The sequence below is a fragment of the Heterocephalus glaber genome, unplaced genomic scaffold (genome assembly GCF_053883595.1).
Source record: "Heterocephalus glaber isolate CG9 unplaced genomic scaffold, H.glaber_assembly_v1.0 deba00000901, whole genome shotgun sequence".
NCBI classification, from domain to species: Eukaryota; Metazoa; Chordata; class Mammalia; order Rodentia; family Bathyergidae; genus Heterocephalus; species Heterocephalus glaber.
This window is the reverse complement of record NW_028258171.1, coordinates 14,038,849-14,327,206: the sequence shown is the minus strand read 5'-3', so window position 1 is coordinate 14,327,206 and position 288,358 is coordinate 14,038,849. Positions and strand designations below refer to the sequence as shown.

General features: G+C 39.7%; 4 protein-coding genes, 1 long non-coding RNA gene and 3 pseudogenes across 18 annotated transcripts in view; 7 read left to right on the top strand and 1 right to left on the bottom strand.

Annotated features, from left to right (window-relative positions):
- Positions 1-13,822, top strand: part of Ddhd1 (DDHD domain containing 1) — an 88,404-nt gene extending 74,582 nt beyond the window's left edge. For 2 of the 5 annotated variants that reach the window (XM_004835518.3, XM_087207984.1), the window contains 5 exons: positions 555-704; positions 2,805-3,057; positions 4,035-4,226; positions 7,418-7,501; positions 11,257-13,822. In XM_004835518.3, the coding sequence (XP_004835575.2) occupies positions 555-704; positions 2,805-3,057; positions 4,035-4,226; positions 7,418-7,501; positions 11,257-11,438 (861 nt within the window). In that variant the 3' untranslated portion in view covers positions 11,439-13,822. Of the gene's footprint in view, positions 1-554; positions 705-2,804; positions 3,058-4,034; positions 4,287-7,417; positions 7,502-11,256 lie in introns of all 5 variants that reach the window. The other 3 variants (XM_004835520.3, XM_004835519.3, XR_015450046.1) reach the window with 2 other exon arrangements.
- A 69,470-nt stretch (positions 13,823-83,292) lies between these two features.
- On the top strand, positions 83,293-163,083 carry Fermt2 (FERM domain containing kindlin 2). 6 transcript variants are annotated; one of them, XM_087207991.1, is made up of 18 exons: positions 83,293-83,450; positions 83,708-83,873; positions 117,527-117,760; positions 138,107-138,241; positions 144,886-144,918; positions 145,263-145,488; positions 145,598-145,700; positions 147,115-147,222; positions 149,066-149,200; positions 150,204-150,253; positions 151,379-151,503; positions 156,252-156,358; positions 156,498-156,719; positions 158,605-158,628; positions 159,143-159,163; positions 159,730-159,854; positions 160,523-160,664; positions 161,842-163,083. In XM_087207991.1, exons 2-18 carry the CDS (start codon positions 83,717-83,719, stop codon positions 162,013-162,015), a joined length of 2,121 nt encoding a protein of 706 aa, XP_087064117.1. In that variant the 5' UTR covers positions 83,293-83,450; positions 83,708-83,716; the 3' UTR covers positions 162,016-163,083. The 6 variants fall into 6 exon arrangements, with proteins under 6 accessions (XP_087064117.1, XP_087064113.1, XP_087064112.1 ...); XM_087207987.1 differs by lacking the exon at positions 144,886-144,918 and having other exon boundaries at positions 83,314-83,450; XM_087207986.1 differs by lacking the exon at positions 158,605-158,628 and having other exon boundaries at positions 83,314-83,450.
- LOC101713729 (coiled-coil domain-containing protein 181 pseudogene) lies at positions 106,952-117,503 on the top strand (annotated as a pseudogene). Its single transcript, XR_015450058.1, has one exon. The product of XR_015450058.1 is annotated as a coiled-coil domain-containing protein 181 pseudogene (transcript).
- On the top strand, positions 114,199-114,308 carry LOC147828842 (small nucleolar RNA U13; annotated as a pseudogene).
- Positions 163,084-168,883: 5,800 nt separating the features above from the next.
- Positions 168,884-287,544, bottom strand: Styx (serine/threonine/tyrosine interacting protein). 3 transcript variants are annotated; one of them, XM_087207992.1, is made up of 13 exons: positions 287,189-287,537; positions 272,733-272,765; positions 271,589-271,642; positions 267,941-268,038; positions 265,210-265,270; positions 264,834-264,870; positions 264,004-264,043; positions 263,871-263,921; positions 262,987-263,059; positions 258,260-258,353; positions 236,983-255,955; positions 170,987-172,228; positions 168,884-170,091 (listed from the first exon to the last, which is right to left on the bottom strand). In XM_087207992.1, exons 1-11 carry the CDS (start codon positions 287,243-287,245, stop codon positions 255,882-255,884), a joined length of 672 nt encoding a protein of 223 aa, XP_087064118.1. In that variant the 5' UTR covers positions 287,246-287,537; the 3' UTR covers positions 168,884-170,091; positions 170,987-172,228; positions 236,983-255,881. The 3 variants fall into 3 exon arrangements, with proteins under 3 accessions (XP_087064118.1, XP_087064120.1, XP_004835582.1); XM_087207994.1 differs by lacking the exons at positions 168,884-170,091; positions 170,987-172,228 and adding an exon at positions 278,922-279,046 and having other exon boundaries at positions 238,821-255,955; XM_004835525.4 differs by lacking the exons at positions 168,884-170,091; positions 170,987-172,228 and having other exon boundaries at positions 238,821-245,962; positions 287,189-287,544.
- Positions 181,466-185,942, top strand: LOC110350205 (uncharacterized). 2 transcript variants are annotated; one of them, XR_002396643.2, is made up of 4 exons: positions 181,466-182,183; positions 184,389-184,517; positions 185,367-185,765; positions 185,872-185,942. It is a non-coding gene; the product is annotated as an uncharacterized LOC110350205 (long non-coding RNA). The 2 variants fall into 2 exon arrangements; XR_015450054.1 differs by having other exon boundaries at positions 185,367-185,936.
- LOC110350200 (mitotic spindle assembly checkpoint protein MAD2A pseudogene) lies at positions 213,675-214,755 on the top strand (annotated as a pseudogene).
- Positions 242,537-248,959, top strand: Gnpnat1 (glucosamine-phosphate N-acetyltransferase 1). The gene is made up of 5 exons (XM_004835526.4): positions 242,537-242,698; positions 243,656-243,718; positions 245,244-245,371; positions 246,665-246,726; positions 247,790-248,959. Exons 1-5 carry the CDS (start codon positions 242,545-242,547, stop codon positions 247,935-247,937), a joined length of 555 nt encoding a protein of 184 aa, XP_004835583.1. The 5' UTR covers positions 242,537-242,544; the 3' UTR covers positions 247,938-248,959.
- Positions 287,545-288,358: the final 814 nt, after the last annotated feature.

Here is a 288,358-nt window from a genome sequence, read left to right as displayed (position 1 = left end):
TTTATTTCTTTTCTCAAAAATAAACCGGGCGCTTTCTGGCTCCTGCCTTAGCTGCTGTGGCTCTGTCAGTCTGTGGGTCATTCTTCCCAGCCCAGCGTCCCAGCCTCAGCTGTGGAAATCCTGTTCTGCTTTTCCTGGCCACTCCAGATGCTGCCCCCTCTGTCGTGCACTTATTCTCTCCCATCTCCCACACAGCATGATGAACTCAGGGTGCAAAAGCCCTGCCTTGTTGGTCTGATCTGCCTCTCCATCACCACACCTAGCAAAGTGACACAAAGTAGTGGTCGGGAGATCTTTAATTACTGCATGATAAAATCTCCTTCCTTCCCTTTTCACTTAAATAATGAAATTCCTCTTGGAAATAGATTATTTAGAATGACCAGTCATTGGTATATAATTAACAAATAATGCAGTGGCCATTTGGATAAAGCTTATTAGAAAGAAATATCCTCAGAGACAATTGTTTGTATTTTACTCTACAACATATTATGTCAGAATTTCTGGTAAATAACACTCCACCATTTTTTAAATTTAGGATGGCTTTGTCATTTTAGGTTGAAAATTTCTTCTGTATGGGATCCCCACTTGCAGTCTTTTTGGCATTGCGTGGCATCCGCCCAGGAAACACTGGAAGTCAAGACCATATTTTACCTAGAGAGATTTGCAACCGCTTACTGAATATTTTTCACCCTACAGATCCAGTGGTGAGTTGCAATGCAGACTTTTTCCCCTCAGAATTAGATTGTTCCTAAAAAAAAAATCTGACAGAAACCTTGCCAGGTACCATTGAATTAACAACAACAACAAAAATGTATCTGATTTGCTTGCAAAATGTTATATCCTTAAAACATTTGTGTTTTAGTTCATCCAAGGTTCATGGAATAAAAGACCTTAGAGATGATCTCTTGTTCTTATAATGTGAGACCTCAATTTAAAAATATTATCCTGAACAATTAATACAATAGACAGGAGTCCTCTGTATTTCAGATCTTATTCAGTTGTGATACCAAAGACCAAGTAACCATAAATCTTAAAAATCCTGCTTTACTTTTTTTTGTAAAGCATACTATAATGTTGAAATGTGTTTGACCATCTTGAAAATATGCAGGTATTATATATTGCACATTAAAAGGTAGTACTGTGTAGTCTTCTTGAAAGGTAAAATAATTGGATTTTTTTTCCATTCTCTATTAAATTTGTGTTGTAAATAATGTTTTTTGATGTAAATTCTCCAAAGATCTTGCATGTAGGTAAATGGTATAGTACCAAGTAAGCTTATTTAGAGAAGAAAAATGCAACCTGGGGTGTAGCTCAGTGTTAGGGTGCATGCTCAGCATGTGGGAGGCCCCAGGTTTAATCCTCAGCACAGCCCCCCCAAGTTTCCTTTAATCCTTTTGAGCGCAAAGTGAACTATAAATAGTAAAACTATTTTAAATACTATTTATTCTCAGAAAATTAGCTTAATTGCATAGTTTTCTAAAAGATCTTTAATACCAAATAATCTTAACATGAGCACTCAAGTTTTAGAAACTCTCCCATATGGTAAAGACTCACAGCTGTCATATTTAAGAAATAAACTTCAACTACAACAGAAAAACTAGAAGTGAACTTCAACTAGAATTACAACTGGAATCTTAGACTCAAATATACACTATACAGGGGCCAGGGATTTAGCTCAGTGGTTCCGCCGCCTGCCTTGCAAGCGGAAGGATCCAAGTTTGATCCCTGGTACCAAAAAAAAAAAAATATATATATATATATATATATATATATATATCACACACCATACAGTCTTGGCCAGTCACTTCTGAGGTGTATCTTATCTACATGATGCAAATAATATTGTATCTTATAGGGTTATTGGGAGTAAGTAAAATGTATGTGAAAATCTTTGCTAGACAGTAAGCATTTCATTAATACATACTCATTTTACCCATTCACAACTTGAGAATGAACTCATCTTTGGTTTGGTTTGTATGTTTGATTGTTGGGGGCTGGGGATGGAACCCAGGGCCGCACACATGCTAAGCGTGTGTTCTACTGAGCTACACCCCAGCTCCTCTGAGTTCCACTAATATTTTTTAATACTTTGTCCGAACTGTGGTTTTTACAAACCACAAACATTGCCTGTTCTTTCTTACATCCTGTAAAGGAGAAAGGTGCCTCCTCTTACAGCAGAGTATGAACTTTTCTGCTCCATCATACCTACGTCACATGAGACAGATGGTCTTTTGTTGGCTGTTACTGTGTTAATCTGTTTGAAATTTGAGTTTAGGCCAGGTGTAGTGGCACATGCCTATAATCCCAGCGTTCAGGATGCTGAGGTAGAAGGATAGTTGTGAGTTTGAGGTCAGCCTGGACTACATAATAAGACATTGTCTTAAAAATCAAAAAGGAAGGAAGGGAGGGAGGTTGAGTTTAATAAGACACTCTAAAATATTAAAAATTGACCTTATTTTCTGTGTTCTAGGTTACACTTTACTGCAGCTTTGGTAGGTTGACATAAACCTGTAAATGAGATCATAATATAACAAAAATCAATCTGTTTCTCTGAAAAATAAATTAATAGACACAATTGGCCTGGACTAACTCCTTTTTTTAAATAATCTCATTAAGGATATATAATTAGACCAACCACATATTATTAACAATAAATGAGTACAAATACATGTTTCAACTACATATCTATTTTTTTAAATTCTCTAAAGTCTACTTAGTATGCATTAGAAGAAGAATAACCACTCCACTGAAATCTAAGCATTGTGGATTGATGTTGTATTTCTTTGAATTTTTTTTACATCAAGGCTTACAGATTAGAACCATTGATATTGAAACACTACAGCAACATTTCACCTGTCCAGATCCACTGGTACAATACTTCAAACCCTCTACCTTATGAACATATGAAGCCAAGCTTTCTCAACCCAGCCAAAGAACCTACCTCAGTTTCAGAGAATGAAGGCATCTCAGCGATACCCAGCCCTGTGACCTCACCAGTCCTATCCCGCCGTCACTACGGAGAATCTATTACTAATATAGGCAAAGCCAGCATATTAGGTAATTTCTCCTCAGTGTTCCTTATCTATGAACATAAACCTTTTTTGTCTGGATATGAAATGTGAGGGACTTGAAATTACTCTGTACAGTTAACGCCCTAGAATGAAGTACCATGTGACTATGTATTTGAGGAGCAAAAGCCCTGAGTTCTTGGGTTAGAGCAGATCCTGTGGTTTTAGGATGTTAAATAGCTGGGTGGGCCAGAAGAAAGCACTGTTGTGAGGGTCAAGTTCCACATTTTAATTTTCACCCTAGCACTTTCTGGGAGATCTTGAGCAAATCCTGTAGTGTTCAGTGCCCCACCCCCTCTGTGGAACAAGTGTCCTTGTGTGCTGAGTGTCCATAGCAGCCAGTTCTCTGATCTGTTCTATATCTTGCAAACTGTGTACTTCCTGAGGGCAACAAAGATACTTAGTTTCTCTTTGAATGATCTCCAGTATCAGCAGTGTTTGGTGTCTCACTGGAGCTCAGTTCTGTGCCGCTTGAATTTGTTCTTGCTTGTTACAAATTGCCTTAATATAAAGTACCACAAGATGGCACTAGAACTAGGCTTTAGCTGCTAGACTGCTGTTTCTTCATCCACACTTTATTAGTGGCTTTTTATGACACATCCACTTTAGTTCAGAAGTAAGCGTATCTGTCAATAGTATATCTACGTCCACGTCAGTGGTGCAGTTCTTTTATTAAAGGTTTTCATTTTGCCAAATATTTTTATGACAATGATGACTTCAATAGAACATTTTCTTTTGCATGTATATTCCTATAAGCTATAGGCCTAGATTTTATACAACTCTCCTTTTCCACACCATTTTAATTTAGAAGCCTGCAGTATAAATTGTAACTTTCTTATGTCCCTACCCTGGAAAACATGACTAGGGCTTACTCCCTCCGCCAGTTGGCTGTAATTATGGGTGGTGCTCTTAGCCTGGTATGTGGTGTGACTCAACAGAATGACTCCCCTGTTTTGTGGCACTCAGGGGCTGCGACCATTGGAAAGGGGCTCGGAGGAATGCTGTTCTCCAGATTTGGACGTTCATCTGCGTCGCAGCCATCTGAGACATGCAAAGATTCAGTGGAAGATGAGAAGAAGCCAGCTGCTCCACCTTCCACCTCCACAGTGGCCACACAAACTCTTCCACACAGCAGCTCGGGCTTTCTTGACTCTGCATGTTAGTTCATACGGTTCTTTCCTAGAGTCTATGCTGTCGGCTTTTGGAAACTTCAGGAGGGTAGGAAAGTTTAAGGCATTAACACTACCAGTCAGCTCTCAGATCTGAAACAAACCTTAGCTTTTAAAGAAAAATTACTTTCCTTCTACTTACATTTTTAAGAATACTTTCTAGATAAATGCAATTTCAGTTTCTGCACTGGTGATTGATAATAGATTATTAATAATCAAGACCTTCTGGCATAAGGGTCTAAAATATCAAGCAAAAACAAATCTCTTTGGGGTAAGTACCTATGGGGCTTTTTCTTTGCAGTTCAAGGGATTAAAACCATGGCCTTTGCACTGAGCTATATTCCCAGCCCTTTTTCATTTTTTATTTTGGGACAGGGTCTCACTAAATCTCTTTAGTTGTCTGGGCTGGTCTCAAACTTGTGATTTTCCTGCCTCAGCCTCTTGAAGTGCTGGGATTACAGGCATGTGCACTGCACCCAGTTACCCCAGTTTATATGAATTATATTTTTATTAGTAAATATTAATATGATCTCAGTCTTAACAGTTCATGTAATTGCCTCAACTCTGCTGTCTGGTCTTGAGACTTTCTATACCAAAGCCATCCTGCTGCTAATTCCACCGCCTCTCAGCCAGCCTAATTACAAGACCCTCAATGTTTAGAAGTGTTGCTAGATCCCTGTATGGCTCCCAGTCCTATCCCAGCCTCCTAGTGTAAAGGAAGGATTCCAGAAATGAGTGATAGAGCTGTGTTGGACTTTGCATTAGAACAGAACTTTAATTGTTTCTCGTGGATTTACAAAGTTTAAAATCTTGAATAGCTATGAGATACTAATGCACTTTGGATATATGTACCTCTAAGAGTCTCCGCTTGGAGCTTGGACTTTAAATACTGAGTAAAATAAAACTAGTACCAGTCCTACTTTTCCATTGACACGTGAGAGGAAGTATTATCTTTGTGTAACAAGAAGGAAACTTTGCTTTCTTTCACTAAAAATTTTTAAACATTTCAGTTCCTTGTAGCATTATGCTCTTACAGGGTCTGCCACTCTAAACTGTGAGTGGTCAGTATCCATTGCCATTCATAAATCTCAGATGAACAACAAAATGAAACCAAAAAACCACTTAAGAGCTACGATCAGATGTAATAGCTCCAGAAGCTGGCTATATCCTCCACAGTCAACCCTCCAGGATGAATTGTCAATAAAGTTAGACGTCCCTAATTGGACCAACAGCATTTTTTAAAAATCTTAAATTGAGCAATAAAAATTCTATGGTGATCTTTTGAACACTGTCTAGAAAATTCCTCTTAGACTTTGTATAAAACTCATATTTTAGTTTTTCTGGAAGAGTTTCTGTACTATTGCAGACTTAAGTTCCCATTTTTACTTAACATTAAAAATGTAATGGTGGGGCCAGGGGTTTAGCTCAGTGGTTTTGCTGCCTGCTGCACAAGTGCAAGCACCCGAGTTCAATCACCGGTACCAAAAATAAATAAATAAATAAAAATGTAATGGTGGGGTCTGGGGATTTAGCTCAGTGATTCCACCGCCTGCCTCGCCAAGTGCAAGGTCCTGAGTTCGATCCCTGGTACCAGAAAAAAAAAATGTAATTGTAAAAATATAAAATTGTGTTGTGACATGCAGATGTCAAAAGGAAGTTCTAACTTATGAGGAAAAAACTTCAAAGAATTTTGTGAGATAGCAGTGAAAAAGTCACAGTTCTTTGTAATTTTGGTAATGTGAGACACTGATGCTAATAAACTCAAGGGTGAAAGTGGGCCAGGCACCATGGTGCACACCTGTAATCCCAGCATTCTGGGAGGCTGAGGAAGGATTGAAAGTTGCAGGTTCCAGCCCAGCCTGGGCAGATTAGCAAGACCCTGCCTCAAGCTCAGGGCTGGGGTGTAGCAAGTACTCCCTGGGTTCAGGCCTTGGTACTGGGGGGAGCAGGGGAGGGAGAATGAAGTGGAACTCCAGAAAAAGAGTAATTAAAGCATTGAATCTGAGAGAAGAAAACAGTTTTAGTTTCAGTTTTTGTTTTTTACTACTTAAAATGATAATAGTGGGACCTCTTTCTTCAGGAACAGTAGAGGTGCTTAGCTTAAAACACATATTCTGTTATTCTTGCTTATCAATTCTTTTCTGCTTCTATAGTGAATTTCTTATCAACTAAATCTGAGCTAGTCGTGAGTCTTAGTTCCATATATTCATCTCTAGTTATGGATGTAACTATTAAAATGGGACAACCGCCACAGTAGGATTCTGCTTTTTAAATCAGTGCCCAAAATTTGGCCTTACTAATTCTTTGACTTGCTTCAATTATCTGCTGTTCTTTGTAGTCCTGACTTCAGCATGTTGCTTGCATCATAATTGCTATCTTGGCTTTATCTTGCAAATCTGAAAACTTTTCTTCCTGAAATCTCCTTGGAACTTGGTTGTAGTAATGAAATGACAGGGTCCTGGGGCCCTTTTCTTCTTCTTCTTCTTCTTCTTCTTCTTCTTCTTCTTCTTCTTCTTCTTCTTCTTCTTCTTCTTCTTCTTCTTCTTCTTCTTCCTCTTCCTCTTCCTCTTCCTCTTCCTCTTCCTCTTCCTCTTCCTCTTCTCCTCCTCCTCCTCCTCCCTCCCCCACCTTCCCCTTCTCACATTGACCTCCGCCCTTCTGGTTAACCTATATTCTGAAACATTTGCTTTTCTTCTTTCACCCATATTTGAATTGTGATCAGTCAAGACTTTTGTCTCTGAAGATTGTTTTCACTACAAACCTTATCATCATCAAATTGATATACCTGAAATGTATTCTTCATTTGTTTTGAAAAGCATAGGCTTTTTCTCAGGGATTTTACAGTTTCATTTCTTGTGCCCCTGTGTTTGTAACATCTCATGAAAGGAAAGATGTTTCTTCTAGCATGGTTTGCCTCTAGGTTAAAACTTAAACTAGCTATAAATTTGGAGAATGTCTAGGGTTAACAGACTGTATTTCAGAGTTAATTATTCTTACACTTTTCCTGAGATAACTCTTCACAAAAGCCTAGGGATGTATTTCTTTATGTATGGTAGGCTTAATCAGCTTGTTTGGAAATACCATTCTAACTTTTGGTCACTGGCAACAGTGAAGGTCATTTTTAATCATCTGCCACATTTTACAGCATCTCGTGTTTTCTTTTGTTTCTTTTTTTCACAGATTTCAGACTTCAAGAATCGTTCTGTTATCTCCCACAACTTCTCTTTCCGGAAAATGTAATGCAGAATAAAGATAATGCCCTCGGTATGGTATGCGTCAGGAATAGCATTCAGAGCACTGTGAAGCAATCTGCTTAGGGTTCTGCTCAGTGAAAAATTGGATCAAATCTTCCATGAGATCATCTTCGATGTTGCCAATGCAGACTGTTTTATATGTATTTTCTTCCTAATATTTTCTAATCTTAAATGATAGTGTTCCTGAAACCTGAATATTGATTAGCCACATAATGTGCTAAAATATACGATATTCCTGTATACTTCTACAGAGAAGGAACCTTTTAGAGAGGAGAAAATGCATTAGGTCAGTTTTTTTCTTCTTTATTGTCCTAAAGGCTTCAAAGAGGCTTACTGTTCTTTTCATGTAATATATTTAGATACAAAAGTATTTCTTGGGCCGGACATTTAGCTCAGTGGTTCCACTGCCTACCTCACAAGCACAAGGACCCTAGTTCGATCCCCGGTACCAAAAAAAAAAGTATTTCCTAATGCAGAGAATTTAATCATTTCTAGTCATTTCAGGTATTAGTAGTGTTAATTAGGATTGTAATTGTGCCGTAGCAGATACCTAGTTCCAGCACAAATATTTAATGTCCTTTATAGGGTATATTCACTTTTTAAAATACTATTATTGGATTCAAGAAACATTTTTAGCCTTTTTAATTTCCACTGTCCTTTAAATGTATCACTGAGGACTAATCTTAACACTTTAAAATTATTTTTTTACTTACTCTTCATTTTTCCAGAGCCGTTCTTTTCTCACCTGTTTTTCTTTTTAATATTTGATTTTTGTCTGTGATTTTAAAAAAGTATTACAGGATTTTCTTTGAACATTTTCTCCACATTGTATTTTACAGTTTATTTGATTGTTAATTTTCATAAGTTTATTCGGTTGTCAAAAAAATATTACTTGCTACAAAGTTCCAGAACAATGTTTTAATATAACAAGCATTTTTTGTTGTTTTTTGTTTCATAGCAACAGTTTGTGTTGACCTAACTCAGTAAATTTCCCTCAAGAAATGATCTTATATAATCATCTCTCTAGTCCTTGTCCTGTAATAGATTGCCAGTCACTTCCATAAAGAAGTAATTTTATTTTTGCTTTTCGCATTTTTATTTGAAAGAAGCAAAATTAGTCTACTAATATGTTTTTCCTGTTGTCAGGTAGCCCTTATCACAGTTATCCAAACAGTTAGACTACTAATCACATGTACACCAGACTCAGGTGGTAGAACCAGTATGGCTGTCACTCATTCAGTAATTGTTAAATATTTATCATAAGCCAAGTTACCATGGTAGTACTAGAAAAGATGCCAGCGTGAAACAGATTTCAGTACTGTCCAAAAGGTATTAAGTGCCAGTATGAAAGGAGTGTCTAGAGAGCAGATGTTCGAGTAGGGAGGGCAGATCATTGGGTAATCATACATGGTGCAGTGTGCTGAGCCATAAGCAGGGCTCCAGGGGAAAGGACTCTCAGTATCAAGGAATGAGAAGTGGCTTCCCCTGGAAAAGTGGTAAAGGGCTTTATGGAAAAAGTAGGAACGGGCATGCAGGGAGAGACCAAACCACGCAAGCAGAGCCACGAGGTGCAGCACTGGTGTGTAGAGAAGCGCGAGGTCGATTTTCTCGAGAACTTCAGCAGAGTGGAAGGGTAGTTCTGCGTATGATTGGAAAAGCGGCCTAAACCGGACTGTGGAGGGTCCAACAAATCTGGCCATTTCCTGTAATTCTCCGTATTCAGAACTTAGCTCACCTAGCCTCTCTCTTGTCAGCTGTTAAGAATTTGAATATCTAAAAAAAAAAAAAAAAAAAAGAATTTGAATATCTTCCAGGATAACTGTGTTTTGAGAGAAAATTTTTGACAGAAATGACAACTAGATTATAAAACTATATGCAGCCAAATACAGCCTTTATGAATGGGTATGTTTTTGAAAATTTCCAGGGAAGTTGAGATGCTTCCATTAAATAGTAGAAACTTGAGCAGTTAGTACACATTATAATACAAAGATACTTTCTATCCATATGTGTTGTTTTTCAATACCATTCCTTGTTGACAAACCTTGGGCACAGGAGAATTTTGTAATGAAAGGATAATACTGAGGATTTTACTTTTTCCTTTCCCGCTGACCTAAGTCAGCTAGAAAAACTAGAAGATACCAGCCTGCATGGTGCCACCCATTCTAGGTGTGGTCCTAATGAGAAACCAGGGCTGAAGTAGCTGCGTGTACGTGTGAGCCCACTCTAGCCGAGAGCAGATCACAGTCCATACAGAATGGTGCAGCCATGCAGAGCCTGACTGAGAACTTCTGTGACCAACATAAAAGGGAGCGAAGATAAAACACGGGCCCACCTAGTTCCATCCATCTTCCCACATAGCCAGCACTGATTTGAGGCAACTGCACTGACAGGCAGACTCTTCAGGTACAAGTTAGCCAGTCTAGTTAATGGTACTGCCTGAAGTTCAGGAAAGGCAGGAGTCGGGGCACACCTATAATCCCAGCTACTCAGAGTCTGTGGCAGGAAGATGCAAACTTCAAGGCCAGCCTGGGCAGCTTACCGTACACCCTGTCTCAGAATGAAAAGGGCTGGGGCTATAACTCATTGGTAGGGTGCATGCCTAGCATGCTCAAGGCTGTGCATTTGATCCCCTGTACTGCAAAGTATAAAAATAATAAATTCCCTATATAAATAATGAAAAGGGTGAATAATAGGCCAATAACTAACATTCAATTGTCTATGAAAGGCAGCATTTGAAGGCCGCACCAACATTAAGAATTGAGTTTCAGGAACATAAAGTAGAGTCACATAACACTTGCTATGACAGGAAGAATCTTCCTTAGACTTTAAAACAGGATTACAACTTAAAACTTCGGACTAGGAAGACTTCCACAGACCTTTGGACATGAGTTCTTAGAAAGTATAATTTGGAAGTCTTTATAGGTCTTGAAACATGTTTTCCACCTTTTCTGGTTTTGGTCCTCTTTTCTCTTTGTAACCAGCTTCGTCTTGACTCAACTCCGCTGTGCTTAAGACCTCTAGTTTCCTCTCTTGTCACCTGTCCATCTGTCGCAGCAGAATGCGCCTGCATTCACGCCCAGTGAATCCAAAAGACAAAAGATTAGGGTGTTCCTGCCTCATGGATCCACGCGGATTTCAGCTGTTTCTGACCTCCTATGGAGTAGCTTATTTTAATTAAATGAAAATAATTGTAGTTTTAAAGACTTCTTAAAAAGCTTGTCATATTTTGCAAGTATGTTTTAGCCTAATTGGTATTTATATCTTAAGTATAAACCTTCCCTGAAAATGTATAGATAAATAACATTAAACCCATAAACATTTCTTGTCATAAAAAGCATAATTGAAAAACAATTTGTATAAGTATTTTCAAGTTACCAAATAGTGTTATCACAAATACTTGTTTAAAATATGCATTTATATTATTAGATTGCTTCCTGGAGCCCTATGATTTCTTCTTAAGACTGCCAGATTCCAAGTATAAAGCAAACCCAACTTTTCCCTGAGCCTTCTTGATTTTTGCCAGTTTTTTTAACTTTGACATCCTTTGGCACTGTGAACAAAGAGCACACTTTTAAGTAGCTCAGTGGTAGAGCACTTATCTAGCATACATAAGGCTCTGGGTCAATCTCCAGCACCACCAAAACAAGAAAGGAATTAGATAGTCATTTCCATTAGCAAAATTTTTATCCTCAACTGTAAGAAGTCTATTGAATACATCTTATTGTAATCTTTATTCACGTAAGTTCTTTTTTTTTTTTTTTTTAGTGGAATTGGACCACAGGATTGATTTTGAACTCAGAGAAGGTCTTGTGGAGAGCCGCTACTGGTCAGCGGTCACATCGCATACTGCTTATTGGTCATCCTTGGATGTCGCCCTCTTCCTGTTAACCTTCATGTACAAACACGAGGAGGAGAATGATGCAAAGCCCAGTTTAGATCCAGTCTGAACTCTTGAAAGACATTAATGGCCCAAAACTATTTTTTTCTGTTCAAATGTATATGTCAAGGTAATGGAGATTTCAGGACTAAGTACTGTATGTTCCCATTTTGTTTAGGGCAAGAAATGGTTGAATTTAAAAGCACTTTATTTTCTCCATTCTAAAGAAATTACTTATAGTTTCCATCATTTTGATTATGAGTCTGAGAACCCCCTGCAAAGAATCAAGCAAGACTTACAAGTGAAGGAGGTTTGGGTGAACCATGGAAAAGTCACAAATCACAGCGTCATTTCTCAAGATACAAAGGTTCATTAATGAGTTGAAGCTAATGTATTAACCAAAATATGTTATAAATCTAAAATGTTCAAAGTCCAGTCTATTCTATGTGCAGTTTACAAAGCAGTATCATTGTTTTAGATTTCTGTGACAGCTTCCACAATTCCTATGAAGAATATAACAGATAGAAAATGTTCTAAGTTTAATTTGTTTAGAAAAACTAAAAAAAATTTGAACTACTGTATTTATAATTTATTATGTCTAACTAATGGCTTTATTTCAATGTACGAAACATTACACTTTCTTAATGTCTCTTTTGAACATAATTTAAGAACCACATTCATTTTCTATACTGTTGAAACCCTTTTTTCTCAGAACTCCATCTTTGTACTCTTCAGATGAATATCTAGACACTGTGGCATACCTTATTTTTTTCATTAAAACTTGTAGTTTCACACAACACCAGTTTAATTTTTTAAAAGAACTTTACTACGTACCTCAGAGAAACCTAAAATTTTTCTGCACTTGACAAAGTCTTTCATTTGGGGTACATTTTATTAACTTGATTAGAAAATTAGTAAATATCTTTGGAATGGGGATTATGACAACTATTTCAAATGTGTAAACATTTGTGTGCCAAATAGCTAACACATATGGAGGGATGGAATGCCACTAACAAATTTTAGTGTTGGAAACAACATAGAGACAGACACATAAATCAGGACATAAGGCCATGGCAGTTTCCTCGGCTGTAATTGTCTCCACAGTGCTTTTCATCTGAGGAGCTCAGTGCTTTCAGATGGGCACATTCAGTAGTCTGTGTAGTAGCTCCTTGAGGTAAGTAAATGTCTTTTTCATGTCCCACATTAATACACTAAGGCACCAAAACATAAAGTGCCTTGCATTCAGTTGCATAGCAAATTTAAAAAGTTGAAATTGAAGCCACACTGAATTTTTTTATTTGCTATTCAGTGACTCATAATTCACATATAACCTCATAGTAGTTTGCCAACAGTAACATAAGTTGAAATGACCATGAAGCCAACGTGTTAGGATCCATATCCATTCTCAGGGTCTCGCACACACAGGAGGAGTTCCCTAGAGAAGGGATAATAGCCATCTCTACCACAGCCACTCACTCCAAGTGGCTTCCACCAGCCCCACTCAAGGTGCTGTCTTTACTTAATCTTAGCTCCTCAGTAATGATTAACAAACAAGTAGAGTCGGTTAGTCACACATCTCACCTTTCTTTATAAGATAATAGAAATTGGCTGCAGAGCAAGATTATAGGTTCTACTCCATACCATCAGTGCTGCTGACTGTTTTGGACTTCCATTTAATTTGCACCCCAAAAAAGTACTTTTAGTGTTTTTAAAAATCCCAAAGTTCCATGCTAAGTACATAACACACGAAGAAACCCTTGCTATAAAAGTCTTTTGATCTTAGCAAAGCTGAAGAAATCTCTCAAATTTAGAGATTTCCTATGAACTCAGGTCATTTTCATAGCCTGTTTATTTTGTAGGTCTAATTTAGTTCTCAGGAAAATTCAACCCATGTCCTATGACTGTCATTAAAAGTTCTTGAGCATACATTGCTGTAGGTGGTATGGCCCTCAGATTTGTGAGTTTTAAGGGATTCCTTTGTAACCACTGGAATGTGAAGAGCCCATTTTACCTTAAAAGACTGAAATTCTATCAAACATTTTCATTCAATACTGAATTAAGAGTTTCCCGTAGGCACAGGAATACGTCTTCATCCTCTTCTTCATACTGAGGAAATAGTCACATTTCACAACTTGGAGTTTATATGAATCCTTAGAATTCAACATTCAAAACCCCTTTTTCAAATTAGATGCTCTGGACCATGGGACAGGTGTTTTGTTTCCAGGTCATTATTTCATTGACACAAAGGGTAATTTCGGTTTTATAGTACTCTTAATTCCGTGTCTGCATGTTATCATGGGATGTACTTGTAATATACAGAGTATGTGTAATGCTGCCTTGATTTAGAAGCTAAGTCAATTACCAAATAACATTTTGCAACTTTATTCCAGCAAGTACTAAATTGGTTCCAAAAAGTTCTGTTTTTGATACTATTAAAGTTCTCTATTCTGCGTACATGCTATGATTCTCTTGAGTAACAATCAGACTGTTTAACTTTAATCCAGTTAAGTCCCAAGAGTTATTGAAAAAGAGAATAAGAATAGATTAAATCTTGCTCTGTTTTTCCTTTAAAATTAGCCTTTCTAAGGCTCCTTGTTTAGAAGTTTATTTTCAGAAGTAATTTGGCTTATAAATTCCATACTAATTTTAGGACAATTGAAAACTAAGAGTGGGGATTTTCTAATAATCTCTCGTTTGTATGTGAATCAAGTCTTAGGAATCTTGTTTTAGTAAACAGCACCTATTAGCTTTTGCATGAGAGGCCTCAGACATGAAACTTGGACCAGTCTGTTGCATGCCGGATGCTCTGCAGCGTCGTGGTCTGGGGCATGGCATGTAACACACCACGTCCCAGCTTTGCATCCCCCAGAGCCTACACAGAAAGATCGTCAGTGCAGCCTCACAGCTGGCACTGCTGTTCACACCAGGAATGGTACTGAGCCCCTTATAGTGGACTCAGACCAAACCAAGAGATCCTTCTGTAAAATCTATGGTAGAGGAAGACCAGTAATCCAATTTCTTTCTGATCAATGAGACTAATATTTTTGTGAATAAGACATGGAAAACAAAACTAAAGTCTTCAGTTGTTTCTGAATAATCCTACATTGTCATGGAGATGAGGCTGAAAAAGAAACATGAAATGTTAAAAGCCAAGGCAGAGTTAAAAAGAGAAGGTAGCAATTATATACTGGAAAAAGAGACTAGAATTTTACTAAACAGTGTGGGAGAATTGCCTTCTGTGGATATTCTCAAGTTTCTGTCATTTGTCCGTATTCTGCTGTAGTCCCTGAGCCTGGGCCACTGTCAGGAATCTGGCACCGGCCGAGTTTTAACACATGAATCCGTTGCAGAGTTCCCACTTAGTTCATGTTGGCACTGCGATGGTCACAGCGTGGGTTACATACATCCTGTTTCACTCTTCAGGGAATGCTTGTGATAATTTTTAAGAACCCTGAAGTTTCAGAGTTGTTGAGATTTTCAAGGTCATCGAGCTTCATGGAAGCATTTAAGTAGCAGTACAGGTCACAAAAGGTAAAGCAAGAGGCTGCAGACTGACAACACACGGGGGAAGTAGCATCTCTAAGGAAGACTATTAACAGAACACATTTTCCAAAGCATGGTCTGCAGATGGGAACAATACCATGTCAGAAAGTAAGTGTGGGAAATGCCAAATTTTCAAGGTTCCTCTGAGAACCAAATGCATTACACATCTGTCTGGTCTGCTCAGGTTGAGGTGAGTTCCAAACTTAATCAGACAGTATTTTATTTGGAGTATTCTTAGAGACATGCTGATTGCACTTACTCCTTCCATTCTTCAGTTTCACTGTAGTTCTACAGTATAGAACTATACTCCCCCTACACAGTCAGCCAGTGCCAGTCGGAATTACACCACATCCTGAGTCGGAGCTGTGTTTTGTGTACCAAATCACCTGCCTCCCCTGATAGGGAATTCCTAAAGGGTAGAGACTGCCTCTCAACTCCTCCCATATCCCACGAGTAAACACATGACTCTTGTATTATAAGATGCTTTGCTTGTGACAGAATGTTGACAGATGTCTGTGGGCTTGAGTTCTCCAGTTGGTCTCCATTGTTTTCCCAAGTCATCGTGAAGGACCCCAACCAGATCTGAACAGACTTCCTTTCATGTTTAAGATTCAGAATACTGAATACAACAAGAAAGAAAGAGGTGGGAAGATTGAGAAGAAAGACAAGAAAGAACAGTACCCAGGAAAGATTTTATTAGCGTTTCATTCTAATGATACATGCAAACTTGAGGAAACGCATTGCAGTGTTGTTTATTCCTTTCATTCCATGGTGTTTATATGTTGACCTCTTATCAACTCATAACAGTGGGTCACTCCTAAAACTATTCAAACATAAGTTAATTCATGGAAATTTAAATTTTTAACTACTTTACTGTTTAGAGACCAGGTGAAGAATTCTTGCTAGTAGGGTGTATGTGAGAGTTCCCAAAAATAGTCCCTTGGCAGATTGCTAGCATAAACTTTCCTCTGCCTTTGTGTTGGGACAGGGCGGGTCCGTGCTTAGTATTGTCTGTCACCTTATGGTTTTTCACTTATATCTTAACCGAGTGCAATTTGCTTCCTCCCCACCCGGCAGTTGTCAGGATATGTTGGGAAATATTCCTTAGGTTACATCTGGCCTGCTCTTGAGGTAGGAATGAAAAACACCCAGGGTCATACCTCAGTGTTAGTGAGGAATTGGTTCCAGGATCATGATGCTCATGCCATTTTGCAATCACTGGTATGTTTGAAATCATCTCTAGATTACTGATAATACCTCTGTGCTGTGTAACTAGCTGTTACATGGTATTGTATAGGGAATCGTGATCCAAAATAATCTGGCCATGTTCAGTACAGATGCACTGTTTTTTCCAGTATCTTCCACACAGCCCCCACAGATACAGAGGCCGACTGTAGATTCGTCACCTTCTGTCCCCTCTAGAAGACACTATCCAGCAGTGTTGCTCATACCTTCCCTTGACGTCACCCAGCTCTCTGTTGTCTACTTTTACTCTAAAAATATTTGACTGCCTGTGAGTTTTTTGAAAACGAGTATAAGCATTTTCTGGTTCCAAGGCTGTCATCATAAATCCAAACCCTGCCAGTAAGTCTAGGGAAATTGTTGCTTCTTACTCAAAGGTGCATTTCTCAGAAACGGCACTGTGACCCTCCTGAGACTTTTGTTTCTTTCCAACTTTTCAGATTTCTTACGTTTAGCTCCTTATCAGTACTAAATGGTGTCAATGAGCGCAATGATAACTCTCAGAAGGTGGCATGTTTATTTTTCCTTTATTTCCTCTCATTTTTAACTGCCAAAGCAGGTTAATTTTTTCAGAAACTTCAATTTTACTGAAGCATCCATTATTTTTATCTTCACAATGATCAGTATGAATGGCCAAAAAAAAAAAAATTAACACTTTCCCACTAGTATTGTCCAGTTCTGGTTATTTTCTCAACTGGAACTTGTGCATTTACATTTAATAAAAATTTCTGAAGACCGAAAGATAATAAAATCTACCTGTTCATGGTTTGGTGTTTGTTTTGGTCATTGAGTCTCACTGTGTAACCCAGACTGGCCTCAAACTCGCAGTCCTCCTGCCTCAACCTTCTGAGTGTTGATTACAGATGTGTGCCACTACACCCAGTTTAAATTGTCGAATTCCAATCTTGAGTATAAGCCATTCATGACTTTAGTCCAGGGTTCAAAAAAAACACCATAGTCCCACGTTTTCAGGCAATCCCAGAAAACCCATGCAAATGGGAACCAACCACTACTATGTTCCCATTCCCCTTCCCATGCCCCATCCTTTGGGAGCCAGCATTGTGACTGAGTTTCAGATGTATTAAAGAGTCCATGAATTTTAGTACTGGACAAAAGTAATCCTTGTAACCTTGATTTTACATTTGGAAATAAATGTGGGGAAGAAAAGAGATTGATGTGTGGTCATGACAGTCTAACAACTTAGACACTGATCTGAAAAGTTAGCCCAAAGACCGTGTTTCTGAGAAGAGGAACAGGGCCACAGAGGCCTGACCGTGGCATTCCTTCCCTCAAGCCCTTTGATAACTCCACTGATCAAACCAGGCTCCCCACAACTTAGTCAAGTCTGCCTCACCTTCCACTCTGTCTTCAACAATCTTTTTCTGGCACAGAAAACACTATTTGCCTAAGAATCCTTGCCTGCAGTTATTGCAGTGGCTACCTGTTTCTATCTGCCTGACATCATTTATTCCCCTCCTTTGAGGTCCTCCCTTCTCCCTTGGGAAGTACTGTACAAGCCCTGCCCACTCCCTGTAGTTCTAACAGGAACCAGAAAAGGCCTCTTGAAGCCTTTCCCAATCCTGGTGAAAATTATTTTGGTTTTTGTATAAAACTTGGTGAATATTACCACCACCCCCAACCACCCCTGTCCCTACCGGGCTGGGAATGAGTACATGACTCCCATCAGACTTTATTTACTGCCCTGTGAGGCACAGGACACACATGAGACAGAACAGAGCCCTTCCATGGCCCCAAATTGCAGATAGCTATGGCTGTTAAACATGATCTGGAGGCTCATGGTGTGATGTGAATAGAGAGCCATCTGTGGCCCGACCACTCCTTCCTGTGACACGAATTCCTGGAGAACTGAAGAGAGTGCCGCCCCCAGATGCTCCAGTTGTGCTTTTATTTGCTTAAGCTATTTTGAAATGGGTCTCTCTCTTGAATCCAGAGGAGTTCGAGTTAATAACCATTAAACGGAAAGTAACTTCTCCGTCCCTCATGGAAATTGTCATTGAGGACAATGCCTTTCAAAGCATTTTCTCAATCCTCTGATTGAAATGAATGCCTGTAAGTTCCTCAGTGACTGAACCAGTTCATTTTGCCTTGTTTTAGGGTTTGATTACATGTTTTCCACTTGTTTGCATAAGGACTTTAAGGGAGGGAGCATATCTTAATCATTTTTCAAAACCAAAGAAAAAATTAATACCTCTTGGGACTGAACAGACTGTAAATTTTGATCACATCTTATATATGTCTGTCTGAACTGGAAAACAGAACTGTAGCATACTAAGTAAAAGACTGATTAATTAACTGGTGCCAAACTAAAATCCCTAACAAGATATTTATAATTGCAGCCACTCACCAACTCTGCCCCATAGTATCTCAGTGTCAGTTTCCTCCAGGGACTAAGACATAGTTCTTCCTTGCCCTGGCTGTTCCCTAAGGGTAACAGTGTGTTTCACTTGGGTCTACCTTTGCACTTGCTGTCCTCTCACCCTGCAAAGTGTTCTGTTTCTTTTCCATTTACTGAACTTTTCTTTACTTAGAAGTCAGTAATCAGTGCACTTGTGTTTAAGAAATAACATATTCCCTGAGCTTTCTCAGCGTCTTTCAGCTGCAGACTGTTTCTCTATATTGGACACTAATTCATGATTCACCCACCCACTCTGCAACTGAAACATAATGGAAAGGAAAGCAGTGAAGGAGAAAAGATGGGACTGCCAGTAAACGCTGATAGATCAATTTGTTTGCTTCTGTGAGAGACGCAACAACATTTTGTTGTGTTTCACTTATAAGGACAGCAGTGTATTCCAAGTCTAAAATAAATACCCATTAACTTTGGGGCTGCAGCTATTTTGGAAACTGAAAAATGACCAGTTTCTTCTTCTATCTAAAGGTGCCCTAAGGCGACACAAAACTTTTATCTTTGATAGTGGACTGATTCCAGATTGTGCCGGAGATGACTTATTTGGAAAAGGACAACACCAAACAGTGGAAGGAAGGTCTAGTCTGGGCTAGAAATTGCTCTCACAGGTAGTGAAGGTAGAAATTATTAGGGGATCAAACTCAGGACCTCACAAGTACGATACCACTGAGCCACATTCCCAACCCTGAATGCATTTTCTTTTCTGGTACATCAAAGCCTGCACATTTTTCTCAACCAAACCTGGGATTTTAAAGATTTGCTTCTGCCTCCTGTTTCTAAGAATCTTATTTTTTCTCTATCAACTATTTAAAAGAAACAGCAACTTGAGGATACAGCTAGATCAAGAGGCAATCAAAATACCTGTAAATGTTTAAAAATTTATTACATGAAAAGACACATCACCATTAATCTCCCTCAAAATACTCTCTCACTTCACACTTATCCCATCATTTTTGCCACTTTCTGAAGCAGTTCTGGAAGTCCTCTTTCATGAATGTCTGTACAAGATGTGATCAAAAAACAGTCAATGCTGCTGCCAAGTGCCATTCAGTGGAAGCACAGACTCATAAAAACACTGCAATGTGCCCTCACTCACCTTATTCACCAGATCTGGCAGCAGATCCGGCAGATCTGGCTCTTCCTCAAGGTCAAAATGACCATGAAAGGAAAACATTTTGAATAGACTTGGGTCATGAAGGCACCCACAAAACACAACTAAAGACATGGAAGAGGACCTCCAGAACTGCTTCAGAAAGTAACAAAAATGATGGGATACATGAGTTTGAAGTGAGGGGGAGTATTTTCAGGGAATCAAGGCAATATGTCTTTTACTGTAATAATTTTTTAAGCATTCACATTCTTGGATCACCCTTTGTACATAGGGATGGGAGCTTACTAGCTTGCCAAATTTATTAAATCCTTGATTGTGTGGCTTTTATTAAGATCATTGTTATCGGTCCGGGGATTTAGCTCAGTGGTTCCACTGCCTGCCCCGCAAGCGCAAGGACCTGAGTTCAATCCCTGGTACCAAAAGAAAAAAAAAAAGATCATTGTTATCATTTACCAAAAGTTTGTCACTTCTCTCAGTATACTGTGTGCAGACACCTTCTAGATGGGCCTGGAAATCAAACTGCACCTAAATGTGTACACAGGGCCTGAGAATTAGAATTCAATCTAAGTTCTAGCCTTCTTCCCCACTTCTGGTCTCAACTGCTGTAAAACTAACCATGGTGCTTATGATGGGATAGAGAGCAACATATTTCAAGACACAAAAGTGATTGCATCATGCTTTCCTCCTGGCTGCAAGCACTGTGGCTGATTACCTGACGAGTGACTTGCCCGGTGAGTGTCCTCTTACCCGTGGTCCTTCAGTCCAGGCAGCAGCTAAATGTTCTTACCTAGGAGCAAAGAGGCCAGAGGGTCAGTCCATACTCCCTCAGTTTAAGAAGCCTGAAAGTATTCTGTCTTGGTCATAACCATCCTGAAACCACATTTTTAATAGTATGAGGTCTTCCGAATGTAGACCCTGAAGTCTTTCAGACTCTCCCTTAGAATCATATGTAAATATCCTTATATATACTGTTATGTATGTACACATGTGTATAATACTACTAAGGCACTCAGTTTCTCTAATGTACAGAAGGCTCTAAGGAGTCCATAAATCTTTAAAATTCTCATCAGAAAGCACTGGAATTCCCTTCAGTTTAAATCACATTATCCATTTCTCTGAGAGGCTCGTCAGATTCGGATTTCCATTTATCTGAGATTTGCTGAGTTTTGTAACCACAACATTTAATAATACCTGAGGCAAACATCAAGACTCGGGAACATGGTCGTGTTTGTAAAAAGTATTCCTCATGTAACTTGAGGCAAATTTATTAACATATGGAAGAACATAAAATTTGTGTGATGTTATGTTCCCAGATGTCAACATGCTCTCCTAACTTTCTCTGCTAACAGGCAAAACTTGTTGTAATGATTTCCATTTGCTGCCTATTTTGCCCACTTGCCATTAATTTCTCAGGTACAGATAGTATTTGTGGCCTGAGGTGTTGCCATCACAATGGGAATAAGAAACAAGTGATCTACAGCACACTCACGCAGTCACTGGTCACTGCTCAGGGAGGTCTAATTTCATGATTTTGGCAGCATCTTAATGCTCCACAAAGCAGTGAGATCATCAAATTACACATCTCATTCACAGCTTATCTTTGTCCTTTTACTAGCCAGATTTTACAGCCTGATTTCTGCCTCAATAATTAAATATTTCATCATCCATATGCCTTTAATTTCATTGCTTAGAATTTACTCTATGCCCCCAATTTTTTCTCTAACTTTTTTTTTGAGGTTCTTGGGACCAAACCCAAGCCTTAAACATGTTAGCCAAGTGCTGTACCACTGAGCTGCACCCCAGTCCATGCTTTTAGCTTTTGTCCTACTTTTTGGTTTTCACTAAACAGGCCAAGCATTCATTACACTGTACACTGTTCGGATTCTTGCATAACATTATAGTTTAAAACACAGGAGTCTTTTTGTTGCAGAAGAACAAGCTACAAAATGTTCTCATTTTTGTGGTGGCAGAAAATCCAGACATTACCTAGGTATGTATATCATACTGCTAGGCATTTTTAAAAATATTTTAAATGTGAGCCCTTAATTATATAGGGCACTGAGGAGAAAAGTGTTGACTAAAACAATTATGACTACCATGTTTGTTTTGAAATTGGACTCCAAAAATACATTCAGATGTATGTCAACACAGACTAGTGTCCTAAATAACGCAGTAGCTAACTCACCCACTTTCTCAGCTTTCCCATGTTTAACAGAATTAGAGTGATGGCAGGAGGTGCCCAGTTTATCAAATGTTGTCTGACCTCCAGTGAGTGGCCATTAGTCAAGGAAGGGATTAAAGATAGCTTTTTCAATCCATTAGTTCTTTATTTAAAGACTTGAAGATGCTCTGGATAGAACCCCAGTTTGCCCAAGTATGCAACTCGATATTCACAAGAGAACATTCTCTCAAGATCTTTGCCTTTCATAATCGACTTAAAAAGACCTCTTCCTGTTTGTACCCCTGAACCAAGGCTTCCTGAACATCCCTTCAGTAGAGAACTTACTTATGCCTGCAGTATGTCTAAAGAATATAACCCCAAAACCTCCAGACAGACAGATGCCACTGATCCCAATGTCACATTCAGAAAGTCACAGATTCAGCTATTAGATTCAGCAAATTCCCAGGCATGACTGAACTGGCTACAAAACCAAAAAGGAAATCTGGGAAGTTGCCCAAGATCCTGGGTGTCACTATACAATATTCAGGCCAACTTTGATTTCAAAATTCTTGTGAGATTCTTATTTCATGATTGGAATGCATTCCACAGTGCCTGACCACAGATCATCATGAATTGACTGCAGAATCATGCTTGCCTAGAGCTAGCTTTTCTGCAGTAGGAAAGTTTAACTGTTGGTAGAAATTTTTTTATTTACATGGAATCTGCTTTTGATGTGTGACTGAATAGTAGGCATAAGGCTGGATTAGGACTTTCCATCATATTTAATCTCAGGCTAATCCCTTATCTTCTATTGTCGTTACCTAGTTCCCAAAGTTACTGTGACAAATTAGATAATATTTTGTATAAGGGATTATTGTTATAAGCACAAGGAAGATGTGACTCAAAGGATATGTACAGGAAATGGTAAGCCTTCAACGATAAGCTTTCATGAGTGACTAAGTCTTCCTAAATAATCTATTAATGTGATGATCAAAAAATAAAAATGAAACAGGATTATTTTGAAACCACATAAGCTGTTTCTCAAATTCACATGAAGAAAGTAAGAATAACCAAAAAATATCTTGCAGAAAAAAAAGAATAATGAGGACCATTAGCCCCACTGTAGACTATAACAGTAAAATGCTGCTGGGACCAAAACACTCTGAAGAGATGAGTGATGACTGGAATAAAAGGTCCAGAAACATATCAATGGATATATGGAAAATATTATATCAAATCACTCAAGAAGAATTTTAAGGGTAAAATGAGATACCACATTTTACTTATAAGATTGACAAAGTTCAAAAAGTTTGATAACATACTCGGTTGGTTGAGGACATGAGGAAGAGTTGCACTCCAACATCTGTGAGTGGAAACTTTGATAAGTACAAACCTTTGGAGATAGTTTGGCAATATCTATCAAAGTTGAAAATGCCCATACACTTTAGCCTGGTAATTCTGCTTCTATTAACTTATCCTCCAAACATTTTCACCCATGCGAAATGACCTACTATCAAGTAATTTATTGCAGAATTATTAGTAACAGCAAAATATTAAAACTAATGTAGATACCTGATGATTGGCATTAAATATATGGTGGTACTTCCATTAAGTGGAATAATGAGCAATTTTAAAAATTAAAGATAAGCCAGTCTTGTATATACAGGTATGGGACAATCTCCAGGCTGTGTGTAACATACAGATTATAGAATTTTTTGAATATATATGATCAGGAAGGATAAAGAATAAAGAATACTGAAAAAATTAAATTAATTCTTCAAATCCTAAAGTGACTGGGAAATGCATAAAGCACCCAGATTTCACTAAGAAAGGACACAGAACTAAAGCTAATTTCCTTTGACTTTCAAAGGAGAAGGTAATTCAACGGACACCTGGGTTATACTTTCCTGCATGTAAGACCTGCTCTCTGAGACTGAGACAGCAGATCTGTGTATTGGCAGCACTAAGCAGGTGTGCTGCTTCCACCTTGAAGTGGGAGTGTTTGACAGGGCCCACTCCTTTCTTCAAGAGTAAGGTCCAGCTGGTTAAGTTGACACAGTTTCCAAACCATGGTCAGTAAATCAGGCTTCTTAGGATCTCTAATTTCTCTTGATTATTTTCCTTAATATTTGCTTCTTCTGAAGAACTTTCTATGTATTTGCTCATTAAAGCCTCCCCGTGTCTTTATCTAACACTTTTATGAGTTTGTTTACATTTAAATCTGTTGATCTATTTGGTGTATATAATGATGTAGGGAAATACAAACTTGGTTAAAGATGGCCATTCAATTAACTGTCCAGCCATTTTTTTATTGAATAATTAATGCTTTTTTGCCTAAAAGCAGGACAGAAATTTTCCCTGGTAGAGGTGGTATAAATTTCCCTTGTGAAGGTGTCCCCCTCTCTTCTACCAGTAAGAGGAAAGCAACCACAGCGGACCCTTGATTTATGAACTTGATGGGTTCCTGAGGGCTGGTTGTAACTAGGCCAATACAGCTGAGCTCTGGATGTTTATCTGGGTACATGCTATAGATAACAAGAGGCAGATAAATCTTCCATTAACCTAATTAACCCAAGTTGTTCATATGTCAGGCCGGTCGTAATTTGAGGATCCACTGTACTATCTCCAGAAGTAGAAAATCAGCGCCAAGGTGAACTGACTCTACTAAAATAACCATGGTTTTCCATTAATTCTGCCATACATTCCTAGTCACTTTCCCACTGTGTACCACTCTAGAAACCAAATCCCCCTTCCCTCTAGCTAGTCCCTTCACAATGTCATGCCTTTTGTTAAAATGGTATATAAGCTTTCAAGTCTAACTGCTTCTTTGAATTTTCACTTCTTTACTGTGAATCCTTATGTAAATAAAACTATTTAACATCAGTAAAATTTTTATATCTTTTCTCTTGTTAATCTATCTGTTGACAGTTTAAAGCAGTTTATGTATTCTCAGTTTAACTCAGCTACTAGACCTAAAACAGTAAAGAAAAGGAATTCTCCTCATATATTTATCTTTGCTGAATTTTGATACCAATTATAAGCTGGCTTCATTATGAAAGTCTGGAGACTTTTTCTCTATATACCAGATATTTGGTTCATCTGTTACTTAAATGTTGACAGAATTTACTAATAAAATCACCTGTGACTAGAGTACTATTTATTTGTTATTATTGGTAGATGTGTTAGTTACTTTTCTCTCATTGCTAAGACAAAACACCTGACACCCAAAGTTGGAGGGGAAGGGGTTTTCTTGGCTTACAGTCCATAGAGGTTTTAGTCCATAGTCAGATGGCTCCAAGACAGGGATGACAAACAGACATCACAGAGGAGAAACAACATGGCACCCACACAGTAGCAAAGGCAACAACAAGAGAGTTTAAAAGCATCTTTCCACCCCTTTTATCTTATTCAGACTACTTAGGGCAGGTAGCACTCACACCCTTGATCCTAGTGCCCTTGAGCCCAGCATTCCATCATGAATCAATTCCAGCTTCACACTCTAGCCTATGACCACATGAGGCTTTGGGGAAACATCTAGATCCAAACCATAACAGTAGGGAAAGTCCACATTGCCCTGGCATAATAATTGCTGTGTTTTAATTGTCTAGGTCTTCTGAGGATAACATTAGCAATTAATATTTACTCGAAAACTATCCGTTGTATTTTACGATTTTTTGCATAGAGCTAAACAAAATCAGCTTTTAGAGGTCTTTTCATTTCCCCTATGTCTGTGGTTATTAATCCATTTCCATTTCCTTAATATTTTTCCTTTCTCTATTAAAAAACAAGTATGTAGAGGCAGAGGTGTAGTTCAGAGGTTAGTGCTTGCCTACCATACATGAGGCAAAAATAAAAAGAAATATATGTTAACTGTCAATTTTGTTTCTTTTTGTTTTATTAGTACTACCATTTTTCTGATTTTTTTTTTTTTTGGCAATACTAAGGATCAAACCAGGACCTCATTCATTAAGCTACACCCCTAGACTGTTTTCTAACTTTAAATACAGCACTGCTTCCTTTTGCTGTATTATGTACAATAATCCCAGTTCATGCCTACTATAGCATTTGGAAAACTGTTTAAATAAATTAAATGTAACATGCTACTTCTATTTTCCTCCATATGAAAAAAAAATTAAAAATTTTAGTGAAGAAAAACTGAACTCTTTTTCTTTCTTTAGGTAAGTACTATAGAATGATAAATTTAACTGGCATTCTTTGATTTTGAAATTGTTAACAATTCATTTTTCCTAAGCAACAAACCTATTTCTTAACATGCCCTTTTGGTTGGCTCTCTTTAAACTGACCTTTATCTGTTCTCTAAAGTCTTAATAAATTATGCAATTGTTCAATCTATAATATGGAGATTAAGAAAAAAATACATCCCCAGCTTCTCACTCTGTTAAATATTAATCTACTAATTCCGTTGTTGGACTATACAACAAGTTTTTCTTGTTCATATGTGGGTTTGATATTATGGACCAAGTAGTTCCTTTTCTTTGGTTCAGTTAATCCAACAGTTATTTACTGCATGCTTCCAACTGTCCTTGGTACTGGAGATAGAAAACTCGGGAAGCCAAGCCTCCCTCCACCTCCCACTTCACCCTGGAGCCTACAGTCCATTCCCTTGCTACAGATTGCTCTTCTGTCCTCAATCATTCTGCACAAATATGTGCCACAGGAGAAGGGAGATGGCTTAGCCCAGATCACTCGCCAAACACGGAACAAAAGTTAACTTGGTTAGTATGCATGCTGGGTACTCAGAAGGATCCACATAGCACTGTTACTTGTACCAACCCTCACCGCCTGAATGAAGCTCTTGTTTGACTCTAAATCCTGCCAGAACTAAGTTCCCAGATTGGACTTCCCGGGGAGAAGCCTTGGCCCTTTGTACTCTGTTGAGAAGCATTAAGGGTGGGGAAGCCATATTTCCCCTCATCTTCCATCTGTTCTTGAGGCCAGTGGTTCCTGGGAGTTGTATCAAAAGGATTTAATAACCTTCAGAGATTATGATTTTTCACAAATGTAAAAAATATCTTCAATTATTTCAATTCTCACATTCCACATAGAAAGTAGAAGAAATGTGCAAGAATTTTACGCACATATAAGGTAAGTTCACAATTTCTTACTTGAAGTTTACCAGTCTTAATTAATTCAAATTAATTGCTTATCACCCCTCAGAGATTATCTGTGATAGTGGCACCGGAGATTCACTAGGAAACTGCAAGGAAAGAACAGGGTTTGGGTTTATTACTCATGTGAACACATTAGAAATCAGAAGGCAAAATAATTCTCTCTTAACAGTAACTCGAACTAAAATGCCAGTGTAGATAAGAAAATCTCAGGACTATTTCAGTAAATTTATCTCTTATATGTCTCATCTGATGGACAATGTGAGTCATCCAGAACAGCGAATTATTTTATGAACACTTGGGGAGGAAAAAACCTGCACCTCATACGTAAGGGCTCCTGGACAGAAGGTGATTCCTACCTGATTACATCCTAGAAAGTGGTCCATTTAGCTTTTTCTACCAAGAGCAGGAGTTAGTATTCAAACACCACGCATTTCTCTTTCTAATCCCACCTGGAAAGTCTCATCTCTTGTTTTCTCTCACTTCATACGATATCCATGCAGGGTCTGGTACATGAATGTTAGTTTCTGGGTTTTTGTTTTTTGGGGGGGGGTTTTTGGTACCGGAGATGGAACTCAGGACCTTGCGCTTGTGAGGCAGGCACCGGCACCACTGAGCTAAATCCCCGGCCCTGTTAGATGCTGTTTTATTTTTAAGGTCATTTTGCATCTGTCCTTTATACCATAATATGTTTATAAAATTATCTCAATGGTAATATAATTCAAAAGAATCACAGAATGTCTTTCTTTGTGACTTTTTCCCCTTCTCATTTCTCCAGTTTCTCATATAAAGACTTACCTTCCTGGTCACTCCTCAAGGGAATACACCCCAATCCACCCTTGTTGGCCTTAGAGTAATATTTTGGCCAGGAAAATACACTCTTGTTGTAGTTAGACAAGAGCAGAATAAAGATGCAGGTGCCTGGCCTCCTTTGTTCTGCCCAGTGTAGTCCTGCAACAGCCGGGTACTTTCTTGACACCCAATACATCACAGGGTACTAACAATTCTAGGCTTTTTTTCAGATGAAATGCAAAACATCCAGATCTCACCAGTTGATTTGGGATCCTCAACTCAGCAGTGTATTGTATTTGTCATGATTCCTAATTGTAAATAATAAACCAATTACCATTAACCTAAGCAGAAATAGAATATACTGTATGGGTATCTAGTAGCTCCTAGAATCAAAAATAAATTAATTAATTTAAAAGGTAGAAATAACCCAGAGGAGACCCAAGGAGGCAAGACCCAGACAAAGTTGTTGCCACAGGACATGCCAACTGCCAACTGCTAGCAGGGCACTCGCCACGCCAAGACTGGCATCACCACCAAAGGATGCTACTACCCAGGCTGCCAGGCTGGATTCTGCTGTCATAGACATGTGTCTCTGCCTTTCAGACTCTTCCCTGCAGAGCTACCCCGAGGCACCCTAACTGACCCGAGCCGTGTCATCATACCCCCAATATAAAGTCACAGGTGGCAGCATTTGATTGGCTGGCCCTAGGTCCTGTCTTGCTCACACTCCTGAGGGGTACCTGCCCTTTGGGCCTCCATAGTGGAGTATTTCTCTGTTATTATCTCCAGGTTTCCCCCAAATAAGAAAAATGTTTGGATGGTGAGTAACCTAAATTACAAGTATCTGTTACATAGACATTCCTGTTTTGTTTATGGGTTCATCACCTGGAAATATCTTTCTTTTTAAATTTTTAAGATTGACATAATATTTTTACATATTTACAAGGTACAAGATGTCATCTCAATATATATCTGTAAAGGGCAGTGATCAGATCAGGGTAATTGGTGTATTCATATTCATGAGCTTAAAAATTCAGTCCTCTCTACTAGCTATTTGGAAACACACAATTAATTGTTGGTGGCCATAGTTACACTACTGTGCTATGGGACATTAGAAATTATTCCTGCTGTCCAACTGCACCCCGTCCCCATTAACCATTTTCTCCCAATGTCCCTTTCTTTCCATCTTTCGGGCCTCTCTTAATCACTATTCTACTGTCTACTTCTATGAAATCGACTTATTACCATTCACATACAAGTGAAAACATGTAATATTCATCTTCCTTTCCTTTTCTTTTCTTTTTCCTGCCTTCTTTCTTGTGTGTGAGTGTGCATGCGCACATGCCTGTGGGGGTGTGTGTGTGTTTGTGTGTATGTTGTACTAGGGATTGAACCCAGGGTGTTCGCATTGAGCTACATCCCCAGCCCTGTTTTACTTTTTTTATTTTGAGACAAGCTCTCTCTAAGTCCCTAAGTCACTCATTCTGGGATTGGAATTTCATTCCTCCTCCCTCATGATATTTGTCTTTCTGTGTCTGGCTTACTTAACATAACATCCTCTAGGCTCATCTATGTTGCCACCAATGACAGAGTTTCATTCTTTTTATGGCTGAATAATGCTCCACTAGGTGTGTGTTGTAGTCAGGGTTTGCAAAGAAATAGATTTAATAAACATAATTTATAGGATTATTTTATAATATTCACCCAAAAAGTCAAAGGCAGAGCAGTGCAAGAGGTCTGTCCACATGCTAGAGACCTGAAGAATGTAGCCAAGGGCCTGGATCCCGTGGCATTGTCCCCCACGAGTCCAGCCAGAGGCCTACAGCCCAAGGCAGTGTCTTCCAAAGAGACCCGCTAGAGGCCTAGAGGCCACGGCAATGTCTCATGCAAGTCCAGATAGAGGATCTGCACCAGAAAGGCCCAAGGGCCAGTAGTGGAAGCCAGAAAGCCTGCACCAGCAGAGTGAAGGGTCTGTGCCACCAGGCTGAGGGATCTGCACTGGAGCCAGCAGAGGTCCCCTGGGATTTACTATGAAATTGCAAGGAAAGAACAAGGTTTGGGCTTATCACTCATTTGAACACATTAGAATTCAGAAGACATCGCAAGCGACAGCAAGGACCTGAGCTCCTCCCAATGATGAGAGCAGCCAAGTTCGAATCAGGAAAACCAGCCGCGGCAAGCTTCTCCAGGAAAATCAACAGCATATGATCTTCCCCTCCAGTTCTCCTTTTATGCCATTGGCAGCAATTCTCAGGTGGGTCTTCCATGCCCAGACCCACACTTAGTTCAGCCGGGCATTCCAAGTTGACCATTAGTTAATCCACCACAATATGTATGCCACATTTTATTTATCTGAAGAATAATATCTTTCAAGTAGGGATTCTGTCATTCATTGAGTTAGTTTACACCCTAGATTTCTGTTATTTCACCTTTTCTAAGCTATCTTTTGTGTTTCTTCAAAGTCAATCAAAAGGTTACACAGGATAGTGTCAGAAGCAAGTCTGAGGACCTGGCTTCCTTCTGTTTGAGAATCAAACATTAATCTTTAGGAAATTTCTACCTATCCAGCTATGGTTCTCCTAATTGCTAAATCACCCAGAACACACAGAACACATGCTTTCATCCTGCATTTTAAGTAGAATATACCAAGAAAGGTTTTCAGACCTTGTGATAGTTAATTTTATGGGTCACTTTGACTGAATCAGAGGATGCCCTGATGTGGGGTTAAACATTACTTCTAGGGGTGCCTGTCAGGGTGTTTCTGGAAGGGATTAGCATTTGAACTGAAAGACTGAGTAAAAGGGGTTGTCCTCCCCAACATGAGTAGCAGCATCCAATCTTGGAGGCCCAGCATAGACCCCAAGAGTGGAGGAGGGAAAGATTCACTCTGTACTGGCTGCTCCAGCTGGGCCCCTGGTCTTGTGCCCTTGGTGCTTCTGGTTCCCAGGCCAGATACAGAGTAGAATCTATGCTGTTGGCTCTTTGGCCTTCAAGTCTTCAAGCTACACCCCAACCAGCTCCACTGGGTCTGCAGCTTGTTTGGAACCTAGCGAGGGGTGAGCTACTGAAGGTTACACAAGGGTGGCTTGAGAGCCAGCTGTGACATGTAGGGATCTGGCTTGTGTTTGTGCCCTAAGAGTCAATGCCAGAACCATTTATGACCCGTGTAAGAGGCCTGAGGCTGCCACTTGAAGACTTGAACCACAGGGTTTAATTGCAATAGTGCTTTGGTATGTCACTAAGGAAAGGTCAGCCCCAAGTCTGTTTTCAAAACACAGAGGAAAATTCCTCTAATGACTTTACTTGAGCAAAGGACAGACCTTGAGTTGCTGTACAGGTTTTTCCATATCAAATTACTCAGCCAAAGAAGTAAAATGACGTTATTTTCTTGGTCATGGATACCATACCTTGTCATGTGTCCATTTTCCCATGGTCCACCAGGTACTCACATTGGCAGGAACAAAAACTAATGCAGGTTCTTTGCATGATCTAGATGTTCACATAACAAGCAATCAGATTAATTAATGAAAGCAGTTTTGGCAAACTGATGTAACAGAGTGTCAGGTCTTTGCTTGATCTGTTGAGAAAACAGTTAAGAGCAAGATAGAAAGAACAATAACAATAAGACAAAGTTTGAAGAGTCAGAAAACAACAATAGCAAGACAGAGTTTGAAAAAAGCCCATCGTGGAGGCTCTGAGGGGAAATAGGATAGTCTTCCACTCAGCCTTTAAATAAGAGCCAAAGAAAAGTTATCTCCATTCAAAGGAAGAGATATCCTGGTTTGGGTTCAGGGTTGGGGAAACTTAATGGGGAAGAAAAATAAATGGAAGTCAAATTTCTTAATGATCTTGGGGAAAGCTATCCACTTTGTTGCGTCTTCTGCTCCCAGGGCCTGGGAATTGACCCAGAAATTGTTACTTTAAGGTCACTTGTAGGAATGATCATCCAATTGTCCTGAGAGTATGGGTTCAGTGTAGGTGATTAGTAGCATTTAATGAAGTCCTTCTTAGGGAGGTGGCAGTGTGTGCTTTCCTACATAGTGACCTCCTGGTAAAAAGGAATGGAGAGTTGGCAGTTGGTAGAGGCCATGGCCTTTGTACCTGTTGATGCTGTGCTCCAAGTATGCAAGTTAGTCCTTATTTACAACTAGTTGTAGTACCAAACTGTTCACTTGCACCCCCATCATGTTCACTTGGTCCAGGATTCCAAAGCTGAGAGATACCAGCTGACATACGGCCACCAAACACTGTTTAAAGAAGGGAAAATCTGGGATTTGGAGATCCAGATCACCATACAGGCCACAAGAGTGGCTCCTGGCCATTTCAGTTCAGTTTCTTGACAGATTTTCTTAAAGTTTTTTTTCCCCACCAGCCAATATTTTAATAATTCACAATATAAATTAACATGTTAAGGTGTTTTTATAATCTTTCACCATCTAAAATACAGTAGTACCTCGGTTCAAGAAAATTTTTGTTTGAGAACAATTTGGTTGGCAAACAAAAGCATTTCACAAAATTTTGTTTTTGCTTGCAAGCTCTGTATTGGGTAGCAAACATGACCACAGCCACCTTTCCCACACAAATACAAATGTTGCCATCTTTTCCAAAATGGTGAAACAAATTAAGTTCATGAACTGGGAAACCACTGTAATGCATCCTACAATTTTCAAGGATGAGTTCTTTGACCTCCACCATCCTTTGTTCAGAAGTGCCTTTGCTACTGGCAGCGTATGCTCCTCTCTGATGGCTCCACACTTATTCACACAGGCATTTGTCATGGGCTCTGCTGCTGATCAGTGAATAATGACTTGGTCAGATGGACCATTCCATCTTATCTCTGGATGTCACCACTTGTCTCCAGATTGACAGAAGGCATCTGTTGCTTAAAGATGTGCTGTAGAGTGCTGCAGGGAGCCTTGCACTGGATCTGCTTCCTGTGGGAGACAGTGGTCAAATGGACCCTCCTCCCCTTTGGGCACAAGCTGCCTCAGTTTCTGAGCCCCTCCCCACACTACACACAATCGCACACTCACTGGGGCAGTGAGAACAACCTAGCTTCTCTAATTCTTCTTCCCCTAAAGTCCTTTCTATGTCTAAACATTTATGTCCCACCTACCCTGAAGATCAGGAATGTACAAAGCGTGAAATCTTAATGAGTACCCTCAAACTTTTTGCAAGCAGGTAGTTTATTTCTGCTGTAAAATGAGTTCCTTGGTCTGACTCAATCCATAAAGGAATACAGTACCAATTGAGGAACAGACTCAGTTGTCAGTTTATTCACTGCCACTGTGGAATGAGGCAGGGACAATGGTATGGGCATTGCTGTGACAAAACACCTGAGGCTGGGAAGCACGCTTATTTAGTTCATCAGTTTGGAGGTTCAAGAGCATAGCACTGTCATCTGCTCAGCTCTGGAGAGGTCACCTTTGGCTATGTCACACAGTAGGTGACATCACAGTGGGAGTGCATGCAAGGAAGAAAGATCATATGGTGAAACAAGGAGCTAGAGAGAGGGAAGAGGCCAGTCTTGCTCTTTTATAACAAATCTCTCATAGGAACTAAGCAGAGTCCCATGAAAACTACTGCTATAGTTTACATCAAGAATGTCCCTCAAGACCTCATGCACTTGTAAGTGGGGCTTTTGAAAGGCCACTGAATCACGGGGCTGATATAGCTGGCTAGCTGTTAGGAGGAGGGGTCTGGTTAGAGGAGGTGGGTTACTACAGGTGTGACCTGGGAGGGTGTATCTCCCTCCCCTCTCTTCCCTTCTCTCTACTGCCAGACTGCCTTGATGTGAGTGGCTTTTCCTGCACCATGCCCCTCTGTTATGCCACATCTGCCTTGGAGCCAGCTGACCATGGACTGTAATCATGAGCCAAAATAAACCTCCCCGCTTTAAGTTGTGGGCGGCAGGTGTTGTGCCCCATCAGTGGGGAAGTGTCTAAAACATTTACAACCTTAAGCTCAAAGACCTCAAGCTCTTCTGAGAGCCATGTTTCTAATGACCTACTCACCTCCCACTAAGTCCCATTTCTTTTGGGGGGGGGGTTGAACTCAGGACCTTGTGCTTGCAAGGTAGACGAGGAAGGTGCAGCGCCACTGAGCTAAATCCCCAGCCCAGTCCCACTTTATAAAGGTTCCACCCCGTTAACATCTTCACACTGAGGACCAAGCTTCCAACACATGAACCTGAGAGGGAAAAACCACATCTAAACATAACAGGTTTCTAGCTTTAGTGGGAAAAGGATAGAAGAGTCCAGTTTTGGCCATGCATTTGACAGCCTTGTCAGTCCTATCATTCTCTAAAGATACAGTATCATTTTCTTTAATATTGGCTGAACAAAGAACAATGCCAATCTTAGTAGGGAGGCAATTAACCGGTAATAAGGCAGCAATTATATATCTACTAGCAATAGGAGAACCAGCAGAAGTTAAGAATTTGAGGGTTTTACAAATTGTGCCCAACAGAATGGTGGACTTCCAGATACATATCTGGAGTCTGTTTAAATAGTGGTAGTTTTTCCTTTTGCACTGTGCAAGTGCTAGAAACAGCTTTAAGTTCATCAGCATGGTCTGGTTTTACAGTGGGCAAAGAGTATGCCGCAAATATTTCATGTGGAGAAACTAGCCAGTCATTATGTCTCCCTGGAAATTTCACCAACAGGAGCCATCATGAAATAGAAGTTTGTCAAAGAGACATTTTAATGTCTATAGCTGAAAGGGAATCCTGTGGAGTGGAATGAGGTTGCCCATCATGAGGGTGAAGTAGTAGAACAGCCAGATTTGAAGTATTACAACATAAAATGGCAGAGATTGGTTAATAGGGCCTGTTCATGAGTGGTTTCTTGACATACAGAAAGGTGCTGTGTCTTATGAACTTATAGGAGAGGAGACACAGCCTGAGAAACAGACAGGTGGGTGGGAGAGTCTAATGTAAGAACACTGATTTAATCAATTAGGGTGGTGAAGCCCTGCTGTGCAGGGGCATGTCTGCTACCACTGCACCCAACTGACATGAGAAGTATGCCACAGAACATATCTGGGATGCACAAAGTTATCCTAAAATGCTTGCATTATTTTCTTGGCCATGTAGGTGAAAAAGTTTGTTAGAATTAGGAAAATCAAGAGCAGGAATGCTTAATTTTAAGGCTTCCAAGGAGGATAATGCCTCTGAGGGCCAGGAAATGGGCTCTGAGGTAGTGTCTGGAAGACAGCATAGAGACGTTTAGCAAGGACAGCAGAAGTAGGAATCCAGGGCTGGGGATTTAGCTCAGTGGTGCCACACCTGCCTTGCATGCACAAGGTCTTGAGTTCCATCCCCGGTAGGGACATGGGGGGAGTAGAAATCCATAGTAACAATAGCCAGTAGTCACTAGAGACATATGCAGCTGTTTTTTTTATTTTTGAGAGAGAGATGGACAAAATTGATCTAAGGTGCTTTGAGGTAAGTTTCTGAATGCCCTGAGACAATGTATGTCCTAAATAGGTAACAGTTGTTTGTACCCATTGAAATTTAAATAGGAGGGCCAGGGATTTAGCTCAGTGGTTCCACTGCCTGCCTTGCAAACTCAAGGACCCAAGTTCGATCCCTGGTACCAAAAAAAATACTTGGTCGGGGATTTAGCTCAGTGGTTCCGCCACCTGCTTTGCAAGGGCAAGGTCCCAAATTCAATCCCCCATACCAAAAAAAAAAAAGAAAAGAAATTTAAATAGGAAGACTTTATTCAGCTAGGTGAAGAGCATCCTGTTGAGTTTGCTTACAGTTAGAGGTCATCAGCGTACTGGACAACAGTGCAGTTAGGTAAACCTTACAGGGCCTACATTGGCTTCAAAGACTTGGAGAAGTACAGAGAGAGATTCACCACATCCCGGAGGCAGGTGCATCCGTGTTCTCTCCCCTGTAAGTGTAAATGTAAAGAGAAATTGAGAGAGGGTACTGGACTACTAAAGAAACCAAAAGGAAAACTGGATCAAGTCCTGTAAACCAGGCTCTATCAGCAGGCATACAGGTAAGAATGGTAGCTGGATGAGGGACGGTGGGTTGGTGAGAAATTTCAAAGGAATTTATGGCTCTCAGATCTTGGACAAATCAATACATTGATTCCCATGTAATCAAATCTCCCTTCTCTTCTTACTGACAAGATTGGGATGTGTATTAGTTAGGGTTCTCTAGAGGAACAGAATCAATAGAAAGTATATGTAATTCTGTGAAAGGATTTATTGGGTAGGCTTATTTCTTGGGTGGAACAGTCCACACGGCTGTCTGAGGGATCAGAGACAGAAGAGTCCACAATGGCCATCTGTCCCTGGAGAATGGAGGATCCAGGAGCTTCTCAGCCCAAGAAGATGGAAGCTACACAATGAGAGGGATCCAGGATGCAGCCCCAGTCCAAGGTCAAGGCCTGGAAGCTCACTGCATTGGAAGCAAGTCTGCATTGGAAGGCTGGAGAAATTGGTGATGTCCCAAGGCAAAGGCAAAGACTGGAGCTCTTCCAAAACAGGAACACTTCCTTCTTCTTTCCCCTTTTATCTCATCCAGGCTACAAACCTATTCATTGGTGCCACTCACATCCAGGGTAGATCTTCCCCCCTCGATTTGCTGTCCTACATGTCAATCATCCACAGACTCACTCAGAACTGTGTCCCACTAATCTTCTAGGCAGATCTTAATCCATTCAAGCTGATATACCATGATTGATAGTCACAGGCTGCTATGGAGTGAGGAAGTAAAAATAAGAATACCTACCTGTAAAAGAGTCTATTATGCATTCGATTCCATCTCATGAGACAGGGTAGTGGGCTACTAATCATAAAAGACTACTCCTTCCCCCAAGCAGTGCACATAGGCTCTGCACTTTGTAGCAGTCCAGCCTCGCATGTGACACCCAGGGGGTAGTTGGGGCATCTTTTAGGGTTGCATCCTTTTTGGTGGATTTTAAATTGAGATGAGTTTCCATTACAGAAAGGAACAAAGTTCAGGTTGCTCTCAGGTCAAGGAAACGAAAACATCTTTCCCATTATACGCTGGAATTCAACTTTCATGAAAGAGTTCTAGTGAAAATATTTTCTGGTTAGGAGTCAGAAACTAGGAAATCAGTATGGGTATTAAAAGGACCTGAGGATATTGGGTGGCCTGAGATGTAGGTAGTGAAATAGGTTGCCTAGAGACAGTGACAACATGAACAACATCAGAGCCAACAGGTAGATATAAATCCTCTGAGCAGATAGTAGAGAAAGTCACACCAATGTCAATTAAGAAATCCAATTCCCAGCTCTTCACTTTAAATTTGATGGTGGGTTCTAAGGCACAACCTAGGATAACTGACCCCATCAACTAATGAGATATTGTCAAACAGAAGGAAAAGAATGAAACATCTCAGGATGCTCAAGTCTAAGGAGATTGTTTTTTAAGCTTTTCTTTCCTTTAAATACAAGGTGGTTGTTTTTCCAGTGGATTTTTATGTCTGGAGACAAATAAGGAAGGCTCTGTGGGTGGCAAGAAAAATTAGAGGATTTTGAGTTACTCTTGAAGTCCTGCTTTAGATTCTGTAAGTACTCAATTTGCTAGGCAAAGGATATTGATTTTCAGTCTTTTTTTTTCCTTTTATTTTCTGCAAGCTATTTTAAAAGAATTACATAGCCACTTCTATAATAATGCTTAAAGACTGACTCACCAACCCAACCACACTATTTTGGATTTGCTTCTTTATATCAGGGTGAAGATTTCCAACCAAAACAGAAATTTAAAATTTCTATGTTCTGAAGGTTCATGGTTTAATGCAGTATGCCTTTGAAAAGTTGTACAAAGCATTCCAAAAAGGCCTTAAGATGTTCTCCTTCCTTCTGAGCTCATGATTCAACTTTAGACCAATTCACCTTGGAGGAAAGACCTCTATCATCACTCTTTCAGGCCCTAAATACTGGTCTCTAACTGGTCCATTTCCTGGCCATTTGCAGAAGGGTCTGGAAAAAGCCTGGCTACCTGTTTCCCGGGGTATTTGTCCTATAGGTGTGAAAGGAACATTCTCTTCACTCTCTGGAAGTTTAAGAATTGTCTGTTAAAATAAATAAACAGTAGGTTAACAGGAGAAAATACATACAAATTCATTTATGTGCTTGGGAACTACATAAAATAGGACCAAACTGTTGAAGCTTAATAGCATTCTGAGCTACAGAAAGAAGTAGGGATTTGGGGGACCAGTAGAAATGGGAAGGAATAGAGACCTGGGCCTCTGGAAAGAGACATAGGCCATCAGAGGGCATGAAAAGGAAATGTGCTATCAGCAAAGGCTGTCTTGTGCTTAAGCAAAAGCAAGCAAAGCCTCCTAGGTAGTAGTCTTCAGAAGTGTACAGGATTATTTAATCTCCCTTCTTGTGAGTTACACTTCTCTGTTAGATGAGATTATAGGGAGGTTTCTCAAGACAAGTGCATTCTTTCTAAAGGAAATTCCTGTACTCAGATAATAAAGACTTAGAGAGAGCTCCTCTCTGGATTTGCTGCTTCCTAAGCTCTTTCAGTTTGAAGCAATAATTATATCAAAGTAACCATACTTTGCGGTATCATTTTCTGAGCTCCAACAACCCCCTAATAATACATTATAGTGCTCATTAGAATTGGGCCTGTTTAATGAATACAGTGCTATATTAGACAGTTTCCTATCATGGGAAAAAATGTCTGAGGCTCTCAATGTAAGGAGGAGAGGTTTATTTTGGCTTATGAATTCAGAAGATTCAGTCCATGGCCAGCTGGCTGCAAGGCAGAAACAGTGTGGTAAAGACCATAGTGGAGGAAATCTGCTCAACCCATGGGAGCCAGGATGCAAAGAGAGGGGAAGGAATGAGACCAAGAAATATACCCTCCAAAGGACCCCCCCCCAGTGACCCACCCCCTCCAACTGGGCCTGACCTCCTAACAACATATTCAGCTATGAATTCATCAATGGATTAATCCAGTGATGATGTTCCCATGATATAATCACCTTCCAAAAACTCCACCTCTGAACACATGAGACTTGGGAGACATTTTAGATCTCAACTATAACATTCTGCTCCTGACCCCTCAAAAGGTGTGTGTCCTTCTCATCTTGAAAAATGCATTAAGTCCATCTCTAAGAGTCTCCAAAGTCTTAACACTATCAAGATTGCTTAGAAGTACAGGTTCAAAGTCTCCTGTGAGACTCAAGGCAAACTCTTAGCTGTGAGCCCCAGTAAATATCAAACAGAAATTTAAATACTCCCAACATACAATGGCACAGGGTAAACATTCTCATATCAAAAGGGAGAAATAGAATGGAATAGACCCACTGAGTTCAATCCCCGGTACCAAAAAAAAAAAAAAAGAATGGAATAGATCCAAAGCAAGACAAAAAGCCACCATGGAGAGCATTAAGTCCTATAGCTCCATGTCTGGCTTTTAGGGCACATAATGGTGAGATGTGAGTTCCAAAGGGCTTGGGCAGCCCTGTCTCTGTGGCCTTGCTGGTTGCAGCCCACATATCCACTCTCTTAGGCTGACTCTTCCTGTGGCCTGTAGCTTTCCTCAACAGATATTTCAAGTTCCTGGCGTCTCCTACTTCCTGAAATGTTCACTGAATCTTCAGCTTCATTCCCACAGTTTCATGCACTACTCTCACAAGAGCTCCTTTCCTGGCCTCCCAGGCCTTCCTTTGAGGTGGAAGCATGCATGACACTACAATTCATGCATTCTACATGCCTGAACAACCAGCATCACATGGACAATGCTAAGGTCTGCCACCAGCTCAAGCAGTAGCCAGGCCCTCTTGTATCATGGCTGCAGTGTCCACTGAGTGCCTATATGAGTGAGTATGGTGAAATGAATCCTGGGGAACCAATTCCCTAGGTAACCCTTCTTGAGCAGTGCTCCAGGGGCTCTCTTACCATATGAAATGTTTATACCTTTGTACTCTTGAGCTTATGTCTTGGTGTTTCCTGAGATATCCTCAAGGTATCTTTCTTCTTATCCTAGTTTGATGTACTTGATGCCTTTTTAATGGTGCTAATCTCTGTAGCTACCATGCTTTCTTTGGCCCCAACTTTACGTGATTTTTTTCAGACAAAAATGTAAGTTTTTCAAATATTTTGGCTCTGCTTTTTGCTCCCAGTTCTCACTATAAATCTGGCTATGAGCAGCCAGCAATACCCATGCTATGGCCTGAACCTTGGGATACCTTGAGATTTCCTCTACCAGATCAATTAGTCCACTGTCCTTAAACTCAGCCTCTTGCAAAGTCTCAAGACATGGGCAAAATGTAGACAGGTTTTTGTTTTGTTTTGTTTTTACTAGACTGTATGTATTAATGAGGGATCTTTAGAGGAATAGAATCAACACAAAAATATATATATAATTATACAAAGACTTAAAGAATGATAAGTGGAAGAGTTCCAATGCCACCTGCTGGATCAGAGGAAAAAGAATCCAAAGAGGCAACTTGTGCACTGGAGAGCCAGAAGATCCAGTAACAGTCTAGTTTAAAGTCCTAGACACTCATTGCAGAGTCACCATTGTAAGTTCGTGTTGGAAGGTGGAAAAGTCTGTGCCAAACCCTGAAGGAACTGGAAACCAATGTCTAAAGGCAATGGCAAAGACTAGAGCTCCTCCAAAAAGAAAAAAACACTTCCTTCTTCTTTCCCCTTTCATTCTGTCCAAGTTACAAGCTTATTGGTGGGTGCCACTCACATCTAGGGTGAGTCTTTCCCCCTTCGGTTTGCTGGTCTATGTACCACTTACCAACAGAGAACCCAGAAATTACTAATCTGCTAAGTAGTTCTTAGTCAATTCAAGTAGACATATCACAATTAATGCTCACAGTGTAACATGCATGGTCTCAAGTCCAATTCCCAATAGAGTACACATTCCTAACTAAAAACCTCATGAGCTTGACCCTTATTGACCACATTCCTGTTAGCATTCTGGTCTTCTAAGTTCTGAATAGAATCACCTATCAAACTATGATAACAACACTGTAGCCCACATATCCAAATCTTTTCAAACTTCTCCAACAAGTCAATACCAAAGGCTTCTGAACCATGTGGTTAGGTATGGTTATAGCAACAACCCCACTTCTCTGGTACCAGTTTCCTGTGTTAGTCACTTACCCATCACTGGAGGAAAAAAATAGCTGGCACCCAAAATTTAAGAATGAAAGGTTTACTTTGGGTCACAGTTTCAGAGGGTTTAGTCCATGGTTGGCTAGCTCCACAGCAGAAATGGCATGGTAGAAGTTCATGGCATGACAATGATAAGTCAGTACATATCAGTTATAACCATCAATGTTAATGGTCTCAATTCACCGATCAAAAGAAATAGACTGGCAGAATGGGTCAAGAAGCAAGATCAAACAATAAAAGAAATACATTTAATTCAAAAAGAAACTCATAGACTGAAAGTTAAAGGGTGGAAGACAACACTCCATGTGACAGCAACCCCCAAAAAAGCAGGAGTAGCTATTCTCTCTGCAGATCAAGTGGATTTCAACCCAAAATCTGAAACACTCTGGTCCCAAGAATTTCAGATAAGGGATAGTCAATGTGTATGTACAAATCTATTATGAACATGTATTTTCATTCCTCTTAAGTAAAAACTTAAGAACAGAACTGTTGGTTCTGAACAGTAATACAAGTAATTTCTATATTGTTTTTCAAAATGGTTTTATCATTTTAAATTCACATTAGCAGTATTAGAAAGTTCTAACTGGTTCACACCTAAGCTGACATTTGTTCTTTTAAAACTTTTAACTTCATCTCCCTAATGACTGTGTAATTCAATCTTGTTATTGTACTGATTAGTATTTTTCTGATTCTAGTGTTGCACACCTTTCCTTGTGCTGTACTGGCTATTTATCATCTTCTTGTGTCTACTTTTAAATTGGGTTGTCTATTAAGAGTTCTTTATATATTCTGGTCTTAGGTTATATGTATTATAAATATGGTCTGTTTAGGGACTACTTTTCATTTTCTTAACGATGTCATTTAAAGTTCTAAATTTTGATGGAATCTCATTTATCAATTTTTTTCTTTTATACATCATATTTTTTGTATCCTAGGAAATTCTTGCCTACCCTAAATTCACGAACATTTCCCTTTATAATTTCTTCTTAAAGTTTTATAGTTTTAGTCTTTCATATTTAGGTTCATAGATCCTTTTAAGTTATTTTTATGTATGGAAATAAAGGGTTGAGGTTAATTTTATACATTCAGATACCAAGTGTTCTAGTGCCATTTGCGGAAAACACTCCTTTTTCCTCTGCTCTTGAATTGAGTTTATGTTTTATAAAATGTTAATGTTAAATAATCTTTCAAAACTCAGTGGACCATATACGTGTGGTTCTATTTCTAGATTCTCTCTTTTATTCCATTGATCTATATGTCTTTCCTTACACTAACACTGCCTTGATTGCTATAGCTTTAGAGAAGGTCTTAAAATTAGGTACTAAATGTCTTCCAACACTGTTTTTTTTTTCTTCTTACTTTTCAAACTGTACTTTTTTTTTTTTTTTTTTTTGGTGCCGGGGATCCAACTTGGGACCCTGTGCTTACGAGGTAGGTGGCAGAACCAATGAGCTAAATCCCCTCTTTTTATTTTTCTAGGTCCTTTATACTCCTACATAACTTTTAAATCTCAAAATCCAATTCTTCATTTATAGCAAGTATACATAGACCTGAAATTTTATATATATCTTGTGTTTTCTAATCCTGCTAAATTCAAATACAAGTTCTAGGGGCTCCTAGAGATTTCTTAGTATTTTCTCTTCAGGTGATCATTTCATCTATATAAAGGTTTTATTTCTACCTTGGCAATCCTATGCTAATTGTGTCTTTTTATTGCCAGACTATTTTGGTGGGGCCTATGTTTCAAAGTTTAATGGACAGATGAAGAGTAGGCATATCTGCCCTTGTTCCCCACCTGAAGGAGAAAGCATTGTATCTTCTCCATTCATATAAGGTGTTTTTGCTGGAAGTATGAAGTACATGTCTTTGATATGTTGAGAAGGTTCTGTTCTACTTCTAGTCTCCTGATAGCTTTTACCATGAACAGCTGTAGAAGTTAGTCCAATACTTTTTCTCCAACTAGTGACAGGATCATATGGCTTTTGCCTTTCCTCTGTTAAAATGATGACTTTTGGGGGTGAATCTTCCAATGCTGAACCAACACTGCCATCCCTATAACAAAACCACTTTCTACATACTGCCAAATCTGACTTCTAAGAGTTTGTTTTGTTAAACAAATTTCTATCTACGTTCATACTTTTTTCTTCTATTATCTTTATCCAGTTTTAGGATTAGCACAATGTTGATTTCCTAAAATGAGGGGAGAAGTGTTCCTTCTTTTTTCTGCTTTAAATGTTTGATATAATTTATCAGTTAAAATGTATATGAGCCTGCTGTTGTCATATAGGTAGGTTTTCAAGCTAGGAATATACTTTCTTTAATAGGTGCTATTCAAATTTTATATTTCTTCAGAGTCAGTTTCATTCATTTGTTTTCCAAGGTACTTCTTGGAAGTTGTCAAATTTATTTCAAAAAATATTTTTGTAATATGCTTTCTATATCCTTTTAAATTCTGTAAAATCTGTGGCAATGTCCTCTAAATTTTGATATTGTAATTTTAAAAATGTATAACTGATATTGTGTTATAGGAAGAAAAGGTCTAAAGGAGCAGGGGAAGTGGGAGGGGTAGGGGAAAGGAAAGAAGGGAAAAGAAAAAATATGAGAAAAGGAAAAAATGGAAACAAGGTCTTTGCAAATAGGGAAGGTTGGAGGGGGTGAAGGGAGGGCAGGGGAAGGGGAAAAAATAAGAACCAAGATTCATCATGTACAGGTACAAGCACCCAGTGATGAATGTAACTGTATTTTATACCTAAAATGAACCATTAAACTTAATGGAAAAAAAAAAAAAGAAAAAGAAGTTCATGGCAGAGGAAAGCTGCCCGACTTGTGGCAACTAGAAAACAGAGAGAATCAAAGCAAGAGATATACTCTTCAAAGGCACACCCTTAGTGACCCATCTCCTTCAAGTGGATCCTATTTCACAACAGCATATCAAGTATGAAGTCATAAATTAATTAATCTACTGAAGAGTATACCGCCCCCATGATACAATCATCTTGCAAAAACCCCACTTCTGAACACATGAGACTTTTGGGGGACATTTTAGATCTAAAACCATAACAAGTATTCTCAGGAACAGGAAGAATACACCTTGGTAGCTAGTCAGGGTCTCTGTGAGTGGAATTGTGAATGTTCACCAGTCTTTCTAACTCCTCTCTAAACTTGGTAAAATCTAAAAGCGGGAGCAAAAGAGCTTTGTAATTTAAAAGATCTGCTCCTGCAGGGGACATGAATTCTTTGTGGTACGGATCCAGGATATATTGCTAGGGGGCGCTGTATAGGAAAATCTGGAGTTGGCAGGGCTTTTTTACTGAGCTCTAGAAAATAAGAGGGGCTGCAACGTGCAGCAAAGCAAGCCTGCCTGCGTGTTCCTGTGCCAGATTTATTTCCTGACTGTCAGCATTTATGCAAAAACCTGTATATGTGAGGCCTGAAGATGAGGCCAGGATAACCTCAGTAAGTCTTTCGGGGAAATGGAAACTAAAGCAGACAGCTAGGAAGCTAAGAGATTTTCGAGGAAAGTTATAAGGACTTTAGGGATAAAAGGATTTTGCTGAGGATATGGAGCCAAGTTTTGAGTAATGGAGTTTAAGCCAGAGCTCAGAGATCCAAGAAATCTGGGGGGTCTAGGGTAGGGAGTGTAAGTGGGTAGAGAGGAGAATTTGTACTGGATATAGATTTTAACTTTAGTTGTCAGTCTGATTTCTATTCTTTAATCTTGCTGAGGGTATCTTATGACTATCATTACACTCCTGTGTCCTCTTTTCAGTTTTCTCATCCCATAGATACCAGTCATAGTTTTAGATGAAAGCTCTCTAAAGATTTTTTTCCAATTAAAAGTATTCAACATCTGGCCCTTGATGAATAGAATATCTAAGGGTATATTTATTCAAATAGCAAATCAAATCAATAAGCCTTTTCATGGAAACAGTGAGCAGTAACTTTCCAGTCTTACAGTAGATCTTTAACATGCATGTGAGAGACACTCCTAAAGTAAGTGCAGAAGATGTAACCCACCATGATCCAAAACAGTTTACTCCCAGACATGGCCTAGGAATACAATACCTTCATTGTCACGGCAGTAAGAATATTGTCTGTGGAAATGGGGTCTTCAGTCTCTCACAAACCGAGAGATGCCTCCAGCCACAGACCCACATACTGAGATGAGGTCTCTCAGTACTAATAAGACAACAAAAGTTGAAACAGTGCCCTTTATGGGCGGGACTTCCTACTGAGGCCAGCTCCCCCAGCTAGCACAGTCTGACAGAGAGTGCTGCATGTCACCTGTTGTCTTGGGTTCCCAGACTGCTTGGGTAGCCACCTGACACACACTGACACCTGTGCCCCCTGCTAGGGGAGACCGGGAAGCATTTTCTCACTAGTCACAAAGCCAAGCTTTCAGGACATGAAACAAGGCAAAAGGAAAATCTCATCTGGTTTTATTTTGTTGGCGACCAACAAGTCTGTTTCAGCAGATACCAGCCTGGTGAGAACTGTGAATACACTGGTGTGAGGCCAACTCAAGCACCAGGACTGAAGAACCTATGCCTGTGTTCCACCCTAGGAGTCTCCACCTTATGACACAGGACACAAAGGAGACAAAGGAAAGTGACAGCTGTCTCTGGAAGGAAGGGGATTAAATAGAAAACAGGAGTTCTTGAAATGAAATCCCAGGGTTGATATACACAAAGGACTACTTTATGCAAGTGTTTTCTTCTGTGAATCTAAATTTAGAAAGGGGAAAAGATAAGAAGAGATTCTTATGACTCAGTTCAAGCAGACCCTGCAGGCAGCGATCTGGGGAACTGACATGGTAAGAATTCTTACTTTCTTCTGGCTTATGTCTGTGCCACAGGATCTCTCTGCCGCAGCAGTGAAATGTCTTCATTACCAGAACTGTTGGGGAGGGAAAAATTCTCCTCTGCCTCCTCAGAGCCTCCATCTGGCCTAAGAATTAAACTGACCGAAGGCAGATTAACGCACAAGTTTAAGGAAAGCCCACAAGTTTTGTTACATTCTTACATCACAAGAGAAAAGTAGAAGTCTGGAAGAAGTGGCCAGAGCCGAAAACTATGATACATTTTTAGACAAAGTAATCATAAATTTATACAGAAATGACGAGACAGAGGAACTTGGGACAGAGACAGTAAATTGTGGGGAAATGGCTGGATGATATGGAGGAGGGGTATAAATCGTAGGAAATACCGTCATTTTAATAAGTTTGTTTGTGCAGCTCCACTGCAGCACTGATTCCTGGTAACGTTCTCTCTGCCTGGCAGCAGGAGGGCAGATCCTATGACCTGCTCTTAGGCAGAAAAGGGCAGGTCAGAGAGCCCTTCCTGCATCTGCTGTTTCTCAATATTTTAGCTCAAAATAATCAGCATGCCAAAGCAGCGCTCTCTAGGTAGGCATGTCCTTGGCCCCTTCATTAAATGTTCCTAAACTCAAGAGTATCCCCCGTTTTCCCCCAAGACAGGCTACAACCTCTAATTGGGTGAAATAAAAGTGATACAGGGTGTGTAACAAAATAAAGCAGAGCCCAAATTGTCTAAGGAAGATGGCGTATTACCTCAGCTGATATGCACCTCCTCCACCCCACCCCATGCCCTGCCATTGCCACAGGTCATGAAAAAGTATGAGTATACAGAATTCCTCACTCTCACACTATGGCATGGAGAGAAAAACAAACTGAAACAAACCAGACACAAATATAGCCAGAGGAACAGCAAGCCTGAATTAAAATGAATAGAAATCTTAGGCAGAAAGTCACTTGACAGAAAAAATAATGACAAAGCCACTTTTACAAACATATTTGCTTTTTTAGAAATCCGAAGGGAAAAAAAGAGCATAAATAGGATAGATAAAGGACTTGATTTAAAGTAACACTAGAAACATGAAAATTTCCTATAAATGCTTTACGCTATAGAACAATGTTTTTAAAACATGAATTAAATAAAACAAGAGCTCAAATACCCCATAAAAAATTTAAAAGCATAATCAGCTGAAAGAAAATGAAGACAAAACAACATAATTACAAAACTAATAAATAAATTAAAACCAGGAAGGAACAGAGTAATAATAGCTAAAACTTGACTTACTACCAGTAACATAGAGCAAAATCTCGAAGTAATCTTACTAAACACAGATTTTAATAAAGAGAAAACAAAGAAATTAAAGAAAGTAGGACACCATAATATGCCACCACAAAATGTGACTGTAGAAGACCAAACTATGCTACCTCAAAATACGCCATTTTGGAATAAGGATTATTTTGAGCAATAGCAAACACAGTAGGAGGTCTAAAAACAGAGCAGTGTTACCCATTTTTAAGGAAAATTTATATCTATAAAGGAAATCTCATTTGTAAGGAAGTCTCCTCTTTGCCCAGGAAGAGAAGGATAACTCTAAATCACCAGAGACTCATAACTAGGGAAGGAACCAGCTCAAATTTATGCAACAAACCTTTCCCTTGCTTACTGGCTTTTTCCTGGCATCTCCCTGCAACTGCCCTTCTCCACACCCTTCCTTGTTTGTTTCGGTGAGTGATGGTATTTAAGCCTTCACTGAAAGCTTCCTTTGGAGATTACTCATGTTTCTGGTGTTTCTCATGCATACATAAGATATACATGGTACTAGACTTGTTTGATTTTCTCTTGTTAATCTTTCTTCTGTTACAAGGGTCTGTCCCACCTAAGAACTATGAAGGCAGAGAAAAAATGATTTTTCCTCCCCTACAGAAGGAAGGAAATAAGTAATGAGGAGCAAAGATGGTATAATACAATACAGTGACACTGAAATAGAAAGCCCAACAAACTGGAAAGAAAACTATCCAAGAGAATGTCCTTGCCATAGTTTAGGCTCCAAGGGTTCATGCATTGGAAGTTTGGTCTGCAGTGCAGCGATGTTAACAGGTGGTGCCTGGTGGGAGGTCCTGGGCAGCCCTGCCTTCAGAAGAGATTAAAGTAGTTCTCATGGGACTCCTGAGCTTACTCTAGGGAGAAGGTTGTCATAAAAAGAGCAAGTCTTGGGGTGGGGTATAGAGGCAGACACCTGTAATCCCAGCATTCAGGAAGGCTGAGGCAAGTTTGAGCCCCTCCTGGGCAATTTAGTGACTTAGCAAGACTCTGCTTCAAAGTTTAAAAAAAAATTATAGAAAAGGCTGGGTGTGAAGGCCCTGGTTTCACACACACACACACACACACACACACACACACACACACACACACATGAAAGCTTGACTTTTTTCCTCACTCTGGCTTCCTGTCTTGTCATGTGATCTTTTCCTCTCACAAGTTCTCCTTCCACTGTGATGCCATCTGAAATAGAAGAAAAGGCAAGAGGTCTTTTCTTCACCAGAGTTGAGCCAATGCATGTGACCATCTATTAAGCCTCCAAACTTATGCGCTAAGCCTTTTTCCTTTATAAAGTTACCAGCCTTGCTTATTTTGTTATAGCAATAGAAAACTGGCTAATATAATCCTTGAAAGAAAGAAAAATTCATCTGCAGAATTAACAAACACATTATATTTCAGAAAACTTTAACATGGAACATTCAACCCTGAGGCATACCTTGGGCTACCTATCAAAATGCAAAAGTGAAGAAAGAAGTCTTCAGACATTCAGACAATATCAGATTGTCTGAAGGGAACAGAGTGGTCTCTGAATTCAGTGGCAGAAGGCATTGAAACAATGACTAACAGAGTGTTAGTTACTTTTGTCTCATTGCTGAGACAAAACACCCAACATCCAAAGTTGAAGGGTAAAAGGTTTATTTAACTTACAGTTCATAGAGGTTTCAGTCCATAATGGGCTGGCTCCAAGGCAGGATAGCAGAGGGGCAACAGTTCATGGCAGCAGAAGACAGCAAAAGCCACAAGGGCCCTTAACTGTGTCTCTCTGCACCTTTTATCTTATTCAGACTCCTGGGATTAGGGCAGTGCCAAAGCAGTCACTCACGTGTAGTGGTTTAATCCCAGCATCACACATTCTAGATTCAGCCACCTATGACCACACGAGACTTTGGAGGGACATCTAGACCCAAACCATAACACGAAGTGTAACCCAAAGATTTCTTATCCAAAAAAGTTCTGGAGTATAGGCAAAGTGAACTTTTCCCCAAACATAGAATCAAGAAACAGGGCACCCATAACCTCTCAAAACAAAACAAAACAAAAAACCCTAATGATGCTATTGTGGCAATTAAAGGGGGAAATAAAAGAACAGAAGCATATAAAAGGTTTCTGAGGGGGCTGGCAGTGTAGATGATGATAGAGTGCTTGTTTAGCATGCACAGGGCCCTGCTTTGGATCCCCAGCACTTTAAAAAAAGGAAAGACAAGGGGCTTTTAACAAACGCAAAATCTCTTTAAATACAGACAAGATGACTGCTTTCTAGAGCAGCTTCCTTTCAGCCCTTCAAGGACAGACAGAAATGGTTTGCAGATGGGTGTGGTGCTCTTGGGCCTGTGAATGGAGCCTCCAAGGGCTGCCCCCAAGTAACCAGCAGGCCCGGCTGAGGGAGGGCGTGGGCGTGGCTGACTGGCTGGGGTCCTTCCGGCACACTCTTTTCAGCTTTCCTAACAATGTCCTCCTCATCCTTGCAGTGTTTTGGCAGCCGTGGGGCCTCTTTTTCTCCTCCCTTTCAACTTGCCTCATGCTCGAAGCCACTGGGGAGACCCAAAGCCCTGCAGAGCATCCCGGAATGCAAAGCATTTGCAATGAGTCACAGCTGCCAGGAGCCAGCCAGGACTGCTTCACTAGGAGCAGGCGGGAGAGGGCTGCCGGCACTCACAGCTGCAGAGCTGGGGTCACAGGCTGGACCCAGGAAAGAGCAGCAGCAGCACAGCCCCGAAGGAGCAAAGAGCACGACGAGAGAACAGCCGCAGGGCAACTGCTGCCCCACTTGCTAGGTGCCTGGCTGTCGACTCTGTTGTCCGTCCAGTCTCTAAACACTAAAACTTTTCCCAAGAAAAACAGCCTTCTGGGTTATAGAGGATTGCAAGTTGGCGTTTGAAAAATAATGCCTGGCAGTCTTCTAACCAACAATCATTAAGGGCTGAGCCCAGAGAGCTTTGTAACCCACTATTTTAAAATGAGTTGGAAAAATGCGGTGGATGTTCTCTTTTATGCCAACACAGGGGGCATTCTCTGGCGCTCTCTATTGGCATTTGCTGTTCTTTCTCTCTGCCTGAAAGTACATCCTTCTTTTAAGTCCTGGAGAGAGACTTTGGGTGCCAAACATTGCCTCTTTCTACTTTTTTTTGGTTAACAAATTATGAACAAAGGATGCATTGATCATATTTGCCCCAAATATTAAAAAAAAACTATAGAATAAGAAGAAAGTATCCATCTCACTCTTGGCCACCCCAGCCATTCAGTTCTCCATTCTGGAAGTGAGCACTGTTACTTGTTTCTTGTCTATTTTTCCAGAAATATCCTTTGCATGTACAAGCATGTCTGTTGTGTAAGTTTTTGGTGCATATAGAATGTATCACAAAATGTTCCCCTCTCTGCATTTTTAAAAACTTTGGCACTAGTTTTGTGTCAGTACAAATAGAACCCTTAATTTGTTCATTTAAACTAGATGTTTAAACAGAACTCTATTTCTATACATGTTGGTTATTTTCAATATTTTCCTGTTTAAAAACTGTGCTTCTGTGAATATTTTTTAACATATAAAATATAGCTACATTTGGGTCGGGGATTTAGCTCAATGGTTCCGCCGCCTGCCTTGCAAGCACAAGGTCATGTGTTCGATCCCCGGTACCAAAAAATATATATATATAGCTACATTTATGTGTAGCTATAGATATAGATTAAATTTCAAGAGGTGGGATTGCTATGCCATATTTGATTTTGGGGGGGGGCACCGGGGATCGAACTTGGGTCCTTGCGCTTGCGCAGCAGGCGACGAAACCACTGAGCTAAATCCCCAGCCCTATATTTGATATTTTGATAGATATTTTGTTACATTGCCCTCTGTAGAGGCAATACTCACATGCATGCATGTCTGTTTTCCTCATTCCTTACCACAGAGTATGCTAACATTTTTACATTTGCCAATTGATAGATTTAAAAATGGTGTCTCACTGTACTTTTAATTTGGTTTCTTATTATAAGGCTAAGCGTCTTTATCTGATACTTGCATTATGTGTTCTCTGAAATCTGTTCTCTGCCATTTTTAATTGCATTGTTGTCTTGATCGCTTCAACTCTGTATATTAAAGAAAACAGCTTTTTGTCAGTGTATACACAGGAATTCTTTTTCCAGTTTTTTTTCATACTTTCCATGTTAATTTCATACAGAAGTCTTTTTAGTTTTGTGTTGTTGAATTTGCCTTTTCATTCTTGGTGTAAGAACTTTCCTTTCATTCTCTGAAAGTTTCATAAATTGAGTATATTAAATAAACTGACAGTAGAGATACCAGCAGGAGAAAAGACTTATAACTGTATCATGTTTGTGAAGAATCACAAGAAAAAAAAAAAGCCAGTTTCCAACAACCTGAGATTGAGAAGCCTGTACCAGATGTGATAAAAAAAAACTATACAACCCACTTTCTGGTCCCCCTTCTGTCTCTCTTAGGCAGAAGCTTTCTTTCTCCCAATAAAATTTTCCTACTCTTAAAAAAAAAACAACTGTAATTTGTGTTTAAATCTTAAAAATTATATAGAGGTGTCACTTGTGTGTCTGTTTTTCTCTGACGTGTAGGCTAAGCCTTAATGGACAGGTGCAAAAAATAAATCCTCTTTTGCAACCTAGAACTCATGGTTCAGTATGAGGTTTTGTTGTTGTTGTTGTTCTTTTGTTTTGGTTTTGTTTTTTGGGGGTACTGGGGTTCGAACTCCGGTCCTTGCATTTGTGCAGCAAGCAGCGAAACCACTGAGCTAAATCCCTGGCCAGTACGAGTTTTGATACGTACAAGAAGGAATATTATTGCCAGGTACAGCAGTGCGAGCCTGTGATCCTGGGATTCCTGAGGCTGAGGCAGGGAGAATGAAATCTGGACTATACACTGAGACTCTGCCTCCGGAAACAAAGCAAAACCAAAAACTTAGGGTAACCCAACAGATTAAAGTGATGGGAGGTGTTAAAAATTATTATGGTAAAAGATACATTGCCATTAATCCTGCTCAAAACACTCCCTATTTCTTCAAACACACTTGTCCTGCCACTTTCTGAAGCAGGTCCGGAAGTCCTCTTTCATGAGTGTCTTTAGCTGTGCTGTCAGTTGTGTTTTGATGTCCTGAATCCATTCTAAATGTTTACCTTTTATGTTCATTTTGATTGGGGAAGGGCCAGAGGTCACACACTGCCAGACTAGATGCATAAGGTGGACGAGGACACATGGTAATGTTTTATGAGCCTGCCTTTCCATTGGATGGTGCTCAGCAGCAGCATTCCCTGTATTTTTATCATAACTCATGAAGACACTCATAATGAGGACTTCCAGAACTGCTTCAGAAAGTGGCAAGAATGATGGGATGAGTGTGTTTGAAGTGAGGGGGAGTATCCTGAGGGGAACTAATGCAATGTGTCTTTTATTGCAATAAATTTGTTTAAATTTAAACCGTCATCATATATTTCCCTCACCCCTAATATACTGTCTTCATAGGCAAGAGGAAAGAGGGTGTGAGGCAACTCAGGGAGCAGTGAAGGATTTTGCAGAGAGAATGAATGTGGCCAAAGAAAGGTGACAGCCCGGGCTAAGTCTGTCTGGATGTGATGTTACCCTCCAGTCTTTTGTCCTGTGACAAGAGTCTATCAAATTCTGGATGACGAGATTCTTTCTGGAGGATCTGGTCTAGAGGGAGATAAGAGAAATTCAGAAAAAGCCTCTCCCTGAGCTACAGGAGACAAAGAGGAACAAGAGACAGGAGGTCAGGAGAAGGTAAGAGAGACCTTGGTTCTCCTTCAGTTCAAAGCATTCCGTGTGCCAAAGCATCATGTGTTGGGGTATCATTCTCCTCTGTACCCCAACATTGTCATCTAGAAAGTTTGACATTTAGATAATTCTGTTTTTGTTGTTATTTTGTGGAACCAGGGATGGAGCCCAGGACCTCGAGCATGCTAAGCAAGTACTCACTACTGAGGTACATCCCCGGAGTCTTTTAATTTTATATTGAGCCAGGGCATCACTGTGTAGCCCTGGCCAGCCTCAAATTCTCTATCCTCCTCCCTCAGTCTCAGAGCTAGGATTACAGGTGTGAATCACCACACCTGGCTCTCCCTCGGCATTTTCCACTCGAACATTAATTATCTTGTGTTCAGCATTGAAAGCTGTGATGCAGCCAGAATTTATTGTAGTGATGGGATAAACTTGGCCCCATCAGTATCTTTTTCTAGCAGCCTGAATCTTCTGCTCCAGGGTCTTTCACAAACCTGCAATTACAGTGTGAACCAAAGCCAGGTCTCATCATAGGCTCGGCGGGAGAATGGTTTGCTTTCAAGCCCTCAAGGCTATTGACAGCAATCAGTTCCCTATGGGTTGTCAGATTGAGGGCCTCAGCTCCCTGCTGGAAGTCACCCAGAGTCCTTGCCACGTGAGCCTCTCCATGTGGCAGCTCACTTCATCAAAGCCACCAATGGAGTGAATCAATAGAGCCTGTGGGCAAGATCGAAATTACAGTCTTCTCTAATGCAATCCCAGGAGCCATATGGGACCGTACCATACTCTGTTGGATAACAGTGAGTCACAGGTACCAACTACATTCAAGGCAAGGGGCTCTAGGCGGATGAGAATACAAGCAGGTGAGATTCACCTGGGACCATCTTAGAGTCTGCCATAGTCCACACTTGGGCCCCCAAGGTTCATGTTCCTCCCATAGGCAAAGTACACCTACCCCCTCTCCAGTTCTCCGAACATCTCATTCCACTCCAACATCACTGTAAAGTCCGAATTCCATTCTCTAATTCGGGCCCAGGTATGGATAAGTTTTGTTGGGTGTAACTCATGAAGACCAGGCCCTGGAGCACAATGGAGCACAATTCCTCTTCCCTGGGGATCTGTGAAACTCAGAAGACAAGTTATCTGGCCCCCAGACCCAGTACCCAGTGGGAACACAGGAAAAGGATAGCATCCAAGAAATTCTCATGCCAAAAGGAAGAAAACAGGAGGGACAGGAGTCATTGCACCCTAGCAACTCACAGATTTAGTTTTGTTCAAAATGTCCACACCTCAACAGCAATAGTATTCTATTTTGTCCACTTGTTTTCTCTTGCTCCTTTATTTTTATGCACATACTGTTCCTTTGTACTACTTTTTAAAATCATCATTACCACCATCATCACTTTGCTTACTAAGTTCCAGTCTAAGTGTTTCACACACATGAACTTACTCAACACTCACAGCAACACCGTGAGGGTAGATACTATTATTAAAATTCCTTGTTGTACATAAGGGCAAAATAAAGACAATGAGATTAAACAATGCTCTAAGAGCAAAGAGCGGGGCAGACCAGAGATGAATATTCCTGAAAGAACAATTTATAGGAAGTTTGAGGGAGGAAGGCACTGAACATGGGTGTGTGTTTCAGCCTTTTTCTGGTCCCCAGTCAGCAGTGATCAGCCACTACGAGACTATTCACAATTCATAGGGTTTTTTCCTCTCTTTGACTCACAGACAGACTTCTTTCTACATACACAGCAAAAGTATGTGTTTCGTCATCTAACCCCACCTCCCTCGCCTCCTCAGTCTACCTGGAAACTCCTGTGTCCAGCCTAAACATCCTGTTGCCATCATTTCTAACCAACATGACTAAGTCAGCATTTCATTGCTGTGACAAAATACTTCAGAAAATCACCTTAAAGGAAGAAAGGATTATTTTGGCTCATGGTTTCAGAGGTTCCAGGCTATGATGGCTCCATTATTTGGGGCCTGTGGTGAGGCAGAACATTATAGTGGGGAGCTTGTGGCAAAGCAAAGCTACTCACTTCATGGTGGTCAGGAAGAAGGAAAAGAAGGGACTAGGAACAAAATATACCCTTCAAGGCCAACTTCCCATGATCTCTACTTCCAACTACACCCCACCTCCTAAAGCTTCCATCACCTCTCAATGCCCTTAAGTTATTAATCCATGAATAGATTAGTCCACTGAAGAGATAAGAGCCCTCATGATCCAGACACCTCCCAAAGGTCCTACCTCTGATCACTCCATTGGGGCCTTTAGCCCAGGAGCTTTTGGGGAACAGTTAGGATCCTAGGCATAGCACGAGAGTATTGAGTGCCCTCTTCATGATATTCCACACTGGCAAACAGATCTGAGATCCACACAGCAGGCATCCTTACTGCTGTCCTCAGCCTCATTATTGTCACTGCCTCTGGCAGCCCTTGCTCATTACTGCATATCAGGGTTTGTAATTGTCACTTTTAGTTGCCTACTAAGTACCTATTCCCCTTTCCCTCTTCCTTAACAGAACCCCAACTTTGCTGAAGCATCTAATACTCCCACAGGCAACCCAGGAGATTTAGGGGAAGAAGGTTCTATCTCTTACTGCCAAAGAATGGGCTCTGTTTGGCCTAAATAAATGTTAGCAATCCTTCTCCACTTTTGTCAGTGTGTGGTTAGCTAGATGTGAGCCAAACCACACGTGGCATTTGCATTGGTGAATTACTGGTCCAGGGTTTGGCATGTGAACGAAGGGGGCCTATCAGCACTTCTACTTGTTCTCTCACCTACAAACAAGATGTCGTGTCACCAGAATTCCTAAGGGAAGTCATACTAACACACAAGAGGAACTAGTTTTCCCAGAAGGCTAAGGGAAGAGGGGCAGAAAACAATCTGGGTCATTGATATTGTCAAGGCAGCCGTATCTTTAGGCTTCTTATTATACAAGTTAATACAGTGCCTTATTTTAAAGCCATTCTGAGTCAGAGTTTCTGTTTCTTGCAATCAAAATATCCTAATTAGTACAAAATTAAAGATGTTGAGTAGTTTGGTAGAAGATTGATTATGATTACTTTGCATGAGGACACTCAGAACAACTAACTAGTACTTCTAATTACCTTTATGAATTCTATTAGTTCATCTAGGATTTAAAATTGTCAAAAAATATGATTACCTCCCAAACACAAAGCAAAAGCCTCGTCCAGGGAAACTCAGCCTTGTAGTATTAGTTGTACATAAAAGCAGAGAGCAGCTCATAAAAATCACACTTTCACACCCCTCCTTAAACTCATTACTTCCTGTTCTAATTATATCTCTTTTTTTTCAGGTACTGAATATTGAATTCAGGGCCTTCTCATAAAACTACATCCCCAGCCCACCTCTTTCTTTCTCTCTTTCTTTCTCTCTTTCTTTCTTTCTTTCTTTCCTTCTTTCATTTTGAGGTAGGGTCACTGTCTTGCCCAAGCTGGGCTGGAACTTGCGATCCTCCTGCCTTAGCCTTCCAGAGTGCTGGAATTACAGGCGTGTGCCACCATGCCCAGCTTGTCCTATTTATTTCTTTGCCTCTCTGTCCTTCACCACTGGGGTGTGGGAGATCCTCCAGTTCAGAGATTGAGTAGTGCTTGCCACTTAGGAAATAAACAACTGATTACCAGGCACGAAACACCCAATGATCACTTGCAAGTTTCACAGTGATTCCAAAGGCCCTTGGGATGCCTTTGAAATCAGAGTGGTATTATCAACGAATAAACGAAAGGGCGGATGGATTCAAGAATTCCCTGAATTTTCAAAACCCATTGCCAGAGTGGAGGGTAGGAGAAAATGCCCTTTGGGGAGCGTCTCTCCCTTAATCACTCGTGATGTTGTGTGCTGAAGTTGGCGTGTGTTGGTTGTTCAAAAAAAAAAAGCCTGAGTAGCCCTTGCTATTTTTCTTCTTCCAATGAAAAGGGTTCTGTCCATGAGCCCAGCATGGAGGATTGAGCCCCCAGGAGGATGGGAGGGAGGAGGCTGTGGAAAGGACGCGAAGAGGACAGGAAGGAGGTGGAAGGTGGGCGGGAGGAGGGCCGGAGGAGGGTGGGCGGAAGATGGGGCTGTGACCCTCGCCGCTCCCCAAGCTGGGTAGCTGGTTTGGAGGTTTTCTGAAGTGACGAAGACAGCGCTCCATTTGCACACGGATGAGATCACCGGGTTTACAGTGAGGCCTAAATCCAATGACGGGTGTCCCTGTAAGAGGGAGGCGTGAAGCCCAGAAGCCCAGAGACGCGGAAGGACCAGCAGGCCCTGGAGGACAGGGCGGACATTAAGTAGCCTCAAGCCAAGGGAGGCCAAGGCCATCAGACTCTGGGAGCAGCGAGAAAGCTCCTTCCGGTCTTCAGAGAGCAAGCATGCCTGCAGCCACCTTGATTTCAGACCTCTGGCCTCCAGAACCGTGAGAAAAATCTCTGTTGATTTAAGCCATCCGGTTTGTGGTGATGTGTTACAGGATTTGTTACTCATACAGGATTTACCGATAATACAGGATGCGGGCATTCTCTGAGACTCTGTACTTCGGCGCCCTATTACAACTGATCAGAAGGATCATTTCCATTCCTTCCATAAAAATTGACACAGGGCTTTTTCATGATCCTACGGGGCAAAAAGAAAACCTCTTTAAAATCATAGTACTATCTATGAATGTGGCTTTTAAAAATCAACTTGTTTATATGTGCTGAAAATTCCAAATTCATGATATGCAAAAAAAAAGAGTATCATTTGATGACCCTGATAAACTAAAGTAGAGGAACAAAGGTAGGAGAGAAATATTTTAAAATATATCCTTTGGGGCTACAAGATCTCTTACCTTGTCTTTTTTTACACACACACAATGGCAAAAATTAGCATAACACTCCTACTGCTTCCATAAACTGTGATGTGGTTTCCACGGAGTTACGTAAAAGTATCTTTTCACCAACCGTTGCTTGATGGAGATCAAACCACTGATTCGTTTACATAAAGAGCAGTGGTATTGCTAATAACAGCTTGGCACACAGTGGTGAGACCTGGATGCTGTATTATGTTGCTGCTGCCTGAAATCTGTTTGCAAATCAAATTTGTTCTTTCTCCACATGTTGAATTTCTTTGTTATAACTCTGGGTTGTAAGGATATGTTTGTCCTTTCCTTAATAGTACTGAATAAAAGTGTCTTGCCTGCATGTGTTACAGGCTAAGGACAAAAGCCACAATGCATGGAGGCAGCTGTCAAGACGGGGACAGACTTGGGAGGGAGGATGTTTGTGTGAGTCCCTCTGTGGGTGCAATAGTGATAGACCATGCATACGAAAGAGTGGCTGCCGTGTGTGGGAGCTTCCAGGAGACAGTCGTAGATGCTCAGAGAGCAGAAGCCATACGGATAATTAATTTTGTTAATACATCCACTACGACTGGGTTATAATTCTGTAACTATAGCTCCAGGCCATCTAACTGGCTTAGTTCTTTATTTTTGCTCTTACACAGTCATCTTTCACCATCTACGGGGTCTGTTAGCCACATCCAGAGATCTAACAGGACTCCTTCAAATACCGCATGGAGGATAACAACTATCAACTAAAAGCTCTGAATTGGAAGCAGAGGTTCCACTGTAAGTGAAATAAAGGAACTATAAATTTGAAATTAAAATTGTGCTTTCTCAGCTACTTCAGACGTTGAGTGACTTGATCCACATACTGCACTGCCAACCTGGCAGTTTCACCCTGTGGAGCTGGACACCACGCCCATGAAGCCACTCAGAGTAGAGCAGTTCTGTCAAGAGTTTAGTCTGTCACTCAGGACAAACGAGTTTTGGAAACGGATGCTGTTCAGGTACTGCAGTGGAGACGCCAGCCGCTTCCTCGCCCTGTTCTCTTCTTCCTGGGTGAATGGCTCGACCTCGTGCCGCAATCCTCTGGCAGGCAGGAGTGGCCGCGTGACCCAGTCCAGCCTCGGGAAGGGGCTGCAGTGCAGAGCACTCCTCCCAGGCTTGGCCCTCTTAGCGTTCTGCAGCTGGCGGAACTGGAAATGGCAGCCACCAGTCATAAATGGAGCCTCTGTCCGCCTGGATACCCACAAGAAGGGGGCGCCCCACTGACCTTAGGGGTTTACTCTGAACCGTTATGTGAACAAGAACTAAACTCTGGTATTTGAGCGGTTATACATTTTAAAGTCAATTTGTTATCGTCTTTAACCTTCTCTAACTCATATACTTTCTTTTTCCTTTTTTTGTTTTTTGGGTTTTTTTGTTTTGTTTTCCAGTACTAGGGTCTGAATCAGAGTCTCCTGTATGCTACATCCCCAGCACTCTCACACACACCCTTTTTTGAGGCAGGGTGTCTCTACATTGCCCAGGCTGACCTCAAATTTTCGATCCTCCTGCCTCAGCCTCCCAAGTAGCTGAGATTATAGGCGTGTGCCACTGCACCCAGTTTCTAATTTATATACTTGCCTAGCAAGTTGAGAGAAATTGAACTATACTATTTGTGCCATTTGTTCTTCTAGACTCGTAGCCCATCCTTCTGCACCCTGAGGATGGACTCACATCTCTAGGCCTCTCAGCCCTCCAACTGCCTGGCAGACGACAAGGAGGGAGGAGGGTGAGGTCTGGATATTGCTTGCCCGTGTTTGTTCCCTGTAAGGTCCCTGGAGCTGGCTGCGTCTCCTCTCCATCTGGCCTGACTCACGCGGCCCTCCCACTCCTGGATGTGGATAGGGATGCCCTGCCCTGGCAGTCCGGGCCCAGGGGCTGTCATCAGTCACACTGCTGGGGGACCAGGCCACTGCGACATCTGGTGCCCTCAGCCAGTCATCATCCCTCCTTTCAGCTCCCCTCTGCTTCCCGTGAGCAAGCAGACGGAGACAGTAATGCTTGGTCTTCACTCTCAAAAACAACAGCAACAAATACTGGATGTGTTTCCATGGCCTAGGAGGGCAGTTGTGCATTTCAAAGCAATCCATAACAATCACAAGTCAGCAGTCACAGACAAATCCTGACATCTCCCTCCTTGCCTGTCCCTTGAACTTCTCAGCAGCTTCGAGCCTACCTCTCTTTCTAGGATCCACGCTTCACTCATAAGATCCTTAGCCTTTGGGCCAGCATCTGAATCCCTGTGCCACCATTGGATCAACCCTTCCCCATTTGGCCTCTGCTTCCTCCCCAGTACCCTCCAGGCCGCTTCCTGTTCTCCTCTGTCACTCTGCCTCTCACCAGGACTGCTGTGACTGTGCCTGCTCTCTGGACTCCCCTCCTCTTCTCCCTTACACCGATCTCTGGGTGTTTCACAGAACTCTGCCTCTTCTGCCCTGCTGGGGATCCCTTTCCTGACCCTGCTACACCCCACACCCCTCCCTCCCCAGGAGTCCTGCCGCCTCCTCAGGTGGCAGTGGCTGCTCCCCTACTCATGTGGGACATTGTGCCTAATGTGTCCCCCAGTTCCTAGCTACTGCTGACTCCAGGGCTGTGATTCTTGGGAGGATTTGAATCGGCTGTTATTAATGTCCACATCCCCATCGTACAAGGAGTGACTGAAAAATATGGTGAATGCTTAAACTTTTAAAATGTATTACAATAAAGACATATGGTCGTTAATCACCCTCAAAAGACTCCACTGCACTTCAGATACCCTTATCCCATCATTCTTGCCACTTTCTGAAGCAGCTCTGAGGAAGTCTTTCTTCCTCAGTGTCTTTATGAGATGTGTCAAAAATGCAGTGAATGCTGCTGCCGAGTGCCACCTAACAGAAAGGCAGGCTTGTAAAAACATCACATTGAGTTCCTATCACTTATTCACCTGAGCTGATACCATGATTCCTAGCTCTTCCTCAAAGTCAAAATGACCATGAAATGGAAATGTTTTGAATCAATTCAGGACATCAAGGCAGCCATGACAGCACAACTAAAGACACTCAGGGAAGAGAACTTCCAGAACTGCTTCAGAAAGTGCCAAGAACAATAGGGTAGGTGTGTTTGAAGTCAGGAGGAGTATTTGGGGGTGGGGGTGGGGGTTAATGGTAATGTGCAAAGCTTTTACTGTAATAAAATTTTTAATCTAAACATTCACTTCATAACTTGATCACCCCTTGTACACATGTAATTTTTGTTAATTTAGTTTTTTAAATTAACAATACAATCTCTTGGGTCAAATCCAAACTATATGAAAAGTTAAGTAGTGAAACCCAACCCAAGCCACATCTCCTGTTTTCCCATATCTCATAGATAGCCACAATTCTTAATTTCTTACGTATATTTTGGCTCCAAAATTGTTTAATGCAAACACAAAGTGAAATATACTTCTTTGCCTTTCTTCCTTCTTTTCCAAAATATGACATATTTTTCTAAACTTCATTTTTTGTACTGAATATGCTTTGGAAATCTTTCCTTACCTCTTCATTTTCTCACCTGTTACTTTCCTATTCTTCTGCACAACTGCACAATATCCCAGCACAATAATCCAGCACATAATGAGTGCATCATAATTTATTTAACCAAAGTTTTATTAATAGACATTTCAGTTATTTCTCATATTTTTGATGCATATTTAATGTTAACATCCTGCTAGATAATTCAACATATAAATCTTTTAACTTGAACTTTATATTTTATTGCAAAAATTTTTATCTCTGGACCTACCAATATGTGACATTTGCTAAAGGTTAAATTAAGTTTAGACCATAGATCAATGGTCTGAAAAAGTTATTCAACTTTATGAGTTCATTTCTGGGCATTTCTCCATAAGAATGTTGGATATTATGGCACAGTATGAGTTCATTTCAGTGGAGCAGGCAGCGTATGTGTAAATGTCGCAGTTCCTGCCAAGGTCATTTGGACAAAGCATTTTGGAGTTCCCCTTGGGAAAAAGCTCAATCATCCTGGTACTTTTGATGATGCATTTTGTTTTGTGTTTTGGAATGTAGCAGAGGTTTACAAAGGGGGAAGGGCTCAGCCTGTCCCCCTTTAACCACAGTACCTTTTCAGGAAGGGACAATGAGTTTCAAGATCCTGCTCATTCCAGATGCTGAAAGTCCTCTGTGGGTCCAGCTGTGGGTCTGCTGGCTGCCTCTCAGCACAGAGATGTGTGTGGGATTCTGCTTGTTTTCTCATACATGCCTGCCGCTCTGGAGGCTGGTGTTCCACTTGGCCAAAGGGGAAATTCCAACCAGCTGCCCCCTCCTGTGTGGCTTGGTTGGCAGGGTGCCCAGTGAGGAGAGACCCCACGCATCTGGACTGGAGAGCAGAGAGATGGCTTGGAAAGAGCCCATCAAATATGGCTGGAATTTACTAAAGGCTTATAAGAGTCCATTTCCTCAAAGATGGATAGTAGGGGTCGTAATGGGCAGAGATTACACACACGCGCGCGCACACACACACACACACATGCCTGTCTTTGTAAGCCTCATGACTGAAGCCACAATGGAATTAAGTGCTTAATTAACTTTTTTCAATTTTTATTTTTTACTAGTACATGTTTGCAGTATGTAATGATTACATTCCTCATGTGGATTGGTACAAGTACATAACATATCGTAATTCTTTTTAATAAACTTTTTTTTTGGTACTGGGGATCGAACTCAGGTCCTTGCGCTTGCGCAGCAGAAGGCAAAACCACTGAGCTAAATCCCCGGCCTAATTAACATTTTTAATGAGGCAATATCTGTATGTTTCCACATCTGTTGATGTGCAACAAACAACCCAAAAATATAGTACCTTAAAACAACGAGCATTTTCTCGCTCATGATTCTGCAGAGCTGGAGTTTGTACTGGGCTGAGCTGAGTGGGCCTTCCACCTCACAGAAGGCAGGCGAGGCTCTCATGGGCTGTAGTTCATCTGCGAGTCTGGCCGGGGCTGGGGTATGTGAGGCTTTTGTATGGCAATGGGCTTCCAAGATGGTGACCCAGGCTTGGAATTATACATCACTTCTGCCACATTTTATTGGGGTCACAGAGTGGGCTCAGATTCAACAGGAGATAATATGTTTTCCCCCTTTTGTTGAGGGAATGCCAAGGTCACAAGGCCATGGGCAGTATGGAAGCTGGTACAGACCTGTTTCATGTTAGCACTGTAAATCCTCGTTCTAGGCAGTAGACATGAATCTGGGATTCATTTGTTTTCTCCCATATGTCTGCCTTCTTTTTACTAATCTGTAAGTACATTAGCTGGTGAGCAATGTTATGAATTATAATCCTGAGCTCCATAGCTATCAGTATTTTCAACTTGAAGGCACAGGAAGTAATTCCAGCTAACTTCAGCAGAAAAGGAATTTTCTGGTGGTTTGGTGAGTAGTTTAGAGAAGACAGAAAGGTTGGAGAACTAGAACCTGAGGAAGGCACATCCACAGTGACACCACAGGGACAATTTACATACCAGACAGTGGCCACACCACCCTGCTTACGACTGATGCTTTGATATTTTTTCCCCTCCTGGCTCAAAGTCCTGGGTCTAAACAACCAATTGTCCAAGTCTATTTGCTCCTTTTTTGAAAAGGAAGTGGGAGGAGGGCCTAGGGGTGGATATTCTACCTCCTACCAAGATTTGCATTATGTAGTAGCCTCCCCGATGCCGAGTTACCAGCACTGAACAACCCAGTCACAACCAAAACAGTAAATTGACATGCTTTGGCCCTCGCCCTCTCTCCGACCTAAACTTCCACTTACTCAGGTCTAGCTTCAGTGGAGTACGCTAAACATGTTCATGCCTCAGGGCCCTCGCACACGCTATTTTCTTATCAAAATGCTCTTCCCCAAATATCTTCATGAGTCCCTTTCTCACCTTATTCAAGTCTCTGCACAATATCACCATCTCATAGGCCTTTCTATAGGCATTCCATCTAAAATTATAACCCCTCACCACACATTTTCTGCCTCCTTTCTTTGCTTTTCGCCTCTCAGCAACTAACATTATTAAATATATTTTCTATTTGCTCTCTAGAATATAAACTTCTAGGGACATTTTTTTTCAGTGTTGTGTCCCCAGCATCCAGAACAGTGCCTCCAAACCAGTAAGTTTCTGATGAATATATTTTACATAAATGAAGGCAGAACCAGTAAAATATAATCCTTTGAAATCCCCTAAGAACATATTTGTTATGTGGTTGACAATGATTTGTCTCAGAATTTAATCCTACCAATATGTCTGCCTTGAATATGTTTTTCTCATTTTAAATGGTAATACAAGACAAAATGAATAATTTTGATAGGTTTTAAAAGAATTGTTTAATTTATTGTTCCTTTTCCTTTACCCTGGCTCATACATCAGCTTAGAAGGAAATTAGATAAGTCAGACAAGGATCATTTCATACAAAACCATACCTTATGCTTTGTTCTCTTCTCAGGATTTCTAAACTAGTATTTGGCTGACTGATTGAATAGCTTTTCAAGGTATTGCTGCAAGCTTAATACTTCTTAGGGTCATCCCTTTCATCTTTTACTGAGACAGACATAAAGTTGGCCTTTTTCCAGGTTTCAGGAATGTCTTCATCCTCAGAAGCTGCCTGGAGCAAAGGCAGCATAACAGTGACCTTAACTGATTAATGATATATCCCAGAAGGCTAAACACCAGGCTCTGTGGAGTGAACAGTGATGGTGTCCAAAGTGGTCAGTAAGTCCAAAAATTTCTAGGGTGCCCACTGAGCACCGAGCCTGCGCTGACTGTCCGTTCTCTGCAGCTTGAGTCAGCATGGATGGCACCAGCTGAGGGGAGTAAAGGGCTGCCATTTGCACTGCTCAGGCAAACAGGAAGCAAAAGGGGAGGACCCAACAAGCTTTAGCCAGCTCTTCATTTTACCAGGCGTGATCAAAACAACCTTTTGAATGTTTAAATTTTTTAAAATGTATTGCAGTAAGGGACACATTGCCATGAATCCCTAGCAGTTCAAACACACTTATCCCATCATTCTTGACATTTTCTGAAGCTGTTCTGGAAGCCTCTGGAAGTCTTGCTGTGACTACTCTGTGTCCTGAATCAATTCAAAATATTTACCTTTCATGATCATTTTGACTTTGGGGAAGAGCCAGAAGTCACATGCTGCCAGAGTTTCTGAAGAAGGTGGGTGAAGACACACCACGATGTTTTTACCTGACAGAAACTACCATAAATATACATTAAAAAATTAAGATGTGCTGTGTACACATGCCAACTCCTCGTGATGAATATAATAATTATGAACTACAAACATGTATTAACAAAAATTAAAATTAAAAACAAGAAATTGCCAAAAACATTTGATCAAAAATATGGTGAATGTTTAAATTTAAAAATTTGCTACACAGAAAGACACATTGCCATTAATCCCCTCAAAATACTTCCCCTCACTTTGAACACACTTATCCATAGTTCTTGACAATGTCTTTTACTGTAATACTTTTTTAGATTTAAACACTCAACTTATTTTTCAGTCACCTTTTAATTTCACATGTGTGTCCCTGGCCAGGGGCCCGATTTCAGTGGCCTGTTTCAGTCTGCAAAATATTCCCCTGGGTGTTCAATAACTGAAGAAGATAGTCCCTCCTTTACTCATTCATTTACAGAACACATTTCTGCTGAGTGCCTGCTCTACACCAGGCATTGTGGTGATAGCAGTGAGCAAAACAAAGTTCCAGTTCTCAGGGCATTTTCGAGCCATCATACCACCTAGACTTTACAATTCTTCCTTTAATAACTATAGATAAACACAGACAAGAGTGTTAATGGCTGGCACTTTCACCACCCCTAAAAAATCTTGCACCAAAAATGAGCAAAAGTGGCAAAGTAGGACTGTGCTAATTCCTACTCCTAGTACTAGCAAGTATCCTCCAGACATCTTGAGAAAATGTGAGTGGGTATCATTCTCCCTGCTCTCTAGGCCTCTGTCACACTATCAGAATCCCTCAGGTTCCAGACGGTGCCCCACTACTTGTCTGAGTCATGAGCTACTGGTTGCAGAGTATTCCCACGGAGCAAGTTCTCGAGGGCTGTAATCACTGTAGCATTTGGGGCAGCATCACCTCACAAAATTTAAACTCTTTTGCACAATAGAAAGCATCGGTAACCATTGTCTCTCAGCATTCCTACCCTGTTCTGTTGGTGAAGCTCATTGGGTTTCCAGAACTTTGGACTTTGCTTTGTTGTCCACCTATTATTTGCCCCTTATAGGGAACAGGGAAGAGGACATTGCCAGAACCCCTGCAGTGGGTCCTGGCCTCCTGTGAGCCACTACAGCACAAGGCAAATTAAAGAATAAAGACAGGAAATGAGACTTAGAGAGAAGAAGCTGGGTCTTGGGACCTGGTCAGTGCTGCTCTAGGAAAAAAAGACAAAGGCCACTAAGCACATCCAGTATTTATTGAATACAACTGTGGGAAGGGATAGGGAGCAGGGTGTGCTTTAAAGGCATCTAGTGAAAGACTGCTGAATACCTGGCATGATGGCACCAGGCAGGGCTGTTAGGGAGGAAGCACTGCTTATCTTACTTGGATAGAGCAAACAGGTACTGGGACTGGATTCAATTAGCAAGCAACCCATTGGGTCAGTGAGAAGCCATAATTCAGGGGAAAGGGCTTTAACTGGGGTCATGCTGACCTCAGCTGCACGTAACTCAGCAGAGCTCTGCCACTTCACAGACCACAGCCTAGGTTTCTGCAGCAGCCACTGGGGGAGGGGCTATACCAGCCCAGTCCGCCATCTTTCATGCCCATTTGAGTCATGTAGAGCTCCAGTCTGACTCCTGATGTAAAACAATATAACTGAATTATGGAAAGCAAGAAGCAGGTGCCACTCATAGCCCCCTAGTACTGGGCAGGGATGTCTGCTACAGCCCCTGAGGAGAAAGTCCTGCCTACAAGCCTCAGAGGTTCATTTTCTTTCCAAGTGAAGGAAGTCATGGTAAATAAACCCCAGCCTGTTGGCATTAGTGAGCACTGAGTACACAGAATGTGAAGTAAAATATTTTACAGACTAAGTGATGCTGTGGACTGAATGATTGCGCGGCTCCCAAAATTCATAAATCCTCCAAAATCTAAAATGTACTGAAATCTGAAATTTTATGAGTCTGAGCACTGACATGGAGCATTTATAATCTTGGCTTTGCAGATTGGGAAGACTTAATCTGTAAAGTCTATGTAATGATTTGCAAATCAGAAAGACTCCAAAATCTTAAAGACTGCCAGTCACAAGCTTTTCAGATAAGGGATATTCCACCTGAATCCCCAGTGTGATAGCACTAAAAGTGATTAGGTCATGAAAGTTCTGTCTTCACAACTGAGATTAATGCCCTTATAAAAGAGGCCCCAAGGAGCTTGTTTGCCATTTCTGCCAGGTTACGGTCACAGCAGAAGGTATCTCCTATGAAGAATGAGCCCCTCACAAGGCACCAAATCTGCTGATGCTATGATTATGAAATTCATGACCTCCAAAAGCAATAAATTTATTAATTACCAAGTATAATAGAAGTATTATAGAAGCCTGAATGGACTAACACAGGTAGTAAGCAAAAATTCAAGCAACTTCTGAGAACCTGGATAAAAATGAATAAAAATTAGTAGGAATGATGCTGGGCCATTTGTGAGATCTTCAGTTTAGTGAATAAAGCTAGGTGCTGCTTCTCAGTCTATTTTGTGGGTTGCTCTTCCTCTATCATGCCTCTTTTTCTTGCTTCTTTATGTATCTATATGTTCTGCTTAGGTAACCTCACAATACACTTGCCTTTAATTTCTATATATAACATTAACATATTGCATACTAATATATCTTTATTATATAATTATATGCATGGAGAGAGAGAAAGCATACAAATATAGTACAGTGATTCACAGACACATAGTTTCAGCCCTCCCTCTTCTGAGCTCCAGGTCCACATATCCAATGCCTTCTTAACACCTCCACTTGGATGTTTCAAAGTCACCACCACAGACTCAACACATCAAAGCTGAAGTCGTCTTCCATCTTTCTCAAAACCTGGTCTTGATCCCGCTATCAGTAAGTGGCGTTTCCCAATCACTCAGGTATCCAAGATAAAAACCAGGCATTCTTGTACCACTTCTATCTTTCTTATTGCCCACATTCATTCTGTCACCGAGGTTTGACAAGTTTGCCTTCTAAACGTCTCTTGAATCCGTCCTTGCTTTTCATGACGTCAATCCACACAGGGATCATAAGTCCCCTGGATTTCACTCCCACTTCTCCACTCACATCCTCTTTGGCCTTTGACAATCCGTTTACCAGAGAGCAGCCAACAAGATCATTCAAACTGCCAAGTTCTCCAGTGGCCTACCCAGTGCTTTCAGATGAACCAGACCCCTGTCCAACTACCTCAGGTCTCATTTGCTCTGTGCCTGCTCACTTTTCCCTTCCAGTTCCCTGGCCCTCTCTCAAGCTCTCACTTTGACATGTTCCCCACCACTGTAAACAGTCAATTTTAGAGCTGGGCGCCACAGTGCATGGCTGTAGATCCAGCAACGTGGGAGGCTAAGACAAGAGGATCACAAGTTCAAGGCCAGCTTGGGCAACTTAGTGAGACTTTGCCTCAAAATAAAACTTAAAAAGGGTTGGGGATATAGCTCAATATGAGGCCCTGAGTTCAATCTTCAGTAACAATAAATACATACACACATCAGTCAACTTTTTGAAAAGTAAAAAATAAGGGGAAAGGAAAGAAGGGAAAGGAAAAATGATGAGAAATGGAAAAAATGGAAACAAAGTCTTTGTAAATAAGGAAGGGTGGAGGGGGTGAGGGGAGGGCTAGGAATGGGGAAAAAATAAGAACCAAGATGCATCATGTAAAGGTACAAGTTCCCAATGAGAAATGTAAATGTGTTGTATACCTAAAATGTACCAATAAAAGAATTTAAATATAAAAAAAGAAATAAAAAGTAAAAAATAAGTTCATCTAAATAACAAAAAGAAGAAAATGATAGGTTTTCAGAAAAGCAATAAACACCAATGGTTCAGGTACTAATTCCTTTGAAGACAGAAATAGATTGCCTACTGGAAAATTGTTATGTACTAATACCACATTTGAAAGTCTTCGACTTTTCACAGAGGAAGTACTTAATCTCCAAGAGAACAAGATGAAATTTAAAAATTTGGGTTGATTACTGGAAACATTCCTTATCTGGGAGATAAATATTAAATTATGAAATGGCCTCCTCAGGGAAATTGTGAAAGTCATCATCCAAAATATTAAAAATTAAATCAGATGAGACATTAGATGGGCCTAATGTAGGAAATGATCTTGCTCTGGTTTGGGAGAGACAGACTGGAAGACATATGGGGGCTTTTCTATTATTTATTTTAAAGATTTTGCCAAGAAGTAAAATCCATATGGCATAAGTTCTGAAATTGCAATTCAAAATTCCTAAAGAAACAAGTTATTAGTGGTGGGAGGTAAAATTTTAGTTGTTTTTAGTGTATTGAACAAGAGCCCCAAGAGTGCTCAGTTCCTACACTGCCAAGCATCCTTCTGATTAATCCTCAGAAACATAAAATTACTTAACACATGTCCATGTCACCTCTTTTAGAAGTTAGAAGACCAACAACAGAAGCCTGAAGTTATACTGCCTACAGCAACAGAAGCCTGCAAATATACTTTAAAAGATAAATTTAGACAAAATTAAGAGAGAGTAAGATTAATGTCCTACACATAAAATGATTTTTATGAAAGGGAAAAGTCTAGAAGGAATGTAAAATAGAAACACGTTAAAGTGTTGATGGTATGACAATGACAGAACCCTGACAATTTCTATCATGACACAAGTCATGAAGAAAGGTACTATCCATCCACTCAGGCATTCACTCAACAGTGCCCAGTCCCTCCCTCATCTTTGCCTTGTTAGGTGTGGTCCTCCACAGCTCCTCAGGGAGGTGGCAGCGGTGCCTGAGCGGCCCAAGCTGGGGAAGGGTTCAAACTGGGGAGGGGTGGAGCAGCTGTCTACTGAGCCAGGGCTTCTGTCAGGGCTTCAGGTGCAAGTGACAAGGGGTAGCCTAGAGAGCAGTTACCAAGACAACTTCAGAGGTGGCAAGAAAACACTAGAGCTAGTCAATTCAGGTCACCCTTGGGACAGCAAAGGGACAGGCTTGACTGCAATCAGTGAGATCCTACCTTCTCTGGCTGTCAAAGAGAAGATGAAAAGGTGGGACCTCCTGTTTCTATCTCAATTGGACTGATGAGCCATACCTATGGGAACAAATCCTAGGGTTCAATTTTATGTATGTTGATTTCAGGGCTCATGTGGGATCTGAAATAAGGAATTAGATAAACAGTCTAAGAGCTTTGGGCTGGTGATTTAAGTTTAGGAGCTATCAACATGTACCTGGTATTTGAAACCATGGGATGAGACCCCCAGAATGAGATCTTGAGGGAGAAAAGGAGAGCTTCACATAAAGCCTAATGACCTTCAACAAACCGTACTCATGATGAGCAAAGGGGTCTGAGGAGAAGCAAGGAGATCCAGGAAAATATGGTGTCACAGGAGGCCAGGGAAATGTTCCAAGGAAGAAGTGGTTATCAGTGTCAAAAGCTGCAAGGGATAAGAAAGATGGAGGCATAAAATGCCCTCTGATACTGTTTTTAAAAAGCAACTGTAAAGCCAATGCTGCATTGACAGTGCATTTCCACTGAGTATATTTACAATGTTCATCAAACATGTGTGACATTAGTAAAACTGTTGACTAGTTCATTGTTTCTATGGTCTATCTGAGCTTGCTCTGAAGGATCAGAATACGCCACCCCAAACATGCTGTATTACCATGAGGATAATTTTGACTTAACAGCAATGAAGACTTAACAGATGTGAGAAGAGCCTCTCTCTTTGCCTGATCTGCCTAAAAACAAGACATGGATTGCCCTGTGAGGAAGGCACCCCTTGTACCAGGGAGACAGAGCTATTCTTTCCGTCAAAGACAGAGCTAGTACTATGATGAGAACATGCAATATAATCTTTATTTCACATATTTACTTTCATGCTTCCTACTCACTTAAAGCCTGTTAAAGAAACAAAAATTAAAGACCTGATGTGCTTTTCTAGAATCATTTCAAATGCGTTTGTTTGTTTTTGGGGGGGAGTAGGGAATAACACACAGGGGACTCAATCCAGATAACTATGGCACTAATTATTGCTGTGAATCTCTAGTTTTTTGAAAACTAGTCCATTTCAAAATCGTTTGTTTACATAGCACCTAGGTCAAGTAATTCCATTCTGCTTTGGTCAGTCCAAACAATGCCCTTCCATAAACTTTGTTTAACAAACCCAAAACCATTTTTCTTATTTCTTTAGAGAGTAAATAAGCACCAGAGTCTAACCTCTTCAATTGTGACCAACTATTTTTTGTGAACCAACTATTTCCTGTGGACCCCAATGAATATAAACATTAATAAAAGTTATCTGCTCTTGTCCTGCTGTAAGAAAAATGTTCTCAGGACTGGGATTGTGACTCAGTGGTAGAGCATTTTCCTAGCAGGCATGAGGCCTTGAAAACGTCCGTTGAATGTAGTGAAGGAGCCTCAGGGACTCTATTTGTATCTAATGTGACATGAATTGTGACCATGGTGCTGGAATTGTGGATGAAACCATGGAATTGTGAATAAGCCATGGTGTGGAATTGTGGATGGAACCAGAAGGTCCTTTAGGAAGCTCACATTCTGACAATGGAGATGGTAGAGAGGGAGACTGGGTGGGATGGAAACAAATAAGCAAACAAACAAATGTGTAATCATTTTAAATTGTTGATGTCTTATGAGAGAGAACAGGCAGATGAAGAAATAGAAAGTAATGGGGAGGGTGGGCAAAGGCTACTATAGAATGTGTGGCCAGGAAAAGCTTTTCCAAGGGATAATGTTGGAGCTGAGAAACAGCCACAAAAGAGCCAGGGAAAAGCCTGTGGGCAGGGTTAGGAGTGTTGTGTGCTGACATGGAAGAGTAACAAGGCTTGTCTAGCTGGATATAGAGAGGAGGATATCAGGGAGGCAGGGGGCCTGATCATGTGCGGCCTTTTAAGCTACAGTTAGGAGTTTGGGTTTTAAGTGTGATGGAAGGCTGCTAATGTTTCTAAGGAAAGACTAAGTATTGAAATTTACAGATTAAAGGATCACTCTGGTCGTTCTGTAGAAAACAGGCTGGAAGGAGAAAGATCAGAGGGAGCACTTGGACAGTTACTAAATAAATAATCTATGTGAGAGGACAGTCACTTAGCGTAGGGTGGGAAAGTGGAGACAAAGAGAAGTGGATAATTTGGAATGTTTCCAAGACACACCAACAGGACTTTGTATTAAATTAGTCCTTGGAGAAGAGCAGATAAGTGGGAAATCAATGCTGACTGGTGATACCATTTGATGAGATGAAAAATATCAGAGTAGAAATAGACAGTGTAGGAAAAGTCCAGAGTGGGATATTATATGTTAGTATGAAATACCTATTATAGGGCCAGGGATTTAGCTCAGTGGTTTTGCAGCCTGCTGTGCAAGTGCAAGGACCCTAGTTCGAGCCCTGATACCAAAAAAAAAAAAAGAAAGAAATACCTACTATATGTTTGGAGCCCCAAGGACAGGTCAGGGCTAGAAATCTGGGACTCATCAGCATAAAGATAATATTTTAACTCTTAACATAGGAAGATATCGGTGAAAAAGAGAATATATGAAAAGAACAGAGGTCCTGGACAGAGCTCTATAGCAAGCTGAATGTAGAGATCAGCTAGAGGAGAAGGTGCCAGAAAGGAAATCCGGAAAAAGAAGACAGAGAGGTAGAAGAAACAGAAGGAGAGGGCAATGTACATGTTCTAAGAGGAGTTTAATAAGTATGTTTAGAAAGAGAAAGTAGGCAAGTGTCTCCAAAATGTTAAAGAACAGGACAAAATTGCCATTTATTTTGCAACATTGGAGGTCATAGGTGATGTTCCAAACAGTCTTAGTGGAGTGATAGAAACACAGATGTCAAAGAGGCAAAATAATTTTTTCCTTAACCCCTTAAAGTTCTTAGCAAAAGACAGATTAACAAGAGGAAAACATGTTTATTAATGCACACAGCACACATCACATGGAAGAAACCTTAATGAAAAACAGCTCAAAGCACAGGCCTTACATTTCTGGTTTATATAGCATCTTCAACAAAGAACAATAAATTGTAGGGCTTGATATAGCTCAGTGGTAGAGCGCTACCTAGCATGCATGCAGTCCCCACCACTGCAAAAATAAATTGTGAGAAACAAACAAGACAAGGAAAGCAGTGTTCAGCTTCCAATGTGGGAAACTATGAGAAGGTAAATGTGGGAAGAAAAATAAAAGAGTAAAGTTTGTTTGCAGAGCCCACTGGTACCGTATCTGGCTCAATAAAAGTTAGTGTTCTCTCCAGGAAAGGAGAATTTATATCATGGCTTCAGCCAGAAAATCGATTGGATGGAGAGACTTCCTCCTCTGTTTGCAGCTTCTTCATTTCCTTTGGCTTAGAAATATTTTTTATGTCACAAAGGCAAATCTGAGGGTGAGATATCTGTTTTTGTCAGAAGCCAATTTGGGACTGAGCTCAGAATGTAATCTAGAGTTGAGGAAATTGAGATACTACCTAGAAGCATCTCATGTGAATGGCTTTGTGTTGAAGGAGACCATTAGCAGTAAATGGATAGTGGAGGATAAATGTGATCAAGATAAACTTTTTTCTTCCTGTATTTAAAAAAAAGATAGCAGAATCTATTGATATGGTTATAGAAATGATCTAGGAGCAAGGGGAGAATCATATGAAGCAGGAAAATTTGGAATCTTTTTTTTTTTTTTTTTTTTTTTGGTACCGGGGATCAAACTCAGGACCTCGCGCTTGTGAGGCAGGCGGCAGAACCACTGAGCTAAATCCCCAGCCCCATTAAACTATCATCATTTTAACTTTTTCTTTTTTTTTGGTACCGGGGATCGAACTCGGGTCCTTGTGCTTGAGCAGCAGGCGACGAAACCACTGAGCTAAATCCCCCGCCAAAGCAGGAAAATTTGATAATGTGGGAATAGAGTACCTCCAAGAGGGCAGTCCTAGAAGGGAATGGGATCCAAAAGTGAAAAGCATTATTTTGTTTTTAAAATTTTTTATCACGGTAAAAAAAAATACATGTAACATAAAATTCACGATCTAAACCATTTTTAAGTGTACAGTCCAGTGGTATTTAAGTGTATTCAGAGTATTGTGCAACTACCACTAATATTCATCTCAATAATGCTTTTAATCTTGTAAAACCTATATTTTATAAAATAACCTCCCCTAGTCCCTGGAAAACATCATTCTACTTGCCATCTCTATATAGTGACTATTCTAAGTACCTCGTATCAGTGGAATCATATATTATTTGTGTGTGTGCCTTATTTCACTTGGTATAAATACCTCAAGGACTATCCATGTTGTAGCATCTTGATGAATTTCTACCAACCGTCTATCTTTATTTGGTGTAGGGGTACCTTTCCCATTTGTTAAGCTCTTAATGAATTATTTGTTTAGTTTCAGGGAGAGGAAAGATTTACAGTGACACCTCCAAGGCACCAGATGGCGATGTTCAGCTGCTGGTCAGCTCTATCACCTACCAGCACCTTCTTAAAACTCAGATAAAAGCACTTTTGTCTTTCCAAATTGGACTGAACTGCCCCCAGGGTAATTGGAATTGTAGGTGACTTTCTTTTTGGCTCTTTTAGTGGAACTGCAACTCCTGACTTGGGAAGAATAGAAGGTTTATGCATTTGAAGAAGACAAAGGATAGAGATCATTTCTTAGAATGGGGGTTGGGAGTCAGCAGTTTTCCTGCCTCTAAAACTAGGAGGAACCAGCTAGACAATTCATAACCCTAAAAATCGGGGGGCGGGGGGAAGCCACATATTAACAAGCAAATACTGATCAAGGCAGAGTCTCTTGCGTGTCATGGAGTAAGACCAACAACTGGTGCTGTAGAGACTGGATTTTGGGCTCCAGAGACGCAATGAGTAGGGGTCATCCCCGCTGCCCTCAGCCCAGCTGACCCCCACTTGAATTTGTCTTAGGCTGGACAAATTCACATCTGTGCTGTCACCATTGGTTTTCCTTTATGGGCCTCTGACTCTCTGTCCTAGTTGTACCAAAGTAATCTCTCGATCACATCCTTCCTTTCTTACATCCTGGCCCAGATCTGACCTCCGGGAGGGCATCCGCCTGAGCAGTACCGAAACCCAACCACCCTCACCTCTCGTCGACTGATTTTTTTTTTTTAAGGGGCTTTTTTTCTTTTCTTTTTTTTCTTCTTTTTTGGAACTGGGAATCAAACTCAGAGACACGACTGATGTTGACAGCATTTCTTTAAATGTGTTTCTGTGCCAATTTACCCCATCGGTTTGTGCCTTTCCACTGTTCCAAGACGGTCACCACCTTTCAGTAACCCAAGCCTGCCCTTGCAGATCGGTGCGCATTTCTTCTGGCATGGCAAGGCATTGGAAGCTGTGCAAACTTCCAACCACCTGACCAAGGGAAGGTGGCAGGATAACAAAAGACAAGACAAGATCGTTACTGCATAAAAGGGGCCCAGGACAGTCAAAGCTCCTCTCAGGCTACGACGCCGTCTCCTGGAGCTTGCTACTATTTATTGAGCACACAGCTTCTTGAGGGGTAAAGGGCAGGGCAGGGAACAGTGGAGTAGGGAGCACTGACTAGAGCAGGGTGCTAGCAACAAGGGAGGGAGACATTCTAGCAGGAACGGCTCATTGATTAATGGGAAATTTGTTTTTTCCCAAGATTAATTTTTGCTTCTATAGAAATTTTGTGCATAAGTCATGTTGCCCTGAGCTGTAATATGGTCACAGCATCACAGATCACCGGGACCTCCGCTGTGACCAGTGGTGTGCGGAGCTGCTCCATTCCCACACACCAACTGCTGGCTCTTCAGACAAGCCATTGTGGGCTCATAGGCAGACTCAGACTTTTACTATGAGAAGCCACTTTATAAATTTGCAGCTTGCTCAGGGTGGTCTCCATCAGCAAGGGCCACTCCTACCCCCCCCCCCCAACATCTTTGGAATTATCCCAGTGAGAAATCTTGGTTTTGATTTTAAACACCTATTTCCCTTTTATATTTTCCCGAGTCTTTACTCATGTCCGGTCTCCTTTGTTTTGAAAAAGTGTCTTTGCTTCTGCTGCACCTCCAAAATACTATTCTTTTTTCTTGCTTTCCTTTGACAAACTTCCTTTTTCTTAACTCTTTGAAATCTATGTTCCATCTGGTCTAGAATTGTCCTCCACAAAGTTAACCATGACTTTTGCGCCAGCCACTATTCTGTTGAACTTTTGTGCATCATTTGATACTGCTGATCACCTCTTTTCTTTAAAATGGTTTCTTTCTTCTTTTTTGTTTGTTTGGTTTTTGGGGGGTTTGTTTTTTTTTTTGGCTTACTAGACACCAGACTCACCCGGGTTTTTTGTTTTCCTTAGCTCTGATCCTTTCTTCTCTTACTTTGGAAGACTTTTGTTCCTGCTCTGCCTTTGGGGAGCTGTTACCCAAGGGTCAGTCTCATTTGGGGGCAGGTTGAGCTGTTCATGAAGCTCATCTCTGTGCTAATGATTTCTCTGTGTGATATGATCCTCTGGCAACACTGCCTCACTTATCTGTCTAATTGCCCTCTAAATATTCCCACTGAATAGAATGCTTTGACCCCAAGTTCAACATTTCTTTATAAAAACTTCATCCTTCCCATACTCTCTGAAATTAGCTCCTCTCAACATGTATTTCCCATTCAGTGACTCCACTGTTCTTCTGGTCACCTGATATAAACAGTTTGAAGCATCTCTGACTACATTTTTTTCAGATCCGAATTCTAATCTCAGTTCTTCCATGTCAGCTGTGTGTGTTAGAACAAGTTACACAACCAGATAACCATCCATTAACTTTCATTGAATAATAATAATAATTTTTTTTAAAACTCAAGGTTATTTTGAGGAACATTTAAAATCTCCTGCATAGCACTGGGAAAATCAGAAACTCTCAGAAGATTTTGAGTATAATTCTTTTGGAATCTGCTGCATTGGTCATTCCCTATTACTAACCTACCAAACATTTTTTTCCTCATATCTATGTTATGAACGGATTCTAAACCAACCATCTTGATTCTCTTCCATACTTCTTTCAATCCATTATGTATATTTTTGCCAGACTAATCTTATTTGACCATTGCTTTCATGACACTGGCTTTCATACACCATTATTCAAATGGCTTGGGGTTTCCACGCAGAGTCTAACTTTCTGTCCTCCTGGCCTGACCTCCCTGTATTTCCTTGGCATTTCCTCCTGTCTTCTCCTGGCTGGCAAGCATGGTGTTCTCTATCCTGCCTCATGATTTCCCATACTACACTTTGCACTCGGCCTGATTTAACCCCACTGCTCCTACAGAGCTTCCTAGCTTTATCATCTCCATAAAATGTAACGTGACTTTGTTAACGATCTTCTTTCAGACTCTAGACTATCACAGTCCAGAAAATGAATCTGTACTTCACGATTCAGCCTTTTAGTTTTTCCCCCTTCTGATTTGTTAATGACTCCCTTTTTAAAATATAGCTTTATTGAGATATTATTCACATACCATAAAATTCACCCTTTTGGAAGGTACAATTTGGTAGGTAACAGTATATTCACAGGCTTGCGAAACCATCATCGTTAATTTCAGAGTGCTTTTCTTGCCCCTAAAATAAACATTGTACCCATTAGTAGCAATTCCCGGTCTCTCCTCACACCCCTCTTCAGCTCCTGACAACCACTAATCTATTTTCTGTCTTTAGGGTTTTGCCTATTCTGGATATTCCACAGAAATGAAATCATATAATACTAGACTCTTATGTCTGGATTTACTCACTTAGCTTGATTTCAAAGTTCATCTGTTTTGTAGCACTTGCCACTGCTTTTTCTGGGGCTGGAGGAATGGAATCCAGGGCTCTACATGCCAGGGAAAGCATGTATCAGTACTTCATTTCTTTTCTTAGGCTGAATAATGTTCCATGGATATTAATGTTGCATGGATATTATCATTTTTGTCTATCTGTTCACTACATGAAGGACATTCAGATGATTTTCATCATTTATGACATTATAAATATTCATATACAAGGTTGTTTTGTTTACTTGCAGTGCTAGGGATCAAACCCAGGGCTTCATACAAGCTAGACAAATGCTCTACCACTGATCTACATCCCCAGCCCTCATGCACCAGTTTTTATGTGGATAAACATTTTCAATTCTCTCAGATATATACCTAGGAGTAGAATTCCTGGGTTATATACTGTCTTAGTAATTTGTTATATGGCAACTATAACAAAATACCAAAATTAGGTAGCTTATAAACTGTGATAGCTAATTGATTGTAACAACATGACTAAGAAACGTCCAACTAAATTGGATCAGCATAGTTCTGGGTGTGGCTGAAGGGATTTACTAAAAGCAGAAGAGTCATCCTGGTCATGAGTGAGGACAGCAACCATTAGGCTTGCTGTCTGAGTGGAATAAAAGGGAAACAAAGAAGGAAGACTCACTTCTGTTTCTTCAGAGGAGCTCCAGTCCTCACCTGCACCTTGGACATCATCTCCTGGCTTCTAGCACAGCCTCCAGCCTCCCGGCACTGATCCTCCAGCCTTCCAGCATAAACCCTTCGGCTTCCTGATACAGACTCACATGGGACACCACAGTGAGCTCCAGGGCTTTGACTGGATCCTTCGGACCTCCAGCGCATAGACAGCCCTTTTGCATGCTTCCACACCTGACTTTGTGGGCAGCCACTGTAAGGAATCCTGTAAATTCTTATATATTTGTATATCTTGCATTAAGTCTGTTTCTCTAGTAAGCACTGACTAATACATAATCAAAATAATTTATTTCTCTCAGTTCTAGATGCTGGTAAGTCCAAGATCAAGACAAGAGAGATTTATTTCTGGTAAGGGCTCAATAAGTGACAAACCTTTTGGAATTGGTGATTTAATCAAGCAGTTCTCTCACGATCTAATCAAAGGCCCACCTCCTAATACCATAAACTTATGGAAGTTAGGATTTCAACATATGAACTTGGTGAGGACACTCAGACCACGGCATATGGTAATCCATGTTTAACTTTTTGAAGAACTGCCAAATTATTTTTCAAAGCAAATGACCACTTTGCATCTACATCAGCAATGTATAAGAGTTGCAATTTCTTTGAATCCTAGCCAACACGTTGTCATTTTTTAAAAAATTATAGCTATTCTAGTGGCTGTGGGTATGAAATATTACCTTATTGTGGCTTTGATTTGCATTTCCGTGGTGACTAATGATGATGAGCATCTTTTTATGTACTTATTGGTCATTTGTATATCTTATTTGAAGAACTGCTTATAACTTTTGCCCATTTTTAGTTATTTATCTTGAAGTATTGTAAAGTTGTCACAGGTCTTTATATGTTCTAGTTAGAAGTTCCTTAAAAGATATAAGATTTTCAAACATTTTTCCCAGTCTATTTTTTTTAACATTTTTGCTGCTGTTCCTTGAAATATCTGCCTAAAATTTGTATAAAACCCAACTCAGCAAACTTTCCCGTATTCACTTATGCTTTGATGTCTTATCTAAGAAGTCACTATGTAATCCAAAGTCACAAAGCTTTAGTTCTACCTTTTCTTCTGAGAATCATACAGTTTTAATCTTACATTTTAAGTCTATGATTTGTTTTTAGTTAATGTTTGCATCTGGTGTGAAGTAGTAGTCTAATTTCATTCTTTCATATGTGGATATCCTTTCTGATGTTTTAAATGTCAACTTTAGATAGATGTTCACTAAGAGCTTGTGGCATGTTACATAAGTCTATCTCAGTTCCCAACATGGTGCTAAAAAAATTAGCTACCATGTTATTATGAGTGTGTGAATATATATTTTTTGTCAAGTTTCAGAACATTTCACAAGATGTCCTAGTGTTCAAACTCAACCCAGAGGCAGAAAATAAGGTACCACCCCCCATAATCATGTATAAAAAAACTTTCTGTAATTAAAGCAGAAAATGCAACCAGTGTATTTCTTTACCCTTAGCGATTTCATTATCTCAAGAGCCCTTCTTTTGCCTATGTGAAAAACAGACCTACACTTAAAAATTCCCCCTTGTTTCTCAGTCTGCCAGTCCTTTTCTTACTTTTTACAAGGACCACCCACTTCTCTCTCTCTCTCCAAAAAAAAAAAAAAAAATGGCTTTGCAACCTCCTTCCCATTCTTGGTTTACACCCCACGCTCCATGATTTCTGCCTCCGTGGTAGCTTTATCAGTATGTTCCATTTTTGGCAACCCAAAAGACAAAGAGAGAATTCTGCTCACTGGGCATTTGACAGCAATAATTCATTACATTCCATCTTGCTAGCCTCATATCAAATGTTTAAACCCACCCCTTACACATTCATACTCATACAAAACCTCTCTTATTTTCTCCATCCCAACTTCTTTCCTTATTTCAATCCCAGTGATTATATTTTGTATTAACCTTTTAGAAATGCCCTTTTAAAGCTCAGCATAAGTAGGCTCAGAGAAAAAGCTGAAGTCAACCTGAGGATTACTGAGCCGCAGGGCTGGATTTGATGGCAGATCTGTGAGGTATCATTTGGTCTAAATCTAAGTCCAGTGCTTGGTACCTTATTTGGGTATTGCTGCTTTCAATGCTTGAGCTGTTCTTCCAAACACTGGAGTTCTCGGCTACTTTTCAGTATGATGTAAGTACCACAAGTATTGCATGTCTCAAATATTCTTGTGGGGGATTTCAGATAAGATTCTCCTACATTTAAATACACTGGGAAGTTGTAGGTAGAAGTAAACATTTAAGAAATGCACTTGAAGATCTCACTTGATAAACTAGAAAAGAATTCCCAGTTTCTCTTTAATCTTCAAGGCAAGCAACAGCTTGAAATATTCAAAAAGAAGGCCTGAAGGGACCAGCTGTACTCATCCTAATTATTCCTCCAATGGTACTGAACAGAGGGTCCCTGCCTTCCTGTGCACGGCATCGCACACCCAACAGCTGATTTTTCTAAAGCTAGTCAGGTAACTTACAAAGCTATAATTAAGGTATTTCAAATGTTAAGAAATGGACTAGTTATTTAGAATATTAACCCCTCATCACTAAGTGTAGGAACATTCACGGAGATGGATTAAGGACAAAATAATAGACTAGTATTATTATACTGTGGTGGAGGGTTGTTCAGAAAGAAACTCTCACTGGAGAACAAGAAAATAAATAGAAAGTGGACACAGAGTCTTAAAGTGGCTTCCGAGCCACAACCGCTTCAATAATTCATCAAAGGAAAGGAATATTCAGAAAGGACATAGGTATTTTTGTTTCTGTAAAAAGCGATTTGAGAAGCTGTAGTTACCTGGATCTTACGGCGACAAGTGCACAGGTCACTAAGGTACAATTCTGAGCCTTATTCCCAGCTCCATTTTCAATCTCTACTGAACACTCCTACGTAGCCTCCAAGCCCCATAGTCCCCACTCCATTTTATTGTTTTGTGCCATTTATAATGTATGCTATTTCATCTTTACACATTGCCATCAATCTCTAAGGAGTAAGGTGGAGAAAATACACAGGTAAAATTTTAAAGTGGGGATCTCCCAAGTATGAGTTCCCCATGGGGCAAGACCTACTGATTCTTTGACGTTTGTGTTGACAGGCTACCAGCATATGTTCCGTTTGCTTTGTGTTGAGCTATTTGTAAATTCGTGGACAATCCAAAGAATCCGAAGTCCCTGCTCAAGTTTTATTTAGAGATACTGAAAACTACAAAAGGGACCGCTGAAAATCCTACCCAAGAATCCAGGAGGCTCTCTCCCTCGTGCCTGTGGTGGTGAATGTAATCACAGGCACACAGAAATTGACCTGCTCAATGCTATTCTGGGTAGTGACAGAAGAGCCCTAGGTGCAAAGTTTTCGAGATAGTAGAAAAAAAAGAATAGAAGAAGAAAAATCTCCCATGATCTCAACACCTACGTAGCTTCTTACGTTTTGGTGTATTTCCTTCCAGTCTTTTTTCTCTGTGTATTTCAAAATAGACAAGCTCCTGGTTTTACAGCTGCACGTTCAATTTTCTACAGTTTTTCTAAATTCTAACCAGCAGTTCTGTTTTATTAAAAATGTCTTTCTGTATATTTTCAACACCATGATTTACATAAACACTCCTTCCTACCTGGACATTCATATTGCTTCCAAGTGAACTACTTGGAACATCCATGAGTAGAAATCATTGGCGAGTGGTGAGATGAGGGACAAGGCATCAATTTCTCCATGATGACTAACTAAAATCACTATAGTGGTTTTCCCTATTTTTTTTTTTTTTTTTTTTTTTTTTGGTGCCAAACCCTCGGCATCTGACTAAATTTCGCTGCTTTCACTCCTTTATGGGCCCCACCCTTCTCGAAGCTCTACCCGTTTGTTTCCAGTTGTGTTGATGAACAAAGGGGTTTTTGCCTGGTGGGTCCCCTTTAAAGTATCTGAGAGTTGGAGACCACATTTGAAACTGAGGTCTTTTATATTGTTTCTTAGAGTGTTCCTGACCTAATTTTCTCTGAGCTCTGCGTTTGCTAATGAGGCTTTCCCGGGCTTGCTGTTTCTGAAGAGTCTCTTCAAAAAGCGTAACAGTTAATGGGGAAGTGGCAGCAAATCGGAAAGCAGGAGGATCGTTCTCCATCACTAGGCAGCCTGCAACAGGTAAAGTCCTCCAGCTCTTCCTGCATCTGCAGGCACAGTTCCAGTGCTACTGAAATTCCTTCCAGGTGTGGCTGAGGGTCAGGTAGAGCTCCTCAGCCACCTCAAAGCCTTCATCAAGACTGTCAGTTCTAATTTGTGGATAAGAAGGCACCAATGCCTGCAAAGGCCCAAAGAGTCTGGGAGAGGGGTGAAACCCGAGACCCTGAGGGCTCTTCCCCTTCGGCACCAGGACGTGAGACCCGCATGTGGCCAGAGCGCAGGACCGGGTTCAGAACGCAGGCGGACTCCGGGAGTCAGGCAGGAGCTGCCGGCTGCGCCGGACGTTGCTTGCCAAGCAGTTTTCGTGGTTCGCCTCCCCGTGGGTTTTCCCATTCTTTTGTGGGACGTTTACGGAGCCGGCTGGGCATCGACTTTTTAATTTCTACATCCCCAACTCCTCTCCCCAGCTCCCGGGTGCGGCTCCCCGCCGCCCCCAAGACTTCTGGACCCGCCGGGAGGTCTCGCCGCCCCCCGAAAGCGACCCGGCCCGAGCGCTCCGGCGCTCGCCGCCCGCCGCCCACCGCCCACCGCGCCCGAGGCCTCCGCGCTCCCCCTCCTCAGATCCCGCCGCTGAGAGCCCGGATGTTGGATCCGATCCCAGAGCTGGGCCCTTCATTTCCATAAAAGGGCAGCGCTCCGCAGGGCTGAGATTGCCGCCGGCGCCCCCCGCCCCGCCCCGCCCCGCCCCGCCCCGCCCGCCGGCCCGGCCCGGCCTCCCCGCCCTCCCCCCCTCCGGAGCGCGGCCGCGGGAGCGCGAGGCCGGCTGCGGGAGGGGCGCGGGGCGCGGGCCGCGGCCGGTCCGGGCTGAGGGGCGGGGAGAGGGGTGGGGCGCGGGAGCCGGGCGCGGGGCCGCGGCCTCCGGACTCCATTAGGAGCGGGGCGGCTGAGGAACCGGGCACTGACGCTGTCGCCGCCGCCGCCGCCGCCGCCGCCGCTCGAGCCCCGGGCCGGGAGCGCGAGGAGCGCGCGGTGAGGGCGCCGCGGCGGGGCGAGGGGCGCGGGCGGCGGGGAGGAGGGAGGCGGGGAGGCGGGCGCGGCCGAGCGGGCAGCAGGTGAAGCCGGGGTCCGCTAGGCGGGGGCCGGGGCGCAGTCCCAGCCGAGTCGGCCCCGGACGCCCCCGGGGGCCCCCGCCTCGTCCCGGCCACGGCCGGAGCGGCGAGCGGTGTGGGACCCGCGCGGCTCCGGCGGAGTGACGCTGACGAGAGCCATTTCCTCCGCGCTCGCAGGAAGGAGCCATGGCTCTGGACGGGATAAGGATGCCAGATGGCTGCTACGCGGACGGGACGTGGGAACTGAGCGTCCTTGTGACGGACCTGAACCGCGATGTCACCCTGCGAGTGACCGGGGAGGTGCACATCGGCGGGGTGATGCTGAAGTTGGTGGAAAAGCTCGGTGAGCGGCGAATCCCGGGAGCGTCCGAGTCCGGATTTCCCGGGATCGGATGGGGGAGGGGGAGGGCTGGGGGAGGGGTGGGCCTGCGAACCGAGCGTCGCACACAGTTTTGGGGAAACGAGCCCGGCCCCTCGCGTCTTTTGTTACTCTGAGTTTTCGGAAGGTAGCGAGCGATTCGCGTCTCCCCGTTACAGACTTCACTGCGTGGCCGTGGCAGGCGGGGGATTCCTGAATTCTTTGCATTTGCCGACTTTACGTGGAAAGTGTGCAAGCGAGAGTTGGGAGGGTGATCTTACGGGGTCTGTGCTTACTCATTGCTTCTCTTCATTGCTCCTGAACTTTGGTGACGTTTGTTATTGAGCATAATGCACGGTCCACTTGAGAAAATTGTACTGGAAAATGTGCTACTGGCGTCAGTCTGAAGTTGCCGTTGCCGCACTTACTACGTGAGGGAGCGCGTTAAAATGTTCCTGGCATCTGTTCTTCCAAGGGGTGGGGCAGGTTTGACAAACGTGGTATCTATAGTCCTTGCCTGGAGGAAGCTGCTTGAGCTGTTCGGTTTTATATGAATAACAATGCAGTGAAAGAACTTTGTGTTTAAAAAGCAGACTTGATTAAAATAATTCCAGAATGACAACCTTTGCTTGAGTACAGATACATACTGGATTGGTTTTTGACTCCGTTACACATAGTGGGATGTCTTGGGATGTACAGTATAAGAAATTTTGCACTACTCATTTTGTTGGTGATGAAACTGTTTTCAGCTGGAAGAATCAACTACATAGATGAGATAGATGATTTTATCATAAGATAAACGCTGGCAGGACTGCCTTCCAGGGATTTAGGGTACCTTCTGCATATAATGCAGTTTGACAGGGTAACATATGGTATTGTCTTGTCTTTTTTTCTCTCTTTTTGGTTAAACACAATTATTCAAGCCACTGTGGAAAAGTAAAGAAGCAGTTGTTAATCAGGAAATGTATTTCTTTCCAAGGGAGTATTGTATACTTACCATGTAAACTTACTGAAATACCAGTCTGATAAGTTTGCAAAATTAGGCAGAATGCAGTTAGATGGACCTGCTTTGTAACCCTGCAGGAAATTTAATTATTGAAGGACCAGAGGGAAGCTCCTTACAGCATAGACTCCTCCTTAGGACTGTGCATTGTCTGGCTTCATGAGACAGCCCAGGAAAGAAAGAGCCTGCTTAGGTAACCCTTGGGAAATCAGATTTTGCTGGTTTAACCAGTTAACTGTTGGTTAACAGCTTTTATCTGATTGAAATACATCAGTTACTATTTGCATATTTATGAACCTTTTTGTCCACTATGATTTGGGATTATGAATGAAAAGATTAAACACAGTTGCTTATATTTCCTTTGTTTTCAAAGAAATCAAGTGTTTGTATTGGAGACTAGCTTACCTATGTTAAATAGACTTTTTATTAATACACTGATTTCAATAGAAGATATTTTTTATGTTGCAAAAAAGGAGCTGTTGAAGGTGACTGAAACAACTTTCAATTCTTGAAAGCCAGGCTTTATCTAATGAATAAATAATGATTTCTACTATATTTATGTCGCATTGATTATAAGTGCTTATTACGGAATCACAGTCATGAGTAGAAATACTGAGAGTAGACTATTTGCAGACAGCGTTGCTGTTGATTTTAAGTGCCTGCAATCTTTGTCTTTTAATGCTGATGCATTTTAAATTTTTTTATACAGAAAAAGAAGCCTAACAAGGTGTAGGACATGCTGTGCCTAGGGAAACCTTGCATTTTTTTTTTAACTGAAGGACTATGAAACCCTGTTGTTTTTTAAGTTCCACGTAAAAAATGCTTTTCAGCATAAATCTGACTTTTCCTCTTTGGTAAAAGTATAGCTAAATGATTTTTGCTTCTGATTTTTAGGATTAGATACTTTGAATGGTAAGCTGATTTGTTATCTGTTGACAAGTAATTGCTGGAGAACTTCAGCAGGTCAGCATTGAAAATATCCACAAACCAGACAGTCAAATTAGAAAAGACATGTTTGCTAAAGCTGGAATGATCTGGCCTGTAAAGCCCAGAGTTGTGTCGCTTGAAGGCATTGAAGGGCAGGCTTGTTAGCAGTGGCTGAAGTAGATCAAAGCAGCTTGGGAGTCTAGGTAAGAGATGGAGCTCATGGTAGGTGGCACAGGCTCTAGGGTCTCAGGGTTACAGAGCAGTAACAGCAGTTATCGGGCCACTGTGGGTGTGAAACAGTTAACGACAGGAGGTACTATAGGCGGCATTCATCCATATCTTCAGGGTCCAAACTGCCTGATCCTCTTCTTAGTCTCAGTGGAGGACATATGAATACCAAAGTATTATGTTCTAAGAATATCTTCTTATATGTTTAGGGGCAGCAGTTATTTCTCCGAAGGTGATAGGTCTCAGGATGACCCTTCCCTTTAATGTTGTGTTCAGATTTTGAGTACACATGTGGAAGTTTCTGGGAAGAGTGCTTTGCCTCCATTTGATTCTCAAAGGTAAAACAGGTTGTACACAACTGTAGTACAGTCCTTCCTCCTCAGTTTCACTGTGAAGCTACAGTGTTCATCGCACACTGATGGGTTGTAACTAAGCAAGTCAAAGACATAATGGTTCCTCAGAATGTATCAATGATAATCTTTGTATTTAGAATTTCATAAAGAATATTTACATTTCAGGTAAGGTTATTAAAACATTCTTAGATTTATGAGTTTAATTCAAAGATTTAAGAGGTTTTTTTAAAAAAATCTCAATGTAAAACCTATTAGCTGTTCTGTATTAATCTTTTTTTTTTTTTTGGTACTGGGAATCGAACTCGGGTCCTTGGGCTTGCACAGCAGGCGGCGAAACCACTGAGCTAAATCCCTGGCCTTCTGTATTAATCTTTTAAATAAAATAGTATATGCCATGAAAAGTGGGCTCTGGGGAATTATAAATTGACTGAAACTTTATTTTATCTGTGACACAATCTACACTGATACTAGACAAATAATCTTACTAATCCTTTCAATTTTATACCTCATCCTGTGAATGAAAAATTATTTCATCTATTTTATTTTTTTAAAAAGGTTGAAAACTTTGAATAGAAACTTTACATTTTACTGTGAGTTTTGTTTTTGGTGGGTTTTTTTCTTCTTTTTTTGGTTGTTGTTAAAAACAAATTTCAACATACACCCTGAAGGGTGTGTGTTTTACTGGGATTGAACTCAAGGCCTCTTACCTGCTGGACAAGCTAGCACACTATCACTGAGCTATATCCCAACCTTTTTTAATTTTTCTGTGAGACAGGGTCATACTAAGATATTCAGGCTGGCCTCAAACTTGTAATGCTCCTGACTCACCCTCCCAAGTAGCTGAGATTATAGATGTGTGCCACCACACCTGGCTTGTCTAGTGTGTTTAATTTGTTTGATGCAGCATTTGTTAAAGAAAATGTTAAGATATAAAATATCAGGGATACGGATTATGAAAATAAGACATCAGATAATAAATTATAAATTAATTGTATAAAGAAGAGGCCGGATTTTATGGTATTCTTCCAGAAGTCATTGAGAAATACTAAAGAAAGCAGTTCTACTCTCAGTGGGATTCAGAGCTCACCACTGAGGATTCTAAATACCACAGACATGCTTAGTTTACTACTCAGTGGATTTGTTCACTGAATTTTCATACCAGTTTACAAAAGTAATCTTTTTAAAACTTCTGTGTACAATCGAATTTCTACCTTTCTATAAAAATTTCTTGTAAGTGGAGAGTGGGGGAGGGATTTATAGTGATATGGAGTTCACTGAATGGAATTCTCTAGCCACCAGCTTTAAGAGCTTGCAGAAATTGTGTGACTTCTGAATTTCTTCTAGTTCTGATTCTGTAAGTTGGGTTAGATTGGGACAGATAATACAGAGGGGGGAAAATGCAAGTTAGGAAACTCAGAAGTAACTGAAAAGAAGTATAGAGGAGTTGCCTTTGAAAATTTGAGGATTGTGTTAATGAATGTGGCTTTAGAAAGAAGTCATCCTGCTTTAAAGTGTGTCATTTTCTTACATAATATTGAAATAAAATGCACATATGTTGTAGCTGCGTGTTAGAGTTAGGTTGTGAAGTTAGTACCTGTGACTTAAAAAAGAAAGAGACTTTAGTATTAATTATCATTACAAATCCCTTAAAGCGATTAAGTTCGGTATACATTTGTTGCATCTCACAACATTGCAAAACAGCTAGTTTTTTCCAGGAACTCCAAAAATAAGTTTCTTTAGTTAAGCACCAGATTTACATGTTGGCTTACTTTAGGGGCTTTGTTACACAAAAAGTACTTTATAAACACTAGGATCAGAGCTTGGCAGCATGCACAAGGGAAGAGAGAAGCATGGTAATTGGACAGCTCCCTTCCCAGGTCTAGGCTTGGCGCTCCCTGGGGAAGGTGTGTGCTTACTTCCTTGAATAGTGTCTGTGCTGTTGAAATCCTCCCTTTTCCTCCTTTAGGGCTTATAGGTTGAATTAGTGAAGGGAAAATGTCTACATAATGTGACCTCAGTGCCTTCATGGTGAGAAATATATTAGGATGATAAAATCTTTAAAATACGTGGGGATGAGGTAGAAGAAACAATGGTGAAATCACACTGAAGTGAATTGAGTCTTAGTTAAATCTGATGGCAAGCTTTTTCAGTGTTTCAGATATTGTAAAAGAACTGTAGAAACTGAATAATGAATTTTGTTTCTTAGAAAAATTTAGAGGACAGTACATAAATTTTACTAAGATCCTTATACCACCTAATGAAGTACGCACTGTTTCTGGGATATGGTCTTTGGTACCTGTTGCCCTGTTTTTCTGCCATGTTTGATACCCAGTATTTGAAAATAGAAAGTAATGTTTGATTCTAACTAGTATTAACTTATTTTATGGGGACATTAAAAAGAATATATCTGTTTTTATTAAATTACAATAGGTCTTGTTGGAAATATATTAGTAGCTTTTTTTTTTTTTTTTTTGGTACCGGGGATCGAACTTGGGTCCTTGTGCTTGCACAGCAGGCAGCAAAACCACTGAGCTAAATCCCTGGCCCCTGTTAGTAGCTTTTGAGGAAAATTTTTTAAAATTTTGAAATAGAAAACTTTCCAGAAGGTATTTAAAGTTTTACCTTTTAACTCCTGGAGATCAACACAGGACCTTTCCTACATGCTAAGCAAATGTTTTACCACAGAGTTACATCCTCAGCCCCTCCTTTAAGAATAATTTTAGAGATTCTCTTCCAAATACTTTATCTTTGCAGTTCTCCCCACTTCAGCCTCCCCATAGGTGAGGGCTGTGGCACCTCACCTGGCCATTGATATTTTAAAGACATCATTGGGTATAGATTCCTGTCATATCAGCTGTCCTCAGACTGTCTTGGGTACTGATGGATAGCAGATTAGTAAGGAAAAACTGTGTTTCCTAGTTTTCCATAGGATCTGACTTCACCTGCTGGTCCTGTGTGATCTTGAACTTCGTGCAACCTTCTGAGTGGGTTTTTGTTTTGTTGGTGGTGTTTTGCGCTTTATGGTTCTGAGGACTGAACCCAGAGGCTTGCAGGAGCTAGGCAAGTGCTGTACCAGTGAGCTACATCTCCAGCCTTTCTACAATTTTATTTTGAGATGGTTTCATGCTGGCCTCAAACTTGCAGTCCTCCTGCCTTAGCCTCCGGAATAGTTGAGATTACAGGTATGCACGTCGCCATGTGCAGCCTGAGTGAGTTTTGGCTTCTACAAAATGGAAAAAGAAGTTCCATAGGTTTTGATGAGAATTATTAAATGAGGTAATACATATTAAGGTGCTTTATGTAAAGTATTAGTGCTATACAAATGAGTGACTATTAATAGTATTAAAAGTCTGAGTATACTGGACAGAGAAGAGGGTAAAAAAAAAGAAGAGGGTTAAAGTGTAATCTCAAATATTTAATATGTTCTAGCTTTACTAATAAGGAATTGAATGCCTCAGAAGGAGCTTAATTTGGCACTTCTTTGTGTTCCCACCCATAAACAACGAGAAAAATAGCCATCATTCAACTCTTTTCTCCAATTTTAAACACACACCTGGCTCTGTAATGTAACAGAGAGCTATTTAACTGCGGTTTTCATGAGATTTCTGAAATGCGCTGGACCAGTAAATGGGTAATGGTATTTCAGGGGTTTGAAATAAGCATGAAAGTATCAGCACTAAATTAATTCTCTATTTAATACATTTAATGAACAATGTTTTTTATTCATATATATCAAAAGAATGATATTAAATTATTTCTTGACACATGAAAACATTGGGCCTATTTTGAAACTAATGAAAGTAACTTCAAGAAAAAGAACGTGAAGGGTCAAAGAAGAAGGGGAAGTGGGAGGGTTAGGGAAAGGAAAGAAGGGAATGGAATCAATATGAGAAAATGAAAAAAAAGGAAACAAAGTCTTTGTAAATAGGGAGGGAGGGCAGGGGAAGGGGGAAAAATAAGAACCAAGAGAGCTTATGTAAAGGTGCAAATTTCCAATGATAAATGCCATTATATTGTATACCTAAAATGGACTAATAAAAGGATATACAAAAAAAAAAGAAAAAAAATGTAATGTATGCAGTGTTCATATTTAAATAACTGTCTTGCAGCAATAAAATTAATGTTCATGCTGTGGTATATTAAGAAAAAATAGTATAGGGCCCACGATTTAGCTTAGTGTGCCATACCTGCCTCTCAAGTTCAAGGTCCTGAGTCAGATCCCTGCTACTGAAAGAAAAAGAAAAAAATAGTATATATGGCCAAGGTGAACTTAACAAGTATTTTTTTTAATTAAGAGACATGGTATTCTACTTGTATTTGTGGTTACAAATTTATATCCATTATAATTCATTGTTACCAAACTGTTGGCACAATTGCATGATTTTTCTTGTTAAGGTCATGCTTGAGATCTAATTTACATATAGCAAAATTCAACCTTACATGATAGTGTTCTGAATTTTAAATTCATATGTAAAATTACTACAGTCAAGATGTAGAACTTTGGGCTGGGAATTTAGCTCAGTGGTTCCGGCGCCTGCCTCACAAGCGCAAGGTCCTGAGTTCGATCCCCAGTACCAAAAAAATAAAAAAAAAGATGTAGAACTTTCTCAGTCCCTAGTACTACCAAAAAAAAAAAATTTACAACACCCCAAAGAGCTTCTTTGTGTTCCTTTGTAATCATCCCAGCTCAAGCCCAACTCCTGAAAACCACTAGATAGTCTTCTGCCTTTCTAAAATGTCCTAGAAGTGGACGCAGTGTGTAGCTCTTTAAATCTTGTTTCTTTCACTTAGCATAATAGTCTTTAGCATCATTCATGTGTTTTTGTACATTAATAGTTTTTCATTGCTGAGTAGCAGTCCATTAAATGCCGATGTGTCACAGTTTTATCTATTCAGTACTTGAAGGACATTTGGGCTGTTTCCAGTTGGGGGAGCTAATGAATAAGGCTGCCGTTCACATTTACGGGAACAGATATTTTCATTTCTCTTGGATAACTACCTAGGGGTGGGGTTGCTGAGTAGGACCCTAAGTACATATATACTTAGAAGGTTTTAAGTAACTATTTTTCCAGCGTTACCACATCATCTTGTGTTCCCGTCAGCAGTGTGTAGAGTTCCAGTTAGTTGAGTCCTCCCCAGCACTCATTGTTGTCACTGTTTATTGTTGTTTTAATTTTAGTCATTCTCATAACCCAATAATATTAGTAGTTGTGATCTTTTTGTTGTTGTGATTTGAATTTGCTTTTCTCTGATATCTAATGATGCTAGGGAGCTTTCCACTTGTTATATGCCATTGTATAACTTCTTCGGTAAAATGTCTTCAACTCTTTTGCCTTTTAAAAAAAATTGTGCTTGTTGAGTTTTATATAGTCTAGATAGAAGTCATTTGTTCTGTGTTTCGCAGATATTCCCTCCCTGTCTGCTACTTGTCTTTTTGCTTTCTTAAAGCAGTATCTTCAAAGAACAGATGCTTTTAGTTTTGATGAAGTCTCTCGTTCATTAGTGGGTTTTTTTTCTGGATTGAGCTTTAAAAAATTTTTTTTCATATGTAAGAAGTCTATCTAAATAAGATTGAAAAGATTTTGTCCTTTAAATTATTTAGTTTAATTTTATATATTAAAAGGAAGAATGAGTTAGAGTAGTGATTATGTATCAGAAAAGAAACAATTACATTAACCAATTTAAATAATCACATCTTGCTAATTTAAAGCAATTACAATTTTAAATGTAAGCTTTTTTAATTTATAAAGATCCAGTTTATTGATCCACTAGAAAACTTGGAGTTTTAGAAATTCAATCTTAAAATTGACTTACAGTCTTTTAATAAACAAAGCAAAACCTCTGGATTTAATGCTGTAGAATTAAGAACTCTGGATTCAAATCCTGCTCATCACTCCTTGATAGGTAATATGTATGTGTGATTTTTTGTTTGTTTGTTTGTTCCCATTCTTTTGTGTAATAGGATTCTTTTAAGATTGTTCTTCAGATATGGTCATTCTCTAAGCTAGATATATGTCAAAAACAATATATAAAAATTATATAAATATCTTTAAATAAAGATACAACAATACTGTTATGGATTAAAAAGTTAGTATCTAAATCCTAGTCACCCTTGAGAATATTGTACTTATTTATTCATAGTAGCTTGCCTAGAGTTATATGGCACATACAATATTTTAAAACATTAACAGCCTAAGGCAGGAGGATCACAAATTGAGGCTTAGCCTGAGCATTTCAGCAAGACTCTGGACATGAGATCTAGCTTAGTATGGAGACCTTGAGTTCAATCCCCAGTTTCACAAAAAAACAAACAAAAAGAACCCAGTTCATTTAAAATGTTACCTTCTGATACTTTCTTTTCACCTCAGTGATTCTGCTTCTACATGAATTAGTGTTTATGAAAGAAAAAAGAGAAATAAGCAGAAAATGATTAAAATGTGAGGTTTCCATTTGGATTTCCTTTTATTATTCAGATTGAACACTGGTCTGCTAACGAGATACCTAGGGAGCAGCCAGCATCAGTGAGTCCTTGGATGACCCTGCACACTTTTCAGGGTTATAAAGCTGATCACCCTCAGCCCAGAAGAGGTGACACCTGCTTTAGATTTTGTAGTGAACCTTGGCCCTTTATCTTATTTTTATGCACATTGTAACTTAAAAATACATTGGGAATTTTAAAGATCAATTGTAATTTTAAAGCATCAGCATAATGATCATTTTGATATCTTTTTCTTAATGGGATACTCAGAGATATGAATAATACACCAATAAAGTGCCAGTGTTATTGATTAGAGATGAGGTTGTCTTTTGGATAAGTGCTTCCCAGCTTAATGTTCCTTAATACCGTTCCCAGTTTCAGATTTAAGTTTCATAACCTTTGAAATTAAAAATAACAACTCAAAAAAGCAAATGATTGTGTATCAGTTTTAAAAACTGTATGCAAGGCAGTGATGGATTTTGATGATGGGATTGAATTCTCTTGTTATGGAGCATGGCCTGAGAGGGACAGACCACCCGTGTCTGACTCCTGACTTTACCATGCAGTAGATGTGTGGTGTGGCCTTGTGACCTACTACCTGCCTGTGTGCATCTCTATGCTGAGCATAGTAATAGTGCCCTTTTTTCTCTGCTTGGGATTGACCTTACAACCTCACACACGCTAGGCAAAGGCTCTCTCTACCTCTGAGCTGCATCTCCAGCCCGTGGTAGTGCCTGAAGTACCGGATTATTTTAAGGGTTAAGTTCTTTAATAGTATTTTGTAATAGAGTCAACTTGTCTTTTATAAAGTTAAGCTGAATAATACTCATTTATTCTGTACCATCCTAGAAATGTATATTAACTTTTTTGTGCTACCTTGAATCACTATTACTAATATTATAAAGAATTAAGGGGTAGGGATGAAGCTCAGCAGTGAAGTATTGTATTGCTTAGCATGTATGAGGCCCTGCGTATGACCCAAGCATTTTTTTTACAAGTAAGAAAATTAAATATGAAGATATTTTAGAAGCAGTAGATTTTATGCTTCATTATATATAAAATTAAAAATTGTGCTAATGTAAAGAGTTTCTATAAATTTAGTATTCTAGTTAGACAAATGGCTTCTTTCAAAGGTGAACTTTCTTAGTGATTAAGTACTTAGTCTAAGACATGGGTACTTTGTGTGTGACCTTGGACAAGTGTTGTTAATCTCAGGTGAGATTATTTAATCTCAGTTTTATTTATTTTTAAATTTTTATTTTATTTATTTTTAATTTTTTTAATTTTTTTTTTTTTTTTTGCGGTACCGGGGATTGAACTCAGGACCTAGTGCTTGCCAGGCAGGTGCAGCATCACTAAGCTAAATCCCTGACCCTTAATCTCAATTTTAGCTCACTTACTTATTTCTTGTAGTTAATGTGTTGACCAGATATGGTGTTAAAAGGATTGACAGAATCTCTGGTAGTTAGTGGAATGACTATACTAAGAGCTTAATAAATTTATTCTTCAAAATTAGTATCTTCAAATACTGTAATTTGAATTGTAATTTCCTAATGGTAATGTTTACCTTTTGTCAAAATCATTTTAAAAGATTTTCTTGTTTTTATCAGTTCTGTTAATGGTTGTGAAGTCCTGAATACCTTTGCTAACAAGCCAGACTGTCTAGGTTTGAATACTGGCTTCCTGATATAGACGCTTTGTGACTTTATCCCAAGTTTCTTAAACATCTGTATGACTTAATTTTCTTATAAGTAAAAGTTGGAGAATATACTTACCTTAGCATATATAAGAATGGATTTCTGAAGGGAAATGGCTTTTATTACAATTTGTTAGTATGTTCTAAGAGAAATTTAAAATGTCAAAGCCAATAAAATATTCTTATGAAACTACTCCTATTTTGAACTATAGACTAGTGTACTTTATGACCTTAAAAGACAAATCCAGTAAGTACTTGCATGAGTTGAATACTGATGAATTTACCCTTGGTGTCACTGTCTTAGAATTGGTCAGACATTTACATTGCATGGACCCCAGCCCTGTCTTCTAAGCTAGGTTGTACCACACTAGCAGTAAGCCTTCAGGATTGGCTAGAAAGTTAGCCACCCTCTGGAAATGAATAATTGGCATACCAACACCCTGAAATGGCATGCATGGCTCATGTGACCTAAGAAAGCTTTCCACCAACTTTCACTATATGTTGTTGTACTGTGCAATAATATGTTGAAATTAATACATGTATTTTGGATTTCTAACTTCAAAAGGCTATTTATAAACTTAGAGGATCTTTTTATTTTGTTTGAAGAGTATTCCCACATTTTCAGTTAGCTATGTGAAAGAAGTTAACAACTGTCACTTTTTATTAGAAGTTTACTTTCAATCCTAGTCTGCTCAGGCTGCCATATCAAATATCATAGCTTGGGTGGCTTAAACAATAAACACTTATTTCTCCATTCTGGAAGCTGAGAAGTCCAAGGTCTGAGTGCCAGCTTGAGTGTTTCCTCATATGGGAAGCAGCACCAGCTCTCTCTTGTCTCTTCTGAGGGCTCTCACCCCACCATGAGGGTCCTAACTACTGTGACCAGCCCCACCTCCAGGTACCATCTCTCAGTGGGGGGAGGACAAGGATACAAAGGTTTCAACGTATATGAATGACATTCAGTCCAGGGCAGTTCCTAAATGTTCTCAGTATTGAGACAGTCTGTCAATCAGCCACTGAAGCCTTAATGTAAGATAGTAATTTTCTTAAGCTATTACTGAATGGAGTACTTTGATTAAAATGTGTTAGGGCCGGGGATTTAGCTCAGTGGTTCCACCACCTACATCGCAAGCACAAGCTCCCAAGTTTGATCCCCGGTACCAAAAAAAAAATGTCTTGACAGCTTGAATGATATGTAAATTTTGAGATACTTTATGCTTCTGCCAGATTAAAAAATTTTTTTGCAATATAGCATAACCAGTGCTTTGCATACTCAGTATGCACATTTTTCAGTTACCACAGTTAAACTAAGCACCAGTCATCCAACAGCATTTTGACTCCCCATACCTTCTCCATGGATAATTGCATAAGGTACAAACCTGCTGCTAGATTTCCAGTTCACAGTTCACTGCACGTGGCAGATGCACCTCATGATCAGGGGCCACAGGTGTCAATTACTTCAGAGGCTTCATTACTGTCTCCTGCACGTCTGTCACATAGGTCACAGCAGAATTTGTGTTTGTGTTGCCTCTTTGCCTCCCACTGATAAACTCATGTGGTATTTTACAAAAATGGATGATTCAAAGAGGGATTTGACCCATGAAGATAAAAGTGCACCGGAGAATTAGACAGTTTCTACAAGTAAATGATAATGCCAGTACAACATACAGGAATCTGTGGGACACAATGAAGGCAGTTCTACACAGGAAATTCATAGCAGTGAATGCCCATATTAGAACAACAGAGAGAACTCAGTTAAATAACCTAATGTAGAACCTCAAGCTCCTAGAAGAAGAAGAGCATAACAAACCCAAAGCTCGTACAAGAAAGGAAATTATAAAGATCCAAGCAGAAATCAATGCAATGGAGACTAAGAGAATGATACAAAAAAATCAATGAATCAAAGAGTTGGTTTTTTGAAAGAATAAATAAAATCGATAAACCTTTAGCCAACCTTATCAAAAAAAGGAAAGAAAAGGCTCAAATCCATGCAATTAAGAATGAAAAAGGTGAAGTCACAACAAATCCAGCAGAAATTCAGAGAGTCATCAATACCTACTTTGAGAACCTGTACTCTAATAAAATGGAAAACACAGAAGAAATGGACAGATTCCTAGACACATACGAATTGCCAAAATTAAATGAAGAAGATATAGAAATTCTAAACACCCCAATAACAATGAGTGAAATTGAAAATGTAATAAAAAACTTACCAACAAAGAAAAGCCCAGGTCCTGATGGCTTCACTGCTGAATTCTACAAGACATTTAAAGAAAAACTATTGCCATTACTCTTTAAACTCATCAAGGAAATTGAAAGGGAAACAAGGCTTCCAAATTCATTCCTGGAAGCAAGTGTTACTTTGATTCCAAAACCAGGGAAAGACCCAACCCCAAAAGAGATCTATAGACCAATCTCCCTAATGAACATAGATGCAAAAATCCTCAACAAGATACTGGCAAACAGAATACAGAGGGTCAGCAAGAAGATCATACACCCTGCCCAGGTTGAATTTATCCCAGGGATGCAAGGATGGTTCAACATCCGTAAATCAATAAATGTAATACACTATATTAACAGAGTCACGGACAAAAACCACACGATCATCTCAATAGATGCAGAAAAAGCATTTGACAAAATCCAGCACCCATTCATGATAAAAAATGCTACAGAAAATTGGAATAGAAGGGCTTTATCTCAACCTGATTAGGGCTATCTATGAAAAACCAACAGCCAACATCTTACTAAATGGTCAAAAACTTAAAACTTTCATGCTAAAATCAGGAACAAGACAAGGATGCCCACTATCACCACTCCTGTTCAATATTTTTCTGGAAACATTAGCCATAGCAATTAGAAAAGAAAGAAATAAAAGGAATAAAGATAGGAAAGGAAGAAGTGAAACTGTCATTATTTGCTGATGATATGATACTTTACATAGAAGGTCCAAAAAACTCAGTCAAAAGTCTGTTAGACCTAATTGACGGATTCAGTAGAGTAGCTGGATACAAGGTCAACACTCAAAAAACAATAGCCTTATATGCAAATAGCAGACCCATTGAGAGAGAAATTTGGGAAATAATTCCTTTTACAATAGCATCTAAAAAAATGAAATATCTAGGAATCGACCTAACAAAGGAAGCAAAAGACCTCTACACTGAAAACTACAGCTCTCTGAAAAAGGAGATTGAAGAGGATATAAGAAAATGGAAAGATATCCCTTGTTCCTGGGTAGGAAGAACCAATATAGTGAAAATGGCCATACTTCCAAAACTACTATATAGATTCAATGCAATGCTGATTGAAATTCTGACAATATACTTCACAGAACTAGAGAAAACAATCCAAAAATTCATTTGGAAGCAGAAGAAACCTAGAATAGCAAAAGTAATTCTAGGCAACAGAGACATGGCTGGGGGGATCACAATCCCCAACTTGAAGCCTTAGTACAAAGCTACTGTGATAAAAACAGCATGGTACTGGCAAAGAAACAGGCCCGAAGATCAGTGGAATAGATTAGAAGATGCAGAAACAACTCCAGACATACTCAGCCACCTCATCTTTCACAAAGGAGCCAACCACCCTCATTGGAGGAAAGATAGCCTATTTAATAAATGGTGTTGGAAAAACTGGATTTCATCCTGCCAAAGATTAAAACTAGACCCATACCTTTCACCGCACACTAAACTAAGATTGAAGTGGATTAAAGATCTAAATATTAAGCCAGAAACACTAAACTTGCTGGAAGATAAGTTAGGTAGAACTCTTGATGACATTGGCATAGGAAAAGACTTTATGAACAAATCTTCAGTAGCACGGGAGCTAGCACAAAGAATCAACAACTGGGATCTCATCTTATTAAAAAACTTCTGCACTGCAAGAGAAACTACCAACAGAGCTAAGAGACAACCTACAATGTGGAAAGAAATATTTAGCAGCTGTACTTCAGACAAAGGTCTGCTGTCGAGAATATACAAAGAACTGAAATCAGAACCCCCAAATTCAAAGACCCAATTCAATGAATAATCGATAATGCAAAATAGGAAGAAAAGGTCCAAAGGGGTAGGGGTAGTGGGAGGGGCAGGGGAAAGGAAAGAAGGGAAAGGAAAAATGATGAGAAATGGAAAAAATGGAAATAAAGGCTTTGTAAATAGGGAAGGGTGGAGGGTGTAAAGGGAGGGCTAGGAATGGGGAAAAAATAAGAACCAAGATCCATTATGTAAAGGTACAAATCCCAATGAGAAATGTAATTGTGTTGTATATGTACAATGTACCAATAAAAGAATTTAATAAAAAAAATATATATAAAAGGGGAAAAGACCCAGTTCAAAAATGGGCATCCGAAATGAACAGACATTTCTCAGACAAAGAAGTAGAGGTAGCAATTAAATATATGAAAAAATGTTCAACCATCACTGGTCATTCGAGAGATGCAGATGAGAACAACACAGATTCCACCTCACCCCACAAAGATTGGCTGCTATCAAGAAATCAACCAATAACAAACGCTGGCGGGGGTGCAGAGAGAAAGGAACCCTTCTCCATTGTTGATGGGAATGTAGACTGGTGCAACCACTGTGGAAATCAGTATGGAGATACCTCAAAGAACTAGGACTATAGGTCCCAATTGACCCAGCTATTCCCCTACTGGGAATCTTCCCCAAAGAATTAAAGGAATCATACCACAGCGATATATGTGCACCTATGTTTATAGCAGTACCGTTTGTAATAGCGAAAGCTTGGAAGCAGCCCAAGTGCCCATCAACTGGAAACTGGATAAAGAACATGTGGTTTTTCTATAAAATGGAGTACTACTCAGCCATAAAGAATGAGAAACTAGAGACATTTATAGCTAAATGGATGCATATTGAGGCCATCCTCTTAAGTGAAATAAATAGGACACACATGTGTAAATACTGAATAGTTTCTCTAGTGTGAGAAATTGAAAGTGTAAATAAAGATGAAAATGATTAAAATGAATAATTGATAATTTGAAATAAGAAAAGGTCTAAGGTTTAGGGGATGGTGGGAGGGGAAGGGGAAAGGGAAGAAGGGAAAGGAAAAATTATGAGAAAGAAAAAAAATTGGACTCAAACTCTGTGTAAATACGGAAGGGTGGAGGGGGTAAAGGGTGCACAGGTAATGGGAGAAAAAATAAAAACTAAGATACATCATGTTCTGGTACAAACAATGATAAATGTAAATGTATTTTATACCTAAAATGTACATACATATATATATATATATATATATATATATATATATATAGTGCACCGGAGAAACAAAAGGTGATAGTGCCATGCAGAAAGTGAAATCCAAAATGGAGTTATAGGAGTGGGAACTTAGAACCCTTCACCATTCAAGAGATTTGAGATATGCAGCCAGAGGGATTTAGTGAAGGCAAACGTATTGACCCAAGTGAGGAAGGTGACAGAAAGGATGAAGATGTCCCAGAGGAAGTGACACCAGTAAGAAACTCCTCCATATCAAAGGAGCTCTTGGAAATAGTTTATGACGTTGAAAGTGCAAACAATAAAGTGTTGGAAGTTGATCCAAATTTAGAAAGGAGTGTGACAATTTGCCAAGGCATAAAAGATGCTTGTTCCACATCATGAGTTACGTGAGGAGAAAGCAAGCATGTTTAAACTACTCTTGAAAAGCTTTTACAAAGAAATGTAACACTTCTCAATGTTTTTAATGTTGTAATTACAGTCAGTTCACTAAACGTTTGCTTTACTATTTTTTCCACATCCACATTTATAACTGAATTAAGGGTTTTTAATGTTTGACAAAAGCTTGTCATGGAACAATTATAGTTTTTCAATTGATTATTAAGATTACATATTGCCTTCCTATTTCTCTGTCCCAGGCTTTAGGCTCTTCCTTTGAGATACAGAATGAATAAAATTGAAGTCTCTTAATCTTAGTGGGGAAGTTACATAAAAATAAATTGTAACAAAACGTGACATACTCTCAATGTACTAAAGTATTCTTAGATCCCCTGACAAAACTGAGCAAAAACTGAGATGGCAATATTTAGGCTGGTTTGGGGACAGACTTGTCAGTTTCATAGCCCTGGAGGAGACCCAAAACACTATGTTGCTCTACAAAGAGTCCAAAGCATGAGCTGCATCTGAGGGTGACGAGATCCCCTTAGACACAGGCAGTGTGGTGGACAGATGCTTAAGATTTGCGTGACTCATAGACATGCAACAGAGGGGCTTGGAAAAGATTTTGATTAGAGAAGAAAATGATTAAATTAGCATTTTAAGGGATAACTAGGGTAGTATTTTAAAAATGGATTCTGGTAACCTGGGCTAGAAGTATTGAGAAACTAAATCAGTGTAAAAGGAGAGGGACAAATTACCAGCTGCTTAAGAGGTAGACTGTAGAAGTTGAATGGAAAGAAAAACTGAGGAAGTAAAATATAACTTGGAGAAATATATTCAATTTCAAAGATATAAAGGCTAGAATAATATGATTACTGTTTTATTCCCCTGGTATAGTCTTCCTATAATTTGCTGGATGGGGTAGAGATGGAGTGAGAGACATAAGATACTTAGTTGCTTCCTGGCCAGTGTTTTTTCTTTTCTTTTCTTTTTTTCCTCATGTTAATAACTCCATGCAGAAGAATAAGATTTCACAGAGTTCAGAAGTACATTAGGTAAAATATAATTGTTCTTTTAAAACATTCTTTTCATGTTTTTCATTGCTATGGAAAATAAAAAATGTACTTATTTCTGACATACTAAAAAAACAAAAATTTCAGCTAGGTCTTGCAGATTGCACTGTTGAGAGAATTCTGTTCTAGAATAAGTAGTAAGTAGCTCTGGAAAGGAGGGTTGTCCCTCTAGTATAAGATTAATTTAGGAATTCTGCTCTTTGTTTCTAGAATAATAATTACTAATGAACAATATCAAGGAAGAGAGGAATGGGTTGGAAGGTATTTTAATTATCATTAGATAGTAGAGCATATGTTCATTTTATATTAATATGTCTAATTTCTAATATAAAAACAAAAGTGTTTACACTAAGCTAGGCACAGTAGTGTGTGCCTGTAGTCCCAGCCACTTGGAAGGCTAAGGCAGTGGTATCACTTGAGCCCAGGAATTCAAGGCCAGCCTGGCCAACATAGTGAGACCCTGTCTCAAAAGAAAAAAAAAAAAGTGGTTACATTAGATTTTTTTCTAAATTACTTCTTTGCATTGATAATTGCTCACACTCTTTAGTTTTAAAGTCAATCTAATTTTGCATGTTAGTACTTGCATTCATTGAGTTTTATGGTCTGTAGTTGCCATTAGTAAAACAGTTAAATACATTATGTAATAAAGGTATTCCTTCATATTTTGTGTTTCGGGAGTAAAGTGATGAGAGGTGTGTAGAGTTAGCTGGTTGCAAGCAGGGCCTTCTAAGATCAGCCCCTCCGTCAGTTGAATGACAATATTTATAATCTATCTGGTTTTTAATTTTCAGATGTAACACCTTATCTTAGGATATATTTTACATTGCTTAGTTTCTTGGCGATGGACTCATTAAGTGTGTGATGGGGATGGAATCCATATATGTTAATAAATTGACATTCCAGTGTATGGATAGTCTGGGCATAGAGAAGTGAAGTGGTTTGGGGGACCACTTCTCTTAGCCCTGGCAAACCCTCCCTCTTGGAGTGGCTCTGCCCAGCACAGCAGTCTCTGATGACATGGTTTCTCAGAGCATGGGAGCAGAGCCAGGTGAACATAATGCAGTCTGACCCATTTTTGACATGTTGTCCACCTCTGTTCAACTGATGTAGTGATAATTGGATTCTGGTCTCAGCTTTGTCACTGAGGAATTGTGGGCCTCAGGCAGATTACTTAACTTCACTAGACCCTGTTTCCTTACCCAAGGGAAGAATCTAGATTGGACTGATTTCTAAGGACCTTTTGAGTTCCTAAGTTACATGGGTCTCACAGCATCTCCATGATGCAGAGGACGAGCATAAACTAAGGGAGTTGCAGTAGTAGTGGATGATGTCAGACTTCAGCTGGTTTGTTGGGCCTCTCACTGGAATTCTGCACCCAGCTGCAGCCCCTTTCCTTCTACCTCACAAGAGTCCTCTCTCCTCTGTCAGGTTACTCGGCTGTGAGTCAGGTGCCAGATTAAGGAGGCAAAGAAGCAGTACAGTCCTGATGTGAAGCATTAGACCTGATATTTCCAGGCTTTATTTAACAATCTCGTACCTCCCTGTAGAAGTCCAGTCTGTCCTCTTTCTCATTCCTAAATACCTGTTTCCTGATGGGAATGTGCAAGGTAATCAGGATTTTACTATGAGATATGAATAATCTTAATATTAGTCTTCTGTCCTCAAATTCAACTTGCTTCTCTTCCGAATAACTTTGTCTTGGTTAATGGAGTCTTAAGAGTGCCACCTTTGAAGTCATGATGATCTGGATTCAAATCCTAACTCCTTAATGCTAGCTTTATGACCTTTGGCCAAGTTTTATAACTTCTCTGTCCTTTTTCTCATAAAACAGGGATTATAGCAGTATTTACCTCTTAGCATTTTTGTGACAATTAAATGAGAATACATCAAGTGCTTAGTACATTGTTGTCTTAGTTACATTTTCTCATAGCTGAGACAAAAATACCTGACACTCAAAGTTAAAGGAGGAAAGGTTTATTCGGCTCACAGTTTTTAGAGGTTTCAGTCCATAGTCAACTGGCTCCAAGGCAGGGTGGCATGGCAGAGGGCATCACAGAGGAGAAACAGCTCATGGGAGGCAGAAGGCAGCAAAGAAGTGAAGAAACAAAGCGACAAGCAGAGATCCTCTTTCTGTCTGGTGTATCTTGTCCAGGCTACCTAACCTTAGCATGGGTGGCACTTACACCCTGGATGGGGCAGCCTTAATCCTAGCATAGCACCATGAATGAATCTCAGCATCGAATCCTTGATCCCAGCAGCACACACCCTAGGTCCAGTCACCTCCAAAAAGTTCCACCTATGACCATGTGAGGCTTTGGAGGACATCTAGATACAAACTGTGGATACAAACTATAACAATAGTGAATGTTCGATAAACAGATTTTAGTGCTATTATCATTTTTTATTTATTTAATCATTAAGCCAGAAAGTTTTGAGTTTCTCTTTGCCTTCCAGCTGTCTCTACTACGATAAATATCACTGAGAGCTGTGTTGCTTAGATGTGTCCCTCCCTTTGGCTTATCCTCTTCAGCTTCTGCTTTACATCAGGCCCTGCGCCCCAGAGTGTTGCAGTCAGGTTCCAGCTGCCAGACTGCCCTTTCTGATTGGCTCTCTACAGTCTCATATGAATATTCATAAAACAATCTCATTGAGAAACCTCCGTTATCTGTAGGACAGTATTCTCAGCACATGTTTGAATTCCCACATCTCTTAAAACCTAGGTAAAATGCCGCCTTCTGAGTCTAATTTTTCATGTTTAAAGTTGGTTGCCTCTGTGACATTTTGTTCTTTTTTTTTTTTTTTTAAGCTCATTTTACTTACCTTCCTTCCCCTGAGTTGTACATGCTTCTATGATGGGGCTTCTTACCAGTTTTTCTATTCCATGCCCTCAGGCTTTGATGCCTGGCATATAATAGGCACTTGGAAAATGTTTATTCATTTATTGGTTGTGGTTTTTTTTTTTTTTTTGCTATATTCCTATTTATTCTATTTTTTAAAAATTCCTCAGGGCTGGGGATTTAGCTCAGTGGTTCTGGCGCCTGCCTCGCAAGTGCAAGGTCCTGAGTTTGATCCCCAGTACCAAAAATAAATAAATAAAAATAAAAATAAAAATTCCTCAAACACTTCTGATCTCAAAAAGTAAAAAAACAGGCCAGGGATTTAGCTCAGTGGCTCCGCCGCCTGCTTCGCAAGCATAAGGTCCCAAGTTCGATCCCCGGTACCAAAAAAACAAAAAACAGAAGGAAAAAAACAATGAATAGCATCAAAAGTGTCACAATTCTGACTTACAATGATTTATACTCTGTATGTGCTTTAAACTTTGTATTTAAAAAGAAAACGTAGACAGGGATTTAGCGCAGTGGTTCTGCCACCTGCCTTGCAAGCACAAGGACCTGAGTTTGATCCCCAGTACCAAAAAAAGAAAATGTTTTCTGAATTTCCACTAATCCTTCTTGGCTCGACATTTCCAAATATATCTCAGTCCTTAAGAGAAAATGTAAGTGAGTGTAAGTTGGCTTATACCTGTTGGAAGTCTCCACCTCAGAGGCGTGCTGGCTTAATGCAGCAGAGGTGAAGTGGATGTCTGAGGACTGAGACTTTAAGACTTAGGCATTGAGTGAAAGTGTCATTTCATGAGTCCATACCCTCTCCTGTCATTGTTGGCTAAGCCTTCATCGGCACTTCAACTTTCCCATCTACCAGATTGTCACTTTTTTCTCTTGTCTTTTCTCTCTTAATGACACTGAGAAGTTTAAATGGATGAATGCAGTAAATTTACATATATACATTTTACATTATTATGTATAATATTCATTTACTCACAACATAGGCTGGTCCTAGTATTGTAGACAGCTAAGCCTGTTAGAAAACAGTATAGGCAGTTGGCAAGGATGGGCCCACAGCACCAGACCTATTGGTTGTATTTTTAAAGAGGAACACTTGTCATCTATTTGCCTACTTTTTCTCCTTTTGAAGGTTTGAGTAACTGAAGAGACAAAGCCAAGAGGGCACATCCTACTACAATCAAGGGGAGAGTGGGAAGCCTCATGATTCTCAACTCCGTAATTAAAGGATGACGTTGGAGGAGAGAGATCTAAGGGGTTCAAATAAGTTCTTAAAAACAAAAGATTATTTGATTGAATGCTGGGATTAAAATATAATGTCCTGTACGTTTTAATACATACTAGGGATAAAATCGCAAATATCATTTAAAAACTACATTTAAGCATTAATATTATTTGGAGACTGTCTTTATGCATTATCGGTAGTGTAATCTCACTAGAAGCCTTAAAAGACTTGAAAATTTGTTTCAGGTATTGGAAAGGAGAGCAAAGCTAGCCAAAACTTTTCTGTTGTCATTAGCTTTGCAGAGGAAGGAAACCGAGGCCTAAGTAACAAATTGCAGCTGGGAAAGAGGAAGTCCTCAGTTAATTCCTGGCCTTTGTGGATAGGTGACAAAGGAGTCACCGGGTACCCTGTGTTCCATAGGTGGCAAGAAGGCCCTGTCTCACAGCTTAGCAGCAACATTCCCTTTTTTTTTTTTCTTTCTTTGCTTTCCAGCCTCCATCCTGGATGCCACTGCTGGGGCTTCCCTTGTGCCTCAAGTTGAAACATTGACTGCATTTTCTACAAAAACCCTTAAGATTGTAGTCATGTATAGTATTGCTAGTAATAGACCTGGGGTTGTTTAGGTTGAGTAACTTAGAGCCTGATTTGGATCCTAACTATTCGTAATGTTTCTTATCGGCAAATCTGAATTTTAAGTCTTAACCAGTCAACTTTAGAGCATAATCATTTTGCATGATAGGTACTATATTGAGCAAAGGAATTAATCCTCTTTAGAAGATGTGAAAGAGGATTCAGTTGTTTGCCACGTGTAGGGAATCTGCCACTCTTCTAGTTAATATGGAAGAATATTTCATTTTAAAGTTGAAAATGAAATTTTCAAACATACAAATAAATCGTATTTTTTCTTGACAATTTAAAAATAAATGTACTGGAATTAATGTTTTTGTAGAATAGAGGGGGCCTGGGGCTGGTGGAAAAAGGCTGGGATGGAGGTCTCAGTGACAGGACAGGGAGACTGGGCATTGCCATGCCAGCCCAGTTCCAGCTGCTGGTGCTGGTGTCTCCTTTGCCTCTTGGTCAGAGCTGAGAAAGAGGAGCTGAGGAGAGTGTCCCCAGCCACCACATCCCACAGAGCGTAATTTTTTTTTTAAACACATGGAAAATGAATGAAAATAAAGATACTGAAGTGGATAATACGAACATGACTTTGAAAAGGACCTCGAGTGGTTAATTAATGAAAAAGAAAGTAATGCCAGCATAATAGAGACAGTTTATGAGAAGGAAAAGAATATTAATGAGGAATTGCAGAGAGTGAAACAAAAATAGAACACATCACACAGCTTTCTGATCCTAATGGATCTTTGAAAGATGAGGTTTCCCCAAGAAGAAATGACTTCATTTCTGTCCCAAGTATTCAGTCTTTGGACCCCATATCAGATTCAGATAGTGAGGACTCTTTTCAGGAATCCAAACTAGAAAGACCTGAAGGAGGAAGAAGAGAAGGAAGGAGATAAATTATGTTGGGTTTTTTTTGTTTTGGTACTGGAGATCGAACTCAGGACCTTGCACTTGCAAAGCAGGCAGCGGAACCACTGAGCTAAATCCCCAGCCCAGGAAGGAGATAAATTATGGGGAAAATCATATAAGCTAACAAGCTTCTACAGACCCAAGAATCCATGAATGATAAAAGGAGTGAAAATTTAAGTTCAAGGACAAATTAGTTTATCTGGAAGTCCCTCGATCAGAAGATAATTTATCTTGAAAATGAACATAATATGTCTAGAAAACTACAGTTATGTGTTTCCAGTGAATTCAGACAAGAAAATAATCCTGTCACTGATGGAAGCTATGAAGAAAACAAGGACTTGAAGATACTGGTAGAGAGAGATCTTAGAAAGTTTGAACGTCTGAATTTACAAGACATTGAGACCAGGGGTTTTTGGCCCCCATTAGTAATGCTAATAGTTCAGAAAATGAACCTCAGCAGTTGTTACTCAGATCTCCCAGCCCATCTGTCAGTGGTATCTGGAAAGAGGCGCCTGCAGCAAAGAATAATGATACTCACTCATCAACAGGAGAGCCATTGGCTTACATCCCTCAACCACCACCCAACCCCAAGACTCATCCACACTCTGTTGCCAACTCAGATCAAAATAAAGGAAATGGGAAATCTCATCATCGGAGACAGTCTGCCAAAATACCTCCAGTGACCTCAACATACTATCCTTCCCTGAACAGAAAGAACTTCAGAAATGGCTAAAAAAGAAGAGAAAAGCTTAAGATAGAGAAAGGACAACAGAAAATAGAAGAAGAGAAAAGAAAAGAGAATTACTTGTTATTTACAGCATGGTTGCCAAAAAAGGGCAGGTTCTAAAAAAAGGGGAATTCAGGGAGGTAAGCAAATGGAAGAAATGAACAATAGACAGGAAAATGGATCCGCAAGAAGCTTTCCGATTATGGCTTAAGAAAAAGCATGACGAGCAGATGAAAGAAAACAAGAGGAATGCTTTCTTAAAGGAATGGAAGGCTATGAAAGGGCTTTTAAACAATGGCTAATAGGAAACAAAAAATAGAGCAACAAGCTATCAAAGAAAGCTAGACAGCTCCAACTAAAAGTAAGGTGCTCTAAATACAGCTGTGTAATATGTCAGAAGCCAAATTTTTCATTTTACAACTGAAGTTATCTACCAAATATTTGACAGCTACAGTCATCAAAATTTTGGAAATCATTTCTCTTTTTTTGTGCCAGGGATCGAACTCGGGACCTTGCACTTGCAAGGTGGACACCAGCACCACTGAGCTAAATCCCCAGCCCACTTTTTTTTTTTAATACTGTAACAAACAGAGTTTTGAGGAAAAAGAATAATGAGAGAATCTTTAAAATTTTCAAAATGAAGGTTCCTGCCTTTATCAAATGTTTGTTGCATGTAAACCACTGGGCTAGGTGCTAAAAATATAATAGAGATCAAAATGGGTTTATAATCTGTTAGGGAAGAAAGGCATTTCCTGTTCCAAGCAGCAAAGAAGGGAATACAGATTTAGACAGATGGTATTACACTGTGCTACAACCCAGTAGTGGGAGGACATCGCCCGTTAGAGGCTCATCTTCCATAGGTGCTGTGGTTTGATAAGTGTCCTCAGAGGCTTGTGTGTTGGGAGTTGGTCCCCAGCCTGGGTGCTGTTGAGAAATGATGAAACCTTTAGGAGGTGAGGCCTAGGGAAGATAATTGGGATGTCTCATAAAAGGGGATGTTGGGACGTCACCATCTCCTCCTCTTTCTTTGCTTTCTGGCTGCCATGAGCAATTTTCTCTGCTCCACACCTCCACAGTGATACACTGTGCCACCACAGCCCCGGTGGCAGTGGATCAAGTGACAGTGACCTGAAACCTCTGGAACCCTGAGCCAAAATAAGCCTTACAAGTCCACTGTCTCAGGTGTTTTGTAATAGTAACAGAAAGCTGGCTAACACAGTAGAGTCTTTAAGAAAGGCTTTTCTTTATGGAATTTAAGGAAAAATCTGAAAGATAAGAGGGTATTAGCTATTGTAGAAATGGAAGGACACATGCAGTGGCACCAAGGCAGAAAAGAAGTTACTTTTATTAGAACTAAAGGAGCCAGTCTACTTGGAGCAGGCAGAGGAAGAGTAGCACAGGATAAAGCTGGACTGGACAGGGCATGTTATGTGGAGCTGTATAGACCATAACAGAGCATTTGGATTTTATTTAAATGCGGTGGAAAGCTGCTGAAAAGGATTTTCAGCAGGAGAATGACATGAAAGTGTGACTACATTGCTGTGGGTGTGTTGTGGAAAGTGCTGAATGGAAATGAAACCATTCAGGAGGCTGTTGGCACAGTCAGTGAGGAGATGCTGGTGGTCTGAGATAGCATGGTGGCAGGAAAGACTTTTGGAAGAATTGGCAGGACTTGTTGATAAATGAGAAGAAGACACTGGGTGTGGAGATGCATGCTTGTAATCCTAGCAGTCTGGGATGCTGAGGCAAGAGGAGCGCCAAGTTCAAGCTCAGCATGAGCAATTTAGCAACTTAGTAAGACCCTGTCTCAAAATTTTATAAAAAGGGCTGAGGATATAGTTCAGTGTGAAGGCCTGGGGGTCAGTCGCCCCATTACTGCAAAAAAAAAAAAAAAAAAAAAAAAGGAGAATCCGTGACTTCTAGATTCCTGGCTCGAGCAACTAGATTGCTGGTTTTATTAACAGAGATGAGGGAAACGTGGGCTAAGTTTTTACATTGTTTGAGGTAGCTGACTAGGGGTGTAGCTCAGCACCAAAAGCAAAGAAACAAAAGTTTGCAATATCTGTGAGACATCTAGGTGAAAATGTGAGATAGACCATCGGTGTATAAGCTGGTACTCTAAGCAGAATGTCCAACTGGACATAGAAATTAGGAAAGTAGGGCCGGGGATTTAGCTGAGTGGTTCTGGCTCCTGCCCTGCAAGCACAAGGTCCTGAGTTCGATCCCTGGTACAAAAGAAAGAAAGAAATTAGGAAAGTAGCTGTGTTGGGTTTGTTTAAAGTAGGGGGAGTGGGTAAGATACCTAGAGAGCCAGTGTAAGGAAGAAAGTGCACGGTTCCCAGAAGATGGGAAGGGCAGCACAGCAAAGATTAGTTTTGTTCAGCTAGAGAGATGCTTTTTCATCGGAACAAAAAGACAGGATGCCCCTTTCAGTATAAATTCAAGGTTTGTAGGTTTGGTTGGCAGAAGGTGAAATGGTTCAAGTCTGATGACTTCTGTTTGACTGTGGTTGTCTACTGAGAAGAATTCTCAGAACTTTGAGGAGTGTTGATAAGTTTGAAATACAGTGTTGGACAGAAGAAAGACCAGATTAGCCAGTTGTGTTTTAAACTCTGTTGGCTATAAACTTGCAGTAATTATTTTAATGTGCCTGAAATGGTTGTGATTAGATGAGTAACTAGGTGGAAGAGATAAACAGTTTGGGGAGTATTCTGAAAGTCTTATTTCAGAAGACAGGACACTGGCCTGTGAAGTTACCTGGCCTGCTCAGTTTGCATGGCTTGCTTGCAGTAGCATTAGGACCTGTTGCTTAGTAGCTTTGTTTTTGTACATTAGAATTGTACATCATGCTCTTTACCATCTTAAAGACAGCTAAATTCCTGAACATATTATTTCATTTGAGGTTAAAGAGGATCCTGAAACAAAAGGAAGCTAAAGAAAATATTAAAATATTAGCAGAATACAGAAATACACATTTGTCAGAAATAAGAGATGTGTCCAAAAAGTTTCTCTGTACTTATAAAAGTGAAATATTACCTTATCAAAAGATTTTCTTTTTTTTTTTTTTTGGTACCGGGGATCGAACTTGGGTCCTTGCGCTTGCACAGCAGGTGGCGAAATCACTGAGCTAAATCCCCGGCCCTCAAAAGTTTTTCTAATGCAGTATAAACTTTGCATCAGGTTTATGGAAGTGTGAGGATGCTAAATAAATTTTACATTTCTCTTCTAAATGAATACTCAAAATATGCAACTCAAATCTTACAATTTAAGAATTTAAAATTCCAGTTAATGTAAGAAAAATAAATTATTTGATCAACTTCTATTTAATATTTTTCTAGACATTTTAAGCAATTTAAAAGTTTTAGCAACGAAAACAAATAATTTATTTTTCAGAAGACCATATTGAAAGAGTAAAGTAGGAATTTGGTGATCTATTTGAAAAAGACTAACTAGGTTGTTTTCAGTAGTGTTTCCCTTTCTCTGTGCTCGTATTTTCTCCATGGTAAGCTAGTTATAATTGTGCAAGGACCACATTTTCTCACACAGGAGAGAAGCTCTGAAACCTTAATTCTCTTGTGGCTTGTGGAGTGGGTGAATGCTGTGATTGATACCCAGAGCTATTTTGTAGAATAAGCAATATTTGTATTCTCGGCCTCCAGTGAAGAGAGCCAAGCCTCTGTCCCTTAGAGTACACAGATGGTGTCTTTGTAAAATATGTACACAACCACTTCCTAAAGTCAAGGGGCATTCTTGTGCTGTCAAGGGAGATTTTTATTGATTTCATTAATGTTTTAGCAATTTGCAGTTTTAATCTTAGGAGTTTCAGTGCTTATCAGAGACACAGTGTGATTGGATCTGTTAAATGAGGGAGGGTCACCAGAGTAATTCCTTGCAGAATCGTGGCAAAATGTTTAAAAAAATGAATAAATTTTTGTGAGATTTCTTTTATATGAGAAGTCTTTGCTAGGTATATTAAACTGTAACTTCAGTAGTCTTTGACTTCTAAGTATTACTAAACAGGCTCAAATTACAAATTAGTTACGAAATCCCTTTTTTTCCGCTCCCAAAAAAGAAAATAAACAATGACTTCATAATAGTATAGATAGATTTTTTTATTCCTTAGTCTTTCTAAGAAGCTTATATTTATGGTAGATTGTTTCTGAAAATCTAAAATTAAAGCACAGTATACTCAATAAAGTTACACTGCACTGTACTTGAAGGACAACTGAAAATCAAAGACATTAGAGATACTGCCTCACGGCACGCTCTGAGCGTGGGCTCTTCCTTGAAAGGCTCCCTAATGCTGATGAATGAGTCTGCTCAGGTGATGCTGGCCAGCTCCTCCATAGAAGGGGATAGGCTGAGTGTTTGTGCATTGTGTGTGTGTTTGCCTGTGTTTGGCATTTGATTTTCTAGTGTTACATTTGAAACACCAAGTTTACCATTTCCTAAAAAGCAGAATGTTTATTTAGAACATGGTCTAGGACCAACATTAGGACGTGAAGGGAGCAACATGTATGGAAAATCATCCCAAAGTTTTCAGTTATACAAATGTGGGGAATTTTGATAGGTGTTCTTTAATGGAGCCTAATGCCACACAAGAAAAATAAACTATGACTTTACTGTAGCATACTGTCGCATTTTTGTTTGCTTGCCATCATTTACTTATTTGTTTGGGGGTTTTTTGGTACTGGGGATCAAACCCATGCCCTTGCGCTTGCGAAGCAGGCTGTGGAACCACTGAGCTAAATCCCTGGCCACAGCGATCATTTACTTATAATTACTTATAGACATTTTTCTTTTAAAGTCATCATATTTTTATACCTCTACTCAATCTCTAACTAGAGGACTACATAATATGGTATTGATATCCAAAATCTGTTCTGTACATAGTAGGTTATACAAGTTACAGTCACATAGTATGTTGTGGTTTAACTTGCCACTGCAGAGAAAAGGTGAGCTGTGGTGTACTAGACAACTTAAATACTTCTAAGAGTTGTTGCATTGAGTGTCTGCTTTAAACACATGTTACCCCAGCACAGTTTGCACGGTTAAGGGCTTTTTGACATAAGGTTGGCTTTCTTTGGATGATGCTTCTCCATCAGTGTACTATTATATTTCTTAGGGCTTTGCTCAGGATATAAACTTTGTTTTTGCTGCTAATGATTAGAGATACATTCTTGTGATATTCTAAATAGAGGCACCTGTGGCACTTAATGTGTGAATATTGTTAAGCGTGTGATGAGCTTTATAGGGTCATTCTGATCACTGATACAAATAATACTTTAATAGCTTTCTCTTCTTAGAAACAGAAGTAAAAATACTTTTTGGGCCCATTCTCCCTTTCCTGTCCATATACTTCTTAGTCTCCTCCTTAGTATAGCAAAATATCTAGGAAAAGTTTTCTGTATTCTGCATTTCTGCTTTGTCACAACCCAGCCACTGTAATTCAAGCATTCTAGTCTCACTTTTACTTCTCAGTTTTGCTCTTGTACGCCTCCATTACCATATCGTTATCAGTGATGATTTTGAAACATAAGTCATCCTGTTTGAAATCAGTCTTGAACCCAGGCATAGTGGAGCACACCTGTGACCCCAGAACTCTGGGAGCCTGAGCAACTTAGTGAGACCTTGTCTTAAAATAAAAAATAAAAAGGGCTAGGGATGTAGCTCAGTGCAGACCTTGGGTTCAATCCTCACTACTACAAAAACAAATATACAAACAACAACAAAATGTTTCCCAACCTATTTGGTTTAAATAGGTATCACCAAAGTGGCAGGATAAGAGATACCACCCTTCATTCTGCAAAAAACAAATATAGACAGCTGTTCACAAACCAAAATAGCCCTGGTTCAGGATGGGTCCCAGCATCAGTATTTTTAAAAAGCTGCCTAGATACTCTGATTGCCAGTAATGCTTTAGGGGCTTATAATGACAGCTCTGCTGTCAGAGCTCCTGCCTTGCTCCCTGACGCTATCTCCTGCCGGTCTCTTTACCTCTGTATGCAAGCTGACCTCCAAGGTGGTGGGACTGTCCAGCACTGTCTAGCACTAGAGCAGGGCCTTCTTGCACATGCTTCAACAACTCTTTGTTAAATTCATGAGTATTCTTACAGATGCTGTTTGGTACTCTGTAGTGGTAATTAGTCTACAACTAATGTTGACTGGATTGGTAATGTGTTGAGTCTTGAAAAATGTTACCAAAAATGTACTGTTTGTACTACTTGTGTCCCAGACTCCCGCAGTCTATCCTCTGTCCGTCTTCCAAAACTGTCTTCTACTTTGCTGTCCGAATGCCTGCCTTTCTGTTTTTGTCTCTTGTCATCAGCAATACTGATACTTCTGATTTTTTTTTCTCGTGTCCTGTTTGTGGTTTTATTTTGTGTAATTTTTTCTTCCTATTTCTTGTAGATAAAAAAGACAGGTCTTACTAGTGTTGCCAGTCAGTAGAGAGCCTCTTTCTACCCTTCAGTGGGTAGAAGAACCACTCATTGGGTGTCTACTGCATAATCTTTGGGTCATATGCCCTTCTTTGTGTAGCCTTGCTGGGTGGGCTGCTCCTTCAGTGAAAAACCCAGGTAGAATTGATAGCCAGTCAGGTTTTAAAGGAAGAGATGAGTGATCCTTTTGTGGTTCATACAATGTGATGACTGGGTTTCTGCATCTGCACCACTGTGACAGGTGCCTCTCTCAGACTGTTGGAAAGACTTGGGCATGTTACCTACCAGGCGTGGGGGTGAACGTCATGGAAGATCTGCTTTTCTGAGGTCAGAGTTTGAAACTTAATTGGCGGATGATAGAGATTTATTGCTTTGTTATCTGATTAAAATTAAGTGCAAGATAATATTGTTTAGAGCAGGTAAATTTAACTTAAAGACACTAGGTATTTGGGGCTCTGGCACACACTGATGTTGTAGTGTAAGGGTAGAGCCGATACCTGGACAGATGAATGTGGCCATATTTCATAAAACTCATCTGAAATTTGAATTGTATATAAAAGTTACATAAAATTTATTCTTCTTTTGATCTATGCCTCCTAACCATTTAAAAATATTTAAAAAACATTCTTAGTTTACAAGCCATGCAAAGACAGGCAGAAGGCAGGATTTGGTCCTTGGGCCATTTATAGTTTGTCATCCTTTGGCTAACAGGAATGGCATCTATTTGTGTTTGGACTTGAGAAATCAGTTCTTGACCATTAGTGTACTGTAACTTCAGTGATTGGTAGCAAATTGCCTCTTTATCAAAAGTTATCTGTAACTTTTATTATTTCAAAGAGTTCCTTATCAGGTTAGTGTTTTTCTTCTGTGTTTTAATACCTACTGTTGGACCACATTGTTTGAGTTTGTCCTTTATTATGTCTTTACAGCATTGCTTTGCTTCTGCCCTGCTACTACTGTGAAACAGCTGTGCCCCCTGCATGCGCGCGCGCACGCACACACACACACACACACACTCTTCTTTCAGGCTTGTAACAGGTGCTGTTAAGGCCCCCTTCCCACCACACACAGTTTACCTGCCCCTGTGGTGGACACTGCCCTAACATAGGACAGCTTTTTCTGAAGCAAGGGGCTTTCTGCGCTCACTGTGCCTGAGGGCGCGCCACCAGCCCTTGTGCTGGCAGCCAGGAAGTGCTGAGAATGTAATAGCTGTAGAGGTAACCCTTAACCAAGAAGCAGAGAAATGTCCAGTGGCCTCTCTCCGTGCTGGTCCATTTTTTATTTTAATTAGTCCATGTTTGCAGTACATAATGATTACTTTCATCGTAGGGAGTTGGTGCATGTACATAACACATCTTTCTGCATCTCCATGCTGAACATGATTTCTCAGAAGGACTGAACCCCAGATGTCCACAGCAGTTAATGGGCTCTTGTTGCCTCTTCTCCCTCCATTGTGTTGCTTTTACTGATCCTCTCAAGTGTGCTTCTTGGGATCCCCCTCACCCCAAGTAAGCTATTTACACCAAATTCTTATCTCGGGGTTGCCTTTTGGGGAAACCCAAATGATGTAAATCAGTGCTTTTGGGCTCAAACTGTTAATACTTTCCCTCCCTTTGTCACTTTCCAGAAATCTGTTGTGTAGTTTCCCTAATGGTAATATTGATATTGGAGGACAGCAGAAGTGACTAGATGGAAGTGTGGGGAAGAAAGGCTTGTACATCTATCTACCTACCAATAATTCAGTTCATCTCAGTGCTGTTCAGTTATCCTTTGCATGTTACTTTTTTCTGCACTTGGTTCTCTGTTCCTGAAAAGGAACATGTGTGACCAGTTACTTCATTGTATATGAAAAGGTTTCAACCTTGGCTCTGTTCTGTAAGCTGGTTTGGAACGTGTTACTTCCAGCAGGTGGATTCAGTTGGCAAATTCTGAGCTGGAAAATAAAGATACAGGGTACTACATACATTAAGTATCACAAGTAGGTTAGTAGCTGTAAAATGGCAATGGTGCTTTCGGATTCAAACTTCAAATGACATAATTGGATGAAGTTGCCAAAGAGAAAACAAATACTGAAATTCCAAAATGGCAGTATAATCACAAGTAGCTCTAATTTTCTCCTGAAAGTACTTGCTGATTAAATTTTTTTAAATGTCTGGGGAATTAAAATCTTTTTCTACTTGTGATGTGTTTCTTTCTTAATGAGTTCAATTATATCAAGAAAAAATTATATTTCTATTATATAGAAAAAGTATAAAAATCTAGGGATATAATCAATGTGAAAAATTTGACTTTTACATATACATCAGTTGTGTGTGTTAACATTCCAGAATAATTATACTTTTAAATATCTTAAAGTTAATAAACTCATTTCTGAAGGTATGATTCTATTAAAATTAGCGTTATACTAAAGCAGGGCAATAGTTCTTTTTTTTTTTTTGGTACTGGGGATCAAACTCGGGACCTTGCGCTTGTGAGGCAGGCGCCGGAACCACTGAGCTAAATCCCTGGCCCGGGCAATAGTTCTTTTACTGTGAGAAAGTTATTCTCCCAAGTTTTTCCTCCTAGTACATTTCTTCGGGTCTTTTGTTGTTTTGTTTTCATACCACTTCTCTTTTTTGGCATTTATTAAGTTTAATAATTAATTGGTCTAAGAAGTCTTATAGTGTTACTTTAGCTGAGGTTGGATTTTATTTCTGTGAGGTTTACCATGATCTGCCTTATCTGAGTGTAGCCAAATGTTGTGTAAATTACCTTCCTTTCATTATTTGGCTTCTTTTAATTGGATGAAACTATTAGTTTAACACATATTAATGTTTTCTGTTATACTTGTACCAAAATATGTTTAGGGAAAAAAGTCAGACAGTGTGACTTTTGAAGTTACTTTCTTGGGATATGTTTGGGAAGACGTGATTGGTATGTAGGTTTTGTTTTTGCCTGTTTTTCAGAGCTCTCTCTTAGAAGAGAGGGCTGCTCATGAGTCTTTGCTTCTCCACGCTCCTCTTTACCTAGAATGTTGCGTTTTGTTCACTTGGGTTTCCTGTCTTGCTTTTCACCTTCCTTAACTCACCATACCACATTTCTACAGCCTCACAAACTACAGCTTTTTCATCTATTTTATCGCCAGAATGTTACTGTCCATTCTTCAAGGCAGAGCTTGAATCCTACCAACTCTGCTTTTTTAAATTAATCCTTATAATTGTACCCTCTATTTGTACTCTGAAAACGTGGAGCACTTACTCTGTCATTCATCTTCTCGATTTGTATTGAACTCCAGCATGATTAGTTAACTTTGTGTGTTCTGCCTGAGTTACCTTGTACTCTGGGCTTCTTAGGGCAGATAATGTGTTTTCTCAGCTGTTTGCATTTCTTTTGCACCTCTCATGTTACAGCAGTTAGTATCTATTATTTGTATTAAATACCCAGTTTAGTTTTCTGTGTTTAATTTCTCTCCGGTACTCTTGATTTTTTTTTTTAAAGAGCTTTGTTTGTTTATTGTTTGTTTTTTATAGACGTAAAAAAGGATTGGTCCGATCATGCTCTGTGGTGGGAAAAAAAGAGAACTTGGCTGCTTAAGACGCATTGGACCCTGGATAAGTACGGGATTCAGGCAGATGCCAAGCTTCAGTTTACGCCCCAGCATAAACTGCTCCGCCTGCAACTTCCCAACATGAAGTATGTGAAGGTGAAAGTGAATTTCTCAGATAGAGTCTTCAAAGCGGTTTCTGACATCTGTAAGACTTTCAGTAAGTATTAAATTCTTCCTTAAAATATCACTTCTGAGATGTATGTATGATGATTGGCATGTACCATAACTTATCTCTAGGGGTGGGGATTAGGGTAAACTATGTACAGTTATTTGAAATTTATACTTTATTATTTAAATTTTTTAAATAATTTAAGATAAATGTTGAGGCCTGGCATGGTGGCTCATCTCTAACCCCAGCTGCTCAAGAGCCTGAGACAAGAGGATTGCAAGTTTGAGGCCAGCTTGAGCAACCTACAGAGACCCTGTCTCAAAATAAAAATTAAATATTAAAATTTAAAAATAGGTCTAGGGATGTGCTCAGTGGTAGTGCACTGGCCTACCATGTGCAAGGCCCTGGTTCAATCCCCAGTACCCCCACCAAAAGGAAAAAAAGGGGAAGAGAAAGAGAGAGTGAGAGAGGAAGAAGAAATATCGGGTCATAGTAGAACAAGAGGAATCTAGGAGAGATTTTTTTTTTTTTCCTTACTAGAATTGTACTAGATGTTTATTTATTTATTTTGGTATGGGGATTGAACTCGGGACCTTGCGCTTGTGAGGCAGGCAGCGGCAACACTGAGCTAAATCCCCAACCCGATGTTTATTGTATAATACTTTTTCTGATGACTTTATTTTATGGAAAGGGGAAAGGAACAGGAATTTTCAGAGGAATGTGGCTTTTGCACTGTTTCCTTTACTAAGTCACTGTTTGAGTTTAGTAATTTGGGGAGGTTGTGTCACTTCCTTCATTGAAGGCCTGACTCAGCTCCTAAGGAAATCCCGTGAGTGCTGTCTTCCTTAGCTGGTCTCCAATTTGGCCACTCCAGTCATAGTTCTATTGAGGGTTTCTGAAATGAGATGTAGATTACTTTTGGCTGACCCAGTGAGGTCATATGACAGGAAGTATTCGGCCATCAGAGAAGATGTGAACTATTGTCATCACCAGTAGTGATAGTACATAACTATTGGATTTGTTCCTTTTTAAAAATTCTTGGTTCAAGGTACCTTTAATTTTTTAATATTTTAATTACAAATGGAACTATAGCTTTTTAGGCATGTTTTACTCAAATTAAGAATTTACCAATTTGAATTGAAATTCATACCAAGTAATTGAAAACCATGTCCATCTGTCCATTTTTTTCTTTTGTTTCTTTGCTTGTTTTTTGTTGTTGTTTTTTGGTACCAGGGATCAAACTCAGGACCTTGCGCTTGCGAGGCAGGCACCAGAACCACCTAGTTTCAGTTTTTGCAATTGATTTCTATAAGTTCTTTATAAATTTTAATTATTTGGAAGCTATATGTGTTGCAAATAATTTCTCCCATGTGTTTGTTGCTTTTAATATTTGTTCATGATTTGTTTTTGTTTGGGTTTTTTTTTCGTCCTTTGGGTCATATTAAAGTTATTAGTTTATGTTTTTGTTATATGGTTAAAGAAAGCTTTTCCTTCCCTAAATTGTAGGCATCATCTATATTTTCTTCTAAGAGTTTAAAGTTTTAATTTTTATGTTTAGTTCTTTAATCTACTTAAAATATACATTTGTGTATTTTGTGAGGTAGATATTTAGGGGTTTTTTTGTTTTATTTTGGTACCAGAGATCGAACTCAGGACCTTGCGCTTGCAAGGCAGGTGGCAGAACCACTGAGCTAAATCCCCAGCCCTTTTTTTTTTTTTTTTTTTAATGTCATGGTAGGCATCAAACCCAGAGTCTTCTGCAGGCTAGGCAAGCGGTCTTACACACCCAGTCCTAGGGTATCTATTTTGAATGAAAACCTAGCCAACGCTGTTTATTTAATTACTCTTTTTTCATGTGTTATGTCAACTCTGTCATACATCACAGTTTCATATTGCATGAGTCTCTATTTCTATTGGTCCATTTATATGTTCTTAAGTGAATACCACACTAAATTTTTCCAGCTTTATAATGAATATGTATATTTACTAGGGCTAGTACCCTTGTTGTTTCTCAGAATTGCCTGGTTGTTTTGGGCATTGTATATTTCCATATGAAATTTGAATATCTGTTAATTTTCAGGGGGAAAATTCATAGTGGTTGATTGTAAGTGCATTCAGTATGTACACTAAAATAGATTTTGTATAGACTTTCCATCTATGAATAAAACCTATCCATTTGTTGATGTGATCTTTTAGTAATATTTTATCTAGAAAGACAGTATCTTTTTTAGTAAGATTTATTCCTGTATGCTTTATAATTTTTCAAATTGGATATTACTGTTAGGAATGCTGTTGATTTTTTCTTACAATTTTGTATCTAATACCTTGGTGAACTTTTATAAATTCTAGTAATTCACTAATTTTCTTGGACTTTTTATGTAAGTAATCACATCCTTTGTAAAAAGTAATTTTCTCCTCTTCTGTTCCCTTTTTGGTAAATTTTACTCTTTCTCTTATTGTATTGGTTAGACATCTAGTACTAAATAATAGCAGTAAAAATAAATATTGTTGTATTATTCCTAACTTGAGTTTAAAGTTTGTTGTATTGGGGAGTTTTAACTTATGAATACATTTAAAATTTTAATTAAATGGAGCTCAGGGAGTAACTTGCCCAAGGTAATATAGAAAGTGACAAGAACTAATTTAAGAGCTTTTTTGCCTTAATATAACTCAGACTTCCATCTTCATTGGCCACATGATGTCATCAGATCGCAGTAGATTTTTTTCTTTTTCTTTCTTTCTTTCTTTTTTTTTTTTTTGGTACCAGGGATCGAACTCGGGTCCTTGCGCTTGCACAGCAGGCGGTGAAACCACTGAGCTAAATCCCCAGCCCTTTTTTTCTAAAAATGACTTCTGCATTAGTCCCTCATCCCACACACTATTTTATAGATGGAAATGAGCTAGATTTTCAACTTGTTACACCTATATCACTTACTGGCCCTTTCTAAATACACTTGTAGTGGGTGTTTGTCTATTATTGTTATTACTATTTTGGGCTCCCTAAACATCTGAACTTCTGGCCTTGTGTCATGAAAATTTCATAACTCATGAGCTTTTGGGCAAGACAGTTAACATCCCTGTTCAGAAACCAAAAAGAAGATAATTTTTCCTACCCCATCCCCAGCTCAGGTTGGAACAGTTGACCAGGTAACTTAGGAATGTTGAGGCAGAAGGACTACAAATTCAAGACACACCTGGAGAACTTTTATCTTTGTCTCAGAATAAAAGGAAATTTTTAAAGGGTGGGGGACGTAGTTCAGTTTTAGATCGCCCCTAGGTTGGATTCCCCAGTATTGCAAAAAAGAAAAGAAAATTCTATAACTTTGAGTCAGGAAGTAGTGACTCAAATGAGCTCATTCTGTTGGCAGATTGGCAGCTGTTTCTGTCTTCGGAGGATGGAGTAGCTGTAGCTCCAGTGAGAGCTGTCTGTACATAGAGCACATTGGCCTCTTTATCCTGAGGTCTCTGGTGATGTTACCGCTTTGTATTTGCAAAGTTGAAAACTAGATTACAAGAAGATGATACATACTATATATCTAGATGGTATCCCTTCTGTGCTTAATATCTGCATGGAGATAAGATTGGGAGAAGTTTCACTAAAATGTTGACAGGTGAAATTTCAAATATGCTCTTATTTTCAATTCTTGTAATTTAGGAATTATTTGCTGCTGTTAAAACAGTGTGTTGTATTTGTATAAACTGGGAAAGAAAGCTGTTTTTCATTTGAAACAAAAACACTTTCATCTTTAAATGTTTGTATTTAAGAATCTAAACTTTTTAAAGCCAGAACCTTGTCATTCTGTCATATTCTTAGCATAGGGCATGGACTTAGAGAATATTAACTGAATGAATAAGAAGAACAAATGATGAAATCATTGGATAAATTAGGATCGGTTAATCCTATCACTGGGATTGTATGGAAGATAGTGATCTATTATAGGATGTTCAGGGGTTTCTGCTTCACTCGAAGATTAAATTATATTCCCTCTATAAACAGTCCCTCTTACCCCCTATGCTGGGAGTTGAACCCAGAGCCTTGCTCATGATAGGCAAGTGCTTTAGCATTGAGCTCTCTCCTCAGCTCTCCTCTAAACAGCTCTGACAGTCAGGAGTCAGTGAGTTATCAGTATTCATATATAGAAATTGGATAGGCTGCAGGATTGAACAATCTTCCTACAGAAAACAAGAAGAGTAATGAGTGATCATTTTATTTGTAGATATATTTCAAAAATGCTCTCAGAACTAAGATACTTGAGTATGAAAGTATCCAAAACAAAAGAAATTGGGCTTTATAAAATGATAATTTCTACATGAAGGAGTAGGTACCAAAGACACAGGTTTCAAAATCTAAGCGGTACATAAAATATAGATGCTCACAGTTTAATGAGAGCCTAAGTGAGTATTTGACATGTGAAAAAAGATAGATTTCTTTGGATGCTGATAACACAACAAGTAAGGGTTTCATGTGAGAGGACTAGGCTTTGTGCTGTTGGTCTCCTTAGTGTCATGGAGAATTTCAGAATAGGGTAAGAGTGCAGCTAACAGATTAGGGGTCCCGAGACAGTGGCCATTTGGAGGAAACTAGGAAGAAACTGAGGCATAAAGAGCCAACTAAGTAGCTAAAGTTGAGGTTTGGTTATAGAAATAAAACTGTTAATTGGCCTCAAACAATAATTTAGTAAATAATTATTTAATGTCTTTAATAAGTAATAATTTAACACTATTCTTTTTGCTGTAAAATATTCCTGAGAAATACCATAAAGTTTTTATGAATGCTAAGAAAGAGGGAGAGTATTTGATTTGTAAAGCAATTAAATCAGGTTAACATACCAGCCCACTGTCTTCTTTTGTACACTTTGTGTGCTAATTCTAATTAAAACTTGCTCGGGTGAGGTGGGGTGTTGGAAGCTGAACCCAGGGCCTCACACATGGTAGAGAAGCGCGCTTTAGCACTGAGCTACATCCTCATCCCTTTATAGTACAGTGGACCCCTGACTTATGAACTGGATTGGTTCCCAAGGGCTGGTTGGTTGTAAGTCAGTACAGCTGAGATCTGGATGTTTACCTGGGCACAGGCTATTGATAACAAGAGGCAGATGAATCTTCCATTAAACTAATTAACCCAAGTTGTTCGTATGTCAGGCCGGTCATAACTGGAGGGTCCACTGACTATATTTTATTTTGGGATAGTGTCTTGCTCAATTGTCCCAGCTGCCCTTGATTTTGTAATCCTCTTACCTCCACTTCCCAAGTAATTGGGATTACAGGCATGTGCCACTACACTGGCTAGTTCTTTTTACATTTTTAAATGTTTGGGGGAAAACAAAAGAATATTTTAAGATGTGAAAATTAGAGAAATTCAAATTCCCACCCATAAAGTTGTATCAGCACACAGCCACGCTCATGTGCTTAAGTATTATCTGCAAAGGTTGCTTTTACACCAGCAGAGTTGAATAGACCTGTAAATCTTAAAATATTTACTGTTCAGCTATCTATAGAAAAAGTTTGTCAACTCCCAAATGCAATTATTGGGAGACACTAGTGGTTTATTTTCTTTCCACTATTGAGAACTGAACACTGAAGTAATAGTATAGCTATTCCCAGGAATAATTTTTCCTGTTAATTACTATAGATTACTTAATATTCAAGCCAACTAATCAAGTATTTCAGTTAATTGAACTCTCTTGGAGTCCATTCCATGGTTCCTGCTTACTGAAGAGCAGTAGAATTAGTACTGAGGAAAATGACATTCCCATTGTTACCAAAACATGGATGCCTCAGGTCACCGGGTACCCTGAAGGGCAGGGTGTGCCAGCTGTTTGTTTTTAGAGGAAAGTCGTCTAATTTGGCTGAACAGTTAACAACTCTCTACATTTTTTTTAATTTGGTAAAAATTATCCTTTTGTTTAAAATTTAACTCTTCAGAAAGAAGAGTTCTGTGTAATGATTAATTGAGGTTTAGTTGCATTTTCCTGTTCCTTTTTAAAAGAGACACTGTTGGCAAAGAATGCTGAGTTCTTTTTCGTTTGTGTTCTGGCCTGTACACCTCACAAGTGGAGAGTCTTGCTACAAGGAAGTGGAATTTGACGGCTAATATGCAGCTACTAAAAAAGAATATGCTCTGTGTTTAGAGCATGTTAGCAGTCTATCCTAACAGGACATGTAATTTGGCTCTTTCTTCCAGTGGTATGAGACATACTAATTCATTCATATTCTTTCTTTCTGTTCTAACCTTTGTGAAGAAGTAAGTGTATGTGGTAGAGATAGAGAAGCATAGCATTAGGAGGACAGAACTCAGATGAACTGAAGCTCAATTGTATTAAATTATTTTAATTATAAGTAATTTGATTTAGGTAAGTTAAGCTATATGTAAGGACTGTCAGCAAGGTTTTAGCAGTAATAATAAAAATTGATTTCTGTGTAAAGGAAAAGACAGAAAGGAAATGAAGAATACTACTTTTACCTATTTCTGTTTGTACCCTGAAGGAGAAATTATACATTCTCTTAATTCTAAAAATTATTTAGTGCTTCTTGTTACTTTACAAGTAACAGAAATCCAAACTTAACTGCTTTACAGAAGAGCTTAATTTTTTACATAACGCGAAGTTATATGAAAAAACTAGAAGTTTATTAGTGAATTTGTTACTTGGTGTGTGCACACACAAGGACAGGCCCTCTCTGTCCCCCATGATGTTGAGTTGGCCTCGTGTTTGTAGGACATCTCTTAGAGCTCTGCACACATGGCCCCGTCCAGGAGCTCTTGTTCCGAACCTGCCTTAGTAAAGTAGAGCTTCCCTAAGCTGCCCTCGAATCTTACTTACCCACCTCGGATCAATCATATGACTATCTTTAACTGAAGGGAGGGCTAGAAAACGGAAGTATGTGTTTCCCTTCCCATATACTATAGATAAGCAGAGAAGATGAAGGTTGTTAACAGTGCAGATCTGAAATGTCCCCCAGATGTCTCATGTATTCAGAGCTGGAGCTTTTGGAAGGCGATTAGATCAGGGGGACATTATACTCACGAGTGGATTATCCACTGACCACTTCATGGGTGAGTCACTGGTCCTGACCTAGGAGAGTGTATCTTGTCCTCAGCTCCTCCCTTCTCTCTCTGCTTCCTGGCAGCCCGGGTTGAGCAGCTTCGTCCCCAACGCTATGCATTGTATCTCATACCACTTCTGCCTTAGAACCAGAGATCGGCTCGCAGTGAACGAAACTGTGAGCCAGAACAAACTTTCTTCCTCTAAGTTGCAGGTGTTGAGCATTTTGTCCCAGCAATGGGAATTAACTAATGCAGGGTAGGGTGTAGAAGTGGCCAGTGAGTTTGCCTGTCTCAGATCTGCCACATGTCCCTGCCACAAGCCCCTGTCAGTCAAACTGAGCAAAAAACTTCAAAGGTTAAACAAAAATTAAATAAATATTTGATTAAAGCAAGTACCTAAGGGCTTCTGTAAACAGTATCTTTTAATTTCACTTAGCTTTTGGTCAGTTTATTAAGGTATAATTTAAGATAAAATGGGTAGAATTCAATGCATTTTGATAGCTGTATTCCAGAATAGAAGAAAAGTTTCATCACCCTGAAAATTTCCCTCCAGTCCCAGCAGCCACGGATTGCCTTCATGACTAGTTTTGCCTTTTTGAAATAACACATAAATGGAATCATAGAGTGGGGTCTTTTCCATACGGCTTCTCCCACTTAGCAGAACACTTTCTGACCTTCATGTTATTTTACATACCAGTTCGTTCTGTCTTCTAACTGAGTAGTCTGTTGTATGGATAATACCGTATTTTGTTTATTCACCAGTCAGGGCACTTGGACTCTCTCCAGTTTGGGGTATTGTAAATAGGGCCTCTGTGATTATCTACTCACAGATGTTTGTGGGAATATAGCTTTGACTGGGTAAATACCTTTGAATAGGATTCTAGGTCATATGAGAAGTGAATTTTAAGTTTAAAGAAATATTGAAATTCTTTTCCAGTGTCTATACTACTTTGCCTTCTGACCACTAATACTTGAAATCTTTCAGTTTTTAGTATTGTAGTAGATGTGAGGTGATATATCTCCTTTGGGCTTCCAATTGCATTACCCGAAGACAGTGATGTTAAGCATCCTTTCATGTGATTGACGTCCTCAGCTAAGTTTGAATTATTTGCCCCTCCCCTTAAATTAGGTTGTATCTGATTGAGTTAGAAGCATTCATTGCATATTCTGGATATATAACTTTATTGGATATATGTTTGAAAAGATTTTCTCATGGTCTGTGGCTTACCTTTTCATTAACAGTTTTGGAAGAGCAGGTTTTAATTTTTTAAATTATTTTATTTTATTAGTATGTTTGCAATTCATGCAGTTTACAGTCATCTTGGGGAGTGGTTACATGTACATTTTACAGCTTGTTTTTTTTAAATCCCCTTCCCCTCCTCCTTACCCCTAACCCTTATTTCCTTGGACCCCCTCCCTGTTGCAAGAGATCTGTCCCCTTGTCCCTTTCTATCCATCCTTTATCATTTTCTTTGTTTGTACTTTGCCTCATTCAAATGAACAGGTTTTAATTTTGATGAAGATAAATTTTTATGATTTCCATCCCATTTTTTTTTGTTTCCCTCTTTGGATTGGATTGAGGGCTTTTGTCATGATCACCTCTATCTCCATCTGTGACTTAATTGCAATCTCTACTTTTGTTTTCTTAGTTTCATTATATGATTTTAACTTATTCACAGCCCACCTTCAAATAATAACTCTACAACCAATACAAAGAATGTCCCACTTTATTTCCCTCCAGTTGACCTTTCCTGTCCTTTGTGCTATTGTCATGTATTTTATACTTTACTTTTACATGTGCTAAAATTTACAGTATGTTACTATTCACTGCCTAAAATACTAAAGTATTTTTAAATGGGGAAATTGGTGTTTCATAATTGCCCACGTAGTTGCCATTTTTGGGTTTTTTTGGTACCGGGGATGGGGATCAAACTCGGGACCTTGCACTTGCGGGGCAGGCAGCTGAACCACTGAGCTAAATCCCCGGCCCCATAGTTGCCGTCTGTGAGTGCTCTTGTTTAAGGATCTTTGCTTGTGGTGTCCCTTTTCTTCTACCTGAAGAATTTTATATGCCTTTTAAAATTTTATTTTATTTAAAGTGCAGGTCTTCAATTGATGAAGTTTTTCACCTTTCATTTTTTTCTACAAAAGTGTCATTTTTTCCTTTATTTTTTTTATTTTTTGGTACTGGGGATCAAACTCAGGACCTTGAGCTTGCGAGGCAGGCGGTAGAACCACTAAGCTAAATCTCTGGCCCATTTCCCTTTATTTTTGAAAGATATTGCAGCTAAGAGAAGAATTCTAAGTCTTCCCCCCACTTGAGTAATTGATGTCTTTTAGTTGTCTTGTGTAATTTCAGAGAAATCTGTTACTGATCTTCTGTTTGTTCTTCTGTATGTTTTTAAAGAATTTGTTAGTTTTCATTAAGTTTATTCTCTTTTGGTCTCACTGATTTTGTAGATCTGTGGGTCTGTGGTTTTCACCAGATTTTGAGACTACTGTTAACTCTTCAAAACAAAAATGGGCAGAGCGGGGGACTTAACAGGGATTGCACTCACGACCTTGCGCTTGTGAGGCAGGTGGCGGAACCACTGAGCTAAATCCCCAGCCCTCTTCAAATAATTTTTGTTTTTTCTGTCCCTGACCCTCACTGTTTGTAAGACTCCAGTTTCACGTAAGTCATACTGTGTCACTGTTTCATAGGTCACTCACTAATGCTCTGTTCCCTTTTTCAATATTTTTTCATGCTTCATTTTATATAGTGTCTGTTAGGTCTTTGGATTTGTTGCTCTTTCCTCTGTTAATCTGCTATTAATCCCAGCCAGTGTGTTTTTCATTTCAGATATAATTTCATCATTAATAGTTTGATTTTGGTTTGTTTTTTAATTATTATAAAACTCATTTTTCTCTTATGTTTGTTGTACTCTGCTTAAACATATGGAATACGTTTAGAATAGTTTAATATATTTGATTACTGATTTTTCATCTAGGTAATTTCTGCCTCCATTCCCCTCTTTCCCATCCCGCCCCCTCAAGTACTAGGGATTTAGAGCCTTTGTACTGAGCTGTACTTCCTTTTAAGTTTTTGGATTAATTTGACCAGGCTGTCCTCACATTTGGGACCCTTTTGCCTCGGCCTCCCAGAGTGCTGGGATCACAGGTGTGTGCCACTGCCCTGGCTCTTTCCCAGTCGTGAATAGTTTTCTCTCACAAAGTCAGATTGGGTTCAGCCAGACCCCAGGGAAGAGCCCCGCAGAATCTGGGGAGCGCTCGGCTCCCTTTTTCAGCCACACACTGCACCATCTCCACCTCGGCCGCTGTGCTGTGGCCAGTCAGTGGTGCACCCAAAGCCACGTTCATGCTGTCACTTTCTCCTGTGTGCTTGTTGCCTAGCATTTGAAAATCTTTCTTTTCCTTTATTCCTTACTATTGAAGTAAAGCAGAAAGGTAAATCCAAGCCCCTATTACTCCATTTTAGTTGAAGCTTCCTGTTCTTAATTTATTCTAGGTTTTCTATTAGCTTTGTGTATTTTTTAGAAAGCCTTTGTTTGCTCATGGAAGAATTGTTTATAGTAACAACTGTTTCCTTCACTGAAGTTTCCAACTGAACATGTCCAGAGCTAAGTTTGTGATATTCCTGTGCAGATCTCTGCACCTCCTTCCCCACCCTTCAGTAGTCTCCATAACAGGGAAAGGCTCTGCTGTCCAGACGCACATGCCAGAAACATGGGGTCACCCCCAGCACCACCCTCTTCCTCGCCCTGCGTCTCACCTCGAAAATGTTTACTTGGCCGCCAAGACCTATGTTGGATCTTCTCACATGTCTATCTCCATTACCTGTACTACACTAGTAGTCTGTACCTGTACTGACGTCATTGCTCCCCTAGGTTGTTCCGGCAGCCTCCTAAGTGGTCTCTTGTATCCACTCTTGCTGCTTTTGATGTACTCCTTATACAATAAGCAGAAGATTTTGAATTTTTTAAATCAAAACAGTAAATGAAGAATTAACAACGTAAAAAAGACTTAGAGCACAAAACCACTTTTCTTCCCTGTTTCTCCCCAGTCCCTAATCACATTCTCTACCATTTCATACTCTTAATGTTTCTGACTTTTATTTCCATATTTCTCAATACAGTTGTCCTATTCTGTCTGTTGGAGATTGGTTCCAGGGCCCCTTGCGGACACCAAACTCTGCAGAAACTCAACACCCTATTATATAAAATGGTGTGGTAGTTGCATGTAACCTACATACATCTTCCCATTTACTCTACTTTAAATCTGCCTCTAGGTTACTATACCTAATACAATGTAAATGCTGTGCAAATAGTTGTTACAGTGTATTGTTTAGGGAATAATAAGAAAAAAGTGGGTACATGTTCAGTACAGGTTTTTTTCCCTCTAATATTTTCGATCCGTGATGTGGATCTCACAGGCCAGCTGTACATGCTTGTATTGCTATTTCTTGATTCCAGTTTTAGATGTCTTTTGACTCTTTGCTCAGCCTTTTCTTTATTATAACTATTATAATTTTTGTTTAAGTCAGTATCATTGTTTATATTATTTTTTGTTTTGTTTTGTTTTTGGTACCGGGGATCAAACTCGGGTCCTTGCGCTTGCGCAGCAGGCGGCGAAACCACTGAGTGAAATCCCTGGCCCTATGTTTATATTATTTTAACACGGTAACTAATTTTACTTGCTGAGCCAAACATATATACTTTGACCTTTCCTGCCTCTTACGGCTTTTGGTTTATCATTTGCTTCCTTTTCAAGTTGCATGTGTTGCTGATTCTTCTACTTTCTCTTCTGTCTTTTTCAACATGGTCAGATACACTATCAGATAATAATCACTCTCCTCCCCTCCCGTCATTCTGAGCCCTTCCCTTGTCCTCCTCCAGTTGGGTGCACCTGTATAGTTGCTGCTATAGGACCTACCTTCATTGTTGTCCAAAGAAAACATTCCCTAATACCTGGTCTCTATTTTCTTCTGGGTTGTTTTACTCCTTTATTTGGGAGAGATATGTCCTCCATCAGTGTTGTATGAAAAAGATGATTGAAATAGAAACTTCTGAGACATTATATTTGAAACTTTTAGTCTGCCCTTTGATAGAATTATTGGATCAGAAATTATTTTTCCCCTTAGAATTCGGAAGTCATTGTTCAGTTGTCTCTTAGCTTCAGTGTTGCTGTTAATAGTCCTTATAGTGTTGTTGACTCTTGTCTGCACCTCTGTGGACTGCTTTTTCTCTCGGAACTGTGAAGGTCTTCTCCCTGCTATTTTGAAATCTTGTGGCGATGTGCCCTGGTTAATGTGCCCTATTTTCACCCATTGTCCTGGAGTGCTTGAGGCTTCCGATCGAGTGAGTGCTCAGCAGTGTCCCCAGCCCTTTTAAAAAATTTTTTGAGGCAGAGTCTCAGTAAGTTGACCTTGAACTTGTGATCTTCCTGTGTTAGCCTCTACAGTAGGTGGATTACTGGTCGTGACCAAGGGGTATAGCGCTTGCAGTTCGGTGGCAAACAGAATGATAGAATGAATTCTCCAACCAGAGTTGTAGAGAGAATTAAGCTCATGAACTGAGGTACCACTATATTTCCTATGTTTGTGTGAAGTTTTCTTACATTGTTTACTTGGCGATTTCCTCCCCTTTTTTCTTTTCTTTTCTCTTTGCTTTTAGATACTCTTCTTGGATTGATCATCTTCCCTAACTTTGAATCTCTTAGATTTTAAAATTATGGCTATCAGACTAAAATTTTCAATGTTTTATGTTTTTATCTGGATGTTTGTTGCACAGGTATGTCAGAAACATTTGAAATTTGTAGGCTTTGTAAGTTACACTTCAACAGACAAGTGAAAATCAATGAAATGGAGACACATTCATGTTTATGTTCTGGTTGCTTATCTTATTCATCTTTTCATGGATGCCATTGACTTAATGCTTTTAATTAAAGATATTTTTTGTTCTCTACACTCTGTTTCTCCTTACTTGTCTGTCCTTTCAGTGTTTTTTGTTTTGTTTTGTTCTGTTATGTGTTGTGCACAGATTCTACCAATAAGTTACATTCCTGGTGCTTTTCTTTCTTTCTTTCTTCCTTTCTTTCCTTTCTTTCACCAGGGATCGAACTTGGGACCTTGCGCGCTTGTGAGGCATGCAGTGGAACCACTGAGCTAAATCCCCGGCCCTGGTTTTTTTCTTTTTGTTTGGTCTCTAACATCTTCTGTCCCCTCCCCATATTTAGACATTGAGCAAGCTTTTTCAAATGTTGGTGTCTAAAATGTCTTTTCTGTAGGACTGTTCCTGTTCTTCTCTAAAGGATCCAAAAGGTAGGTTAGGTTACTTTAACCCAGTACCAGAGCAGGAAAGGGTTACTGAGGCCTACTATGTTTCTTGCATCTGTTGTAGGGTCTGTTTTCAGTGCTTCCTGATGCTTGATGTTTGGTACAGTGAACCAGTGATTCTGTTGGTGTCTCCTACCCATATTTATCCACATTGCTAAGCCATTTACTATTCTTGCATCTGGCTTCTGTGTGGTAAAATTTTTCTCGCATTTCTTTTTGAATATTTTCTCCCTCCACCTCCTTTTAAAACTCTAGCAGGTTTATGCCCTCCTCCCCCTTTTTGTGACTTTGGAATGAAAATAAATGTACAGATTTAATATAATTGTTTAATCAGAAACTTTCATGATTTTTAAAAACTAAGACGATTATTTTCCCTAAGAATTCTGTAAATCAAGTCTGTCTCAGTTTCTAACCCCCATTGTTCTTGATATATATAATATTTATGTAATCCATGTAAACTAGTCTTCTTGATATTATATTGTAATGAACATTAAATGTCACTGTTTTATAGTATAACTTCTGATAATAAAGAGGTTCAGGAACACTGGTATTATAAATGGTATCTTGTTTTATTATTGAACTTGAATACTTGACATAAATGAAGTAGTATTATATTTGATAAATACATTTAAAGTTTTCATATATCACAATCCTCTAAGGTATATTTATTTTAGTATAAATCTTAATCTGGTGTTCTCTGGTCCCATTCTTACATGTGTGATTCTGATTTCATTCCTTCTTGATACAAGGCATAGAGTAAATCAGTAAGATATAAATTCCTGCATCAGTGAAATAATATCTAGAATGGATGGTTTTTGTTACTTTTTACTATTTGTTACTATTTTATTCACACTCATATGTCCCCATTGACTGCCCAGTTCCAATATAGGACTGCACACCATTAGAATAATGTCACTTTTCCCTCCCCTATCCTACTAGTTATCACTTAAGAAGCTGGAATTGGAATTACCTGCAGAACTTTTATACAACAAGCTGCCTCCAGCCCCGAGAATATGTGGGGGGGTCCCAAGCATGTATTTTATTGTTGTTGTTATTGTTGTTATTGACTTCACAAGCAGTTCTCACGGGTGCAGCCCATGAGGTAAGAACTGTTTCATCTACTTAGGCCTAACTGAAAAGCTAGTTAATGGTGTTCATTCTTCTAGTTACTTAATAACTGATTTGTAAACTGGACAGGAAATGTCCTAGGAACACAAATCTCAATATATAAATCGTGTAGAGCAGTGATTCTCAGGCCCCTTGTAGAAACTTTTGCAAATACTTATCACGGTCTATGGCCATACCACCCTGAATGTATCCGATTTTGTCTGATCTCGAAAGCAAATACTTTTCACATTAGTCATGCTTATTGTCCCCTGCCCCACTGGACATATGTGTGGTCAGTTGTGATGCAAGCATGTCCTATCTCTCAGGCATGGGTGTTTTTATAGCCTTTAGAACTTTCTAGATTTTTTTTTTTTTTGGTACCAGGGATCGAACTCGGGACCTTGTGCTTGCGAGGCAGGCGCCTGAACCACTGAGCTAAATCCCCGGCCCCTTTCTAGATTTTTCACATAATTGACTTAGGAAGAATAAATGGGTAGAGAGAGAGAGATTCCCACCACCACCCCTCTGTCCCCACTTAATACCGAAGTATTGATTACCAAATGTTTGGGATTGTCTAATGCCTTTCCTTTCTCCCAGTATGTTAGACATGGCATTTAAAGCCAAGGGTATGCTGAACATTAAAAGTGTAATTCATAAATCATTAGGTCTCTTAGTGCATCAGATCTTGTTCCTTTAAAAAACCATTATAGGGCTGGGGATATAGCTCAGTGGTGCTGCCATCTGCCTCCTAAGCACAAGGTCCTGAGTTCAATCCCTGGTACAAAATAAATAAATAAATAAAAGCAATCTATTGCGTAGTTATGGATATGAAAGAAGAAAAAGAACATGTAGGTAATCTTCTTGAAGCAGTGCTAAAAAATGAATTAAATCATGTAAAAGCCACATCTGCGGTTCCATGTCATAATGGCAGCAATATTGAGCACTTCATCTTAGAACAGTGCTACAGTTTTGTTTGTAGGAATGCTATGACAACTGATTTTCAAAATACCCAGAAATTACTGGGCATGCTTGAAGAAAGCATTTTTTCCATTTTGTATCCTGTAGTTGTTGTTTCGGTGCATTTTCTTGCTTTTGAACTTGGACTTCTCAGTCAGAAAATGGAAAGCCTAATCTGGATTAGAAAATTTGCAGTAGAAGTAAAAAAAAAGAAATATTTTATGTGGCCTTCTAGTAAACTGCTCACAGATTTTGAAGATACTTGTAGAGAGAAGTGTTTTCTAGAAATTTGAACAATGTTCCATATATTGATTTTATGTGATAAAAATCAACAAGTGGGATCTGTTCTTATTAAAAATCTTCTGCACAGCAAGAGAAACCACCAGCAGTGTGAAGAGACAACCCACAATGTGGGAAAAAATTTTCACCAGCAGTTCCTCAGACAAAGGTCTACTAGCTAGAATATATAAAGAACTTAAAAAACGCAGACCTCCCAAATTTAAAGACCCAATCCAAAAATGGGCAACTGAAATGAACAGACATTTCTCAGACAAAGAAGTAGAAATAGCAAATAAACATATGAAGAAATGTTCAACATCACGGGTCATTCGAGAGATGCAGATGAAAACAACACTGAGATTCCACCTCACCCCAGAAAGAATGGCTGCTATCAAGAATTCATTCAATAACAAATGCTGGCCAGGCTGTGGGGAAAGAGGAACCCTGCTCCACTGCTGGTGGGAGTGTAGACTGGTGCAACCACTGTGGAAATCAGTATGGGGATACCTCAAAGAACTAGGACTGGAAGTCCCATTTGACCCAGCTGTTCCCCTGCTGGGTATCTTCCCCAAAGAATTAAAAGAATCATACCACAGTGATATATGTGCACCCATGTTCATAGCAGCACAATTTGTAATAGCTAAAGCTTGGAAATAGCCCAGATGCCCATCAACTGGAGACTGGATAAAGAAAATGTGTTTTTTTAAAATAAAATGGAGTACTACTCAGCCATAAAGAATGAGAAATTAGAGACTTTTATCGCTAAATGGATGCACATTGAGGCGATACTCTTAAGTGAAGTAAATAGGACACACATGTATAAATACCAAAAAGTTTCTCTAGCGTGAGAAACTGAAAGTGTAAATAAGGACTAAAAGGATGAACAGAAGCTACAAGAGAGCTTAAGGCAAAATGCCATCATCATTGCTGCCTTAATTAAAGAAATTCTGCACTCCTTGGCCAGCTGCTGGTAGCGTGAAGAACACACAGAAAATCACCTTCCAGGCTTCTGAAAACATTTGCCTAAGTCTCTATTGCATTTCCTTCCCCACCCCACTCCCTCTTATATGTGGGAAAATATTAAAGTTGTTTCCTATATCTTATAATTATAGGATGTTATGCTTAGATAATAAGAATGGATCAATGTTTGTACCTGTTAAATTGGGTATGTCAAATAAATTGCCTGACTGAGAAGAGTAAAAAAACCCAATCTAAGTCAGACATGGTGGCACAAGCCACCCAGCACTCTGGAAAGCTGAGACGAGAGGATTGCCAGTTTAAACCCAACCTGAGCAGTTTAGGCTTAGCAGCTGACACTTAAGTGACTTAGTGAGACCCTATCTCAAAATAAAAAATAAGAAAAGGCCTGGGATGTAGCTCAGTGGGAAGATCTTGGATTCAGTCCACACACACAGCCTAGGTGTAGATAATGATTCAACTGTATTAAGTAAATACGGCTCAAAAGATATACTTGAAATACCTTCTAAGTTTCTGAATGTAGCCAGTCATACAAATTAGTGCTAATGCATCAAACCCCCCAAATCAAATTTAAAGATAAGAAGGTTAGCTTTTTATATTGAATATACAAACATGAAGGAAGTTGTTGATTTTTAATTGTGTGACTTTAGCTGAAAAAAAACGCATAATTTTTAAGTTGAAGAGGAAATCATATTCTGGAAGCTTTTAAGAAAATGACAATTTATGAAGCAAGTGTTTATTTTTAAGGTGATTTCTGCTATTTAGTACTTAAGATAGACTTACCCTAGATTATTAATTAATAATTATTAATAATTCACCTATTGGTTCAGGATAGCTTTCAGTTAATTCCATTTTCAAGTTTCAGAAAATAACCTGTAAAATACAGAACTAAACAAAATTTAATATTCCTAATACTAACATTCAAATAACAGAAAATCAAAAGTCTCATATAGTTATTAAGATGATTTCCTTGGATTTCTCATTTAGGCATGAGGTGATGCATAAAAAGTAAATTTTTTTTAAAAGGAAAAAGAAACTGATTTAGAGTAATTGCTACTTTGTTGATTTTGACATGCAAATTCACTTTGATTTTAAGACGTCTGAAAGATGAGCAAAGGAAGCAAGTACATGTAAATAATCAAAAAACACATGAGAAGATGTACATCGCTACCAATCAAAAATGTAAACTAAAACAAGATAAAACAATTTTTCAAATAAGCAGTTTTTTAAAAAAACATTCCAGTCTTGCTCTCCTTTTTAAAAAAATTATTATAACCCTTTGATCAGTAATTCCACTCTAAGGAATTCTAAGGAAATACAGTGTAAAAAAGATATACATAGGCATTTGTAAAAAATGTTATTTATAATGCACTTAGAACTAGAATGATTATATTTTTACACAGTATATATAAAATTTTATTTTGCACAGCAGTATATTTGTGTAGTTATTATGTGATTATTTGTATAATCATTCCAGTATTGAGAAATATTTATAAATGACTTATTTATACTTCATTATTTCCAAATTTCCTACCATGATTATTTATTTTTTATAAAGAAAAAAATCATTACAATAGACTCCTCATCTGTGGTTTTACTTTTCAAGGTTTTGGTTACCTACTGTCAACTGTAGTCTGAAAATACTAAGTGGAAAATTCTAGAAGTAAACAGTCCATTTTAAATTGTGCTCTGGGGGCCGGGAATTTAGCTCAATGGTACTGCATCTGCCTCAAAAGTGCAAGGTTCTGAGTTTGATCCCCGGTACCAAAAAAAAACCTTAGATATTAAACTGTGCTCTGTCCTGAGCAGCTGCACTGCTGGAGAGGTGGCTACCTCCATGCAGCGTCCAGACTGTGTGTACACTCTGCCCTCCACGCTTGCTAGCCCTGTTGAGTGCAGAGCCCTGACCTGACTTCGTGGTGGCCCCAGGGCACAGGAGAAGCAAGCGATGGTGTGGATGGGGTGTGTCCCTTCAGACACACCAAAGAGAAGCCTCACCCTAACACTAACTCTAAAACAACCCTGACATTCCATCTGACTCCAGGAAGAACAGCTGTCATAAGGAAATCAGATAACAGCACAGGCTGGTGAGGCTGGGCGGGGTGGGGGAGCCTTCATTGTTGTTGGGAATATTAACCGGTACAGCCACTCAGGATGGATGGAAATCAGTCCAGGGATTGCAGAAAAAACTAAAACAAGAAATTCCATTCCACTCAGCTGTTCCCTCCGAAGTATCTTCTCACAGGAGTTAAAGATGTCATATCACAGTGATACATGCATGCCCATATTTATAGCACCAAAATTCATAATAGCTAAATCTTGAAAGTGGTCTGTATGCCCATCAGATGAATAGATAGTGTGGTATTTATACACAGTGGAGTACTACTGTGCCATAAAGAAGGATAAACTGACTATGTTTCATAGAGCAGGTTGGTTTTTTCTTTCTTTTTTTTTTTTAATAAAGGACAAGTTTTTATGGTTTCTGTTTTTGTGTAAGGAATCTTTGCTTGATTTTTTCTAGTTTTATTGTTTTAGCTGTTATAGTTACGCTTATAACCCATTTAGAATTTTTCTTTGCATATTGAGCTAGGTAAGGGTTAATGTTTCTTTTAAAAACTGTGTGAATCTCTTGTGCAGTAATACTTACAAAAAGGTTTGCTTTCCCCTTAAATTGTCACGGCACTTTTGTCAGAAATTAGTACCTGTCTCCAGGTCTGCTTTGTGAGCTTCTCTTCCATTCATTCACCTTTGTGTCTTACCTAGCCAGTAACTTCAGTGGCTCTACTGCTGTAGCTTTGCAGTGTCTTACATTTAAATCAGCTAGTGCAAGTCCTCCAGCACTGTTCCTCTTAGATTACTTTGACTTTTCTAGGATTGTTCTCATTTCTACACTTAAATCTACTTGTCAGATTCTATTTTTTAAAAAAAGCTGGAAGTTTGGGATCCCATTGACTCTTTAGCTCAATTTGGGGAGAACTGACTTCTTAACAGAACTGAATTTTACAATGCATAAATGTAATGCATAATATATGTAGTGTAATATGTAAAAATATTTTTGTTAGGGTCATCTTTAATTTCTTTTGTCTTTTTTTTTTTGGTACCGGGGATCGAACTCCTCAGGACCTTGCGCTTGCGAGGCAGGCGGTGGAACCACTAAGCTAAATCCCCGGCCCCTCTTTTGTCTTTTTCATTTAACCATTTTACCTCTTTTCAGATTCCTCAAATGAAAATCAATTGCAAGAGGGGAACAAATGTAAATAAATATACAGAAACTCGTAGCCGCTCACTACAAGGCAGAAAAGTTTGAATCAGTTAAAGTTGGAGAAGTATCACTACATTTACTGTTACCTGTGCTTTATGACACACAGATAAATGAGCGCTACTGTGACATTAGCATCATTTCTTCAACTTTTAGGTAAAAATAAATATATAAATAAAGGCTCTAATATTTTTTTTTTGTACCTTGGTTATCTCTGTACTTCAGGGTCATTACATTTATTAGATATTAATGAAAAGGGTACTTTTGATAGTTGGTTTTCTTTGTTTTGGGCTTTGCTGTATTTTTTAAGTGGCATACATCAACATGGAATCAGCATCTGGCAGAATTCAACAGACACAGAAGGAAATTACAAATTCATGTCTTGAAATAGATTAAGTGTAAAATGTTTAAATTTTTGTTTGCTTATTTTAACAGATATTAGACACCCTGAAGAACTTTCTCTCTTAAAAAAACCCAGAGATCCAACAAAGAAAAAAAAGAAAAAGTTAGATGACCAGTCTGAAGATGAAGCGCTTGAATTAGAGGGGCCTCTTATCACTCCTGGATCAGGTGAGACTTTGAACAAGCAAGGGGCTGCTATGCAAGGGGCTGAACACGAAAACCCCAGATTGTGTGTTTTTGTCTTTTGGTAGAGGGAGAATGGATTGTGCAGGTCGGGAAAGTGGTCAAGCTAAAAAACAAACAACACTCAAGTACCTTTCCTCACCCGTAGAATTACTATCAATACTATTAGTTTCTGTCATGTGCAGATCGACACATTAGGTGTTAATTGTGAAATCAGTGAAGAGGAAGTCTGTTTTCTTGCTCTGGGAGTCAAAAGGAATAGTTCTATTATAGGTCACTTCTTTGGTTGGCAGAGATTGGAAGCTTTTTAGGATATAAAGCATACAAACCACCACTATTTAGTAAGTACATTATTACTTGAAACCTTATTTAATCACATAAAACCTTCTTTATGCTTTGCACATGCCATTTTTCCTCCATACGTATTTTTCCTTAAGGTTCTCTGCTTTGAAAAGCTTTCTCAGATTCCCACCAGTTACCTCCCAACCTGATTAGGTATCCTGCTGTCGTAAGTCATCAGACTTTTCTGTGTTTGATATTGTACTGCATTTTGTCCCCGAAGTGTGGGCTTCCTACAGAAGGGATTCTCTCACCTTTTCGCACCGGACCTAACTCGGCATATGGCATACATCAGTTGTGTAGATAATGTCTGTTGGGTAGCCTAAGTGGTTAATTAGATAGGTTTCATGGTGCTTTAATCCTGGATGTGTACGCAGTCTGAACATTGGTTCCCCACATTCCCATTGGTTATCCATTTATAAATCCATTGTTTAGGATGAGTCCTTCCAGCAAATGTCTGAACTACTGTAATGATTTGGTTCATTGCTGCCTGTTTAAACTCTGGGAGAGGGAGGACGGTGGTGACAGCAGTGTGTGTGCAGTGCCCACAGCTATGGCATGCCCGTGTGGTTCCACCTCCCTAGTCCGGAAGGATGGGACTCAGACACCTCCAGGCTGCTGATGAGGGGAGGCGCTGCGAGGACGAGGAAGTGCTGTGGACTTCCACATCACTGGCCCTGTGCCTCCCTTCAATCTGGCTGTTCCTCAGTTGCATCATTTTGTGATAAACTGGTAGACTGGAAAGTAAACTGTTTCCCTGAGTTCTCTGCGCCATCCCACCAAATTACAGAACCCAAGGTGAGGGTCCTGGAAGCCTCTGAGGCCAGTTGACCAGAGGCACAGTTGTCAGGATGGACAGGGGCCTGCCCTCAGAGGTTGGGTTGGTGCTTAAAGAGGCCCCTTTTCCAAACCAAAGGAGATAGTTTTTGGCAGGTAAAAAAAAATACATATATATATATATATATATATATATATATATATATTTACATGTATATATTGGCCAGGGATTTAGCTCAGTGGCCCCGTGCCTACCTCACAATTGCAAGGTCCTGAGTTCAATACCCAGTACCAACAAAACAAAAAAAAATTATATATATACATATATATGTATGTATATATATATAAATAAAATAGTCAGTTTAAGGAGAGAGGGTAAGAAAAACTTAGTACTTGAAACACTTTCTCTTAAAAGCATGAATAGGTATTCCTTTGTCAGCTTTTTTTTTTTAAATGTATGGTTCAAGGCTTTTTCTTTCAGTATGAGTCTGCTGTTTGGATTCTGAATCTTCTTTTTTCTGTAACCCATGTCTGTGTAGGGGTCCTGCCCCTTCCCCATACGAGGGTTGAAACCCAGGGCCTCACACATAGTAGGCCAGCACGCTCCCACTGAGCTACATCCACGACCCTAATATGTTAGGTGTCTTTAAGGCTGAGTAAAATTTTTAAATCTTTGCAAAACAATCTTGAGTGCAGAGTGTAAAATCTAGATTTTTACCCATTTCTTCCAGTCTTTTATAATTTTTGGTCCTCACCAATTCAGTAAATTATTTTACTCTTCTTTATCAAGTTCCACAATTAATTTTAGTTACTATAGGCTCTGCATGTCTTTCTTTTCTCATTTATGTCTCCTAGCTTTACTTTAATTACTGGAAGAAACAAAATTGGCATAAACTAGTGGGTTTAGAGAGTAATTTATCAGTTTCAGATTTCAAGGAGTTATGGTGATTTTTATAGGGGGAATAATGAGGCAGATAAGCAGGTCATCAGTTATGTGAGTTAAGAGTTCCTGCATACTTGATCTAGTGCTCAAAGAGAGTAGTGTACATTACGGCTATTTCAGATTTTTAGGATAATTTTGGTTATATCCTGTTTTTAGAAGCTAATGAGCCTCTACATTAGATTCGAACTTGTGCTTCTGTTGCTCCATCTTTGTGCCATGCTAAATTGCCACATTTCTGGTTTGCTTGTACTCAAGACCTGCATCCTCACCCGCTCCTAACCCCCCACCCTGGGCTCCCGTGTTCTCACCCGACCAGCTCCCTTTTCACCCACTCTGCAGCTGCTTTTCTTTCTGGTCTGTGTACCATTCCACATCCCCTCCCTCCCAGAGGCCTGAGCTTTGGACAGTCTCGAGGGCTCTAAGGGACACTTGTGGGCTGTTCTTTGCAAGGCATCCTTTTCAGAAAAGAAAACCCATGTTTGTATTGAGCGGTTGCTACTATTAACAACCACATTTATTGAGCAACTCTGGTCCCAAGCACTACATGTAATGTTGTAGTTGATCCTCACAACCATTCTGAAAAGTAGCCAGCATAAGGAGAGGATGCAGAGTACAGGGAGGTACGTGCCCAAGGCCAGGGCCGTCCTGCTTCGGCTCCCACCGGCCCACCAGGTGCTGCACACCATGCTCTTCCCCCGAGCTCTTATTAGCAGACTGTCTGTGAGTGTGTAGTGACAGTCAAAAGTTTCATGTCATCCAAATTGGAACCTGTAAGATTAACAGGTTTTAGGGCTGGGGATTTAGCCCAGTGGTTTCACCGCCTGCTGCACAAGCGCAAGGACCCGAGTTCGATCCCCGGTACCAAAAACAAAACAAAAAAAGATTAACAGGTCTTATAAGTCTTAGTTGGAATTTGGGACCTGCAGGAGTTTTCTTGCCCAGAAGCCATGGGTGAAAACCATGTGCATAGAAATCCCAAGACTGTGCTGGTCCAGTTAACAGGTAATCTCAAAATTTGTAGATTATCCAGCAATAGCTAGTATGAAAAAATACATATTTCACAAGAAAAGCTGTACGAGAAGGTACTAGCACGAGTAGAAGCATTGGATAATTTTATAATTGTTTATTTTTGCTAATTTTTTCTTCTAGTCCCATTAACTGTGATGCTAATGACAAAATGTAGGAAATCTGGTTTATAATTTAAGCTAATGAATAAAAGCAATTGGGTTAGCATTAGCCTTTTCACTGAATTCTTAGGCTTTAGAGTTACCTTGATTAAATTATAGTAATTTAGATTGCACAGCCTACTGATATTTTCCCCTTTTAGAATTCACATCTGATGTGAGTTACTAATTCGTATTTTAAAGATACTTCATTTTGTGGGAAAGTGGGGTACAAAACACCACCACAAAGAAGTCCTGCAGTTTGTTTATTCCTCTTGGTTGTCTGATTTGTAATGGTTGAATCATGACTGAATATTACTAATATAGACAGGGTAAATTTACTAAGTTTTGGTTTTGTTTTGCTGAGGGCCTCTCTCTCTCTCTCTCTCTCTCTGTCTCTCTCTCTGTCTCTCTCTCTCTCTCTCTCTCTCTCTGTCTCTCTCTCTGTTGCTTAGGCTCTCTCTCTGTTGCTTAGGCTGTTGCTTGAACTGCCACCTCAGTATCTGGGATTGTGGGCCTATACTACTACATGGGCAAAGAATTTATGTTAGACAAAATTTAGCTGGTAGAATTAGTAAACAGTAAGTAAACAGCCAAGCATGGTGGTGCACACCTCTAATCCCAGCACACTGGGAAGCTGAGGCAGAAAGATTGCAAGTTTGAACCCAACCTGGGCAACTTTAGTGACTCAGTGAGGCTCTGTCTCAAAATAAAAAATTTTTAAAAGACTAGGAATATAGCTCAGTGTGCAGGCCCAGGGTTCAATCTCCAGTACAGTCCAGTATCAATCTCTGATATATATATAAAATATCAGATCCCCCATATCAAAAATTATACACATTCAATAAAGTATAACAGTATCATTTAATGTATACATTATCTTTCACTTGATCTTTACAAAACTGTAGTTTTGGTGCCATCCCCATTTTGCTTCTGAGGAAAGAATCCCTCAAGGATTAATTTGTCCAAGGTCAGGAAGCTCATAAGAAGGAGAAGTGTAATTTATAATAGCTGAGTTATGAGTCAGATTTCACTGTGATAAAATACAGTACTTCAGGAACTATTTGATCATATGGGATTTTTAATAACTATAGTAGATGGCTCCAGACTATACTGCATTTTGAACTTCTTTTTTAGACTGTTTCTATTTAGCTCTTATGTTATCTTTCCACATTTTTCGGCAGACTCATATTTTGTTGCTGACTAAATCTGCTACTTCATCTTATCCCGTATTTGTTTTCTACTTCGGATATATCTTAAACCAAGCAAATAGGAAAATAAGGTAGTCAGGATTGGCTCTGAACTGACTTAAGGAATTCAAACTGTGCCTACCCTCTGACACAGCAGTGCAGCTAGAATTGGGAAATGACTACAGAAATGTTTACTGAGCTTTGCTTGCAATAGTAACTTCAGTAACAAGGCTAGAAACAAATAGACGAGTACCAGTTGAGAATGGCACGGATAAGGTGTAGCACATGAAGGCAGCATGTACAGCTACAGCAAAGACTGCTTAAGATTTATAGCTTGGCTCTGCAATTTACTAGCTCTTGACTTTCAGCAAGCTCTTTAACCTTTGCATGTCTCAGTTTCCTCTTCTAAAATGTCTCAGTTTCCTCTTCTAGAGTTATTAGGAACCCTAAATGAGTTATTTCCATATAGTATCCATGGAACAAGTAGGAACAATAAAATGTAAAGTACACAGTATAGGAAGTTGAGAAGAGATTTGGGTAGGTGGCTGGTTCTGCTACATGTGTGATTTAAGGGAATATATTTTCTGTTAGAAACTTAATAAAGAAAATTGTCAATTCTAACTTAATTCTGAACAGTAATTACACATCATGCAAGGTCAGCAGTCTTAGTAAACATTCTAAGTAAAAGGTCTTCGAAATAAGGATAGATTTCTACCTAGAAATTAGTGTTTTTCGACATCTTATTTATATTTTTTTTCTTTTTTTTTTTTCTTTTTTCCAGTTCCAGGAATTGAACTCAGGACCTTGGGCTTCCCAAGCAGGTGCAGTGCCACTGAGCTACATCCCTGGCCCTATATGCATATTTTCTATAGCAGAATTAGTCTCTGCTCATCTGAACTGGAATAATATATTCAGCACTTTAGATCTTTATTACAAAGATGTTACACAGTTTTAAGTTTGAAAAATATTGGTCTAGTTTAAGGTTCCAGCTTTTGAACAAAACTCTGTGACTAACTATGCCAGTGTTCTGTGTCAAACCCTAAAAAAGGAGAGTTCACAGCTTTCCTTCGTGTTTCAGAATGTTTGGATTTTACAGGTTGTTTTAGTTCTAACATTGGAAGAATATATGCTGAACATAAAATCAGATACCTTACAGCTAGCAAGATACCATATTTTTTTCAGTAAAAATCCTTTTCTTTTTATTCTGCCTTCTCTTCTTAAACTAGATTGTGTCAACTCCAAAAATCTCTAGCATAAACACCACTTTTTCACAGGTAATTGATCCTACCATTGCAGGGGGAAAGTTAGGAAAGGAAAGGGATTCTAAGCATATTCCCCAGTTAGGTAATAGGGTAAATTTTTTCTTTCTGTCATCCATAAGCGATTTTATACCCATTACACATTTTCTTTTTAAAAATTACAACTATAGGACAAAATATAACTTAACAGAATTAGAACTTGGAGTGATGTTTTTTGTTTTTGGTTTTGGTTTTTTTGGTACCAGGGATTGAACTCAGGACCTTACACTTGAAAGGCAGGCGTGGTGCCATTGAGCTAAATCCCTGGCCCTTGGAGAGATGTTTTTAATGTCACTCTGAACTTTTAAAAATATCTTAAATAAATCTGATCTCTTAATGTTGCAGCTTAAGTGAAGGAGCATATATCATCAGTTGACTAATTTAACAAGCTTTTATTTGTGTCGTCTCTACCTACACACCCAGCCTTGTAAAACTGAAGAACTGTAAAATATATCTGCCATCAGGAACTCAACTCTAAAATGTGCATACTTTTGATACCTTCTTTAGAGCAAAATTTTATCCACCCTTTTGTACTAAAAATTTATTTGTAAATCTGTTGAAACTAGCCTAGCACTCACTGAGAAAACATAAAATTGTTCTGATTTATGTGAATTTATTCAGGTACTTTGAGCTATCTTGAAACAGGGTATGATTTCAAATGATGGCAGATGTTGTGGACGTGTATGCTTGGCTGGAGTGCAATTTCATTCTTTTTGGCAAAAATCTTGTTTTACTTAGGTTGTGACTTTTAAGGTCCTTTGCCTTTAAGTCCACTTGAAATATGTACTTCAGTTTATGATTCTCAGTAGGAAAAAAATCTGTTTTTCTTTTTTTCCCCTTTACTTTTCATCTTTTTATTTCTGTCCTCTATTGTTGCCTTTCCTTTACCTTCTGAATTCCTTTCTTTCCTTTCCTATAGGCACCGATGTTCTTTACATTGGCCCTCTGAAAGGTGAGCCTTGCCACAGTTAAACACAAAAAGTGTTGGTCTGTCTGCTTCAGCTGAATCCTTATTTCCTAATTCCCTTGAACTTTTCCCTCCGAATTTCTGCCAACTTAATTATATTCTTATGGCTTTGTTATTAGTTTTCTTTAATATTACACAAGTGGAGTTAGTTTCCCATATTTTCAAGACAGGTAAAACAGTGTACTAAGCTTTCCTTCCAGACCGAAGATTAAGTCTCATAATGTGCTTTATATCTTAGTATATGTTGTCATGGAGAATGAAAATTCTGTGCTTCATACTTGAAGATTCTGTTCTTCATACTAACTGTCTCTTTTCATGTTACTCATTAGGAAGTATATATTCCAGCCCAGGACTGTATAGTAAAACAATGACCCCCACTTACGATGCTCATGATGGAAGCCCTTTGTCACCAACTTCTGCCTGGTTTGGTGACAGTGCTCTGTCAGAAGGCAATCCTGGTATCCTTGCTGTCAGTCAGCCAATCACATCACCAGAAATCCTGGCAAAAATGTTCAAGCCTCAAGCTCTTCTTGATAAAGCAAAAATCAACCAAGGGTAAGTTTTGAGGTACAGATAAAATTGAGGCATTTCTTTATCCACCTAGAGGTAGAACATTCAATTAATTCTGCTTTGCTTTGTCCATTGTTCTAACTGACTTGTTCAGGTGGCTCGATTCCTCAAGATCTCTTATGGAACAATATGTGAAAGAAAATGAGGCCTTGCTGCTCCGATTCAAGTATTACAGCTTTTTTGATTTGAATCCAAAGGTACCAAGGGTTTAAAGGATTTTTTTTCTCTGCGTTTGGATGTTTGTTTTTTGGAAGTAAGGAATTGTTTATAGCAAGTCTTGAATGATATAAAAACCCAAACCTTCTTAGGCAAAGATATTTGCATTTCTAGTAAGTCTATTTTAATAACTTGGAAGTATTTTTGAAGCTTTTTATTTTTTGTTAAGACAGTTCAATTTTTGGCTGATTGGGGTTTTAAAAGGACTAGTTTGGTGCTACAGAATTGGTAAAGGTAGGTTTTTTTAAACACCTTTCTTCAACTGTGCCATAAAGGAAAGTTTTCTGAAAGATTACTCTTTCTGTTACTTTTATATTACTAATTACAAACCAAGAGATTTTGCTTCAAGACCACATTTTATTGTCACATTTTTTTTTAAGTCTACATTTCCTACTCAATAACCAATCATTATCTGTTTTACTGTTTTGGGGATCACCAGTGTTACTGTAGTACTTTGCTTTTTTGATAAGATTTAAACTTTGCTGTGAGATCTGTATATTTTCCCTTTGAAAACAATTGGCACAGAGGACTGAACCATTCTCAGACATTGTGGGGAAGATTTGGCCAGCGTCATCCCTATCGCATCTAGATCACAGTCTAGATTTCATGTGTAATACTTACATTTTGTTATGTGCTTATTTAATTCTTTAGATAAGTATGAGACCTGTACAAAAATTGTAGTCTCTTTTCAGGCCATGTAATATAGTACCTACTTTTAGTATAGCCAAAGCTATTTGGGAATAGATACATGGAATGAGGGTTACATTTTAAGATAGCATTGTTAAATGTTACTATTATTAATATAATTAAATGGAGAGCTCAGTAGCATACTTTCCACAAGTATATAGATACCATCTCTTTTGGACACTTAAAGTAACTTGTTTCCAAGGACCTGCCAGTTTGTCTAGGTCTGTTAGGCCTGCTTCTCTGTGTTGAGCCAGATATTTCCCCAAATACTTCAGTTGCTCTGATCATATTTTATTAATCTTTCTGTCTCGTTTTAATACCTCCAAGTTAGATTTCTTAAAGGCATAATATTGAATAGTTGTTTCCCTGGCAAGTAACATGAATCTGTTTGTCTCTCCCCTGGGCCGCTCATAGGATCTAGGGCCTTGCGCATGCTAGGCCACTGAGCCATACCCTCAGCCTCAGGGTCTGTTTCTAATACTGTAATACTGAATGACTGTCTTGTCATTTTTACTGGAAAGTGAAATGTGGTTCTGTGTAGGTATATCTAACCCTTAGATACTTTTCTTTCCTAGAAGTGTTTGATAGTGAATAAAGATCTCAGAAAAAAGTAATGTATTCACTTTTCTTGTTAAGCTTTCAAAGCCAGTGTTCAGGTTACTGAAGGTAATGAATGCAGTGTGAGAAAAGTGTCTCTTCTCTCTGCAGTACGACGCAGTGAGGATCAATCAGCTGTATGAGCAGGCCAGGTGGGCCATCATCCTGGAAGAGATTGAATGCACAGAAGAAGAAACAATGATGTTTGCAGCCTTGCAGGTGGGTGAGCTGGTGAAAAGGCTGGGGTCACTGTTTTTTTTGTTTTTGTTTTTTTGGTACTGGGGATCGAACTCAGGTCCTTGTGCTTGCGCAGCAGGCGGCGAAACCACTGAGCTAAATCCCCGGCCTTAGGGTCACTGTTAAAGAGCAAAGTGGCCTGCTAATTCCAGCTTATGGCAGCATGGTCTCATGCCGTGTACAAAGTGAACAGACACTTAGAAAAGCAACACAAATACATGAACTTAGTTTGTCTCAAGAGTTTAATGGTATATATGGTTATTTTTCCGTATTTTGTGGGAAAATATCATCCCACACCCAAATGTGTATTAGCTTAGTTACTCAATTTTCCCTTAGAAAGAAAATTTCTTAAAAACCCTATAGCACGAGCTGTGGCAGAAGCAGTGTTTTTTTAAATGGTAAAATATCAAGACTAGTAAAACTAAACATAAACATGTTCTCAAAATGATAACCATTAAGAAGTAGGCGGCTTATATTTTCCTTAAACCAGTGTTTTCCAGATGTGATTCTTGGCCACCACCTGCTTTAAAATTAGTGACACTTACTAAAACCTTCATTACTGATGTGCCCGCTACTGACACAGTGTTAGGTGATCCACAAATCAGCATTCTCAGAAACACTGAGGCCCATTGACCTACTAACAACCAGACTAATTCATCTTTCTTTGGCCAGGTGTTTTCCCATGATGGTGGGATTCTGGTTTCACCCAAAGCCCTGGTAGAGTTGCTGATGTTGAAGTAGAAATAAAGAAAGTAAAGCTGATAATCGGTTTGAAGAGGTTCCATTATAAAAATGATTTTACTTTTTCCTTACACACAGATACTCTCAGTATTCCAAATGCGTTTATGCACCCAGGAAAGTAATAAGTTACAACTCAGAGTTGCTCTTAGAAAGTAAAACAGCTAATTTCTTTTGCTTGATGAAAGAAGGTAGTCAAGAAGAAGCACAGACAAAGAAATCCTTGTGACAAGTGGATCAATCTGTTATTTCTAGAGACGAGATTAATGGACTGGTTAGAAATCCGTTACATTTCTGGGTTGATTGAGACTGTCTAAAGAGTTTCTTGCTTACTGCTTTGAAAAGTAACTGCTTAAGTTAAAGATTGTTCTGACCCGCTGTGTAAAACCTTTAAGGCTTTAACATCAAAATATAATTCTTACATTTGTTCTAAGTCACTGACCTAAATGTGTTTAAAATCAGTAATTTATATTCTAGAAATGTTCTTATGTATATGTAGGGGTAGGTGATGTGTACTTAGTGTGCATGTATGCACTTTCCCATGTGTGTGTGTGACCCTTACCAGTCTTCTGTAACTGAGTGTGGTACATTAACTTGAGAATGGAGGAAGGGGAGGCGCAGCTTTCTCCTAAAGCTGTAATGATGATAACTTGGTCCTCAGCAGTAGTAGTGTGAGGCAGTCAGTGCTAATTTTCGCTTCTAGGTAACAGTAGTGCTGAAAAGCAACCAGTGTGAATCCATTTCTGCAGAAGATTTTTGCACGTTCTGTACATTTATTCAGTATTCATTTGTACCAGGCTGTTCTAGGCAGAGGAAAGACTGAAAAAGCATGCTCATGAAAGCCAAGCATGTTAACTCTTACCTGTTAACTCTCTTATGTCCTAGAGACTTTCAGAATGGGAATTCCTTTGTATATATCAAAGGGTATGGATATTTATTAGCAGGTTTATGATATTGATATCAGTTGCCAGGCCCTTCTTTTTTCAAATTAGGTAATAAAAGCATTCATGTTAGTGATATTGATGAATGTCTGTCATTTTAAAATTTGCAGTTATAATCATCATTTCAATAAAATTTCTGGTTTCAGTATCATATCAATAAGCTGTCCATCATGACGTCAGAGAATCACCTGAACAACAGTGACAAAGATGTTGATGAAGTTGATGCTGCCCTTTCAGACCTGGAGATTACTTTGGAAGGGGGTAAAACATCAACAATTTTGGTAGGGTGAATCTTTTCACTTACGCTTACCTTTTTGTGGATTTCAGTTCACAGAAAGTATTTTGAGGGTAGAGAGAAATATTTAGTGTCTTAGACCAAAAAAGATACAGATTTGTCAGGAAAGTTAGGAAAGTTTTGTTTTTGCGGTGCTGGGGATCACACTCAGGGCTCACAAGTGTGCTCTTAACAGTGAGCTACACCCCAACCCCAAGAAGTTTTAAAAGGCAGTACTGTGCATAGTCAGCTCACTGAAGATGTATCTTCTGGTACTCTGCAGATTCTTTTACAAGTGCTGGAGAGTATTTCTGCAGAGGAAAACTTAAATCTCGGGTCATGGTAAAAAAATCCATTCATTGATCTGCTTGTTTGGAATATTACAAAGAGAAGAGGGAAATAGATGTTACAGTAACTTTTTTTTTTTTTGCAGTACCAGGGATCAAACTCAGGACCTTGTGCTTGCAAAGCAGGTGCAGTGCTACTGAGTTAAATCCCTGGCCCCTATTACAGTAACTTTTAAAGGCTGTTTTAAAGCTAAAGAATTAGTTATTGCTAAAGAAACACTTTCTCAGGGCTGTTACGATTTACAGATTTCCATAGGGGACCGTAAACAGTTTTAGCAATACTTACAAGTAACATACTCATTTAGGTTGTGTAAATTGTCATTTGTTTCAAATTCTTCCTTTCTGTGCTATTTGAAAGTGCCTTTGTAACAAGACCAAAATGTTTGGTCCATATGGCCATATAACATGATTGTACCTGTTAAACATTTATGATGTGTATTTTACTTAATTCTGTTTATTAAATAAGTAATTCTTTTTTCTTAATAAGCTAATTCTCGATATGAAGTATCAAACATTAGAAAGAATTTTTTAAAAATACAAAAAATGTGGGCCGGGGATTTAGCTCAGTGGTACCACGCCTGCGTTGTAAGCGCAAGGTCCTGAGTTTGATCCCCGCTACCAAAAAAAAACACGCACAAAAATGTGATTTAACTCTCTCCCTAGGGTGACATTACGTCCATTCCTGAACTTGCTGACTATATTAAAGTTTTCAAGTAAGTGCAAAAGGGGGCAGGATTACAGATATTAATGAATAATGTATCAGTGTTATAGTCGTTCATATTATGTAAATTTACAGTAAGTTAGGTTGGACTGGCAAATATGTCTGTAAAAAGATTAGCCATTTAAATAAACAATAAATTATGAGAGAAAATAAACATGTTTACCAAATTAAAATCACAGTGATCATTGTGTTACCTGATAAGCATTCCTTTAAAAGAAATTGTGAAACCTAGAGTGCTTCAGAGATGCTGAAACATAGCAGTGCAGTGACACAGTGCCTCTGGGCCTCAGGTAAATAGCACAGGCTGACTTGCCACTGCCCAGGCCATGCTCAGAGCTCAGAACTGTGTTCATTTGTCATGAACATTTTACATAAGGTCCCAGTATATCTATCCAGATTTTTAAAACAATCAAAACCTAGTATATCCCAAAGAATCGGGAGAACTGGGCATTAAGAGACAAGGAAAAGAAAGGAAGTGCTGTAGAATATACTTTTATCTCCTGTATAAAACTATTATACTATAAACCAGTTACTTCAGCGGAACATAAAACAGCTCAAAATATGTAACCTTACTGAGGTAAGGGCAAGATTTCAAATGCCTCTCCCCAGCTTCTCCCTTCATACACCTCTGCTAAACACCTGCTCCTTCGTGGCTGCTCCGCCATCATCTGTGTCGGACCCTGGAGGAACACTGGTGTCACTTTTGAATGTGTCCCCAAGGGCATTGCCCTTCTTTGCTCCCAGGCGTGCCGGGCACACTTGCCGCAGAGGGAGCTCTGCAGACCCCCAGAGACCTACAGGTCCTTGTGGAGCCTGAAGACCGTCCAGCCATGGACAGTGGCTTTCCCTTTCTTGTCCTAACTTTTCCAACAAGCTGCAAGTGACGAGGTGGCTTTATTTGAGAAGTATGGGCCCCTCGCCCTCCACTGCCTCAAGACTGGGGTCTTCTCTGTACGTGGAGAAGCCAGGGCACAGCCAGTACCAGCAGGTTGCCTGTAAGACCCCAAAGGGAGCTGTTTTCCATGTGTGAAAAACTTGGCATCAGACTTCTCACTGAAACAGCGTTGACAGAGTGACTTCAAAGTGTTTCTTCCTCTTAATTGTATTTGATACTTAGGCCCAAAAAGCTGACTTTAAAAGGCTACAAGCAATATTGGTGCACTTTCAAAGATACGTCTATTTCCTGCTATAAGAGCAAAGAAGAGTCCAGTGGCACCCCTGCTCATCAGATGAACCTGCGAGGTAAGGAGGCCCGATGACCCAGGGAGTCTCTTCTGACTGGGGGTGGGGGTGGGGGGTTTGTTTCTTTATTCTTCTGAGTACTTTTTTTTTTTTTGGTAGCAGGGATCAAACTCCAGGACCTTGCACTTGCGCAGCAGGTGGCAAAACCACTGAGCTAAATCCCCAGCCCCTGAATACTTTTTTAAATGTTTAAGTGTCTTTAAATCCTTTTCTGTTGTGAGTGTTCAATTCCTTGTCAATAGTTCCTTGTAATCTCTGTGGACAACCTGGCTTGAAATGTTTCCTGTTCTCATTTTTCAAGTAAATCTTTATCTTCAGCAATGAGGACATTTAGGTTTTCCTCATTCTACAGGGGCCCCCTCCTTGTCTGCTTCACCCCATTTTCCACCTAGTTGTAATCATGTCCGCCCACACTTTGTTGGGTTCTCCCTTTCACCAGCACCCTCCTGCTCTTCTTCCTCCCCCGCACTGATAGCAGGCTGGTGCCGCCTGGGGTCCTGAGCCTGTTGACTCCTGACTCAGCAGCACGGTGGCTGGCACCTCTAGGACTCTGGCCACCTTCTTCCTCTCTGTCTCGCGTGGCTCCTGAGGCGAGCCCAGGCTATCCCTCTGGACTCCTCATTGCCACCTTGCCTTTCCTTTTGTCAGTCCATGCTGTCTCGGAACTAGGGGCTGGTGTTTGAGGAAGATCTTTCCTTTCCCTGTGGCACCTGTGGCATGCTCGCCTCCAGCAACCTGGGCTTAACCTACTTTAGAGCTCAGCTACTCACTTTTATCTATTTTTTCATTCAGGACTATGGATCCACAGCCTCCTTTCCCATTTTGGCATCTTTTATGGTTCTTCACACTGCTCCTTCATGTCCCACCTGATAAATCCACTGGTTCCAGTGGTGGGAAAATTTCCTTTCTGGCTTGGTCTGGTTCTTCTGCTGCTGCTCTCTGATTTCTTTGCAGAGCCTTTTAGCAGGTCTTGAACATTGCTGATGAGCCTCTCACTTCCGGTGGTATTCACTAAAATCTCATAGCTCGTGTCACCATTTCCTCCAGGAATCTGTGTCCCTTGAGAACCACTCTCCTCTGAGCTCACTCAGCACTTCTTGGATGCCGAGTGGAGGATACAGTGGATTAGCTAAAAGCTAGAAACAATTTCCAAACTTCTCACCAGTGAGATTTAGACTCCAACGATGCTTGCATGCCTATAAGACTTTAATTCCAAGTTGAGCTGAGGAGCTGGAGACAGAATGGAGAGAGGAGTTAGGTGTTCTCTGGAGCCAGTAGCTGCAGCAGCCTCCTGGCTTCCCAGCTGCATGACAGCATCAAAGGTGCACCTCCTGTGGCCGGCCAGCATGGAGTTACTCCCCTTTGGATGTGTGCTGCATGTACTGTGTTAATGTGTGTAAAGCAAAGTGCCTTTCTAACTAAAACTGGACAAAGGTGCCAAAGAAAAAGGCTCATTGCATAAAAACAGTTCCTAAAGTAATTTCATTTAAGACAAAGAAGTCTTTTTCTCACACTCAACCCCCCTCCTACACACACACACATGTACGTATTTTTTTTAAATGGAGTAAGCTAGGCCCTCCCTGGTTCCCAGGAGGAAGCATCGAAGGCCTGGTCTTTATGCAGACACCAGTATTTGAAAAAGAGAGCCTTTCCCCAGTACCAGCACCAGCCAGAGCCTGAACCTCTGATCTGCATCCTCATTCCCTTTGTACATTGTACACTACTGTATTTCAACAAAATGTCTAAATCTGTATCCCTAATACAGGAGCTTTGCCTAGTAGTCATGTTGAGCTCTTGGGTCTCTACTGTTCTTGTAACTTGCAGCTTTCTTCTTGTTTCCTTCGTTGGCTACAAGGGGCCAGCTCGAATTGTCTTCTGGCCCCTGTCCTTACTGTCACTGTTACATTCTTAACCTTCTTTGGGTATCACTGAGAAGCCGAGTCCTGGTGTGGAAGTAAGAAATGTGTAAGCTGTGTCTCATTCCATCTCTCTGAAGTCCTTTCATAGGAGCACTTTTCCTGCACATCACACCAGTAACACTAGACTAGAAACCAAATGGTCAGGATTCTGCTGTGCTCCCAGGTGACCCCTGTAATTTTGGAAAAATATCCTATCTGGGCCTCAGTATCTTCCACAGAAAAAATGAGAGTATTGGACCATCATTAAGTTCCTTTAGGGACCTAAGACGCACAGTTTTAAAAGTTCAATTCCAGTAGTACTAATTGAACTTCTGTGCTTCAAGCTGTGTGGGGCACTAGTGACATGAAGTGTGGGAGATAAAGAATTACAATTTGGACCTGTATGTAGCTCAAGGTAGAATATTCACCTAGCATGTGTGAGGCCCTGAATTCAATCATCAGCACTGCAAAAAAAAAAAAATAATAATTATTATAATTTGGGCAATAAATCAGACTTTTAAAAAGTAAGTATAAAGGAACAAGGAGGTAAAACTACAACTTAAAACTTCAGTAAGGGTGGAGAGACTTCCTGGGGTATGGAATCTGAATTAAGATCTGAAAAGAGGGCTGGGGATGGAGCTGAGTGTCAGAGAACGGGCCCAGCATACATGCCTGAGGCCCTGGATTCAGTCCCCAGCTGCAGCAGCAGCACACACACACACACACACACACACACACACACACAAGAAATCCAGAGAAATTGAGATGTGTAGAAGGAAAGAGAGGAGGTGATAGAAGGGCTTCTACAGAAACTGCTGTGCAAAAACACCTGCAGAAAAGACTGAGCAACTGCAGTGGAGTTTGTGGTGCTGGAACACTGGGTCTAAGGGGAAGGGTGGATGCTTCCTTAAACTGTTGAATCTGATTCCTGCTAACATGAGAAATAAGAAGAAACCTGTGGGAATTAAATGATTGAAAATGGTAAAGTTTGTCTTGTGGTGCTGGGGATTGATCCCAGGATTTTGGGCGTGCTAAGCATAAGCTCTACCACTGAGCTACACCTCCAGTTCTTTTTTTTTTTTTTTAACTTCCAGCTGTGAAGTGTCACTGAAAGATTATTACCACAAGAATGACTGATCAGTATTTTGATCAACCATGGTGTGAAGGAGTAATTTTAGGACAGTGATTGTGATCCAAATTGAGGTAATTGAAAGCTGAGATATAGCTCAGTGGTAGAGCCCCTGCTGAGCACACACGAGGCCCTGGGTAAAGTAAGATTAATTGATACGGAAGTAGGAGTCGGGGGGAGGGCAAATCCAGTAGATGCTGAGGAAGATCAACCAGCAAACTGGATGACTAATTTGGGAGAAGGCTAGGGAGGACAGGCATGTTTCTGGCTTCTGTAATCAAGTGGATACAGTGGTAATGAGATTGGAATATAGAAGAAAGAACTGGGTTTGGGAGGAGAGATGAGTTTAATTTGGGGATATTTTAAATTTTGGGGGATCTATTTGGAGATAACGTATAGACCATTGGATTAGGGGAAGAGATACATACTACAGGTGTAGTAGCAGTTAGAATTAGTGGTAAATAATATGAGAAGAGCCAGCTTAGAATAGAATCCTACAGAACACTTAGGTTTAAGGGACAAGACAAGAGGAGCTTGCTTAGAACATAAGGAACAAAAATGCATAGGAAATGCATGGAAATGAGATATAATGGAAGCTGGGTTGAAGGGAGAGGTGGAAACACAGGCCTGGTCAGGAGAGGTCATAGGATAGAGTCTCTGAAAGAATTTGAAGAGAGTTAAGATTGGAACTGTGATCAGAATGGGCTGATTGCATTTAATGTTTCAGAGGTACAGCCAGCTGGGTTATGATGAGCTTGGAAGCGGCTTGGAGTGAAGACTGCGAAGCAGCCTACCATCCATTCTGTCTCTCCCTTCTTAGTTTTTTCAGGACTTTAAAAGAGGCCTCATTATTTCAGGATTATGTACTCTTAAGTCCTCTTGAACGACTAGTGGTATTTGGGTAAAAGATTGTATATCTTCACACATCTTTGCTTTAACTTGGCTGGTTAAACAAATTGCTATACAATTTTCTCTTCATTTGTAAAGCTTCTATGAAAGGACTTATAAAACAAGGTGTTTATATTTAGTATTTTAAGAAGAAAAGAAATCCACCAAATTTTCATGATAGGAGTTGCTTCTAGAGAACAAAGAACCTCCCTTTTACCTCAATTGCTCTATGTCTTTGATGCCTTAGATGTATTTATGTGGAGGAGGAACGCGTGACAATTTTAACATTTGTTTTTCCAGAATATACTATTACCTTGTGCTTTATACTCTGTGCCAGGAAAAATTGCTCCCGCACAAAGAACAAGGTAACAAGCATCCAAGATGACCCTGTGACATGGTGGGCAACATGAACTTACACAGAGACCATGTGCAAACCCTCCAGGGAGCACTTGCCTGAAGCTGCTTCCCGCCCCCACTGCTTACCATTGCTGACTATTTGGATTTGTGTGATCTCTGAAGACTTACCCATAAAATGTCACTCTGAGTGACAAAGTTGTTTGCACTCCAGCTCCCCACATACATAGGTATATGTTACCTCCTGTAGGAGCTGCATTCCTAAAATGTTGTAGCAACATTCAACATGTTAAAATTCCACAAAATAAAGCTATTGTATTGGCTTGGGACTTCTCAGAGTTAAATTTAAGTACTTTTTTTTTTTTTTTTTTTTGGTACCAGGGATCGAACTCGGGTCCTTGCACTTGCACAGCAGGCGGTGAAACCACTGAGCTAAATCCCCAGCCCTAAGTATTTTAATAATTAAATTTTTATTACAGGATGTGAAGTCACCCCAGATGTAAACATTTCAGGCCAAAAATTTAACATTAAGCTCCTGATTCCAGTTGCAGAGGGCATGAATGAAATCTGGCTTCGTTGTGACAATGTAAGTTCTCTAGCTAAAAGGAGACTTGATTTTTCTATACTAAGTGAGTAGTCATCCTTGTATCTTATCCTCAGAAGCCCCTCCATTGTGATACTGGCAGCCCCAGGTGACTTCATACCTCTGTGTTTGCTTTTACCAGGAAAAACAGTATGCACACTGGATGGCAGCTTGCAGATTAGCCTCCAAGGGCAAGACCATGGCAGACAGTTCTTACAACTTAGAAGTTCAGAATATCCTCTCCTTTCTGAAGATGCAGCATTTAAACCCAGATCCTCAGTTAATACCAGAACAGATAACAACAGATATAAATCCTGAGTGTTTGGTGTCTCCTCGGTACCTAAAAAAGTACAAGAACAAGCAGGTATTTCCTCACTTTCCTCAATCTACTGCTTTCTGCTGATTTGTTTTATAATTCTGTACATATCCTAATTTTATTTCTTCTATTAAGCAAAAGTTTAAATTTCATACCACCTGGTTAGAATATAAGTTAGGAAGTACATCGATATTAGTCAATTTGAATTGGTTATTTTAAAATCTTTACCATCTTACTAGAAGAGATAAGAGGGAGGAATAATTGAGAGCACATTTATTCTAAACAACTTGAGGAAGTCATTCTGTTGACAGAATGTTCTTTTAAATATTTCCGGGAATTTAAGGTGGGCTTAATGCTTTGTGTTCCTTAATTCATTGTTTTATTCTTTATATAATTAAATGAATGTGATGCAAAGTACAGTCAGCATTTTCCAACAGAATTTTTAATACCTATTCTTGCTGTTGAAATGGATTTTTCTGGCTTTGAAAATAAACTTTATAAAGGTAGAAACAATCTGTACTCCTGACATTAACAGTTAGAACCTAAGCAAGATTTGGCACAACGTTATAAAGTTTGGTAAATTTTAATTGAAATTCACTGCCTTTGGTGTTTAGAATTACTTTTCTGGAAATTAGTACCATAAAAGGTTTGCTGTTTAGGAAAATAGTCCCTCAGTACACATGAAAGACCTTGCAGAGGGGAATTTGACTTGGGATAGCCCCATATTCTCTCCACCAAACATCATGCCATAAAAGGAAGTAACTTCAGTTTGGGCAGGGGAGCAGGGAAGACCTTTAGAATAAATATTTCATTTTTATCTGGTTTTGTTTTTATCTTTATTAAGGAGTGCATCGTTTTTAAACATAATAAAAGACCCCAGAACCCTTAATTCCTTAACTTTAAATACAATGTTTATTATATGCATCTGAATTCAGTTAGCTGGAAATGTTCAGAAGTTTTAATCACCAAGTGTGCGTCTTTAAGTTTCAGAGGTCATATAAGCTGCATGGAAATTGTTTATCTCACAGTCATAGGATGTGGGAGTAATAAGGAATGGAGGAAATGCTGCCCTGGGAGCTTTGTGGAATGCAGATTGTTAAATTAAAAAGGGAAAATTAAGCAAATGGTAACTGCATTTTTTTCTCAGTCATTTCATTTAAGACTTACAAGGAATTTTGTTTCTAAAAGTGAATTCATGTGCCTTCAAAGGCACTGCATAATTTCAGATCTTAGCAGTTTTATCATTTTGATATCAGATATCAAGAAATAATAGTTTCTATCCCTGAGTTTCCAACTAGATTGTCAAGTGAAAATTCCCTGGAGGACGAAGACAGTGTTTTGAATCTGTAACGGACTAGGAAGCAGTGTGTAGAAAGGATCGGTCTGAAGGATCCTTCTTGCACTCTTGTCTTCCACGGTGGCGTCTTACCAAGGGCACATTGCTTTTCAGTCCTCCTTTCTCTGACTGGACATCCGGGTCACTCCTAGAAGGCAGGGCCCTGTCTTACTGCCTGGCACCCAGGGGGTGCTGATAAGCAGTTGAGTTGCTGCCTTGTGTGAGCACTGTGCCAGCCATTGGACACAGCACTCAGGGCCTGGGAAGTGACCTCATGCGTTCTGTAGGCCACACGCCACAGGCCACAGGCACAGGTCAGCCCTCCCTGCCCGGGCATCAGCACCCAGTCTTCCTTTTGAGTCCATTACTGGAACCTTCACAATGTTTAACCTGCTTTAGTTTCCCCAAATTATATTCAGTTACCTGAACTTGCTGTGAATGTTTTTGAATGAATATGACCCAAACTGAATTCTGTATTTTTAAAGAGTTGCTCTTGTGTGTTATCTCTTTTAATCCAAGCTGAAATGGGCTAATACATTAGTTCCCAGCTGCAGTCCTAGGATGTAGTGTACAGCATTTCTTTATTTTCCCTTCCAGGAAAAAGGATGCAAAAAGCAGATGGTAATTGAGGGGTTTGCTTTTCTTGTGTAAATAAAGAACATATGAGCACTGTACTTCATGCTGTCAACCTCTGAAAAGCAGTGCATGTATCATACTATTTGACTAAATCTGAGGAGATTTTAAAGGCTTTTAAATATTAATTTTTATTTTGCCACTAAAATAATTACCTTTATTCTAACCAGTAAGAACTGGTAGACAAGGAGTGCAAAAAAGTATTTGCTCTTTATATTTTCTTCCTACAAATTTCTACCCTTAATTTCAGCTACATTTAAATTAACATTCTAAAATGTGCAGTGTTTCTCAGTATCCTAAATGGAAAATAACTGCTGCTGGTTTCATTTTCATTCTTGCATTTACTTTGCCTGGTTTCCACCTAAAGTAGTTTTTGCATGGTTTTGGCTGGAGTTTCGGTTTGCGGGATGCCGCAGCTTTTGCTTTGCTTCATTGCCATTTTTTCTGATTGCCTTTTTTTTCTTTCCGCTTCCTTTTTCTTTCCTCGCATTGCCATCTACAGCCAGGCTTTATAAGAGATTTGGTAAGTTCTCCATATTTGCCCAAAAAGAAAGAAAGAAAGAAACTGAAAAGTTAGAAGCCATAGTAACTACAGCCTTCCCCTGGTGGAAGTAGTTATCCCAAAGTAAATCTAATTAAAATGGTGGTTAATTGATTTAGATGTTTCCAAAAATCATTATGGTGATTTCAAGTACATTAAAACTGCTAACAAATATTCCTGCTAGAAACTGGCTTACCAGACGCTCCTCCAGCCATATCTTCCTGCTAACTTTAAACACACTGTATAGAGATGGGAATATACTGCTCTGTAATAGAACGGCCTGTCTCAAGGATGGCAGTTAGGTACTCCTAATAGTCGGTTTTTGTTTAATACATAAAAACAAAAATTACGAATGTATCATATTTTTGAAACATAAAATACATATTGATGAAATTCACAAATGTAGCCTGAGATCATTTCTCACCCCAACTGTGGTGATCCATGGGTTTGTAGTGGGGCACGTAATTCAGTCTCCTGCTGTTTTTTCTCTTGATTCTACCATGAGAGAGTAATGTGTGGTGGTAAAGGTGATGTTTGCTCATGTTCAGATAACAGCACGGATCCTGGAAGCCCATCAGAACGTGGCTCAGATGAGCCTGATTGAAGCCAAGATGAGATTCATTCAAGCTTGGCAGTCACTCCCCGAGTTTGGCATCACACACTTCATCGCGAGGTCAGTGGCTCTGGGAGGAGTAAAGCTTTTGTCAACCTTGAGCTGTGCTTTCACTTCATCTACTACACGTAGTGAGAAATTAAACACTTAAACTACAGCTCGTTAGGCTCACTGACCCAACACTAACCTAATTCAAAGAATATTGGAATTTACTTTCTATACTTTTAATTTTTACCTTAAAAACTCAAAATGATTGCTATTTTTACTTATATAAGAATCACACTTGTATCAGGGTGTGGTGGCACACACCTGTAATCTCAGCACTGTGGGAGACTGACACAGGAGGATCACAAGTTCAAGTCCACACTGGGCAACTTAGCAAGACCTTGTCTCCAGAAATAAAGGGCTAGGCAAGTGTAGCTCAATGCCAAGATCCTGGGTTCAGTCCCCAACACCGCAAAAACAAAAAGAGAAGCTGGGCATGGTACTGCATGCCTGTAATTCCAGCAGTTGGGAGGCTGAGGCAGGAGGATCACTGAGTTCAAAGCTACATAATGAGTTTAAGGCCAGCCCAGAACTATATAGTGAGACCCTGTCTGAAAAAAACAAACAAAAAAAGAATGACATTTTTCCACACTTTCTTGCAAGGTTAGAGGGAACTTAAAAACAGACCAATACGTTTCCCTGAAAGCATGGTTTTCATTGTTTGGCTTTTTTCAATATTATAGGTTCCAAGGGGGCAAAAAAGAAGACCTTATTGGAATTGCATATAACAGATTAATTCGAATGGATGCCAACACAGGAGATGCCATCAAAACGTGGAGATTCAGCAACATGAAGCAGTGGAATGTCAACTGGGAGATCAAAATGGTGAGCGAGGCCAGTGTCACCTGACTTAGTTCTTTCCATAAAAATGAGAATAAAAGGCCTTCGAAGTTCTGAAGATTTTTACCATCACTTCTTGAAGTACAGACCCTGTTTGGTTCTCATTTCTCAGTTCATCTCACATTCTTCCAAACTGCAGTCCGAGCGCAAACCAGTTTGCTGAGATACTGCGTGATCTTTGTAAGGTTGCTGTTCTGTAATGGATAAATCCCCTCTACTCGTAAAGAGCAGCCACGGTTTATTGAATGCCTGCTTTGTGCCGAGTATGGTACCAGGTGTTTATATTTGTGCCCTCTCAACCTCACCACAGCTTTCTAAGGTCCACAGATTAGCTGGATGTACTTTGCATTTGTCCATGCCATGCATGTAGTAACAGAATCAGCATTCAAACAGATGATCTGAGGCTCTAGAACCTACAGCATTCGTGCTGCTCCCCCCCAGCCTTGATGTGCCTGAATGTTAAACAGTATTTTACTACTGAGTCATTTGATTTAGGATCATAATGCACCATTTCGAATAAAAGTCATATTTCTGGCCATGCATGGTGGTATACAGCTGTACTCCCAGCTATTCAGGAGGCTGAGACAGGAGGATCAAAAAACTTTTGTCTTAAAATAAAAAACTGAGGATTGGGCTGGGGATTTAGCTCAGTGGTTCTGGCACCTGCCTCGAAAGTGCAAGGTCCCAAGTTTGATCCCCGTACCCTAAAAAAAAATTATTAAAAAACTAAGGATGTAGCTCAGTGGTAGAGCATCTCTGAATTCAGTCTCTAATACCAGGGGGAAAAACACTTTTTGAAATATTCAAACATGATACCTAAAGGTTACATATTGAAGGAAATATTAAATAAAACACAGGAAGTAGGTTTTCTCTCAGGACTTGGAGAGAAATACTGTCATTAATTTAATCACCAGAGACCACTTGGGAACTTAATGACCTAAAACCCTTGCATTCTGTCTTCCTTTTCAGAACTTAGAAAAGAATGGGGGAAGGGCTAATAAACTTTCCTATTCTTTCAGACTTAAAATACTCTCACATTTTAAAACAGTAATTCTTTGAGGACTGAGAAGTATTTTGTGACAGGGCAGGCTTTAACCAGCACGTAGCTTTGCTGAGAGCCAACCCTCTGGAATTTCATGGGCCTAATTGTTCTTTGTCCTAGGTCACAGTAGAGTTTGCTGATGAAGTCCGATTATCCTTCATTTGTACCGAAGTGGACTGCAAAGTGGTTCATGAGTTCATCGGTGGCTACATATTCCTCTCAACACGTGCAAAAGACCAAAACGAGAGTTTAGATGAAGAGATGTTCTACAAACTTACCAGTGGTTGGGTGTGATTAGAAATACTGTGTAATGAAACCCCACGGCCGTAACAATATTTAACTTTAAAGCTGTTGTTATATGCTGCTTAATAAAGTAAGCTTGAAATTATCATTTCATCATGAAAACCTTCTTTGCCTTACCAGACTGGTTACTATGTGCACTAACACGCACCATTCTTAATCTGCTATCGTGATACGCCATGTGGACTCTGGAAGATGGCAGACATTCCTTAGGGCCATGAATTGAAAACCGAAACAGTGAGCAGATCAAGAACAGAGCATCACTGATGCACGCTAGCCAAACTAAGAAACAAGCCATCGACTAAAGGTATCCAGGGCTTAACATGTATGAAGTCTACTTATCATGTTTAATGCATGTGTTTCAATGTGTGTTCAATTTGATGTCATGTTTTAAATATCCTACTTTTGGTAGCCATTTAAACACCCCCCCATATAAAATCAGGCCTGCAAAAGATGCCTGATATTTAATAATGTCACTGTTTGAAGGAAAATGCTGTTAGTCTGTTATGCTTGGTTTTTGTCCTTGAATAAGCATGTGTGTATATTGTCTTGTTTTTATTTTTACACCATAATGTATTACAACACTTTTAGTATTCACCAGCATATTCACTGTCTGCCTAAAATATGCAACTTATGCATTACAATATGAAGTAAAGGTCTATGAAGTATGCATTTTGTGTAACTAATGTACAAACACAAATTTTATAAAATTGTACAGTTTTTTAAAACTATTCACAACTAGAAAATGGCTTAAATGTAGCATCCTTGCATTAATTAAATGCTTTTAAGAGATATAATTAATATGCAGTTTTAATATGTGCTAAATTAAGAATGACTGCATTCTGGTCGTGATTTGCCACAGTGTCCTTAACACTAACGCCTAGACTGGCATGTTCTAGTCTGTTGCGCTGTTACAATCCGATTGGTGCTAGTCAGGAGAGCCCTTGCTCACACCCCGAGAGGGGCCAGGGAGGAGTGGATACCAGTGTTGTCCAATAATCCATGGTTTAAAGACTGTATAAATGCATTTTATTTTAAATAAAAGCAATGCCTTTTATTTAATGTTTCTTTTTGTACTTGTCTTTACTCTTTGCATAGCATTAACTTTGTAGAAATGAACTTTTCACCTTTTGGAAAGGCTCTCCTGCCTCTATCTTGTGAGCACATCTGGCAAGTACTCCAGAGTCACCCGTGGGTGCTTTCTCTCTGGGACAGATGCTTTTACTTAGGTTGAGAACCCTTCATTTTCCTGATGCTAAGACATGACTGTGTAATATCTGTTAGGGATCCAATTAGAAGCAGAAGTTGACTGAAGCAGAATTTGTTTTAAACAGCAAAATAATTCTTGGTCCAAAAACTGCATTTATTCATTTACTCTGTGTTGCTACCCCCAGCATTCAGATCAGTTCTGATCCTGAACTTTCTCCATATTTACCCTTGCATTTAATCAAGCCAATGCCTGTTCATTTTTCCCTTAGCAACCTTGCATCCCCCTCTTGTTGCTGCCACCATCACCTCGTTCACCTCTGTGCTGTGCTGTTGGGCTGTAGGAGACTGATCGCTTTCCCCAGGCCATATTGTAACAGGCCGTACTCCTTCCCATTTAAAATGTTCCAATACCAGATTCCCTGTGTAGTCACTTGCTAAAAGCCCTGAGTGTATTGAGGCCTTGACTCTGCAAACCCTTTCTGGCTGCTCCCCAGTGCTGGGATGTCTTCACCCTGGGACCTTCTCTCAGTCTCCACCTATCCCAGTCTGTCTGGCATTTTAGAAATCATAGAGCTCGTGTTGTTCCGTAACACATACCCGTTTCTCTTCACTACAGAGCAGCAGTGGAGACCTGGGTCCTATCTCTCCATCCAGTGGTGGTAACAGCCACCCTGTCATGACCCCTGTGGAGCCCTATCACCAGTGGCCAACCTAGATTTCCCGCTCTGGGATTCAGGTTCAAGTGGACACACAGGCCCTGGGGACAGGGCGCCAACCAACCTCCGCCAAGTTCAAGACCTGCTGGAAGCTGTGATGGAGTTAATCAGTAATCTCTACTCGGTACAAGTTAAGTTCTAGGCAGCCTTGAACTTCAAAAGTCAGGGAGCTGGAGAAAAAAGCCACTTGTAGTTCTTAACCCTCTATTCTTACACAGTCCCCAAAAGCAATAATAGGCCAGGCTATACTTTTCTCATTCAGTTTACTATAGTTTTAGCTCTCTTCTATATTAAAAGTCTTATTAAGCTTTTTAATTTTTTTTTTTTTTTTTTGGTACCAGGGATCGAACTCGGGACCTTGTGCTTGCAAGGCAGCTGTTGGCACCACTGAGCTAAATCCCTGGCCCATTAAGCTTTGTAATTAGTTGTCAACTGATGATGTATTGGGATTAAGTCCACCTGGGTTCCTGACCCTTAATTTATCTGGAAAAGTACCCAGGCTTAAGTAAAATGTTGAAAGTCCTCTACACTATAGCTACATTAAATATAATAATAGTTCCTTTATAAAATGTTATGGTATCTTTAATTCAACTTTTCTCTTCGCCTCTGTAATGCACCTTTATCCTATGCTTTTCATAGTCTTTATCTCTTATCATTAAGCCTGATGAGTGGTGCTGCTGTTTTTAGATTAGTCGCCTAAAATACGGTAACATCTTCACCACTTTGATGGTTCCAAAAATATGAGAAAAGCTGGGCATGGTAGTGCACACCTGTAACCCCAAGTACTCGGGAGACTGAGGCACACTCGAGGCCAGCTGGAGCAACTTAGCCACCCCGTCTTAAAGTAAGATTTAAAAATAAGGATTGGGCCGGGGATTTAGCTCAGTGGTTCCACCACCTGTCTGGCAAGCACAAGGTCCCGAGTTCAGTCTCTGGTACCAAAAAAATCAGTAAGGCCTGGGGTTGTGGCTCAGTGATAGAGTGCTTGCCTGTTGTTCACAAGGCCCGGGTAGATCCCCAGTACCAAAGGGAGAGGTGCAGAGTTCTCAGACATCCACCCCTGTCCCAGGCTGTCATCACTGAGATTAAACTGCCTTTGAGTGCATAACCTCGCCAGCTGCCAGCTCTGCTCTGATGCATTCTGGAGTCCTACACACTGATTCGAAAATCGTGTCACAACAAAACACTGTCCAGCTATTACGGTCACCTCCTCTCCTTCAGCTACATAGTTGAGAAGGCAAGGAGGAGGTACGATGCAGGTGTAGACCTGACAGGCATGGCGCAGTAGTGAGTTTAAGGTCCCAGTCGTCTCCACAGGAGCACACGGGAGGAAGACATCTACCGGAGAGTTTGTCTCTTGGACAGATTCACTGTCTTCATTGAACTGCTTTGGTTTGGCAGCTCCAGGCGGGGGAGGTGGCAGAGAAGAGACAAGTGGCCGGAAATGGGAAACTGCAATCAGGGGAAGGGGAATGCAGTTCTCAGGGTGGATCGCAGAGCTGCCCAGAACAGGAAACAGAGCAGCCAAAAAGCCTTATCTGGTGACCTTATTTCCCACTGCTGATTCCTCTCATTTTCTCTGCTTATTTAATAAACAGCAGAGTTTCCCAGGCTTGGATGTATAAATTAAAATTCTGTTCCCCTAGTACAGTTCCCAGCATATACACTCCCAGCTGAGTTTCCCTTCTGATATTTGGGCATGGCCCTGCACATTACTAAAAATTATGAGCACTTACAATAATTTGAGACCATTATTTCCTGAGATCTAATTATAGTCTCATGTGGCTTCACTGGCCAGGCATTATTTGTATTACTGCTCAGGGAAGTGGTCCAAGCTCAATGTTAATTAAATTTGTGATTAAAAACAGCACAAGCAACCAAACAGGTTTAAAATCATATCTGTATTAATATGGTTTATAGATGCTACATAATAAAGAAGAAAACATTGTTTATGAGAATAAAATTCTCATCTCTAAATTTTGTGAACTCTAGGACCAAGTAAAATTCAACAGAACACATTAACTCTCAGGTTTGCTAATCAAAATATCTATAAACAACCTTGTTTCTGTCCTAATTATAAATTCGATTAGCTCTTAGAATGTTCAGGAAAAACAAGACCGAAAACATTCCTAAAGAACAACAGGTGAGAGGACCCACCTTATCAAATAAATACAAATTGAATAAAACCACTTTGAAAGCACAATGTTGGAACAGAGAGAAACAGCCAGAGTCCAAAGAGGCTCCAGAAATGCAGATACCATCTACACACACTGGTTTCTCCCCGAAACAGGATTTCCCAGTGAACGGCTGGTTATGTCTATGAAACAAGAATCTGGACCACTCCCTTGTAACAGTATGTAGTAGTCCAAATCAAGTCCAAGTGGATTAAAGACTGAAATGTGAACAGCAAAACTGTAAAACTTTAAACATAACTGAGCATTTTTATAGACACTGGAGAAAGATTTTGTGTATTAAGACAAAAGTAGAAACTGATTATGTTGAAATGAGAATTATAAAAACAGTAGAGGGTGAAAGGCTAATCAAAATTGAGATACTTGCAACACAACTGACAGAGGATTAGTATCCAGAGCATAAAAACGCGCACACAGATCAAAAGAAAAGTGGACAAGACCCTAAAGTTGGCATTTCACAAAAAAAGCTCAAAATGTCTGTAAACCTATCTGTTCAACTTTACCAATATTGTAGAAAATGGGAATTTTTTTATTTGCTGGTGGGACTCTAAATTGGAACAGAACACTGTGGGAAACACTTTGGCATCATCTGGTAAACTACCCTGTGGTCCCACAATCCCACCACTCAGGTGGATCCCTAACCCTGGAGAAACCCCCATGCTCACTGGGAGCCAAGTACAAGAATTAGAAGAGCCCATGGCATAGAACAGCGAGAACGTGGTGTACTAGTGCTCACAAGAGCTTGCAGGGCTGGGGCAAGATTGGCCTCCAGTGCCCACCCACAGTCAAATGTAGAAGAGTGCAAAAGATCTGTGTGCATGTTAGAGACCCGGAGGATCCAGCCAGAGGCCTGGCAATGTCCCGTAGGAGGTAGGAGTCCGAATCAGAGGCCAAAGAATCTGCAGCAAAAGACCAAGGGTTCTGCGCCAACAAGTTGAAGGGTGGGGGCTGGGGGCTGGGCTGGCAGCCAAAAGGCTGGTGCTGGAAGCCAAAGAATCTGCCCCCAAAGCCAGGAGACAGTGCCCAAGACAAAGGCAAAGACCTGAGCTCCTCTGAGGGAAATCAGTCACAGTGAAGCTCTTTCAAGGAAAATTAGCTGACTTTTTCCCTCCTGTTCTTTCTTACCATTCTGATAACAATTCTCCTTAAAGTGGGTCTTCCACGCCCAGAACCATGCTGACTCAATTCAGCTGGGCGTCCCCACTCACGCTGACAATCAATTAACCACCACACCTGGAAATGAGTATCTGAAATGGAGATGATAAATTGTATTCCACTCCTAAAATGGAATCAAAGTAGCAATGAATCAATTCCACTGCACAAAACATGACCAAATCTAAACCTAATGATAAACCAAAAATACTGCAGAAGACATACACTATGATAAAACTTTAAATGTTCAAGATTTTAAACATTAAAACAATGAAGGTGGCAAATAGACTTTACTGTAGATTAAAAGCTGTATTTTCTGGTGATTGTGAGTGACACTGCAGCCTCGTGCCCTTGGGTTCTGACAGCGGCCACTTGGCATCTGGCGGATGCTGGCTCTGGACTGGATCAGCGCACGAGTCCAGCCTCTGCTGCCAAATGAGTCACTAATTAGCGGCCTGTCCGGCTGCCCTGTCTTAAGAATGGAGCTCATGAGCCCAGGGTCAGGGCTTCAGTCCCCTCTTAGTGCTGTCAGCTTCACTTGCTTCATGCTCAGTCCTGCCTCTGTCCTGTGAATGTCACAAGAGCAACTTAAGAGAAGAACAGGTCTATCAGCTCTGTTAGAAAATCAACTCTTAAACTCGGAGCTCTGCTCAGTGTAAAAATCACAGCCTTGTTATCATAAGTAATTGCGAAAATGTCAGCCATAGCCAAGGAGCCCAGGAATTTGACACTTTCTTTTGCAGCCTGGATTAGTGTCAAAGGTGTCCCTGTACTTGAGTCCCACACTTCTGTAAATGCTAATTTTCTGAAATAGATTCTGAACATGATGGCTATTCTCAAATTACCTCACACATTCGTCCTCTGAAAGAGCTTTATAAATACACGCACTTGAAGTCAACAGGATATGGCAAGACAGATGAAAATGATTGCGATACAGCAGGAAAATCTTGAAAATACCTAGAATAACTTTTGTTTTTAAAATGTCCCTGGTTCATACACAAAGTACTCCCCTCACACACAAAAATGGAGTGATTCTAGGTAGGTAAAGAAAATTTTTTTCCAATAAAACTAGGGCAGCTTCAGTGAGAATGGAAAAGACACATCACAGACCAAATAAGATATGCGTAAGGTTTTTCTACAAGGGTATATTTTGAATGAAAAGCCATAATTTTTATCAGTTGTCAGCGGTGATCTGTACCAAAGATGGGAGGAAAGGAAGACCTCTTCCAAAACATACTCTACACGGAAGAAATTTACCAAAATTAAAGAACAGATATAAAGAGAAGACCATTGCAGTCATCTCTGTCATTTAGACGTGACTTTTATTTCTTTGGGGGGTGGGGGGTGAAAGGGCCTCACTAGTATGCAGTTCAGGCTGGCCTAGACCTCACTATGTAGCCCAGGCTGGCCTCGAGCTCGTAGCAATCCTCCTTGCTCAGCTTCCATGCAGGGCTGTTGACTTTTATTTATAACCTTGTGCCCCAGAAATAACTTTGTACAGTGAGACTTCAGGGAAAGTCTGTAATGCCTCTGTTCCAGGGTGTGTTAGTTACTTTTCTCTCACTGCTGAGACAAAATACCAGACACTCAAAGTTAAAGGGGAAAGGGTTTATTTAGCTTACAGTTCATAGAGGTTTCAGTCTACAATCAGCCGATTCCAAGGCAGGGACGACAAACAAGGCATGGCAGAGCAGAAGCAACATGGCACACACAAGGCAGAAATGATAACAAGAGAGTTAACAGCATTTTCCTGCCCCTTTTATTCAGACTACTGAGGGCGGGTAGCACTCACACTCTTGATCCTAGTGCCCTTCAGCCTAGGATTGCATCATGAATCAATTTCAGCTTCACACACTCTAGATCAAGCCTATGGCCACATGAGGCTTTGAGGGGACATCTAGACCCAAACCATAACACAGGCGTTCTCAGAAGCCTGCTTGTCCAGGTTGTGTGGCTTCTTCTGATTGGCCTTCTGTCCATCTCTACATTCAGCGGACCAATGACGTGCCACCAGGCAGTGGCAAAGAAACTTCCTTTCCTACAGTCTGCTGGAAGCAACCACATCAGGAAGAGTAAATGCCTTCTCCGTATCCTCAGCAGGAAGTCGGGACAGAGTTCCGTCCTGTGCTATAGGTGGAGGCTGCACTTGTGAACGTGACCTCTTCCACATGCTCAGAATTCTTCCTATGAAGCTCCAAGAGGGGACTGGACAGATGTTTTCCTTAATTGTCACTGGTTAAGAAAATCTGTGGAATGCACAACCTCTAGAGTTTTTGTTTGTTCAGCTTTTTATCTTGTTTTAGGTAAACAACATGAATTCAGTGGTGTTTTCTGTAGCCCCACAAAGCTTGAGGTCAAATTATGTTGCTTTAGAAACAAAAATTAGGGCCGGGGATTTAGCTCAGTGGTTTCGCTGCCTGCTGTGCAGGCGCAAGGACCCGAGTTCAATCCCCGGTACCAAAAAAACAAAACAAAAAGAAACAAAAATTATTTCTAAACCTGTAGCACTAAACCTGATACGACCCTGCTGTTTCATATCCTGAGAGACTGAGTTGAGGGGCAGGGTTCAGTCCAAGCCTGGGCCGAGGTCTGCTGCAATCTGCTAGGCAACTATATTTTTGAGGAGGGAATGGATAACAACAAATTGTTCGGGGCCTCATACTCGGGCGCTGTTGCTAAGGAAACAAGTCTCTGGAGGCCACTCAGGCCGTTTGCTTCCAAGAGATCTCCACATTCAGACGCGTTCCTCGGCCTTTGTGGATCCCGAGGAGGTCCATAACACCAGACAGCTGATGCTTGTTCTGAGAAAGGGAAGAACTTTTCTTACACAGCTGAAGACTCAAGTAGGTTACTAGAGCTGACAGTGGAAAGCAGAAAGCAAGAGGCTGTGATCTTTCAATAAATCTAATTCTGCGAGTGTGCAGCAGGGAGAGACTGCTAAGCAAGCAGTGCAGGGCCCGAGATGAAGACTTCCGTGAAGCGCTTGGAAGACAGCCCCCGAGCAGGGTGGCATGTGCCACGTGGCCTTTTACGACTAACTCAGCGACGGGGGTGATAAGCGTTCACGAAGCAGAGCGAAAGTGAGGGCCGGAGTGACCCAGGGAAATGGCTGATCTGGGGACACAGCAGGGCTGGGGACGGGGGAGCCCGGGGGAGGACGGGGGCACAGGGCAGGAAGCAAGGCTCCAGCGCTTGAGAAATCCAAACCCAACACAGGAAGGGGAACAGCCTCCATAAACATTTGTGGAAACCTCAAAGAGCGATTTTAAAAACGAAAAGAAAGTGGTTAAAATTCTCAGAGAATCATGCGGAGTAATGTGGTACATGCTTAAGTTACCCGAATGAATCTAAATTTAACCAACTATTTTTGAAGTGCAGATGGGAAAAACCAGAATTGAGGGAGATAAACCATTCAGAATCATCCCAAGGCACATGGACCTACGAAGCACTAGCTCTTACCTAAATTAGTTTTAAATGCTTGTGTTTTTAAAAGAGAAAAATAAAAATAACAAGCATACTAGGAACAAAGATGAAGGAGGAAGAAAAAGGTAGTGGAAGCTTCCACATGCAGGAGGCCGAGGAGCAGCCCATGGGAAGCCAACCCGAATTCGAGGATGCTCCCTGCAGTGGGGATGAGGAGAGAGGAACCAGAAACACCCTCAGGGGAGAGGAGAGAGAAGGAGAGGAATCGCAGACCTCCGGCCAGACAGATGCAGCGTGGGAATCTGCGACCCGGCCAGGAGTGTGCCGGGACCTTAGACCCTGGCAGATGTGCCCAGCTCTGCTCTTCTGAGACAAGTTGTGCTCGGTGAAGCTGCTGGGAAGGGATCTGGGAAGACTTCGGCCACAAATAACCCTCAAAGCCAGCTCTTCCCAGCGAATTCCACGTAGGTCTCCTGAAGGAAAATGACACCGAAAACTGCAGCTACATAACGCAGGGAAAGACCAGTGGAGCCTGACATGGGGTAGAGGCCTTCCCTGGGGACCCTTCTCAAGTGTCCCCTCAGGTATTCGCTGTTGACAGAGTGACTCCCACCCGGGGAGCAAAGAGACCCTTGTTCATGCTCACATGCCCAGCACCTGAGGAGGCCTAGCACAGAGAAGCAGCTCAATACAAACTCCCTGCATGGAGGAAGGGAAGAATTACAGCCATAAAGGAAAGGATTGGCCTTTAACATTGTGAAAACATGGAGGTGAAAGTTGCTTCTGAAAGAAACTGTGGGCTGTGGCTGTAGCTCCGTAGTAGCCTGTTTGCCTAGCATGACCCAAGGCTCAGGGTTCAATCCCCAGCACCACAAAAATAAATAAAAGATTAAACCTCAAAACTGCAGTCCAGGCCTGAAATTGAATATGGTTATATACTTGGGGGTTTTTTTATTAGCCAGCTGAGATTATTTTCTATTTTTAGGTTAAAAATTTAGCCTTCTTTCCCTACAACTAGCTGTTCTGAAGTCAGGAAACGAAGCCAACTTAAATACTGGCTGGATCAAAACAACTCAAAGACAGGTGCTCACCAAAGAAAAAGCAAATAAGTTCACATTTAGAACCAAACAAGAAAAACAATTCAGGATTGCCTGTGTTATTCTTTTATGTGTTTTATGTTAGGAATAGGAAGATAGTCTTGTCATGGAGATAAAGTTAATTCCCAAGTTAGATTCAAGGTAGAAGAGTTTACTAAAACCTTTTTCTAATGTCTTCTCCACCAAACCTTCCATCATGCCACTTCCCCCAAATATCACAGTTACGTTCAAATTAAACAAAAGGATTTTTCCAAAGTCAATTAAGAATATATTTTAGAAATTCAAGATGGAGAGGCAGCCAGCACTCACCTGCGTTTCCACAAGGAATCAGCGAAGTAACAGGTGCAGAGCAGCCTGTGAGGTGAGCAGGTGAGAGGGAATGCTGGCTGTTAGCAGGAGAGCTTGTCAATTCAGAGACCTGGGACAACAGCATAGTAAGAGAAACAAAACTCTCAGTGCCTGCCATCTGCTCCACAGCTGGGGAGAAGGATTCCCTCCACCGTGCAGTTCAGGGTGAGGAAGGATCCCAGCAAACTCTCAGGGTGGACGCCGGCAATCCTGGCTACTGGAAAGTTCACATTCTCACAGCCCCGCAGCCCACCTAGGTAAGTGACCTGGGATCTGCTCAGTAGCCTTGCTTGGAAGAGGATCTCACACCATCTCTCAGGGACCCGCAGGAGCCATCTTGAGAACTGAGCTACTGAGTTTGGCTGCTCCAGGAGTCAGGGACCCCACATACATGGAATGCACTGGCGGGAGGGATAGCTGCCTCACAAACCCACTGTGATCCAGCAGAGGGACTGACCTAAGCCTGCTGGGCACCCTGCACTGTAAGAGACCAGTTTGAGACACAGCGGGAAAGGGAGGGTGCCACGCTCAAGAACCAGGATATTGGGGTACTGGGGCTCTGAGACCAAGGGCATAGCCAGCGGCCTGAAGGCTCACACCAGTGCCAGGACTAAAGGCAGAGACTGTGTAGTTCCTGCACCCTCCCCAGGCCAAGCTCGGACAACATGGGACAAGGGGTTCTTGCTGCCACCTCATCCACAAGGGTGGGCTGAAAGAGCCTTGAACAACTCAGTAGCTGCAGCATTGCCCTCTCTCCAGGCACGCACAATTAGGGGCAAGTGCGCCCAGCTGGTATCCCACCCCAACTCTCAGCCACACTCTAGAGCTGAAAGGGCAGGCATCATCAGGCCCTTGCCCAAATGAACCCCTAAGAGGAGCTTTGCCTGGCTCCCGCCATGGTCCTGCTCCTGGGGGGACTGTCACCACAGTGCCAGAGAGGGAGAATGTGGCTGCTGCTGTCACCTAATTTGGGTGGTTCCTGCATTCCTGCCCTCACACCTGCTCCAACTGTACTTCGGTCCACACTTGGTGTGAGCACCACATGGGGGCTGCTGCAGCTCCCCCACTGCCTCTCCGGGCACAGCATCTGGGCCGGCACCACTGACTGGTGCCTCAGACTCCTCACCATGCTGGGGCTGCAGTGCCACAGTGCTCGCTCGCTCGCTAAGAGCAGAGCGACCATCAACAGTGCCTGAGCAAACCCCCACACCAGATAAGGTCCACCACTCCCCGGGTAGGAGGAGCCCCCCAGTGGGCTCTCCACACCCACTGCTGTCTGCACCACACCTCCCTCGACTGCTAGCGCACTCGTGTGACAAAACATCAGTGAAACAGAGTTAGCTCTGAAAAGATAAAATTGACAAACTTTTTGTTAGAATGAGAGAGAAAATAGAGAATGAAAATACAAATAAAACTAGAGGTGAAAAGGGAAACATTACAACTGACACCACAGAAATACAAAGGATCATTATGATTGTGATAAAAACTGCTAAAAAAATTAGAAAACCTAAAAGAAATGGGAACATTGCTGGATTCATATGAACTATCAAAACTGAACCATGAGGACATTAAAAAAAAACCTGAATAGACCAATAACAAGTAATGAGATTGAATCAGAATAAGAAGCGTCTTGACAAAAAAAAAAAAGGCCTGGGACTGGATAGCTTCACTGTTGAATTTCACCACACTTTTAAAGAAGAATCAATGTCATTTCTTCTCAAAGAATTCTGCAGAGCTGAAAGGCCAAGGGTCCTTCCAAATTCATTCTTTGAGGCCTTCATTGCCCTACTGGCAAAACCAGACAAACACACAGGAGTGTACAAAGGAAGAAAAATGAGAGAAAGGGGGAGAGAGGGAGGAAGGAAGAGAAAGAAAAAGAAAACCATAGACTGATATCCCTGATGAACAGAAATGCAAAAATCTCAACAAAACACTAGCAAATTGAATTCAACAAGACATCAAAAAGATCATAATGGGGCAGAGGAAAATTAAGGCCTGATTGGCCTCCTCTGTGAGCACAAAGGAGAAAGGCTGCACTCGGGGGTGACTGCATTTTAGGGAAAAGTTCAGACAGCTGAGGTTAAGTTCTTTACCAGAGCATGTACTGATGGGTACTAGGAAGCAGATGAATCCTGTGTTACCGTGGCTGCTTGTGCCCATGTGTGGGTGAATAAAAGCTAGGTGAGCCGAAGGCGCGGGCTCCTCTGCCTACTAGAGGTGAGAACCCCCTGGCTGCCCGCACACGTGTTAAGATGACTCCGTGTCTCTGTCATTCACCACCCCCCACACTACTCCCCCACACACCCCCAGTCAGGGGGAGAAACAAAGTAGTAGATTTTAGGTCCCAGAGTAAGTCCAGCCAGGAAAGAGTTGCCTACACTTGGTGCCCCGAACCGAACCAGGATCTGAGACCGGGTCAACTACAATCAAGTTTGTTTAATACCGAAGAGAAAAGGATGGCTCAACACCTGCAAATAAATAAATGTAACACATCACATCAACAGAAAAAAGGATTAAAAATCATGGGATCATCTCAATACAGGATAAGTATGTGATAAAATTCAACATCCTCTCGTAAAATCCCTGAACAAATTAGTCACAGAAGAATTGCACTTTAACATGGTAAAAGTTACTTAAGACAAACCCACAGTCAATCTCAGACTGAATGGGGAAAACAAAGTATTTTCTCTAAGATTAGGCTCAAGACAGGGTGTTCACTCTCACTGCTCTTATTCAATATAATACTAGAAGTTTCCCCTAGAGTGATTAGGCAAGGGAAAAAACACAGGATGTACAAATAGAGGAAAGTCAAAGTATCCCTGTTTGCAGATGACATTATTCCATGTGTAGAAAAACCTAACTACACCAGAAGACTATTAGAACTGCTAAATGAATTCAGTATAGTAGCAAAATACAAAATCAACATGAAAACCAGTAGCCTTTTTATATGTCAATAATGAATTTGCTAAGAGAAATCATGAAAACAATCCCACTTATGATAGCTACAAATAAATAACTGGAATACATTAACCAATGAATTAAAATACCTCCACAAAAATTAGAAAATGCTGAAAAAAAAACAAAGACAAAAAATGGAAAGACCTCCCATGTTCATGGATTGTAAGAATTAACGTTGTTAAAGTGTCTGTACTACCCAAAGCAATATACATATTCAATAAAAATACCAATGACATTCTTCACAGAACTAGTAAAAACAACCCTAAAATTTAGATGGAAGCACAAAAGACCTCCTCACATAGCCAATCTTGAGCAAAAAGAACAGCCCAAGAGCTAGGCATTGTAGTGCACTGTGGGAGGCTAAGACAAGAGGATTGCAAGTTCAAGCCCAGCCAGGACAAATGTGGTGGATTAACTAATGGTCATCTTGGAATGCCCGGCTGAACTAAGCATGGATCTGGGCATGGAAGACCCACCTGAGAATTGCTACCAATGGCATAAAAGGAGAACTGGAGGGGAAGATCATATGCTGTTGATTTTCCTGGAGAAGCTTGCCGTGGCTGGTTTTCCTGATATGATCTCAGCTGTTCTCATTGTCAGAGGAGCTCAGGTCCTCATTACTGCCAGGGATGGTGCTGTTCTCGTCAGGGGAGCTCTGGTCTTTGCTTCGAGCATCACTTCCTGGCTCCAGTGCAGATTCCTCACCCTGGTGGCACAGATCCTTCACCCCACTGGCGCAGACTTCCTAGCTTCACCACTGGCCTCTGGGCCTTCCCAGGGCAGATCCTGGATATGGACTTGCATGACACACTGCCGTGGGCTCCAGGCCTCTGGCCTTAGGCTCCAGGCCTTCAGCTGGACTTGTATGGGATATAGCCAAGAATCCAGGCCCTTGGATGGATTCTTCAGGTCCCTAGCACATGCGCAGATCTCTTGCACTGCTCTACATTTAACTTTTTGGGTGACTATTATAAAATAATCCTATAAATTATGTGTCCTATGTTAAATCTATTCCCTTGCACACCCTGACTACAACAACTTAGACCCTGTCTCAAAATAAAAAATATTGAAAGGCTGGGAATGTAGTTCAGTGTGAGGGCCCTGGAATCAGTCCCCAAGAATACACACACACAAAGCTGGAAGCATTACAATTTCTGATTTCAAAACATACTATAAAATCACAGGAACCAAAACAGTATGGTATTGGCATGAAAACAGAATCATGGACCAATGGAACAGGTTAGAGATCTCAGAAATTAACCCAAACATCTAGAGCCAAGTGATGCTCATCAAAGGCAACAATAACAAACAGTAGAGAATGGACAGCCTTTTCAACACACGTTGCTGAAAAAAACTGGATATCCACACGTGGAAGACTTTTTTTTCCCCTCACTAAGTTTATTGGTACATTTTAGGTATAAAATACAGTTATATTCATCATTGGGATCTTGTACTATTACATGAGTATCTTGGTTATTTTTTTCCCCCTTCCCCTGCCCTCCCTTCACCCCCTCCATCCTTCCCTATTTGCAAAGACTTTGTTTCCATTTTTTTCCTTTTCTCATATTTTCTTTTCTCTTCTTTCCTTTCCCCTACCCCTCCCACTTCCCCTGCTCCTTTAGACCTTTTCTTCCTATTACACAATACTAATTATACATTTTTAAAATTACAATATCAAGATCTAGGAGACATTACCACAGAATTTACAGAATTTAAAAGAATACAGAAAGCATATTACAAAAATCTTTTTTGAAATAAATCTGACAACTTCTAAGAAGTACCTTGGAAGACTAATGAAACTAACTGTGGAGGAAATATCAAATTTGAATAGCACCTATTAAAGTATATTCCTAGCTTGAAAACCTACCTATATGCCAACAACAGGCTCATATACGTTTTTTTGGTACCGGCGATCAAACTCGGGCCCTTGCGCTTGCGCAGCCGGCGGCAAAACCACTGAGCTAAATCTCCAGCCTCATATACATTTTAACTGATAAATTATATCAAACATTTAAAGCAGAAAAAAGGAACACTTCTCCCCACATTTTAGGAAATCAACATTGTGCTAATCCTAAAACTGGATTAAGATAATAGAAAAAAGTATGAACATACATAGAAATTTGTTTAACAAAACAAACTATTAGAAGTCAGATCTAGGGCCAGGGATTTAGCTCAGTGGTTCTGCCGCCTGCCTCGCAAGCCAAGGACCCAAGTTCGATCCTCGGTATCAAAAAAAAAAAAAGTCAGACCTGGCAGTATGTAGAAAGTGGTTTTATTATAGGGATGGCAGTGTTGGTTCAGCATTGGAAGATCCACCTCCAAAAGTCATCATTTTAACAGAGGAAAGGAACAAGCCATATGATCCTGTCACTAGCTGGAGAAAAAGTATTGGACTAAATTCATATGTGGAAGGCTTAAACTTGATCCCTCACTCATCTGCACAAAAATCAGCTCAAAATGGATCAAAGACCTAAATGTAAGACCTGAAACTCTAAAACTACTAGAAGAAAATATAAGGGAAACACTTAAAAGACATTGGTACAGGCAATGATTTCCTGGATAGGACCCTAAAAGCAGGAAACAAAAGAAATAACTAGTAAATGGGATTACATCAAACTAGAAAGCTTCCACACAGCAAAGGAAACAATCAACAGAGTACAGAAAAAAACTACACAATGGGAAAAAAAATATGCCAACTCTATATCTGACAAGGTTAATATCCAGAATATAAAAGAAACTTTAAATTTTTAACAAAAAAAAGCCCCAAATAATTGAATTTGAAAATGGGCAAATGACCTGCACAGATATTTCTCAAAAGAAGAGATACAAGTGCCCAACAAATATATGAAAAAATTACTCAGTATCGTCAAGAAAATGCAAAGCAAAACCACAATGAGATACCATCTCACCCAAGTTAGAAAAGACATTATCTAAAAAAAATAGCTAGTGAGAAGATGGGAAAGAAAAGAACTCTTATTCATTGTTGGTAGAAATTTGAATTAGTACAGCTGCTATGAAGAACAGTATGGAGGTTCCTCAAAATGTTAAAAGTACCTTTACCTTATGATCCAGCTACCTCACTTCTGGGTGTGTACCCAAAAGAAATGAAGGTAGCACCAGAGAGATACCTGCATACCCATGTTTATTGTGGAACTTTTCATAATAGCTGAGACATGGAACCCGTATAGGTGCCCACCAACAGATGGGGTGAATAAAGGAAATATGTTCTATATACCCAAGGGCCTAGTATTTAGCCAGAAAGAAGAATGAAATCCTGTCATTTACAGCAAAATAAATAGAACTGGAGGGCATTATGTTAAGTGAAATAAGCCAGACACAGAAACACAACACTTGTCTGATCTCTTTCACACGTGGAAGCTAAAAACAAAACAACACAAAGTGAAAGCAGAACAGGGATTCACAGAAGTTGGGAAGGGTGTGTGTGCTGGGGTTGGAAGAAGGGTGGTTGGATTTTATCAGCACATACTGTACACATGTACGAAGATATCACACAGAAACCCATTATATGTACAATTGATATTAAATGTATTTTTTAAAGTTGATCTGTGCCATCCTTTCCTTCCACTGATGATAACTGAAAACTTACTGAGGAAGTAGCTCATTGAGGGGGTTTGGAAAGCACTTTACACTAATGGCGTTTAATCTCATTCAAACCTTGCAAAGCCCTATGAGAGACTGAATCTGGGAGAAGTCACCGAATTGTCTCAAAGTCACACAGCTAGTAAATGGCACCAAAGCTAGTCCTCTTAAATACTGTGATCTGCTCCTTTAATGGATAGCTGAATACTGTTCAGGGAAAAGAGAGCAATTACCTCAAACTACTATCCATCCAATGTTTTTTAATGTTGTAAGTGCTTTAAAAATCATCTTATTATGGAAAATTCAATACATGCAAAGTAAATAAAATAGTATAGAGCACCCAGTTTTAACTCTCAGTATCCTGCTATTCTTACTTCATCTTTACCTCTACCCACCCTTCACTCTATTTTTTGCAGCTTTTTTTAGTTAAAAAATATATACACTAAAATAAATTAATCTTAGCAGGACAACTTGGCAAATGGATATTCACGTGTAATCCACACTCCTTTTGGAATTCAGACCCCAGAAAGGCTCTCTGTGTCCCTTCTAGTCTTTCCTCCGCACCCCAAGAGGAATGACTGTGAGCTTATTTCCCTGTACCTCTTTTCACTTCTTGAATTTATATTATTGAAATCACACAGTATGTATGCTTGTGTCCGGCTTCTTTTGCTCAGCATGTTCTTTTCCTTTACTTTTTTTTTCTCATTTTTCTTTCTCTTTCAGCATATTTTTGGATTTATCCATTGTTGAATTCTTTTTTTTTTTTTTTTTTGGTACCGGAGATCGAACTCAGGACATTGCGCTTGCAAGGCAGGTGCAGCGGCACCACTGAGCTAAATCCCTGGCTCCTAGATTTATCCATTGTTGCTAAATGTATACACAGTTCATTCCTTGTGTGAATGCACCACAATTTATTTACCATTGTCCCACCGATGTCCATTTGGGATGCTTCCAGACTGGGACATTCTGAATAAAGCTTGCTATGCACATTCTTGTAGAAGCCTTTCGTGTGTGTGAACATGGGTTTTCATTTCTTTTATGAGTGAAAACTGTATATTGAAAGCTAGGTGTGTGCTTGATTTTTATGTAACATTGTCAAAATTTTTTCCACAATGGATATACTATCTTTTACATTTCTACTAGCAATGACTGGGAGCTCCATTTGCTCATAGCCTTACTGACACTGATGCTGTTCATCTGTTGAACCCTTGCCATGCTAAGGGGCTGCAGCTGTTTCACTGTGAGGTCAGCTGGTATCTCCTGGTGGCCAGGCTGCTGGGCATCTCTTCACACGCCTGTTCCTCACTCATCCTCCTTTGTGAAGGAACTGCTTATGACTTTCACCAATTTTTTAAACAATGGGTTTATCTTCTTCCAGGCTATGGATTCTTATTATTCTTAATGATGCTTTTGCTAACTAGAAATATTTAATTGTAAAGAAGCCTAATTTATAATTTTTCCCTTTCACGGCTATTACTTTCTATCCCCAGCAACATTTATATAAGTAAAACAAAGAACTTCTGGGATTATGATTGGGATAGTATTGAATCTCTAGCTTACACTGGGGAGAACTGACATTTTTAACCATTTGAGTTTTCCAATCCATGGGTATGGTATCTTTTCCCATTTAACAGGATATTCAAAAGAAAAACTATTTTGAGAAAGATGGTGTTCAAGGTTAAAGGTGATTTGTATTCTATTCCACTCTATCATGGTCAAAACCTTATTAGCTATTAGACTGCTTTAGTTAGAGATTACCTCAAATAATAATAATAATTTCAAGCAGGGAAAATGATCCTTAAAATGTAAATAAAGAAAATGTATATGAGCTACTCTAACAAGATAGCCAATAAACTTGAGGTATTTGTGGGTAAATGGATGCACCTCAAGACCATAATCTTAAGTGAAATAAATCAGACCCACAGGTTTAACTATTGCATGGTTTCTCTCATATGAGAAATGCAAAGTATAAATAAAGAGAAAAATAAAAGATAACAGGAAGTAGGGAGATCATTTTCAAATGGGAAGGGAAATGAGAGATGGAGGAAGAGGAGGAAAAGAAGGAAAAGGGGATTTTAAAAAGAGAATTGAAGGCCAGGGACATAGCTCAGTGGTTCTACCCCCTGCCTCGCAAGCACACAGACCTGAGTTCGATCCCTGCATACCGAAAAAAAAAAAAAAAGAATTGAAGAAAAATGGACATAGAGATTTTGCAAATGGGAAGGAGAACGAGAGTTGAAGGGAACAGGGAGGGATGGGAGGAGAAAAGGACAAAAAAAAGAAGATGTGTGTATACATGTACAAACTCCCCACAATAAACGCCATTATGGACACAAATGTACCAATAAAAATTTTTTTTAATGCATACAATTTTTTAAGCATCAGAGGAAATCCACATGGTCTACCTGAGAGAGGGGGAAGCTAATCACAAGATTTGAGTTCTCTTTTTCTTTCTTTCTTTTTTTTTTTGAGATAAGGTCTTGCTATGTAGTTCAGTCTGGTCTTGAACTCACAGCAATCCTCCTGCCTCAGCCTCCTGAGTGCTGGGATTACAGGCCTGTGCCACCGTGCCCAGCCAAGATTTGGGTTCTTGAAGCACTGGACAACATTTTAAAAAGTAGGCACTGAATGAAAGATAATGGAAGGTGGAAACCCCAGCTTCCAATGATGACATAATAATGCCCCCCTAGCTGACCTCTTTAAAACAGTTTCCCGACTTGTGGAAGTGGAAAAGCACTGGTGAGGGCAGTCTCTGAAATCATTTACTCCAGTGTACAAGTCAGCTCTCAGCGGTGAGAACACCAAGAAGAGAGACACGATTAGTTCCGCAGTGGAAAAGAGAATTTTTTAAAAATCCTAATTCTTCAAATGTAGAAATGGAACTATTAAATATCCTGTATTTATCAGGGGGTATTTTTGCAATCAACTCAAACTAGAATCAGGGAAAATCAAAAGGAGAGGACTGTGTATATGCACATGTTGGGGATAGAGGTGAAAGTCCCTGAGAGACAGTTCTCCGGTTACGGGCTTTTCCTTTGTCCCTTAAATCGGACAGACACTGTCCTAAACAATGCCGCCAGGCCTGGAGCAGCGTGAATTGCTGCCAGGGAGATTAAAAATAACCACCAAGGGCTGGCCCAGGATGATCTCGCTCAGGTCCTGGCCTCTCCTGCTCAGGTCCTGGCCTCTCCCAGGAGGCTGTGCGGCCGGCAGGATGGATCTTTAGCATCTCCTACTCCTGGGCTGGCCTGTTCCTTGCCCTGGGTCCTCCCAATGTGTTGAATGCCTCAGCTGTCCAGAGGAGCACCACACCCAGGCCTGCCCTCCTCGGAATGTGGCTGTGACCCGAGAGCAATGTTTCTGCCCATCTTTCTGTTTACTTCTCCTAAGCCTCGGTGACCTTAGCAGGAGGCTGAGGTGGGAGAACCACTTGAGCTCGTGAGTTTGACTGCAGCCTGGAGAACACGGTAAGCCTCCATCTCAGAAAAAGAAAAAACAGGTAAAGTTAAGATGCCCTTCCTGTCAGCTAATCAACTAAGAGGAAAGGAATGCTATAAATGAGTTCATGCTGTCATGTAACTAACACTTTATTCCTCCCATGTGGCCTGGTGTTCTAATATTTCATTAAGCTAAAGGAATATGCTCCTTAGGAGGAAAGCTCAAAGTAAGAAAATCTGGGGAGTTCTGGGTTTTCTCCAACCACCTGTGCCAGTCTGTTTTCCAGGATAACAAATGCCTGAGGCAGGTGACTATAAGAAGAGGCCTACTCTGAGCATCGTGGTGGACACCTGTAATCTCAGCACCCTGGGAGGTTGAGGCAGGAGAATTGCAAATTTGAGACCAATGTGGGCAACTTAGTGACTTGGTGAGATCCTGTCTCAAACAAAAATAAATACATAAATATAAAAATAAAAATAGCTAGGGACATAGCTTAAAGCAAAGGCCTCCAATTCAATCCCCACTACTGAAAAAGTATGGAAGAAAAGGGGAAAAAAAGAGCAAAAGAAAAAGGACAGAGGTTTGTTTAAGCTCACAGCTCTGCAAATCCAAGGTACTAGCATCAGCCCAGCTCAGGTGGGACCCTCTCACTGGGCGGTGTCACCACAGTGGGCGTTCACATGGAAGAGGAGGCCACGTGGCTGCATAAGAAGCCGAAGAGGCTGGGAGCGGCCAGGCCTGCTCCTTTATAGCAATCTTCTCTCCAGAACTAACTCCACAGTTTCCTTATCCATTCATCTGTGATGGACATACAGGCTGCTTCCAAGGTCTAGCCATTATGAATTGTGCTGCTATAAACATGGGCATGCACGTATCACCATAATATAATGTCTTTAACCCTTTCAGGAAGATACGCAGAAGGGGACTAGCAGGGTCAAATGGAATTTCTTGGTATTTTTCCATAATGGAGAACTACTCAACAATAAAGAAGGATAAATGAGTCATTTATAGGGAAATGGATGCACCTTGAGACCATAATATTAAGTAAAATAAATCAGTTTCAATAATACATGGTTTCTCTTAGGTGAGAAGCCCATAGTATAAATAAAGAGCAAAATAAAAGAGAGCATGAGACAGAGACAGATCTTTTGCAAAAGGGAAGAGGATGAAGAGATGGAGACGGGAGAGGAGAGGAATAAAAATAATTTACTGCAGGCACCACGAGAACCACCTCAGTCTCTCCGGAAGGCAGGCCTGCCTCGCTCCCCACTGCACAATCCCCGCACCTCAACATCACGACACTGAAGATGGAGCCTCCCAAAGCAGGCATCCTGTGCTCAAACCATGGCACCATCCAAGTGTCCCCAGCTGCCAGCGTCCTTCCTAGGATGAGGTTTGTCCACCTCCACAAGAGACAATGTCGCTACCTCCACTGACTCTTGAGAAAAAGTTAGAGAAAAACTGGCGGGTTTTAAAAACCTGCTGAGAAGAGCAATGTAAATCTAAAAGGTGGAACGTAATTCTGATTCTTAAAGTTTTCCTCAGTGTAAAAGAAAACTGAATGATGAGCAAGGGGGCCAAGACCACTCAACGGGGGAAAGGGCAATCTTCTCAGCAAAAGATGTTGAGAAAACTGGATCTCCACATGCAGACATACAAAGCTTAAAATGGGCCAAAGAGTAAATGTAAGAGCTAAAACTACAAAGCTCTTAGAAGAAAATGTAGGTGAAAATCTTCATGACATTGGTGTGGCATTAAATTCTTGAATATAGCATGAAAAGCATGGGCAGCAAAAGAAAAAATTAGATACATTTGACTGTGTCAAAATGTAAAACTTTAAGCTGGGTGCAGTGGCATAAGCCTGTAACCATACCTACTTGGGAGGCTGAGGCAGGAGGATTGTGCATTCAAGGTCAGGTTGAGTGACATAGTAAGACCTCATTTCAAAAAAAAAAAAATTAAAACGTTTGTGTGTCAAATACACTAGCAACAGAGTGAAAATGCAGCCTCTCCAATAATGTATTTATAAAGTATATATATGTATATTGATATTAATATTGAGAATGTAAAAATAACTCCCATAGCTCAATTAAAAAGACAATCTCAGTTCAAAAATGGGCATGATGGTGCATGCCTGTAATCTCAGCACTCTGGAGGCTGAGGCAGGAAGATGACTTGAACTGAGAAGTTTTCTAACCACCTGGGCAACAAAGCAACACCTCATTTTTTTTCAGTACTGGAGATTGAACCTACCCAGCGCTAGGCAGGCTCTGTGCCACTGAGCTACATCCCTGACCCCTGCAACACACCCATATTTTAAAAAATGGGCACAGGACTTGAACAGACATTACTCCAAGTGGCAGGTAAGCACATGAAAAAATGTTCAACATCATTAATTATTAAGGAAATACAAATCAAAACCACCATGGGATAACACTTCACACTATTAGGATGGCTACTATCAAACAAACAGCCAAATGTTGGCAAGGATGTAGAGAAATTAGAAGTCATGTGGACTGCTAGTAAGAATGTAAAGTGGTGTGACCACTATGGAATACAATATAGCAAACTTAATTTTCTCAAAAAATAAAGTGTTTAAACATAGATGGAATGGTCCAGCAATCCTACTTCTAGGCATGCATCCCAAAGAATTGAGAGCAGGGACTGAAGCAGGTATCTGCGAATCCATGTTCAAAGTAGCATCAATGACCACAGCCAAAAGGCAGAAGCCACTCACGAGTCCATGGACAGATGAACTGATAAGCAAAATGTGGCAAAACATACATGGCACAGTACTCAGCCTTTAAAGGGAAGGAAATTCTACCATGCACCATACCATGGGTGCGTCTTGAAGATATTACACTTAGTAAAATAAGCCAATCACAAAAGGACAGATATTATGTGACTCCACTTAGATGAGATACCTAGAGTAGATTCACAGAGACAGGAAGTAGGATGGTTTTTCTCAGAGACTGGGGAGAGGGAGGAGTGGAGGTTAGTGTCTAATCTACAGTTTTGGTCTGGGATGTCAGAAATGTCTAGATAGTGATGCACGTGAATGTCTTTAAGACCACTAGATTGTACTCTCAGAAAGGGTAGATATAGTGAATTTTTATGTTATGCATATTTTAACACACACCCCTGCATGAGCATTCACTTACTGTACAAGGTCAGGGTTATAACCCAAAATATGCTTTCATTTTTCTAAATAGGCGAAAACAGTAAGAGGTGGTTTGATTCTTCCATTTTGACTCTAGACCACAAACAATAAAGACTTCCAAGTCTCCTTGGATCCGTGTAACAGAAAATTGTTCGATGTGGTGGGCAGAAGGCCCGGAAGCTGTGGCTGGCCTGGGAGAGTGACTGGCCCGAGCTTCCCCTCCCGACCACCCTGCAGAAGAGAAGTCACCGTCCCTGCATGGCAGAGCTGTGTTACTACCAAACACAAGTGCGAGGAAGGCTTTTTCTCTGCCAGGGTAACTGCACGGAGCCTTCACTTCTCCCTGCCGTGGACAGCCAGCCGGCCAGGCTCCTCGGAGCTCTCAGTTCGGCCTTGACCTTGGCCCCTGTCCTCGCTAACCGGGTGTGACCCAAGTTTTAGCAAGAATCTGGTGAGTGGGTTTTGTGCAAATCTCCCCCCCCACCTTGATGTCCTGGGAATTACCAGTGATCTCCTCTTCCTTGCTCTAATTCTTCCTCCGTCTCTGTTATATTCAGATCGAGCTCCATCTCTCCCCTGTTGTGATGCTCCTATTCCAAGAGCCCCAAATAAAGTCATCGTTATTTAACAAGTGTCAAATTAATTTTTGAATACATTTCAGCAGGAAGCTTAGAGGTTTTAAAATTTTTTTAGCATTGCAGAAGCAACAGTTGGGGGAGTGGGTCATAGTTACTGGCATAGTAGCCAATAATCTAGCCAACCATTGAACTGTGTTCTGGTAAATGAAACCCAACATTTGCTCACTAGAGCCATGGCTACATGACCTGCTCACAGCTGCAATATTTAATGGTTGCATCAGAGCTCTCCTGGGAGAAAGGAGAAGAAATTATCCATGAAGACTCAAAAATCAGGGTCTGGCCTATGGATTTAGCTCAGTGGTTCCACTGCCTGCCTCGCAAGTGCAAGGTTCCAAGTTCGATCCCCGGTACAAAAAAAAAAAAAAAAAACAACCAGGGTCTGAGGCTTCAATACTGTTTCAGGAGCAACAATTTGTCATCTTACCAGCCACTCCATCTCACTCAACACACACTCACCTCTCCCCTACCCACTCACACCTGCCACTCTTGTGAGACCAGAGCCAGGCCCAGTCTCCTTGGGGCAGAGCCTTCAGCCCACTTTGTGACCTGTGGGAGGCAGCTGGTGCCCAGGGACACAAGGCGTCCTGTCTGGGCAAGCATGTCTGTGCAGGATGAAGCAGAGGAGGTGGGTCCTGGGGAGGAGGCACAGCAGCCTCTCTGAGCTCCGCTTGGGTGAGGTAAGGGTGGGAAACCACTCACAGGGCAGGAAGGAAAAGGCCAGCAGGATGCATCCCTGGACACAGAATGCTTTCAACGTTCAGTAGTGTAGACTCATTCAAAAGAAAGCTACTTATGTCCTTCAGACAGTGAGAAGTACAGTGTGTCTTTGTCCTCAGTCAAGGTGTCCCAGGGCAGAGTGGGTGACTCTTATTACCAGAAACCACCGCCTTTGGCTTGCCTCACACCTGACCTTCGGGTGGTGGCTGAAGAATGGTTCCCAGGACATCTGGGGGCCTGTGTTTCATCCAAGGAGCCCCGCTCAGGATGTGCAGACCCCCTGGCCCAGGGCCACTTCGCTTTCCAGACAGGGAGGTGCTGGCTACATGAGGTAAGCGGCCATTCATCTTCATAAAAAATTTATTACCAACTTCCTGACTTTCCTTACGGGCTCCACAATTTGTTTGTTTCTAAGTGAGGATGGTATTTAGGTTTTTTTAAATGGCAATTATTTTATTCATCAAGTTTTCTGAGAAACACACAGAAAAGCTTTCTTTGGCACAAAAGCAATATCAGCTATCTGTGGTTTTCTGACTGGTAATCAGCTAATTTTTAATCACCTGAAACGTGTTCCTTCCCCCAAATTCTAATTTAATATTCATCCTAATTTAAAAAATTTTTTTCATTGGTCACAAGAAAATGCCTTTAAGTAAATTCACTATTTTAAAAAGTGCCTCGGGCTGGGGATTTAGCTCAGTGGTTTTGCTGCCTGCTGCACAAGCACAAAGAGAAGACTGTAATCCCAGCACTCTGGGAGACTGAGGCAGGACAATCACAAGTTTCAACCCAGCCTGGGTAATTTAGTGAAGTAGGGAGACCCTGTCTCCAAATAAAGATAAACAGATAAAGGGCTTGGGATGTTGCTAAGTGCTAAGGCCCTGGGTTCAATCTCCAGTACCAAAAAATAGATAAAATAAAATAAAAAATAAAAGCCGAATTCTGAAGCCTCCTTAATTGTGTTCTTCCGCTCTTTCATCCAAGACATTTTTTCTAAATGACAAGAACCTTCTCCACACTCATCTGTAGCCAAAACTACGCCAACACAGTGATGATGTTTCATGGCACACTATAGGACTTCCATTTTTGGACCAAAAAGTTCCATGACAGTGATTTTAACCAGACTATATGACAGGGCATAAAAATGCATTTCAAAATGAAGGCATCTCCTTAGTTATGTGTCTGACATCATGCGATTCTTTGTTTCAAATTAACTATTCAATGTTATCTGTCTTTGTGCATCTAATGGGTTTTCCTCTGTTGAATATTATTTTCAGACGAATAGTAATTTAATCAAATGTTCCCCTCTGTTAAAAAAGAAAAGCCATACCAGATAATCTATTAAAAAAAAGAAAAGAAAAGCCAGAGCTTGATTTGGGCCGAGTCTAGCTTAATTACATTAGCTTTTTAACAAAATATTAAGTAAAGCTTAAGAGAACTGATTTTGGAAAAGCCTGTTCCCAGTGACTTTAATGTTTTCTCATTAATTTTTTTCTAAACTCACACTCTTAGTTTTCTCTCATGTTATGAATTAGCTGAAAAACAGATCTGGTTCTAATTCCCAAGTCCAACTCTAATTCAGAATAAACTCTTAGTCACAGAACTTCAGACAAAAAGTCTGTCTTGCCCACTGACTGTGCCCATAGCAGAGGGAAACCTAGATTTCAAAAGCGTATTAGTGTACAGGAAAGTACCGGCAGGGTTATTTAGTCAGGTATTCCACAATATGTGTCTCATATCCAAGATTGGGTGATCCTAATGAACTCCTAATAGGAAAATTATATCCTATATGAGTTTATCTCAGATGCTGAATTTTGTGAAAACCAGCTTAACTGAACAATCAATTTCCTTAGAAATTTTGCATCAAAATTGATGGCACCTATGTCATAAAAGACAAAGACAGACTATGGAAATGCTCCAGGTTCAGAAAATATGAAAAATTGACCCTGTCAAGAAAAAAATGACTTAAAGGAAAACAGTAGACCGAAGATTCAACTGGAATATGGATTATAGAATACTGTAGATGTGTTATGTCAATGCTAAATTTCCTTAGGTCTCTGGACATGGCATGTGCCTGTAATCCCAGCCCTTGGGCAGCTGAGGCGGCACCCTGGGCTATGTAGCGAGACCCTGTCTCAAAAAAAATAAAATAAAAATAAAAAAAGTTTTGAGTTCAATCCCCGGTACTGTAAAAAAAAAAAAAAAAAAAAAATTTCCTTAGATTGTTAAGTATTCTGGATTAATAAGAGAGCATCTTTATTCTTAACAAGTATACCTATGGCATTTGGAGGTAAAGTTTTTCTTTTTTGTAGCGCTGGGAGTGGAACCCAGGACCTTGCAGATACTAGGCAAGTGGTCTACCCCTGAGCTATACCCTCAGCCCAAAGGAAAAGGAAGTCAAAAAGTCAGGGTAGAGTGGGGCACACAATAATAACAGGGTATCTAGGTAAAGCTGGGTAGATGTTATACAGGTTTTCTTTTTATTATTCTTATCCTTGCAAAATTTTTGTAAGCTTGAAGTTATTTAAATAAAAATTATTTAAATAATTAAAATATTATTAATAAAATATTATTAATAAAATTATTTATTGTTTAAATAAAAATTATTTAAATAGAAAGTCAGTGCCACCCAAGTTTAGTCTGAGTTGGGGACAGGGACAGCGGTTGATTGGCTAAGTTCTTTTTTGTTTGTTTTTAGTACCAGAGCTCGAACTCTGGACCTTGCACTTGCATGGCAGGCGCCAGAACCACTGAGCTAAATCCCTGGCCCTGATTGGCTAAATTCTTTAAAACTCCTTCAAGAGGATGGGTGCAGCTCAGTGGTAGAGCCTGTGCCTAGCATTTGTGAGGCCCTGGGTTCCATTTTCAACATCGTTTACCCAAAAAAGCTTCTCAAGACCTCTCACTTCTGCAAATTGTTAACTAAATAATAGTTTCCTTAAGGGATAGTAAGAAAAATATAGCCCAGTGAAATTCATTACATCTCTCCTTCACGGTAGACTTGACTGGTGTTTAACAAAACAACTGGGCACCACAGCTTTGCCAAGTCGAAAAAGAAAATTAACCATCTCAGTGCCAACCACAGGGTGTTTGGGAATCAGTATTGGTTACACCGCTGTGGGAAAATGGGGCTAAAACCTAGAGTACTTCCTATCTTCAAGAAAAAGCAAACTCCAAGCCAGGCAAGGTGCCACACCCTGTGATCCGAGCTTCTCAGGAGGCTGAGGCAAGAGGATTGCAAATTCAAAGCCAGCCCAGGCTACTTCAGGAGACCCTGTCTTAAAATAAAAATTTTTAAAAAGGGCCAAGGACAAAGCTCAGTGTTCCCTGGGTCCAATCCTTAGTACTACAAAAACAAAACAAAACAAACAAAAAACTACAGGAAACCCCAGAGATGAATTTGGGCTCAATGCTTATAAAACAACTGTAGAACAATTTTAAATGACAGAATGAAAACCTCACCACCATGGTACTCAGCACAAGTATTAAGGTGAGAGAGGCAGGATATAAAGGCCGAATTTCCTTTTGGGTAATGGGGCCAGTTCCAGATGAGCTCAATTAAATATTTTCTTGTTTATTTATATTTATTATTACTTTCTACAAGTATTAAACAGAAACACAACAACCCTTCATTAAGCAGCATTCTGCTATGGGGTTTTATGCCCAGCTAAATGAGTGTCCCCAAAGTTTTCTGCAGACTTGCAGTGGAGATTCCCTATTATGAAGGGCTGTAGAACCCAAGCCTGGTTTACAGTTTTCTAATTGTCTTAATTATTTGAGTATATGGGAAACTTTTTGCCTTTACAATGAATGCCACATAACTCAATTTTCTAATTCAGTATATTTTACTCAGTAAAAGTTTTTAGGCCTCTGAAACTTTATTACGAACTCATTATTTTATGATTTTGCTGTAGTTCTTTTTAAATTGACAACTCCAGTGTAATATAAAAAGAGATTCTAATCAGTAGATCTAATTACCAGGAAAGTTAAGTACTGACATTATTTCATTTTACTTAAATATGACTTTAAAAAATAATGACTCCCAGATGGATGGGAAGTTGCCATTTGAACAGCTGGAGTAGAAAGAAGCGTATGTCATTAAAGAAACGGTTTTGTAAAGCTCAGTTTAATCCATGTTAACTTTCCAAATAGCATTTTCAAACTCAATCTTAAAATATCAGGAAATATTTTTGGAATTCTGGGCCTTTGACATTTTTTTTCAAATCAGCACTCATAGCTTTGCACAAGATAAATAAAAATGTGTCTGTACTGGAGACATCGAATTCCTGTTAAAATCTGGAGCAACTTAAAACATGAGACACTAGAATTCATTGAGAAGTCTTATTACTTTAGTATACACAAATAGAGCAAAACCTTGCACTACACAGTGCCCTGTCCTAATTATTTGTTCATTCAGTAGTCATTTATGAAAGTGCCCAGTAGGTGTTATACTTTAAATGTTTGTTGGACTGAAATTAAATAAGTAGATCCACTAAGACCCAGTGAATATAGGAAGTTGCTTAGGGGGGCTTTGGAGCTGTCTCAGAAGGCATGGCCGTAGGGAGCATTATAACTATATCTGGTCCCTGGTCCCTTCTCTGCCCCTTTGAAACCCATTCTGCTTCTCAGCCACCATCAGATGAGCAGCTTTCCCCTACCAAACCTTTCTGCCATGATGTCTCCGCCTTAGAACCAGCTAACCATGGACTTAACCTCTGGAAATGTGAGCCACAAAAAAACCCTGTTTTCCCTTATGTTGTGAGGGTCAGGTATTTTGTCCCAGCAACAGGAAAGCTGACCAATACAGGCCCCAACTCTTTTGCAAGGCAGCGTGCAGATGCACAGGCTGTAGCATTTGAACACCTGAATTCACATTTAAAATTTGTAATGTATGTGACCTTGAGAAAGTTACTTAATATGTCAATGCCTTGCTGTACTGGTTAGGTAGTACTGCATAATAAATCACCTCAAAACTAAGTAGTTTAAAATAACTAACACATTATTTTTGAGAGTTTTCTTTTTTGAGTCAGGAATTGGGAGCAGCTTTCCCAGGTAGCTGTACCTCAGGCTATCTCTTGAGCTTGAAGTCAAGGCTGGGGCTGCCACCACCTGAAGCCTTCATTGGGGTTGGGAGATCTGCTTTCCAAAATGGACCTATGGCACGGGACCGGACAGGAGGCTTCAGTCCTCAGGGGCTCCTAGCCTGGCAGTCCTCTACATAGGTGGCCTGTGTCCTCAGGACATGGTAGCTGGCTTCCTCCAGAGTGAATGACCTGGGAGAGGGCAATAAACAGGCCCTAGGGCCTTTTCTAGCCTAGTCTCAGAAGTCACAGCTTGTCACTTCTGCTATATTGTATTAGGAAGAAACAAGTCACTAAATCCAACCCACACTGAAAGGAGAATAATTAGGGCCTATTTCTTAATGAGAAGAATATGAGAGAATTTGTGGGCATATTTAAGGCCACCACAATGTCTTCTTCAATAGAATGGTGATAAACATGGTAATTCCCAAAGTTAAGTGAGAATTAAATGGCCTAATATAGATGAAGCATTTAGAATGGTGCGTGGCGTGTGACTAGAACTCACTAAGCCCTACCTGCAGAGAGTTTCTAAGTTTCCATCTATTGCACCACCCCTCATCCATCCCTCTTACGTATTCCTTCTTCCAGCCTTTCTGAGTCAGTTACCTTCCTGGGGCAGGTTATGCAGACGTCTTTATGCCTGGCCCCTTGCTCTGCCTTCCTGGAAGGAGGCTTCCTCCACATCCCCCGGCCCATAGGGGGCCCTTCTCCGGGAGGGTCTCAGAGCCATCCTAGGGCTTCCCCAATGTTCCAGCAAAATCAGGGGCTTTTTCCCACTGGGAACCTCAAGCCTATTTCTGATTGCACAGCATCATGTTGTAACTGTTCATCTCCACAGACATAAAAGGGGTTTGTTTTATTCAACTTTGTAGCTTCAAATTCAAGTGTGTGAAGAGGGACAGAGGGTGTTGGAAAGATAATCTGGTGAACAATGGATAAGTACCTAAAACCGCAGAGCACACTTTTAAAGTGCAGGAGGAAGAAGAATCACAGAATAGTCAACCAAACCAATCAAGTAAATGGAAATTTTTCTGAGACAAGCTCTGACCAAACAGCGGCACAGAATAATATCTATGTTGGATGCTCAGAATTCTGTTTTTTCCAAATCTTCTTATGTCTCCATCTCTAATTGATGCTAGTTACCCCCACACCCACCCCGTACCAGGGATCAAATTCATGACTTTGCACTTGCCAGACAGGTCCAGTGCCACTGAGCTACATCCTGGCTCCATCACTAATTAATATCAACTAAGTTCAAAACGGTAAATTTACAGATCTGTAATATCAGTAGCTCTAGGAACATTGAGAGAAAATAAAGCCCATTCATTGTTGACAACTTGCAAGGCCAAGGCATACAAACTTTCCCACACATTTAAGACATTTTCATATTAGGTTGCTTAAAAGTTGAATTATTTCACTATTAATGCCTTTAGATATAGTCACTATAACAAAACACCAGAGATTTCAAAGTTTCCCCATAAACACACTGATGGCCAAAAATGGAATTAGACTCAGACCAAATAAATCATTTTTAAAACAAGCACTCAGTAAATCTTAACCTAAAATCTATTTTGCAGCAGCAACTCAGACATGTGGGTGAGTCATGCCTTGTGACTGACCATTCCAACACGGTGCACTGGGCAACACAGGAATGTGTTAGATAACTGTGAAATGTGAAGATGTTATGTGTTGTTCACGTGTTAAAAGGAGATACCTGAGCTGGGTGTGCCAGTGCACACCTGTATGTAACCCTAGTGGACTTAAGGAAGCTGAGGAAGGAGAACTAAAGTTCAAGGCCAGAGTGGGCAAAAGAGTGAGAATTTGTTTCAAAAAAATAAAAGAGCTGTAGCTTGGTGGTAGAGCACTTGCCTAGCATGTGGAAGGCCTCGATTTCAATCCCCAGTACCACCAAAACCAAAAAATAAATAAACAAAAAAATGATAACAATGGTAAAAGGAGATCCCCTTAGCTACCATCAGAGGAAATACCTAGTGAAATGTGTTCCTTCATGTCTTGTGGTAGACTCACTAAATTCCTTGTTGAACTTGACCCATTCTATAACTTGACCCTATTCTACTCAGGTTGGATTTCTTTCCATGAAATAGATCTTTATAAAGAATTTGTGGGTGTGTGTGCCTATAATTTCAGCACTCTGGGAGGCTAAGGCAGGAGGATCACAAGTTTAAGCTCACCCTGGGCAACTTAGCGACTTAGTGAGATTCTGTCTCAAAATTAAAAATAAGAAAAGGGCTGGGAATGTAACCCTTCAGTATGAAGGCCCTATATTCAATACTCAGTACCATAAATAGTAATATAATTTGTGGTAGCTTTCAAGAGCCAAAGTTAGCCGGGGATGTAGCTCCAGTGGCACTGCGCCTGCCTCGAAAGTGCAAAGTCCTGAGTTCTATCCCCAGTACCCAAAAAAAAAAAAAAAAAAAAAAAGAGCCAAAGTTAAACAGAATAACGCTGGACTGGTAGGCAGTGGGTAGGTATTTTTGGATGAAGCACTCTAACTGGCACCCCCTCAAGCACTCCTTGTAGATAGCCACCAGTGTATTCTACCTGCTCTAAGGCAGGTCTGGCTGGGGAGGATGAGGAATGTTGCATACATTTAGACACTAGAGTTTCTGCCAACATTTTCCTGTGCAGAACAAACAAAGGTGCATTAGTGGGTAAGGCTGCTTCACCCTCCAGACATATCTATGGCTGTGGGGTACAGGGCTTTATTTGTAGGGCTTTGTAGCACCTTCTGTGCTCCCAGCTCTGCCACTTAAGCAATGTGTCAGTGTAAGTGTCTTATAAATGACATTTGCTTCTCCCAGTTCTGGAGCCTGGGAAGGCCAACATCAAAGAGCCGGCAGATTCACTGTCTGTTGAAGGCCCCTTTCTGCTTCACGGAGGCCACTATCTGTGTCCTTGTCACCGGCCACTCAGGTCTTCATGGCCTGTGGCTAAGAACACGAGAGACTTGTGCGTGCGTGTGTGTGTATGTGTGTGTTACTGGGGATTGAATTCTTGGCCTTCATACTGAACTACATCCCCAGCCCTTTTTGTTCTTTATTTTGAGACAAAGTCTCAATAAATTGCTAAATTGGGCTCAAACTTGTGATTGTCCTCCCTCAGCCTCCCAGAGTGCTGAAATTACAGGCATATACCACCACACCTGGCTTGTAATAATTTTTGTATTTACAAATGCTATATATATAGCAAGGTAGCCAATATCTTTGTAAATAAGTGACTGTCCACATTTCTGTTTCTTTTTCATACAGAGAGGAGACTAGCGCAGCTGACATACGAGGGTAGAGTTTGAACAATTCAAGTTTCTTGACAACATCTACGAAATTAACCTTCAGAGTAGTGGTACCTCTCTCTGCTCACACTGCCAGGAGTGAAATCCCTGTCATCGCTGCTCCGGTGCCTCTGAAGACCATCACTCACTTTACAGGACTTTTCCTTCTGATTTGAAAAGGAAACGCACCTTGCCATTTTAGTTTTGATTTGATGATTAGTGAATCTGAATACATTTTCAAGTAATTATTTGCAATTTACATTTCCCTTTCAGCAAATTATATGTATTCTTTAGTCACCAGGAGTTCTGCAGTAAAGTAATTTAGATGAGCATGAAATGATATACTATTATCTTCCAATATAATCTATTTTTATGTAAGTGAAGAGAAATATTCTCTTTTAGGACTTTCTAAAGAAAGTTCCAGGTGGCTCCCACCTGTAATCCCAGCTACTCAGGAGGCAAAGATTGGAATTTCTAGTCAGCCTGGGCAATTTAGTGACTATTTCAAAATAAAAAATAAAGAGGGCTGGTGATGTAGCTCGGTGGTAGAGCATCTCTGAGTTCAATCCCCACTACTGAATGCCAATCAGTAACTAAATATTCCATGAATCAATAAGATAATTTTTAAACCTGTCACAATAGTATAATGCTGTCTGACATAATTATAGAATGACCAGTTTTTTGTCAAATAATATATTACATATTCTATGCCAAGCTACAAATTTCTTTTTCCTTTTTTCTTTATTGTAGAGCTGGGGATTGAATTTAGGTCCTCATGCATACTAATAAGCAAGTGCTCTACCACTGAGGTATATCTCCAGTCCACCGAGCCACAATTTTTATCTTAAAAATTCCAATAGTTTATCTCACGACTTGCACTTACAAAATAAAACTCAATACACAGCACCATCTAGAGGTAAAAAGAAATACTGTATTCTTATATAATTTTCACTTTCTTAAAAATGATTCTTTAGAATGGCTGCTATCAAGAAATCAACCAATAACAAATGCTGGCAGGGCTGTGGGGAGAAAGGAACCCTTCTCCATTGCTGGTGGGAGCGCAGACTGGTGCGACCACTGTGGAAATCAGTATGGAGATTCCTCAGAGAACTAGGACTAGAGGTCCCATTTGACCCAGCTATTCCCCTGCTGGGTATCTTCCCCAAAGAATTAAAAGAATCATACCACAGCAATATATGTGCACCCATGTTTATAGAGGCACAGTTTGTAATAGCTAAAGCTTGGAAGCAGCCCAAGTGCCCATCAACTGGAAACTGGATAAAGAACATGTGGTTTTTTTTATAAAATGGAGTACTACTCAGCCATAAAGAACAAGAAACGAGACATTTACAGCTAAATGTATGCATATTGAGGCCATCCTCTTAAGTGAAATAAATAGGACACACATGTGTAAATACAGAATAGTTTCTCTAGTGTGAGAAACTGAAAGTTATAAGGATTAAAATGAATAACTGATAATTTGAAATAGGAAAAGGTCCAAAGGTGTAGGGGTGGTAGGATGGGAAGGGGAAAGGAAAGAAGGGAAAGGAAAAATTATGAGAAAAGAAAAAAAATGGAAACGAAATCTATGTAAACAGGGAAGGGTGGAGGGGGTGAAGGGCACACAGGGAATGGGGAAAAAAATAAGAACCAAGATATATCATGGACAGGTACAAGCACCCAATGATAAATGTAAACGTATTGTATACCTAAAATGTACCAATAAAAGATTTTTTTAAAAAATGATTCTTTAGTCTTAAAACCAAAATATCAACTCAGTATAATTTACATTCATGAAAGTTGCCTGGGTTAACATAACAGAATTTTAATAGCACTTTTTGAATAAATTTGTTATAGTAGCTTCAAGAATTCTTAGATCCTGTATGAATTTAGTTCATTTTTTTGATCATAATTTTCTAGGGGATTGACTATTTTATCCTTTCTCTAAGAAAACTAATAATATTATCTTTTTTTTTTTTTTGGTACCAGGGATCAAACTTGGGACCTTGCACTTGCGAGGCAGGTGGTGGAACCACTGAGCTAAATCCCCAGTCCAACATTATCTTAATTCTAATACTTAGGACCATATGGATCATACTTACCTAATGCTGTGATATATTGCGTGTACAACGTATGTTATAGATGCTAAATGCACCCTGTACTCTCAGGGCTTTGTGGGCATGATGAAACTAACAGTCATCAAACAGTTCCTCTGCACTTAGACACACAATATTGCTCTGGGCTTTAACTTTAGTAGAAAAAATGCCTGGATTAGAATTGTGGATAACAGCAATAGAAAATTCCAATTGTGATACCCCGAATCTGCTTGGATTTGAAGGAAAATTTAATTTATGTAGAGGTGTGCAGTCTATGGATTCCTAGTCACTGTGAACATCTGGATTATTACAACTTTGTTCCGACACTTAGTGATAGTTTCCTCTTTGTAACCCCTCTTGGAATTGCTTTATTTGTTTGTTTGTTTTTATGCCACTAGGGGTTGAACCTAGGGATAGTTGAGCTACATCCCCAGTCCTTCTTATTTTTTACTTTATATTGAGATAGGATCTCACTAAGTTGCCCAGCCTGGCCCCAAATTTGTGATCCTCCTACCTCAGCCTATAAGTACCTGCGATTACAAGTGTGGGCCATCATACCCAGCTATATTATTTTAATCTGTAATTTCTAATTTGTTTCTTGTTCTTTAGCTTCCTCATGTTTTGTCTTCCAATTAAATTTTAAGTAGGGGAGTTTTTGGTTTTTTTCCTTTTTTAGACAAGATCTAATTGTGTCACTAAATTGACCAGGCTGGTCTTGAACTTGGGATCTTCCTGCCTCAGTCTCCCAGAGTTCTGTGATTACAGGTGTGTGCCACCATGCCTGGCTATGGGAAGAAATTTTGAGAGCCCAGATCCAATTAAATTTTAAACTTTCCAAATGAAAGTGCATCTTCTAATTTTCTTGGCTCTATCCTCCCTGCCCTACAGACGTGCCACACGGTGAACATTTATGTGGACTGTCTAAGTGACGGCATCTTGCTAGCAACCATGAAGATACAACTCCTCTGACACAGATGAAGGTACAAGGTACAATGGAACTGAGATGAATAAACATTTGATAATTTTGTGACAGAGTTCATGGAAAGATTGCCTCAGATCTGAGTTTACCCTGAAGTGATGCAACTTCAATTTAAAAGAAAAACAACAAAATCCTTTCTGAAACTTCCTTGAATTTGTATGGTCTCCAATTTCTAATTCACATTTTGGAAAGATTCTCTGGGGAATTATGTAACCAGGTCTTGTTTTTAACAGAGAAGAGAAAAAAAGAACTAAGATGTTTTCCTAACTTTTTATTCTTTTTTTTCACACCTGTGTGTTTTTTTATCAGTACATGTCTGCAATACACAATTTTACATTCCTTGTGTGGAGTTGGTACATGTACATAACACATCCCAATTCCTTTTTTCATTCCCTTTCCCTCCTCTCCCTACTCCCTCTCCATCTCTTCTCATTTGAGAAAGAGCTATCTCCCTACTTCCTAGTATTTATCTTTTATTTTGCTCTTTATTTATTATTTGAGTTTCTCATATAAGAGAAACCATGCAATATTTAAGCTTGTGTGTCTGATTTATTTCACTCAACATTATGGTCTCAAGTGCATCCATTTTCCTACAAATGACTCAAGTTTCTTTTTCTTTATGGCAGAATAGGTTGTTGTTTTTTAGTCCTCATCAGCAACACAAATTTGGTCATTAGATGGACTAGAAACACCTTCTAGACCTTCACTTAATTCATCAGATTTTTGTTACACTTAACCTCTTTCTCTCTTCTGACTTTTCAGCATCCTTACAGATACTGGAAATTTCTTCCATTCTTCCTCCTTTGCAAGTAGTGAATTTTTCGAGGGATTCTACTACTTCACTTCTCAACTCATCTTCTGATTCTTCAAAATTTGTATCATCACCATCAGATGCTGGTTCCAGCAGTTCCTCATCTACTTCAATGCAAGAAGCCATTTCTACCTTCCCCACATCTTCTTCTCTAGGAAGCCATTGCTTTAATATTCTTACAGCTTCTCCTTCACTGGCAGAAAAAGAGCTACTTGTTAGATCTGCTGCTGTCAAAACACTCAGTAAGGTTCCTGGCACTTCATGCTGCCACTGCTTCCTACTTTCTGGAATACTTTCCATCACAATAACCTGGCCATCTGCAGAGGAAACTGTGTTACCAAAAACAAGAATGCTTCTTCAATTGAGTTTATATAATCCAGTATTACACCTTAGAGATAGTCCCATTTCTAACTGTATTAATGAAGAAACTGAAGTATAGAATGTTTTGGTGACATACTGTCACACAGCTGATGAGAAGAGTCATGTTTTGCCTTTGTACTGGCTTTTTTGTTGTGGTAAAAGTTCTATTCTATTTCCTTATGTTGAGTTTCCACTCGCTTGTTAAAGTTTAGATCTAAAATGTCTCCAGAAATCTTGTGTTCAGAGGTGGAGCTTATGGAAGATGAAGGGTCATGGGGGCGATGTACTCATCAGTGGATGCCTCCTAACTTTTTATTCTAAAAATTTTCAAACATCTAGAAAAGTTGAAAGAATAGAACAATGAGAACTCTTAAACTCATAACCAAGCTGGGCCAGGTGGCGAACTCCCAGAATCCCAGCAGTCAGGAGGCTGAGGACAATCACCGAGAATCCAAGGCCAGGCTGAGCTAATAGAATAGTGAGTTTAAGGCCAACCTGAATTACACAGTCAGACCCTATCTCAAAAACAAACAAACACCACCCCAAAAACCACCACCTGCATTTAACTTTTATTGATTTTTTTAACCTAACCATTATTTCTGAACCATTAAAAGCAAGTTGCACATAATCATGACATATTACCCCTAAATACTGCCTCAAGCATTATTTAAGAATGAGGACAGTATTCTTCATATCCCCAATGTCATTGTCACATCTAAGAAAATTATCAGTAATACCCTAATATCTAATATCCAGCTCAATTCCAAATGTCTGTGGCTGTCGCATAGATGTCCTTTATATGGCTTTTTTCTCCCCAGCATGGGAAATTGAACTCTGGGCCTTAACACTGAGCTATATCCCCAGCCTGTTTTTTATTTTTTATATTTTATTTTGAGACGGGGTCTCACTGTGTTGCCCAGGCTTGGCTAGAACTTGTGATCCTCCTGCCCCAGCTTCTCAGAGCGCTGGTAACACTACGGTAGGTCTGTAACACTACGTCCAGTTTATAGCTCTTTTTTTTTTTAAAGAAATCAGGATTTATTCAATATTTACACATTGTATATGGTTATGTCATCTTTGAAACTCTCATTTATTGGGTATCAACAATGTCCCAAACTACACAAGCTATCCAATTTATTTCCACAAGAAAATTTCGATACTTTTTGTTGTAATGTAAAAGGGTAATAAAATATGGGACTTATGTTTGAATACACTGAGGTATTTTACTTACTCACCGTTCCATTCACAGGACCAAAGACAGAGCTCTGCACATACTAGGAACTAATACATAGCCGTGGAATAAATGAAACTTTTCCAGTCCAGAAAAAGTACACCAAAAGCATTATGGAAAATTACCTCAGTTATTGCAAAGATTCACCAAAAGAGCTCCTCGAGGACCTACACTCTTCAGCTTTTCCAGGCCTTGAGTAGGCACATCTGAGAAATCCAGCACTCACTTTTTGGAGCAACCTGCTGTAGGGTAACAATCACAATTCTTGCCAATTTTAATCTATTCAGTCCCTCCATTTAAAAATTTTTTTTACAAGTACATGTTTGCAGTACATAGTGATTACATTCATCAGAAGAAGATGGTACATGTGAATAACACATCTTATTTTTTTACATCCCCTTCCCCTCCCTTCTGTACTGGCTGCATTATTTTCCTTACCACCTCCCCCTTCATCTTTTTTATTTTTCCTGTTATCTATCTTTTATTTTGCTCTTTATTTACACTTTGATTTTTTCATACAGCAGAAACCATGCAATATTTCTTTTCTTTTCTTTTCTTTTCTTTGGTACTGGGATCAAACTCAGATCCTTGCGCTTGCAGGGCAGGCAGCAGAACCAACAAACTAAATCCCAAGCCCTGATGACTAGTTTTTAAATTTTTTTTGGTACTGGGGATTGAACTTGGGTCCTCCTGCTTGGAAGGCTGGCAGTGGAACCACTGAGCTAAACCCTCAGACCCAGAAACCATGCAATATTTAAGTTTGTGTGTCTGATTTACTTCACTTAACATTCAGTTTCAAGGTGCATCCATTTTCCTACAAATAACTCAAGTTTATCCTTCTTTATGGCAGAGTAGTACTCCATTGTACATAAATACCACATTTTCTTTCTCCATTCATCTGTTGATGGACATATAGGCTTCTTCCAACTATGCTATAAACATGCATATGCATGTATCACTGTAATATGATGTCTTTAACTATTGGGAAGACACTTAGGAGGAGAATGATTGAGTTGAATGGAATTTCTTGTTTTAGTTTTTTGAGGACTCTCCATACTGATTTCCATAGTAGTTGTAATAGTTTATACTCTTAGAAACAATGAAGAAGCCCGGGCCCCCAGCTTCACCAGGATTTGTTACCTGATTTCTTGAAGATACCCATTCTTTCTGGAGTTAGATGGAATCTCAGTGTTGTCTTGATTTACACTTCTCTAATGGCCAGAGATGTTGAATTTTTTGCATGTATAATGGTTCACAAATCTCCACAATTCTGGTTGCAAACTGAACAGGATGAGAACCAAATCAAATTTTACCATAAGGTCAACATTGAACTTAACCATTGAATTTGATTCAGTTCTCATCCAATTTGCTTTGCAACCAGAATCATAGAAAGAATTAAATTCGTGAACCAAGACACCACTCTACTTATTGGCCATTTGTATTTCTTTTTCCAGGGAATGTCTGTTCATTTCCGATGTCCATATTTGATTGTGTCTTTTACTTTGACAGAATCTAACTTTTTTGAATTCTTCATATATTCTAGACATTAGTCCTCTGTCTGAGGAATAGTTGGCAACAAATTTTTCCTATTCTGTAGGTTGTCTCTTCATTTTGTTGGTTGTTTTCCTGGCTGTGCAGAAGCTTTTTAATATGATGCCATTTGTTGATTCTTGGTGTTATCTCTTGTTCAATTGGAGTTTTGTTCAGAAAGTCTTTACCTATTCCTATAACTTCAAGAGTTTTACCTATTTTATATTCCAGCAGATGGTTTCTGTTTTAGTATTTAGATCTTTGATCCTTTTTTATTTTAGTTTACAGTGAGAGATATGAGCCTAGACTCAATCTTCTGCATGTGGATACCAGTCTTTCCCCACACCATTTATAACAGAGGTTATCTTTCCTCAAGCATCCGTTTTTGGCCCCTTGGTCAAAGATCAGGTAGTTGAATGTGCTTAGAGTTGTTTCTGCATCCTTTTTTCTATTCCACTGATATTTCAGGTTTTTTGTTGTTTTGCCAATAATGCTGTTTTTATCACTGCAGCTTTGCAGCATAACAAAGTTTGGAAATGTGAGGCCTCCCACCTTGCTCTTGTTGCCCGGGGTTGTTTTTGCTATTCTAGGTTTCTTTTGGGTCTATAGGAATTTTAGGGGTTTTCTAGTTCTATGAGGAATTCTATTGGTATTTTGATTGGGACTGCATTAAATCTGTATATCAGTTTTGGAAGTATGGACATTTTGACTATATTGTTTCTGCCTATTTAGGAACAAGGAATATCTTTCCATTTTCTGATGTCCACACTGATCTCCTTTTTCATAGTATTGTAGTTTTTGTTGTAAAATCTTTCACTTCCTTGGTTAGGTTACTTCCTAGGTATTTCATTTTTCTTGATGCTATTGTGAAAGTTATTGTTTCTGTGATTTCTTTCTTGGTGAGTTTATTATTGGTGTTCAGATGATATTGATTTTGTGTGTGTGTGTGTGTGTGTGTGTGTGTGTGTGTACCAGGGATAGAACTCAGGACCTTGCACTTGCAGGCAGGCACGGTGCCATTGAGCTAAATCTCTGGCCAGATGATACTGATTTTTGAGTGTTGGTTTTGTATCCTGCTACATTACTGAATTTGATTATTAATTCTAGAAGTCTTTTGGTGGAATTTTTGGGTCTTCTATGTAGATGATCATGCCATCTGGAAATGATGATAATTTGCATTATTCCTTTCCTATACATATCGCTTTTATTTCTTTCGTCTGATTGCTTTGGCTGTTTCAAGAACTATATTGAACAGTAGTGGTGACAGGTGACATCCTTGTCTTGTTGCCTATTTTGAAAGGAAAGCTTTCAGCTTCTCCCCATTTAATATATTAGCTGTTGGTTTGTCATAAATGACCTTTATGATATTGAGATAAGGTCTTATATTCTTCATGTCTTCACGGGTTTTTTGTTTTTTGGGTTTTTTTGGTACCAGGGATCGAACTCAGGACATTGCACTTGTGAGGCAGGTGTGGTGCCACTGTGCTAAATCCCTTGACCTCTTCATGGTTTTTAATCATGAATAGTTGTTAGATTTTTTCAAAAGCTTTTTCTTCACCAATTGAGATAATGGTGTGATTTTTGCCCTTGCTTCTGTTTATGTGATGTATTACATTCAATAATTTGCATATGTTGAACCATCCTTGCATCCCTCAGATGAATCTTACTTGGTCATTATGTATGATCTTCTAATGATTTATTGCATCTTGTTTGTCAGTATCTTGTTGAGGATTTTTGCATCATTGATTATTAAAGAGATTGGCTTCTGGATTTCGTGGTGTCTGTGTGACTTCACCTTTTTCATTTCTAACTGCATTGATTTCGGTCTTTTCTTTTTTTGGTAAGATTAGCAAGAAGTTTGTCTATTTCATTTATCTTTTCAAAGAATAAGCTCTTCAATTCATTAATTCTTTGTACTATTTCTTTAGTCTTAATTTAATTAATTTTTGCTCTGATCGTTATAATTTTCTTTCTTCTACTAGATTTGGATTTGGTTTGTTCTTGCTTTTCTAGGACCTTTAGATGCATCATTAGGTTATTTATTTGGGCGCACTTTGTTTTTCTGATGTGGGCATTCACTGTTATAAACTTTCCTTTTTGGACTGCTTCTGTTGTGTTCCATAGGTTCCAATATGTTGTACTGGTGTTATCCTTTGATTCTAGGAACTGTCTGATTTCTTCCTTGATTTCTTTGTGACACACTGATTATTCAAGAAGTCATTTAATTTCCATGTGTCTGTATAATTTCTGTGGTTTCTTTCGCCACTGATTTCTAGTTTAGCTGCACCATTCTGATAATATGCATAGGATGATTTTGGTGTTTTTGGGGGGTTTTTTGTTTTTTTTATTTTTATTTTTCCAGGTCCTTTCTACTCCTACGTAACTTTTAAATTTCAATATCCAATTCTTCATTTATAGCAAGTATACATAGATCTGAATTTTTTTTTTTTTTTTAGTTCTTTTACTGGTACATTTTAGGTATACAATTCGTTTACATTTATCATTGGGTGTTTGTACCTGTACATGATGTATCTTGGTTATTTTTTTCCCCATTACCTGTGCGCCCTTCACCCTCTCCACCCTTCCCTATTTACATAGATTTCATTTCCATTTTTTTTTTCTTTTCTCATAGTTTTTCCTTTCCCTCTTTTCCTTTCCCCTTCCCCTCCCTTCACTCCTTCATCTTTGGACCTTTTTTCCTATTTCAAATTATCAATTATTCATTTAAATCATTTTAACCCTTGTTTACACTATCAGTTTCTCACACTAGAGAAACTATTCAGTATTTACACATGTGTCCTATTTATTTCACTTAAGAGCATGGCCTGGCGGGCTGGGGATTTAGCTCAGTGGTTCTGCCACCTGCTTTGCAAGTCCAAGGTCCTGAGTTCAATCCCCGGCACCAAAAAAAAAAAAAAAAAAAAAAAAAGAGTATGGCCTCGATATGCATCCATTTAGCTATAAATGACTCTAGTTTTTCGTTCTTTATGGCTGAGTGATTCTTTGGATTTATTTAAACTTGCTTTGTAGTATACTTTGGAAAAAAATCCCCTGTGCTGCTGAGAAGAACTGTCTATTCTGTTGTTGGGTGGAACCCTCTATGGATATCTATTAAGTCCATTTGGTCAAAGGTTTGGCTCAACTCTGATATTTCTTTGTTGATTTTTTTGTCTAGTTGATCTATTTGTGACAGTGGAGTATTAAAGTCCTCCATTATAATGGTGTTGGTGTTTGTGATTATTTTTTGTTCAGTAGTGTTTTCTGAAGTTGAGTGAACTGGTGTTTGGTGCATATATGTTTATAATTGTAATCTCTTCCTGTTGAATTGTTCCCTTAACCAATATATAGTGACCTTCTTTGCCTCTTTTGCTCAGTTTTGGCTTGAAACCAACTTTGTCTGAAATTAGGATAGCTATTCCTGCTTTTTTCCCCCACATTCCCAATTTCTTTCTTTTTTTGGGTACTGGGGATCAAACTCAGGACCTTGAGCTTCTGAGGCAGGCGGCAGAACCACTGAGCTAAATCCCCAGCCTAGGTTCCCAATTTCTTAATCTATTTCTTCTTAGATTAAATGTGTTTCTCGTATTCTGAATATTATTGGGTTTTATTTCTTGATCCATTCTCCCAATCTGTGTCTTCTGATTGGGGAGTCAAAACCATTCACATTGAGAGTTATTACTGAAAGGTACTGGCTTATTCCTCTGTTTGCATTATTTTCCTGTTGCTGATTTCCTCCCCCACCTTCTGCGCACCCTGCCTGTTGTATTCATTCTATTAGATTTTTTTGGCATTGTTGGTTTCATTGCCTCTTTCTAGGATATCCTTGAGAATTTTTTTTGTAGTGCTGGTTTAGTGGTCATGAATTTCTTGAGGTGATTTTTGTCATGAAACCTTCTTATTTCTCTAACAATTTTGAAAGAAATTTTTGCAAGATATATAAATCTGGATTAGAAGTTGTTATCTTTTACTGCTTGAAACACATTACTCCAAGCTCTCCTGGCTTTTAATATTTGTGTTGCTATAATTCTAATGGCGTTTACCTTTTTAAGTGATTCATTGATTTTCCCTAACACCTTTTAAGATTCTGTTCCTGTGTTGGACTTCCAATATTTTGACTATGATGTGACTTGGGGAGGTTCTCTTTTGATCATGGCTATTTGAGGTTCTATATACATCATTTATCTGTATGCTTAGTTTTTCCCAATGTTTGGAAAGTTTTCTGCTATTATTTCTGTAAACAGTCCTTTGTGCTATCTTCTGATTTTTCACTTATTCCAATTAATCTTAGTCTCCTTTGTGTCATCTAGCAGCTATTGAATCCATTTATTATGTTCTCTTGTTATTTTTAAGGTATCTGTGAGTAATTTTGTCTCTGAAAGTATCCCTATCTTCTAATTCTGATATTCTGTCCTCACATTGGTAACTCCTGCTGCTCATACTTTCAATATAATTTTTTTTTTTGGTACTGGGGATCAAACTCGGGACCTTGCACCTGTGAGGCAGGCGGCAGAACTACTGAGCTAAATCCCCAGCCCCTTGCAATATAATATTTAATCTCCTGGATTTCTGTTTGGACCCTTTTCATGAACTCTAGTTCTTTGCTAAACTGGTCTTTCATGTTTTGTATCATTTTGTTTAGCTCATCTGGCTTTTTATTAGTGTCTTCTGTAAGCTTTCTGATTCTTTTATTACCTCATTATTTGATTAGCTATATTTTCTATGAGCCCACTGAGCACCTCATTGATATGTTTGATAACCTGTTATTATTTCAAATAATTTGGCTGTGTGCCTCTTGCTCTCCTCCCTCTCAATGCCCCATAGATTGGCTCTGGGGGAGTTGGGAGTCTTGGGAAGCATTTTCTTGCCTTATCTTCTCATGTTTCTTTTGTTTTTTGTTTGTTTGCTTTGTGCTTGCGTATATAGTCACTTATCGCAGAAAAATTTTGTTGCTAGTCTGGAGATCTCTCTAATCTGCTTGTTATTCATTTCCTCAAGGCATGGCTAACTATAATTTTTTGCCTCTGCCCCAAGATCTGATCACCTATATTAATATGGGAAGGAGGGATGCAATGTAATTGACCCAGCAGCCAGTTCTCTGGAAATAGACCCTAGTATGATTAATGTCACAAAAGTAATCCAGGTATTGGCATACAGAGGAAACCTACTAACAGCAATAATTATGTGACCAAGTAAATCAGCAACATAATATCATCCAAGACAAACTGAGTATTGACATAACATAAAACTAGGCTGGGGATTTAGCTCAGTGGTTCCACCACCTACCTTGCAAGCGCAAGGTCCCAAGCTTGATCCCTGGTACCAGAAAAAAAAAAATTACATGGGAAAAAACTAATAATGTACCACCTTTAACCTTGGAAAAAAATCTACAGTTATAGTATAAAACCTAAAATAAACCAAATATTGATATACAGCAAATACCTACTGAATGCGATAACTATACCTCCACTAATGATAGAAAAGAATTCAACAGTAGTAACATAGCATTACCATCTAAAGATTAATAAAGCTTAATGGTTATAGTATTAAGGACAGAGGGGATTTGGAATGGGAGAATACAAAAAGAAAAAATTGAAAACAATGGGAGATGAGAAGGAGAGAAAAGTGAAACAAAGGATCTATTATAGAGTAGAAGGATATTTATGGAACCAGATAAAGGTAACAAACAAATTTAATGAGAAATAGAAGATAAAAGAAAAGATGGGGGAAATATTATGGAGAATAAAAATAGAAAAAAATAAAAGAAAAACAAAAGGGAAAGAAAAAATGTCAAAGGAGTAAGAAAAAGAAGAAAAAGAAAAAAAGGCAATGAGACCTCCAAAAATGTATGGCTTCCTTCTAGGATCTACAATTATGGAATCCAGTAAGTCTCAGTTTTCTCCACATAGCCTTCCAGTCTATGGGTTTATGAGGTGCATCCCCTATTCTCACATCCCCTCTGTTTACCCCAGGTTGTGGCCATGTCCATACTAAGACATGTCCTTACTCATGATGGTAACCAGAGCTCAGATCTGTGCTGGGTGTAGGCAGCTGGACAAGGGTTCAAGTCTTAATGCTGGGAGGCACTATCAGACACAGCTGTTGCTGAGTGCTTGGCTTCTCATCATGGGGGCTGGGGCCTGTGTCCTTCCCAGCCTGAGTTTAAGCTTCTCAGGGTATCTATTTCTAGCCCATTCCCTGTCCATAGCTGTCTCCCATGGCTGCCTCCCATCTGCTGTGGGAGGGTAACACTGGGACCCATGAAGTTAAGTTGTTTCTCAGTTGTTCGGAGTCTCAGATTTAAATTATCAACCCCTTCCCAAAATGGCACCTGACCAACACTCTCTGGTGATATGGTGGGCACTCACACTTGAATCTGTTCAGCTGTTGCCTCCTGCGTGGAAGGAGTCCCTGTGGAGCAAAACCCCATGCTGTTTTTGCAGTTCACAAAGGCTGTGAGCTCCCTGTTGTTTCTCCCAGGATCTCCCAGTCCCAGGTGCTCACCTTGCTTCTGAGGAGCCCAGTTCCCCTCCTCTCAAGCTGCCAGGGCAAGGGAGAGAATCCACATTATTTCCTTCTTTTCTATGCAGACTATCTTTTCAACTTCTCTGTAGCTTCTATTTTTTTCCTATAAGTTCCTTCCTGATTCCCGAGATCTGCTTCTTTTTCTTCCTTTGACAAGTTATTTTCCAGTATCTGGATTTCCAATCTCAGAGAGGCTACATTTTGTATCAATCACCACTCTCCATTTTCTTTTTCTCTGTTTTTGTTTTAATTATTATAAATAATTTTTAATTTAACATTAGGGAAAGAATTTCCCATTTGTCTTATCTGGGATGTATCAAATTTGGACACTGAAATAAAAGGAGCCAACACCAAAATATCAGATTTAGCATCCACCACCCACCGGATTTGGAGAACCCAGAATCACACAGAGAAACAATACTATCAGTAATAATATATATGTTTGTTTTGGTACTGGGGATCAAACTCAGGACCTTGAGCTTGCTAGACAGGTGCAACACCACTGAGCTACATCCCCAGCCCAGTAATAATATCTTAATCTTTGTAAGTCAGAACTCACTAATCTCTGACAAGATATACAGAGAATATTGCCAGGGAAGTGTTTTGGTGCAACAATTTCAACCTAATTGTGGTATACATTTTGATAAGTATTGTCTGGTGGGAAGGTAAAGTCATTTATATCACTAACTGCACTAAAATGTTTTCTGATTTTTTTGTCTATGTTTTTTAGAATCTAAGAAACATTTGTCAAAGAATTGTTTTAGGAAATATTCTGATGATGATTTTTACCATGGCTACTGTAATTTCTATGACATGTAAATGAATAGTCTCACATAACTCAGTTTCCCTGATAAATATTAATTACAGAAATCTTGCACAGAAATACATATTGCTTTTTCCAGTTGTTAGCTGAGTCTGCTAAATATTAATCTAACTTTGTAGTCATTGCCAAGCAGTTAAAGTGAGAAATGAAGTAGTTCACCTTATTCAAACTTTTGTAATATATTGTGATATCTTTTCAGTTCTCTAGGAGGGAAAAGAATTTAAACTTGAACCCAAAGAAACTCCTGCCAATACCTTCCCCTAAGCTAACATCTATCCCCTAGCACACATCTATCCCAAAGTGCAATTTTCAGTCACTTTGTGTGTGTGTATGTTACTAGTTTGTATAAAATGGCCAGTAGTTTTTTAAAAGCTAGTATTGGGCTAGAGATTTAGCTCAGTGGTACCACGCCTGCCTCACAAGCTCAAGGTCCTGAGTTCGATCCCCAGTACAAAAAAAGAGCTGGTATTGATAAGACTGAAACTTCTTGTTTGTTTATTTTACCATCCCACTTTCCCCACTGAGGAAGCAAGGAGGCAATTCCCTGGGGGAGGTATATCCAGGAGGGGTGCAGGTTGGCATGTGTACTGAATTTGTGAAGGCTTTAGTGGCAGCCTCATCCACTCAGGCACGTTTGCCTGTCAGAAAGTTGGCTCCAATTATGCAGATACTATTTTTTTCCAGTCAATTCTGTGGTCATTAAAACATTAACCTTTGCTAAAATTTTTATGAAGAGTAATAAAGCATTTTTTCCAAATTAACATGCTGTTATAGTTTGGATATGGTTTAAGTGTGTCCCAAAAATGTTTATGTGTTGAAGTCCTGGTCCCCAGAGTAGTGATGGTAGAAGATAGGGTAAACCTTGAAGAAGCAGGGCCCACTGGGAAGTCTTTGGGTCACCAGGGGCATGCCCTGGGAAGAGAAAAGGAGAACCAGTGGGATCTCTTGGTAGTTCTCCGTAGAGGAGAACAAGCACAAGGCTGGCCCCATCCAGCTCTCTCCAGCTTCCTGGCTGGCAGTGAGATTCTTCCTTCCAGCATTTCCATCTCTCATTGCCATTCACCATCAGGTGACACTATCAAAGATGGTGCCCTCACTGTTTAGACTTTCAGTATCCAAAACTATGAGCTAAATAAACCCTCTTCTTCATAAGCAGCCTGCCACAGCATTTTGCTATAATAATGAAAAATGGACTAATACACATCTTCAGAAATATTTTAAATGTAGAGCACAAAGACCATTAAAGAATGAAATTTCCTTAATAATCATGTGAAAAGTCTTCAGCATTTTTTAGCAAAACATTGTACTCAACAACAATAACAAAATAACTGTTTTTGTCTACTAAACTAGAATGTTAACATCATAAGAATGCCTTTGTCTATGCAGATCACTACTCTATCCACAGTGCCAGTCGATAGCAGGTATGCAGCAAATATTTACTAAATGGATGTGTTGAATGTTTCAACTCTTGATAGAGTTATTACTCTCTGGGAAGACAAGAGTCCACCAGCAGACCACTTTGTCTATCCAGTACCATGAAGTTAATGCTTTTGGATACAGATAGGTGGAACCCAAGGCATGGCCAACAATGAAATAGAAACAGCACATCTGAAATGGAACCCATAGGACTTTAAGACACAGTGAAAAGCAGATGGCTTAGATTCTCAGCCTGCATGCCCTGCCACACTGCTGCTCTTCATTCAATCTTCAACTACAGGATTTTAAGGATTTTCCTATGGCCAGGGATGAGTCAAGAAAAAAACCAAACCTATTAGGTGGAAGGATTTGTCTTACCAGGTATTAAGAATTATTTTCAATAACTAAGGCTGCTTTCTAGTATAAGTTTAAATAGACCAATGGAGCAAAACAGCCTGTATAGATATTTGCTATATTATGGAGGTGGTATTATGAATCAGTATGAAAAGGATGATAAGTGATAATGAGAGGTGGCTGTCCATAATGGAATAAATTCAGATCCATACCTTACACCTAAACACAAATTATTTCAAAGATAATTAAAATCTAACTACGGAAAATCCATAGGACATGCTACAGTGAAACTTAGTGACACTTGGAGACATTATGTCAAATGAATTAAGCCAGTAACAAAGGACAAATGTATTTTTCCACTTATATGAGGTAACTAGAGTAGTCAAATTCATAGAGACAGAAATAGAATGGTGATTGCCAGGGGCAAGGGAGATGGGGGAAGAGGGTAACTGTTTTGTGAGTACAGATTCAGCATAAGAGAAGTAAAAAGAGTTCTGGAGATGGATGGTGGTGATGGATGCGTAACAATGTGATGTACTTAATGTCAATGAATTGTGGTACTTAAACATAATTAAAATAGTAAATTTTATGTTATGTATATTTTAACACTTTTTTAAACTCTTAGAAGATAATGTAGACTAGGTCTTCCATTTCAGCAATGTGGCACACTTGGTTATACAGACAGTACCTCCCACTGGTAACTAGAAATACTCAATAAACATGTTAAATACTCTTTAAAATATAAAATCACTGATAAGAGGATAAAATCTCAGGCCAAAAGCACAAAATGAGAACTCAGTATGGATTGCAAGAAAAGGTGTTTTTGTGCTTTTAAATTTAAGAGGGAAATAAAAATACATTCTTATAAGTGAAACTTCAGCCTCACACGGTGTCTTAGTTACTTTTCTCGCTGCTGAGACAAAATATTCAACATTCAAAGTTAAAGGAAGAAAGGTTTAATTGGCTCACAGTTTGGAGAGGTTTCAGTCCATAGTCAGCTGGCTCCAAGGCAGGGTGGCATGGCAGAGGGCATCACAGAGGAGAAACAGTTCACGGCAGGCAGAAGGTAGAAGGCAGCAAGAGACAAGCTACAAGTGACAAGACAACCAGGGACCTGCTTTCTGTCCCTGATATTTTAAACAGGCTACCTACCGTTAGGGTGGGCAGCACTCACACCCAGGGTGGGACATCCTTGATCCTGCCCAGAGCTATGCCAAACCAATTATTAATTAAGTAATCACATACCCTTGATCCCAGCATCACATACTGTAGATCCAGCCACCTCTAAATGAAGCTTTGAGGGGACATCTAGATACAAGCCATAACATATGAGTATTGTGTACAAAACCTTATTTCCTAGGCCAGAGATTTAGCTCAGTGGCACTGCCCCTGTCTCGGAAGCTCAAGGTCCTGAGTTCAATCCCCAGTACCAAAAAAAAAAAAGGAAAATCACATCTCCTGATGGTTGCTAGAACCTTAAGCTATATAGAGGAAAATTTGAAAATACAGAACTCAAATACCCAGGAACAATAACAGAAATGAAGAGTAGAATAAACACAGTTAAACTGTTCTGAGGTTCTTGTTACACTAAAGGTAACAGAATTGCTTAGCTTGAGACTTTAATAAGATAATATGCATGTTGAAATTGTTAGTAATCATAAAAGAATAGAAATAGTACTATAAATCCCAAAAGAAAAATATGGAATGATCATTCAAAAAACCCAATCAATCCAACAGAATTCAATAAAAAGGGGGAAAAGAAATTGGATAAACAGAAGTCAAAAAATAAAAGGATACATTTAAAGTTAAACATATGAGAAATGATATTAAATAAATGCTCTAATTACAAAGTAATATCACTAGGGTAGATAAAATAGCAAAGCTAATGGCATTCTTTTTGTAAGAAAGACATCCAAAACATAAAATGGGTCCTAGATTCAATTTCCACCACTATCAAAAAAGAAAAAAGAAAAAAAAACCACAGAAAGAAAGAATTCCAAACTCTCAGAGGTTAGTGTAATGGATTAATGAAAACCTTATGAGAAAGAATAGAGGCCAATATCATTGACAGATGAAAAATCCTAAGAAAACTAATAGCAATAAATGTATAAAGAAGGAAAATCTAACATGATTAAGTTTATTTCAGAAACATAAAACTGTTTTCACATAGAGAAATCAAACTATGAACTCGCTACATGAATGGTTTAAAGTGAAAAATCACACAAGTATCTCAACAGATGAAGAATAAACTATTTGAGAAAATCCAATATTTATTTATGCTAGAAATCTTAGCTTACTAGACATTGAAGGGAACATCTGTTTAACACTGAATCGAAACTGTTAAAGTTACTGGATAGAAAAATCATTATACAAAAATGATACCATTTGCAATGGCATAAAAATATGAAGATTTGGAAATGAGTAAAATCTAACACTAAATGTGTAACATATCTATGCAAAGAGTATTAAAATTATTGAAAAAAACATCAAAGAAGACCTAAATAAATATGCAGAGATTGGGGGCATGTTGCATCACTACTTTTGTGGTCACTGTCTACAGCATGAAGTGCCATGACCAGCCTTGGCACTGCCACTGTCCTGGGAGCCAGGCATCTGTCAAAATCATGGCCAAGCTCTTCTCATTTGGCATCAACAGCATTTAATATCAGCGTGGCCTATATCCATCTGAAGCCTTGACTCACATGCAAAAATATCAACTCACCCTGCTGGTAACTACAGATCCCAATTTCATAAAATACCTCAATCATGTGGTGGAACAACTAAAAGACTGGCTCTCCAAGGGTTCAGTTGAGAAACTGGTAGAAGTCATCTCAAATACTGAAAGTGGTGAGGCCCTTGAAAAAGGGCAATTTGATACTAAGTGCGACTGGCTACAAAAGATAGGTTCATTTGATCTCCTGATTTACACAGACAAAGATTTGGTGGTACCAGAAAAATGAGAAGAATCAGGACCGCAGTTCATTGCCAATTCTGAAGAAATCCATCTTCCTACATTTACTACCACAATCCACAATCAATAGCATGCTGGCCTAGAGAATTCCCATCAATGACTAATGAAGAGATGAGGAAAGTCATGTAATTAAAATCTTCAAATGTGGTTTTCCTAAAACCAAGTCAACTATAGTGGATATGTTTTATTTCATTGTTAATTTGTAGATGGGCAAAACCAACATTGTACTTTAATGAACTGTGCATAACAGATTCATTTTTTGGCTGCTGTTTGACTTAACAGAGTTAACATAATGAGCAGACTGCATATTGCTCCAGAAGAACAGTAGATCTTATCCATATTGTAATGTGGACTCCTTTGAAGGTGGCAAGTGTAGATGGAAAATCTTTTGCTAATGAACTACTTTCCTAGGTCATTTCGGTCGAACAGTTGAGTTTGATTCCAAACATGAGGAGAGAGATATTTGAATGTAAGACAGCAAACAAACTCTGAACATTGAGAATCTTTGTTTAATCCTGAAAGTAAGGAAGCATTGCTTTATTGGACCTTTTTGTCGTTATTTCATTGTATAGCTCCAATACTGAAAATTTTTCTAATTATTTGATTAAATTTTAATTAATATAACTTGAAACCATAAAGCCAATAGATAATTGTACTATTCAATTCCTGTAATATAGAACTCTTAAAATTTCTTTTGGCTTATCAAATGTAGCTTTCAATGATAGAGAAGAAATAAAGTTAAATCTGTTATGTTTTAAAAATAAGTAAATAAATGGGGATTGGGAGATTGAATTTTATAAAGATGTTGAGCTCCACTACTGCCCCGAAGTAGCTGGTACAGACTTGCTCTCACACAGTAAACAGCTAGAAAGCTAGAGCAAGCTGAAAAACAACTGTTTCACATATTGTGACAACAGGCAAGGGAAGATTGTGATCTTTGAGAAAAGAAAAACAAATAAGATAAGCCTTACATTTGCCCCTGCCTTCCTGCCAGGTGGCAATTTTGAGCTTCCAATAAAGAAAGGAAAAGTCAGGGAAACCACAGAGGTCTCGATACATTGAAAAGATAGAGATTGGATTTTTGGGAGATGAGGGAGTTGGAAGTTGAGGAGCAAAGGACCAGAGAGGAGACAGCTCTATAAGGAAAAAGATTCCAAACTCTACACCAGAGGCTTTTGATTCTGGCTGAAAAACAATCTACACACGCAGAAAGTTAAACTCCACAAGGCTGGGCAAAGACTGTCAGAGGCTTGAACTAAACATTTTCAGAGTATACTGGGAGCTAAGGAGCTAAGGGATGTTCCATTTCTACTCAGCCAGAGTAGAAACCTCATTGGAACCATAGGGCAATCATAGAAAGTTTATTACAGTCAAGTCAGCCCTGTCACAGTAAGCTCTGACAGAGTTTAAAAATAATCCCTGAAGCTGGGTGTGGTGGTATACACCTGTAATTCCCAGCATTCTGGGAAGCTGAGGCAGGAGGATCCCAAATTCAAACCCAGCCTCAGGATCTTGGCAACTTAGGGAGACCCTGTCTGAAATTTTTTTTTAATTTCTCAAGTGGGTGGGGGGTTGGGGTAGCTTAGTGCAAAAACTGGAGGTTCAATTTCTAGTACCATCACCAAAAAAAAAAAAAAAAAAAAAAAAAAAAAAAAAAGGCTCATGCAAATGCTGTTGTAATTTCCAGACATGATTATACTAAAAGAACTTTCCTTCTCCCTAAACATGCACTACAAAATCTTCTTCTACTAACATTTATTGGGATTTCCATTCCCAATTACCCTTCATAGTTGGTGGGATAGGCCTCCCACTTACAGTGGGAAGTATGCAATTAATAATAATCAGAATAGTGATGCTCAAAAGTGGGAGCATCATCTGGGGACTTACTAGCAATGCAAATTCCTGGGCTCTACCAACACCTACTGAATCAGAAACTTGGATTGGATCCAGCAGTGTTCTGCCAAGCCTTTCAGGTAATTCTGGTGTGCATACAAGTTTAAGAACCACTGAATTAGAAAATAATGAGTGTGTTTTTCAGTGGATATTAACATAATGAATTCATGTCTTTCTGGGGGACTTTTTCAGGGAGATTGAAAAAAAGAGCTGTGTGTGGTGGTACACATCTGTAATCTCAGCGCATGGGAGGCTAAGGCTAAAGGGTCTGGAGTTTGAGGTCAACCTGGGCTATACTTGGGCAAGACCCTGTATCAGAAAAAAAAGAAGAAGAAGAAGAAAGAAGAAGGAGGAGGAGGAGGAAGAGGAGAAGAAGGAGAAGGAGAAGGAGAAGAAGAGCAACAACTTCAACCAAACAAACATCAACTGTTGCCACCAGCTACTATTGGTCCTTGCTTTAGTGATAATGAAAATTAAAATTAAAGCAACAGTATGAATACACAGTACACAGGCAAAGCTTTAACTGGAAAGTAAGAGAAAAGATTTTTAAAAAAGATTCCAGCTTAAGTAGCTGGAGGTACATGCTGATGAGGAGGATCAGACTGGTCCACAAATGAAGAAAGGGACCGCTTATATGAGGTGCCTGTAGTGGACCAACGTCTGGTCGATCATTATTGCAGTCCTGGTTAAATTCGTGATTTGAGAAGCAACTGGTTCCCATGAGCAGAATCCTTGTGACTTGAGAAATTTCAGACATGTGAGCCTCTCCTGGAATCCAAGGTGACCACAGGTTTAAGGCAGTGGGGACTTCTGGGCATAGCTGAATGTCCCTGTAAACCTCTTATCTTGGTGCCCTTAGGCTTGAAGAGGGATGAAATAGACTTGGTAAATTTAGGGCCAATAAGTCTTGTTTTGCCAACTTTTAGACAAACACTCCCTGAATGATTAACCGTGTCTATATGCAAAGCTAAGAAGGATTTGACCCAAAATAAAGGTCAACTTTAAAGGTTCTACTTTTAGTTACCTCTTGGGCAAGTGAAGTGTTATGGCTTTTAGCAAAAACCACTTTTAAGTTCCTATCTTAGAAGAAAATACAAATCATTCTTTTCATGAGTAACTGGTGAAGAGCCCAGGAGTTTGTCCTCTCTCCCTGTCTGTCCTATGTCATGACTATGTCACTGGGACATGCAAAAATAGCCCATTTGAGCCTCTTAGATGATGTGCATGGCCACTTTCACTACTAGAATTTGACCTTTGTTTGTGCTACTACTATGACAAGAAGCATAAAGGGAGAGAGAGAACAAAAAGGAAGACTTACTTTCTTTCCTTTAAAAAAAAAAGTGTTTCCACAAGCTTAAATATCACATGGTTTCTCTTACAGGAGAAACTCAATATATAAATTAAGTGCAAACTAACAAAGACAAGAGGAAAAAAGAGAGAAAAAAGTTTGTGTAATTTAGAATAGAAAATGTATTTAAAGGTTTACCTTGATTTAATATAATTGTTTTCTGGGTTTTATGTTTTTTTGCCTATTAGTCTGGCTGTTAATCAGTATGTATGATAATTAACTTTATAAGGACTTACAAGATAAAGGAATCTGATGCTGGCAAAAGCAAAGAGAGAGGTACAGAGAGGAAAGGGGAAAATAAAGAATTGAAGTATGTTATGTACATGTACCGATTCCCCACAATGAATGTAATCATTATGTAGTACAATCATGTACTAACAAAAATAAAAATTAAAAAATAAAAGACATCTGTTCCAATATTTTTTAAAGTGTTTAGTAGTTTGCACCTGAGGTGGATATTTGATATTCACACTTGTCTTTGTACCTCTTTTTCCTAGCCATACTTATAAACAGAGGTATGAAGACAGAGAAATAACCTAGAGAGCTTTTTCCAAATACCTCTGTTACTCCCTTCCTGAGGTGTTGATCGGAGTGTGCTAGGCTAGCAGATATATGCAGAGAAAGCTTCCTATGATTCTGATCCTTCCTGTTACAGTTGAGTAGGCCAAAAATAGTCCAAGTTCTTGTGTGCATTGAGGAAAGAATTGCCAAGTGTACACTCAGTAGTAAGTAGCAAGTACAGTAGCTTTGTTTATTGAAGATCACCAGGAAGGGACCAGCGGGAACTGGGGAAAGGAAAAAGGACAAAAGCAGGCTGGTGATCACTCAATGGAAGCATAGGTAACTATTAAGGTGGTTAAAGTTGAATGTAGGAAAGGGAGTGACTGATTCAGCTCCTTTGTTTCAAATTGTACTACTCCCATCCCAATTTCTCAACACCCCACTGATAATCTTAACCTCTTGTCAATGCAGGAAGAAGGAACTATCAGGATTACCAAGTTTATATTCTGTTTCCTACTACTTGGTAGCATTCACTATATTCTCATTTATGACACAGGAGAAAATCAGTGAAAAGTAGTAGACTAAAGGTAATTAAGTGTTATAGGATGGATAGAGACTTCAGGACTATGAAACTTGGAGGACAAGATCTATCTATATTTGCCACTCATTGTCACAGCGTTGTTCTCTCAGCCTGGAACTTTTGCAGCCAGATGGTCCAAACTGCCAGAAGGACAAATAGATACATTCCACTCATGTATATGAACAAAAATGTAGACGGGAAGAGTAACAGCAATTACTCTGTGAAATACTTAAGAACAAAACAGGAAAGGCCTTTTGATAAAGAGCTACCATTTAGCATGTGGTCTTTTTCTTTCTTCCTTTCTTTTTATTTTATTTTTTTCTTATTTTTTGGGCACTGGGAATTGAACGCAGGCCTTCCCTCTGAGCTACATCCCTAGCTCCTTTTTTATTTTTTATTTTTGGGACAAGGTCTCACTGTCACTAAATTGCCCAGGATGGGTTTGAACTTTCGATCGTCCTGCCTCAGCTTCTCAGAGTGCCAGGATTACAGGCATATGCCACCATGCCCTGTTAGTTTGTGGTTATTTTATTATTCTACCACCTTTCCTGTTGTCTGATTTTCCATCGTTTTGCTTTTTTTTCAGTAGTGAATAAGTAGGACAGGAGAAATGATAAGCAAATTTTAGTCCAGTTTATCTTACATTCTTTAGCAATAAGTTTAGTGATGACAAAAGTTCAAAGTGTTGTAAGGATGTAAAGATATGGATATTCCAAAATGCACTGTGGTGGGGGGTGCTAAGTGAGACCAACTGTATTTGGTAATTTCTATTAAACAGGGAATAATCATATTTATATTTAGCATAAAGCTTTTTGGGAAGATACATCAGAGACTGGTAACATTAGTTACCCTTTAAAAGAGGGATGGGGTGAAAGGTGAGCAGTAGGATTTTTCAGGCTGAGGGTGTGGTTCAGTAGTAGAGCACTACCCAAGCATACATGAGGCTCTGGGTTTGATCACAGCGATATAGGGATGATATATATGATACAAGGATGATATCAGAGATGAAATAGGATCTCCAAATGATATAAGGGAAATATTATAATTCCCAACTGTTAAATGTCTGATACACCAAGTTCATATTCTCTAAAATTAAAGAGTAAATTCTAGAAACAATAAAGATTAAGAGTAGGAAATGTTTATTGAGAGGACAGCTCCTGGGGGAAGGAGGGGACCAGGAAAATGGATTGGCCATGAGTCTACTTCTCAAAGTTTTATAGAGCAAAAATCATGGGTGGGTACAAAAATCACGAGGTGGACATACAGTGGGCCAAAAACTATGGTCAACCAATAAGATTACAGGCATAGTCACTTTATTGATCCAATGGGGATGCAAGTCATGTAGCAAGTGTGCATGGAAAGAACAAGGACTTTTCCTGGAAGGGATGGATCAGGAGGTCTTGGTTCCCCCACCCAAGGTGACTAACTTAGTTTTTTTGTTTTTGTTGTTGTTGTTGTACTAGGGATCAAACTCAGGACCTTCCACACTGAGCTAAATACCCGGCATGATGCCTATTTAGAATATCAATCATTATCATTCATCCCTTGGGGAAGTATGTAGGTGCAGTATTCCACCTTTGTCTTGAGGCCTGGCCTTCAACACATGCCTCCACCTCTGGCCACGGTTGTACTGTGTTCTTATCTTCTGCTGCACTGACTTCTTCGAGGGCCTAACCATGTGCTATGGTTTGTGTCTAGATGTCTCCTCAAAGCCTCATCCAGTCAGGGCTTTTTCAGAGGTGGCTGAATCTAGAGTGTGTGACGCTAGGATTAAGGGTATGTGATTACTAAATCAGTCCACCGACTGGTTTGGCACCACCCTAATCCTGGTAGCCTAGATAAAATAAAAGGGGGAGAAAGATGCTGTTAAGGTTACTTTGTTGCTTTGCTACTTTCCATCCCCCATGAACTGTTGCCCCTCTGCCATGTTCCACCCTTCCCTGGACCCAGCTAATTATGAACTGAAAGCTCCACAAACTAATGGTGGTTTAGCTCAATGGTGCGGCTGCCTGCCTTGCAAGCGCAAGGTCCCAAGTTTGATCCCTAGTACCAGAAAAAAAAACAAAAACACCACAAACTGTGAGCTAAATAAACCTTTCCCCTTTTAATTTTGGGTGTTGAGTATTTTATCTCAGCAATGAGAGAAAAGTAACTAAGATGCCCTGTCTGACTGCCTATAATATTTCTAACTTAGCTGTCTATAATACCAGCACTGCAAAAACAAAGCGGGGGGGGGGGGGGTATTGGATACTTTGTATTTATTTAATTTAGAACTATGTATTTGTATGACCTTTTTTTTTTTTTTTTTGGTACTGGAGATGGAACTTGGGTCCTTGCACTTTCAAGGCAGGCAGTGGAACCACTGAGCTAAATCCCTGGCCTTATGACCTATTTTAAAAATAAATTCAGGGCTGGGGATTTAGCACAGTGGCACCGCACCTGCCTCGCAAGTGCACAGTCCTGAGTTCAATCCCCCATACCAAGAAATAAAATAAATAAATTTTAAAATTTAAAAGCATTAGCTAAGAAGCAATTTAGGAATCTCAATCTTTTCTTCTAAGAAGCATTATGATCTAATAGAAATAACATTGTTTTTAGAGAGGAAAAAAAGACCTGGTTTCAAAACAGTCTGCTATTTACTAGTTCTATGACCTTGGCGAAGTTTCTTAAGTTAGCTGAATTTCAGTTTTGGCATTAATAACATCAGTATAACAAAAGCTACTTTGTGAGGATTAGACATTATATAAAACTGCCTTGTGCTTACTAAACGGCAGCTATTATTCTGTGGCTTTCAATGATCTCTGCTATCCATTACCACCAATTATAAGTTGGATGTTGATTAAAGGGAAACATGAATGAGGTTCAAGAGAGTCTTAATTTACACATATCAACTAAGTATCTGAAAGAGAAAACAATCACTTTTTTACAAAAAAGTATTCAACTAATATTCAAATCTTCTGAAAGTCACCTTTTTCATGCTTCCAAAGGGCTCAAACAATCAATGGCATTTGATGATGGCCAACTGCATAATGGCATCTCATAGTCTTTGATTTTACTCTGTTCTCCCACTCCCTCCTGTTCCTTAGAACTGCCCTTTGTAATACAGAAACAGCACTTCAGCATTTTCCTCAGGCTGTGCTTTGTAGGAAAACCCAAATTAAAACAGGGACATGCCCAGTTCCACTAAGACAGTCTGGGATGGTTCTGCAGATGCTACTAGTGCCCTCCCATATGCCTTAAAATGCTCTGCTCAAGAGCATTCACTGTCATCCTCCACGTATATTTTCTTTCATTCTGGAGACTGTCTTTTTATTTTCTTGATGGTGTACAGTAGGCTCCCTTTATTCATAGTTTTTCTTTCTGAAGGTTCAGTTACCCATGATCAATTATTATCTGAAATTATCAAATGAAAAGTTTCAAAAATAAATAATTTGTAAGTTTTAAATTGCACCTTGCTAGGAGCAGTGAGGTAGAATCTCATGTCAGCCCACCCTGCCCTGGATGAGAATGACTCCTTTGTCTAGTGTATCCACGCTACATATACTTCCTACCCATTAGTTACTTAGAAGCCCTCTTGGTTAGCAGATCCAAAGTTGTGGTCTCAAGCTAATATGTTCAAGTGAATCTTAGTGTACTAAATAACAGGTCCAACGTGCAAGAGTACAAGCGCTAGCAATTAGGATATGCCAAAAAGAAATCATAAAGCTATCAGGGTGAAGTAGCACACAGAAGTAATTCCAGCTACTCAGGAGGGTGAGGCAAGGGTATCTTAAGTTTGAGGCCAGCTGAACAATTTAGTAACAGCCTGTCTCAAAACACAAAATAAAAAGCGACAGAAATGTAGCTCAGTGGTAGAGTGGGTGCCTAGCATGATTGAGGCCCTGGGTTCAATTCCCTGTATTGAAGAAAACAGAAAAAAGAAAAAAAAAATAGCCCTAAAGTGCTTCCTTTAAGTGAAAGTAAAGATATTCTGAGAGGTCATGTTCATGTAGGAGAGCATATTGTTACAGTGATTCTATTTTGCTGTTGCTGGTAATCTCTTACTGTGGCTGATTTATTTTTTCTATGCAGAATTAAAAATTTTTTAATTAGTACATGTTGGCGGCACATAATGATTATATTCATCGTGAGGAGTTTGTACATGTTCATATTTAATTCTTTTTATACCCCTTCTCTCTTCCCTCCCCACTGCATTTTTCTCTCTTCCCTAACTTCTCTTTCCCTTCCCTACATCTTTTTTCCTACTATCTATCTTTTATTTTGCTCTTTATTTACACTTTGGGTTTCTCATAAAAGAGAAACCATATATTACTTAAGCTTGTGTGTCTGATTTATTTCACTTTATTATTATTATTATCTATTGTGGTCTTAAGGTCCATCCATTTTCTTACAAATGACTCATTTAAACTCATTTATCCTTCTTTACGGCAGAGTAATACTCTATTGTGTATAAATACCATGTTTTCTTTATCTATTCATGTGTTAATGGATATGTAAATCTTGGAAAAGATTTAGCTATTATGAATCATGCTACTAAAAACATGAGTATGCACATATGGCTGTAATATGATGTCTTTAACTCTTGGGAAGGTACCTAGGAGGGGAATAGCTGGGTTGAATAGAATTTCTAGCTTTAGTTTTTTGAGGAATCTCCATAGTGATTTGCATAGTGGTTGTTCTAGTTTACATTCCCACCAACAATGTAGAAGGGTTTGTTTTTCCCCATGGCCTTGCCAGACTTTGTTATTATTTGATTTCTTGATGACAACCATTCTTTTTGGAGCAAGATGGAATCTTGGTGTTGTTTTATTTCTGAGAAGTAACTATTCAATTCAGTTGCCCATTTTTGATTGGGTCTTTTATTTTGGGAGGTCTAAGTTTTTTGAAGTCTTTATATATTCTACATGTTAGTTCTCTGCCCAAGGAATAGCTGTGCAAAAAATTTTCCCATTCTGTAGGTTGTCTCTTCACTCTGTTGGTTGTTTTCCTTGCTGTTCAGAAGCTTTTTAATTTGATATGATCCCATTTGTCGATTTTTGGTATTATTTCTTGCGCAAGTGGTCTTCTCTTCAGAAAGTCCTTGCCTATGCCTATGTCTTCAAGGTTTTATCCATTTTATCTTCCAGCAAAATAAATGTTTGTTTTAATATTTAGACTTTTGATCCATTTTGATTTTAGTTTAGTACATGGTGAGAGATATGGGTTTAGATTCAATTTTGTGCTCTTGGATAACCCGTCTTTCCAGCACTATTTGTTAAAGAGGCTATCTTTCCTCTGCCATACATTTTCACTCTGTTATGCTCTATACTGTTCCATTAATACACATCGTTTCTTCCTAACACCATGCTGTTTTTATCACTGCAGCTTTGTTTTTGTTTTCATAGCGCTGGGGTCAAACCCAGGGCCTTACAGATCCCAGACAAGTGCTCTATCAATGAGCTATGCCCCTAACCCTATCACTATAGCTATGTAGTATAGCTCAGAGTCTGAAATTGTAACTCCTCTTGCCTTGCTCTTGAGGTCCAGGATGCTTTTGCTCTTCTAGGTCTCTTCTGGTTCCATACGAGTTTTAAGATTGGTTTCCTTAGTTCTGGGAGCAAAGCTATGGGTATTTTGGTTAGGACTGCATTAAATCTGTATACCAGTTTGGAAGGATGGCCATTTTGACTATATTGGTCCACCTAGTCAAGAATTTACTGTGCCTAGTGAATAAATTAAACTTTAGGTAGGGGTATGACTCATTTCTTCTTTCTCCTCATGTGTGTGTGTGTCTATCTGGTGTTAGGGCACAAACCCAGAGCCCTGTGCATGCTAAGCAGGTGCTCTACAGTGAGTTGTATACCCTAGTCCCTATGATTTATTTCTAGTTTATATTTATGTATGGTTGAGGTAGGTATCCAATTTCACTTTTACATGTATCTAGTCTCAGGGTCGTTGAAAAAGACTAATTTTTCCTCTTTGGAATTGTTTCAGCACCCTTTAGGAGAACTGACTGACCTTTAGGGTTTATTTCTGGATTACTTTATTCCAATGATGTATACATCTGTCCATATGCTGGGACCACACTGTCTTGATTACCATGGTTTTATAAAAGGAAAATGCTTCTGCATACAACAACTGGGTGTCCTTTCATTCAGTTCAACTCTGATACTATCTTTCTGGAACAGTGTCAGATCCTAAGGCAACCTTTATCACATCAAAGCCATAACATTTTTCGTATATGTTTTTCTATAAGCTTTAGTTTGGCTATTCATTTACACAGATCTATTTAGAATTGATTTTAGTGCACTGTGGGAGGTAGGGAGCTAATACTATTCTTTCAATTATAGTAATACTTTTTAAAAGTCCATTCTTCTGTCACTCATCTGCAAAGTAAGTCTTTGTAGTAGTCCTCTTTTCAATATCATAACAAAATACTTGAGGCAGGCTAACTTTATAATGAAAATAGATCTATGTTATGGTTTGCATTTAGATTTCCTCCAAGAGTCTCATGTGCTCATAGGCAGGGCTTCTGGAAAGTGATTAGATTATGAGGGCTTATAGCTGACTTGCTGTTAGGAGGCAGGGACTGCTTGGAAAAGGCAGATCCCAGGGGTGTGACCTGAAGAGTGTATCTCCCTCTCACCTCCTTCTTTTGCTCTCTGCTTCCTGATCACTATGATGTGAGCCACTTTTCCTTCACTATGTCCCTCCAACATGCTATGCTGCCTTGGAGCCAGCAGTCTACAGCCTAAAAACATGAGCCTAAACAAGCCTCTCTTCTCTTAAATTGTGGGTGTTGGGTATTGTGTCCTGGTGATGAGGAAGTGACTAAGACAATCTAGTGTACAGTTTTGGAGGCTCAAAGGCAGGGTAGCACTGGCACTGACTTCACGCTGGTTATGGCCCTCTTGCTGGGAGAGACCCAAGGTGGCACAAGGCATCACATGGCAAGAGGCAGGGAGCACATGTGTTTACATATCAGGTCTCTGTCCTTTATTTTATTTTTCTGTTGTTGGGGATTGAATCCAGGGCCTCACACACTAAGCAAGTGCTCTACCACTGAACCACATCTCAGCCGGTCTTTTTACAAAGCTACCAGGATTAAATCATGGGTGCTCTACCCTAATGACCTTATCCAACCGTATTAAATCCTAATCACTTTCCAAGGGCCCCATCTCTAAATACTATATATAGTTGGATTAAGTCTGAATCTTCTTAATACCATTAACATACAACTTTGGGGATTAAACTCCCCCATGAGTTAGGGAGACAAACCATAAAAGCTCATTACAAATTAAGTTTCCAAAACTGGGTGGTAGTCTCTGCTTCTGGTTTTCATTGGCCGCTGGTCCTCTGGAGCTCTTCGGTGTAACAGCTAAGTATTTATTATTTTTCTTTGGAAATGACCACTCTGTCCAGGCTACTCAGGATAAAAATCCCAAGTACATGTACACGACTTTTGGAGTCCTCACTACCCAAAAAATAAATCAGAAGCAGGTTTATAGGAACACCAAAACAAGTCTTTATTTTCACAGGGCCTGTGCTGAAGCAGACGGGGGTAGTACAAAAGAGGGAGGCTGACCTTCTTTTTTGACAAATTGGCCTCAGTACAAATTAGGAAACCAAGAATACTGGCCAAAGAATGGGTATCTGAATTATGCCATTCTACAGCTAGATCTGTTCTGTAAAAGGGAAAGGAAGTGGTGAGCTATCCCTTACATCCAGGTCTTATGAAGCTATTTGTGTGGCTGTGGTTTCTAAATCCCCTAGCTTCATACTCAACCAAGGCAAAGGCTTCCTTCCCTCTGGCCTCACCACCAACTACCCTGTCAATCCCATCAGGATTGAGATCAGGAAACAAACTAGCACCTCATTTTACTTGGGAAAATCTGTTTCCATTACAGGAAGTGTCAGATTGGGATGGAAGCACTACCAGTATATGTCCCCTTTTCTGTAATGTTACAGCTCAGTGTAAAGAAAGGTTTGGGAGTTTTTCTGAGAATCCCGATAAGTTTAGGGATGAATCCATTAATGTGAGTGGAACTGCTGTTCTGACTTGGAGGTATGTGACTGCAGTGTTAACTCACTGCTGCACTCCTGATGAGAAAGAACGTATTCTTTAAAAGGCTGCTGCAGTAGCTGTTAGGCTGGCCGCTAACATCCCAGACCATGATGTTAAGAGGCTTGGGAAGAAAGCAGTATATAGGCCACCATATAGACCCTGAATGGGATATTGAAAATTCTATCCATAAGGGGAGAATGGAGCTTTTCCTAACTTGTATTTCAGAAGGAATGGGAAGGCGCCTGGGGGTTATGACAGGGTTAAGTAGGTAACACAAGAAAAGGAAGAGAATCCTGCTATATTTTCAAATTGCTTGTCAGAAGCCTTCAAAAAGTATATTAGCAGTGACCCAGGGTCAGCAGATGGGAAGAGGTTTAATAGCCATGAATTTTATAATGCAGCCTGACCCTGGTATTAGGAGGAAATTACAAAAACTTGAGACAGGTCCCCATACCCCATTGTTGACCTTGGTGGAGGAAGTCTTCCAGGTCTGTAATAACTAGGAATAGGCAGAGTGGCAAAGAAGGATAAGGTTAGAGATAAAGATGCAGATTTTGGCTCCTCTAAGTCAAATGCCATCTCAGGGTAACTCATATTGTCAAAAGGAGGGCAATAAGCCACTGGAAGCCCAGGATTAAACAGACTTTCCTGAAAGAGAGACACCTGGAGTAGGAAGTGTAAGTATTTTCCAGGCTCCACTACAAATGGAAGACATTACCATCACCAAGGAAGAGCCTTGGGTAACCACTGGCTTGGCAGGTAAAGAAAAGTATCAATTTTCTTTTGAACACCAGGAATTTGTTACAAAAGTTTTGTTTGGGAATATTTTGTTGGTTTGGCTTATGTACTACGTGGTTCACCAAATTCTGTAGACCTTACTTCAAGTCCCCATTACCTACCTTTTAGTAAGTATTTGTTATGACTTGTGTTTAGATGATCCCCCAAAGCCTCATGCAGTCATAGGTGGAGATTTTTCGGAGATAGCTGGACCTAGAATGTGTGATGCTGGGGTTAAGGGTGTGTGATTACTCAATTAGTTCACTGATTGGTTTGGCACCTGCCCTAAGCTGGGTAGCCTAGATAGAATGTAAAGGGGCAAAAAAAAAAAAAAAAAAAAAGCTGCTATTGTCACTTGCTTGCTTTTGCTCTCTTCTGCCTGCATGAACTGTTTCTCCTGTGTGATGCCCCTCTGCCATGCCACCCTGCCTTGGAGCCAGACGATTATGGACTGAAACCTCTACAAACTGTGAGCCAAAATAAACCTTTCCTCCTTTAACTTTGTCAGGTTCTCAGCAACAAGAAAAGTAACCAAGACAGCATGTAAATTGAAAGGGTGCACACAGGCATTTCATCTTTTGGGGAATGATTAGCTTTTGCTACATCTAGATGCCTGGATTTGCATGATATGGAAAAGTCATATTGTTACCCTTTGTCACTCTTTGTTACCCATATCATCAAGTAAGATGTAGGAGTAGGAGATACACCTTGGCTGGGATCCTATTTTTTCTGGTACTTACATGCAGTGACAATAGGATGACCCAACTACCTAAAAGCAGTAGCTACAACTGCCCTACCTGGTGAGAAAAACTATGAGTCTGTCCCTCTGCCAATCTTTGGAAATACAGACCCTTCACTAGGATCAAGATGTCTTAAAGACAAAAGGACATTAGTAGATGACCAGAAGCAATATCAAGCTCTTCTGTTTAGAAGGTATATGGAAGGAAAATGAATTTTTTTTTAATGAATTGTTTTGATGAGAAAGCTAGACTCAGGGAAGGAAATAAATGTGATGTAAAGATAGATATGAAGGGAGAATATGTTCAGATAGAAAGAATTCTGAATGGTGAAATTCTGCCAGGTTAAAGTAAGACGCAGAAGGTCTGTAAGGGTTGAAGCTTATGAAACAAAATTTGTATGCGTAATGAAGTTTATGGCTTGCACTCGAAAAAGCAGTGCAAACAATGGAGCCAGGAAGGTTACTGGCTATGGTGTCAGACCAACCTCTGAAGCAGTGTCCACAAAGCTCTGATTGAGAGCAGAGAGTCTCAAACTCAGGGTATCAAGATTCCCTCAGGGTATTCCTATATATTACTTCTTATTCTTTCTGGCTCTTACATAAAAATTTTAGTTATAGTTTGACAAATTCCACAGAAAACTAAATAAAACTTTGGAATTACAATGAATTACATAGATCAATTTGAGAAGACCAGCCTTTTTAAAAAACAATATCGGAGGTTGGGTACGGTGGTATATACCTGTAATCCTAGCACTCAGAGGGTGAGGCAGGAGGAGCCCAAATTCAACCCCAGCTTGGGCAATTTAGGAACTTAATGAGACCCTGTCTCAAAGTTAAAAACTAATAAAAAGCTGGGGACATAGCTCATTATGAAGGTCCTGGGTTCAATTACCAGTACCAAAAACAAGACAGTACACAACTTCAATACTGACAATCCTGGAACTTGGGAGGGTAAGGTAGGAGGATCATGAGTTTGAGGCCACCCTGGGCTACACAGAGAGTTCAAGGTAGACTTGCAGTACATAGAGCAACTGGTGGTGAACCTATGGCACAGGTGCCACAGCGGGCTGTTTGTATCACTGAAAGCTCTAAAATGTTCACCATAGTGAGATCCTGTCTCAAAAAAAAATTTTTTTTAAACATTGATGAATGTGCTTCTCATCTATTCATTAACTTAGTGTTTTTCACATTGTATTAAGTGTATATTGTACCCTGGGATTCATTTAGATTGTCCCTCCTTCATGGCCACCTCTCTTGTTTCCTATTAAAGTAAATAACACCCATCCATTAGCTTAAGCCAGAAATCTGGAAATCATTCTTGATTTATTCACCTTTCCATCATGTATTAGTCCCATTTTTTCATTGTCAAAAATACAACACCACAGACTAAGAAAACTGTATGTAAAGAAAAAAGGTTTAAGAGGCTGCATCTGGTGCTGGCCTTCTTGCTAGCAGGGCTCCAAGGTGGCCGAGGACATTTTCTGGCAAGAAACAGAGAGTGTGCATGTTTATGGGCATGTATATGTGTGACTGTCTCGCTCCCTTTTCTCATAAAACCAGCAGGATTCAATTATGGAGCTCCACCCTAGTAATCTGATTCCTACTCACTTCCCCAAAGCCCCACCTTTAAATACCATAGTTGGATTAAGTTTCTACCCTCTAAATTCCTCACAATGGAAATTAATTTTCAAAACATGAAACCCTAGGGGACACTCAAATGGCATCCAAACAATCACACCTCACAACTAAATCCTATTGATTCTGTTAACCACCTCTTGAGTCAGCTCACTTGTTTCCCTCCACTTGTCTGTCTCTCCCAGAATCCATTTCCTCCACTGGTCCTCTAGATGGTTTCCCTGATATATTTTATTTGTGGGCCATCACCTCCTCCATTCTCACCCAGTCCTACAATGATCTTTGAAAAATGCAAGTGGTCATGTCACTTCCTTGCTTAAATCTGTAAGTCAAAACCAACAAACAAAAGCTTCCATAGCTTCCTACTACCCTCAGAGAAACAAGTCTATGAAATCTGGACCCTGCCACTCTACAATGTCACCACATTGGTTTCCTTTCAGTACTTCAAAATCAGTCCAGTGCTGTTTCCTCTGCCTAAAGCACTTTCCCTTTACCTAAGGAGTTTGCATAGCCAGCTTACCATTTTTCCTGTTTTCACTCTGAAATGTCTAAAACCCCTTCCTGAAAGCTCCCACAGTATTTGGTACTTCTTCCTAAACTCAGAGCATTGGTGAGTGCTTGCATGTTGGTCTCCCCCACTTTGTTGTGCATTCCAGGGAGCCAGAGCCTATCTTATTCTTTGTACTCCTAGTCCCTCACATATTGCTGGGCACAAGGCAGGATTTTAATATTTGGGCAATGATCATCTCATTAAAAGAATGAACAAGTGAATGATGCCCGAATACTGAATTTGGGATACGTTAGAGAGTGTAAAGCAAAGTTCTAGTTCTCAGGTAGACAACAAAGGAAACTGCCCCTGAGGAGAATTAGAAATGAACACAGGGAACATTCTATTTGACAGCACCATCCTTTTATTGTTATTTCTCCCTCTGCTTAAGTTTCTGCTTACAAGAGAGGCTCAGGATCTTGGTACACTTTGTTGAAAACGTTCTAGTAACACAGAAAGAAGGTATTTTGTGTCTGTCTTTCAGATGAAAAAACTGAGTTTAGAGATTAAAACTACTGTTCATGGTCTCAAGGCAATTCGGGCGGCCTTCGAATCGTGATGATGCCATCATTACTTCATTTGACACTGAGATCTTGCCACTATTCCAGAACTGTTTTCATGATTAAATAGGGCCTGTGATTAGGCAATCTGATCCTGAAAATTAATCATTCCACATCCTAAAAATTTTTCCAACTGGATGTCAGCAGTGATCATTCCTAAGATAACAATATTCTTCAATCATACTTTTGTCTCATGTGAACTAGGTTATCCATAGGGCAAAATAAATCATGAAAACAAAAGTTTGCTTATGTACCAGATTTCCAAGTTCTCCATGCCATGAAAATACAACTGCATACATTTGTATTTCTTTTATTTGGCCACAGCTTTGTTTCTCCTTGCCTCCCTCAGCCCTCTTTTTTTTTCTGGGGCTGGACATCACACATGCTAAGCATGTGTCTACCACTGAGCCATACCACCAGCCCTTTACAGTTCTTCTGCCATAGCTTCCCGGCAATGTCTGCATTTTCCTTTAAACATTGTATTCCAGTTGTATGAGTAACACTGGCAAATTTGTCTGTGACAAAAAGTTCTTCCTCATTATGTGATCAGCCTGTCCATTTCCCTTAAAGTGCAGGGTGGTTCCAACAGAGTGACCTTGCCAGGATCCTCCCAGTGGTGTCTGGGACTGACCTCACATTTTAGTCAAACAGGAAAGACGAGCAAAATTTCTGACTTCAACTAGGCTGATTTCATTTTCTGCTTTAATCCTAGTCATCTAATTGTTGAGACTGTCATTTTAAGCAAAAAATGTTGGGATTTACCACCAAAAATTTATGCAGTGTAGCCTGTTCCTGTGGCAACAGAAAGTAAATAACTGAAAGAACATTTTTTTTTTTTGTTCTTGTTTTTGGTACCAGAGATCTAACTCAGGACCTTGCACTTGCGAGGTAGGTGGCAGAACCATTAAGCTAAATTCCTAGCCCAGAAAGAACATTTTTTGAAGTAGAAGAATCAAATATGTGACTAAGAAAAGTTTCTACTCAAATTGTACCTCTTCTCTATCAGATTATTTGAAAAAATGTGTATTTTTTGAACCAGTTCTTTAATACTCAAAACTTTAAAACTGCTTGTGGATATAACATATTGTGCAGCTTACTTTTTTTCTTTTACATTCTCAACACAGCAAAATGCTAAAAGAATTATCAGGGACTGATATTATATTTAATGAAGTCATCAGCAAGTTACTTCGCAGTTTAGTTTTTATAATTCTTTATACATCAAATCACTTCATTTTTATTATTTTTGAGACAGGGTCTTGCTATGTAGCTCAGGGTGTCCTTGAACTTGTTCTAGCAGCTGTATTTTAGTCAGAGCTCCTAATCATCCTTGCTGACATTATACTGCCTAAATATTGATAAGAAGCAATGATCCATATTTAGTTTTGAGTGAGATAAAGGCCCCTAGACTTTTTTTTTTTTTTGGTACCGGGGATCGAATTTGGGTCCTGGGGCTTGCGCAGCAGGCAGCAAAACCACTGAGCTAAATCCCTGGCCCTGCCTAGACTTTTTTTTGAGACAGGGTCTCACTATGTAGTTCAGAGTTGCCTTGAACTCATAGCAATCCTCCTGCATCAGCCTCCCAAGTGCTAGGATTACAGGCGTGCACTACACACCCAGCTAGGTCCCTAGATTTTAAGTATTTTTTGGTGTCCCCAAACAACGACACTAATTCCCCTTTATCCAAGGTGGACAGGGGTATATCATCCATAGTCAGTAACTATTAAGGGCCATTCACGGGACACAGCAGTGGGAGAAAGCAGGACAGGTTAGAGTCCCCATAGGCACTAGGCAAGCAGTGACCACATGCAGATCCTGTAATAATCTCCATTTTCCCTATCTTTTTTAGGAATCACAAAACCAGGGGTATTCCAAGGGCTACTTGAGGGCTCAACGTGTCCTAAGGAAAGTTGTTGCTGGACTAATTCATGAAAGTGTTGGAGCTTCCCCTAGACAGGGGCCACTGATCCCCCCACACAGAGGGATCTGTGTGCCACTGCAAGGAAGAGAAGTACTGGATGGGGGGGGAGAGCACCAACGGCCCCAACTAAAAATGGTTCTGACAGCAGATTCCGTTCTTACCTAATTTTGGAGTAATCATCAGGGGCTCAGGAATCCCTGGATGATTTTTTCCTAGCCCTTCTCCTGGTCTGTAGCCCATCTGTATCATAACATGCTCCCCAGGCATGAGGTTCATTGGTGAGGCTAATACATTACCCAATCTTTCAGTAGGTCCCTAACCCATAAATTGAGACAGGTGCAATATAAGGCTGGAACACTCTGGTTTTCCCTTCTGGTCCTGCATAAGGTATAGGGAAGCACCCTGTAACACCTGTTGGGGGAATCCTGGTCCCACTAAAGAAGTAACAGCTGGTTTAGTGGGCTACAATGAAGGCCACTGAGATGTGATTAAAGAGACATCCGCTCCAGTGTCCATGAGTCCTTGAAAATATTTTTCTTTAATCTTAATTTTGCACACAGCCCTGTTATCTGTGATCTCGTGAGTAAAATAAATTTCCCAATGTGAAGAACTCCCAAATCCTCGTTCTCAACTCACAATATGCAGCAGGGAAGTGGTTGGCAGTAATATGAGTTGGGCTACATAATCTCTCAGTTCAAAACTCAAACATTCACGGATTGTGTTACAACCTGAATTTCACCAGTATAATCTCAATTACCTGAGGATCACTGCTACCCCTTGTAAACTGAGCCTGCTCTTTACAACTATTAATTTCATTGTCCTTTCAGGAAGGGGCCCCCATATCCTTGTATGAATTTTTACAAGTCAGTCTCCCCCAGTAAGGGAGTGGCAGGAAGATCTAGTCCTGCGCTTCCAGGGGTCCCAAAGGTGAAGAATGTAATGCCCCGCTAGATGTCCACTGGGTATTGGTGCTGAGTGCTTCAATTGGAAATGTCCCTGTTGTTTGAGGGGCCCAGGGCTGGCCCCGATTCCTGTTTCCCGACAGAGGAGCTCCATCCATGTGATATTTGAGACAGCAATTCTTTGCCCAGTGATTCCCTTCGACACATCTGGGATATAATGCAGGAGCCTTCTCTTCTGTGGGAGGGGGTATGGTTATCCCTTTTCTGGCAGGACCAGGACACTTTTTAATATCCCCAATTTGCCTGCAACTGAAACACTGCACAGATAAATTTTTCTTTCCTTGTTTAGTGAGACTTAACATGGCTTGAGCCAATAAAGAACTTACAGTTTTCTGTGCCATCTTCACAAGCCTTAAGGTAATTATCCAAGCTTTTTGTTGCTCTAACTGCACTCACCACCTGTTTAGAATCTTTATTGACATTTTCAAAAGCCAGCTGTAAAATAGTAACTTCTGCATCCTAAGCATGAGGAATTTGCCTCTACAGCTTCCTGAAGCCTTGCCAAAAACTGCGTATGGTTCTCCAGAACAGAAAAGATTGAACCTGAGTACCTTTTTCCAGTATGGTGCTCCAAGTCCTCTTCATCATTAAAGCTATTTGTTGACAGGCCTCATCAGGATAAGTTAATTGCTGTCCTAAATTAGAATAGGGGCCTGTTCCCCAAAGCATGTCCTCATTAATTCCAGGCCACCCGGCAGATCAATTTTGACCAGCCTGTTCATTAGCCAATTCTCGAAAACTCACATGAAAGTTGACACTGCCCTGCTGAGAAACAAGTGCGAGCTGCATGTTCAATATCCAAGGGGGCCATATGCAAGATATCGAAGATGGATTCTAAAAGGCCCAGTGTAAAAGGACCCTGGACTCCATTATTCAATACACTTTGTTTCAATTCTTTCAAGAATTTATATTCCAGTGGATTATGTTCATGGATCAGGTGATGGGAATTTATTAGGGTCAGGGTGATAGAAAAAGCACAGGTACCTAATGGGTCCCTGCTTAGACCAGCCTGTCCCACTCATCACTGATAAGGGGACATGCACCTTTTTCTTTTATCTTCAGAGCAATCTGGGGGTCCAGAGGGCCAAGAGTCTTCTTTGAAACATATTTTTTCCTTGGGGGGTGGTGGTAGGGTTCTAGGCAGCATTGGTAAACAAAGGTCCCAGGACCATGTGCACAAGTCTTCATGCTGAAAAGGTCTTAGGAGAAATAGTGGCTCCTTGTCAATGGGCTCGCTTAAGATTTCCCCTAGCCAATCCTAATTATCAATATCTAATATCAATATCTCATTTGGGGAAACCAAGGGTTGTATTTAATGATTTCTTGTAACATTTTTGACAAAGACTGAGTGCTAACCTGTGCTCCTGCTTGCTTTAAGAGCATTTTGAGCAGCTGTACATAGCACTGTTCTTCAACAGATAAATTCTGCCCCATAGCCCTGGTTTCCAAAGTTACTTTCACTTTTACCAGCTGGCATCCCCCGCCCCCCCCCCCGCAGGATTTCCCATCATTTGTCACATTCCCCACTCTGGTGGGACTCCCCCTCTTCAGGTCCCTGTCCTTGCACCAAGTGCAGGAGCCAGCCTCCAAACTGACCTGGGGGCATGAACATGGAATAAAGAAACAAAGACAAATTTCTAAACAAGGGGGACCAGAGGACCCCTGCCTCGAGAGCTCAGGGAGTCTGGAAAGTCCCATTTTTATTAGAACAAGGCAATGTAGCAAATATATGATTTAAGGAACGAAGAATTGTAGATGATTAAATGGGAACGTAACAACTCGTTTAGCCCATGGCTGACTGTTCGGCCCTTGGGCGTATTGTGGGTGTGAGTATCCCTGTACACAAACAAAGGAGGGAGCAACCTTCCACTCCCTCGGCTGTGCCCCAGAGGTCAACAAGGCCTCCATTATCTGCAGCTGATCACGTGGCCCAGTCTCCCATACATTATCACTAAAATGTCTTTATTAAATGTATATTTTGTTTTGCATATTCAATTATATTAAATAAAATATATATGGCATAACAACATGGTGTAATGATCAAGTACATAGGTAGTTGTTCTGGCTACCCAGGATCCAAGTCTCCATTTTGGGAACTCCACATTGCATGACTCTTTTTTAAAATTTTTACTTTTATTACTACATGTTTGCAGTACATGATTACATTCACTGTGGAAAGTTGGTACATATACACAACACATCCTAATTCTTTACTTCTCCCTCTCCCCTCCTTCCATTTCTTGGCTCCCTTCTCATTTACAAAATATCTATCTCCCCTGTATGACTCTTTGACAGGAGGAAACTGAAAGGCTAAAATATCAGTTGTCCTAGACATCACACAGCTGGGTGACATGCATGTCACCTGAGTACAATGCTATGTTGGTAAGTACTCTGGGATGGCAATCTAATCAAGCTATTTGCCACAGCACAACTGTGACTGTATTCATAGCTGCCTATATTCTCATAGGGAGCTTTAACATTTTCTGAACCTGTTTCTCTACCCTACTACTCTACCAGACTGTAAACTATCTTCCCAGAGTTGGTTTCTTTTGCTTGGAAACAAAAACTTGATTTCTGAGCAGCAGCTACTGGCCACTATTTACAGCAGTCTGAAGCCACAGTGTCTAGGAGAAAATGAGCCATCTTTGAAGGAATAAACAATAAAACTTGAATCCATCATGTGATAATAAATACCACAAAAAGTTTGACTAGTTCTTAGATTTCTCCCAGGTTTAACCTTTTATTTCCTTTCCAGGAATTTCTATCATTCCAGTATTCACTAGTTGCACACATAAATCTCCCCATGCTTAACTCTCGTCTTTCATTTATAATATCACTTTCTTTAAAAAAAAAAGTATATCAAAGTTTATTTCATTTAATGCTGCAAGAAGGACAAGGAATAAAGACAACTATGAATTAACTACAATACTTTTGCTTCACCGTTTCATGATGCTAACAGCCATTTTCTACAGAGTACTTTCACATTTCTGTGAAAATTCCTTTTCCAATTCCTTACTACCTTATGTTGTAGTAAAAAGAAAACACATTGTATTGTAGCTTTTGTATTTAAAAGTAACAAAACTCTTGATCTTAAACTCGACAACAGCAATAAATGTGATTATGAAATTCAGATCGTGAAACAAAATACTCCAATGAAAGAGACATCTGAAAAATAACAAGATACCTACAGTTAGTTACTCAGGCCTAACTCCTGGCAACGAGGAGCCCTGAGGGCCACTAAGTAACGCAGGTCCTAACGGATGGACAGGATCTGAGAAAAGGTAATAAGGGGCAAGAGGCCGCGCCGTTGGGCCCTGAGAACCCAAGACTCACGCTGGTCACCACTTACGTTGCTCAGTGAGTGACTCCCAGGTAGATTTATTTCGTCACACGGAGACTGACGCGGCGAAAGTCCTGGTCCGCGAGGACGTGCTTCCGGTGGGCGGACTTCCGGTGCCGCCGCCACCGCCCCCGAGCGCTGACACGTGTGGCCCCGCCCCTAAGCTCGGCCCACGAGCCCCGAGCCCCGCCCCGCGGCCCAGAGCCCCGAGCCCGCGGTTGCCGCGTCGCCCTCCAGCCTCCGCCCCGCGAGAGCGGTGAGGGCGGGGCGGAGGTGTGGGCCCGCCTCGTCCAGGCCCTGCCTTGTCTGGGCCGCGGTTCCCCGCTGTGGCGCTGCTAGGGCAGGAGGTGGGGTTGCGCTGAAGCCGGATCCGGATCCGGCACTCTGCAGCCCGGTGGGTAGAGTTCGACGCGCCTGGCGGGGAGCGCAGACTGCTGGGCCTCTGCTGTGAGGACTGCCCGGGCCGCGGAGCGGGGCTTAGGTGTGGGCCAGCCGGGTGCGCGTGGGGGCGAGGGCGCGGGCGGGACGCTGCGCGGGCGGCGGGCTGCGGCGAGGGCGACGGACGGGGCCGGGGCCGGGGCTCGGCCGGCTTGGCTCTCTGGTCGTGGCCGGAGCGCGAAGGACGCGCACCGCTTCTGCTTCGGAGACCGCCGCCCGCCCACCGGGTCGGGCCTGGCCTCGCCTCGGGGAGCGCGGGGCGTCCTTTGTCTGCGCGGGACTTCTGGTTAGGAGCTGGTGTTCGTGTGAAATCTCACTTAAGGTTGGACGCGAGGTTTCGGGGTACGTTTTGGGAACGGGTCTCAGAATCATTTAGATGTTTTAGGGAGGATTTGGGCTGAATGAGGGAGCCGGAGCCACCTGTCAGGTTCCACGATGTAAAGATCGCCGTCTGTAAAGTGTTTTATTGTGCGAAGACGTGGTAAGAGGATTCTGGTCCCCGCTCACTCATTTGCCCCGTAACCTTGAAGTTAGTCTTGGCAATTCCCTCACCTCAGCTTCCTCTTCAGTACTCGGAACAACGCCTAGATGCTGAAGATCAAGTCAGCCGTCGGGAAATGCTCACAGTTTCATTACGAATGAAATGTTCTTTACACTTAAAATGTAGGCAAATTGTTAAAATTGTCATAAAATTGAGAGAAAAGTTCTCATGTCTCAGACAGCACAAATGTTCCCTTCTCCAATTCACCAGGTACTGAAGGAGAGGGGCGGGGAAGGTGCATAGTGACACGGTGACATAGTTTAGATTTGGCCTTAGATGTTTTTAAATTTGTATGCTGACTAAATCTTCGTCTCCTGCGTCTACTACTCGTTCTCAATTGCTTTCTAGGAGCAGCTCCTTCCCATTTGTATTCTGATCTTATATGGAAGCTGAGAAACCAAATTGTTGAAATGTATTTAAAAAATAATCAAGTGAAAACCTCCCAGTACTAGTAAAAATGAATTTGATGTTTTTATGTGGGAACCATTTTTTCTTGATTTCCTGAAATGTGACCTAGATAAGTCTTATATCATTTGTTACTTATTCACTAGGCATTTATTGGGGTAGGACTAGGCAATATATTGGCCTGCTGACTGTGGGCTAATTTAGCAGTTTTAGCGGTTAAACAGAAAAGGTTCTTGAGAAATAGTAAAGGAAGGTTAAGTTGCTTTTCAAGAGAAAGGAGATTTTTAGGCCAGGGATTTAACTCACTGGTTTTGCCGCCTGCTGTGCAAGCTCAAGGACCTGAGTTCGATCCCAGTACCCCCCCACCAGAAAAAAAAAAAAGAGAAAGGGGATTTTTATTAGTTCACATAACCAAACTTCAAGTGTAGGAATGGTAAACACAATAAAGGATCTTAAAACCATCAAAACTTGTTTTTTTTTAATCTCCACGTGTCTACTACAGTTTCTGTAATTACAGAAATTAGGTTTTGGATATGGTTGAGTCCATAAATCACATCTTCACAGCTTCATGATGAAAAAGATAGGGATTGTCCTCTTTTGCCGCATTTTGTAAATCTTACTAGAAGAGTCTTTACTCTTTTATTTTACCCTTAGCTACATAGACCACCAGGACTGCGGTTGTGTAACCTCATTAGTCTGTTGGGTAGCCAGTGTCAGAACTGATTTGACTCTTTATTACTGGAAAGTTGTGTTAGATAATGTCATTTGTTTACAATTCATTCTTCTCTTTCCTTACTATGGCTTCTTTGTAAATAAGAGTGTACTTTCCCTCCCGTTGACTTTGGACGTGGCTAGTTGACCAGTGTTTATGGGCGGAAATGATATAGCACATGCCAGCTCTAAATGGAAATTTTTAAGAGGTTTTTGGCTTTTCTGTTTGTCCCTTGAGCTTCTGACCTTTGCTGAGAGAATGGCTTTTCTCAGGGACCTAGGGCTTCTTCAGCATGGGTTGTTCACTGGTTTAAAGCCTGTTACAAAGGATACAAAGGGAGCAGCATAGGTGGAGAGTCATGTGGAAAGGAGGACTCTGCTTTCGTGCCCTCTGGCTGTGCTGTCCTCCAGGAACTTTGTGTTCAGCTACCCCAGAGCTCCAGCCAGGGTTTCCTTTTTAGGGTTAATCTAAAAATTGTAAAATAAGACTGTAATAATAATGATAAGATTGCACTTCAGGCAGCTGTACTGATAATGAAATTTCCTAGTTTTGCAGTGCCTGGAGGCATCTTAAGATGCTAAAATATTATTTTGTTAACCAAATACATTATCTATGTAGTGTTTTTCTTTTTGGTACTGGGGAGCAAACCCGGGACCTTGTGCTTGTGAGGCAGGCGGCGGAGCCACTGAGCTAAATCCTCAGCCCCTCCATTTAGTTCCTTTTAATGTCCTTTGGAAATCTGGTATCAAATCACATCTTTCCTACTATATCAGTTAGACACCAGCAAAGTTTTACTATTTAAGGACAGAATAAAATAAAGTGAGAATCATGGCTGTGTTTTGTAAAATAGCTGATAAAAACATTTTGATATTAATTTCTGGTTGTCTGATTAATGGATTATTTCTACCCAGAATGCTTTGGTTATATTTTTGTCTAGTCTGAAATTCTCATTTTCAAGTGTAGGTTCTAAGTGCTGTCTTGGCTAAATTTTCAACCCTTGTACAGTAAGTAGGGAATTCATCTGAACTAGTACCTCTTTGGTGGAATGGTTTAGCATAGAGTCTGAACTCATTCTGCCTAGTAGGACTAGCAACATAATTTGTGGTCACCTGTGCGAAGAGCTCCTTGTTAAAAAATTATTAAGAATGTCAAATTAAGAGCACCAGAGCATTTCAACCAAGCAAAGGGGACCTGAGTGCTGCAGAGGTCCGGACCTTGTGAAGCTGTCCCTGGCACCGCCCTCTGAATTCTAACTCTTCCTCCCTGGCACTGGAACCTACCCCAAATACACTATGCTGTTCCTCCTTCCTTGTTAAAACAGGGATAAATCATGACTATCTTTCACTGTGTTTGACAGAGTTAACAACTATAAAGTACTTCACAAATGTCAGCCAGGATTACCGATTTTTGTAATCATTTGAGAATAGAATCAGCTGGTTAAAGAAAAGCTCAGGAAATATTTAGAATTCATTAAACCCTTCCTAATCCTAATTCTTCTCCTGTACACTTCTCCCCTACTAAGCTTATTTTGAGTATCTTCCAGGCTATGTTTTATTGTAAACTCAAGCAACTTTATAAGAAAAAGAAAGCTAGTTAACTTTAAATCTCATTAATGTTCATCATTAAATAACACAATCAAAATGTTTAGGATGTTGCCTTAAGGAACTTAAAATATTAATACTTTTTGTTTTCTGCATTTAATGTACATGTTTTATCAGTAAATACATAGCCTATTTGTCTGCATATTTGAGAAACGATGATGTTGTTACCCCTTTTTCAAATGAGATTACAAACAAAAGCCTCAGGGGTCCAATTATCAAAGACAAACACTAAAATTCATGCCCTAAAATTAACCTACTAAAGAGTTTAGAATGGATGGTAAGCTTGTTCACTTGATACAAGTTATTGTTTTAATCATCACAATTTATAACCATTGCTCAATATTTTTTGTCCTAGGAATAGTGTTATAATTTGATCTGAAACTTTTCTGGGAAGAAAACCAAAAAACAAACCTCAGCATTGTACATACCAGACTACATCTTTATTCTTTCCTATCCAAGAACACTAACTTTTGGTTTAACAGAAACATAATAATCTGTCATATGTTTGTAGTCTGTACACAGCACAGTGCCTGATTCATGAATTAAAATGTATGAAGTGAATTTTAAATATATTACTAAGTAGAATATATTTTTTCAGTATTCCCAGTGTGCTGGGTACTGCTAAGAGCTAGTTTGCATACAGTAATTCTTTTCCTCCTGCTAATAATTGAACCTCTACTTTATAAATGAGGAAAATAAGATTTTAATAGTTTAATTACCTTAAGATCACAAGTTGACATTTGTATTTCAGGCCTAATTCCAAAGCTCATGGTTCTCTACTAGGGTTTAAATCTTGGCTCTATTTTGTGACCTTGGGTAAGTTACTTAATATCTCTGCCTTCATTTCCTTATTTATTAAAATGGAGATAACCAATACACCTACCCTGAAGGGTTGTTGAGGTAAATGAATTGGTAATATGTAAGGTTCTTTGAACTGTGCCTGGCACATAGTGTTGAGCAAGGGTTAAATTCTATTATACCATACTACTTTCCCAAAGCCTGTACTGTTCCATAGCATTCCTTTATACAGTTATAGGGGGTTGGACAGGCAGAATTGGGGGGGGGGTGTGAGACAGGGTTTTGCTATGTAGTTCAGGCTGGCTTCAGATCCTCTTGCCTCAGCCTCCTGAGTCCAGAGATTACAGGCCTGCACAACCATGCCCAGCTCAGAGGCAAAAATTTTACCTATTTTTAGGAAAGTTTAAGAATATGTGCCCTAAAGTATGCTGTGTGACTTATGAAATAGGGAGTGAGTTTATTGGGAAAATTGTTCAGTAGGAATAGAAATAAAAACTGGAGGTTCGGTCTTCTGATTATTGGGAAGATCGTTTTCTTCTTGCTACAACATGATTTACCCCATTTTATGCTTTGTAAAATTGTTCATTTCTCCTACTGTGATATGTATTATTTAGGGTTAGTCTTATAAGACCATTAGTGAGAACCTGTTCATTTCTGAATGTTCAAGAAGAGGGGAAATACCATAATTGGTTATTTTCAGTAGCCTGAAAAACACTGGCTCTTTTAGTTTTTTGTGATGGGCTTGTCTAGAACTATGTAGCCCAGGCTGGCCTCAAACTCATGATCCTCCTGCCTCAGCCTCTTGAAGGCAGCTATTTTTAAGCTGCTTAGATGCTTATATAATAGGGTTTTAGAAATCCTGCTACGAAAACAAAATCCAACAGCACTTGGTTTATTGTCTATCACAGCTAAGACCAACCATTACTGTGAACACATAGTTTTTGGGAGCCTGTTAAAGAATGCTTCTTATTGCATTAATTTATATTAAGAAGTTAGTATTTTCATCAGTCATAATAATTTTTCTTTTAATAAAATGCCTTAACATTAAAATTTTTATTTTAGGCCTTACTAGAAAGATGAAACCTGATGAAACACCTATGTTTGACCCAAGTCTACTAAGAGAAGTGGACTGGAGCCAGAATACAGCTACGTTTTCTCCAGACATTTCTCCAACACATCCCGGAGAAGGCTTGGTTTTGAGGCCCCTTTGTACTGCTGACTTAAACAGAGGTATGGACTCAGTTTGCCAATCCTGATTAAAACTATTAAATTAGTTTTGTTTTCTCCATAAACATTAAAACACAACTTTTAAAAATATTTGATTTTTGCACTATTTTGTACTTAATTCTTGAAAGTGACTGGGATATTCAGTTCCAGTGACCATGGCCAAGACAGAATATTATTGTGAAATGTTTCAAATGACTTAAATATGACAGTGCTTCTTCCAAAAAGACTCCTCATAAACAGAGGCAAAGGTGTCTTTTTTAACATCTAAATTCTCCAACATAATTTCCTTAAACTTTGCTAATTAAAAGTAAACATTTTATTTCTCACACTTCATTTGGGTGAGAAATCTGAAGAAACTAACTTTGTCTTTTTTTCTTTTTCCATACTGGGGATCGAACTCAGGACCTTGTGGTTGCAAGACAGGCGAGGTGCCACAGAGCTAAAGCCCCGGCCCTTTTTTTTTTTTTTTGAGACAGGGTCTCACCACTATGTAGTTCAAATTGGCCATGTATCATAGTGAGAATCTTTTTTTTTTGAGATAAGATCTCACTATGTAGTCCAGACTGGCCTCTTGCCTTAGCCTTCCGGGGGCTGGGATTACAGGGTGTGCTGCCATGCCCTGCCATAGTGAGAATCTTGTACTTCAAACCAAATTACATATTTGGGAAAACTTGATATTCTTGCATTGAACTTAATACATATTACACTGAAAAAAATGTATGTGCTAGCTTTATAAAATACTGGATATTAAGGTTTGCACTGTTCCAGAAATCTTACTAAACAGGCAAAACCATTGGTGAAGTTTATAATCCTTTGTTAGTGATTACTGAAAACAGGTTTCAGTTTAATCTTGTAACATTAACTGCTCATGTCCCACCAGCTAACATACTACTGCTTCTTTCATGTTTTGTCACTTCATTGCTTTTCTTCTCATGACTTAAAATTTCTTTTCAAAAATAGGTTTTTTTAAGGTACTGGGTCAGCTGACAGAGACTGGAGTTGTCAACCCAGAACAGTTTATGAGTAAGTACTACAGCATTTTCCTAAAGGAAAATAAAGGAAAAAAGGTTTTTTGCTTACAGATCTGTTTTTGAGTTTTTGTTCAGATGACTAGAAATGATTCAGATATTTTCTTATGTAAACATTTAATATGACTGAGTTGTCTTGAATCCAAATGTAATAATTACCTGGTTTTGCAAAATAACTTTATTTTTAGATACTTCTGTGTAAGATGTAGGGACAGCTCTAGATATTTTTCAGTTTTTCTTATAGTATTTCCTTCTATGTGGTTATAGAAATATCCTTACCAAATAAAAAATGCAAAAGTGTAAGTTCTGGTTTTTTTTTTTTTTTGGTACCAAGGATCAAACTCGGATCCTTGCGCTTGCGGTTCCGGTGGTGGCACCACTGAGCTAAACCCCCAGCCCTAAGTATATGAGTATATGTTCTTTTTCTTGTTCTTAGCTTGAATTGTAAAGTTAGCAGCACCAACACCGCTCCCCACCCCACCTCCACTTTGAGATGTGAGAAAAGTGGGTATCCAGAGAGATTCAATGTCTTACACAAGATCATAGGTGGTTTTTTTTTTTATTTTTGTACTGGGGATTGAACTCGGGACCTTGGTGCTTGCAAGGCAGGCAGCAGAACCACTGAGCTAAATCCCAGGCCCTGTAGGTGGTTATTTAAAGAAAAGTCTAAAACCGTCTTAATTTTATCCAGTGTTCTAACACTGCATTGTCCTATTTTCTGTAATTGTCCATTTCCTTTAATAGGTAGCTCTGTATTGTACTCCAACCCTCCTGAGAATTAAGACCATAATTTTCTGATTTTCATCCTTTATTTTCCTTCATTACATCTATTCTTCCCACTTCAGACCCCTATATAGAATGAGACTGGAAATAAAACGAGAGCTTGGTCTTTAACTCCTCAGTTTTCCTTTGCATGTGTAACAGATTAGCAGTCATGTTTTTTCAGCAGTGTAAATACTAAAAATTATTTGAGAGAAAAGTATCTCTGCTCCTATTATGTGACTTTGGAAAAATTACTTGTAAATGAAGTCATTTTTCACCTACTGTGTAAGGTGCTTTCAAAGCAAACAAAAACAGTGATTCTGTTTCTAAAAGAGCCAGTGTGTAATCATGAAACACTTGAAATCACAAAGGGAAAACTGAAAACTGTTTTGTCAAAATATTTTGAAACTAAGAATTACAGAATATAAACATGCTTAGAATTTGCAAAGTTCTGTTTTATTTGAGTATCTGTTGGGTGTAAAGGGTAAACAAATCTAGTTAAAGTAATGAAGGTATTGAAGTTTTAATTAGTGGTAGAAGTAGTAAAATGTACAATTTAGCCTTTTTTTTGTTAGGAGATTAAATGTGTGGACTGTGGTTCAATTAATACTAATTCAGCTATTTCAACTCATTTCAAATAAATATTTTTAGAAATGGAAAGTAAATTGGTAAGGTAGCTTTAAAAATTAATCCTAGTATTTTTCTGGTACCTAATAAATAGAATGTCTACAATATAATACTTTCTCTAATTTTCACAGAATCTTTTGAACATATGAAGAAATCTGGGGATTATTATGTTATAGTTGTGGAAGATGTGACCCTAGGACAGATTGTTGCTACAGCAACTCTGATAATCGAACATAAATTCATCCATTCCTGTGCTAAGGTATATGTTCACATTAATGCTTACATGTAAAATGGATAGATAGGTGTTTTCTAGGAAAATGGACTCAGAATTTTTATTAGACAAATCTGTCTTTGTCATTGCTTTACATGATTCTTAGAAATCCCTTTTTACCAGACATTTTCCTGGTGTATTTTTGAGGGCTACAAAAGGAAGAAAAAGTAGTGGTGTGAACTGTTTGCTGAAATTGTTCTGTAAAGGTTAGATTTGGTGCAGTCATAGAAAAACCAAGTATCCTGTAACAGTTTAAAATCCCTCATGGTCTGTTTCTTCAGAGTCTATTACATCTGTACAGATTTCTATCAGTTTCCATGTGGTAAAGGTCATGGAATACTGTAATTCCATTCTAATTGTAACACTTATAATGCTTGTTTTGTAGTGCCCTTTTATCCCTCATAAACTCACATAAAATTAGTAAAAACAAAAAACTCCTTACATAATCAAAGAAAAGCTGGAGCAAAGCAGGAGGATCACAAGTTCGAGGCCAGCCTGGGTAACTTAGGAAGACCTTGTCTCTATATAAAAAATGAAGTGTGGGTAGCTCAGTGATAGTGTGGCCTTGGGTTCAATCCCCTGCAAAAAAACAAAAAAGATAGAACACTTGGCATGTATCCTGTAATTTATGAATTCTGATGGGGTTATGGGGTTTCTGCACTAGGATAAATCTTATCTGGCTGTTTGAAATAAACTACTACTACGGAAAGAGTACAATGATGGATGTACTTTTTTTGGGTACCTGGGATCAAAGTCAGGACCTTGTGCTTGCGAGGGCATGCGGCGGCACCACTGAGCTAAATCCTTGGCCCTGGATGTACTATTTATGACAAGATTATACTTTCATGTGGATTCTGAGATTTCCTTTAAAACAGTGGATTAAGGGTGGATGTTTGAGAGTACAGCCAAAAAAATGATTAAGCCCCAAATTGATTCCTTAAAACTATTTCCTTTGTGATAATAAAAATTTTTTCAATTTTTTATAAAGTTCAAGTTTATAAAACATTTATGAATAAATTCTTGCCAACTATCATTTCTTGGTTTCACTAAAAACAAAACTAGGGCCAGGGGTTTGGCTCAGGGGTGCCACCACCTGCCTCCCAAACAGAAAGTCCCGAGTTCAGTCCCCAGTACCAAAATAAAAAAAACTAGACTGGGGCTGGGGATGTAGCTCAGTAGTAGAGCACTTATAGCATGTGTTATTTGGTTCTGGGTTCAATCCCCAGCACTACACAAAACAAAAAAAGTGTATGCTCAGTCCTTTAATCACTATATTTTTAGAGAGGAAGAGTAGAAGATGTTGTTGTTAGTGATGAATGCAGAGGAAAGCAGCTTGGCAAATTGTAAGTAAGCAGAAATAAGGTAACCCTGAGTATTCTGTTTCACTTTAGTTTCAAGATACTTGTTTTTCTGTTTGAAGTTCTTTCTAGGCTCCATTAAGTATAAATTCATTCTCATACTGTAGCTTGGCCTGGATTTAATGAAGAAACAAAGTAGTAGTATATAGTCTTGCCTCAATTTGAGAATTTAAAATATACTCCAATACCAACAATAACATCTTAAACTGTGCCAGTTCTCTAAAACAAAGGAAATGTCAACTGTTGTAAACTATACAGGTTTATTGCCTATTTTGTGATAGAACTTGGTGCTTTTTATTATTATCTCTTTGGAGTTTTAAGAAATCCACTGAGTAAATTTTAAGTACCAGATACTATTCTAGGTATTAGGAATTATCAGTGAACAAAACAGACTGATTTCTAGTATTCTTGTCCGTTTAACTCAGTCATACTTTTTATAATTTTATAAAAAATTTAAGGATTTAAATTTTTTAGTTCTGTTCAAACATGAGAAAACTTTTCAGGAAAATTTCCTAACAATTTTATGATTTTATCTCCTATTATAAAGAGGTACTCTCCTTGGCTTGGTGTCCACATTATATTTTTAGGCCAATCTTGAGTTAATCTAATCCATATTTTTCACAAATGTTAAAATAGCCTTAAAATGATTAAAGAACAAAGCTTTTATGTGTCCATTCTATGTGAGAATGTTCACTTCTTAGTGTGAACAGATTTAGAACAAAGACCTTTGATAAAATAATTTGAGTATATTTTTATATGGGGTGGTAGTCTTCAGTGTTAACAAAAATCTTATTTTCAAAAGGCTTTAAGAGTTTAATATTTGTTCTATTAACTTCTAGAAAAAGTATATTTGAAATTAAGTAAAATGGTGATTTAAATGCTTATCAACATATTATTTTAATATTTAAATGAATGCATTGAGAAAGGCCAAGATCTAAACTATTTCTAATAAAAATTAGTCTTATTTTTTATACAACACTAAGTTCTTGTTGTTACTAAAATCCTTTTTAAATAAATGCTGTTTCCCCACCCTTTTATAAAATTTCAGGTTATTGTCGACCCTTACTTTGCTAAGCAAGAAACTGAACTGTTACAAGATTACTCTTGAATGTCTACCACAAAATGTTGGTTTCTATAAGAAGTTTGGCTATGCAGTCTCTGAAGAAAACTACATGTGCCAGAGGTTTCTAAACTAAAAGTCACTTAAGAAAATTGTATAGGAGCTGATGTGCTGCACCCAGTGGCCTCCATCAGCACTGAACTGAAAAGCACACTGAAATATCCCAAGTACGATGATGTTTAGAAGATTACCTTAGGCTGGTGGGACATGCTGTGAATTCAGATCACAAATAAGTATTATAAAGGGATGATTTTTAACCAAATGAATATATTTTTAACTGGAATCTTTTCTCGCATTGTATTTTTCTAAAATTTGGCTTAGTTTCTTGGTAGTAAAGAGTATGAGTAGTAAGGAGCTGTGCTGCTCATTTTTAAAACTGATCATGGCTGTTTCTTACCACATTCATCTACATACACTTGCTGTCATTTCTCACATATGGATTACATAAGGTTGGATTTAATGTAGTTCAGCTAACATTTGCTGATCTAATATTGGCAGACAACTTGATCAGCCTTTTAAAGAAATGTAAATTATGAAATTGATAGGGTCCAGAGGAAAACATGTTTTACTTACCAAAAGTGCATATAGTTTCATATGGGAGTACTACCTATATTATCTTTGAAATATTATTCATTTGTTAGAATTACTGAAGGGCGAATATAAAGGTCAAGACTGAGCTGGGGATGTAGCTCAGTGGTGCCACCACCTGCCTCACAAGCGCAAGGACCCGAGTTCGAACTCTGGTACCAAAAAAAAACCTGAAAAGGTATTTTAGCAACTCTCGGCATATGTACTTTTACCTTTCTTTTTTTATGGGTACTGAAGCCTTTCTTTTGGTTAATGTTTTTGTGAAACATGAAATATTACAAAATTGTGGGGAATATTTTAAAATGTTTGGCACTGTATTTGTCTCATTCTGAAAATGTTCATGGTAGCTTTTCTATTTAATGTGATTATAATGGTACTATTTTTCTGGTCACTGTCCTGTTTTATTTATTTTAATTATTTCTTAAAGTTGAGGAATTAATATACTTTATTAAAGGTTCTAATCTTTTGCATTCCATGTCCATGTTACATTAAACCTGCTCATATGAATAACTCTTCTGTTAGAATCTTGCCTATGCTTTTCTTGAGTCTCCAATTGAAGTCTCAGTTCAGTTATCTGAGTTTTGTGTACTCTGTGTAAAACAAACTTGGAAAGGAAGAACCAGCTACTTCTCATCTCTAAGTCATACTACTTCAGCTGGATTTTGGATTTACTCCAAGCAGTTAGCTTAAGTTGGCTTTCCAGAACAACAGAAATCCTTCACCGGTAGAGGGTGTATACTTACCTTTTGACCTACACAGATGAACTGTGCCTAGTGAAAGCAACAAAGTTCTGTCTTTTCAGGAGTCCTGTGGTCTTGGCAGCAGCTTCATTAGGTACATTTTGATAATTAAAAACCATTTTGAATAAGCCTCATAAAAAGGCAAAATAATATGCTCTATTGCATTTCTTAACACTGAACTACAGTGGACCCTTGGCTTATAAACTCGATCAGTTCCTCGGGGCTGGTTGTAACTCAAGTTGGTTATAAGTCAATACAGCTGAGATCTGGAGTAAACCTGGGTACGTGTTATAGGTAACAAGAGGCAAATGAATCTTCCATCAACCTAATTAACCCAAGGTGTTCATATATCAGGCCAGTTGTAACTTGAGGGTCCACTGTATTCAAGGTAAAATTACCTGTAAGATTGGTACAGTAGGGCCGGGGACTTAGCTCAGTGGCACTGTGCCTGCTTGGCAAGCGCAAGGTCCTGAGTTTGATTCCCAATAAGGAAAAAATAAGATTCATAACACTAATGCCTCAATTCACAAATGCTTCTGTTTGCGAATTATTTAGTTTGTAAACAAAGCATTCAGGGGGCCAGGGATTTAGCTCAGTGGTTTCACTGCCTGCTGTGCAAGCACAAGGACCTGAGGAGTTCAATCCCCGGTACCAAAAAAACCACAAAGCATTCAGCAAAATTTTTCTTCCATTCATAAACTCTGCATCAGGTGATGAACTTGATCACAGCTATCTTCCCCAAACACAGCCATCCTTCCCAAAATCATAAAACAAGTTCATAAACAGGCACCACTGTATTTCAATAAATCCATCTGAATTTTGTTCTTAAAATCTTTTAACCGCCTCCCATAGAAAACAGTTACAGATAAGGTTTAGAGTATAAAAGATTGTGCCACTGAGGAAAACTAATCTGTATTTGGCTTTTAGTTAATAAGCAGTGCTTATTTCTGAGCCACACTGTAAATGAGTAAGAAAAAACTGAAACAAACATATGAACTATATCCACATTTCTGAGCATGGTTTGCTTTTGAAAGGTATAATGAGCCAGGTGTGGTGCATGCCTATAATCCCAGCATTTATGGCCACAAGTTCAAAGCCAGCCTAGGCTACATAGTTCAAGGCCAGTCTGAATTACACAGAAAGACCTTTTTTCAAAAAAAACCAAAGAGGCCGGGGATGTAGCTCAGTGGTTCTGGTGCCTGCCTCACAAGCGCAAGGTTCTGAGTTCGATCCCCAGTACCAAAAAAAAAAAAGGTATAATCAAGTGGCAGTTGTGACTTGTTCCATATATTTTGTATATTAGTATTTCACTGATCCTAAAAATATACTAACATCTCTGAAGTCGGGATGAATTGTATGACCAATGGCCTGCCACAGCAGGAACACTGTACTGAGTGGCACTTAAAATAATGGTGCTGTTTTGATGGAAGGTTAAATTTGGTGAAGCACAGTACGTAGGTAGGCTAAGAGAGGAAGAGGGATACTATGAGAGCAGCTGTTTTTGTAACTGGCTGGAAGTGGTTCTGCCCAGAATCTACCATTTCCTTCATGCATGAATTCCCTGACTTCCAACTCTAAACTTGTACAACTAAATCTTTAAAAATACGTTAGCTGGAATTTAGGGCTTGTATAGTCTACCGACAGTAATTTTGTGTGCCACCACAAGTGTTCCTCCATATCCAGTATTCATTCATCCTTTTAAATGTGTGGGAGTAAAACTCAGTTAAAAGCCATATGAATGAGCTTTTCAATCTTTGAAGTATAATGGCACAATAGTTTTAATATAACCACCAGTCTTCACAAAATAATTTTAATACTTTGTGCCTGAGCTAGCAGCATCTTGCATTGTGACATTCCTATACATACATAAGCATTTACCCAAGTACAAATGTTAAAAGAGTAACATAAGCAATTGTCTATACAAAGGTAAACAGACACTGTACATTATTCTCTTCTTGAATCATTTTTGCTGCATAGTAAATTGCAATTACATGTCAGTATAATGTTACTGATCTATAGAATACACTTTGAACTGTGAGGTATGGCAACTCTCTGTTGAGAAGAGAGCTAACATGTAAACATGTATTTAACATGTATTTAACATGTAAAATATTTTGAGTGATTTTTTTGTTTTGTTTTGTAGCTGCCATGGATAGGAAAGACAAAGAAAATCCAGCAAAGACTCTAGAAACTTATTTTTCTAATGAACAAACAAAAGTAACTCTTACCTATTTATCATTTCCTTATTTTAGCACTGTTGAATGGAAAAAGATAAATACTGAAGTGAAGCTATGTTTTGATATGGGATTATGGATTAAACCAATTATTTTTTTTAAAAATCCACCAGGTAACTGCTCATTTACTTTACATCAAGTTGAGCTCCTGATATATACATCTCAACTTTATAATTCAAGATTGCAGTTAAATACTTCTAATTCACTTGAATCACCATGGCAACAGGACAATTAGAAACATTAATATTTTCTCAAAAAGGGCATGCTTAACATTTTCTGACAGTATTTCTAAACTCAGATTAAGCACAAAATCCCCCCACCCCAAAGTGGATGAATATTCTGCTCTATAAGTTGAGTGGTTAAGAGCTGATACCAAAAGCTATCATGGTTTAACATTTCCACCAGAGTAGATACAAATAAAGCTAACTATTGTTTAAACATCTAATAAGAAATTAACACGAACCAATTAGATAAAATTAGAAGAAAACTGCCATTCCAGTTTGAATATTTTCAGTGCTATTTCATACTTTCAAAATGGACAGTAATCCAATTGATGTAATTGCATCAATTACAGTAATGTTTTGAGGTAATTTCACTTTAAATTTTGTACCCAGATTACATATTTGATGTTAAAATTGGGGAGTCATACATTATTCAAATGCTCTAGAAAATAAAACATGATTTGTTAAGTTTATCATAGTTAACTATCACAAACCATCACTGGAAATAAAAGGATCGCAGAATGAAACCAAAACTAGGAGAGGCTAACTGAAGAACTAGTTGAACATTTAATGTAGACGAACAGATCCAAGAAAAAACAATCTTCAATGTTTCTTATATGAAAGAATAATCTTGTGTTTTGTCCACATTCACTGCTCTTATACTCAAGATGATGGCAGTCTCTTTTGCTTGTGTTTAAGAGAAACTGTCTTTAGTATACAGTGCTGGGCAGGCACTTTAGTGACAACATAAAAACGATACTGGCTAGAAAAAATTGAAAATTACAGCTACAAATCAGATTAATAACAATTTTTTTTTCCTGGTACTGGGGACTGAACCTAGGGCCTTTATATAACACTGAGCTACATTCCCAGCCTTTTTATTTTTGAGACAGGGTTTCATTCAATTGCCTAGGCTGGGCTTAAACATGAAATCTTGTCTCAGCCTCCTGAGTAGTTGGGATTACAGGCATGTGCTATTGCAACTGTAATTTTAGGCAGACTTCTAGAAATGATGTATTTTTACCAAAATAATTTTTTAAAACTCTTAGGTTGTAACTGCCTAAGTTGTAAAATCCACATTTACTTTCATAAAAATTATTTTAAGCAGTTTCTGCTGAATGAAGTATCATAGGTTGATTACATTCCAAGAGACTGTTTTGCTGATCTACCCAGGAATGATTTATATACAGAAAAGCCACGCTATCTAGGTCTTTATCAACTAGAATTTTGAACATCCAATGGCATCTGAATTCCACTAGACTACGACAACAGATGACCCAATCACACAGTACAAAACGGACCATCATGGGGTTAATCTGTTTTCAGGGTGGCAAAATAGGAGAAGGGATGGAAATAAGAACAGGACTATCACATGGGTTAAGAGAAATTGACTCCTAATTAACAGCCATTTTAAATTAGTTTTCACTCTTCCATTATACTAGATAACAGCTTTTTCTATATTATTACAACTGAGGGAGGAAAGCATGTCAGTAACCGGTGTACCACGGTGCCTTGCAACGTGTCCGGGACTCAGGAAGGTATGAACATTGTCCCATCAGTAAGGACCACTCTGTGAAGCACCTCGACAGGATGGAGAGGTGAGGGGAGTTTTGTTTGTGCTGCCCTAAGGTCATCAACTACGGAAGTTAAAAACACTCCCTTTCCCTCACATATTCAAAATAGCAACAGTTTTAGTGACATATAAATAAGAACATAAACAACTAAAGACCTATAAGGTAACTTTGCTAATGCAAATTATGGGGAAAATTTGGATTACTTCAACGTAAAGAACTGATTAAAATGCTAATTTAAAATTCACAAAAGACATGCACAAATCACTTTCCCCAATAAATTCATCTTCAGAGAAAAGTGTCTGAATTGAAACTTCACAGAAACAAGATGATATGAAATGAAGAAGTAAATATCCCATACTCCAAATAATTTAGTAATGTTTCGTCAAGGTTCAGGTTAAACTAATAAAGACAAAAGAAATTACCAAAAATATTAAGAGCTTTTCACTGGCCTATTTACTAGTTTAGAGGTCAATGAGGATTAACTTTTTAAAGTGATGCAAGGCACTTTTCTTTTTGGGGGCTTCATTTAGAAAAAAAAATGGTGTTACACTGGTTTATCAGTCTGTTTAGAACCATTCCAACAAAGGTAGAAACAGCTAGGGAACTCAGAGAACAGGCACAACATTTGGCTTCAAAAAAGCAGACAGGGAGAGCATGGGCTAGGGCCGAGAAGCTGGCGCTGGGACCTTGGCAGAGGCTTTTGGTGGCGCTGCTGTGGAGAGGCAGGCAGAGCTGCAGGGGCACAGTGGTCCAGTGGAGCCTGACGGTCTCTGATTTCTAGAGTTCCGAAGTGGAAACCATCACCGATAGCTTAGAAGACAGTAGAAGCTGGGCTCAGTGGCATAAACCTGTAATCCCAGCACCCAGGAGGCTGAGGCAGGGAGGATTCCAAGATTGAGCCCAGGCTGGGCAATTTAGTAAGACCCTGTTTAAAAAAAGGGTTGGGGCTGTAGCTCAGTGGTGGAGGACAGCGGGAACAAATGAAGGCTCCTGTGGGGAGACTCCTCCATCTCGACTCCTCATCAGATGGGTCCCACATGAGCCCTACCTCCAGCTCAGTGAAACCTTGGCCAAGGGAGTCTCCACGTGCAGTGCGTGTGCTCCCTGTTGGGACCTTCGCCTGTGGCGTCACAGCAGAGTGCAGCAGGTGCTTCTGGTTTTCTTCAGGAACAGTGTCGGCTCCTGGAAGTCACTGCTGGGTCTGACATACTGTTGGCCCACTTGACACTGCAGTTCCCAACACCCTTGACAGTGTGGTTCTCAGGGGGCCAAGGAGAGCAAGTGAAGCATCTGTCCCACACCATCTCAACGTGTTCCCTGGGGACGGTCCTGTCCAACCACCCTTTATGGAGCAACTGGCCAGCAGGAGCCCTTTCCAGATGACCAACATATGGGACATTTCAGAGGCCTTGAGAAGAGGCTGAGGACAAGGACTCTACGGGAAGATTCTCTTTGCACTGCAAAGCTGGGAGGCCTGGAGGAGCGAGTGTCCTCAGGCTCCAGTTCATGGACACATGAACGATACTTCTGTCCACTGGTTCCCTGTACAAAAGCTGCTGCAGCTCTTCGGGGATCCATAGATGCTCCAGGAAGAACCTGATTACCAGGGCTGTGGACCTTGAGCTCATCAGAAAAACAACAGCAGATCCTCCCCCGTGGGTGGAAGCTACTGCCAGAAAATGGGGGGACTGCTGGGGAGGGACTGCAGAGAGCCCCTTCTTTGTAGTGGGACAAATTTCAGAGATGAGGACAGAAAACAAGCAAGTTGGCAGTCCTGTTTTGAGGAGATACTGTGCAAGAACTCAGTATCAAGATTTATGTATTTCTAGCCTGTAATCCCAACACTTGGGTGGCTGAGGCAGGAGGAACACAAGTTGGAGGCCATCCTGGGCTATATGCAAGACCCTGTCTCAAAAAACCAGAAATTTATGCACTTTGAAAGAAAAAGGAAAAGAGGAAAGTCACTTGAAAATCTTAACACTACCTTTGTTTTTGAGCATCTTATACTATAAAGCAAAACATCTTTCTTTGATCATTAAACCTTTTTTTCCCTAAAGAATAAATGAATTAAGGTAACAGAAAGGAAGCATTAATTGGATTAAGTGGAAATAAGGAGAGCTAATTAACAAGGGATCAAGGTTTTAAAAATGGTCATTAATTTATTGTCTTATACTAAGAAAGTGGCAATGCCTGCACTTCTGTTATGTTGGGTTCCATCATAAAATGTAACTGTAAAATTATTTTTTAAATGTAATATATAGAACACAAAATGAATTTGTAGCAAACCCTAGGAAATTCTTTTGTTATAAATTACCCAAAAATGATAAACAAATCCCCCCTAACTTCCATTTTGTTTAAAGTAATAACTTTATATCATACAAATAAATTTCAAGTATGAAAAGTGCATTATTGCAATAATAACTCATTGCAAGTCCAAAATTCTTAGTTTATAATAAAACTGTAAAGTTAAAAAAAAGTAAAACCATCAATGCCATCTACTGCAGAAGTCCGACATCTTCTTAACATGTTGCAGAGAAACATTTCTGGAAGCAACATGTAACTGAAAGGAAACTACTTGTGTTTTTACCACTTTATATTGTCATCATCTTTAGTATTTTCTCTTTCAAACTGAAATTCACTCCCTCTATAATGTTACTCTTGAGTCAGCCATTCTGTGCAGTTGCCACTTGCATGTTTCCAAAATCATCTTCTTCTTCATGTGTTCTCTTTAAACTGCCTAAAAGTTATTGAGTCAACATAAAATGGGAATTCATTAAGTTCATGTTAGAATGTAACAGCTAGTAAAAATCTGTCAAAAAGTGGTACTGTGTACATAAGATAATTTCAGGACTGAATTTATGGTAAACTTTTATGGTAAACTATTTATGCTAAACTTTTAACAAGTTATTTTGTTGGAAATTACCCAAATAACCTTTTATCCTTATGACAAGCTATATTTTCTCTCCTGAGAATAAAATAGTGTTGTAGTTAATTCTTTCTTTACATATTAAAAGTTTAAGTACTGTGAAGCTAGCATTTTTGAGAAGCTGAATGCTACCCAGAGTTTGGTCACCAAGTCTACCTTTTTAGATATAAAAATATGTAACTTAAGGACATAAACCTCAAGAAATTAATCATTTTTGTATGAATTTTAGACAAAATTATCATGTTTTCACAGATGCTATTATGAAAAGCAGCTGAAAGTATTCTTCCACTGAATCCACTGTTTTATTATCAACAAGTCTAGGGTGATAGAAAGGAAGGCATGTAGCAGATAGTACAAAATTTCCCACATAGAATCAAACCCATACCAATATCCCCAACAGTGATATGCAGGAAATTGGAGTCTCAGGATAGGGAACAGCTGAACTTGACATAATCGGCTGTGTTTTGTGCCTAACAATGAAATGGCATGGTCTCAAACTTATGCCCTAAAGGTTGTACTAAATCACAGTAAAATATTAATGCAGAGGGCAGATTCTGATAACAAAACTGATGTTTCACTACAAGACCAAACCAGTAAGGATAAAAATATAATGTCAATACAATGGAATAAAGTGGAAGAAAATACCCTAGTCATGAGGTTAAATACAGATGCTGTGATTAGGTTTCAGTACTGCGCTTCTACAGGAATTCTGAATGAAGAGGGTTTGGAGGCAGATTGTATTATCAAAGTTTTCCTGACAAAATGTCATTTGATGTACAAGAATAGGAAGACAATACGATACATTTTAGGTGAAAAAAAAAAGGAAAACTAGTTCCGTTTTCTGGAAGGCAGATTATAAAAAGGACAGAGAGGCACAAATTGAAAAATCAGAAGGGCCTTAACTACCTAGGGCAATCTATATATTTTCTTCTGCAGGAATAAAGTCAGAAAAGGCTTTGGGAAAGGAAAAAGAAGTTGGTTCACGATATATAAAATAGACCAAGTAAGCTCAGATAAGAGATTAATATGGACCTGAAGTGGGCTGAGATTAAGGGTAGTATAAATAAGGAATTTTTAAAATACTGAGAAAAGAGACCCAGTAGGATTTAGAAAGTGACTATGTAGAGGCGACAAAGGAAAGCAGAGTCAATAATAGCCAGGAAGTTGAGTCCAGGAGATGAGTACGCAGCTTTATCACTTCAGGAAGTGTAGTTCAGTGCAAAGTGTTTTGGACTTGTGGACCCAATCACCTGCGCTCAAATTCCAGGTCGACACTAGCAAGGTATAGGACCTGCTCTTCCTACCTTGTAAGGGTGCTGGTTCAAAAGAAGTCTGAAATAAACTGGGACAGAAAAACAGCGGTGGCGTAACTACTCTATCTAGTAGGCTAAAAACAAAAGAAATAAACAAGAGTAGCAAAGTCTCGGAAAAGGAAGACAAAAGATTTTGAGAGGGGGTTTGGGTGTTCATAAAATAGCAAAGAGGGAAGAAGAGATCAAAATACTGACGGCAAGAGAAAAAAGTAGCTCACCTTCACCATACTGAATCTGAAACATGGTGAGGATGGGGAACTGGGGACTGAACCCAGAGGCTCCCTAGTTATGTCCCCAGCTCTTTTTGTGTGTGTGTGTGTCTGTGCGTGTGCATGTGTGTATACACACTACCATGCCCATCCCATCCTTTGTTTTTGACAAGATCACCTGAATTATCCAGACTCCTCGTATTATTTTAATCTTTTAAATAGAACTGTACTACTTGGGAGACTTTAAACCAAGCAGGATTAGGGATGTAGCTCAGGGGCAGAGTCCTCACCTAGCATGTGCCAGGCTCTGGGTTTAAATCCCCAGTATCACAAAACCAAAACGAAACATAAGTAGATATCTGATCATCTAACCAGCGGATTCTAATTTACTATACACAGCGGTACACACAGTGCAAAAGCTCATTATAACACATTTATTCACTATAAAATTAGTCTTTTTCAAATTACCTTGTTTTAATTCAAGTTTTCCTAAATCTTTCTAAACAATTTAAATTATTTGGTACAACTTGTATTAAGCAATGGATGTGTCTTTTCCACCTTTGCTTTTCTTTTTTAAAAGAAAAAATTCTTACCTGTGGTACCAGAATGAACAGATAAGGACCTTTCTATTTGGAGTGGTGACATCATCTGTATTGTTAATTTTGCTAGGTAGATGGCTTCATATTCCTAAAAAAGATTTTAATTTACTTGAACATACATTTTCATTCTCAGATACCAAAAAGTGATTAATGTGTATGCTGTTGGAGGTTTAAAATTTCTATCTCATAACTGCCAACTACTGATAACTGTAAATCAAGTCATGTTAATAGCCTACACTAGTGTATCACACACTGAAGTGGCAGTCAGTATATGCCCTCTGCCACTGGGACCTTAGCTGTAATGACCTCTAATTCCATCTGTTAAGGAAAAAACCCAAAACAATCAGAAACCTAAACTGGAAATCTCATTAATGATTCTAAGAAAAAAGTGAAATAAAATATATTCAAGTATTTATTTGGTTATCTAATTCCTTAACAACAATAATCTGCCTCCAGTTAAAGAGGGAACAAAGGCATTTCTGTAACTCTCCTTTCTGCAAACAAGGAAAACATTTGATAAGAATAAGAAATATCCCTAAGTTGACTAGGAAAAGAATGAGAAGAAAACTAAGGAAAGGGTTAGGAGACAGGCCAGGTTGATAGTTACCTTCAGGAAAGAAAGAGTTGTGCCGGGGAAGGGGCATGGAGAGGAAATTTGGGGTCTAGGTTACAGAGATGTTTATTTATATTTTATACATTCTCTATGGGTATATTATCTTCTGTAATAAAGTTTTTAAAAACTGGAAACAGACTAAGCTAGGCACATAAGATGCTTATTTCTCCAACTTTCTCAGGCAATGCAGGTACAGTTCATACTTTCCAAAACTGGTAGCAGATTTACGACAGCTCCAACAAGCCCATGAACGCTAAGACAGTGAGTTCAGTACAAGAAAGCTCTGAGAAGAGGGGTGGCGTACTAAGGAAAACGGGACACCCACGCTTGCCATTTTTGCAAGAAGCAGGCTATCAGGTGTAGTAAGGTGGAAGAGAATCTTGGTTGCATGTCGCCTGTCATCTGCTGATCTTGCTCAGCTAAAAGTAAAGGCCTCTAAAGGGGTAAACCTAAAGCCTGACTATATGAGACAATCACCTGAGGCACTTTGGTGGGCACACTGATTTTGGACTTCCCACCCTCCAGAGCTGTAAGAAATAAATTTGTTTTTAAATCACAAAGTCTATGGTATTCTGTTATGGCAGCTCAAGCGAAGTCAATGGAATTTCTAAAGTTAATTCAAAGAAGAGATAAAAGGGCTCATGGAAGGCCTATGATAACAGACATGACAGCATCCAAATTCAACAAAAAAATGGAAGAGAGAGCTCAGTGGTCCCACCGCCTGCTTTGCAAGCACAAGGAAGCGAGTTCGATCCTCAGTACCAAAAAAAAAAAAATGGAAGAGAGGGAAAAACCCATAGAAACAATGAATAATAGAATCAACAAAGGAGACTAGACCATACCATACAACTGTGGCAAAATACTAGTTTCTCCCTTCTCCTGGGTTCCAATCAGCATGCAGAAAATGCTGAACTTCCTCCTATCTGAGTAAAGCGTTCTTAATCTTCCAGTCACTATTTCATTTCTGTTTTCCCTTTCAAGGCAAAGTTCCTAGAATTGACTATTCTTGCTGAAATTTCTCTCTTGCCATTTTCTCTGGAACAATCTGCAACTACACTTACCCTCCTCAACTCCACAAGAACTTTATCGAGGCAATCAAGGACCTCAGGTTCTGACAGTGAATCACTTCCTGCTTTGTAAAAAACACTGTCTTCACCTGACATCTATCTCAGACAGCAGCCTGTCCTGATTTTCTTCCTACCTTGCTGGCCTTTCCTTATCAAGCTCCTGCTAATTCATCTTACCAGCCTCTTACAGGTCTGAGTGCATAGGGTTCTGTCTTTGAACTCTTCTTCATCTACACTCATTCCTAGTGATTTCATCCGGTTCCAGAGCTTTCAATAACATCTGTATACTGGCAATCCCTACACAGGATTCTTTCTCTTGAACTTCACTTATATGTTCCCGCCTACTTCCTGACAGCCCCTCTCAAGCTCTCTATATGTAAACCATCTCCTAATCTAATGTAGTTTCCTAATTAAGGAGTGACTGATCTTCCAGGTGTTCAGGTAAAAGGCCTAGACTTTCTTTTTTCTTTCTTATTTTGTTAGTATTTGGGACTGAACCCAGGGCTTTCTCACTGAGCTACATCCTCAGCCTTAATACATTTTTTGAGATAGGGTTTTGCTAGGTAGCCCAGGCTAGACTTGAACTTTTGATCCTCCAGTGCTGGGGTCACAGATATGCACCGCTGCACTAAACTTAGATTCAGCTTTTTCCTCTCCCTTTTAGAACGTGTATCTAAACAAGTAATAAATCCTGACCTCTGTACCTTCAAACCTGATCTTTTCTCACCTCTTCCCCTGCTGCCACTTTGCTATAACTCAGTAGTCTCCCACTGTATTATAGCAATAGCCTATCTGGTCTACTTGTTTCTGTCCTTCTCAAGTTTTTGTACCCTACATTCAAGACAGCAGCCAGAATGATCTTATAAGACTCATTCTGCCACTGAAAACTGAAAGACTTTACTTCTTTACTTACAGGGATCCCTCTCAGCTCTCTCTAATCCCTTACTATCTCATTTGCCTATTCTGTTCCAGCCACAACAATCTCACAGTGCCTTGAAAGCACCATACGTATGCCAACTTCAAGGCACTTCCAGTTATTATTCCCTCCACCAAGAATGCTTTCCCCTAAATAGCTTCATGATTTATGTCAGCTCAAACATCTTTCTCAGTAAGGCCAGCTTGGGCAACATAGAAAATCTCATGACAAAAAACCAAAAACAACCCCCAAAAACCCTCAGATTCCTCCCAGTAAAGGTGATACCAAATAAGAACTCACCAGGAAAATTCTGGAAAGGACATTAATGAAAGAATCTTGAGCAAATATCATACATTATTTATATAAAATCACAGTATTTGAGGGCCAGGGATTTAGCTCAGTGGCACCGTGCTTGCCTCCCAAGCACAAGGTCCTGAGTTTGATCCCCGGTACCGGAAAAAAAAAATAAATCACAGTATTTGAAACTGGGCTGGCATGGTGGTACATGACTAGTATCCCAGTTACTTAGGAGCCTCAGGCAGGAGGAATGCTTGAACCCAGGGACTTGGGGCCAACCTGGGTAAAACAGCAAGACCCTGTCACAAAATAAAACAAAATTAAGCAAACCAAAACCCTGTTCCACACAAGTACAGCAATAAAACAGATCCACTGAAGAGAACAGAGTCCAGAAACAGCCCCAAATATAGATGACCATATGGACTGTAACAAAAGTGGCACTGCCACAGTTTGGATCATAAATGTCTCCCTCGTGCCCACAGGTTAAGGGTTGGTCCTGCAGTGGCACCACTGGGAGGTGGTGGAGTTTTTGAGAGGTGAGGCCTAGCAGGAAGTACTATACTTAGATAACTGGAGGTGCACCCTGAATAAGTTTGTGGGAACCAGCCCCATTCTGTTTTCTTTGCTCTGGCTGGTGACATAGATGAGTTTGCTCTGCCACACACTACCGTGGTGGGGTGCCTCACCACCACCCCAAGCTACCAGGGCCAATCAGTCACAGACCAGGGCCTCCAACATTCTCTCCTATTCATAAGTTGCTTAGCTCAGATATTTGTTATAATGATGGGAAGCTAACATAGCCAAGTCAAATCAGTGTTCTAAAGACAAGTTTCCTTTATAGACAAGGCTCTTATAAACCATGGCACCATGTCCTACATGTATTCTATTCTGTTGCTAACCAAAATGTTATGTGACCAATTAACTGTGTATTACAAAATATCTTCAAGATAGAAAATTAAAGAGACTTACTTACATTGTATTCTTAAGCACTGCTGAATTATTTTTAACCATAAGCCTATATTACTTTTTCAAATATAAAAATTTGTTTTAAAAAAAAGTTTTTACACAACCAGGCAAAAAAAACAAAGAAATATGTAGTTAGTACATTTGCTGGGTGTCAACAAAATTTGAAATACCATACAAAAGATAGAACACACAAAATTAAAAAGGCTGCTGTATTTGGAACATAGGTTAAGTACCTCTTATCCAAAATGCTTCAGACCAGAAATGTTTCTGATTTTGGAGTTTTTTAGATTTTAGAATATTTGCATAGGCTTTACTGGCTGATCATCTGTAATTCACGTAGCAGCACTCAAAAAGTTTTAGATGGTGGAGCATTTCAGACTTTAGATTTTCAAATTAGGGATGTTCAGTGTGTACTTAAAATTCAAACACTAGTATGCTTTATTTTACCTTGGATCTAACAATATGCCTTCAACTCCTTTTTCTTCCTAACAATTTGTGTTGTGTTTTGTTTTGTTTTGTACCAGGTATTAGACCTGGGGTCTACAGCATGTGAGGCAAGCTCTCTACCACAGAGCTACATCCCCAGCCCTTTTTAAAATTTTATTTTGAGAAAGCATTTGACAAAGTTGACCAAGCTGGCCTTAAACTTTTGACCCTTCTGCCTCAGCCTCCCCAGGAGCTGGGATTACAAGCATGTATAACTGTACCTGCTATTAACCATAACTTTAAAAATATTTTTAATACAAATGTAAACTAGAATAACCAAATCATGGTTATGAAAATTCTAAATTCTACATCTAAGTGACAAGGACAAAAGACTTTACATTCTGAGTGCCTTAAGGAGAAAGAGGAGAGTACTTACCTGAAGTTGATGGACAAATCCAGCATTAGGATTAATACAAAATCTTCTTTCTTGCACATAAGCAAATGCATCTCTGAAAAGGAAAAGAAAATTCATGAAAAAGCATTATTTCACAAATTAATCTCATTTTCCAGACTCAATTTGTCCCAGCTTCATTGGTAAAATGAGTATTTTAATATTTCTTTTGGAAGACTATTGTGAAGATGAGAAAAAAGAGTAAAGCACTTTATGCTTGTAATACACCTGTTATACAGTACATGCTCAACATATTATCACTGGTTAAATGAAAAGCTAACACCCTGTGTTGTTGTGAGGCTTAAACAAGCTGAAAGTGCCTGGAACAATCAGTACTGGCTACAGTGGAATTAAAGGAAGTTATTTTCATTACCTTACGGACAACATTCCAAATAATACAGAGAGAAAAAAAAAAAAAATATATATATATATATATATATATAATGTAAAGTACACACTGCATGGTAAATCTTTTTCCATTTAATAAGCAAAGTATTTGAATTAAAATAATATTTACAAACTGTTACTTTCAAAGCAAAATTTTCCATTTGGGAGTGAAACACAAAGGTGTCGATGATAAATTTCTAACTTATACAAGACAAACAGAAAGGTAATATTGAATACTAGCTAGGTTTTTGCTTTGTTTTGGGTCAAAAAGATCTTTTAAAGAAATCTATGTATTATGCTTGGAAAAGATTATTTTCGATAAGACTATCCAATTTCTAAGTCATTTTTCACTCAACAATTAATAAATAAAACATAAGGTTAGCCTTTTAATAAAGCAAGCACTAACTTCAAATACCTATTTCTTTTAAACTTCATTTTAATGAGAATTTAAACTGTGGCTGGGTTTTAATATACTTGCTTACCTGTACTTCATCCCAAATGTTTCCATAATGTATGCAATAACAAAGGCAGCACTAAAGAAACAAGGGGAAAAATTTTAGAGAACAACTCATTAATTAAATAGTGGAAAAAGAAAGATTATGTCTAACTTCCTACCTTCTGGAGATCCCTGCATTTCCATGGACAAGAACTTTTCCTGAAAAAACAAAAAATGGTTATTCTCAGAAAAACACTTAAGCCAGTGGCTGAAATATACTGTGATGGTTTGTGTCTAGATATCCCCCCAAAGCCTAATGCGGACTTAGATGGGGCTTTTTCAGGGGTGGCTGAATCTAGAGTGTGTGATGCTGGGATTAAAGGTGTGTGGTTACTGAATCAGTCCACTGATTTTTGCCACCGCCCTAATAACAGTACCCTAGACAGAGTATGAAAGGGGCAGAAAGACACTGTTAAGGTCCCTTGCTGCTTTTGCTGTCTTCCACCACCATGAACTGTTGCCTTTCTGCCATGTGCCACACTCCCTTGGAGCTAGCCGATTACGGACTGAAACCTCTATGAACCATGAGCTAAATAAGCTGTTTCCCCTCTGACTTTGGGTATCGGGTATTTTGTCTCAGCAATGAGAAAAGTAACTAAGATACACTGAGACCACTTCAAGCCACAGCCGTCTTTCCTTAAACATTTTCTATCATATATATGCCAGTAGGGTATTTACTAATTTTCAAGTCTTTAATTATATAGAAATACAACAGACTTTTACAGAAATGTGAACCTCACAAAGAATTTGAACATAGTAATATAGAGATTATTTCAAAAAGCTTATCTAAATGAAATCAATAGTTGGCAAAATATAAATTTGGGAATATTCTAATATATGTAACTACAATTTCCACATCCTGGATTTAGGAAAATTACCAACTAAAATATAACTATACAAAGAACCTCCTAAAAATAAACACTAGCTAAATATAAGAAATATGATTTACCTCCAGTTTGTAAGCTCCCATCAATAAATTCCTTAGTCTGAAGGCAAAAAGACAATGTTATAATATGTAGATTATCATAAGCATAAAACACTGAGAAAATAAAATCTACAGGAAACAAATCCCTGCTAACTTATGGAATAAAAATTATCTTAATTCAAGATTTCCAAAATGCTACAAATACAACTATTAAAAGTTTTTTAAAAAATTGCGTAGAAGCTAAACTTAATTTGAAAAGCCTTCTACAAATAATTTATTGCCTTTTAAAAAAAGTAACCCTGCAATTGTTAGATAACAAAGTAAAAGTAGAAAATTTTAGGACAATCAAGAGGTCAGATCATAAATAAATTTTAAATGATATTAAAATATTGATACCTACCATAGGGAAAAAACGTATTATATTTTCCACTGGATTATCTGCAATATCCAAGACTAAATATCTGAAAATAGAACATGTGTGATAAGCATTTTCAGATAAAATGTTCATATATTAAAAAAAACTTTGAGTATTTCTTGGTAATCATGAAAAGAACACAAAAATAATTATTAAAGTATCACATATCCAAGAACTGGGTCACAGATTTATATATTGCCTGAGGGAATAGTACTTAAACCCTTAACATGTTAACATTTCTCGGATATTTCAGTATATAAAAAAATCCATCTAGTTAAAACAGAAAAATAACTAGCAGGAAAGAAACTTTCCTCTAGGTAAGAGGAGACATAGAAAATACAAAAAAGTTCTGAATACATTCTTCAGTGATCTTTCAGGTAGAAACTTCAGAAAATTCAGGGCTTAATACACAGAGGTTAAAACAGGATTTAGGAAAAGTCCAATATATAAACCACGAGGATTGTGACAATGACTGCATCCTAAGTAACTGGGCAGACCTAACTGTGGACACCATTTTGAATACTAAGAGCTACTAGAATTATCAATCTGTAAGAAGCCAACATCAGTAAGTCTGAGGAATAATGGTTCTTCATTAGGATAAAGATCTAGCACTCGGCACAGTTCTTTACGAAAAATCAATATTCTATACAAGTCAGAAATGAATAGCATGACTTTTTTTTCAGGGTGGAGGGGAGGGTTGAGACAGGGTCTCCCTGTGTAGCCCAGGCTAGCTTGGAACTCCATGGTGATTCTCCTGCCTCAGCCTCCCAAGTGCTGGGATTACAGTGGGATTACAGGCATGGAAGCATTACATTTTAAAGTACAACATTCTCGGCCTGGAAATGTGACTCAGTACTATAGCCCTTGCTAAGGATGTACAAACCCTGGTTTTGATTTCCTTTTTCATACATGTGTATAAACGTGTGTACACACAGTACAAATATGGAACACAGTAAGATTTAGAAAAAAATATACCAAAATGTTAGAGTTTTCTCTGGATTGTAGATTATGAATGGTTGCTAAATATTTTTCTTGTTATCATTCTATATGTCTCCAAAGATAGAAAGGTAAGTACTTCTTTCACAAGTAAAAACAAAACAAAATAACTGTAACAGTGTAGTTGGGGTAGTGGCACAGGTCTGTAGTTCCAGTTACTGAGGAGGCTCAGACAGGAGGTTCACTGGAGCCTAGGAGCAGGGGGCCAGCCTGGGCAATGTAGCAAGGTCCCATCTTGATAAGAAACAAACACTGTGAAAGTATATACAAAGAAATGTAGATCCTTTTATCATTCTAGACCCTCAATTTTTCTTCTCAGAAGCATCTACTGTACTGTGAAGTTTCTACTCCGCTGGTCAAGAAATTTTCAATGCATACATATACTTTTTAACACACTGGGAATTTAATCTGGTTCTACACTGGTTTTTTTCATGTACTTAATCATGAAGATCATATCAAATCATCACATAAAGATATACTCCATTCTTTTTCATGGTTGCATAGTGTTCTATTGTATGTTTACGCAGTATATTTTGGAGTACATTGTATTTATAGATATTTATAGATTGCATTATTTGCTTTTTATTTTTGTGGTACTAGAAAGTGAACCAGGGCCTTTGTAATGAGCAACATCCTTATTTTCATTTTGAGACAGAGTCTCACTTAATCACTAAGTTGCCCATGCTGGGCTCCAACTTGTGATCCTCTTAATCAGCTTCCTAGAGGGCTGGGATTACCGGTGTGTGCCACCATGCCCAGCCTGTATTCATTTTTATAAACAATAGAGGGAAGCATTAAAATGTTTTTAACAGATGCTTTTATACAGATATAGAATATCTCTAGAAAAGTACTCAAGAAGCGTCAACAGTAGCTGCCTCCCAGGATAAAACTGAGGTGGCTTATGTACCTTTTTACCTTTAATTATGTGTAATATATCCTTTTAATAATGAATTTAAAATAATACTTAAGAACCATTAGATATTCAACTGTACTTATTTTAGTATAGTCATACTACAGCTTTATAAATACTGATATGAAGCAATCTCCAAAAAATTAAGTTGAAAAATTAAGTGTGAAAACCAAAGTTCATCTCTATGAATGTTTTTTGCTGGGTATGGTAGCATACAACTGTAATCCCAACACTCTAGGAGCCCAAAGCAGGATTCCAGCCGAGCCTTAGTAACTTGGTGACTTAGGGAGACCTTGTCTCAAAATAAATTAAATATGTGCTGGGGATGTGGCTCAGTGTGAAGGCCCTTGGTTCAATCCCCAGTACCACAAAAAGGAAAAAAAAGAGGAAAAAAAAGCTTGTATAAAACCCTGAAAAGCTACTCAATTACTCAATAAGGCATTAACAGCAGATTCCTCTAGGTATAGGAACTGAGTATCTAGGAGATAACAAAAGGAAAGCCTACTTTTTAATACATATTCTTTTAAACCTTTAAATTCTGCATTATGAAAATGATTTAAACATTCAAAATAAATTTTATTTTAAAAATTATGTACCACAGGTACAAGATCCCAATGATGAATGGTAACTGTACTGTACACCTAAAATGTACCAATAAAGTTAATGGAAAAAAAAATCAAAAATTATGTACCACACAGCCCACCTTCACAAAATACACACAGACTATTGTATAAAATGAAGTTGAAGCAAAAACTAGATTACATGTTTACTATCCTCAATATTTTTATAAATCACAGCAATGATTCCTACCTAAATAGTTGTTGAAAATTTGGTTTAATAAAGTTTGCTTCAATATTTTGTCGTATGCAAATTATATGAGTTATTCCATGTTTCTGTAGTATAGGCAGCTGTAAAAAAAAAGAGAAAGCAGACAGGGAAGAGAAACAGTTTAAAATACAAATCATTTTACTGTAATACACTCCAAAATACACAGGACCTACTTCTGAGCCAAGCACAGAGGATTAAAGCTAATTTTATGATAATTCATCTGAAATCATCAGCAAGAGAGTTCAATGATTCAAGATTAATACATTCATTGTCTTCAAAGGGCTAACAAGGATATCTCATGTCTATAATTCTAGAGCTCAATGAGATCTTAAAAACAATTTACTTGGAAAACAGCATTACATAGTGGTTAAAAGCACAGGATTTGGAATCACGAGGATTCAAGCTACAAACCTCAGTCCTGCTAAGAGCCTGACCTCATTCTTAGTTGCACTGTAGGAGAATGGGAAAATGCTACCTATTAACTGGCTGGCTGTTACAATTATACACGATAATAATTTAAAATTTTATACCACAGGGCCGGGGATTTAGCTCAGTAGCCCACCACACCTGCCTTGCAAGTGCAAGGTTCTGAGTTCGATCTTGGTACCAAAAAAAATAAAATAAAATTGTGTAGCACAGGTAAGTCCAATAATTATTTGCCCAATACATGAGCAAATCATGTGGCATGAGAAGTCAGAAGAACTCTGCATTTTCTATAATACCTTCAACTTATAATTCTACATATTTTAATTCCCACTTTCTGTATGAAATAAACCAGAACAGTACTAATAACTCATGACAGAAGTCATTAATTCATATGTGTTATGAACTGAATGTTCATGCCCCCTTCCCGAGATTTATACGGTGAACTTCCAGTGTAGTATTAGGAGGCTGGCCTTCGGGAGATAATTCAGCTTCAATGAGGACATGAAGTAGAACCTCCCCGAGGGATAAAAAAGAGACAAGGACTTGCTCTGTTGACCATATGAGAATGTAGCAAGTAGGCAGGGCCTGTGAGCCAGAAGAGGGCTCTCACCAGAACAGGACCGACTGACTTCCCGGCCTCCAGAAGTGTAAGAAATTAATGCCTATTGAAGCCATCCAGTCCACAGCATTTTTAGAGTAGCCTGAATGGATTACAACAATATAATTTGCAGAAGTTTTAAATGTTAATTGTTGCAGCAAACTTTCATATGTCAACATAGATGAGAGCTAACTATCTTTTGTTTCCTAAGTACACCCTGAGTTAGAGCAAGAAAAGTATTTGGTAGGATTAATAATTAATGAGTGGTTCTATATTCACATTTATGCCAACCTTAGAGGTAATTCTAATTAATTCAACCTTCATTCCTTTGTTTACACTTACTTATAGGAGAGTTTTCAGACTACCTTATTAATGTGAGAAACTACCAGAGGACATACAAAAACCTGTTTTAACAAGCTTTAAAGGCACTTTAGACCGTTACTGAGTAAAGCAAATCTTACCAAAATAGAAATCAAAGTAGTAGCAGAGTATTTTTTATCTTTCAATAGTTTGTTTATATAAAGCAAATCATGACCTTACCTTATAACTATAAATGGAAAAATTTTATAAAAGAAATAATTCACTATTTATCAAGAAGCTAAATTTGTCCCCTTTACTTAATCTGTATTTGTCAAAAAGCATTTGTTCCCAAAGGTTTCTCTTCAGCATTGTTTTGCTGTTGTTGAAAGGTATTTTTTGGGGATGATGGTAAGGAAAGAAATATGAAAGAAATATGCATTACAGTGACTCAGGGTGGGACAGAGAACACTGCCATAGAAGTTTTCTCAAATTTAAGAAGACCAAGTTAAAACTGTGAGGGAGGAGGTTTTGAGGAGATAGTGCAATGGGAATAAAAAAGCAAACTAAAGTCATCTTGAAGGGTAGTATTTGGTGAATAGTAGGTTATTTGGGAAATAATTTTGTTTACATTTGTCTTTTTTTTTTTGGTACCAGGAATTGAACGCGGGACCTTGTGCTTGTGAGGCAGCCAGCGGCACCACTGAGCTAAATCCCTGGCCCTACATTTGTCCTTTATAAAAATCACAGTCACATTTATATTACTTTGTCTGATCCCTTCCCTAATGCTTATTGTTACAAGCACCCCATATTTCCAACCTAGTTGTCAGTCATCCAAATGACTAGGATTACTCTCAGTCATGCCCAACCATCAATAAACCTTCCAGTCTCAAGAGCTATCACTTTTTGAAAAGTGTCCAATCACCTAAACTTCGCTTGCACAAATTATATCATGGAGATACCAAACACAAGTACAGTGACCTCTGAATATGCAAGCTATTAGGGAAGACAACTGCTACACCACATTTCACACTGTAACTCAAAGAGAGTAAGTACCACTGTCATAATTCATAGAGCTAAATCCTCTAGGGAGTGGCATGAACATTGCTATACATATCAAAACCAGATCTTCCCATTTTAACTGTGCAACTGAAAAAGTCTATTACAGCTTGACTACATAGAATCTATATATTACAATGCTTTCCAACCTGGATTACTCAAGACTTCTAAAATCTGGAAAAACAGAAATAAGAGGAATCACTTTCAATTAAAAACACTTACACTTGGGCCGGGGATTTAGCTCAGTGGTTCCGGTGCCTGCCTCACAAGTGCAAGGTCCTGAGTTCGATGCCCAGTACCAAAAAACAAAACAAAACAAAACAAAAACCACATACACTTACCCTTGATAGAGAAAGGTTAACTAAAATGTTAAATTTCTGTATTTTGGGGTTTAATTGTATCGCATATCATTCAGAAGCTATAATTAACAATCACAGATGTTTAATACTTTTAGAGAGTAAATAAATTATTAAATGTCAATCTTTTTGGTTAACCTATTTGCCTTTCTTCCTTTTAGGTTTTGTTTGTTTGTTTTTTGCAGAACTGGGGATTGAACCCAGGGCCTTCACACTGAGCTATACCCCTAACCCTTTTTTCTTTTTTTGAGACAGGGTCTCACTAAATCACTAAATTGTTTATATTAGGCTCAAATTTGTCCTCCTACTTCAGCCTCACAGAGTGCTGAGATTCCCATGTGTACCAACATGCTTGGCTTGATTGGTAAATCTTTCAAACTCATAAATTTCCTGAGAAAAATAGAATACACAACCTCATTTGTAGGTGTGATAGGGTATACCTGTCATCCCAGCCCTCGGGAAGGCTGAGGCAGGAAAACAGCAAGTTCGAGCCTACCCTGGTCAACTTAGTGAGATCCTGTCTCAAAACAAAACAAAAAACAGGGCAAGGGGTGTAGCTCTATAGTAGAGCATTGCCTAGCATGTTCTGGGTTTGGTCCTCAGCACTACAAAACAAAGAAATTTAAAAACAAAAAATAAATCAATAAAAGCCTGGAGATATAGCACAACAAGCCCTGGGTTTAATTTCTGGTACTACAAAGAAAATAAAAACCTTCATTTGTGATGAAACATTTAAGACTCATTGGTCCAGTAAGCAGATACTATATAGTGATAATTATTGTTATTACACAGTATTTGTGAATGCTCCCTAAAATAAAAATCATATTACTAAAAAACTTACCGGAGAAAGCTGGTTACTAAAGTCTCTTGGTGAACCTAACCTAAAGTTCATACCTTGCTTTTCATAGCAGAAGAATATGGGCCCAAGAACAATCCAGGTAAAATTTCCTAAGGAGAGAGAGAAAAAAAAAATCACCATTAGCAATTTCAATCTTTACCAAATATGCACCACATCACTGGATTTGTGGGGTATTTTCAGTTATAATAATTTGCTTAAAATTTTGTCATTTGGGGAGCATTTCCTAGCTACACCGAGCAAATGCCTGGGAAGAGAAATGAAGACGTGCTTCACAATGTTAAGGGAGGTATTCCAAGTTCAAATGTAGTTCTGAAAAGTCTGATATTTGAACTTCCACAGTGCTTTTTATAAGCAGTTCCAGTAGAACACATTGCATCATTGCTTTTAGATTAGACTTCCCTAATATCACTTCTACTCTCTATGTTCTAAAAATTAAACAGGTGTGAAGAAAATCTTTGCTTTAGAATTATCAAAAGTACAAGATACAACAGTATCAGAACTATTATCTATAGTTAATTTCTATTATTATGATTATATAGTTTCTGGCATAGGGGACTGGTTTCACCCATCAGGTTCTTTCACTCAGAAATTACCTTTTACTCATTTCTGCATGCCCCATAACATCAAATAAAATGCCTCAGATGTACTCAGATATTTTCTTAAAAGTTAATTTTCACTGAGAGAAAGATACATATTTAAAAGTTAAAGAGATCCCGGGGAATGAGAGACATTGCTTGTTCCTGGGATGAGCCATGCAGACTGCATGGAATTATAGAAAATGAAAAAGAAAAGCAACCAACTATGAGTGCTGGTTATCACTTTAATTCACTCTAAATTGAAAGTACTCTTTTGGGGACTTAGTTATGGATGGATGGATGGACAGACACAAAAATGAACAACTGGTCTGATCTGCTTTACAGTCAACACTCCTGAACCGATGATCTACACCAGACAAACAGCAAACTGCTTTCAAAAAGGAATATAAATTCAGTATTCCATTTTTCAGATTTAAAAAAGTGACTCAGTAAGCATGCGCACACACACACATATTAAAAAGTCATTTAAAAAACTTAATGATGAACCTACAAATCATATGCCAACAGGTCTCAAATCATTCATGAAATTAGGTTATTTATATAATAATATGGGTTGACTTGAACAAATAAGAAATTGCCATACCTGCATCTCTCGTCTCATAGGGTAGGTCCACTCCTTTACAAAGAAAAACACAAGAAGAAAAGTAACATGAAAAATGTCACCCAACAAAAGGCTTAATATATGACATTCAGAAAAAGTTTTTTTTTAAATTACATTACATTTAAAGAACAGTCTATGAGGCTGGGCATGTAGCTCAAAGGGCTTCCTTAACATGCAAGAGGCCCTAGGGATTCTCAGCACCATAAAACACACTATTAAGAAAAGCAGATATGGTTGGTGATCAAAGTCAGATTATCTGCTTATTGTACGGTGGGAGAGGGGATGCCTAGAAATAGATGGTATAATTTCTGTATCAGTGCAATCTGACAAAAAGACAAAGACTGCATATCACAAGAAAGATAATTAGACTATTCCTGACTTCTCAACTGCAAAAACAGAAACAAAACAAGAATAATTAATTCAAAGCAACAAAATAAAATAACTGTTATCAAGAGTATACACTCAGGGGCCAGGGATTTAGCTCAGTGGTTCCGGCACCTGCCTCAAAAGCGCAAGGTCCCGAGTTCAATGCGTGGTACAATAAAAAAAAAAAAAGAGTATGTGCTCAGAAAAATCAACTTTTAAGAACAAGAGTAAAAGAAAAGATAATACAACCAGAGCTTTATTAAAAGAACTCTGTAGAGAAGTTCTTTGGCGAAAAGGTTCTATCACTATGTCTATTTTACATTTCAATTTTAGGTATGGAGAACTTTGATTGTGAGCCCAGGTGGTCTGAATCCAGAATTCATTCTCTTAGTCATTACACTATATAAACTTTCACAATAAAGAGAAACTTTATGACAAACATATATAAACAAATACTGACTGCATGAAATAACGATAATGATTCAAGAATTAACAGAATAGATGGGCCAGAGGTTTAGCTCAGTGGCACCAGTGCCTGCCTGGCAAGCACAAGGTCCTGAGTTCAATCCCCGGTTCTGCAAAAAAAAAAAAAAGAATTAACAGAATAGAAATAAAAGCCTATTATTTCCAAGCCACAAGGAAAAATGTAATCAAACTGAATGTTTACGTGCTTCTTTAACTTACTAATGTGGCATTTTTTCTAACATAGAAAAGTTTTTAAAAACTTAGCCAAGGGGCAACCCACTTTCCGATCCCCCTTCTGTCTCTCTTAGGCAGAAGCTTTCTTTCTCTCAATAAATTTTTCCTACTCTTAACCTCTGTTGTTCCTAGAATTCATTCTTCAAGTTTAGAGAACACAAACTAGTGTTTTGGATATCTAGTAGGTTTGGGAGTTCCATCTCTTCCCTCTATATCATTTTGGAGGTCTTCTACTGAGATTACTGGTCAGAGGTAAGTTTTCTTTCATAGGTTCTAACTTTGGTCTTCTTGCTTCACAGATTGTTACTATTAATTTCAAAGGCTCTGGACATTTGTTCTATAGATTCTGAGTTTTGTTCCATAAATTCTGGCCTTTGCTTTGGCTTTTGTTTCAAAAGTGTCTTAATTTTAAGCAGTGTGTTTTAAATGTTTACAAATGTCTTGTTCTTATGCATTGTCTTTTGTTAAAATTACATTTTATTCTTGTTTTGTATGTGTTGCATTTGGACTTAGTTGCTCAAAAATGCTGTAAAACGGGTCTCTTATGAAATCGACTCAGATAAAGATAGTGCAGGCTTTTCCCTGTCCCTCACAGAATGGCAAACAGTGGTTAGTGTGCCAGCTAGCAATTGCCTTTAGGGCAGCTGCCACTCTCAAAGCAGAGGACAGGTTTCTCCAGTTGCCCTCTGGTGAATCCCCACTCCCATTGATACCAGTGGTGGGTGGCATGTTGACAAGATAGGCAGTTGGGTTCCTTTCAGAGACAGGTCTCTGATTGCGTGGAACTAGCAGAACCTGAGGTGACAACTGAGGGGTCAAGGCCAAGGCTACTCTCTGGTGGATACCCAAAGGTCCCTCAGAAGCAACTGGCTCCCAACAGCCCATCCAGGTAATCAGCAGGAAATCTCCACATCTTGTCCCTATCTGGACTCCTCAGTGAGGTGAAAGGGAAACTGTGTCTGTGATCATCAGATATCCTCTGTCCCAGGGTGATCTGAAATGATGTCTCAGAGCCCTTTCTTAAGCCTCCGTTAAGAGTTGCGCTACAGGTTTGGACTGCTTTCTCTACTACTAGTAAGACCTCTAGACAATTGTACAAAACAAATCTTTGATAGAGTAAAAACTACCTGAATCTTTTCTCTCCCCTAGGCATGGTCTTCATCATTTATGTTTGTAGGGGAGAAAACTGGCTTCTCTGATAGGTTACGGACTTTGGAACTGTGACTGTGGACTTGTAGAGTGCTATATGGTGATTTTTGGATGTTTAACCAGCTTGAGCTTTATTTGGACTTTTTCCTCTTTGCTAGTTAGTTAAAAATTCCCCTTAAACTTTTCTCCAACTCATTGGGAGTTCATTTCAGAATTCCTACCAGTCAGACCACTCCTCCTTCCAGAAAGTCAGACTAAGGCAACTCAAAACAACTGTTTTGTCTTGCACTAGTGAAAATAACAATCAGTAGCTTGCATTTGTGTTTTTATATGCTAAATAGACTATGGGACTATTTCGGCCCTTCTCTTCCTTCATGCACAGGAGTAGGAAGTTGATAAAGAGTTCCTTTACAATGTAGATTGTGGCCCCTATGAGGACCTATGAGTTTCAAATACTTGGTGAATTTAAAATGGACCTTAAAGGAGTAGCCTTGTACTGCTGCTAATAAAAGTTGCCTAAATGACTGGATAGACAACAGAAAGGTCTCAGAGCTTTCTCTGCCCTAGGGCCCAGGGCGGAATCTCTGACTTACCATCTCCGGAGGTGATCTCTTTAGCAGGACAAGTGCCCTAATTTGACTGTTGACTGAACTAGATAGCAGAGGTTTAAATCTCTCAGTTTGCTAGAAATACTTCGTTCTCTAAACATGATTATTATGCCCGAAGTCAATTGTAACTTGCACTTTAAGATTACCTACTGGAATAAGGATATGAGTTACCTGAGAAAGATTAAGACTGAGTGCTGGTAAAGGGTAGATAGTCCAGTCCGGTTTTATTTTCTGATTCTCTCTCCAGAGGGTAGCTACCTACCTTGGAGTGGTGTAAACCTTGGGGGACGCCCTGGGGATGCCCTAGGGGGCACAGGAATCAAGCAGAGACTAATGGGATGCCATATTTGTTTTTCTTCTTTCAAATTGGGACTCTATATCTGAACCTCTTACTCCTTTGGAATATATCAAGGAGCAATTTAGTATTTCTCTACATCCGCCTGAGATGTGCCTACCTCCTAAAGCCAAGTACACAGAGAAAAGTACTATGATGCTACCTCACAATTAGAATTATACTGTAAAAGAGAGGAAATGGTCAAAATAATCTCTTGTTGAGATTTTCTTTACATTAAAAAGTAATGCTTGTGTTCAAATTTAAATGTGGGCCATAGAAAAATGAGGGACACCTTGCCATTGAGGTATTCAGTACCTCTAAGCCTAAGGCTACTCCTCACCCTAACCATTAGGTGCTGAGGGTGGAATTTCTAGGCCAGCCATAATTAACCTCCCTGAGGCTATATCCATCCATAGCTAAGTTGTTGAGGTCCCTCAGAGACACTATCCCTTGAAGGAAGAAAATGGCAAATATGGGACTACCTGCGTTCAGTAATCCTTTTCTCTCAGTAATCTTAGATCAAATGAGACTTAGAAGTTTTCAGATGATCCTGATATGTACATTGAAGTTTTTAGAGGACTTACTTAGACCTATGGACTAGATTAAAAAGATGTAATGTTGCTCTTAAATCAAACACTGATTTCTAATGAGAGACAAGTAGTATTACAAACTGCTACTATATAGAGAGACAGATATTTTAATTTTGGAAGCTCAAAAAGACAGGCAGCCAGGGAAACAACTAGTTTCTACTAGAACACAAGCAATTTCTATGGAAGACCCCCACTGGCCTGCCAATCAGATAGGAGATTAAATAGAAGACATTTTCAGGCATGTATTCTTGAAGGTCTAAGAAACATGAGAAGTAACCCCTTCAATTATTTTATTTATTTATTTAGTTTTTGGTACCGGGGATCGAACTAGGGTCCTTGCGCTTGCGCAGCAGGCAGCGAAACCACTGAGCCAAATCCCTGGCCCAATTATTTTAAATTGTCAACTATCAAGAAAAATAAGACATCCCCACATTCTGATTTGATAAAAGAAAATACTATAGTTTTTCCCAAGTCAGAGTCTTGCAATATATAGATGGTATGCTGTTATGTGTCCCCTCAGAAGAGCTTTCTAGCCAAGAAATCTGCTCTGATGAATTTTCTAACGGACAGGGGTTATAATGTTTCTAGATCTAAGGCACAGCTTTGCAGCCTTGAGGTAAAATATTTAGGCCTTATTATATCTAAGGGAACCCAAACACTGGGGGAAGAAAGAATTAAACCAATTCTTTCTTTCCACAGCCCAAGACTCTAAAATAGCTAAGGACATTCCTAGAAATTACAGGCTTTTGTGGCCTTCAGATAGCAGGATATAGTGAGATTGCGAGACCCCTCTATCAGCTTATAGAGAAACCCAAGAGACAGACACCTGGGGACCTCATTCCCAGACCGAACTCTAGAAGTTCAAACAAGCACTTGCCACAGGACACCGTTTCAGTTTGTATGTTAATAAAAGGTGAGGGCCAGAGATTTAGCTCAGTGGTTCTGCCGCCTGCTCCACAAGCATAAGGCCTGGAGTTCGATCCCCGGTACCAAAAAATAATAATAAAATAAAAGGTGAGACATGGCTTTGGGAGTATTTCTACAACATCAGGGAGCTGCTTGCTCAATAGCCTGTAGGGTATTTCAATCATAAATTAGATATTATAGATTCAGAGTAATTCATTAAAAGGGTAAGCCCTAAACAATATAATTAGAACACTTTCATTCTCTTTTAAGAGGCAAAAAGCAGCCATTTGGGTTCTTTGCTTATTGGTTGATTTTCTGCTTGGCAATGCAGTGGGAGTCAATCATAGCTTTTGTCTCTAGAGACATGTTTTACTAAGGATCGCAGATCGACTCTGGAAAAGCTCCTGATCTTAATTGTCCTTCTACACCTGAGATGGTTAAAATTTAGTTCTTGTGCCATACTTAAAGGCATTCTTCTGTCCCTTCTCCACTGCCCTGCTCCTGAGAAATAATGCACTTTGATTCAAGGTACTTCCCTTTTCTGTGGCTGCTGGATTTCAAGACAAAGCTTCCAGAATGCTAAAACTAGAGAGATTTATGACAAAGTATCAAACTTAAACATAACCTCTATCAATGAAAGAATCTGAGTCAGCAGGTTACAATCACTATTACAGCATCTAAAGAGGCTGCCAACTCCAAGCAGTCATACAAATGGAACCAAGAACAAATGTGCTAGACTTCTTTTATCAGGATGCACCAGACTGACCTTGTAAACAGCTCATAACTGCTCAACTATGTAATACGACTTCTACGTTGGATTCTGAAATCCCCTGGACCTTCTTACCCTCTTTGTTGGAGGCTATTTCTAGTTCCTCCTAGTGCAAACCTTTGTTGGCTATATTCATCAGTCCTGCTGACCTTATTATTTAGCCCATATATTAACTGTTTCTTTGGCTTTGTCTCCTCCAGCCTCAAAGCTACATGGCTACAAGATGACAATGCCTGGAGCCTATTGAGGGCCTTTAGATAGACTCTGTAGAGTAACTGTAACCACTGATCACAACTACAACCCTCTTCAGCTGGAAGTAGCCAGAACAGTCTTCGCCCTTTGCCCCCTCACAGCAGTTAGGGGTCCTTCTTCAGAGGGGGGAATACTGCAGATAGTTAAGTTAATTAGATATCTTGTTGGCAGGTAGACAGGGCCTCCCTTAAGGCGCCAGCCCTCCAGGAGCCAACACAGCTAGGAACCAACATGGAGAACAATTGAGGCATATTCACTGGTCAGCATTATAAAAAGGAAAAGAAGTACTACTTCCCCTAGAGACAGATAGCCGTGACTGATATTCTAAATGGGAAATTCCTTGTATGTGACTTGTCTTCTCATTTGATCCCCATTTAACCAATATAAGCTGGGTGACTGTACTTGTAATCTTATTGGTTGGTCATGGTTTTGTCCCACCTCATGCCCACTTTGCAAATTTCCATTGGGTCTTATAGTTTTGTTCCACTTTATACCCACCTCACCACATGGCTTTGCTGTATAAAACATCTTTGAAAAGTGAGTGGGCAGGCAATCCACTTTCCAGTCCCTCTTCTGTCCCTCTTAGGCACAAGCTTTCTTTCTTCCAATAAATTTTTCCTACTCTTAAAAAAAAAAAAAAAAACCTTAGCCAAAATACTCCTTTTAGTCATAGTGCCCCTAAGATTGAGCATAGTGCCTCACAAAGAACACACACACAATAGATGTGATTTATGGAGACCTAAAGCACCAGATTTTACAGATTTTTTTTCTTTTTCTAAAAAGATTTTCAAGTAATCTAATGGCCAGTCTTTTCCTGAAGCAACTTGTCAGAGCTACCAGACAGAAAAAAACAATTAAAAGAAATGTGTACTTCTGATCTTAACTAAAATGAAATCATTAAACTATATGTGACAAAAAAAACCAAGCAGGGCTAGAGGTGTAGCTCAGTGGTAGAGCACTTGCCTAGCATGTGTAAAGCCTTGGATTGGATCTCTAGTAGTGCAAAAAAACCCCAAACCCCAGGGAAACACATATTCCCCGCATACATATATTCTGGAAAACAGCTGTAGAGAGGGAAGACTTTCTAACCTATGAGGATTTGATAACCAGGTCTATAACTGAACACACAATAGGGAGCTTAATAGGAGAAAATTTATTAAGTGCTGGGGGTAAAACCAAAGCACCAGTGAGATTTGGGAGCTTATATACCTTCGACATAGGCAAGAAAAGATGGGGGTGTAGGCAGCTTAGAATAGTGACTCTGAGGAAAGATAAATGGGCCCTTGAAATAACAGATGATGGACTGTGACAAAGTTTGGGTATGGTGTCTACTTTTACCCTTCTTTGCAAAGTCTGCGAAGTCAACCTTCCATTGTCCATCAAACTCCCTGGGAGAGAAGTAGTGACAAGTGAGCTCCTTTTGGAGGATCTATCTGTAGACAGATAAGGGGAGTTCAGAGAAAGCCATCCCCTGCGCTTGCTGTTTGTCTAGTGCCTTAAACCCAAGGTAACCAATACATCAATGCAACAGACTTTGTGGTGGCATTTCCTTTACTCCTTCAACTTGGCAACATGCCAAGGATACATGTGCTTTTTTTTTTCTGGAATACTGATTTTACCAAGTGATGGGGAAGGGGTATTTTCACTGGCTACTAATTTAAACTATTTTTAAATTAAAATCACCACAGACATATAGAATAAAAAAGACTGTCTCTATCTATCAAAAAAAAAGTTATTATAGGAGTACATAGTAAGAGAAAATGGAACTTCATCTCTACACACAGGACAGACGAGCATTCAGGCTTATTTGGGAGCATCAGACTCTGCTGTAATAAGTACGGATCCTCTGAAACCCAGAGGTTTTATCCAAGAGAAAATTTCATTTGGAATTACTCCTGTTGCCATCATCAAATCCTGATCTCAAAGATCATCCTCTTCGCTGCCCTCACCATGTGCTATGGCTCTCAAGGTTCATGCCCTGAAATTTATTCCCACTGTCAAGTATTAAGGGGTGGAAACTTAATGTGACTGTAGTGTTTAGACGTGGGTCTTTGGGAAGTGATTGGGCTTAGTTCAGCTCATTATCAGGGTGAACCTCCACGACTGAACCCTGAAAAGGGAGGCCAGAAGACAGACATATGGCCGTGTGTGTGTCTGACTCTTGCCACCATCATCACCAGGGGACTCTCCCAGTAAGGCCATCACCAGTTGCAGGCCCTGACTCTGCACTTCCAGGTCAGTGAGCCAAAATAAACCTCTTTTCCTTACAAGTAGTATTGTGTTACTGGCAACAGAAAATGAACTAAGACACCATGATTATGATGCTGGCTGGCCTACAGAACAAACCTTAAACCTGCCTTATCTGCTGACCTTGCTAAGCCTTTGTGGTACTGGGTCTAGATTGCACAGGGCATCCGTACTCACAGTCTTGTTCCACTAGATACCTGTCTGAACAAGTTTCTGATCATCAAGTCCTCACTGTATCTCATTCTCATTCTCACCCCGACCCCCCAAGATGCTGGGAACCAAACCAAGAGCCCACGCCCACCAGACAAGCACTTTACCAATCACGCTCTTAGCTACGCCCATTATACTCCTGAATTTCAGCCCACCTATGTGCTCCTAAAGTCCGTCCTCCTTCAGAGTTTCTAGTTTTATTAATGGTAGACTCTTCTATTTAAAAAGTTACTATGACAGTTAATCAGTAGGATCAATTTCCCAAACTTCTGCTCATTAGCCCAGCATTCCAACCATAATTATCCAACCAAAGCAAGCTGGTCAAGCCGAAATACCCATAACCATGAGATAAGCCATGGTTACAGAAATTATTTCATAAGCCAGGCACAGTGCTGCATGCCTATCATCCCAGTGACTCTGGAGGTGGAGGTGGGAGGACCATGATTTCAAGGCCAGCCTGGGTACACAGGGAGACTCCATCCCAAATCAAAGAATGAATGAATGAAAAATCATAAGTGAAAATCCTTCAGTCAGCATGAGGTGGCAAGTGCCATATATCAAAACACCCTTCAAGATCTCCTCATACCACGCAAAGTTACATGATTTATAAAACTGTATTTGAAGAATTTTTTAAAATGTTCAAAGACCCTGAAGTAAATGCACCCATGAAGGACACAGCCTATAACTATGAGATAAAAGAAAAATTTAATTCTTATAAGAGGGTTGGGAGGGAGGAATGGAAAGGCAGAGCATTATTCAAGTAGTAGTTTCCTGTATCAGTGATTTTTTTCCCCCAGGACCAGGAATTGAACTCAGGACCTTGTGCTTGCCAGGCAGGCCCAGCACCACTGAGCTAAATCCCCAGCCCCATGTCAGTGATTTTTAAATCTCGCTGCAAATCAGTATTGTCTGATTCCATTCAAACTAATTAGATCAGAACTGGTAATGGCAGAACCCAGGAACGGGTATTTTTAAAAAGCTTCTTGGATATACGGAAGATAGTTTCTGAACTCAAGAGTAAGGTGCTGGTGGACATGACTGTGATATTCAGTGGCCTACACCCAACGAACTTTCCAGTAGAGAAGACTCAGGAGCACTGCCATGCCACAGCCCTAGGTGCCAAGGTCCTGACCCAACTGGTGCTGAGCCCTGATGCCCCTGACAGGGCTACCCACGTGATCGTGGCATGGGCTGGCACAGAGAAGGTGCACCAGGCACAGGAGTGCAGGCACTTGTGTGTGGTCAGCCCCGACTGGCTGTGGAGCTGCCTGGAGTGCTGGGACAAGGTGGAGGAACAACTCTTCCCCTTCACTGATGACGACACCTGGGCACACAGGGAGAACAGCCCAGCAGCTTTTCCTGACAGGCAGAATGTGATTCCAACAGCCTTATTCCACCTGACACCCATCCATCCCAAGGCCCAGCCTGGCCCTGAGGTCCAAATCTATGATTCCAACACTGGAAAGCTCATCAGAATGGGTGTGCACGGCCCCGTGCCAGGGTCCCCCAGTTCCCTGTCTGTCCACAGGGAGCCCACCACCTTCAGAGCTGTTCTGCCACATCAGCAGCAGATGTTTGGTGAAGAGCTTCCCAATGCTTGAGATGGAGAGCAGCCTGGCCCTGCCAGAAGAAAGCGCCAGCCCAGTATGTCAGAGACAATGCCGCTGTATACTCTTTGTAAGGAAGACTTAGAGAATATGGACAAAGAGAGGCCACAAAAGGAAGTTGAATGACGAGGATGCTGCCAGTGAGTCCAGCAAGGAGTCCAGCAATGAAGATGGCAGCAGCTCTGAGGCAGACGAGATGGCAGCGGCCCTGGAGGCTGAGCTGAATGACCTTACGTGACTTTGGGCCCACTTCATGTGCCCTGTGCCAGCCCTTGGTCCCCTTTCTCCACAAAGACTTGTATTTTCTAGAGCTCCACATACAGAAACACATTATTTTGCAGAAACAGGTGTTTTTAAGAGGTTTTACTATAGGAAAGTCTACTTTTTAAAGTGACAAAGTGTTATGGGAATTGGTGTGCTATGCCAAAGAGCTCAGCAGAGCCTCACATGTAGTTGAGACTGGATATTTGTGGTTTCTTGTCACATAGTAAGGGTTATTTTCCTTTGGGGGATCCCTTTAAATACCACAGTATATTATTTAGGGTGAAGACTGTGGGAGAGCCAATAAGACTTAAAGAATGATATAGCAAGAACCTGGCATCTTGTCTTGCTTTCTCACAGCTGAAGCTGAAGTTTTGAAGGATTTTTAAATGAAACAGCAATGTACATGTGTACAGAACAGCAAGAGCTACAAACAGCCTACAAGATCCCAGCTGATTCCATGTCCCTCAGAGGATCTGCAGGTGACCTTCGGCCTCCAGCATGGGTCCCTCTGCAACTGGGCTGACAGCGCCCATATCCTCCCACAATGGGGGTTTTGATGAAGGGGGGCTTCCCTTTTCTTGGGTGGCCTTATACTTCTCTGAGAGATCTGCTGTAAAGTTTTTGTATATCTATTTCATATTTGACCCATAAAACATTTTTCTTTCATTTAAAAAAAAAAGCTTCTCGGAACTGGGTGTGACATGCCTGTAATCCCAGCACTCTGGAAGGCTGAGGCAGGAGGATGATCAAATCCCAAACAAGCCCCAGCAACCTAGTGAGACCCTATCTCAAAATAAAAAAATAAATAAAAATAGGGCAAGGGATTTCATTCAGTACAAAGGCCCTGGTTTCATCCCCAGTACTGCAAACATCATAAAACAAAACAAACATATTCCTTGGGTGGTTCTACTTTATTGCCAGCATTAAAAAGCACCACTCTAGACAGGTGTGATGGCACAAACTTGTAATCCCAGCACAGTAGGAGCCTGAGGCAGGAGGATCACAGGTTCGAAACCAGAGTGAGCAACTTAGCAAGACCCAGACTCAAAATATAGAAAGGCTGGTAATGTAGCTCAATGTGAAAGCCCTGAGCATCCCCAGAACTAAAAGACGATCTTGGGCACACAGTGAAAGGAGCAGAGACAAGAGTTGTTCATAATGAGGTTAAATAGATGGATGGGCAGATACCAGATAACCCAGGACCTGGAGATGATGTCAAAGGTTTTAATTCAATCTTCAAAACAATAGGGAATCATAAAAAAAAGTTCTAAGGAAGTGACAATTACTGTGTAAACAGATCTACAGAGTTAAATTTTTGCTAGCATTATGCTATACAAAGAATGCCTGCTCCTGTCAAGTGTGGTACACACCTATAACCCGAGCCTTTAAGAGGCTGAGGTAGAAGGATTGCAAGTTCAAGGCCAGCTTGGATTAGATAGGGAAGGAAACCCTGTCTCCAAAAAAAAAAAAAAAAAAGCAAGCAAAGAAGTCTGATTAGTATTCAAGAAACTTGGAAATAATATTCTTACAGACTGATCACATTTTTCATTAAAAGCATTCACTAAAATCTCTCTACTTGAATCTCATTTATTTTACCAAGGCAAAATTGGAATGTAATTTGGCTTTCCAAGTGGTGCTTCCTATGAGGAAGAAACAGTACTGACTTCATAAGATCATTTGACAGCTTACATGTTTCACTGGAAATCAGAAAATTATATACAGCCCAGATTATTTTTTTATATAGCCCCTATTTATAGTTTTGTCAGCCCAGAAAGCACCCTCCTTGTGGAAATCTCCTATGTGGGAGGGCCACCAATCAACTTTACTCCCCTAGCCAAGGATTTGGAGACATGAGACTGGGCTTATTCATCCCTTCCTGGCGATTCTGACTGGTGGACACATGACCTAAATTGCATCAACACTCAAACCCTGCAGGATTTCAGGGAAGAGAGGTACTTTTGTCATTTTTTCATAAACAGGCTTTTTTTTTTCTCCCTCCACACCTTGGAGAAGAAACAAAGAATAGACTGGGATAAAGTAGAGACCAGAACTCATGAGAGGCAGAGGCAGCTATGAATACAATACTTGTATCTTGTTGGGTCCTGCAACCAACCTAGAACACTACTTTTTCTTTCTGGATTTAGTCTCTGTCTGTCTCTCTCTGTGTCTCTTTCTCTTCCTCTCCCCTTTCTCTTTCCTTGCTTAAGCTAGTCTGAGCTGGTTTTTGTTACTTGCAACCCAAAGGGATCAAATATCAATAACATGAAAAAAGGTATGAACTGGCTTTCAGTCGATAATACTGCATCATTACCCATTGGGTTTTAAGCATTACCTCTCTCTCTCTGATAGAATGTGAAAGATACTTGGTTTTTGGCCCAGTTTCTATCACACACCTCCTTGTGTTTTCTAATTTTCCAGTAATAGAAGAGTATTTCAGTATTTACAATACGAAGAGTGGGGTGTCAGGTGGGGCTGGTCACCAGAAATACAATGGGATCAGAGGATGAGAATTTTCGGCTTCACCTATAGAACCCTGGGAAGGGGAAAAGGGTGGTGGGAGGGAGCTGGAGATTAATCTCGATTAACTCTGGAAAGAAATTTGATGAGCTTCTAGGCTGCTAAACAAGTAAGGGTCCAGAGAGCTGGTGTGTGCTGTCCCCATACACATCTCTTCCTTGTGGTTGTTTATCTGCATCCTTTGTAACATCCTTTTTAGCAAAAGGCTAAAAACACTTTCCTGAATTCTGTGAGCCATACCAGCAAATTAACAGTACTATGGCCATCTGAAGTGAGGCCCAGGGCAGTCTTGAGGGATATGAATATGAAGCCATCAGCCTCTAATTCTGATAGCGTCAGAACTGAATTGAATCATAGGGCATCAACTGGTGTCTGCTGGAGAAATGCCTGGCGTGGGGAAAAACCTCCTCATATTTGATAGAGAAACAGAGTATGTTTTCAACTGTCCCATACAGGAAAGAAGAAAACTTTTATAAAAGAATTTATAAGAATTTATATAAGAATTTATAATTTTGCAGGGATTTAATATATACACAATAAAAGATTAAACGTGAAGTCTAAGAAAACTTCAAACTACAACTTTTAAGATTAGGAGAGAGAAAAATCCAGGTGTACTAAAAACCCTGTGTTCCCAGCACTCAGGCAGGAGGATCACCAAATTGGAGCCCACCCTGGGCAGATCAGCAAGGCCCTGTCTCAAACCAAAAAAGGGCTGAGGATTTAGCTCAGTGCAAAGGCTCTGAGTTCAATCCCTAGTACTGCAAAACAAACAAACGAATGAAGAAAGAGGATGCATTAGGAATCAGGATTCCAAGGTCCTCCTTGTCTTGTGGTACAGTGTTAATCTGGCAAGGCCCTTATTTTCAGTAAACTCGAATTTCTTGACATTGGGAATGCTGCTTATTTCTAAGGTTGCTTACAGTACTGAAATTACTAAATTATTTTCAATATATAATCCCATACTTCTTATTCACATTACTATATGTTAAGGGAAAAAGTGTAAATGCCTTTTTCATATTCTGAGTCTACTTTCAAAACATTAAATTCACAAGCATCACTATCACAGCAAGGGAGCCCTCCAAATCCGTGAACCCCAAATAAAGATACTCAAAGAATGGATTTGGAATAAAGCCAATGGTCTTCTAAAAAGGACAGCTTTATTTTACTAACTTCAAGATATTTTAAACTCTAGAAATTTTAGCTTTTAAAGCATAACCGAATATCCTTGTCCAATTACTAATTTAGTCTCCAGAAAGTTCTATCTTATCAGTTTCCAAAACCAGGAACTATAACAACAGATGAAAAAACAACAACAAAAACCTCTAATATAAACGTTACGCAAGGGAGATGGTGGAGTAAAAAGAATCCCGAATTAGAAACCCAGAAAAAGTATAAAGAATTTTACTCTCAATTTAACTTTCCTCCAAAGAGGAAGATTTCTGATTAAAGTTTTCAAGATTCAAATGAGGTAGCTTTGTGATATTTTGTTCTCTTGGTCACACTTTCTGCCTAGAAACAAAAACTTTAGGAAACAATTCGTGGGAGCACTTCAAAAGTTCTGGCCCCAGGTCTATTCCACACGTGGGGCCATGTGTCGCACAAGCGAACCGCTGACCCCAAAGCTATTCCTCAAGCTGGTGTTACAAATGACTTTACGTGGCACTGCTCCGCCGATAAAGGGTGACTCCAGGTAAGACCGAAGCCCTGGGGCCAGGGGGTCACCCCATCAAACGCTAGGACCCTGACGCAGCCCCTAAGCCCGGGGAAGGAGACTCGTCCAGGCGACCTCCAGGTTGCGCCCAGGGTCCCGGAAGCCTCCGGGGTCGAGGGGCTCCTCCGGGTGGGGCTGCGACGTCGGGCCTGGGGCGCCCGCGGCCGGGGCACAGGGAGGCCTGCGCGTGGCAACGCCGGCAGACTCACCTCGGCGTCGTCCTTGCACTGTGGGAGCGAGGGGAACTCCAGCTTCACGTCCTCCATGGCCCGGCTCGCGAGCGGGCGGGGTGGGCGGGGGAGCTCCCGCCGGCCCGACCCGCGGCGCCGAAAGGAAGGAGGGCCGGGGGAGCGGAGGGCGGAGGGCTCCCAACTAACACTAGCGGGTCAGGGCGCCCCAGCGATTCCAGGGGCGGCGGCGGCTACGGGGAAGAGGAGGGTTGGGCGGCTCGTGCCCGGCCGCCATGCTGCTGGCACCTCTCTCCTTCCCTCCCTCCCCCCCGAGTCTCCGCGCCCCTCAGGCACTCAGGATCCGGCACCAACACCCACCTTACAGCCGTCACCCCGCCTTCCTCCCGCCCCACCCACGCCGCCCCAGCCAATCCCAGCACACGTTCGTCTGGGCCCCGCCCCCCGCCGCCAGGTGTCAGCGCGCCGCCTCCCCGCCTCTTCGCGAGAGCGCAGACGCGAAGGCGGAGCCTCGGCCGGCGCGCGCCCGCGGGAGGAGGCGGGGCTGCGGCTGGGGGGCGGGGTCGACCGTGTGAAGGTCCTAGGAAAGGCAGTGGGGCGGCTGAACCAGCAGGGCCCTAGCCCGGGGTGAGACCCGCCTTCAGTGGGAGAGCAAACAGGCAAACATCCTGCCCACTAGGAACTGCCATCCGAAAGGAAATCGTTCAAGCTTAGAAATGGAAGAACCCATACTTCAAAAGATTTATACACTAGATTATTTAACAAAAACCACCAGCAGCACACAAGGAAAAAGGCGAGATTAACTAGATGCAAAGTCCAGTGGCTGAAGCGCATGCACGTGCGACTCAGGCCTCCCCCATTCTGTTACTTCCGTACTGGCCGTGTGTGCAGTGCACCAGCACACCCCATCTGCTGGATCATTGGACTATCAGAAGGTCGGCCTAACTGCCCGTGTTCGCTATCACTGTGTAAACTGACGTCCACTTTAAAAAATTGTGAATGGCAGAAAATATCCCTATAAGTTCAGAAGTTGAAGAATAATGGTACAGTTAACCAGGTCTTGTTTCACTGGTTCTTTAGGGTTTATGAAACTGAAATTGTTTTTCAACAGTACCCTTTAGCCGGGGATTTAGCTCAGTGGTTCTGTCGCCTGCCTTGGAACAAGGTCCCAAGTTCGATCCCCGGTACCAA

What these genes read in the sequence shown, in the direction of transcription:
- Fermt2 (XM_087207991.1), top strand. Translation starts at nt 83,717, where the DNA reads ATGGCTCTGGACGGGATAAGGATGCCAGATGGCTGCTACGCGGACGGG. An exon ending in ATCACACACTTCATCGCGAG is followed by an intron (nt 159,855 to 160,522) that starts GTCAGTGGCTCT and finishes TCAATATTATAG; the next exon opens with GTTCCAAGGGGGCAAAAAAG. An exon ending in TCAACTGGGAGATCAAAATG is followed by an intron (nt 160,665 to 161,841) that starts GTGAGCGAGGCC and finishes TCTTTGTCCTAG; the next exon opens with GTCACAGTAGAGTTTGCTGA.
- Gnpnat1 (XM_004835526.4), top strand. Translation starts at nt 242,545, where the DNA reads ATGAAACCTGATGAAACACCTATGTTTGACCCAAGTCTACTAAGAGAA. An exon ending in CAACCCAGAACAGTTTATGA is followed by an intron (nt 243,719 to 245,243) that starts GTAAGTACTACA and finishes TAATTTTCACAG; the next exon opens with AATCTTTTGAACATATGAAG. An exon ending in TCATCCATTCCTGTGCTAAG is followed by an intron (nt 245,372 to 246,664) that starts GTATATGTTCAC and finishes CTATATTTTTAG; the next exon opens with AGAGGAAGAGTAGAAGATGT.
- Styx (XM_087207992.1), bottom strand. Translation starts at nt 287,245, where the DNA reads ATGGAGGACGTGAAGCTGGAGTTCCCCTCGCTCCCACAGTGCAAGGAC. An exon ending in AGTGCAAGGACGACGCCGAG is followed by an intron (nt 272,766 to 287,188) that starts GTGAGTCTGCCG and finishes TTCTTTGTAAAG; the next exon opens with GAGTGGACCTACCCTATGAG. An exon ending in GATTTGTCCATCAACTTCAG is followed by an intron (nt 258,354 to 262,986) that starts GTAAGTACTCTC and finishes AATCTTTTTTAG; the next exon opens with GAATATGAAGCCATCTACCT.